The sequence below is a fragment of the Empidonax traillii genome, unplaced genomic scaffold, assembly GCF_003031625.1.
Source record: "Empidonax traillii isolate 1590-97213 ecotype Southwest subspecies unplaced genomic scaffold, ASM303162v1 scaffold5:size3517227, whole genome shotgun sequence".
Lineage (NCBI taxonomy): Eukaryota > Metazoa > Chordata > Aves > Passeriformes > Tyrannidae > Empidonax > Empidonax traillii.
In genome coordinates this window covers 220,417-508,774 of record NW_020955198.1, presented here as the reverse complement: position 1 = coordinate 508,774, position 288,358 = coordinate 220,417, and the positions used below count along the sequence as shown (strand labels likewise).

The following is a 288,358-nucleotide window of genomic DNA, read 5'->3' as shown; positions in this document are numbered from 1 at the left end:
GCTTAAAATTTAAAGTAGTAAATGATACTCTTTTACAGCACTTTAAAAAGGGGTCTCTGACACCTGTACCATGCAATTTTAACAGAAATTGTGCTTCAGTTTAGTTGCTCTACTGGCAGAATTAATATGCTCAATCTCTTCAAAAGCTGTTCCCTGTTGTCACTGTGCCAGTGTGGGATTATTACTCAAATTATGATTGTGGAAGCTGGAAACTCAGATGATATTTTGTACCTCATTACATTTGTTGCCAAAAAATGCTTTAAAGGGTTGGTTTAAAAGAAAATCAGTTTTAATTTGGAAAACATTTTTTAAGAAAACACAAAATAATTCAGAAGGAAGAGCTTCCAATTTTAAATTTAAAAGCTTTTTTACTTTTTTGAGACATACAAAGCAGAACAATTCCCTAAAAGTGCTGGGGAAGAGCCTATAGTTTTGTGTCTCACTTTTTTTGGAGCTAAAATTCATCCAAGTCCAATGGCACTCTCCAAAATGCCCCCACTACCTTATGTTTGATCAGAAAGGGGCAAACTTTCAATATGCACATGAGAGGATGGTTTAAAGAACAAAATTCCAGATTGATCTGAACTTGGAAGCACTTTTAAGATAAAAAGAGCCCGTATGGAAAGTGTGGACTCACTAGGGGCTAAGCTGCTGGCATTTAAAGGTTGTGATTGATTAAGGTATACACTGGAGAGCAGCAGGTGCGGGGAACACACAGTTCAATATGCCATCAGCAAAGGCTTAGAAATTGTGGCTTTCTGAGTGCAGGAGAAGCCAGAGAGAGGAATGGAAAATAAGAAAAATGCCTTTCCAATGGGAGATGAAGGAGGAAACAAACACTGGAACAACACATACTTCTAATACAAATGCTAAAAATCCAATGAATAAGTGGAGGAAAATCAAGTGTCTAGTCTTACATGAAGAGAATGACATGCTACACACATGCAGGAAAAAGCAGAACCAGAATATAAAATATACAGAAAAAGTAAGAGTCACCTCTGGTGCTGATGAGGTAACAAAATTTATTACTGAGATCTTATAATCAAATTAACAAAATAGGAACCCAGCAGGTGACACAGAATGCCAGTGGACTAAAATATCAGCTTTAAGCAATGTCCTGATTCTGCAGACTGCCTGCCTGACGAGGAGACCAGTGAGGGTATGCTGAGAGAGATGAGATGGGCAAAGGGGGTAGGAAATACAATCAACAGTGTACTTCAGGTAACCTGCTATTGTCTGGACACTGCAGCATTTCTGTGCAACACAGACTATGTTAGACTCCATCAATACTGCTTCAGAGAACAGTAGGACAGGGAAGCCACAGAAGAGATGCAGCCCCTTGTTTGGTCCTTATTTATGTGCAAGATATTGACCTACATCTTCAGCTCATGGTTTCTATTCCTGTGTTTACATTCAGAATTCCCACAGGCTTGACAAAGGCCATGCAGTTACAGCAGTTGCACCCAGTTTCAAACAGAACTGAGACAGCAATGAGAAAACTTGTGAAGAGGAAACAAAAAGGAGATGCTAGGAACAGCAAAGTCTTAAAGTTGGAGCTGAACTTCCTGAAGGATGCATAACACAGCATCAGTATATGCCATCTACTAAAGTCTTGAGAACTGACAAAACAAAGTGGGCACCAATAATCTCATCACAGGGTAGATTATTAGAAGTCAAAAGTCTTCTCCAAATGCAAAAACACAGAAAGGATCATAAACCAACATGTTAAAGAAGAACAGAGGTAAAGAACAACAAAAAAGTATGAGCAGCAACTAGTAAAAGGAACCCCAGTTAATGTTAAATCTTTCCTTAGAAGTGTCAAGACTGAGAAGCACACTAGAGTCTAACAGCTCAATGACAATGCAGAGTAAAAAAGAGGAGAGGCCAAAACATTTCCAGGGAAGCTAAATGGTGTATTTGCATGTGTTCACTGGAATAAGCAGGCAATCCCCATACTTGAACCCTTCTTTTTGATACTCAGCAGAAACTTTTCCTCAAAGTATGCTAACTGGGAAAGGCATCCAAGGTAGGCAGAGTAAGAAATCCCCAGGCATCTGAGCTTTCTAAGTGAGTGCTGAGCAATGAGAAAGAGCAGATCTATTAATGGGCCTGCCTTTCTCTTCACACTTTCTATGTGATTGGAGTCTGGAGGGTGGCAGTGTGACACCAATCTCTAAAAAAATTTCCAGGGGGGGAAAGAGGCAATAGTTTTGAACAATAATAAAGGCTGGCAAGCCTAATATCTGTGCCAGGCAAAGCAGGAGAAACTGCAATAAAGGATAGAATTTGTGTGCACCTGGATAAATATGATATATTTGGGTAGTGCCAACGTATCTTCTCTAAATGTAGTATTTACCATCTAGGCCTCTAGACAGGTTTTTGATGAGGTCAGCAAGCACACAGATGAGTGATCTGGCTGACATGGTCCACCATTTATTTTTTAATCTGGATGAAACTCCTACTGGGTGAACAAATCAGCAGGCACTCCTCACAGGAACTTGCTGTTTGGATTTTTCTATTGATTTGAGGGGGCTTTGTTGTATTTGCACTTTACTCATAATTTCTGTGAGTGAGTCTGAAATAGCTTTTGTTATTACCCACAGCTTACATGAACAAGAACTACCTGTCTGTGACTCAACACTCACACAACTTAAGATAAAGTTTGTGGGTGGACAGTGCATATAAATGAGTTTATAGAACTTCTCTCTGTGCTTGACACCACAGATAAATTAGGGAGAGACTATGAGAGTATTGCTATCAGCTTTTCATCACCACACAAGTACTGCTGGTGAGCTAGTTTCAGGTGCTTGACACAGAATACACGAGAAAGAATGTGAAAGATGAAGATAGCACAGAGCAGCACAGATCCCTTATGACTCAGATCTGCAGTGCTCTGCATGCGCACCAACCATTAATAAGCTTCTAGGTGAAATTTCTGAGTAGATTTTAAACTATAAAGGCTTCATGATTTGGTCACTTCAGAGATCACCTCTGTGTGTGACATACTTCTATTGTGGAGATCATTAGTCATGTCCAAGTTGAACCTGTTCCTCCTTTGAAAAACCAAAGACTACTCTCTTTCCCTTGCTGAGGCTCTCAAGGACTAAGCCTGCTCTTTATGGTAGCCTACGGAAGACATATTTAGCAATGCTGCATGAGCATCTCTAGTTATATTTTTAAATGTCAAAAAAAGAGAAGGTAGTAACATTGTAAAACCAGTAAAATACCTAAACAGTACTATTATCACTCTTTGATTTGTATATGTCTTAATTCTCAATATATCTAAATAAATCACAAAATTATTTAAAAAAAATGAACAGAAGGTTGTAGTAGTGAAGTGTGTGTAGAGTTGTAGTTAGCTATCTATTTTATTGATGCTTACTTAAATAGTCCTATTACTTTTAGGTGTGCATCTACATTTATATTTCTTTTTGGAGGCAATAATGTGCCCACAGTATTAAACCATCAATTTTTATATATATTCAATTAAACAGCAGCACTTCATTTTATGAAGTCCATAAGTTTCTTAAGGAATAACCTGAACTGGATCTATCATGGGCAGTATTTAAATGCCCCCACTGGAACCTGTGGACCATAACTGAAGTCCTATCAGCATGCGAAAACTTTGGAAACATTAGAAAACTCTTTATAAATGGTGAACCTGAAAGAAATATTCAGATGCTGTTGAAACGAATAGAAGTAACTAAGTCAAAGAGTCACAGGGTCTGTAGAGATCATTTAGCACACCACACTGACTTGCTTAGAGTCAACTAGAGCAGATTGTCCAGGTCTGATTCATGTTGCATTTTTAATATCACCACAAATGGAGACTTCTCAACCTCTCTGGACAATCTGCTCCAGTGTTAGATGGACACCACAGTTAGAAAAAATCATTTTCTTCTGTTTAAAGAAAAAATTCCTGTAGTGAGGTTTGTGCCTCTTGTTCCTTCCCTGAATGCCACTGAGTAGAGTCCAGTTTCATCTTCTTTACTCTCCCCAACTTTAGATATTTAGATCCACTGATAAGATCTCCCTGAGCCTTCTCTCCTCTAGCTCTCAGCCACTCCTCACATGACAAACGCTCCAGTCCCATAATCATCTTTGTGGCTTTCTGCTGGATTCAGTCCAGTAAAACCATATTTTTCCTGCACTAGGAACTCCATAACTAGATCCAGCACTCCAGATGTGTCTTAATGCTGAGTAGGGGAAAATGATCACCCACCTCAACCTGCTGGCAACACTCCTCCTAGTGCAGTCCAGGGCCGCCTTTGCCACAAGGGCACACTGCTGGCACATGTTCAAGCTGGCGTTCACCAGAGCTCCCAGGACCTTTTCTGTAAAGCTACTTCCCAGCCAGTTGGTCCTCAGCCCCTAGTAATGCGTGAGGGGACATTACTCAACATGTGCAGGATTTGGCATTTCCCTTTGTTAATTTTCATGAGATTTCTCTTGACTGATTTATCCAGCTTGCTAAGATCCTCCTGAATGGCAGCACAACCATCTGGTGTATCAGCCACTCCTCCTAGTCTTCAACTGTCTGCAAACTTGCTGAGGGTGCACTCTCTTCCATTATCCAGGATCATTAATGAGGGTGCTCAACAATATTAGTCCCAGCATTGATTTCAGGAGTACACCATTAGTGACTGGCCTCCAGCTGGGTTTTGTGCCACTGATTATAATCTCTTGAGCCTGGCATTTCAGCCAGTTTTCAATCTACTTCATTATCTACTTGTCTAGTCAGCAGTTGGTTAATAAGGATACAGCCAGTGATGAAAGCCCTGATAAAGTTAAGATAATTAAAATCCTCTGCTCTCTCCCCATCCAAGCTAGTCATTTCATCATAGAAGGCTATCAGACTGGTCAGGCATGATTTTCCTCTTCATATATCCATACTGATGACTCCCAATGATCTTCACATTCTTGATATATTTTGAAATGGTTTCCAGAATGATTTGCTCCAAAACTTTCCTGGGTATCGAGATAATGCTGACTGGCCTGTAGTTGTGGATGCAGCCCACTGGGTCCCATGAACTTTTTTGTGTCCAGCTTGTTTAAATGTTTTGATCTTCTCTACTGAGGCTAAATCTTCATTGCTCCAGATGCTCCCACTGGTCTCCAGGGACCTAGGATTCCTGAAAACAAATCTTACTAGTAAAGACAGATGAAGAAGACATAGAGTACCTCTGACTTTTCCACATCCTGTGTTACCACCACCCTACTCAGCACCAGGCTCACATTTTCTCTAGTCTTCCTTTTCCTGCCAATACACTTGCAGAAGTCTGAATAGTGCAGAGCTATTCATGTCCTCACTTTTCTCTAAATTGTGTCAAAGCACTGTTCCCCTAGGAGAGTTCCCAGACAGAGAAAGAGAAGATGCTGTTGTGCCCTTTTTAACAAATATATGACAGTTTGAACGTTTGCTATGACAGACTCAAATGCAATCCCTTTTTCTATAAGGAATCTGAACCTAAATTGATCCAGATTAATTCAGTAACTACCAGGCTAAAGTGAGTGCTCAGTGTTTCCTTTCAGAGCTGATGCAGTTTATTCAAAGCACTGAAGTATTTATTAGAGCACAAAGTGGAATTCATGGATCTCTCTTCTGTGTCCCCACAAACAAGTACTGCTACTAGTGGAGTACAGTCTCATTCGTACCCTCATGGTGACCTGTTGAACGTTTACTTATTGGTATAAAGTCCGACAGCTAAACTATTTTCCCTTTGCAAATCTACCCCTTGAGCTGACAACTTGAAGTCTTCATGGAGGCAAAGTGCTGAAAGTATATTGATTTTAACTTTAACTCAGGCACAGACATGGAATGCAATTGTGATGCTACCTTAAAAATAGAATGAACCAACCACTAACTTCAGAAGTGAATTCTTACGGCAAGAATAACCATATTTGTTAAACCTAGCATTCATCTTTAACCTTTACTCCCACACACTTTTATAGCCACAAGCCCTGCCAGAGAGGACATGACAGACGAGGCAAATTAGGAACAAGTAAAAGGGAAGCAAAGAGTCTTGACTTTAAAAGCAAAGGCTAGTGGAGGCTTGAAGTCAGCGTATATTTTATTATTCTAATGAAACAAATTTAAACACAAGTACCGGACATAAAAAGAAAGCAAACACTAATAGTGCTAGAGATCACTTTAAACAGGAGTTGCCTTCAATTAGTTTATTTTTATAAACAATACCATGGATTTTGAAAGATTGCTGATGCTATAATACAACACCATAAGAACATTGCAGTGAAAGAAGCATGGGATGGCAATCTCACATTTTTAACCCAACATGTAACTGAAAATAGACTTGGTTTATCCATTTCCTTACTGTGTAATTTCAGCCCTTTCCTGTTACTGCTATTAGCCTGAACTGAGACAAAAAGTTACTTCAAGTTAAGTTGGAAAAAAAACTTTGAAAATTAAATTTTACCAACAATTTTCTGGCAAAACATGTATCTGTCTGGCCTCAGAAGCACACTGGAAACAGTGATGGAATGAGGTACTTCACACTGTTCCTGCAAAGGGGTTTCCCCTTAGTAACAAGGTGGGTTTTTTGCAGCTTGCATGGTACTTGGCAATCATTCTCATAAGAAAACTGCCAAAGAATAAGGTTTTTTCTCTTCATTTTATATGTGGAAAACTCAAAGCAAAAAAACAGGTGAGTTGGCCAAGATGACATAATGATGGTGAAACTGGGAAACAAAGTCTGAACCTCCCCAACTCCCAGAATTGGGCAGATCCTTTTTCCCTGTACCTGCCACCAAACAGCACAGCAGTAAAAGGCACAGCTTTTCCTTTCTCTTAGCCCTCTTTTTCTCTGAAATAGAGAAATAAAGACTGTTCGATTCATGGGCTCAATGACTGACCTCTGATGTCATTTGGCTACTTATTAGTATTGTAACTGCCTAAGCAATGAAATAGCAGCGCATGCCCACACATCCTGAATACTCCACCTATTGGGTTTGTTTGCTTGGTTGGAGGCTTGTTCTTTTCCCCTCACATGAACAGGATGAGAACAATAGGACCCACAAGTGACAGCTGACAGTTCAGTCAAGGTTGGGTCCCCCTTGCATTAATTCTTGTGCAAACATGTGGATTTCCCCTCTAATCTTGAAGTGTGTGGTAATATACTGAGACACATTTGTGGTCACTCTGAGATGCTTGAATTTAATGAGCTTTCTGTCAAAAATACTGTAAGTGTTCACTTTACACAACAGTTGCAATTTAAATTGGTCCTGGGAGGGGCGAGGGATGGTTGCACTGTTCTGGAAATGGCACTTCATAATTACTCCAGTTCCTCATTTGTAACAGCTGTCAGTACACACACCTGAGATACCTCAAAGCAACTAAAGAGAGCTGCAAATAGTCAGAGAATGAAGAAGTTCAGAAGGTACTTTGCTAGCTACCACTCTGCCTCCTGGATAGCACTTCAGCTAGGTATGTAACACCATCTACAGCATTAAAAAGGCAAAAATATGCACAACTCTGATATTAAATTAATTGTCAAGTGATTCAACTTTAAAAAGCTTGTTTAACTATAAGATTTTTCTCTAACAATCTGACACCTAAAATGGCATCACTCTGAACTATGGGACAGAAAACAAAAATCAGTTCAGCATCCCATATGACCTATTTGTTTTAAACAATAATGCATTCTACTACATGTATTCTGGCACTTACTTGTAACAGGCGATGTTTCTGTGCTGCAACCAATGTGTCAAGCAGGAAAACAGCTCCAGTGTTAAGCAAATAGCGAAAGTTGTTCCTAAATTTCTTCTCCCATCTTCAGTTGGGGTTTTTTTGCACCAGAATTTTCCCCTTTATTCTCTTTTTTTCTCTTTCCATTTCATGCTATAATTATGGCCAGTTAGGACTGGCCACTAGTTAATCACTGAATTGCACTGGATTTTGGTGTAGTGCCCATATCTAACTCTTTTCTTTTATTCCTTAAACACCTGAAATCAGTGAAAGAAACCCTGCACATACTATATAGTCATCTTTCTGGCTAGGTTACAGAGGAAGGATTTGAGCATCCAGATAGAGTGAGATGTAAATATGTCACATTAGAGCTTACTGCCTAAAGACTGATTTGTTTGGTTTTCCTTTTTGTATATATTTTGTATTAGGTATATGAGTATTTATCACAGTAGCTTTTGAATAATATTTTGTAAGGCACAGTATGCAGTTCAGTGCTTTTTCCTGCTTAACAGCTTTGAAAATCCCCCTTTTCCTTTATGCAAAGTGGTCAAGAGGCTGACAACAGTCTTCCCCCACCCTCTCTATGATTTATATCATAATAAATGTACAACTCCCCTTCATTCCCTAAAGTAATTCTTTAATGTTATACTTCAACCTCAGGACTGCTAAATCCTACTACAGGGGAAAAAGGAGTCTAAGACTGAATTGCTACCCATCTTGATGAATTCAGTCATATATCACAAACTGTCTCCTCCTTTCCTTCTAAAAATACAAGCCACAGTGTTAAGTATTTCTTTTCCAAAGAGATCTACATTAGGTTTTATATTTTCCCAGAATGATTTGTATGCACGTTTCCAATCCAGTGTCTTCCCTAGAGGGTTAATAATTAGCAAACTGACTTCCCCAGCTGGTTTTGTTCAAAGTGCCGTCATCCTCCTGAATTCAGTCAACATCTATCAGAAACAAAGACGTCAAAGAAAACATATTAGGCTTCAGTATTCTCTTGTGAAATTTTGGCCTCCAGTCAGAAAATTTTGTTATTTTCAGTGTAAGCTTTATTTTTCTTTCCATTACCAGCGGTTAGCATGGATCAAAAGAATGACTGCTTTAAAATGTAATCATAAGAACAAAAAATGCTAGCACCGACATAGCACTGTGCACCTTCAGTTAAGTTCTGCATCTGTTTTGGGCTTCCTTATGTTTGGGAAATGTTCCAATGTGGGCTTTCTAGGGCTTCAGCTTTTTGCAGCATCCCATGAATGTTCCTATGTCTACAGAGGGAGACAGAAAACCTATTAACTGTGTCAGGGCTCTTTTTAAATACCTTTTCCAGAAACACTGAAGAATGTCCATGTCAGAAATAATTTTCTTCATTTTGCTGTTGTTATCCAAATGGATTAAATGCATCAAATTTCATAAAGGAAATTTTTAATGATTTTATGATCCTGGTAGTACTGGGATCAACCATTTCTGCCCTTTCTCATAGCTTATGGCTTTGCTGTGAACATCATGGGCTTTGCAGTCTATCCCACAGCTCTTGAAACTGGATTTGGCCACAGATACACTTCAGCAGATCCACATGGAGCTAGGAGCAGATATTTGTAAGCCTGCCAAAAGCTGCCCTGTCAGTCAGTCATATCTTAGTCCTTTGAACCAGGCAGTTGCTATGCAGGAAGTTGCTGTTTCAACTAACATGTTACACAAGAGGAAGAAAGGGGAGTTTTGGACATTGCTGCCTCCTGCATAGAAGGGAGAACTGCTGCTTCTCCCCACAGGCTGTCCCCACCTGGGGCCCAGCTCCAGGGCTGCTGAGGCAACTGGACCACTCAAAGATGCATCACAGAGATATCTTCAAAGTAAAGATAAGTAAAGATATCACCAGGCATCCCATCACCTGGGTCTGTGACTTCAAGGGGAAAAACAAACAAACAAACAAACAAACCAGAACAAAAAAAAATGAGTAAAAGAAACAAAAGAGAAAAAAAGTTTTGTTTTGGTTTTTTTTGTTTGTTTGTTTTTTTCTTTTGTTTATATCCTCCTATTCTTCATGAAGTGATTCTGGACCTTCACTTCCTTTACCCTGGATGTAGATTTTAGGTACCCAGGGCAGATTGGGTGTGCCTATGTCCCACTGGCTGCTGTAGCAGATTAATTGGATGATTCAGTTTCACTCATTTAGGAACTCTCTATCCAAAGGCAGATCACAAATTTAATTTGAGGTGTTTCCAATATCCCAGTTGCATGGCATTTGTGTCTAGAGATCCTAAATTCTGGTTGCTGAGCACTTGTTTGGGCCAGGAAGCTGGAAGGTAGGTTTGGACTAGAAGGCAGTAGGATGATGCATCACAAACATATTCACACCAATATTTTCAGGTCAAGCTTACTCATCTTTACCCAGGGTGAGCTGAAAGGGCCATACAGCACTGCTGCGAAGAAGCCACGGTGAACTGATTTGTTTCTAAATCACAAGTATCCAATGTAACAGTGCACACTGCCATTGAAAGTGACCCTACCACTTGCATTGGCTGCTTATCCAGCTATCTCCACAGTTATCTATCACATATTTCCTACTGTGGTTCAGTCACTTAATTCTTGTTATAGTCTTCCCAAATAGCAAGGAAAACTGAACCCTGTTATCTTTATATGTTTGCTTTTACCAGTGAACGGCTCTTCCTTTCATCTTTCCTTCCATGAGGGTTTGCTTTGTGCTACATCAGAGCAAGTGGTCAAACAGCCTGTAAGAGCAGCTGAGACTCGCTAACTTCCACGTTACAGTCTTTCAGTTGAGAAAGAATAAAGCAAATTTATATATAAATAGCAATAATTAAAAACTATGTCATCAACCCAGACTAAATTCTGGAAGGTCAGGAGATGATGGATGGTCAAGGACAAGATGAGGAAAGAAGCCCACACTGACTGTCTTCCTTCCATAACTTAACCACACTCGGACACCCTGACACATGGTGCAGGCTCCAGAGGTGCTGTGTGAGTGGGACAAGGCACTCTGGGAGCATCCAGGGATAAAGGCTGCATCAGCTGCCTTCCTGGGTATGATGTGTGGGGAACAGTCACTCTGCTATTTATACTACAAGTATTTCAAAAGGTAAAGGAGCCACTGCTCCTGTAGGTGTTCTATTCATCTGTTCTTTCCAGATGGAAACCCTCCCAGAGCTGTTCTAATACATTTTCATACTTAACTTAATGGTGCCCGATGTCTTCTATAGCCACGATGTATCCCATATGTACAATTCCATCTTCAATATATGCTCTTGAAACAATATTTAAAGTAATTCAATTTGCCTCTCAACATAATTTTCATCCCTAGATGGATGAAAAGGACACTAGAAGGACACAATATACAGCAGCAGAAACATTAGCTTCTTACCTTTTAGAAAAACATCCTTCTGATATTCTTGAATATTAAATACTAGAAAATATAATGCTTAGGTCCTGCAAGCATTTAGGTAGTATCACATTTCAGGTACATAACAGGTAATCCTGCTAGCAACAAGAGAATATATTAAAAGAAACTAGTACAGATGAAGCACAATTAAGGTGTGCTGGGACTACAATAAATGAAACTTCACATGACTTAGAATACTCTTTTACTTTATCTTAAAAGACTGCGCACTCCAGCTTATTGGCAGTGTCCAGTGTTAGGGATTCTGCTTGCATACCTGAAGGAACCTCGAAGCATCAAGCTCTGGGATGATGTCCAAGCCCAGTGTAAGTGAAGCCATGCAGCAAAAGCTGCTGACGAGGTAGAATCTCTCTTCTGTCAGCTCTGTGCTAGTTTGCTTCTGGCTTCCTGATGGGGCTTTCCAGGGGCTTCTCACTTACAATGTACACAAGGCTTATGGCAGGAATAAGTGGTAAAGCAGATTTAATCAGGTTATGGCTGGGATCAAAGGCCTAAGATCATGCTTTAGAACAAATGACCTGAATAAACAGCTTCACAAGAGGACTGTACTTGGCAGGATAATTTTCAGTGTTCACTAAAAAAAAAATTAAAAGAAAAATCATTGAGAATGGTTTTGTACAACATATATGGAAACTTCTAATTTCTGAAGATGAACATTCAGCTACAAAAATCTGAAAAGATGCAGAGATTGTTTTGTTTTCCACTCTTTTCTGAGACACTGACCCAGCTATTGCATTCTACTAGTCTACCCTGTGATGTTGGATGGCCTTCATTACAGGAGAACTGGGAAAGTCTTAGAGAAGCATCAGTGTAAGGAAATAATGTTATAAAAACTAAGACTTTGAAGCAAGGCTTTATTACAAAACTGTTCTCAGTACCCTTTCTCATGGTTAAGTTTCTAAGATCAGAATCCAAATCATGGTCTTCCTGCATAAAGATAATGGATATAGAAAGGGATCAGCTACTCTTATGCTCTGAGTGACTTACAGAATAAATTGGGAGAAGGAGAAAATTAATCTGCTTTCAACAGTGCTGTGGAATGATTACTTATGCAATGGATGTCTAAAATATCTACTAATTTTCATTTCTATGGCTTAATTTTTCACTTCCTATGAAAATAAGTAGATATATGCCTGCACTGACACAGTCAAGAAATAAAATATTAAAATAAATCCATTCACCAGTAAAGAGACATGGCTGGAGCATTTTCAGTGAATTACCTTTCCATCAAAGGCATCAGAACCAAAACATACAACAAAGATATTTATTTAATACTCAGAAACTCAAGTGGATTTTCCCATTACTCACCAAGGAAAAGAAAAACCCACTGACCAAGGTAAGGACTTGGATTATCCCATTCCAAGCACTTCAGTGCATCTTATTAAAGTAGCTGAGAAGGACTTGGAAAGATGTCTTAACGCAGCTTTGTAACTTTGTGGCCATGGCTAAGAACCCACAATGACATTTGCTGTCCTGTGACTTGGGAGTTTTGCTGCTCGTTTAAGTACACTTCTAAAGGATCTGGAGCAAATCGCTGTGATTTTTAATCTCGCACAGCTCATTTTTTCAGCTCTGTGTGTACCACTACCATCTACTGGCCAAACCGAGACTGACTGTGCTTCCAAGCATCAAGATCAACCTTAGTTCATTCCATCTCAGAACGGCATGAACTCCTGTGGATTTGTTCCTGATGGTTACTCACATATCTGCATCAGGGCTGCACCGGATTGTAAGAGATTGGTGCTGGCCTGCAAGGGTTTAGACCCAACATTCCACTGGTTACCAGAGGAAATATTATAATATTATTATAGCTCAATCAGGGGTCTCTCTTTTTTTTTTTTTTTTCAGCTGAGGATTTAGAGTCCAGTTGCTGAATGTGTGCAATTTAGCTTTTAACCAAATAAATGCCCTGGAGGAAGAGTATGCCATGGATTTCATTACTGCGGGTTTATTATTGCGAGAGACCGAGGATGCCTGTGACTACACTGAGGGAGAGGCAACATAATGAAAGAAAAAAAGTAGGGGCTTAAATTAAATGGGAATTTGTGCAGTGGTGCCCTGGGAACCAGAGCTGGTCAAGTCTCACAGAGCATGCAAACCCCTATTTTTAACCCTATGCTCCCTCTGGACTGCACAGCCCAGATTTCAAACAGTCCCAAGGCTCCACTCTTGTCATGATTCAGCTGAGAAAGTGTGTGTGAGTGAAGGCAGTAGAAGAAGGAGAATCCCTGCATAAGGAATGGCAGCACTGCACCCAGGATGACACAGCCAGGAAGGGTTTTGCTGAGAAGTCATGTTGCCCACTTACAACCTTGTGCTACAACCCTTTGCTCTGTGCAGTCATGCTGGATGTCTCCAGCATACATATGTTCCCATTACAGACTCACATCCATCTGGGATGTGACAACTGCACTGCCTCAGAGACATGCTGCAAGGATTGCTAAAGGGACCAGAAGATAGATTTTCTCCTGGAATGGCATTTGCAAAAACAAGCACATGAAGTTTTGACAAACCTCAGTATCTGGCAGAGAGGGCTTTGTCATATATTGACCTGAATATACCTGTCTCTGATGGGGATACCCTTCCATCCCCCAAGCAAACGAGTGATATGAAGAGATTTAACACTTCTCTTTCAGTAAGAAGATTGAAAGAAGTTAGCACAGCAGACAAACCCACAACATTCATTTGCCTATTCAGGCTCTGGGAACCAAGTTCTTGGACACAGGAAGCACTTTGGTGCTATCTGTGGAAGCTACTGTGCTGCAGTCCATGTATCTCCAGCTTGTTTGTGGCAGAAACAAACAGGCTCCTACACAGCACAACCTCCACAATTCAGCAGGAAAACGACTCAGCCCTGATGGCCTCAGCTCCCTACTGCAGGGAACAGGAAGTAGGCTGGGAGAATATCTGTATATCAGTGCCATGATCCCATCCATCATCCTTACTCCTTCTAGCACTTCCTGCACACACATTCTGAGGCATCCAGGGAAACACTGGGACCACCATATGTGTGGAGATCATACACAGTGCCCAAGTCAAAGTCCAGTCACACAGCCAGAAAAGAGGCTGGTCCAAGCTATCCCTCTCCTACCAGGATGACCTAGTGCAAAGCCTGGGCACAGTTGTTGAGACATTAAAGCCTCCCTCTTATTAAAGCTGGGGAAAGATTCAAGAAAAATTACAGCACAGAAAATTATTAATCACGCTTTTATTTTCCAGTTGAAATAATACAGTGAATCTCACTGCCAATGTCATCAAGGTCATCCATAAAAACAACAGTCACCACAGCATATTCTGAGCAGGGACAATACAGACCTTTGATTAAGGAAAACAGTTGAAAGCCATTAGTAACAAAATCCAGAAGGAAGACTAGAAAGCAATCAATGATTATATTCTTGAGTGAATAATACCTGAAATTCTAAAAGTTAAATGATGAAATATTTAAAAACAAATATTTAAGGGTCTGTTCCTTCAAAACCATTTCAAAGTAGGAAGAAAACACTGTTTGAACTCTTTTTCCCTTAATGCAAACTCATCTACATCAGAGCCAATGTTAATCAACAATCACTATTTTGAGGTTAGGGTTATTACATCACTGCCCTTCAAATATATTTAAATGACTAAAGCATACCTCAAGGAAAAATGATCAAATGTCTGTGTCAAGTATTGTGAAAAATACAACTTCATTCACCACATAAAAACCTGACCAGAGTCTGCATAACTATTAACAACATTGTAGCCCAATAAATACATGTCCTCACAGATGACACAGCTTACTCCTGTAAACAAAACTGCCTTGCAAGCCACTCTGTTTTCTGTACTGTAAGAAGGCAGTGAATGTGATGAAGGGGATTTGTTGGTTTCAGTTCCTCCAACTGTAGTTTAAATAGGTGAAATTCTCATAGGGAAAGGAGAGAGGGTCACAAGCTTTTTTTTCCTTTGATGGTAAAGAAGCTATCATAGTTCATACATATAAACAGCAGATTATCTGGCAATTGTACTCAAAAGTTGGAGTCCACAAACTCTAAGAGTGGACTGCAAATAAAAACAATCTCACAGATAAATCTAGAGGTCCAAACAAAAACTTTTAAAATATTACTGAAAACTAATGTATAGGATCAAACCATTAGACAAAATATACACAAAATCTATTTATATTTTATATGATAGAAAAGTCTCAGATTAAGAACTTGTGATAGCTACAACCTTAGAAGTTATCAAAAACAGTAAGTTGAAAATTATATTGGGATCAAACCATCTGCGGCCTCTTTGATCACATTTTTGAATGGTTCTGTAAACCAGCACAGAAACATTCTATGTATTAGATATTTTTTTAGAATAGCCCTATACATAATTATGATATGAACAGGCAATTTTTGTTTCCAGAGCTGGCTATGTGAAATCTAACTAAAAGGCAGTCATACATTCCTGTGCATGTGAACAAATATTGTGTAAAAACACTTTAGTTGGCCCTAGCCGATTGCTTAACTCTGAGGAACATACCTTTATGTTAGGACTCTTGCAAAGTGATGAATGAGTCACCTTAAAACAAACAAACCAAGAAACTGAACAATAAATGCAGCCCTTTGAAGCAGCTTTTAGAGATGACTGAAATTACAGTAAAGCCATTCTGAAGAAGCACATCATTAACCATTTGCTTTTCCACACTGCAATAAAAATAAAATATAAAATCCCTGAAAAACTTCCAGGTGCTTTCAGAGAGGTGGGTAGAGGACTGATTAGGGTGGTGGGAGTCTGAGGGAAAGTAAGCACTTCTGTCCTGGGCTGCTGTGAGATAGCAGAGAGACCAGAGATGGCTCCTTCACAACCATCAGCCTGCAGACCAACCAGTCAGCAAAATTCATCTCCCTTCTTAGCACCTTAGAATGAACACTGAAAGGGAAAATGTCTGCTACATGGGGTTAGAGGACTCTAGCACCCTTTGGGAACAGCACTGTGGCTCGCCCACTTACCGCCCTTAGCTTTTGAGAGCAGGGTCTCAGAAGAGCCTCCATGAATACTGCTTGCAGAAATACTGTCAGTAAAGCCATTTGTTACCAAAACTTCAGCAAGATTTATAACAGGGTTGTTTTGGTTTTTTTTAAACACATATTGACAAAAAATATCTTTCAAGGAGGTTGATAGGGTTCCATGTCTAAAATAATCTGGGTGAGAGATCACATAGCTAAATCTTTAACAGGATGCTGGACACATCTCAGGATGACAAAGCTCGTACACCATTCCATCCCTGGACTACTTTATTTTATAACATGAACTAGGCATCACAGGCCAAACTACCAAAACTCTGGCACTCTCAAGTCAAAAGAGACTTCATCTCCCTGCAAGCTTGCAAATCTACCTGGCAATAATCCAATAATCCACTGTCTGAAACATAACTGTTAATTTTGCAGAAGGGATGGCTCGTTAAAAAAAAAAAAAAAACCACAGGTCTATCTCATCATTCTTGGAATATGTTTCAGAGTTCCCAAATTCAAGGCCAAATTTTAATGCTGCCTCATGAGCAGATTCTGTGATGTACAGAAACAAAACATAAAGGCCCACATGTTCCCAAAGGAAAAAGTTGCATGAAAATTCCCACTGCTCTGGGGCCTCAGACACAACTGCTCCATGTGAGTGGTTGGAGTTTTATGGTGTGTATGTTCAACTCCTGGCTTGTCCCAGAGGAGCAAATTTCTCTGTGTTTCTGCCTTGCATCCTCAACTCATCCTGCCACAAAGCAAAAGCCCTCCAAGAGGAACCCCTACAGCATTCATACCGATGGCCATGACGGTTTCTCAGAATATGGGTACCCTAGGGGACTCCTGAGAATGAGAAAACCACTGTAGGTTGTGAAGTTTCACACAGAAGACAAGACCACTTGCTACTTCTGATCAATTAATTGTTGTCACTTCTGTCAAAATCAGAAATGAGGATGCTTTCTTCCACAGCAGGAACGTCAGCATTGATTTGTGGTAAATAGGCATTTCTGACCCACAGTATGTGGTGGAAAAGTCTGTTATTCTGTTTGTACAGGCACCACAGCAAAAGGGAGATGGCAGCCAGCATCACCAACGTCACAAGAATAGCCATAGCTACAAGCCCACCATATGACGCTGAAAGGGAGGGACAGAAATTGTTATTAGGCAAACATAGCTACAATTATAGATAATTCTCAATATAAACATATAGCTGTTTTATGGAAAATGTATTACTACTTCTTATATGTCAGACATTTTAATTTACAGATTTAACAGTGTAAAATGTTTTCTCCCAAAATATCAGCTCAAAATGTGTATTACTCCTTATTGAAAAAAATTAAGAATATATAGAACTTACCATTTTCAGAGGGTTCTGTTGCATCAATATCTGAAATAAAATCCAGAACAATCACAATATTACCCACAGAGGTAACAAAAGTTATTATGTATACTCACTGTAAAATGGATACTGAGAAGACAACCGATCTAAAACCACACAAGAAAGGGCTGTTCTTTGTTTAATTTGACTCATGTCAGTGTTATTCCAACTGGTCAGGTTAAACATATTCTAACCTGTTATTTAAAATCCCTTTAATTTGGTGGAACATATTAATTGACATTTGTGCATGGATGAGCAGCAATATTTACTCACTTTTTAAAGTGCAAATGCATGAACATAACCTCTGTTGTAGTTAATCTAGCTTTTGGGTCCAGCAGTGATTGGGAGATTTTGTGTGGGCTCTGGAAATTCTTCAGCTCCCTCACAGAACCGTATTCCTACTGACATGGTGTCTGTACAGCTCTCCCAGGCTGTGCCTGCCCACCCAGCGGGGGCTGTGGAGGTCAGCCTGATGCCACAGAAAGTTCGTCGCACTTGGCACTAATGCAGTGGCTGCCCAGGTTCCTCAAAAGGAGGTCATCCTGTCTGGTTGGGTTTTTTTCAGGTTATTTTTTTTCTAATACCAAGGGACAGAATTATTTAAATGAAAACTAACAGCAAGTAAGCGAGCAAGCAACAAGGAACATGTAAAACAGCGGTTAGAAGGACACAACTGCCTTATTTTATGGAAGAACATACCTGCATCCATTTTGCATACAAAACCCTTTTTTTCTCTGCATGGAGATAATTGCCAGACTCCATCTGTGGTCCTCAGGCTGATACAGAAATTCCCTTTGAGATAGTCAAACTCAGGCTCCCTGATACCCCAGTTAGAATAATTTAAAGGAGAACCATCAAACCAGGAGACTGTCTCATCTATGGGCAGAAGTTACAAATCATTACAAAACAGAATATTATTTTGATAAGTATCTGTTTCAGTTGGACTTACCCTCACATTAAAAGATATTGTATTATGGAATGCCAGGATTTTGTCTGTTTGGCCACTATATTACTTTTTTTTCTTGAAGGTTTTAAAAACATCCTATGTAGTTAACAGAGAAGACAGTTTATAGTGCTTCTCTAAGCAGGAAAAAAAAGGCATTCACACTGAGTGTATGCATATTGAGTATTCAGAATACTGGTAACGATTACAGAAAGCTTGACTGATTTTACTACATCATAAACAGGCAACAATCAGTGAACAAAATCTCAAAAGATAAGAGTCTTTTGGAAGATGGCTATGCCAGCATTAACATAAAATAAACAAAAACCAAATCAGAAGCTGTTCTATTCCACTCAAAACTTACTGTCTGTAGCAAGCAGGATGTTCAACCAAACCACTTGCACAGAATAACCAAAACTGTGTAGCTCTTCCAAAATGAAGGCATTTTCATCTTCATCTTGAATGGTTAGAAGATTTGATCCTATAAATCAAACAAAGAATAGATTTTCAAACAATCCATGCCATTAAAATGTAACACTGCATTTCAAAAAGTTAGTATTATGAGCCTTGATGGAAAAGCTTGAAAGGTCTAGCTATACATTGTAAGTTCTTACATTTGTAATTAATATGAAAATGTTCAGACCAATATAAAACTGTTCTTACATGACTTTAAAACAAGTTTGAAGGAAAAAAGTTTCCTTTGATGTGTTATTCAAGAAAGCAATATTTTCACATGGAAAGGAACATTTTTTTGATTTATGTTGACTCCAATTTCATAGTTGGCTTACGAGTGCCACTACTGTTATCTTGTAATACAGAAAACATATGCCACGGTTTAAGTAATTTCAGAAATATGTATAGTTTTAAGATATCACAATGACATTTGGTAGCTACAAAACAATCACCTTGATTTTTGCAGACTTCGTATGCAGTATCAAAACTCATGCCCTGCAGAACTGTGGAAAAGCTGTAGCAACTGCTTTTGAATTTGATCCAGGGTACAGTTTTTCCTGAACATAAGCCTTTATAGGCATTGAGTTTCTTTTCTGTGGTAGAAATAACAGCACAGCTTTATAGGCACAACAAAATACACACTATTATAACATTCCACGCGCTGTTCTGGAGTAATGCTAATAAGCATGTTATTGCATTATTCGTCTGTTTTTCAAAGTGAAAATCTAGTGGTTGCATATATTTGTATTAGAAGAGTACAGCTGGTTTTATTTCTGATCAGAAGCCTTGCTGGATTGCAACAGTGGTATCAGGACAACCTAACTGGTAGGGATGTGCAGAGGCAGTCATGAGTCAGAGCGCTCTGGGCTGCCCAGCACCTCCCAGAGGGCTGGGGATTTCCAAGGACCACAGAGCTTCTCTCCACCAAGCTGCAAAGATAAAGACCACACAGATGAGAGTTTCCCGCCGGTAAGCAGCAGGCAGCCTCCCCAGTGTGCAATATGCTGCAGCAAAGAGTCCCTCTGACTCAAGGCAACTCTGCAAGGTCACTTTGTGATACCAGTGTCACTTTTTGGCAATGCTGGAGATTCAGATAACATTACTTATGGTTTCATATGCCTCTTACTTTTACTACAAAACACATAAACCTTAGGCTATGCATGATTGCACACCTTGACCCTCAAAAAAACCAGTCAGCTTCATTACAAAAATCCATGCTAAACAATAATTTTTGTCTTGAAGGGTTCCAAAACAGCTTTCTACTCAACAAAACCAAAAACTATAAGTTATATAAGTTGCAGGTGAACGCCTGGTGATCAATACCACTGAATAGGAATTATTTGGAGAACTGGATTCTGCCAAAGACCCTGCAGTCCTGGACTAAATGGAGTTCCAGACCTGAATTATGGATTCAACTGAAGCCCAGGTAACTGGCAGAGAATTTTAGGAAAAATAACATATTTTAGGATACAGGAAAATATTCTTATCTTTAAAAAAAAAATTGCAACATCTTTGATGTGCTTATCAGTGAAGATGTGACTAATTTTTCACTTTGCTCTAAATGCTTCCTTTCTCCTATCTCACAGCTAGTTGCAGCAAACTAAATTTATTTCTTTTCAGCTAGATTATAAGCAATCCTCATTTTTCTCAAATAATACAGCGTTCACTGTAAAGACAAAGTGATTTTCCTGTTTCTTTTCTATTATGAAAGTTGTCTTCCCATTCTCCTACAAATCAGATCTGATGGCAATATTTTATGGGGAAAAATGGTTTCACAAATAAGAAATACAAAGAGAAAATACAAAAATATACTTCAGTTTTAAACAGTATTTAACCTTGCTTAACCTCAAACCAATTAATGTCCTTTCATGTAGTTCCACTGTTAGTCACACATTTGCAGCTGCGAAGATTTAATATAAATCTTAACTCTGACTTACTAGGTGGCACATGGCAAACTGCTCCTCCCAGAAGTTGTTCACAATTTGTGCTTTTCCAGTGCCCTGAAGTATCGATGTAAACACAACTGCCAAAGGCCTGGGACTCATCGTCTTCCCAGAAGGTAAACAAAGACCTAGTCCCATCCGACCATTCAAAGTTAAGCCCATTCTGCCAAAACAAATTTCAGGTTATCTTTCTGATATGCTTTAGCACCATACAAGTTAACCTTCTTTTGGTGGCAGATATTACAGAATGTCTTTTAATTTTATAAAGGCTGGGTAGATCCAGAAGAATCTACAAAACGCAGCGCCAACAATCCTCCCAACTCACTTTTGGGAGACTGCAAACTACAACTAATCTGCTGCTTTCAGCAATTAGTTCTTCAGGCCATTGGGCTACTACAAATGAAATAACAAAATTTCACCATTGACAGTACAAGAATTTTTTTTGTGTGTGTTTTTAAAAGTTTTCTATGGCTTTTGTTTTTCAGTAGTCATTGCACCAAACTGGCCCTCATCACACTTATACACCATGTTGCAACAAAAAAATGTTTAGGGCTCAAGCTTTCCAGGGTTTCATTTCCCGATGAAAACTTTCTGTGACTTCTAATGAATGACACAGCTCACTAGCTGTTTCCTGGAAAAACTCCTTTGCAGCATCATGTTCACAGCCAGGTAGTCTACTACGTACATCCGAAGTGAACAGTCCGATCCAGTGGTTGTATCCCAGGCGATTCACCATGACTGTGAGGAATGCTTGGTGATACTGGTCCGTAATGCTGACCAACTCTGCACTGTTTGCCATGCAGGCTGTTAAAGCTGAAGACCATGTAAAATTCCCAGATAATAGTTTATACATTCTGTTTCCATATTCTAAAGTATCTGGCACAGGATACATTTCAGATGCATTGATGACATGTCTGGATGTGTCTGTCATAAGCAAAAAAAAAAATGTATTTATTTTTAAAACAGACAACACTGACATTTAAAAAGATTATGACTACTAGAATAGTATCTGAAATTCCATCACAGTAAAAAACTCATCACAGGAATGAATTAGCTTAATGTATAACAAAAAAAACCCCAACCTGAATGAGGTTAGTTCCACTGACTGCACCTTTGGAGGTAAATAAGAAATCACCTGGGATCTGGGCATATTCCAAATGTCCAGTAGCAGTGGGCTGCAGAGTGCTGTTACCCCAGATACTTTTCATGTAAATTAGATTACTTTTTTTTTGACCTGTTACTATTAATAATTTCCAAGATCAGTTTACAGCATAAAGCCTGGCCTCAAAGATGATTGTACTGGCACTGCCTTTAGGAGAACAAACTTTGGCTCATGGTACGAGTGTGGGCTCATCTTCACTAACCGTGAGCCAATGTAGGGGAGATCACAGTGTGGCATTTAAAGAGAAATCCTCTATGCATGGAGACTTAAATCTCTTTCTGATGATAAACTAACACAGCAATGTCCAAAACAATGAAAGGAAGAAGCAGGCTTTTTAGATTTAAGAAATAAAGAGTCTCCCATGATGAAAAAAAGTAGGAGACAGAGACCATCTCCACCCCAGCCCAGTCTGCAGTGCTGCTGTGCTCGTGCTACAGAAGGCAAATGCCTTTGCTAATGTGTATGAATGCCCCCAGTATACTTTAAATAAGACTACTAAAATAAAGCAACGCTACAGTTTTAATTCTGTTTGTCAGTTTGGATTAATTATTTCTGTTTGTAAAGGTTCTCTGTGATTACAAAATGAAATGGTTGCTTTTCTACAAGGTAGAGTGTTTTTAGACTTGTTTCATTTTATGACTAAGAGAAGAGGAGGAGTGTTAACAAGCACCTTAAAATAGTAAATGAATTTACTACTTGTCATTTACAAATCATGTAAAATTAGAAACTTCTAAGCAAGTAAAAGTTCTGCTTTTGAGCTAACTAAAGCACCCTGTTTTGTTCCAACTTTCAGCGTGTGTCACTGCTTAAAAAAAGGCAGAAAATGCTGTAAATTGCTGACACAACCCTAACTCACGCATCATTAAAGAGATCAAGGCCCAGTTCAGATCCCCTGTTGCTTTATTTCAGTTTAGTCTCCTTCAGAAAATAACTCAGCCAGGGGGAAACAGAATGCAGACAGGATGGCAGAAGCAAAGCACCAGCTCATCTTTCCAGGAATCGACACATTTGTTTGGACACGAGCAAATTTAGCAGTTCACTACTGCCAGCAAGAGGCTGTCTCACTACTCCCTTACTTGCTTCTCTGCTCTTCCTGCTGTGTATTTCTTGGTCTGGTGTTTGCCTGACCTTGCATAAAGCTGACTCAGCCTGGCTCAGCTGACATGACAAGAATTAGGGGAAAATAATAAATAAAAATAAATAATAAAAATAAATAATAATAAAAAATAAATAAAGCAGGCAGAAAAAAGAAAAAAAAAGATAGGAAGGTTTTCGGCTGAATTAGCAAACTGAACTGCCTGATAATTTGGGAGAGTGCAATGGGTGTCCCCCTGGAGAGGCAGGATGGTCCCTTCAAACCCAGCAGCACTCTAATGTGTGTGGGGCAGCCCTGAGCTGCATTTCATCCATGGCCCATAGTCCACTCTTACACGGCCAGCTGGGAAATGCAGGTAGGATCCTGAGCACCCACTGCAGCCCAAATCCCTCCCAGAGCCCTGGCCACCATAAGGCAACTATTCTCCTTCCTGCCTCCTCACACCTTCTCCATCTGTCTGAAGCAGCAGAAAGGGGTTAAAATACAAACATTTGGGACGTAACTGAAACCAACCAGCAGGAAAACACTTTTTTTTTTTCCTACACTATGTACAGAATTACTCCAGCACTCCCTGCAACTGCACTTCAAAATAAATGATGTAAAATACAGTTATGATTTGCTTGAGTCACATGCGAGCGCTGCCCGAAGCTTATATATTTGTTCGATCTACTTCTCAACTGGCCCGCCCTCCCCTCCCATGCAGCAAGTAGGAGTGTTGTCTCTTTAGACCCAGGGAGTAACCAAGAAGTGATACATAAATCTCGCATTGGCCTTTTTAGCCATCAGCCCTCTTGTAGCAAGCGTGGGTAGAGCCCTTCTCAAATCTTCGTTCTGTAAGCCCAGCCATGATGATGATGATGACACATAATATAGAGTTGAGCCACGTAAAACCACGCCAGCAGTAAATGCAGCAGCCAAGGAGGCTCCTCACAGGCTCAGATTACAGAGCCTCCCTTTGCTTCAGGGTTAATAATTTGCTGCTGATCTATTTTGGTAACATGTTCTGGCAGTGTCCTGCTGGCAGAGGTGCAGCAGCCCCTGGGATTGGGCTCCAGAGCTGCACAAGCTGCCCATGGCTCTCAGCCAAGAGGCAGAACTGGAATGTGGCTTGAGGAAACCAAACAACCCGCGTTCCTCGCAGAAGCCTCGTGCTTCTGGCAAGTGAACTTCACGGTACTAGAATTAGAGAAGTGTGAAAAGAGAAGCCAAACTCTATTCAATCAGCCAGTCAGTCCGCATTGTTCAGAAGAATAAGTTTTCTAGAATCTACTCTGATCTAACATTGCAAGTTACAACAGCCCACCCAAAATCATATTTTCATCAAATTAACCTTAGTTTAGCCTTTTGTAATTGTGGTTACTCTGCTGCCATGAGAGAAGATATGAAATTTCATCTCTATTCCTGATTCTAAGGCGCACAACGGAATGCTCAAAGTTACAAAAAACTTGAGAACATTTTTTAGCAATTAGTTTCACATCATAGCTACTGATTTGTTAAACAGTGTAAACCTGGGCTGTCTAAATACCAAATGATCTTTTATGTTCCTGGTTTTAGAAACACCTATAACAAGCTGCTTCTAGATTAAAGTAAAGTAGGAAAAGAGAACAGAAGTAAAGCAAGACAAAAACTTACCCTGAGTCTTTTGGCAGACAAACCCATAATTTTTCTGACAGTTTTCTAAGTACCATTTTCCCGTAAAATAAAAATTAGGGCTATTTGATACCAACGTACACAGTGGAACTTGTTCTTGAATGTTAAAATGCTGTCTCTGCAATGAACATAGAAACTTATATCAATTAAAAAATACACTGTGTAAAAAACCAACATAATTATTACATTAAATTTAGGAGAATAATTATCTGAACATCTCTATTACAAACATTTAGGTAGAACAATGAACAGTCCTATAAATACAGTTTGAAACGCTAAACTCATAATAAAATAACAAGCTTTCAAAATGGACTAACTAAAATGCTAACCCCAATACGGGCTAACATGTTGTAAAACAACATAAGAAAATATGAAATTCGTAATCTTGCTCCTAAACTTTGCTCAGACCAAACATATGATACTAACCATATAGTTTACACTTCTCTGTTTAAACCAACTGCAAGAGAACATGACTAGAGCCACAAATTATGTGAATGTCTGTCTCGACAGTGCCTTTTTTGCTACTTCTAGTTATGGCTGTAAATCTGTGTCTTTAGTTCTTTGAAGCTGCAAAAATTAAGAGAAGCTTAAATTGCTCTAACTACTTCGGCCTTGTCTTATGCAAGTCATGATTTTTAAGCATAAACCAACTTCCCACAGTCATAAACCCCCTGAAAATACTCACATCCACTATTTCAACTGGAGACCAGTTAGAATATATTGTAGGATTTTCATTCACCCATTTGTCATAATCATCACTCTGGAAACCTATCCAAACACTGCTTTTCCATCCATATAGATTCATTGTTATGAACGCTAGAAAATGAAACAGAAATAAAATAAACTGGTAAGCATTTAGGGATAGATGAAGTCTCTTACAACGTACTAAAGCATTGAAAAATTTATTTTCCAATTAATGACATCACATAGTTACTAGAAAATAGGAACATGAGTGGCATTTTAGTATCATTTAACTATAAATTCAGTTAAATTGATTAATTTCAATTGGGTTAGGATCTAGTCCATTAGCTAATAATACTGTCCAATTGAAGAAGCCTGTCTCAGTTTTAGTTGAAAATAAGATTGCTCAACTAAAAATAGACAGTGAGAATCCTCCCACCTTCAAATAAGTGGTTTTACAAATGTATGAAATTCAACCACAGATTTTTATGAATAGGGATTATAAGTATTTCCAAATGTGCTAGCATTTATTTCTCTGACAGTTCCAGCCTTCCTAGTGCTATGCTTATGTGCTATACTATAGATCAGACTGTAAGTACCAGCAAAGGATAAAAATGAGATCTTGCATTCAAAAGGTAGAAATTTTAAATAGCAATTTTTTAAATGAGTATTCAATCTTTTTGTGTATTTCTAATGCATGGTATTAAGCACAAAAGAAATTGCAATTATTCCTTAAAATGTACCAGTCATATATCTCAGGGAATCTTTACATTTTGGGAAACAGAGAAACACTAATTTATTTAAAGTAGTGGAACCATGAGTAAGCTCTGAATGATATTTCCTAAAACTGTATCCAAGATTAAACTTTACAACAGCATCCAAATGAAGATGAAATTTTATTTATTTAACAACATTTGCAGCACTCTACCTTGTTCCAGTTCATTTTCCAAGAACGCAAGTGACCCATCATAGCTACTGCAGAATTCTTGTGCAGAATACCAGTTTCTCAGATGGTCTGGATCCTTCGGAATTTGTATCAGAAAGCACTGTTTCAAAAAACCCAAAACAAATCAAACAAAAAACCTTGGTTTGTTGGTTGTTTTTTTTTTCCCCTCCAGTGATTTATCAATCACTAAGAGTGATCACTAAAACATTTCACATGCAGTTCCTGAATGTTTCTGTCCTGCCATGGACATCTCCAACACGCTCAGTATTAGTTTGCAGCTGCCGTCAGGACTGTGTTCAAATCAGTTGTTTAAAGGTAAATACAGTCTGGGTTAAATTTATCCTTGTAGTCACTGCAGTCAGCACTGGGATAAATCCAGTCACCTCACTGCATTTTGCTATTAAGGAATGTATGCATTTAGGAGAAGCCTGATGAAGTAATTACCTTTTGACCCTCAACAGCAAAAAGACTGGCTTATAATTGTCTTTGAGCTCCATTTGAAACAGCATCTTTCAGAGGAGAGCAGCAATTAGGAATCCATTTAATACATTAAGGGGTTAGAGATGTCTTTTGAAATCATGAAAGATTCTTGGAATTGTCATATGTGGAAATGAGAGCAGGCTTTTTATAGCAAATGGACAAATACATTTGGATAGCTTTTGCATATTGAGTATTTACTCACTGGAACTAAAGTAAAATTTTTGACGCTTTATTAGGACAACTTCTTAAAGTGTGCAAAGCAGCTTTGCAGTAAATCTTTGTGTTACTGTGTCAGTAGTTATAAACCTAATGGTCCTGCTGTCAAAAAGAAAGAAAACTTTCAAATACTGAATAACCCTTAAGAAGTATAATTTCTGTCCCAAACATGGAAAGTATTTTGAACAATCAAAGAGAAAAAAATGTTTTACTTTGAATCCAAAGTGCAACCAGCCTTTGGGACATACTCCTTGTTGTTTCTGGTCTTTTGGAATCACTTTCTCTATTTTTCTTGCAATTTTACGTTTACAAATACAGGGAAGGGAGACAGTACAGTTTTTGTCACCCCAGAGTCCTGTGTAAAAAGGAAAATCATACTTTAATATTGGTTTGAGACTTGGAAAGGATTTTTTTCTTAGCTAGCTTAGATATTGTTAAGAAGATCACTATCCTTTAGTGTTTGAATAAAAGAAGATACTACATCAAATATATTTGGACAACTGCATTACAGTTGATTTGATGGTTCATAGGGCTGATACTTCTATTCCCCGTTTAATTTTATCACGTAAAATCAATTCCTCTACACTGAGTCATAAAACATATGCTTATATCATCATTTATTAAAAAAATTAATCAGGAAAAAAAGAAGTATAAAAATGATGACTTCCAGATAAAATAGCTTGACTTCCTTACATTGAAAATTTTTGGCAAGATCCAGGTAATGACATAAAACACTGACTTGCTTAGGAGGAAAACACACTTCTCAGGACACTCAAAAAATTGTTGGCCAGCTCCCCATCTGCTGGCCAGCTGAGGGGGGAAGGTGGGCGTCTCTTCCTTTTATCTGATACTAACGATAGAAACGGCAAACTCAAGCATTCAAAATACCAAGATTATGTGGGGAGAAAAGTTTTTATATTTTTTCATTTTTGACTTTTTGAGGCTGAGGTCACAGGAGTGCAGCTGGATTAATTTTTTTTCAGCTCTTCTCAGAAATACAAAGCTGGGTATTTTGGCTTTCCATGGAACCCAACATGTTTACTTTACCATATGACTTGCTTATCTTCAGAAAACAGAGACTGTGAGATGACAGAAACCACTGGAACCACCAGCATTATAAATTTTTTTATTACTCTAGTAAAATATAGAGCTATGTGATAATGTAAAGGCTAGCACCCAAAAATCCCTCAGCAGATAGGCTATGGGATCAAAAATAAGCGAGAAACCTGGGAATTTAAAGTTGTGTGCTGATCGAAAACCAGTTTATAGATGTAGGAAAAATGGTTGCTCAGTCCATCTGGCTCATTTGGTTATGTGAAAACTGTCTATGAAGACCAGCGATGCATTAACATTGTTGCTGTACCACATAACAGACTGATTAAAACTAAATTATCAGTATCACTGGAATCTTTGTATTTTGATATTACAGAGTTGTAACTATTAATATACTTTTAAAAACTACAACCTAGTCTCTGAGCATATTAATGATATGTCACTACTCTTTCCCTAATCTCAGAAGCAGTTATGCAAATTATAACCATATAATGGGACTTTAGTATGGCTTGCCTTTCTTGAGAGCAATGAAAAAAAAATATAAACCCTTTGGCCAACAACAGAGTCAAGTCACAATTCCTGCAGCAAAAGAAAATATAAAAGAAACCTGTTTGTGATGAAATGAAGCCACATCTTTTCCCTGGTTTCTGCAGATCTCTTTCTCTACCTTCATTCCAGTTCTGGTATGTTACTGGTGATTCATCTCCCCAGCTGCACAGAAATATTAAGAGTGTAGTTTCACTTTTTCCTATCCTTACCTAAAAATACACCCTCCATTAAAGGGTTCATAAGGAGATAAAAGGGAGGATATGTCCCTTTGCTGACTAAGCATTAAAAACGCAGACAACCACCAGGACCAAGGTTGATCTCTGGCTTGTATCTTTTAAAACCCTGTCAGAAGGAAAGCTGTAACATGGAGATAAATTAAGAACAATAAATTCTAAATGATATTTACATGAGAACTAAAGTTGTCTCAAATATCCCACTCAGACACCAAACTGGCCCATCATACTGAAGGGCATGCCAAGCACAACTCACAGCAGCTGAGGCATATGTGTTCTTACCGAAATTCATCACTGAGGTTTTCTGCATGCAATCCAATCCACCAGTGAACATCACTATTCGATAGCTATAAAAAAAAATGTTTTGTCATATGTTTAGCTGTTGTTGCCCTCTTATCAATGCATTAAAAAACTCCTAAACTCAGATTCTGTACTCAGACAAATAGCATCTCCATTGGATTCCAATGGGAAGAACAGGTGCTAAAACTTGCCCATGTTAGTTCATGTCACTGCAGTAACCTTATTAATGTAAGTAGAACATGATTTAGCTCCCATGTTTTCACAGAATTGCTGACGTATCTTCTGTAGTCTTAGACCAGAATTTGCTTTTCCTAAAATCCTAAACTTAGACAATAGCAAATACTTGCTTTTAGCATGAATATACTGATGGTCTTTAATATTTCCAAAATGCTTTCTATACACCACATGTAAAACACACCTTTCTCTTTACCCCCAGTTACTTTCCCAACTTTGGAATAGGAAGGTGGTTTTTGCTCCTCTTGGGTCTTTTCAGGAAGATTGACCAACCTGCTCATTAGCACAGATGTTCAGCAGATTTGAAATGTTACTGACTTCTTTAGTTAAACAGGGTTTCAGGGAGGGATGCAGGAAATGAAGACAGCAAGAGCATAATTTCTAAAGTCAAATGTCTTAGATTCTATGAGTAACAGGCAGACAGATATTCCAATAGATGCAGCAGAAAATATCCAGTTACTGCCTGAGGTTTTATTTTTTAAAAGGAGTAGTTTTTCTTACCTTCCTTATTGTATTTTGAATAAAGGCTTGTTCAGCAGAAGAATTTATTGTTGCCATTCTACTGTGAAGCCATCCACAGACAAACTTGTAGGTTTCCCAGTCCGCAGGACTGACATGGAAAAGATATTCTGCTCCTTGATAATATGACCATGGCAGTTCTAGAAAATGAGAGTCAGTAGCATGCAGGGTTAAAAACTCGTTTCAAATCTCATCATCTTCTACCCCATAGCCTGCCTTCAGCCACGTGTCAGAGGACAAATATGCCACAATGAACAGCAAAACCACATTTATCATATTAATTTGTGGGGGGGAAAAATGCACTATAATTTTTTTTTTCTAATATTCTATCCCATGAGACTGAAGTAATACTAGAGAGTTGTCCCAATTTAGCAAAAAGGCAGTTTTAAAGTGATGGGGAGGTTATCAAACTCCTGTGCTTATTACTCGCAATATTCCTTAACCTAATCAATGTAGTATCTGATGTTCTAATGTTCCTAAATAATAGTGGCAGATTCTGATCTGTAACAAGAAGTTCCTAAAGAGCTCCTTAATGTAAATTTTCAAATCAGAATATTTTAGTTATTTTACTTTTACCAAAGACTTAAACTGTATTTTCAAGTTATATTGTTTCAAGATGAAAAAAAGAAATTGTTTTCATACCAGCCGTGTACCAAACTGGATTCATTGGTTTAACACCTGCAAAGAAAAAAAAAAAAATCATTAAGAATTTTGCTGTTCTCATGCAGGGACCAAAAAAGTGGTTAAACATGGAATAAAATAATTGCTGCACTTACTAAAAATCATTTTGAGTAATCTTTATGAGTAAGAATGTTGAATAACTACTGCTAACTATCTGCTAATCTTGCTATACATTTTTAAACTAACTGGACACATTAGATCTGTTAACTGGCCAACAAATGCTAATGGAGTAAGCCACATGGCTTTGCTGTGATTTCATGTAGAGGACCACTGAGAACTCCAGAGGTGGCTAAAATGTAGATTTTTAGATTTTTTTTTTCTTGTCCCTCATGAATTGCAAGTAATGGGTATAACAGACAATGTATGTTGAATAACATTTCACCTTTTGGTATTTTGCATATCCATTCACGCTTTTCATTGCAGTGTGCTGGAAAAACCGTTCTGTTTACTTTGAACACACCGCAGTTTCTTGAGTCATCTTCAACATACTTGTCCTCCAAAAATGAAGATACAACCTGAAAACACCACATTCATTCTTTTTCGTTGACAAATCAAGAAGAAGCATTTAAAAATCTCAGCATGGGGAAAAAAGAAGGATTTAGACATCTGCATATGATAAAAACATCATAAGTATCAACTAAAGGAGCATCTAAATTATGGTGGCAAAATACAAAAAATAGGGTCCATACTCATGTTCTGTCCAACTTTTCCATCTTATATCAGACTTCTTCTTCATAAAAATAATTGAATAGCTATGAAACTTAACAATTTTGTGACATGATTAACAGCAATTGCCCACATCTAGCAGTCTTTGCTTTGGTTCAACATATTGCATGATTGCACTTTGCATTCTGAAATTACTGAAGTGACAACAGCAGAACTGATGCTGTTCTTAAAACTGAAATTGGTTTTCAGTCTTAAAAAGTGACCCTTCTTCAGTTGTTTGATGTTTAAATCCCAGGTGCTAACCACTGGTGTATCATGCACCACCATCATCTTCAAGGATGCAAAGTCAAAAGCAGTATTAAAAAAGGAAAGACTTAGCTCTGAATGGAGGCAGGAACCTAACAGTCATGGAACAATCTAAGCATGTAAGCACAGCTCTAAGGCTTTCCAGTGTGTGTTGCATACCTATGTAACTATGTCCATACACACACATGCACACGTGTTCAGTCTGCATATGCCGGGTCCTGGGCCGAACACAGCCCACTTTGCAGGGAAGCACACGTCTGCAAACCTTATAATCCTATCAAGTTCCCCTCACAGTTGCACAGCCCTTTAGCACAAGCTGCTGTTTTAATAGCAGTTTACTATTAATCCTATTGTAACAACTACTTTAAGTGACCATATGGACATGAAAACAAAACAGTTTTCCTGGCCACCGTTTGCTCACAAGGCTTATTTTTGTACATATGCTCAGATACAACTTGAAAGGTTACTGAAATACAGAGTAAACAGATAGTTACAGGTGTTCCATCAGACCACTGCCATGTCCCTCCAGAAAGTGCATTCCTTTTATTAAATCCAATCCAGAACTGTCTTTCTTCTGTTCTATAATGCAAACAAGGAAAATAATATTTCTCATGCACTTTTTCCGTAGCTATTTCAGAAACAATTTTTTTTATAGTACAAACACACATATTAATATCTTCTTGAATTCAATGCATCATTCCCTAATAAATTTCTTAACTTTATAGTATCCTTGAAGTAAACTGGTTTTCCTACTAAAGTGTTAAAGTATATTTTTCAACATGAAAACATTTAAAAAAGGATTAAAATAGTCGAGCCTCCCTTTCAGTGGGGAATGTTAACCCACAAGAATATCACCTTGACAGCAAGAGTTGCTCGACATCCACCACGAAGATCATCTTCGAAAAGAATCATATTACAATGTTGCTAATACAGTTCACCCATTTCGAAGTTAGAGCAGGGACTTCTTCAGACACTAGTAAAGTAGTGTAGTAATCTACATTTGTATTTTAGATTATTTTTGCATATTAGTATGATTAAGATAAATCTTGTGGATGTTAAAAATATATTTACCTATCAAAAATTGTATATAATAAATTGTTTAAAAATGCCTCTTCATAGATATGGCTAAAACTAGCAAGATGTGCTCCAAAATCCTGACATAACGCTTCTGCTTCATCCCATGTTCTTCTCATCAGAACTTTTTCATTGTGAAATATCTGCAATAAAATAGACATTGTCATAAATGTGGTTGATTTGAGAGAACAGTTGTTTCAGAAAGCCAAAAAAATCAAATATGAGTCAAGTTTTTTTCTGAAGTAAAGCTATGGGTATTCCAAGTATAGTTCTGAATCTTAATACTTTCACTCACTTTAAAAAGCAGTGAGGAATAGGTGATTTTTGTATGCTGAATAAAAGAAACAATGCATTTTCAAAAATGTTTCAGGAACAGCTTATCCCTAAGCTGGTGCAGAATCAGAAAAATTCAAAGCAAGTTTGACATGTACCTTGTAGCAGTTGAGCAGATGAGGTTCTGACTCCCATCCAAAATAGCAGGAACTCAAATGTTTTTGAAAAGTAAGTTCAGGTTCTTCATAAGAATTGATTTTTTGCTTGCACAACGACATTGCTTTGAAGTTCTTACAGCTTTTCACTTCCCAATAACCAACAGGATGCTGTCCTCGCATAGCCACGCATCCCCCAGAATGACCTTAACATGGGAATGAATATGTGTTGAGTATCAGAATAAAGCATCCAAATTTTGTGAATTTTTTTTTTGCTGTTTTATTAGCATGAGTTTCTGGGTAAAACCTTGATGAAGTTACGAAAGTTGGAAATTCTTTTGTCAGCAGCCAGTTTATCAGCTCATCTTGGCTGACTTGAGCTCATAAAATGAACCATGACAAAGGGTTCCTCTCACAAAATGCAGGATGAAATGCAATTAAAAACAGAACTTTTGCAAAATGCAGTCAGAAAGCAATAAATGTAAAGAGTCCAAACCCAAGAAGCAATTAGTGAAATGGAGTGTCTTTATTATTATGTCTCTATTCTCAGGTATTACTGAGGTTTACGTTTCAGAGGTTGAACAACTATTTTATTTTTTTTCACTTTTTGTTTTGTTGGAATGCTTTCCTTTGAATTTACTATAATACAAACAAAATCAAACAAGCAAATCAACTATCAACAAACTAAAGGGGAAAAAGAAGAAACATCCATATATAGGCTCTTATTCACAGAAAGGTATCTGTCAATCTCTGACCTCTTTTTTCATATAAATGCAAATTTCAAACTCTGACTGTTACTGAATAAAACTCATAACATCTCTAGGACCTTTTGCAGGGAGTCTCACGAAGCCCTTGAAAAGTCCATAAAGAAATGTATGAAATTTTATTGATGTTTTTTGAAAAATATCATATATACTACAAGTGCACTAAAGTCCATAAAGAAATGCATGAAAAACACCTCACTGGAAAAGAATTTTTCACGGATTAGCTGTCTATACAAGGATGCCCTGGCAGTGGGGAACTTAGGGCACAAGTCTGTAGCACAAACCACAGTTTTTCTCCCTTTTTTTTTTTTTCAGCATTTGAGCACATTTAAGAAACACTAGATCAATATTCCCCTCACCACACCAGCACGTGGGAAGTGTGGCATCCAGCATCCCACCACAACCGGGAGCCCACGATAACAGCACCTGGGTGGACATCTGGGAAGGAAGCTCCAGCTTCTCCACAACTGCCGACTCACCTAACTCAGTCCATGGTAGGAAGTTACGGAGTGGCAGATGCAAGCTTATCTCTCTGCTCTCTTGACCAGGCAGGGAGGAAAGGACTGGGACTCTTCAGTCACTGCTAAGCCACTGCTTTTTTTATCAGCATGTTACTCACGTGGCTGGTACTTGTTCCAGTTTGTGTAGCTCACGGAGCGATTCTTTCTTGCTGTACTTAGCCAAAAGTATTCTCCTGTGTTGTTAAGGTCTTGCAACCCTATCCAAAAATAAGTTCTCTCAGATTTTACCATGCTGTGGATCATGCTGTTGATAAAAGCTTGTTCAAACCTTGATAAAATAATTGAGATAAAGGTTTTTTAGAATACAATAGGGAAATTGGTATTTCAGTGAATAGCTCTCATGAAATTATTTACATTATGTGAGAAGAGAAAAATATGTAAGAGGTACTTAATTTTCCTTATAGAATGCTGTGGGGATCTTCAGGAAAAAATCTGTAGTATAAGTCACAACTTTTGTCTAATTTTTTTCAGCATTTGAGCACATAAAAGAAACACTACATTGAAATCTTGTAAGCTCAGTGCTTGAATTACAAGATATAAAGACAGAACATATTAATGATGCACAAATAAAAATAAGAAACTTCTTGTATGAAGGAGAAAAGTTAGTGAGGTCAGAAAAAGATCTAGAAGAAAGGAAAATCTTCGTACAGAAGTATTCTTTTAGAACCAGAAACACAAATGAGCACTAAAAAGCCAGAAATGAAGGAGCCAAAGCACTAGTTGATCTGACTACAGAAAGAATCACTTTTTCCTTAATTTCCTCACTAAAGTTTTGTGAGAGATATACACCTTTTTGCAAGTAATAAATGTTGCATACAGTAACCCAACTGTCACCTAAACGCAATTAATTCTGATATAACTACTATAGGATTATACAAAAATGCTTAATTTAAGAGTGCATTTAACCAGCTGCCTATGAAAAAACATACAGCAAAATAAGTTTGCAATTTCACGAAGACTTACATGACTTTCTGATTTTACACAATGTGAAAAGAATGGCTAAGTACCATAGGAATGACATTAATGTAAAAAATGGAATGTATCTGCAACACTGAGAGTGACTCAGAACTCATATTTAATTTTCACTTCCTCTGTATGTTCTCTTTTTATATCAGTTTTACTTCCTCTACAACTTGCTATTTAATGAATATTTTAGGATCAATAACTGAAAAGTATTTTCATTTTTCACACCAAAACAACAAACCTCAGCATTAATTAAAAAAAAAACAAACCACAAATCCAAACAAAATCAACCAACCAACGAAACAAAAAAACTCACCAAAACTAAAATAACATATTATTGCTACTCCAACAGTGGAACTGGGAACTAACATAATAATTAGTGATGGCTACACACAGAAGGAAGAAGGAAACTAAAAAAACCATAAAATAAGCATGCTTCCAGTGATGTGCAGCATTCCCTCAGCTCCCTGCAACATTTGGGCCGCCAATGCTCAGTTGCAAGAATTTGTCCCTTGTCCTCCCTGAAAGGATTACTGTGTCACTGCAGCACAGCACTGTACACATTGTGCACAATCCTGAAACCACCTGACGGGACAAATTCCCATTGATGTAAATCCTGATTCAGGTAGCCTGTGTTTTCCTAAAATTTCTGGCTACTAGTCATCTGATTGCTGGTGGTTATAGTACTTTTCCTAGTCTAAAGGGAGCAGATATTTCCTCCTTGTGTTTTAGGGCTTGGGGTTTTTTTTGTTGGTTTTTTTTTCCCCCCTCAAAAAATACACAGTAGCTAAAGTATCTAAGTAATTTATCTATCAGTATTTCAGACTTCAATGGGAATCCAACATAAAGAGTAAATCACAAAGAAAGCAGAGAAAACCCAAGCACCTGGACATCTGCAGAGGAAGAAACTTTTGCTAAAGCTGGAACAGAGGTAAATAGTAACAAAGCATGGGAAAACAGTGACAAATGCTTTCAAACATTTACTCTCTTACCTATTTGCTGAGAACTCATGTAAAATGCATACATAAATAAAAACATTTATAAAACATTGATATGGACGAAACTTTTATATATTTCATTATAAAAATAAGCATATTTTAATTTTTCTGTATAGTTTCTAAGTATAAAGTTTCTTAAAGATGTCACACACCTCTGTAGAAAGCATTTTGTTCAGATTCCTGTATGCTCACTTGTGCACATTGCTGTAAGTGCTTATTAGTCTAACAGTTGCTTTTTACTAAATTAATTATCAATTAAAAAGTAAAGCAAAGCACACCTTTGATTTTAACCAATGTTAGTAATTATGCTCACCTGTCACACAAATATTATTTCATAATGGTAATATCTTTTGCCATGCAACACTTTATTAAGTTAGAATAGCTCTTGTTAGAGGTATCTTCTCACTGTCTAATAGGATTAACTACCTGTTTGTTACTGATACAAGTGCAGATGGGCAGAAATAACCACTGGAAGCATGTTCAAAACTTCGAGGGGTACTGTCGATTTTGTAACAATATCCACCATGTCTTTCCCATCCCTTAAAAGAAATGAACATTATTTTATAGATTATTAATAATTAGATGTTAAAAACTTGATTCCCTTTTGTACTTCCTGTCTGATGATACTGGCATCCCTATAGCTCTTTTCTACTGTGGCTGGATAGCAGTTACCCTCAAGGTCACTGAGAATGTGGATAAATTCAACAAAATTTCAAAGCTTAAATCCTAAAAATAAATTTTATATTAACCATCATCCTACTCTAATAATGCAGAATCAAAATGATACATTTTCATGGTTTATCAGATGAGCCAGAACACTGAGTCAGCGGTAATCCTGCCTCATTTTATCTCATTATTAATCTTTTATTTCTTACTATTTTACATTCCACAGTGTCCAGAAGACATCACTGGGACTGGTGTTAAGCTCTGCTGGTGTGATTTCATGTGGCATACTTGCCTGATTGCATGTTTTAAACAATCCATAGAATTAAGAGATAATACACTATCTCTGTCCAATCCATCTTGAAGCCACAAACAGAGAGGAGAACCAGATAATCTCACTTTTTCTTGAGGAAGGAGCTGCTTGCAGGGAGGTCACAAAACTGCACAAAGGGGAGCAAGGCACAGCACCCCGATGGACACCATCAAACACTGCTTGATGGTGATATTAACAGCAAAGGAAAAAAGAAGGGAAAGGGATAAGCTCTTTTTCTGCTATCCATCCTCAGGCACAATGAAATGCACAAGAAGTTGCTACAGACCTATTCAGGATAACAATAAAACATTATGCACATTCTTCAGCTATCCTGAATCTGGTAAATCTTCAGCTTCTACTTAGAAGTGTGCTTGCTGTTGGGGCAGCTGACAGCTCTGCTGCCTTTCAGTATCACCCTCCTCAGTGCAAAACACACTGCAGTATCATCTTCTGTGGTTCCGCCTGAACGACACAATTGCATTGCTCAGACACTGGCTTTGCAGACAGAAGCAAACAACTGTCTTGGGGCTCTTCTCTGTCTCCGTACCAACGAGATCTGGGATTTCTCATGGGGAAGATGAAGTGCCCAGGGACTCAGATGGCTCTCAGTTGTCCTGCGGGGATACAGCAATGCTGCTCTCACTTTGAAGTGAACTTAAACTCTGGGACTGAGGGCTGGAAGGGGGTTAAGTACTGACTAAAATACCTTCTATGGGGACACAGGAAAGAAACAGAAAATGTCTGGTTTCCTTCAACAGAATTCTTGAGTGATAAATGCTCTGGTTCAAAGGAGACAAGCAATCATCCTAACTTCTCTGAAAAGTTTTATTGCCTTAACAGCAATTGTCATCTTAAAAGTATAATTCCCTCCTGTTACAACAGCCATAAAGGCAAATGCTCAATTTAGTACTGTACTGTTATCTTTTGATACACTAACTGAAGTGTAGGGGACTGGAGAAAGTCACTAGGACAAACACAGTCAGTTCAGTACCCAGAACCTTCCAACTTGATTATCAAGCAGTTGTCAGCTCCACGGCCTGTTTCAAAAGCTAGTTGAAAGAAAGTATTTTGAACAGTTATTTCAGTATTGAGGAAAACTTTCCAGAGAATCTGACCTTGGCATTAAAACATCTATTCTCGGTAACTACCTGCTAACTAGGAAAAAAGAATAGTTGGCCTGCTAAGGGAAGAAAGTGCTTATCACTTCTTTTGTCTTAGGATGAAAAAAGTGTAGGTGGAAAAAAAAGAGCTCAGGTTTCTGGTAACTTTATATGGACATATTGCAAAAACTGCCTCATCAGAACAACAGGAAATGCTAAAGACTCATTCATGTGATGTACAAGTCCTAAAATCAACATGAGATAAAAGCTCAGTAATAACACATAAGACGACAAAGCTTTAGAAAAGCAAACAGCTGTGCCCAAGGCCAAAGCTCCCTGAGAATCTACTAGCAATCCAACATGAATGGCAGTATGAGATGAATGAAGCAAAAGATCAAATGTGAGAAATGCCAATAGACATTCTGTACACTTAAGGTAAGTCAGCAACAGAAGGATGGAAAAAAGGTAAATCTGGATCAAAAAAAGAGCTAGCCTTAGAAAATTAGGCCAAAAGCTAGCAAAACAAATACACTGAATGCTGAAAGTAAGTTGACAAGACAAAATGTCTGAAATCAAATGTAGCTTTGAGTATACTTAATACTGACTTCTCTGATTAACTGAAAATAACTTTTTTCACATTGGAAAGAAAAGGATCTATCAAAGCCAAAAGACCAAGAAGAGGTTTCAGTATATGTTTTTACAGGGTGTGAAACATCAGCAAGCAGAAATTTATGCTGAGTAGGAAATTTGCCAGAGCAGACTGAAATACTTACGACAAGTGACTCATTGTCTTGAGTCTCGAGCCTGTGAGGCAGAGGATTGAGAAGCTGAAGTGCCCTCAAACTGCTGACTACAGCTGGTCAAGGAAATCTTGATGCTCTGCACTATTTTACTGGTCAGGACTGTGAAAAACCTTTCTCACACTCATAGCACACAAAATTCTTGAGTGATGAAATACCTAGGTCCAAACTAAATTAATGCAATTACCCTAAACTTTGGAAATGCAAAGCTGGAACAAAGTAGTAACTTCCATAATGGTATGAGAAAAATGCTGGATCTGACCACTTTATGTCTGGGGAAATACTGTGACTGACTCCAAACAGCTGAGTTTCAACCTTCTTATAATTCAACTGAACTGGTTGTTCTTCATTTCTCAAGAAACATGAACATGAAATTTAAAAAAGGAAGGCAATAGGCTAAATAGTAAATCAAGTCAGAGAAGGGAGATTTTTGACTCTAGAGTATTGAAAAAAATAAAGCCTAAAAATTTGCTCTTCTCACACTGTGAAAAGGAACTGATGACAAACAAAATCATACTTTACACGCTACTTTTTTACTAGCAGAATGCAGAGCTTAAAAGCCTGAAAACCTGATGCAAATGTCCTAGTGATATAGCTGTGCTCCTTCCCATTTTTGTTGGAAAGTAAATGGAAAGCTAATGTACGAGTGGAAGAGTTCACTCTCTGTGTCAATGGAACTGATTGTTTTTCATCCTGACATTCCATTTCAATGTATGAAAACCATGTGTGGGATGAGGCATCATATAACAGTCATTATTTGCACAGATGGTGGACAAAAGGGATTTCACTTTTGATCGAGGAACTTGGGTCACAAACACTGACAACATATCAAGCCATGAAAGACATCTTTTGAAAGCTTGTAATATTACATTAAAAATTAGTTTACATACTTTTAAAGCAAACAATGAGATTTTTTTCCTAGCAAAACATGCACATCTTTAATCTGAAAAACTACAATTATCTACTTACATCTACGTGTACTGTAGCTATATTTACAGGTTTCTCATATAATTCTATTTTTAAAGTATGGTTCTAAAACAACCACAAACTCCCTTACCTCTGGACAACTTGATTCCAGTTCAGGAGAGACATTATCAAATTCCCCTGCTTTTTTGCAAATGTAGAAAGATTTGTCTTCACATTTTTTAATCTTCCAACGTCCCTCCTAAGGGATAAAAAGAAGTACATTCTGTACATATTCATATTCTTATGCATATCTATACACAGATTACACTCTCTCCTCAACTCTTCAGTAAAAAATAAATATTTTTTCTCACTACATATATTTGTCCTTAGACAGATCATTTATTTCCACCAGCACTGTCAGAAGGATTCTCAAATCAATCATACAAATGGGTTTTGTCTTTTTGAATCAGTCTTTGGGATGTAATGCATCTTAATTAACTAACACTATGGCCGTGCCAGAGCACTTACTTTCTTGTTAGTTCTTTGTAAGATTAATCTTTATATTTGAACAGTCCCTACTCAAGATCTTACAAAGTTTGTATCATATAATTTTTGCAGATCTGTACATCTTGGACATGCACCAAAAGTAATGCTTGAAAATTTTTATCTTGAACCTCCTTTTCCTTTGTATTTTACACTTTCATTTGTTTATTTACACTTTGTTACAGTTGTGGAGTTTAGATTCACAAAGTCATGGTTTACTCAGTTTGCTGACAAAGTCCTATTTTCTGCTTCCAACAGAAACCTACTTTTCCAGGTCATTGCAATTGTTCGAGCTTTCCCCTGAGTTAAAGACTGCAACCTGGACACACTACTGTAGAGACAAGATAAACTCTTTTTGATACAGTTTCCACACTTAGAACATACTTTGCAAAAAGGAAAAAAAAAAGATTATGGTGCTACTTATGTAAGTCATGTATTAGTGAATTTAAGTACTGTTAATTGTAAAAGTAAAGTAAGTGCATGACTAAACTACAAAAATATTGACAGTGCCATGAATACTGATAGGACAGGATATATTGTTTTAACGTTACTCCCACTTTTAAAACCCCTGGCTGATTTTGGGTCAGTCTTCCTGCTGTAAACTTCTATAATTTCATGTAGACCTAAACTGCTATGATTTTGAAAGATGCTACATAAAATATATTGATATTGACACCAAGATAATATAGGCACAGCTGACAGTTTTTCAAAACAAGAATTTGAAGCTTCCAAGACCAGAACTGATCATAATAAATTATGATACACGCTACTTGGATTTTAAAATACTTTATCAAAATACCCACTCATATTTGTTCTCTTTCATTTGGCAAGCTTTATGTATGTACCATTTTATATTGAACATAAGCTCAAAATCTATGATTAATTTTCTGTGCACCAGCACTGGAAAATGCATTGGTTTCTAAAGGCTACATTGCATTTATCAAAACATGAATATATTAGGAATCAAAAAACAAAGTCATACTCCAGGTCTTGGTTTAAAAAAGTATGCACAGCAAGAAACAAAATTATTATGAGCTAAAAGAAAAGTGTCTAATTATTTCAAAAAGAAAACTTACAGATCCTTGTGCTGAAACACAGAGTTGTCCTGTTCTTTGAAAGGTGTTAGGTTCTTGGCTGTGCCAATTAGAGAATTTTACTGGGGTGCTATCTGACCACTCAAAAACAACAGGGGTGTTATTACTGTATAATCCAATCCATGTTTCAGTTACATTTTCTGTAAAAGAATAAGTGAGTTCAGATTTTAATGGTGAAGCAATAAAGCCTGTTTTTCCTGTAATATCTACACCACCATTAAAAATTATTCATGGGATTTCCATAGGAATGTCCTTCTTACAGCGAAAAAAAAAGCTGTATAAGCTTTAGGAAACCCTACTGATGAGATTATTTTCTACTGCCCTCAAAAACCAAATTGTTTCAAAAATAGAACAATATACGCGATAATATGCTTTGAAATCCTGAAAAAATACAAATTAGGATCATATGTTCTTTTCTGAAGTGCACGGTGCAGAAAAACTGACACTGAAATGAAATATTTCTTCTTAAAATCTTTCCATGCACACTGAGTTTTACATTTCTCTAAGCGCTTATAGGCTCCAGTGACAGCACATTTACAGCCACAGAGGCTGACAAACATCGGAAAGACAAGGCTTGCGGTTTGATGTAATGTCTTACCTGACCAGTTAATACAAACAGAAAAAGCAGTCAGGCTTTCAGGCCTGTAAGCCCTTCTTCTGAAGACAAGCCTGAAGCAGGCCAGAGAGAGAAGTAGCAGGCTTTGAAGCTGAATATAAGTTAAGAGAGGTTACATCTACCCCTTGCAGCATCTCTGGAAATAACGGTATTTGGTATCTATGGAGGGGTGGAAGATGATGCAATGGTTAATCTCCTAATCTCCACATGTAACTGTGACCAAACTCTGGGAGGCTTAAACTGGCAAAACTGTGCATCTCTGCCAGTACACTGATGTCAGTGGCAAGCAGAAAATATTCACTTTTCTTTGTGGCTGTTATGACAACAAAAGTCTTGGCGTTGATGCATCAAAGGGTTTTTGTTCATTAAGTTCCTTGTATAATTATGCTACCTCTTAGGACAATGGGAACTAGCAGAACTCCTTTGATACACCCTGCTGACATCAAAGGGACTCTGACCTCATACTAGCAGCAGCAACTTTGCAGTGTGGACGAGGCCAGCTTGAAAGCAAAAGATAAGCTGAATTGGTTCTGCTTCTATGCACAATTCTACTATAAGGTTGATCACTGAATATTTTGCAACAGTTTGCAAAGAACCAAGCAAAACTAGGAAGGGACAAAAGATAGCTACGTTTACTGCAGCCCCACTGTGTCTACTTTTTGGATTCATATTTTAAGAATTGTTTCTAAATCAGGTGACTCTATACATTTATAGGACTCCTAGGAGGAGCATGATTGTGTTTTCTTTTTTTGTAAACATCATTTAGGCATGCCATGTGATATAATGCTTAGATGGCTAAAAATGTTAAAGGCCTGCACAAAAGAGCACCACAAAACACCAAGAAACACTGCATGCTTGAACTCCCCAAACTCACCACTTTCAAGCAAGTTAAGTAGCAGCTCTTCATCTGCCATGGAGGATATACTAATGAGCCCACTACTCTCACTTTGGCACGAGAGAGAAGCATCATTCCAGCTCTTCTCCTCTTTATGAAATCTGTAGCAGTTGCGATGGTGTGGGTACCAGCCAGTGGCACAACGAGTGGCATAATACTTCCATGTATCTTTTAAATGAGCATACAAAGTTCACATACATTAGATGGAATTGCCAAGGTTATGTTCATAACACATTCAGAGATTTAATTTTTTTTTAATCTTCAAATGTTGAAAACAGAATTTTCCAAGATGACTTAAGGAGGCCAAAACACATCCTCTATGGAACATCACCTACCAAGCAAACTGAAATTTCTTCCACTTTATTTGATGATTCAACCATGTGGGCTGCTGGACTAGTGCAAACACTAATTCAGTTTAAAACATATTGTATCTCCCTTATTACTTCTGAATATGATTCAGAGTCAGATAAGCTTTGAGCTTATGTCAGCATTTTTCAGATGCATTGCCTACAAAAAGTTTGGGTAAGTCTTTTCTTATTAGCTGAAACAAGTAGCCAAACTTTCTTTTAAGCTGTCAGGAAGAAGTTGAACCCATGTAAGTTTCTCTTATCTAATAAGAGTTTATGTTAGAATAGACTCAATTCTGTGCTTAACTTGCAGACAGAATGGCAGTCTGAGTCATTCTATATACTATATATCCTATACTCACTATATAAACACAAAATATATGTATAATGCTTTTTTGGTATATCAAAAATACAGCACATCATAAAAATAACTGCAAATTTTGAGCTGCATTTATAAAACTTTCTTCACTGTGTGCCCCTGATTAATTCCATCCACAATGAAAACCTATTTTCCAATGCAAAGCCATGGCTCTTACTGTAATATAAAGAGAATGAGCATTCTGATCATGTAATCAATTAAGTGCTATTTATAATAAAATTATTTGTTAGTTTTAAGACTCTCAACATGTTTTCCACAACTGAATATAAACAGAAGAAAGTGTTAATACATAAGTTAAAATTAACTGCATTTAACTTAAACTATCAAACTGACACATTTAGTGCAGGTCAGACTCTGTTCTGCTGACTTTATATTCAGGTGGCTTCACTTGTTCTCCCTGCACACCCACAAATAAGATACAGTAACATTAAGAGACTTACCCAATGTTTCATGCTCTGTCTTATTTAAATATTTTTTGCATACAAAAGGCAATCCAGATTCACATAAATAACTGTGCCAGCCATACTTAGACTTTGGATTGATCACTGCACAATGATTTTCTCTAAAACGGTTATCAGAGATATCTGCAAACACATTTTTGAGAAGCACAAAATTATAAAACATCAGTTCTTACTTGAAAAATGGTGTTGTTGGGTTCTCTGCATCTTATTGAATGAAGGTACAAACATCCCTGCACACCCAAACTTCTAGTAATATTACACCAATACTATGGACAGTCGAACACTGACTGTGAATTATATGTGTGGCAATGCCTCCTTGGCTGCAGCTATCAGATGAGAGGATGAAACAAGCTCTAGTGTCTATGTGATATCTGCTGGTGGACAGACATTAAAATGTAGCAAACCAAGTCACAAAGCTCATGTTAATGTGCCAGTGTTAATTACAGCATGTTAACATAAACAAATTGAAACTCCTTTCCTCCATGAAACCAGCTACATTTTTTAAATATGCAACTGGAATCTTAAAAATACCTTTAAAAGTAAATGACTAAAAAGGTAGACCATTAATGCTGTGAACAGATCTAACCTCAATTATGTTACATCCCTAGAAAGGCTTTCAGTTAATGAATACAAACAAATATTTAAAAAACAACAAAAAAATTAATTCAATTTTCTAATATAGCTATAGGAACAGCAGTGTATGCTGCTATAACATATCCAAGAGGAACATCAAGTACTTGCTCTCCAGTTCACAAACATCAGTGGTGCTCCATCTGACCACTGCCAGCCAGCATCATCATCCAAGCGATTCAAGCCCATCCACAGCATCATGTCTGTGGCGTTTAACTGCCCTGAAAAAGAAAAAATAAACAAAGTATTACTTCATGCTTTCCCCATGTTTTAAAATATCTCCAGACACATCTGCTCTCCTAACTTGTTACTTTGTTAATCAACACAAAGATGAAAAGGAATAAACTCAGAAGTTTGTAATCCTTAGAAGGCCACTCATCTTGCAAACCCTTCCTGCAGAAGTTGTTGCTGACCTTAGAAGTTAAATCTAAAACAAGCAGCTACATAACAGCTAGCCTGTTTCAGCTTTCCATAAACCAAACAACTTTCAGTCCCTTCAACGTCTTGAAGGCATATCAAAAAGCTAATTAAATAATTTTTAAAACTTCCTGTTACCTTATATCCTGTTATTGAAAACCAGTAATAATGGGAAGCAATGGGAAAGAAATCCAAGGCAGCCTTTTGTGTTAGAGCTCTACCACCCATTCCTCAGCTTGATCTTCTCCACATACACTAAAATACCCACAAAAGCCATGCTGTCAGAAGGCACTGCACATTTTTTCTGCGATGCTTGCTCCGTAAATGTTCTTGTCATTCACATTTGGTGAAGTCCAGCTTACAAAGCAAACTTAAGATAAGAAAGGGACACCAGGGTACATTGCAGAGAAGGTAGATACCTGTATAATTCTCCAAATTAAACAAACACACTCCCTAACCACAGCTGCAGAATGAATGGGAGCCTTTGTGGGGAGGGAAAATTAAGAAAATTACACTCCTGTGTAACAGATACCACCACTTCTGCACTTCAGTTTATTATGGTGGGAACTTAGCTTCATCCTTGCTTTTTCAAACAGCTACTGAGGTGTGTTACATGACAAAGCCCCACAGGCAGCAACGGGAGAGACATCACACAGAGTATTAAGCTTTAAAATGTATCCCTTTGCATGGGTAAAGAGCAGACCTAACTACAGGTTTCCTACAAGTTACCCAGAGAAATGCCTACTTACTGCTTAAGTTACTTATGTAGTTCTGCTCTTCGGGGTCGGTGACACTCAGCAGGTCTCCTCCTTGCAGCTGACAGGTGGCCCGTGCCTCATGCCAGCTCAGCACGGACACAAGGTTGAACTGGTAGCAAATGTGAGTGTTGGGGTTCGTCTTCCAAAAACTGTCACAGCCACTGTCTACTCAAAAACAGACTCGTCACCAACACGCCCAAGTCTCCAAACTAATCAGAAACATAACACCTTGAACAATTCAATTAATTAATGACAGCAGTATCCCAATGGAAGCACGATTACAATCACCTTTCCTGTTCCTTTGTTAAAGAACACACGGAAATAGGGCAGTAATGAAATAAAATGTTGCTCCACATTTCATGTGGTTGATAAAATACTCAGGAACTGATCTGCAGCTGGTGGTGATTTTCACAGCTCTCATAAAGCCGAAAGAGTATGTTTTAATTTTTTCCAGATAACCATTTGTTTCTTAAGTTGAATGTTGAAATATTCAAACTATGAACAACTCACCCAACTTGTGGAGCAACAGTCGCTGGATCTCTTGAATCTTGTACTCAAGAGAATAAATTTACTATAATTACAAAGTATAAGCAAGGCTGAAAATACCATCTATTTTAACAGTTGCCCAAAAAAAAAACATTACAAAGACATATTTACAGCTGTTTTTAAGATGCTTAAGAAACATAGCTTGAGCAGGGAAGGCTTTTCCAAACCACTTCTGCTGCTAGAAGATACTATTTTGCTTATTTACACAATAAGCTGGAATATTCACAAAGATTATACATCCAAAATCTATTCAACAGCAAGTATTTTCAAAGCTATTGTTTCTTAGTGTTTTAGGCCCAAGATGAGTCCAAGCAGTGCATAGAAGAAAAGGAATGTGCAAGATGTAATGTTGTCAAAAGCAGAACGTGAATCTGCAAGACAACCCTCACTTTATGTGTTTCAGAAAAGCTGCCTATATATCACTAGGACAGAGTACAGAGATGTTTAGCTGCAGGGTAAGGTCAATGGGCTGCACAGAGTAACATCCTTCTGCTCACTCCCTGTAGTTTTGCTTTTGGGATGAGGACTTGAGTCTCCAAGGGTCAAACATGATAAATCACGATAAAATTTGCTAAAGCCTGCCTTTGTGTTGTTTAAAGAGACACTGCCCTCTAACAGAAGAGAAGTAATCCAAAACCAGAGTGCATCCTAGTATTACTAATAAAGAACAACCTCTTAGGGGGTAGGAGGAGAAAGAAAACAAGCAACATCTTACCAGCATTTGGACAAAACCCCCATTTTTCATCTTGTTCATAGTAAGTTGTTGTGGCACACCAGTCAGATTCCTTTTCATCTCTAGTACACTCATAATACCACTTGTTCTTATATTTAAAGGGAAAAACACATGGGAAACCAAAAGAATTTCCCAGCAAGGTGTATGTTTCTGGAAAAACAAAATGCAGAGATTAAAAGAATGCAGACCACAAAAATTCCTTCATTCCCATATGCATTTACCAGCAATGATAAAAATAAAGTCTCTAAAATTATTTTCTAATTTTAATTTATAATTGATAACACAGCATTCCAAGTGTAAGCAACATAATTTCAATAAAGAGGTTCTGGAAATAACAGTTTATGAAATTTGCCACCATAAGGTACATTCTCGTAAATTACTGCAATGGAAAAAAACCCAAACAAAACAACACAAATCCCAAACTTGATCAATTAACACATAAAGCCTGTGCTTGTGTTTCAGAGATACTACATAAAACAGTAGTTAGCTAAATCAGTCCATGCTCAGATGCAAACTTTACTTATTTATTAGCCTATGACAGACAAGTAATTTAGCATTATTTCCCCTGCTCCTCCCACACTTTATAAAGTGGATTTCTAATGTGTTTTCCATTCTCTTTGTTATTCTATGGGAAAGGAAATTTAAAAGACAAAGGAATACTAAATACGCTTTAAAAAATAAGCTTTTATCCCACAGAGAAAAATAGCATAGCTAAAGAATTGATGTTACATACATCTGTTGTCACAATCAGTGCCTTTCAAAATATTTAAATATTTTCCTCTTGTACTTTGGGGATCAAAATATTGAGAGAATCCAGTGCAACTGAAAGCTGTAAAAGGTTTACCTCAGTGAGTGTCTCCTTAACCTAAGACCTTTTAAAATAGGTCAAAGAACCACAATCACACTTGGAATGAAATTGTTTGTCAAAGATCCCAGGTTGCTAGCTTTAAGATCAAAGTCCTTCAACTGCAAAATCATTACATACTGCCAGGTTCATAGAGGTTTCTAAAGTTAATGGCTGGCTGTGCATATATAAAAGAGCAGTTTACACATTGTAAATCCCCTTTAAAGCCTTCTGATATGAACAGGTGACACAAAGAACAGGTCAAAAAAAGTCAGGATTGCTCCTCTGTCTGCCTGCTACCATGCTGCTAGCTATAGAGCTACAAGGGATTACCTCAGTCCTGGCAAGAAACCAAATTCAATAGCCACGGATTTCTTACCATAGTTATATATATATATTTTTTTTTTTTCTTTGAAGGTAACTATCCTCCCTCTCCTAACCTGGTGGATTAACAGGCTTGCATTTGCATATGCATGAGCTAGGAAGGAAGGGGGAAAATGGAACCTGGAGGTGAAAGAGATTTTGCCATGGAATTAAATACTTTGGTCCTGAAACCTGGCTAGAAGTGCCTGCCAAAGGTCAATCCTCTTCTCACAGATGTGGCAATATTATAGCTACTTCCATCTTGTTATATGTACACAGCAAGTGTTGGGCCTGAAGTACAAATTCCACTAGGTTTGAAAGAAGAGGTTGGATGCTGCAGTGCTTTCCCAGTTATCATAGCTCCCAAAAGTGCTTTGGTGAGAACAGAGGCCAAGCACAGATACACCTACAGAGGAAACCACTGAGACCAGATCTGCAACCCAAACACCCGGTTCAAAAAGGGAGAATTAACAGCTCCAGTCTAAGACACACTGTGCAAACACTAAGTCCTTCCCTCTACAGAAATGCTGAGGAAGGGGTCAAGGTATGGGTTGCTGCTGTTTGTACTCAGTGAGTTTGTCTTAGCCCTTATACCTGGAAAACTGTTCAGGTCTGAAAACTTGGATCTTGAGCTACATTCCTACGCCTTCACTAGCTGTATAGCAGGATTAATCAAAATTATGTGTTTCACAGTTTCGCATGTTCAGAAGCCACGTGCTCAACGTCACAAATATTGGTCCATGCACACTGCAATTACAGACTGATTTTCAGTGATGGGAATTCCAAATCCTTTCTTATCTCTCTTTGGGTTTATCTGATAATGAAAGCTGCAGGACAGGCAACAACAAATCCTGAGTTCCCCTTTTTATTTGATAGAGCATTTGAAATGAGTTTTTCCTGGTTTGCAAGGATACTGGTGGTTTTTGGGGTCCATTTAATGAAAAAAATCAATAGTGTGGTATGCTCACCTCAACCATTGCATAAAAAAAATCACAAACTTTGAGTCTCAAAACACAATAGAGACTGGAAAGGATCATAAGCAACTCAACTCCCTTCAAAAGAACTTCTGAAACTTTTCCTATCTATATTTTGATGACAAAATTTTATTTTTACCTTGAAATGGGTGTTCACAAATGCCTTCATCATAGGACATATACTGTTTCCACTGACAAGTAGATTTTTTTTTGGCCACAATATGTTTGCTGTTTTCAACAGCTAATTTGTACTCTGATACACCAACTAATGCTTTTCCATCACAGTTCCACCATAACGAGTACTGAGTTGAATCACATTCAAGCATACTTAATGGCTGTTCTGGTCTACTGATGTTCAGTCCAAGACAGGTACTTCTCCCTATGTTGAAAAGACGACGATTGGATACCCATTTCCATAACATGTCTTCTGAGGGCTGACTGCAGTCTTCCAGAACAAGGCCAACTGTCTCTGCTTTAATGCACAAGTTGGAATCTTCACTCTGGATAATAAATATCCCTTTATCTGTAGGGGAGAAAAAACCTCAAACTTTCAGACTGTACAATACTGCAATTGAACAAACAGTATCAAAAGACAAATGTTTTAATTGGAGCTATTTAGGAATCAACCTGAAAATACCCATCAAAATAAATGGCACTTCAAAAAACAAGACTACTGGTCTAAATTTATTTCCAGTTGAGTTTTTAACATGTAGAATACTTGCAAGCTCACGAAAATATGTCTAAGCAATATTTCTCATGTTGGATAGCCAAGAAAAAAAAATGAAGTGCCCAAAAACATTAGGCATGTTTAAAGGAAAAAACCCACTGGTCACTGAGAAATACCAGTAATGGAGTAAAGATTTAAATGTTACATGAAGTGCTGTATATTGTAAAATAAGTCCCTGGGGTAGATTGGAGAGTGCAATTAAAATAAAAGCTAAAAAGTGTAAGGTTGACATGACCATATTCTCTACTGTATTCATTCTTCACTCTCTGTGACTATAGAGACAGAAAGAAAATAAGTTGCATTGTAAATAGGATACAGAAAGGGTAATATTTATCTATACCATGAGAATTGGTGGCCAATGGTTAAAGTATGCCTTCCTTATTGGATGCATATTATTCAACTACACAACTACTCTCCACAAGAGCAGATGTTGTGCGGTTAGCCTGATATCCTAGATTTCTTGGAATCATGCAGAAATTCACTGACATCACAAGTATGTAAAAATAGTCAGCTATTTAATGTCTTAGGAGCAAAAGTTTAAGAGCATATAGACTGAAAAAAAATGAGGGCAGCTGAGGAACTGGAAATCAGCAAAATATAAGCCTGATTCACTCTGAAATCCAATGGTAATTAACCTAGGTAGTTCCTCTTACATTATATGCAAGATACTTATTTTATGCCTCAGGAGATTATGCACTGGAAACCTGAGCAGCACTTCTTCCATTTTGCCTGTGAAATTTTACAGTGATAACTTCTGCCATGTGTACTTTCAAACTGCTGTAATTCACAACACTTAACATACTGAAGCACTAAATATAATAATAATAATAATAATAATAATAATAATAATAATAATAATTTTAAAAGTCCTCTCAAATTGATGTAGGCCACAAATAAAGTATGAGATGCAGAGGTCTACCCAGAAGCTGTGTCTGAGTTTAGTACAAACAGCTTAGCTGTAGCCCTAAAACAGGAAGATTTTTCAAGCAGCAGTATCACAGTGCTGCATAACAGACATAAAAGAGATCAGCTCAACAATATAATGTGTACACAACAAGCAGAAGAGAGAGATTATGAAGAGGTTTTCAGTTATAGATTCTGCATAGAACACATCAAGCAGCCAGACTTACAGAGAGGTGGCACTGCAGATTGTATCACTAGTAAAAGGGGCTGTTTACCCTGTGGCTATAGGGATTGGGAGCCTGCGTAGGAGCAGGAGCAAGCCCTTCTGATGGGCAGCAGGTGAGAACCAGCCTAATGTATGTAATTGCATCTCCCAAGCACCTGGCAGTTCTCCTATGTTAAGTCCTTAACCACTGGGGGGAGAGCAAAGTTCCTTTAATCCACTGTATCTCTATAGCTCTCATATGTCTGAGCTCACTGAAAAACCATCAGACACTGTGACAGATACCCAGTTTGGCCCTTTGCTTTTGAGTTTTCTGTGAAGTTTTGTAGTTTGTGCTGGTTTCATCCTTCTTATCCAGCCCAATCTTCCATGGGCAACACATATAGTCTCTATAGAGACAGAAAGGGCTTCTGCCTCTCACGCTATGGTCTGCCTTTCCCACAGCGGTCTTATTTTGGTTGACCAAGAAAATATACTGTTAATAACAAACCGGGATAACTAAAAACTGTGATGTTACCACCACTAAACACTGATCAATGAGGTTAATTCACCATGATACTGTGATTCGCACTTAGATGGACTTCTCCATCAAACTCACAATCTATCTCCACAGCACACAGTAGGTCCCATACAGCACCCTCCTGGGGTGGGGGGAGCAACACCACAACCCAGAGGTGAAGGATTCTCAGCCTTTGAAACCTTTTATCTGAAAGGCTCTTAAAAGTTGCAATGACTGCTGAGAAAAGATAAGGTTCTTGCACAGCCTGCAGAAATAACACAGCTGGATGATCTCTGTGGATAACGTCCTTTTTTTCATTCTGCAGCAATTTATGCCAAGAACAGCCAGCCCATAATTCTTGAGCCACACAGCCCTCTTCCAAATGCAGTTTCCCATTTCCCAATTACAAAATGCAATTGACAAGAGAGCTGTGCTGGCCTGAGGACTACCACGTAGTGATAGAAGTAGCTCATGGCAGAAGTAAGACATGAGAGATGGCAGACTCAGTGACAACTTCACAGGCCCCAGCTCAGCTCTGTCTTCTAGTGGGGCAATGAGACAACTGGAGCAACATCAAGCCTTGGGAATGCCTCCAGGATCCTCTCCTTTCAGCTTCCAAAGCTACACCATCCATTTTACAGCTGCTCACAAAGAAGGGTTTTGTTACAAAGCTCCTGATGTCAGGGAGAATTCTGTGCCCAAAGAGCTGCAGCTGCAAGCCCCAGAAGACCCAAGGAGAAAAGAAGATAGTCTATGCTTCAGAAATTGACAAGGTGGAGGGATGCCTTTGGAAAACAGCTGCTTCTCCTACATCCTGTCCCTCCCCAGAAGGACAAGATGACAAGAAACAGACTTCCAGAAGTGAAGTTTGAAGCTGATGTGCAGCCCCAGATGAAGAACTGATTGCTGACCAGTACCTCCAAGTTCCTGTTTACATGGGTTCAACAGAGCTAATTGGGAATAAACTGCTGCAACAAAACTAAGAGGATAAGATATCTTCATTTCCTTCCTCCTTACCTCCCACTTCCTTCCCCCTCACCCAAAAAAACAGTGAAAATTGCTTATGTGGTAACAGAGAAAGTAACTGGAATTTACTGGGAAGGAGAAAAAAAAAAAAAAACAAACCGATCCATATTTTGTCCGGGTGCAAGGACCGCAACGGGCAGCAGAATAATTAGCAAGGAGGACGCATAGGGCGCGGGGCAGCTCCCCAGGGGCTCAGTGCGCGTCCCCTGCTCTTCGTCCCCCCAGATTCCCTCACCGCTGTGCGGATCGGGCTGACCCCCAGCAGACGCACGTCCTGGAATCCCGCAGCGCCCGGAGCCGCCGGGGCTCTGCAGCGCCCGGGGCGGGAAACCCGCGCTCTTCCCCCGGGCTGCGCAGGGCGGGACGGGGCTGCGGGACGGCGGGGGGTGAAGGGGCCAAGGGCTCCGCCCGGCACGGAGCGCGGCCGCCGCCGCTGCCTCCCGCCCGCCGCGCCGCCCCCCACCCCCGGGCCGACCCCGAGGCGTCACTCACTCCGCAGGGAAGGCACCGCGTCCCGGCCGAGGGCGGCGGTGCCGCGGCCGCCCAGCAGCAGCAGCAGCAGGAGGAGGAGGCAGCAGGCCGGGAGCCGCAGCCACACCACCGGCATCGCCCCGACACCCGCCCGCCGCTCCGCTCCGCTCCAGCGCGGCACCGGACCCGCCGGCCCTGCCCTGGGGAGGGCAGAGCAGCGATCCCACCCCGGCGGCGAAGGAGGGGCGGCCCCCGGGGGCGGCCCGCGGGCCCCCTCCGTGAAGTTGCGGGAGGAGTGCGGAGGGAGGTCGCGGCGGTCGTCCTGGAGCCGCCGTCGAGTTGTCAGGGTCCCCCGTGTCCCCGGGAGGGGGACGGCGCCGGAGACCGCTCGGCCGTGTCGGGAAATGCTGCTCATGCAGCTCGGGCCGTCTGCCCACGTCAGAGCTGTGGGTTCAAGCGGACAAACCGCTCTGTATTAACCTTTTCCATCTGAAAACACTTAACTTTCTCTTCCCTACACTGCGGGTACTTTTATCTTAAAAAGAAGCAGAAAATACATGGAGACACTGGAGGTGGGAGGCCTCTGTCGGCACAGTCCATGTTCCCAGGTTCGCGGCTCTGCCCTTGAGCATCCCCGCTGCCCTAGACTTAAGGGCCATTCGGAGACTTAGGTTTCTAGCGAGTTTAACTTGTGAACTCGAAGTCATTTTACATTTAGGCATGAGGAAAAATATAGCAATTTTCCATTTTGTTAATCTCTGTCTTTAGTGGAATATTTGCAGGAGCTGCCCTCCTTGGGTTGAGTTTCAGTTTTAGGGAAAGCAGAACCTCAGGGTTAAAAATAGAGTAACTTTACTGGAATCAGCAGAAAAGTTCGTTTTTAATCTGCAAAAGCATGTTTCTGCAGTGTTCTTTATGCATAGCAGACGAAAACATCTATAAATATACACATAAATGTACATATTTATATGTACATTCATATACAGTTCAGTGTTGGAGCATAACTGAAGTGACTCTGTTCCACCATGTCCACCTCAATCATGATACCAAGGATGGAAAACAGAAGACTTCGTGCTTGGGGAAATTTCTGATAATTCGGCAGAAGAAGGAATTGAGATGCAAATGAAGCCAAACACTTACAAATAAGCACATAAGTGGAGGAGTTTCTTCCCATTTCACAGATGATAAAAATGTCTGGCAGAGAACAAGCAGTAAGAAATAATGCTGAACAAGCTGATCCAGGAGTGATCTGACTTTGCAAGACAGAGGGGTTGTAACTCTCATGGAACTGTGATGTATCTTTTCTCAGAAAAGTTGCAGCTTTCCAAGATTTTCAGGTTCTGAGGAAGAAGGTTGTTAATGAGCCATTTATGAAAACCTGGCCACTCATAACTCTCTACATCTCTTTAAGAGTGTTTGGCCACTGCTTTGAGTACTGGTCTCCAGAAAAAGGCTCTCTTACTCCAGAACCTGCTGCTGGGTCACACTGAAAAACTGTGCACAGTACATGGTACAACATTTAAAAATATTGGGCCAGTGAGCAGAAATGAGGCTGTCTGGGCTGTGGAAAGGAGCCCCACTTCAGGTGGATTTTTCTGCTGATTTCAGCAAGATGAAAATAAGCACATTCTGATTACAGATTCCTAATAATTAACTTAATAGCAGTATTTTTGTAAATATTTTGCTAAGTGCAAATTATCAACTTACTCATTCTGTGTGGTTTTCCTTGCTTTTTTTTCCCTTTGATATTCAAATCTGTCTCTTTGACTAAACAGTTTTTTGCTGTTCTGAATCTCTTTTCTTCTGGCATAACTGGTAAATTCTTTATAGTGCAGCTGTAGTTATACTTACTGACCTAGCTATTTATAAATAAGCTATACTTACTTAATTACAATAATAATGACTGGCATAGTGGCCTCTAAAATCAACATGGTTGGCAATATTTTCTGAAGTGAACATGATGGCAACTTATATTACCTTGCACATTAAATGGTATAGCTTTCCAATTTTATTTGGTTAGTTGGTTTTTTTTGTTTGTTTGAATCTTTACATATGTTCCTTCAAGGCATTTGCTGTAGTGATTTGGCTCCTTTGTTTTATTTTCTGTCTGGAACCCACTTTTTATAAATATTTTTCTCTTCATTTCTCTGTTGATGATCTGTTCTCTTTCTTTTTGTGTATCCTTTGACCCATATGTATAAATATAAATATATATATACTTGACTGAGTTGACCTACCCTTGCTATTTAGATACTCTAAACAGATGTTCAGTTCCTTCCCCTATCTTTTCTCAGACATTAACTTCAACTTCTGTGTGAGATCCATACAGAGATATGAACCCAGTGAATGTTCGTTACCTGCATCCACAAATAAAAACACTTATCAAATTCACACTAATTCAATTTGCTTACAAACCCATTGCTTTTCCAAGGCACACACAGAGATCCGATGTGTCACAACTCCTCACACAGTAATTTTTGTTCATAATCTGAAGTCTGAGGACAGGACTTTTTTTTTTTCCCAGCCAGAATGGGAATAATAAACCAGAGAATACCTAGGAATAAAATGCAGGACAAAAATTCCTTGCATTAGCAGTGCCCAGCAAGCAACACTGCCATCTTTTCTTGGAGAGACTGTCCTACATACTGTTTGGTTCTGAAAAATGGCTTCTTGAATCAACTCCCAAGTTTACATTCATCTTCCTTTTTACTCTACTTTTTCTATTTTCAGAGACAGAACTACTTTCATTTATCAACTCTGCCAGTCCAGTTACATTTGGTTATAGTCACTACAGGCACTGCTTCCACCTTTTCTACCTCCTCTAACACATCCCAGCCATGAGTAGTGGCACCCTTTTTCCTTTGGCAGTCCTACCTGTGTTTGTTACACCACTCCATTCTCCCATGCTCCCAGGTAATTGCTGTGGCCATCAGGCTCTGCAGTTTCGGTCCTTGTCAGCTCACGTTGGGTAAGGCAGCCTTACAGGACAGTCTGTACTGGCCAGTTTCAGGTTAAGTGAAATCTCTGGTTGTAAACTGCCAGCTTTTGGTAGGAATTTTACTGTTACTATATGTCAAACTGGCTTTTGATTGGCAGTAATATCAAATTCAATAGAAGACAGACTTTCATGTAATTGATGTGGCATTAAGGGAAAAAATCCAATATTGAAATACTTGCAATAAAACAAAACTGGTTAATGGGGCCAGAGTGGCCTCTGGCCCATCCCTGGTAGTTTCTCAAAGCCTACTTTTGCCTTATCCTTTCCCTTTCAGATCCTTGGCTGTGTCATTCCTCTTTTGATGTAGCACAGTTGGGTTTTTTGCCCTTCTTGTTAGCACTGTGAAATCAATAGAAGAAGGAAACCACTTTTGCAAAGATTTGCTACAAAAGAATGGCTACTGTGGTCCCAAGAAAAGCTATTATTATTACACTGTAGACTTGTTTACTAAATAAACCTATGATTCATTGTACTCAATACCAGAAATTACTCATACTGTGATCAAAAAATATTATCCTTTTTAAACAAACCAATAAAGCCATCATATAGTTGTTTAGCAGAAATTTTAGAATAAATATTAATTCCATAAAACTTTCACAACTTTTGTTTCCTATCTTAAATACATCTGAGAGACTGATAATTTTCTCAAAGTTTGTTAATTATATGCAAACAAGTTTGTAGGCAAAACCATTCCTGATTTCTTTGGCCAGATGTGTCCTCCACCCTGTGCTAACCAATTCCTTAAGCACAGACCATCTTTATCAGAACAAAGCTTCATAAATCAGAGTAATAGGGAATATGCAGGTTCCACTTTAAAAAAAGAGAAAAAGTGGAAGTGAACATAGTTTCTGACAATGAAGCATTGAGGAAACTTTTTGTTAGCTCCAGGAAAACTGATGCTTTCAAGAAGCACAAGACCCTCAGTCAGTGTGTTCCCTCCATAGCAGTGTGCCCACGCTGCCCCACCAGCCAGCATTGGTCTCCGGTGGCCACCACCAAAAGATCTCTTGCCAGGTCCCATTGCCTCTCTGTGCATCCTGCTGATTTAATGGTGCCTAAAACAGGAGGGTTAGTGAGCCTGGCTTGGCTTCGGTATAACCTGGAGTGGTCAGAAGTGAAGGTTAGGAAAATTTAAGCTTTGTCATTTACTAAAAGATTACGAACAACTCAGAAAGAACAGACAACCGCCAACAAAGTACTATCAGTCTAGTCGGAAAAAAAAAAAAAAAGCTTGACCAGGTGTAACACCTGGAACAAAGATATATGCTTGCAGAAATTCTAGGGCATAATGTGTACTCACTGCTGATATGATTTCACAGGTTGGAACAGGGTGTGCCTTTGCACCTTGTACACTCCTTCTCACAAGAGCTGATCCTGTTTTCTCAGCCGTGCATACATATTTAGACTCTGAAATCCCACAGGTAATATAAAAAGACTTACTGTGTTCATTAGAGAATATGTACACAGAGAAACCCAAAGCAATTTTACTTTACCTCTTTCCTTTAACCAGTTTCTTCTCAGGTGAAATAATCCTTGCATTAGATACCTTAATTTGTATTCAATAAAAATGCATAGGCATAGTTTTTTTTTGTTATCTTCAATATTTTGCTTTGTAGCAAATCAGATATACAGTCAGCCTCATATTTGAGGATTTAAGAACCATCATTCAAGAAAGTCTGGAAACCAGAGCTCCCATTGGCTTTGCACAGCGATAGAATCTGTCTTCATTACTTATACAGTTATATTTTATATTATATCAGCACACCCACATATGGGTAGGCACCAGTGAACCACTTGTTAAAATTTTTACTCTCTTCTCTGAATTTTATGCTACTAAGACAATGGAAAAAGCAAAAATATTTTTCCTTTGCATTCTTCCATGCCCAAATTGAAAATTCATTAAAAAGTACAAGAAATTAAGTTGGATTGCTAAGACTGAGTGTTTCCGAGTTCCTGCTCATTTCAGGAAGATGGAGAATATCATTTGCTGGTGGATTTTTTCCTGTGAAGAGTTAGACATGTTGGTCAGAACAGCATCATTTTTCTGCAGGGAAATTCTGTTTACTAACATGTTTACTTACCATCAGATGCAAATGTGCAGTCAAAAAACTTAAATGCTCTAATTTTAATAGGGTAGAGGCTGTGACTATGAGTCACCGAAAAGTTCTAACCAATGGAAACAACTTGCCACCAATGCTTTTAAACCAGTTTAGCCTTTAATAGCTGGGAATTTTCCTTTCTTTCTCTATATCAAACTTTTTCATCCTTTATGTCCTTAAAATGACTCAAAATTTAATCTAAATTAATTAAATTAGTGACTGTACAGTAAATCACATAAACCAAATTAAACATGTTCTTACACTCTTGTCCTTACTTTGAAATAAAGATTGACTTGATTAAGACCAGTCCAATTCAAAGTGAACATTTTCTACACACTTTTCATGTGGATTATCCAGCCCATAATAAATTCCTCAATATATTTCCAAATTAATTTCTTGAGTGCCACTAGTGGACAAACCCTTAGGGGCAATCTTTCCGTAAGCTCTTTTGGGAATCTGACAAATTACCCACAGTAAATAATGTGTTCAGGGAGAAGCCTCTCTAATAAAGCTCTCTATCTGCCAGATTCAGAGAGCATCAGAACAGGAATCCAAAACATGTAGTCTATGGGAAGGAGATGCTGAACTGTTCTCTTGCAGCTGCTGTCCCAGACATTTGGCAGCAGTAGCTGCAAGTACTCTAGGATGAATACAAGAAGTACAGACCACTGTTTCTGAAAAAAGCCAAATTCTCTTGACTGTGGTTCATTTGATTTTCACCTTGTGTGCTGGCTTGTGACACAGTACCACAGAGGACTTTCTCTCCCTGCGGATGCTGGTGAAGGAGAGGGAAAGTGTGTCAGAAGTTTTTCTAACAATTCATTGATATTAAGGACTCTTTTTCTAGGACTCTTAGGCTGAACTAGTCTTTTCTGCCTGGATATATTGTCAGGTTTAATTTCTCCATCACCTCCGAGATAATTGGGGATTTTTGTTGTTGCTGGACTTTGTTTGTTTTTCATACTTGGTTTGAGGGGGCTGATTCTTTTTTTTTTTTTAAATCTATCATTTTTCAAATCCACCATAACCTAAAATAGAAGCAATCAAGGGTTTGTTACGTGGTAATTACACTATAATTATAGGTCTGGTTTTTAAGTTGTTGAGAGTTTTGGAGAAAACAAATTTTAACCTCAATTAAGAAGATCAGCAGGGGATACAATTTGCCTTTGAACTGGAGTTATTAAATTTGAAGCCTGATGCTGGTACACAGTTTTCCAAGCACAGGTAACATCTAACTGCTGAACATTAAATAGAAATGTCCTATTTCTTCACACTTAAAACTTCAGTTTTATTTACACTCCTACCTATTCTAAATATGAAAACAGTAATGAAAAAAAAACAAACACCCTGTTGAGGAAATTTACCCTGTGGGAAAAATTAAAAACAAAAAAAAATGTATCATGTCTTGAGAACCTCATCTATCTGAATACAGAAATGTCTTGAAATTGTGTAAATTGTCCAATTTCATTAAAAATAAGTCTAAATTGTAGTGTAAATATTACGAGGAAGGAAGAGGTTGCAATCAAAGGCTTCTCTCTGCTTTTCCATGAAGAATGGTTGAAAAGAGAGACCAACACAGCTTCAAGAAACAAAGTTCTTGTCTACCAAGATCTGTGAAAAGCCAAAGCATTTTTTTTAATCTACACCACCTGTCATTATTGTGGGTTAGTTGCTATCTGTCAGTGTTAGCTGATATGCAGATCAGTAAAAACATAGAGGTTTCTAAGCATGACCCATTCATAAAAACAAACAAACCAAGGAAGTCTTGGGGTAGAATACATTCCAAATTAATTGCCATGAGTACACATTATGCAATTGTATCACTTTTTTTTTCCCAGTTCACTGTGAAATGCAAGAGAACATGATCTTACTGCATGCCTGGAGAATACAACAGACTTTAAATATGGTTCTGTTAAGGATGGAGAGTAATGTTCTCTTCCTCAGAGCAGGAAATCAGCAAACATCAAAATACATGACTTTTCATTAGAGGAAAAAAAGGAATTAAAAGGGATTAAAGAGAAAATATGCACCTTGCTGTGTATTTCCTAAAAGATATTGCTGCTGTTACACTTATGGAATGGATGGATCTTTAGCTTTAGGCAAGTTGTGCAATTTAGGGATCACTATTCAAAACAATCATAGCATGGTTTGGGTTGGAAGGGAACTTAAAGATCATCTAGTTCCAAAGAATGAAAGGCCATATGTCATCAATCAGGATTCTAGAAATAGGTTAACATTCATTCACTAATTCATTTCCTTGAAAAGTAAAAGGATCACAAATGAAGAAAATCCAGACATTAAATTGCTGTCTTAAAAAAGGGAAGAGGAGTTATAAAAAAATGTCTAGGGTATGCCAAAGCATGAAAAATTTGCTAAGATCCATGAAATTATGTGAAAACAATGATAATGACAGATGCCAAAATAGAATATGTAGAATGAACAGTAAAAAAAAATATTAAAAATGCATTCAATATTACAATCTTTATTCAAGGTCAAATATCTCCTGTTTTACACAAACAAGTTGAGACATTTACAGGTTTCTTTCAAATGGATGAAGCTAAAAATTGTCTTTTTTTTTTTTTTTTTTTTTTACTTTTAGACTGTGTGTGGTAATTTTTACGGGACAATAACTCCCTTATGCCCACTGCAAAACAGACTTGAACTTCTACATAAAGACAGATGACACATGGAGAGTATTGCACTTAACATCTCAGCCCTGTATCCCAGACTTACTACTCACTAGTTATATTACAAAACAAAGTTGAATGCAATCTGGACATGTAAAACACTGACCAACACGAAACTTTTATAAATCAAACTAAAGTGATCCATTTAACACACATTATTGAAATTACTATACTACAGGATGTAAAAGATACACAAATACTCTAAAATTGCTAAGGTTTATTCTTTAATTCAGTTTAACTCTTCAGTGAATAGTAGTATTACTATTAAAAAATGTTTTGTCCACTGTCAAGGTCCAGCCTCAGGTCAAAACAGTATTTGTGAAAACAGCAGAAAGACTTTTTCATCCCACTCACCACACACAAACCCACTTATAGTTTAGTGGAGGAAAATAGAATAGAGAGAAAAATATGAACTTTGGTACAAATGCTATAAGAAGAAAGTGATATAGTTAATACAAAAGGATGAACTCCACTCTTCTCTCTAGGATGAATGCCAAGTAAGATCTTGAAAGTTCTTGAAATCTGGGAGTTTAGTTGAAATCTAAATTAATGCTGGTAAAAGGATGGCTCATATGAATAAGTCTAGTTATTTGATATCCCTCAATAACAGAAACCTTCCTCACCAAGCCCTTCTGTTTTCTCTCTTCTCATGAATTTTTAATTATTTGAGTGATTTCCATCCTGACAGTTTGGAAGGTGCACAGAAAATCGGTAGTACAGTTGTCGCAGCAGGGAAATTGCAAATCATACTCCCTGATTTTGTTACATCCTTGATAATTCAGAGAGAGAGGTTTTTAGGAGGAGTAATTGGACTGTAAACATTGTCTACATACCAAATTGGATCTTTGCTGATGACCGGAAGATGCAAGTGATGAGAAGAGAGCAAGAAGCTTTTTGAAACAAAATCTCCTGCAGGAACATGGAATGTAGACCACTAAGCATTTGATATGAAATGCAAACACCACCTTTTTAATGACATTTGAATACTGAGATATGTTGCAATATTGAAATTGGTGACCTACAGAAGAAAGGCTTTCAACCCTAATATTGAGCAGCAGAATCAGCCTTCTCAGAAACAGAACTTAAATAGTATTTAATAAACAGTATAGATTTTTATTACTTAAAAAGTAATAAAAATATTTTCATTTCTTTCAGAGAAAGTTTATAATTTGATGACTTCTGTGTGAGAAACAAAAGAGTAACAGATAACTTACATGGGCTAAATCCAGATTTCCCTAGTCCTTAGGCAATCCTGACCCAAGTGGAATCTGAGCAGATTCAGGGGCCAGTGTTGCATCCCATGAGTTTATCCACGTGCCAGGGAAACGGGATTTGATCCCACATGTAACTTTCACTGACATCCGTGGGAGTCTAGTGGTTGGAAGGGCCACAGATGTAATCCTTTATCTGTGCACAGTTTCCACGATGAGATATGCAGGAATACCAAGGAGTACAGATGTGAATCTGTTCCAGTTTAATGACAGACATAATTTCCATCATACTGCTATAATTTTGTACTTACTACATGAATATTGCATCACCTTCTTTCCAAAGGCATCTGATACTATTTCTCTTTGCACAGAAATATATACTATAAGTTCTAGCCACTAACAGAGAGTATTAATCAGTTTGTTTAAACAAAACAATCTTTGTAAATGAAAACTAATAGTTTCACTGAAACTAGATCCTCATCTGTAGCCACTGACTCCAGCAGGCTTTGGATCAGGCCCTAAAACAGGCATGGGTCAGTCTCACTTCCAGAAACTGGAGATATGGAGACTGAAGTTGCGCAGACTTTGTAAATATTTATTACAAAATGGACATAATTTTTTTTAGATCAAATACATGATTTACTACAGGGAATGTATGAGATTGTTTGTGACTGTGTCAATGTATCTTTGATTTCTAAGTTTTCTAAGTACTTTCATATGTACCTTTTGACCATCTGTTTCAGAGTAGCAAAAAATGCAGCTGAAAAGGCTATTAAAAAGTGAAGTATATTAGTGATATTTTAAAATAGCCCAATGTTGTAATTTTTCTCTGCCAGCATGTTAGCTGCTTTTTGGGGCTTTTTTATCTGGTGCTATGCATGGTAACAGCATTACAACTTAAATATTTATGGCAAGTCATCAGTAACTAGCTAAAACTGAGATGTAAAATTCTTCATTAACATAATGTAAATGAATATGAAGTGAAATCCATAGATCTGTTTGTTGCTTAGTTTGGGGGAATATAACTAAATCAAACCAAAACCAAATAACCCAGCCCAAAAAATGTGATTATTTTATTTCACACATGACTAAACAGTTTGGCTGCTGGGCACTGAATTTTGGATATATCAACAAAAGAGTATTGTCTTTGTGTGTGATACTGAATATTTTGTGTGAATATTTTCTGCATGTCAAGGGCTCCTGAACCAGTTTGTGTGATGGGCCAGCATGTGAGGTTTATTTTGAGTGTCTAAACCATTCTCAGGGTGCAAATTGTGAAATGGAGTTCTGGTAATCCTCTGGTTTAAAAGTGTCTCTACTGGGTCCTCTAATTTACAGATATTTACCTTTTGCTCTGGATCCTCTCTACTAGAATTTAAAGGAAAAAAAAACTCACCAGTCTATGCCTGGAGCAGAAAACAACTGCAGGTGAATAAGGCTTGAGTTAGCTTTCCCTGAGAAAACCCCAGGGACTGGGTCCTTAAAGAACATCAAACAGCAATAAGGACAAGGAAAGAGGAAAACAGGACAAGAAAGAAGAATCAGAGAGGAAATACTTCTGTATAACTTACATATAGAAGACAGACAATAACATTACTTTTTTCTGATGAAAAACTATTCAGTCACACAGGTGGTATGAGGAAGCTCTATCCTCAGTACTTTAAGCTTCCGTCATGAAAAAAAAACTTCTTTAAATTTAAATCAGCCGACCAGATAGACTGATACAAATACATTCCTAAACACAAATATATGGTATGTTTGTATGAACAAAGTAGTGTAAAGCTCATTGTAAATACCTAATTTAACAAATATAGGCTTACATATGATAATTTATAATCCTCAGTATTAATGACAAAATTATTTGTGATGCCATTTTTTTAAGATGGGGGCTTTAATAATAAAGGATTGGATGTTTTTAATATTTCTATCAACCTTTACTTCTAATATAATATCTGTATTTTTCCCAACACAAGATATATTTTCTCCAACAGAATGGTTATACCACTGCAAGGTGCAAACAAATATGACATAATCAGCTGAGAAAAAACACGTGTTTTTGGATTCCCTGCCAGGATAACTAAGTTTGTAGTGTTGAAGGTGCTAGTAGAAATCTGCAGCCATGGCCCCTTTTTGCTTTTCTTGGTTCTTGTAAGTTACATTTTTAAAAGTCGTTGTTGAGCCTCTGTACAGTGGATTTGTTTCCTAAAAAAAAAAAAAAAAAAAAAGAAAAAAGAAAAAAAAAGAACCAAAACAAAAACAGGTGAAATGGGAGTCACACAGTCTTTGTGTACAAGTAATTCTGTACCTTTGGTGATTTTAGAATAGCCTTCAGTTCCTCACTTATATTCCAAGCCACTGAAACCCAGAGTGGCCTATAAGAGGCAACACAAACCAGCCTAGGGTCAGGAACATGCTCTCCTTCACAGCTGCCTCCCAGATTAAAGTAATGCACATTGTCAAACAATACTTTATCAAATGTGTCCAATATAATTTGTGTATCAAACCTGGTGGTTGGATGATTATAAAAGCACAGATTGTGTCTCAGCAGTGAGGTGTTACTTGTCATGGTCCTCTTGCTTGAGCTACATAGGCTATCTGCCCTGTGGTGGGAGAAGGGCAAGTCTCATCTGAGCTTCTAATCCTGGTCTCTCATCAATCACTTCCTATCCCTTCAATTTGTGACAGAAAATTGAAATGCTTCTATCAAGCGTATCCTTCCCTTCCCTCTTACCATATGCAGCTCTCCTGAAGGATCAAGAAAACATTCTCAGGTGGCCTTGCCTGTAAGGATTTTCCCCATGTCAAAAGCTGAAAGGCTGACAGTGCCCATTCTTGGAGAAATGTTGCAATCACAGGACTTTGTAGGAGAATGGAGCGGAATGAACAGCAGCACATTGCCTATCCTCCTGACACCCCCTAGAAATGCTTACTCAACATGCTTGTTTTTCAAAGATCCTCAAAAGTCTTGAAGATTTTGCAAAAGAGCAAAAAAGTCAAGGGCAGAAAGGAAAGAAGGAAAGGGAACATGTGGTGTAAGCTTGCATTAGATTCCTAAAGCTATAGATAAAAGATAAGGCCTGAATTTCTCTGTCCTTTAACCTACATTTTGGACAGCTTCCATTCATGACTCCTCTGTCTGGGTGGGCTCCCATCACAGAGGCCATCACCAACCTCTCTTTCCTAAATGGCTCTGTTTCTGGGCAGAGGGGCACACCTCTGATAATCACATAGGCAGCCAACAACTTTGTTCAAATTAATCAAAGATGGGATAATAATTAAAAGCAACTAATAAAAAAAAAAAGCTATTTACGCATTCTTACATGTGGAAGAAATTAAACCAGGAGATTAAACACTTGATATTTTTATCAATAAAAGAATCACAATTTTACTTTATAGGATTCTAAATGTAGTGAAAACCTACCAGCAAAATCTATCCATTTAAAAGAACAAAACCAAGACATAGAATTTTAAAGGCACTTGTGCATGATGCAACCAAATTAAATACAATAAATTGTATGAAATCAATGACTGTCACGTACCGTTTGCCATTTAACTTTTGATTTTTCTGCTTCAAACTTGGCCACCTCTTTTCGGTCTTGAACTGACACCAGTAATTTCCATATACAAAGTAAAACAATGCCAATGAGAAGGATAGCAAGGGTGACACCCACCATTATCATTGGGATATTTGGAAGTTGTGTGCAATCTGTGGAAAAAAAACAGTTATGACTGTGGATATCCAATCAGTAAATTTTAGGCAATTAAAAAAAGCCAAGAAGTGTTCTGAGCTTCTCATTTGCCATGAGCTGTACACACCTTTTTCTTCAAGTCCATGTTATTTTCCTCCTATTAGCTTGCTAAAGGGTTTGTGAAACCAGATGGAAAATATTGCATTAAAAAGTTAAAAAATTTAATTGCGAACTTGTTCCACTGCGCTTTGACCATGTCAATCAGTCAGCAGCTGCTGGATACAGACACAGATTCTGAAGTCAGAAAATTGATTTCAGATCTGTGCCAATATAATCCTAAAAAACAGGGCTGAGTTGACAAGATTATGAATTTTACAATGTTATGGCTAGAGCTCTAGTCCAATTAACTGATATTCAGCATGTTGCAGAAGAAAAAATTCTAGTCAGATCTGTATCAGGGTGAAGTAACCAATGATATTCATAAAAAAGAGAAAACTACATTACTGTAATGAATACAATTGGTAAAAAAAAACCCTTTAGACTTGTTGAAAGTGTTGGTCTGGGCAACTGGAAGCAATTTTGAATTTCAAATCCTGAATTAATTTTATCCTACAATATTTCAGAGAGTCAAAATTAAAACTGAAGTTTTTGCTTCATCAAAACACAAAGAAGTTTGATTCTTTTAATATTAGAAAGTATTGTTTATAAAAGTAGAACACCACTATTTTTAAAAATTTTCTGCTGAACCATGGTTTAAGGACATAGAAAAATTCATTTCAATCTTATTTGTCTTACATGATTGTATTTCACATTCTGGTTTTGTTTGATGTCATCATTTAACTAATTCTTAGGGGTCTGGTTTGAGCAGTGGGTTGGCATTCTGGCTGCTGGTGCCATATTGACTTCACTGCCACTTACTATTCTGCTCCTGGGCCTTGAAATGTGAACTGAGATAAGATCTCAAGAAATTCTCTAGAAATATGATTTCATTCATGGAAGTGAAGATGGTTACTGTAGCACTGTGGGAGAGCCACTGCACAGCGGTCAGTGCTTAAGGAAATACCTTCCTTAAGATATTTCTTTAAGGTTTGTTTTTTGTTTTTGTTTTTTTTTTTTTTTTCCAAATCTACTTAAAATACATAAGGCATTTAATAAAGAGAAAATCTTACCCTTAAATTCTTGTATCTTAAGGGTGTAGTTTACAAAGAGGTGTGCTTCTTTAATACTAGCTTTGTTAAAACCATCTTTGCTGTACTAGTAACCTATACAAAACCAGACCACTGTTCTCAGGGCAGAAGCTGCTTTTGTTGTGCTCACTTGTTTGCTAAAGAAAGGCTACACAAAGGGTTAATAAAACAAATGCCATTTATGCTAACAGAAGTAAGTTACAAATCTGCATTGCTTTGCCTAAAATGTAACTAACATTTAGTACCAAGAAGTCTTAATTGCCTGGAAGATAAACTATTTGGCTGCGGAAAAGTGGTGTTTGGGTTCTCTCTTGTCCTACCTGATTAGGAGATTTAATAAAAAATCAGTAGTGAAACAGCAGTAAATAAAGAAGTCATGTTAATGAAAGGACATAAAGAGATCTGTTGTATATCTGTTAGTTAGATGGGGGTTGTTCAGTCTGGAAAAGAGCAGGCTTTGGGGAGACCTAAAGAGCACTTTCCACTACCTAAAGGGGCTACAAGACAGCTGGAGGGGGACTTTCTACAAGGGCATGTAGTGACAGGACAAGGGGGATTGGCTTTAAATTGAAAAAGAGTAGATTTAGATTGGATATTAGGAAGAAATTCTTTACTGTGTGGGTGATGAGGCCCTGGCACAGGTTGCTCAGAGAAGTTGTGGACACCTCAGGCCTGGCAGTGTTCAAGGCCAGGTTGGATAGAGCTCTGAGAGTGGTATCTCCCCTTGGGACAGGGGGCTTGGAACTACGTGATCTTTTAGGTCCCTTCCAACCCAAACTGTTCTATGATTCTATGATACTGAATCATTCAACAGAATTACAAATATATTTTAGAGTTTCATTAGGTAAACCCAATCAGATAGTCTTTTGAATATTTGTCCATCTATGAAATATGTATAAATTTCAAAGTGAATTATATTCTTATCATATAATGCAAATGACATTGGTATCATCATCTTAGAATTGCACAATTCTTTAAAAAAATTTACTTATTCTTGCAGCAAGGATTGCTCTGCCCATCTTTCATGAAAGGTCAAGTATTTATTTTACCACTGCATTAAATAAGTGCTTGAGGAGGTGCTCTTTTGGCTGGGCAGAGAAGAGCTACAAACACAAGGAGGTGCTGTGCTGCTTAAAAGAGCTCAGCTTCTAAATTGCTCACCCAGTCTATGGTTTTAAATCAGATTTCACATAGAAAAAGCAATATTCACTGCTTACCTTTCTGTTCTATGCTATGAATGACTGTCCTTCCCAGTTCATCCACAGCCAGTAGAAATGTGGTTATACATTCATTTTCCCCCTGCAAAGAGCAGGAAATGGATTTATCCTCTGAATAATCTGCAGAGGGAAGGAAAAAAGTCATTCATCAGATCAAATTAAATTTAACATTTAATAACTAGGAAGACTACTGGCATCATGTTTGTCATAGCCTCATCTGTGCATGGTAAAGAGTGAGAGATAAAAGCAGTAGTACTCTCAGAATTTCCACTAAATTTAATGGATTTTCTACCAATCCCAATTTTGTTTAGTTTATGATTTTTCACTTATATTTCTGAAGAACTGATCCCGATGTTGTCAATCTGCACTGACCATCCAGTGTATCCTATTAGTGTGCCGTGAATTTCAATGAATTGGAAGTGCCTCCAAGATGCTTAACTGCCATCTGTCTAGGAAATGTAGTAGTCCCAAATTATAGGACAAAGTAAAGAGTAGAACCAAGTATGTTCCTTGGTTTACAGCTACTCCTGCCATCTCTAGATCACGTGTCAGAAGTAGATATACATACATCAAACAGCAATGGATGCTGTTAGAAAGGCTGCCATTCATTTATTCCACAATAGCCCCCTCAAAGGTCAATGTGTGTCCAATACTGTCACAGGAGTAAATAGAGATTAATAACAGAAAACTGCAGTTCTGGGATTTTTTGTAATGTGATTCCAGGGGAAGCAAATAAAGTGACCAGAGATGACAGTCTGCCCTTGTTTATTTGTCTCTCCACTTACTGTTGATCAGCACAAAAGCTTAACCCACTTTTTTCCTTCCAGATATTCCTAACTGGCGAGCTTTTCTGCTGGGAAAAAATCATTAAAAGAGGACAGGGAGACAGCAGGAAGCTGGCTTTGAGGGACAATATAAAGCAAATAAGACAATCAAAAATTGCCATAATTTTGAGTGCAACCATAATAAAATATTTTACAGAGCAAAAATATCTTATAACTGTGTGCAATAAGGGATTATAAAGAAACCTATGGTACATAAAGAAATAAGTTCTGCTCCATTTCTTCTTCATATTGCTTATTATCATAAGGTTTGGTCTTACAGAAAACACCATTAAACACCATAGAAAATATGACAGTATTGACTACCCTAGTCCCTTTCTCTGCTTGTTTTAAAAAGAGAATCACATCTGGTTGGATTTTAATGGAAACATGCTCTTGATTTGCAATACTCTTGTACTTAACCTGTTGCCCGTCCTTGATGGCAGAGCAATGTATTATCTAGCCAGGTGACAGGCAGCCAAGACTTGCTGATTTAACAAGATTTGGTTTTGTTAGAAGGGGCACAAACTGCAGACTGATGGCTCTCATTGCCAGGTCACAGTTCCAGTAACACTGTCACAAGTTGTGCAATATTTGTACTTTCCCAACTCCTTTAAGCAAGCAGATTCAAAAAAATAGTTGTTAGCTATTCTGAAGACAGAGAAAAACTCACAGGCATATTCTAAATATCATCCACAAGGCAGTAACTGCACATGTATTAGATATTTTTAAATAGTAATTTTTAATTTAATGTCATAATATGAAACCAAGGGAAACAGAAGTATGATTATGTGCAATGATGTAGAAATGAAAGCAAAGATGCCTGTTCAAGCTATTCAGAACCCAGCTTACAGTTAATATTTTTGTTTCTCTGATGTTATTTTTAGGATGAAGGATCACTAAGAGAGTATATTGCATATATTATTTGCAGTTCATCAGGACAAAAATTTACCTAGGTAGGTAAATTCCTGTAATTTACATCTGTGTAATTTTCTGCATTCTGCAGTGAATCATCATACTCTTCTCACTTCTGCCTGCAGCCTAATTCTATTAATTTCAATTGTATTTGAAATCACTGGAGTCACACTGGAGGAGGAATTGAGTAACAGTGGCAAGATGGAGACTCAAAGCATGAAAGACTCCTTACAGAAACTAATATAAAAGATTCAACAAAAAAAATTGACTGCAAATTTAAATGTCATTATGCCCTTTCTTGTTTGCCTTTTGCTCAACAAAATGTTTTTTTTGAACAGAGTTCATCTCATTTTGAGTCACAACAGAGCAGCGCTGATATAGGGGTTTATTCAGGTTCCAGTATCCACTTTGCTGCTGCACCTGGAATTTGTGAGGTGTCAGAACTATGGAGGAGGAAAAACTCAGTTTCTCCAAAGAAAGTGTAACTGTCCTTGCTGGGCTTTTGGCAGGAACAGCCTGGTGCCCTGTGGCTGGGGTGGTAGCAGGAACCACCTTTTAGGAATAGTGGTTCCTCCTGAGTAGCGAGGGCTCCTCTTCCACCCATCTGGCAAAGGAAAGATTAGCCTAACTTAAATGTTCAAGTACTAAAAGTGAATGAAAATAAATGTTTGAAAGTGATGCCTTCTGTGAAGATAAGCCCAGTAAATGTGAAGCCATCAGCACCTCCAAAGCTGCTGGGCATCCCATTCCCTGATGGAGCCTTAAGGGGAATGGCTGACCCATTGTGTTGTGGGGAGCAGGAAGAGAAACCCCTGGTAACCTCAGAACTAAAGCAGAGGAGGTGAAAGTCACGACTCAGAGCCTAAAATGGGCGTTCACAGGAAACAGGAAAATGTAAAGCCTACCCTTTTTTCTGCAACATACACATGCAAGAGAGAAATGAAATTTTTTAAGTGCTACTGTTTTATTTAAACTAAAGCTATTGCTTTTTTTTTTCCCCCCAAAAGCCTTGAAGCATTAAAGAAACTGAAACATAAACAAGAAAGAAGTAGACTACCATATGAAGTTGTTCAATCCTCTGTTTTAAATATTATGTGGTGTGCTAGTTATTGCATTTTCAAATTGTTGGGGTTTGTTTTAGTGTTTATTCTATGATTATTTTTTAATTCTTATTTTGAAGGTTATTTTTTTCCTATCAGGACTTCTTAATGAGGCTACCTCCATGCCAAAACAAATCTTTGGAGGTATTACACAAGCTTTTAAGATGAAACACAGTTTGCAACAGCTTCATCTTTTTTTTTTCTTTTTTTTAGAGGTCCAGATGGGAACAGTTATCCAGTCCTCACTACAGTACTTGCTGTAACTGCTGCAAATAAATTTTAAACCTAAAGAAGTAGCTGACAGTCCCAATCAGGGAAGCATAGGACATGAAAAAAGAAATAAGCAGGAATAGGAGATTTTATTGACATGCTCATATAACAGTGACCTCTGTGTTTGTGAACAGAGACATATAAATGGCTGTTTCTGCTCTTGATCAGTATTCATTATATTTGAAAATAGAATGTTTTATATATTCCTAGCTACCAATATCTGCCATCTAACAACAGCAACCTGCAAACCTTACAGAGATACGATAAAAGTGTTTATATGTTTTTTAAGCCCGTAAAGGTATTTTTATATTTATAAACAAATACTGATGTTTACAAAGGCAAAGCATGATAATAATTTTGATAAAAATACAAAATTGGAATTAATTGTCCTTACAAGGGCAATATTTGTGATATTTGAGCTCTGTATTATGGAGTATTGTCATCAAAAACAAAAATGTGTAGCTTTCCTGGAAATATGTACATCAGTGATGACATTTCTGCATGCACAGCTCTGGATAGCCTTCCAACAGCTTTCAGACACAAACCTTAGACATGCAGACAGGATTCTGCATTATCATCCTTATTCTTAAATTTGTCTTATTTAATGCTTATGGTACATATGTGATGTGGATATAATACACCTATGCCCTGCCTCACTTAACAATTGCATATGCCACAGGGTTGGGACTAGAATTGCCATTAGAATAAATACAGACTACCAGTTGAACAGGTAAGCGTCTTCCCCTACAGGAAACTAAAATATGCAGTCTTTCATTTAAAGGTTTCTTACTGTTCTTTTTGATCTTGGTGCTTTTTGGGTTTCTTTTTCTGATATATTATCTCACTTAAGATTAATTACTGTTCCAGAAACTTCTGATGATGGAGGGCAGCTTTGAATTAAAGTGAATAACTGGAAGATGTACTTAGCCTTTTAGAATACGAGAAATGTCTTTGCCACAGGTTAAAGGGCTGTGTCTCGTCACCAGCTGTAATCAAGGGTTTGCCTAAGGACTGGAGTCAGGTTTTATTTGTATGGTAGAAGAAGCCCCATTGGAACTCATGGTACAGGAGTAACTTAAACTCGGGGACTTTCATCAGTCATTGATTTGCAGGGACTGGTATTTATTAAATTCTATACTTTTCTGCATAAAGTTCTTAGAAAATAGGCATGACCCAATATGTTAATTAACCTGGAAGGGTAACATCAGCCCTGTTCTGCATTTCCTACTTGGCTCAGAACTGTAGACAGACAGTAATTGCCTTATGAGCCATAAAATAATTCCACAGCAGAAAAACAAGGCTACTTTCAAATATAAAATTACTGAAAGTGGAACCTACCACTAATCACACACACACACAAGAAAGGAGGACTGAGTATACTAACCCTTTTCGATGCTGACAGTTGCATCAACCAATTTGCATTTTTCACTGCAATCTCCCAGTGACTTGTCATCGGAAGCCAAGTGACATTCCACACAGCTCCTGTGGAAAATAATTCAGCAGCTCATCAATCTCTGCCTGTCACAAAGCAACAAGACAAAAGCCAGTATGTGTGCATCTGCATTTTAAAAGGAAGCTAAATAAAAGGTCTCCTGCTATGGATACAGCAGTTCTCAGGAATATGATAGGTACTGCCACCAAAAAAAATCCCAACAAAACCAAGCAAAAAAACCCCCACCTGAATAAAGGTATTGTGGATAAGCTCTGTCTTGTCCTCTATTCTCTCCCAGTTTATTAGCTACCAGACAGAACCCCAGGCAACATTATTCATGGAGGTCTATCAAAGACATGTGGTTAGTCACACACAATACTCATTTTTAAAAATTTCAAAAATAAATGTCCTGAGCATTAAATACTCTTACACAAAATACCAGGTGAAGAAATTCCTATCAGATGAGCGATATCTGAAATTGACTTCAAAGAGATCAAGTTGGGGCACCTGGTATAAGTCTACCTTTGTTGAAAGTCTGTTGAATAATGTATTAAAACACTTTTCAGGTGTCTCAATAGTTGTCTCTTGAATGTGATTACTTGTGTTAGGAATTACTTAGATCCTAATAATACTAATGAAATTTACTGGAAAATTATTTTTTTATTTAATGGTAGAATGATTGAAATACTATTTTAAAACACAGAGTCTAAACCAATTCCTTTAGAAATCTCTGAAAATCTTCACATAAATTCAATGAGATTTTAATAAATCCAGAGTTTATTAGTGGAAAATAAAACAACAAACAGAATTAATGCATGAAAATTTCTGATGAAAAATGCATTTACTGATTCCTCACAAATAGTTTCAGGGGCTGAGACTCTGAGAAGCCATCTGAAGGACTGAATAAAAGAAGGGAAGGGGAGGGGAGGAGGAAGGGGAAGGGGAAGAGAGGGGAGGAGGAAGGGGAAGGGGAAAGGAAGGAGGAAGGGAAGGGAAGGAGGAAGGGGAAGGGAAGGAGGAAGGGGAAGGGAAGGAGGAAGGGGAAGGGAAACATTGCAGCAAAACATCCCCAAAAAACAGTGGCTGTCTGTTGCATTGAGTTACATATATCCATGGGAATATGCTGAGGGTGCTGAGTTTATCTTCAGGGCATGCAGATGACCTTATCGCTTGCTCTATAGATGGTGAATAGCAGAGAGAGCAGGTAATGGGATAGCCTCTATCTCATGGAGACAAACTCAGTGTTGCTGGTTTTGTCGTATTTGCCATGTTTCTTTTAAAACACACTCTCTTTCTCAGCTGCCTAGCCATTGATCTCCAGCCTCTCTGACCTGGTTTTTCAGCTCCTTGGTTACCCTACCCAGGTATTCCCAATGTTCTCTCTCTCCTGGCTCTTTGTTCCCTGCGTTTCAGCATGGGAGCACACTGAAGTAGAGAGAAAAGACCTAACATTGCATACAATATACATGTTTAAGCAGGATAATGTAATGCCTATCATGTAACTTTATATTTCTTACTCTCTGCCAAATTGGGCAGGGCAAAGCAGCAGCCCTGTCCTTCATGTTTAGAGCAGTTGCATGCAGAAGTGCTCTTTACTTTGAACATACTGAGAAGCTTACTTTTGTGGGTCAAATTTAGCACTAACAGAAACAGATCGATGATTTAATCACATGCCACGGAATAGCTTTTCACTTAGAGACAGTGTAGACTGCAATGACAGGTATGAAAATGCAATGGTGGAGAGCTGGTATGGAAGAGAAATGGGCCTCAACTCTAAATAAGGAGACAGAACATCATCATGAAACAGGCAACTGAAACTGCTCGGCACTCAGAAAGCAAAGCCAGGGTCATTAATAACGTGTTCTGTGAAGCCTGATTCAACTTTTAGCTTAAATTTCTACTGAAGACGGCCCAGTTTGGACTGTAGCCCTGCAAGAGCTCATTTAATACAAGCATGAGCAATGGTGTACTTAGAGTGGTCAGCTTCACAACCCGAGTAGTTTTGGTTGATTTTCATATTATGCACCATAGCATTCACCTCTCATCACAGCAGGAAAGTTACATAAATTTTGTATGCTTAGTGGAGAGAAGACATTTCACCATTTACAATCAATTTATCATCAACTTACACATGACATACAGCTACTCACTGATTCGTCCCCAGACTATTACCTAGTTTATCATACTTGTGCCTTTTTAATTCAGCCAAGCTTAACTGAATTTGGACTATGAATTTGCAGATGTGTAAAGCTTGAGTGGACAACACTACCTTATTCATTCATATGAATGAGAATGGTAATACAAATGCCAACTTTTTTCAGCAAGTTCTCATTTTTGCTGTAGCAGCTATGCTGGGACATTTTTATTCTGTACTATGGATTGAAAGGAGGTTTGTCTGGTTTTATCTGATGTCGTATAAGGTCACCGTTCTGATTAGTTGTACAGCCAGGGACAGCAGTGGAACTGTGAAGTTTTACCTGTGCTGCTTGAAGGTGATTTAATTGTTTTCCATAAAGTCCTTTTGTATTACAGTAGTGCTCAGGAATGGTTGAAATATGAATTATGACTACCCTTCTCAAAGGGCAAAGAAGCTCCTGGGTTCTGGTCTGTAAATACAATTTACAGACACAGCAGTAAACATACTCATGAGGCAGTATAGGAAATAGATACATGGATGATACAAACATCAGAGATGTAAAACCAGCACATTACCATCTGGAACTGCAAGGGTCACCGCAGAGAGGGCATTTTTCACATGTTTGGCCTGAGGCCCCTGGATGGGTGCAAGCACATGTCCCGCAGATGCATTCTCCTCTGCCACTGCACAGTGTTCCATCCTCAGCAATGCAGGCGCTGGCGTCAGTTGTGCAATTACAGTATTCCCCAGTCCATCCGCTGTGGCACTTGCATTCCCCACAGTCACAATCACCATTACCTGGAGAAACATTTATTGTACTTCAGATCAGTCTCTTAATAAGAATCTGAATGATGACCTTTAAAATCATTCTCCTTAATAGAAAATATTTTCCCCTCTCTAACCTTTCTTCCAAACATCTTTCTTTCTCTCCCAGCATTTTCAGTTCTAAGCCAGAGGATCAAATTTTTGTTTAGACTGTCTGCAAGCCAGTGCAGCTCCATTCTCTTTACTAGAGTCCTCCACACAAATCTTGTCTCCCGACAGTGCACAATCTAATAGGTAAATATTTCTGATTTATAATGGTATAGCCCAGGAAAAAACTGTTTTAAGTCTAAAGACCATTCAGAAATATTACACTTTATACAGAATTGGTTGCAACTGAATATATGATGAAAATACAAATTCACAATCTCGCAGATAAGGGTGAGTCAATAAAGCTCTATATGCAGACACTAAAAACAGCCCCAAGGGACCATACCTCCACACTGAAGCCCTCTGTGCCTCCCGCACGAGAAGTTGTCGCACTCGCAGTGAGGCCCGTACACCTTTCCATATGGGGACGGGTGGCACACGCACTGTCCGCAGTAGCAGTCGCCTCTCCCGCTGCAGGAGCTCTGACCAGCTGAGCCCTTGCAGGAACTGGTGCCCAGGGAGCTCTCATCGCACTCGCAGTGCGGCCCCACATACCCCGGGCTGCAGACGCACACCCCGCACTCGAACGATCCTTTCCCTTGGTTGCATTTTGGGCTGTTCATCTCGGCCTTTGCCTGACAGTTACAGCTGCATAGGGGATGTATTTCCATTTCCAGCACGTCACTGAGCCCCACAGGCTTTATCATGAGATGTCTTCTGTTTTTTTCACAAGACGGGAGACTTACAGTCACATTGAAAGAGACCTGGAAGAGAGAATGGGGGCCATTAGGAGCTGGAGCACAGGGAGTTCTGCAGGGCACTCAAGATAGAGCAACAGATACTGCCTGCTTTTTGGTAACTGTCTTGGAGGAAGATTATTTAACCAAATCTCTCTACCTTGGTGTCCTAAATTCCCTGGCTTGCTGTCTTTTGAGAATTTGTTCTTTACTTACTGTGTCTCCCACTTTCACATGAGAGCATTTCTTCTGATGTGGAAAAATGGTCCCATTGTTACAGATGGCCGTGAAGGAGAGACTAAGCCCTTCTGTCTCTCCAAGGATCTCCAACTCCACCTCAGACCTCAGCTCCTTCAAGGAAAAAAAGTGAGATAAATGGAATGATAACACTGCCAAGCTCTGCCAATGTTCTGCATCTGAGTAATGTGGACTGTAACTTATCCCAGTTTACACAGAAGTAAACCTGTGCTTTGCCACTTTGTTGACAGACCTCTCTATTGCAAGAAAAATGGGGAACAAGCAAAACAAAGCAAATGCCAATAGACCTGGCTTTCAGTGGAAAGCAATGGTGGTATCAGTTTAATATCCGCTATCACAGGACTTATTTCCTGCCCTTGCAGGAGAACAAATTCAATGTTTTATTAAATCATCTTTCATGACTCTGCTGACTGATACAGGTTTTCCTTTAGGTCTGATCTTACTGAGGTGAGGATTTGTGTCCCCGATTGCATTGCTAGCTCTGGGCTTTTCCTGATTAGCCAGCCTGTGTCAATATTGTTCCCTCCCTTCCTTTCTTCTCCCGATGGAAATTCCTGCTTCATGAGCTGTATGTGCTATTTCAAGCTGTGTTCAACAACATTCCCATTTCTTAAATCAATTTGTTAAGTCAAACTTTTATTTCGTAATTCACAAACTTTCTTCCTGAACTTGCTCGTAGTAGGGTTTTATATTTTAAGTCTTTAAAATATTTTACAGCAACTTTGCTTACACAACCTTAATCCAAACCCTTTGACAGACCATTGGGAAATTCCCTATGATTTCACTGGCCTGTGGACCCAGTAAATGGAAATTTTTCAAAAGTACTGCTGAGTAAACATCTCACTGACTTGACTTTGTGCTCATGCGAGCCTAATTACTTACAAAATACCCCTGCCCTTCAATCAGAGCATGAGGAGCTTGCTGACCTTACTTCAGTGAGTCATTCTACTAAAGGTATCAGGATGACTCAGTGGAGTAAAGGTCTGGTGGGGTAAATCAAAGTAAAAGTAGAATAGGCAGAAACCTGCATAGACAACAATTCCCTGTGCTTTGTACATGTCCTGGATTCCCCGGAAATTTGTCTTAGGGTTGTAAAACTGTGCCCTGGGCATCAGGTTGGTAATGTTGGTCGGTTTAGATATGTCCAAATTTCCCTTTACATTTTTTTTAGAGATAGGTGCTTAAGTCGCTATTGAAACAACACAGAGGATCATAGATAATAATTTGTTTGCAATAGGTGGTCTCTCATGAAAGGACCAAACATAGTAAACATCTAGATAAAACTGTAAGTGTTGGTATGTGCTAATGTTACAGGAAATATCACCAATAGTCCCTCCTCCACCATCTGCAAAACTACAAGGCTCAAACAAACAAATCTGAATTTTTTGTATCTTTATATCTGTGAGCACTTCTAATGATGTTTTAAATTTACTGAGCTGCCTGACTGTAGTTTGAGGACAGATAGCAGACAGTTTAGTAGTTTAGTGAGCTTCAAGCCATTCACAGAGAAACATTTATGGTTCAAATAATTTTCTGAATGAAAGAACACATGATGCAGTGTTACATACTTGTGCCCTTGTGTTACCTGTCTTTTCTAATATATTATTTCTTTGGTGTCATTTTCTTACAAGTGAAAGGATCAGACACTGGGGAAAAAAAAAACATCAAGCGGAATTATTCTGAAATTTTAAAATCTTGGAATGGCTTCAATCAAACGGCCTGCTATCTGTCACAATTCATTTTAGCCTATAGCTTTGCAATACAAAGTTATGTGGAATTCAATGCTAAACAAAACAGACAGAAATATGCTTACAGAAGAAAATGAATCATACTTGGAAAGAACATGAGAACTCCTTGTAACAAATATTTTGACAGCTCAGACTTTCTTAACTTTCTTACTTCCTCTCTGAAGCTTCTAGATGGCAACACATGGTGAATGGCGTTATCAAACCTTGTGTTTGCACAGCAAGCAAATACTCAAAAACACTTTAAAAGTGTTAAAAGATTTAATCTAAGTCTACCCTGGGGGACAAAGAGTTATTTATTCCTTTTTTGTGAGTAAAGAAACAGAGACACAGGACGTTGAATTACATTGCTGAGAGTATCATGAAAAGTGTCTGACAAAAGTGCCATTAGATCTTCAGGTTTGCATGTGATTTTTAACTGTATGTATACCTTCATTTCCCCATTCACAGTAAAAAACCCAAAATCAGGTATCATCACTTACATCAAATAAGGTGGTTTTTGTGTTTCCTGCTTGGAAGATTTTCAGACTTGAAGCAATAAGATTTTTAATCTTTAAGGTTATGTGTAATGAGATGGACTTAGGGAAATTTTGAGAGTGACATGTTGCTACCTGTACACATTTTACATCTTGAAACGTATGTGGGATTTTAAGAACCTATGTGCTGCCCTGGTGCACTGTCTGGACATGCTGTACCTGGATGACGATACGACGAGTTATGGCCCAAAGGCAGAAGCACCCTTTCTGCCATCACCTCCCTGCTACTCCTAGAGTGGAGCAATCACAGAGCTCAGAGCTCCCTCCAAACCATGTCTACTGGATGGGTGAAAACAGAATCAGCTGAAACAGCTCAGGAGCTGCATCGTGGTCACCACTGACAGCTCTGGGAGCTGGTCATCCCAAAGCACGCAGCAGCGAAAAAGAACTGAGAACAAGATAGAGGGCATAATTTTGTCTTTATATAAGCATCAGTGTGCCCTCTATTGTGTAGTGAAAGCTCTTGTGGTCTCCACACGTCGGAAAGCACTTTATAGAGTCAGGGAGCATAAAGACACTGTAAGATAAAGTCACCAAGGGCATGGAGCAGCCAAGGAGAGATTAAGTCTCTCCTTGGGAGAGACTTAAGGCTGGGATTGTCCAGTTTGAGACTGGACGCTTGAGAAGACTGGACAGTGGGTGGCAGATGCTTTAGTGATAAAATATTATGAAATCATAAAGACAAGGTGAATGCAGAGCTGTTATTCACCAAACTGCAACACCAGAACTAAAGTGGACTCCGTGAAATGGAGTAGGGAGTAGGTTAAGATAGGAATAAGAAAAATGTATCTTGACACAGTGTGACTGAAGCCTTTTGTGCCATAGAAGGCAACAGAAGCTGAAAAATCAGCAGGTTCAAAAATGAGAGTAGGAAAAAAAAAGTCATGGACAATAGGAACATAAGCAGATGTGAAGAGGAATAGGCAAGGATGCAATGTTCCAGTGAAGCACCTTTCTGCACTTCATATTACAGCACCAGCACCTGGGACATTTTTTTGTGTGTTTTTGCATTACTTACTGGACAACAAAATGGTATTTGGGCTGTTAAATGTAGGAACCTCTGCCCATATGTTAGAGTGCCATCTTGGAGAAATCCTGACGGGAACCAGATGTGACTTAACAGCAGGTTGGAATCCATAAGTGAAATCCTGTTGCCACTCAAAGTTCAGCAATGGCTTTCCTCATGTAAAAATTCCCTCACTTGTATTTATTACAATTTGTAAACTCCTGCGACTAGTCCTGTAGCTCTTTCCTTATATAATTTTCCATAGAATGGAGAACCTTCTGGTACTTTGTATTTTATTAAAAAAATCGTATCTCATCAATTGCATTACTTTCATAAGAGTTATAAGAGTCATAAGAATCTGTTTTTTTCCTATGACCAAGTCCAAAATAATTTTGGCATAGTGATGATTATCTCATTCAGGTGATAGAATAAAGAGCAGAAAAAAAAAAGCAAGGAAAGAAGCAGAAGCTATTTGTGAAGAGTTGTTTGTCATTGCAGACAACTGGTAGAGCAGGTTTTTTAAAAAAATGGGCTGAGACAGAAGAGAGAAATCTGTTGTATATCAGCATATATATAAATTAATATATCTGAGTAAAGACCTGTACAGCTGTCTAAGAACATTCCCCTGACAGAAGAGAAACAGGCACCCAGAATGCATTTTACAAACAAAGCTCTGAAGAGCAGTGCTGTGTTTATGTTCCTGACATCGTTACAGTATTTCTTTGTATTACCTAAACAAACCCATTCAGGTCTTGATATTATCTAAACAAATCCATATTGGCTTCTGTGTTCCCCTTTTTAAAAACCTCAGAACAGCCTCACAGGGGCAGCACCAATTTGCTAAAGCAGAGAAGAGCACTGAGCATGGGATAGCGCTTTTTCCCCAGATATTCCCTCAAGGCAATTCTATGTCTGCTCTGGGTAGCTACCAATGGGGAGGGAGTTGAGTGCCTGTCCAGGTGCAGAATTGGGAGACCTGAATATTAAAGAAGGCTTAAAAGTAGGTGTGAAATAAAGGATTATGATGAAGGCAAGACAAATGAGACACTGATTTAAATTCAGCATCCCAGTAGAACCAAGGCATGACAGATGGTTATAGGAATTTTGTTTCTGTGCTCCCTCAATCCTCAGAGTGATCACAACCTTTCCTGTGAAGGTCATCACCTAGCATTAAAAAATTATGTAAGCAGAGCATGAAAAGAATCAAAGACACTTGTTTTTACCAAATTGCAAGGCAATTTTGATCACAGAAACATGAAGGAAAAGACTGCACTATAACCATCTTACCTGATATGCAGCAATGATCAACTGGAGAATATTTCCAGAATCCTTCTGTAGTCGTCCAACGGTAGCTCCAGGAATAAGTTTTGCATAGTTCTGGAAAAAAAAAAATTAATTTAAAGCACAAAAAACCCCTAGGTGTCAAGGAGTTAACATCTAAAAAACCCAAATCAAACCAAAACCCCCAAACCCCAAACCCCTCCACACTACCCCCCACAACAAAACCAAATACATTGAAGCCAGTGATATTTTCAAGGATCCTTGCAGCTCCATTACACATATCCTAATGAAAAAGCCTTATGGAGAAGAGCTAGTTTAACTGAAAATTCATTGGACATGTATTATGAATCACCTCTATAAGTCTGATTCTATAGTATTCTTTGAGCTCTAATTTTTCAAATTTAGAAGGAGGATATATTCTATCAACTGTTTTGTTTTTCTCTAATAAAAATATACAGAAGCAGACTCAACTGCTCAACTGTTGCTGCACAGTTCAAGAGTCTTGGACTCTACACTCAGCAACAACAGTCACTTTGTTTGTCCTTGCACAGGTATCTTAGTTGTCTGTGGCTACAATGGATTTTATGTTAAATTTATATTAATATTGTAGTACCTACTTAGCAATTTATTTTGATGATAAGCTTTCTTTTCATTTTGCATGAAATTGCATTGTGCCAATTTTCTTTTGCATGATATCATATCAATGCTGTTATTCTAAATAAAAAAAAATCCAGAGAACTATTAATAAACATGGATAATTTGATACTCTTATATCCTTCTTATACTTCATATCTCCAAGAGCCCTGTGATTACTTTATATATTATGTGGGGAATGGTTATCATTCATTGGATTTCTAAAGTGCTACTGTTAATCAGTGGGATTAACTACATTTTAAGTTACAGCTGGTGACTTCTCATTCCTGACTCCTCCTGTGATTAGTGCTCTCTCAAGGATTCCTGGAATATTGAAACTGCATTTTGTACACATGGACCTTTTGTGAGAAAAGATGATAAACCTGGAATTTAAAATATAGCCCTCTTTAATCTGTGGTATGCAAAACAAACAGCAGGGATATACTGCTCTGAAGACTTTCTTTGATCTTTCCTCTTTGAAAAAAAATTTTCTGCATGGTGATACCAGGATGACGTTTCACGCCCAGGCTAAGCACGTATCTCATGTCCATTGGTTAAGCCCTACCTTTTAGCAAATATTTCCATTTAACCATGAACAAGGTGAGGCAGGCTGATGCTTTTGGGGTGCTACTATTGTAAAACATCAAAAGGATGTAATGGAATTTACTCTTTTGGCATATATTCATTAAGAGGTGAAGTGCATTTTATAGAGATACTCTAATTTATGTTAAGAAATTTGGACAATTATATATTTGACTCACTGGGGTCGTGTCTAACTTTTAGCTTGGTAAATGAAAGAAGAATTTTCATCATAAATAGAGTGTCATGCTAAAACTATGAAAATAATTTAAAATTCCGTTAAAGTGTGGAGACTAGAGTATTTTTAGTTAAATTTTCAGCAAGGAAATGGAGTCTGAAATTCCAATTTTCAAGCCACATTCTTCTGTGATATAAATAGAAATAATTACTCCAAAAAAAGAGTAATTTCTGTTTTGAAAGAAGTGATCTTTAGTCAGGATTAGAGAGAGAGTCTTTCCCTTATCTAGGTTTGAATAAATTTTTAAAGAATTCTGCTTGAAGACAAATTATATCAACAATAATAGCAACTACTTCATGAAAGCTTAAAGACTGGTGTTTTCTTTTATGCTAAAATAGAATTTGTCAAAATATAATTATTGTTGCAATAATCACAGATGCTTTTTGAGTGAATGGCTTCTATAGGATAAAAACATCCTCTCCTGCTTTGGTAAGACTCATCTGAGACTAATGATGCTAAAAGTTAGACATACGTGAATATATTTTAAAAGATAATTAAAAAAAAATTTCCTTTTAATAAATCATCTCAAATTATCTGGGCTCAGCATAAGGAATTTTCTCTCCTCTCTTGAATTTAATTTTGAGTGGCTGTAAAAATGTTTCCACATGACTGCTTTTTGAGCACAGAAGTTCCTGTGCTTGGGGAGAGCATCAGACCTAAATGATCTCTTGCAGTTGCTGTACAGAGACTGTTGGGATGCGTGGAAAGATCAAAACTAACACCAGATCTGCTACAAGCATATGTATTCTGTGCTTGTGCCACCCATAATAATTGTGTGTTAGATAATTATACACATACATGTAAGTGGGTAAACTGAAAATTCAGTTGAAGAGGATCAACAATATTACATGACTGAATTATTTTGGGCTAAATTGTTGGGGATTATACAGGGCTAGAAATATAAACATATATTTGACAGTCTGAACACTGCACTTAAGACTAATGGAATCTATTTAGAGTATTTAAAGAGGTGCTTTCTAAGTCCTCATTTTAGTGTATGTTTGTCCCTAAGAACTGAATCATAAATAGCAATGGTCAGTGTTGGCATCTGATATAATTAGATGCTGAGTTCAAGTAGATTTGTGATGAGATATTTGGGGAGAGGTTTTCCAACCTCCAAGAATAATTGGAAAGGTTTTCAGAGGGAGGCTGCAGAATCTCTGCTGCTGAAGCTTTTAAAAAGTGAAACACCAAGACAAGCGTGGTTTAATGGTGGTTTATGGTCCTCTGCTACATCTTCCAGGCTACCCGAGCCTTACCACAAGAATAACTCGTCTTGTTCTTTTTACATTCTTAAGTGTGGATACTGGTTATTTACATTTATATTACAAAATTTGCATCACACAGATGAAAACATGGCACTATTGCCCTGTTTGCACATCCTACATACACCCTTGAAAGTATATTTCACTGTGGAAAAACTGCACTGTGACATTTATATTTGATTTTTGTATTTCCTTTGACTGCTTTTCCACATCACCTATAGGACAAAAAGCAGACCATAACGGCTATAGCTATCCAAAGAAGTGAAAGAAAGCAGTACTAAAGATGAAAGCAGCAGATAGAATATATTCACTGGGATCACTCTATACCTTACAAGATAGACGATAGTTGTACTTTCTTTTTTCTGACAAAGAACTTAATGAGAATAAACCATTCCCTCGTTGGGTTAACCAGGACTTGCATTTTTTGTAGCTATAAGCCTTTGTTTAGTGTTACCAGTGAACAAAGGGTGCCCCTCGGTAACTTTGATACTGATATAAGACACAGGGATACTGGTACAGAAACACCCTGATAAGAATGCTGGGTGCCATCTCTGAAGGTGACCACCAGCAATTTCCAAGGCAAAATACAATTTCATCAGTAAAAGAAAAATTTCTTTGGACAGAATAAGTCTCTTTAAATCAAAGAGATATTTACAAACTACTTTCCTAGAACTGCCCTTATTTATGCAGCCCCTATTAAAATCAGGAAAAATATTTCACCTGTCATTGACTGGGTCCCTATTAATAAATTGTTGAGCAATAATAAAATCTAGTAAATGTTTTTTTAATGTAAAAATATTATTTAAACTATGCAAGGACTATAGAATCCCACTGCATTTGTAGATTGACTTCTACTGTTACTGACCTAAATTTTCATGATCCGGCTCAGTATTTAATACAGTCTTTAAACAGGCCAAGCTGTCAGTGCTTCAAGGTGCAGTGTTTTCTCCCTTGTCAAGGCTGTAACCTGAGAATCAGTTTATGAAAGATGTGACTTTTGTCAATTTTGTAAAACAGCTGGAGCATTAGTTTTACTCCAAACAACTCTACCACTGGAATCAGTTGCAGAAGTACTGGGGGAGCCTTCCCTGGGTTACAGAGAGGACAGAAATTGAAAACCATCATACTGGTGAGTGCCTCAAGGATGCATCTGCTCTCTCTTTTCCTCTACACTTTCTTTCCTTTTTTCCATATGGTAATCACACCAGAGGAGCACCTCTCTCCTCATTACTGTACTTTTGTTTTTAATGAGGAATGGTTTGTAAAGGTTTTTCCTTTGGAAAGCCAAGCTTATTGTATCAGCAGGATCACCCTTATTGACTCCCTCTCAACCAACCTGAATAAATTTGGAGGAACAGTTTCTCTCTGCTTGTCCCCTTTCACACAGCAGCAGTATGTGGCCAGGCAGCCAAGTTTAGGCTGCAAAAACCCTTTTTATCCACACTGAACTCATATCTAGAATTTCTTTTAGAATGTGAAAATTTCTTTCCTGGAGCAGGACTGGACAGAAAAAGAAATAAGAATTGCCAATATCCCTCTTATTTTATCTTAGAGGGCTTTGGCTCACATTCACTGTAAGAACAGTGAAGCAGCTGTTGGCAGCTTTGCCTCAGCTCACAGCTGGAACATCCAGTGGGTCAAAAGTAGCACAGGGCTGCAGGAGGGCTTGTAACTGTGGAAACTGAAAACAGATGCCTGCACAGATGACTGATGGAGTTGCAGGTATGAATGATATTTGACTTATTAAAAATATGGTATGGATTTTATGTATCTGTAACCACTGCTCCTCTGCTCTCTCCTCTCTCCTGGCTCCCATTTTCCATGACATGAGACTTTACAGAGTAGGAAATTTACTTCACTGAAGAGGATTCTGCTAGTCCTAATGCCCAAAATTCCTGTAATTGTTTTCCTTCAGTACTCATGAGGACCAATGCATGAGGAAAGAGGACTTTGTCCATCATCATTTTCACTTTTCATCTTGATGCTAGTTTCCTACTACTCCCACTGGAAAGCATCACAGAAATAAAACAAAAATGGAAAAAACCCCAACCAACCAACCAACCAACCAACCAAAACACACAAAAAAACCCAAAACAAAAAACCAAGAAACCAAAAACCAAAAAAACCCAAACAAAGCAAGATCTCAGAGATGAGCATGAAAACAATTGCATGTTTCAGATTGTGTTCTTGTCTTATAAAAGGCTCAGCTGTCCTCTAGCCTCATAAAATACAGAAGACTAATCCCAATGATTACACTGAAGTTTAGCAATGCTTAGTTTGACAATCCTTGACTTAAAAGATTAGTGTGATTCAACTTGAAATCCAATTTAAAAGTTACTTAAGAATGTCAAAATCAATACATGAAGAAGCACTTCTTAAGCAGAAGAGCTTTCCTCCAATCTAGGATTTCCTAGTTATTTTTAATACATAAATATCTTGCAGAATTCAATCCTTAGTACTAGAATTACTGTATCAGCTGTGCAAAAGGGTGAACTTTAAAACAAATACTGGCAAACTGAACATTTTAATTAGCTCACCTCATATGTGTGAACTTGCTCATTCGTTACAGCAAAAATTAATAGAACATTGTTTTGCACAAGTTTGTCAATTAATTGTCCAATTGTGGGATACTCCTGCAAACAAACAGAAGAGAGGCACATCAGTCTGTTTCTCATGTGTTTCTAGTTACTAACTGTCTCTCCTGTGTGAAAGACACGTTCAAGTGATCATAATTAACACTGTTCAAGTGAACATAATTAACACTCTCTGTGTAGTACAAACTATAATTAGGAATATATGTATACAAAATAAAAGATAGTGTATAGAATTTCCTCACATTGTTTTTAAGGAAACCCCTCTAAAAAAAGTATAGAGCCTGCTTCCATACTGGGAGATATGGCTCAGTAGCATCTGTTATCTATATATTTAATCCAAAGAATAACACTGCACCAGAACAACTGGATATTTGTCCTACACCAAACACTATACTATATATATTTGATATTTTTGAACAATGAATCTTAAGCTGGTAAATCATCCCACAGGAAAAGTGTCCTGCAAATCCTTGAACTCCTCCTGAGTTCATACCCTTTTAGGGAACATAATCAAGGAGGAAATAGCAGTCAGTCCAATTCTGTGTGCTTTCCTGGTTAGAAAAAAATCAGATTTGTTATTTCTTTTTTCTTAGTTATAATCTATCCTAATTCCATACAAACACACTTCTCTGTTTACTGAAATATTCACTTATAAATTAAATAGACTACATGAAATATCTGTATTCCACAACTTTTATACATTTCAGTGTTAAAAGTATGTCAATAATTTTTTAGGTTGCTCCTATTAGTCTTTAAATTTCCAGAATGTGAGAGTTGTACAAAATTCAGTTAATTACCAGAACAGTTGACATGGAATATTCATTATTGTCGTCCAAATGACAGTTCCCATCATTAGGAATAACAATCCCTGCCAGTTTACTGTCCATCCCAAAATGGGAATCAGCATCACTCACAAACACCAGCAAATGTAGAGAATCATTCCTCCATCCAATTTTTTCCTGTATTTAAAGCACAACAATTTAGCAGACTGTATTGCATGACAATATAAAAAAGCAGCTAAATATTTGGAGGATGGCACCTCAAAATAAATGAAGAACATGATTTTCAAGGGAGCATCAAAGGCAACATGATGTCTCTTAAGAGACTGTGTTCATTCCATTGCCTTTGGCTAACATTTTGTCTCCCCATCCCTGTGTTTAATAAAACAGGCTGGCCACGTTCATGTCAATCTGCTTACTACTCTTAACATAGTTATGAAAAATATTTAAAGAAAAATTAGACATAATAGTGATACAGTTATTTGGGGTTATTTATCCCTGGCAATTAAAAGGAAACACTAAAATATTGCAGTGTGCATGTTTTTCTTGGTACAGCCAAAACTATTTTAACACAAATTTAATGAGGCTCTTGGATTGCACTAAAAATTCTTAAAAAATAATCTGCCACTTTGAAATACCACCATATAATACTAGAAGTAGTAATACACGGAATAATTAATATTATGCCTAGAAATTTCATTACCTTGCAAACAGCTGCCTGCATAATTGCATCAAATCCTCCTTCTGGAGTGTCTATATTAGCAGAGATACGCTGTACTTTCACAATTTCATTGAATTTTTCAGCATCATTTGTGAGTGGCAAAACATGTTTATATCCAAAGGTGGGTAAGCACTCGTATGGTACACTTCTGCAAGAAAAGTGAGACAGCTTATGGATAATACAGAGTGAAAAATCACTACGATGAACACTTCAGAGGCCTGCCTGGATTAGTTTTTGTTCATGTATCTCTCTTCTGTGCCTAAGAAGATCTAATGAAAAACATACAATAATTAAAGAGCATCCAGTAAATTGGGCAATGGAAAAAGGTCTGCATAAGGGCTGGGAAATGCCTCCTAGAGCAAAGTAATTCAGCCAGTTACCAAAGTGCAGCCCTTGCCATGCACCCTGCTGTGTCTTGATTTCATATTCAGAAGCACATTAGGACCTGTAGTTCCTTAATGACATTCAGAGAGCACCAGCAAGCTGCTGCAGTCCCGCTCCAGATTGCAGAGCACAGCTTCTCTCCCACATAGGTTAGGCAAGGGCTAGGGCAACCTGGGTTAAGGCAGACTGCTAGACCTTAGGGGTGGAAAAACCAGGAAAACAACATTTATGGCTAAATGAAACTGATATTCTGTGTTGGGTTTGAGTTTGAAACTCTTTAGTATGGTGTCATAAAATTCTTATGTATATGTATTTTTTTTCTGGAATACTAAAGAAGAGTACATAACTATTCTGCATATTTGTTTGTTAAGGCATTAAGCACATTTGTAACTAGCAGCAAAAGCTAAAATGCAGAATCACTCCCAGATTCCTCTCTCCAAATAACATCATACTCAACAGAATAATGATCACAGTGTGAATTTAAAGACTCATTTACAGCTGGAAGAGGGCAGAGGTTCCAGTGAAGCTGCTTAATTGAATTTTATCCAAAAGATTAATATTATGACTTAATGTTGTCATGCAAACATCTGCTGGGACTTTCCCTGCCTACCTGCAAGGGTTGTTTATTTCTGCAGCTGTAGTTTTGATAAATGGTGAAACTGGTTTTTCAACAAAAGATCCAAACCCCAGTCTGAAGTTGCTTGTCAGTTTTGACATTTCTTTAGAAAGAGTTGAACCCAGTTCTTTGATTGTATTCAGATCATCATCCATGGAGGCTGAAAGATCCATGAGGTAATAGAGATCAATTGGATAATCTTCAGTCTGACGAACCTTGATCTGTATTGTTTCTTCATGTCCTATAAAGTGGGAGACACATTAGCACTTCTGGGCAGAAGGTATGAACAATGTCAATTTCTTCATAAACTTCTATATGGTGAAAATTATCTGGTATATTAAATAACCAGCAGCATTAACAAAACAACTTTAAAAATTCTCTGTCAAGAAAAATCTCAAATGAGGGTCTGGTAAATTAAAAGCAGTTCTAATGTTTGGGGCTTTTTCTAAACAGTTCTGCAGTAAAGCCATAAGCACAGAATTAAAACTGATTGCTATAATTGGAAAAAATATGAGAACATCTTCAGCAGCATACACCTTTAGAAAACTTAGATGTGAAGCTAATTGAAACTAAAGGTAGAGCTTATGGGTCCTACCTTATACTTTAGAAATTCAAAGAAGGTCAGAGTGTACACATAAGTTTTATTCTCATTCCAGCACTATGATATGACCTAACTGGATGCCTCCTACTCTTCTTTATTTCAGATTTTCTCCAGGAAAAATTCACATCTGAAGGAAAAGTAGGTCTGGTGTGTAACCACAAATGTCACTGGTACCTTGTACATCCTCAAAGCGAGACTGTACGCTGCCTCTGAGATATGCTGTTTGCCAGACCAGCAGGGGAGAGGTGCAGGAGGTGGGCTTGGGAGGAGCCAGAGGGTTTCATTCTATCCCTGCCACCTCTGTGGCAAGAGAAGAGAAGAACTAAAAATACGAATCCTTACTTTTAGCATGTACCTAGCACTTCTGAAAGTATTTTGAACTCAGCCAAACCTAGTTTTCAAGCGATGAGTCAACAGATAACTCTGGACTCAACAAAGGTTTTCATCTTAATTCTGCCAAGATTTTTGTAGACCATTCAACATGAGAAGCTTCAGCATATCACGTTGTTTGAAAAAAATACTCCACATCTATGAACTGTGACTTACCTGGTCGCAGCCTGAGAGTTAATTTTTGAGGAGAAACCTGTGTGACATCAGAATTGTTCTTCTGGGTGGATATAGTTAGGGGCTTGTTTCTGTGAATTTCTACTTCTGAAATGGGAAATTCAATCAAATTCAACTGGCATCCTTTTGACAAAAGATTTTCTGGGGTATCACACCTCCCATGAATTCCAGCTGAGTCTGTGTAATTCTAAGGCAAACAGGAGAAGGAAGGGATGAATTAAATGTTTTTACTGACTAGCACCATCATCTGCCTAATGAAAGGTGAGTCCAGTGCAGACAACAGAAACAAAGGTGCAAGTTAGTGCAGACTAGTGCAGAACTAGATCTAGGTGGCACAGAAACCTAAATTTGCCCTTCATGGATCATGTCACCCAGGTGTATAATTAATGTAACTTACACCAACTTGTTATACTGGGAGAAACTGCCCTATTGTTGGGGAATGGGAATTGTGCCACTCACTGCATTTGGCTTCTCACAGTGCTGGGAATGATAACACAAAGCCCCTCTGAGCCCCTGTTTTTTGTATTACAGAATTATACCACAAATTCATCAGTCTTTCCTAAGCAGTTTTGAACTGCTGTTTGAACCACGTTATTTAATAATGGAAGAGGTCTTGCAGATAATAAACCCCTAGACATTTTGTGACAAATTGATTGTGGGGTACCAAGTGTTCACTGTTTCTTTTTTTAAGTGACCTACTCTTTCTCCACAGCACTCATTTAACATGTTCACTGCAGCAGGTAGTAAGTCCTTGTTCCTCTGCCTGATGCCCAACAAGCACCACAGCCTGCTCCCACCACTTCCAAGCACTAGTGGGGCTCCTGGCATCCCCACAGCCATGTTTTGCCCAGTATCCCACTTGACCTTCTCCCATCCAGAGCAAATCACAAGCCTATTAATACCAGTTGGATATCTTGCAGTTTACTTTTGTTATTCCATTCAAAGCATTAATATGCATTCCTTTCCACAACACTGCTACAGGGTAGATACGAACCCTGAAGTTAATGGTTAGTTTTAAAGAGAGGCTTTTGTGCCTTATTACCATTTCCGAGAGCTATGTCTAGAGTTTAGATCCTCAAAATCAGTCAGCTATCTCCTGAAATGGAAACTGCTCTGGCCTGCAAGACCTTTCTAATCAAAACCTGGGTAATGCCTGGCCAAACCAGCTCTGAAACATTTAATTCCTGGCTGATAGTCATGGGCCCATACCATGGGGCCACTCTTCTCTCCTATGTTTGGGCAAGCAGCCTGGGTTTCAGCCATTAAACCACAAACATTCTTTGAATTCAGTCACTGAAAAAATTTCCGTCCAAAGCAAAACAAATTTATTTAAACCTACTAAAATCAGAACTGTGACCCTTTTTTCTACCAAAACGTCACCCTTCATGCCTGAAAATTGTCAGGGATCTTATATATTTTGGTGGAAGCAATGTTGAGACACCTGCTGGGAACAGTGGTTTATTATTCTTCAGACCGAAACGGATGCCTTTGCTCAGGCAAAACTCTCAACCACTGCTTCTTGAATACAGAGTGCATAAAATGCATGCACCATTATAAACCTTTCACAGGGAGATCCATATCATCTCCCTTAGTTACACAGTTTTTAACTTTTCAAAACGTGTGAAGAGACAGCCTCATATTTCACATACAATTACAAGGTGTGTTTTTATCCTACAGAAAAAAAGATTTATTGGAGGTGCTTGTGTTTGCTCTGATGCTAAAACTCCTATGTCTTTGGCACTCTTAATGTGCTGTTCTCTAGCAAACAAGTGAATGAGCTCATAAGCAAAATAAGAAATCATGTTTACTACTCTGAAGTTTTCAGTAGTTCCGCAGTTTTGTTTTTGTTTGGCTTTACATCAGTTAATTATATTGGGCTCTTTTTTTTTTTTTTTTTCCTGAAAAGGCATGGCAGTAGTCAAAATTATGTGGTCCAATTTCAATAAAATCCTGTTGCAAAAGATATTTCTTAGAACACTTATTTTTTTTAAAAGTGCAGTTTGGCCTTTGTGAGCTATTTCTTAAAGCAGTATGTTAGTCCCATCCTAGGTATCATTTTGGTATACACAAAAGCAATAAGTACTTTTAGCAGCAAAGATGAAAATCAGAAACTACAATGAAAAAGACATATTTTATTTCTCTATTACTTCTGTCAAGTTTTTAATTGTGATAGCTGGCTAAGTTGCTAACATTAATGAACTAAGAGCTAGAATATTTACTGTGAAGTAGGGAGACATTATTTAACTCCATTTACAGGTAAAAGTTTTAGAAGTAGAAATGTGAGGTCACTTGCCCAGGATTACAAAGAAAATATGAAACAGATGTATAGGAAACAAATCCAGATATATTTTTAAAGTCCAATATTTTAGCCAAAACATATCTATATCATACTAATTATAAAACTAACACTGTCATCATACTTAAAATCCACCACAGATTAGTAAATTCTGTGTGCAAATTATACATCTGTAAACTTACACACTGTTTACACCTGCAAACCTTCTGTTTACACTGTCTGGCTTGGCACGTAAGATACAGTCTGGACTCTGACTTCATGTCTGGAGCTTCATCATTGCTGTGGGTGAGTCACCCCTCAGGCTGATGATCTGAGCCCCTCTAATAGCACTTTTATTTCTGCCTTAGATGAGGAAGGTTGATGTTGTTGGTTTTTTTTAAAAAAAAAAGAAACCAAACCAAAACAAAAAAAAAAACCAATCACACCCCAACAATGAATAATAGACCATGAAGGGTACATTCAATTCCACTTCTGATCCCCAGGAAGGCTTCACTAAGTGCTGTATGCATTACGAAAACATAGGCTGACCCAATTAAGTCAATACTTCATCACTCAGAGTGACTACAAAGACTTCAAGTCTTACTTTGAATTTTTTTTTTTTATCACTGTACCTCTTGCAAACACCAAGCGCAGTGTGGTCCGGAAAGCAAACAATCTTCACAAGTCACTGCGCTTTCCTGAGAACAGGTCCCTAAATTTAAATCCAAGAAGATAAAAGGCTATTAATAATATGCTTAATCATTCAATTTATGAAGAAACGAATAATTTAGAAAATGTAGGAGGTGAAAAATGCACATGTTTAGCCATATTTAGGATTACTGATAAAATTCCTTCTTAGTGGTAGTTCTATTGGTAGAAGATTAACTCTCCAATAAAGATTAAAAGCTCAGAATTGCTGGCAATTAACATACTTACTTTTGCATGCTTTATGGGTGGCATTCACTGAAAGCATGCTAACTTGTTTTCTCTAGTGCACCTGACAAAGGGTTACATGTGTTTCTGGTACGGTATAGGTAAGCAATTTCCAACATAACCAGGGATATTAAAAGAACAGATTTATGTTCACTCTATACTCTTAAAATTGCTTCATTCAGCTGGGTTGGTACTTAATATGATTTTTATCCATTGTGCAAATACCAGTGAAACACTCAGTCATATGTATAATATTAAAGTTTCTCAGCAGATCAAACTATGATTAGTATAAACGAAATTGCTCAAATGTCTGTCTCTTTCAAACATGTTGTGCTATGTAATGACCACCAAATCAGAGATGAATTGGCAGTGTAGCCCTAGAACAGTCTGTCAAAAAAAAAAAATCATTAAACAGAAAGGAAGGATTAAATATAGAAGACACAAAGCTATTTCATGTCAACTTCAAGCAAGAAACAATGCAGAAAAGGTTTTGAAATGGATCTCCCTGCCCCTGAGCCTTACCTTGCACATAGTTATTTCTTTGGAGGAATAGGAAACAGAGGCAAAGCAATTCAATCCCCATTCGTTTTCAGTGCTGGCTGCGTGATAAAAAAGTATTAGCTTGTTAATTATCATCTGTGTAAAGGTAGAATGTCGTACAAATTATACATTCCTGGAGGGTATGTTTTCACCTACACCGGATTGCGAGGAAACTTCAACCCCGGCAGGAGGGATCATGAACAAAAGTGAAAACAAGGGCTACCTGGGCAGGTAAAGAGGACAAGCTGTGCATACAGTAACGTGAACATGGTTATCACTTCCTTGTTTTCCTGGACTCCTTATAAGGCATACAGGGAAAATTCATTCAGGTGAAGATTTCTGTCAATCCCAGTCACTCTGGGTCCTAGAGCAACCCGGCCAGGAGACTCTTTGTATGTGTACAGTGAAGCTTAAAAGGCTCCTTCAAAATAACACCTTTAATTGTTCACCGAGGGAGTGCACTGAGGAGATGGATCATTACCATTACCAAGTGAGTGTACCTGGAGAATGTAAAAATTCCATTTTTTCAGATTTCCTGATGTGTAGGGAAACTCATAAAGGCAACTGTGAAAAAACAAACAAACAAAAAGCAAAAACCAAAAAGCAATTACATATTAAAATGGAGGACCTGGCTTCAGTATTTCAAGATACATAGTAATTGATTTTATTAATATTCCAAACTGAAAGGGAAATGCTGCAGTTGTGTATTTTTTTTATATGTAGAAAGAGGAATAATTGCATTCCCAGTTCTGCAGCTGACTTCGAAAAAAAAATCATGTCAAAAAAACTCTGCCTAATAAGTCACTGAATATTCTACAGCACAGATACAACTGCATAACAAGTTATTGCTATCTCCCCTTTCCCCTTCCCAACCTGAAATGAATGCAAAATATGCATTTCTGACCACCTTATTAAAAGGAAATAAAATTTCTTATTTGTATGTTCCATCTCTTCCCATCTTTTCTGCTCTGCTATTGTCTGTTTTGAAAATCATTTGTTCAAGACAAGTCCTGTCTTTTCATATGTGCTTGCAATAGGCTACACAGGGTAGTATGAAATTCTAATTTAGTCACTTGTGTTGCTGGCCTGAAAACATATATCCTTCTTCTCTACAGTCAGACATCCTACCCAAGTTAGCTCACAAGGACTAGGTTGTTCTCATCAAATGAGATCTGGCAGGATTAGACCTCCCTTTTCAGACTGATAGTAGCTGCAGTCTTGGGGCAGGATGTGAAAGTAGGGATGGGTCTCTACTAGTTAAACTCCATATGGCTGAAACACTCCTGGGCATTGAGGCTAACTGGCACAGAAAGTTCGTGCTTGCAAAGTGCCCATTGGGACCATTTTAGCAGCCAAATTGTGCCCAGAAATTGTTTGCAGTGAGTGTTAATTGGAAGAGGTCAAATTCATGCCAGGGAATATTTTAACAGTTTAATAGCATAGACAGTCTCATTCTAGTGCCTGGAAATATTCCCAGGCCCATCCAATTTTACTAGTATTTACACAGTCTATGGGTAGTTTCAATAGCAGCTCAAGCTGGATTACATCAGGACTACCTTTGCTCTGCCCTTGTGTTCCCACCCCTTCGCCGTTACCAGTCAGCGCTCATGTCCGAACAAGCAGTGAGCTGTTTCATACTGATCCAACTCAAATCCAATCACCTACTACGGGGAAGGTGTGGAGCAGTTTTTCATCTGGGTGGGTCCCTTGAACCCTATGACTGTCCAGTCCAGAGTGCAAGGCACAGTCAGTAGGAAATGTGGGATATATGTTAGGCTCAGTTTATCCCAGTTTAGGCTGTTGTGGAACCATATTCTAACAGTTCTATTTACAACAACATTCCTAAGTCTCCTTCAATTGCTCTCTATACCTTGGAGTGTCCTTGTAAGGCACTTGTTCAGCTACAGCATCTTTCCTGTGGCATGAAAAAAGCATTGATTAGATTACGTTCCCTCAGCTTATGAAGACACAACTCTATCAGAACACTGTAACTATATAAAGCCAAAAAGAAGTGGAATCAACTGAAAACGTTTGCTCTTACTAAAAAAAACACATCCTTCTGTAAGTGCCATTTTATTTCCCTGTTTGTAACTGACATCTGTGTTTGTGTCCTTTAATATTGTTGCTGTGTCTACAGCCTTGCAGAGCTCCAAAACCCGGTGCTTTCCCTTTCAATGTAGAAGGTCACCTTGTGGCTCTTACTAGCCCCTGGTAATGTAACACTTCAAAGCATGTGCTCAAAGGACTCAGTGGGAGTCCTTCAGCCACCAAAACGTACCAGCCACCAGCAGTGTCTCAAATTAAGGACCAACCAGCTGAACAGCTGGCAATTAGCAAATGCTTATTCTTAGATTCAAGATATCAGACTTTTAAGTGTAGAGAGAATGAATAATACAGCCTATACAAAACTTACAAATTCTATTTGATATTATCAGTTCCCTATTTGCTTGTGAGGTAATATTTTATAATACATCTTGGCAAGGACAGCATGGCTGGAGGCTAAGTGCCTGCCTCTGAATGGGGTGGCTGCCAAAGACTATCTGAATAAGTCTTTCCCGAATAAAATAGCTAAGTTTCTGCAAATTATTAGGAACAGACCTCCCCAGATTGCCTGGAGAGAGAAGAGAAGAAAAAGAAAGTAGCAGAATTGACAACAACAAAAAAGCACAGGAAAAAGTGATATCTAAAGGTAAGTTGATTAGGAAGTTCCTCTGCTAGATCAGTGTTTTGTTGGCTTTAACTATCTCTAAAAGAGTAGAATTTCAAATGAGAGTAGCCACGCTGATGTGGGAAGGATGGGTAAAATCCTTTGGGATCCTGGCATTGCTTGATTTGACAGCAAGGTTTCCATCCCAAGATTTTTAAGAGAGTCTTGTTTCACTCACCCAAATTAAAGGCATCAATTCAATGAGATAAAACAAAAAGGTAGTTTCTAGTATAGTCATAACACAATTATTATTGTTACCATCAGTCACTACATTTTCATTTTGGAGCAAATTCTGGTTCAGTTAAATCAGGGTTACAGTTTTATAATGCCACATCAGAACAGAAGGTAGGTGTTTATCTTTCAATATGGACAATTCTACACAATGCAAGTCTGTGGCTCTTTAGAAGATAATAAAATCTGTAGGTTAAAATCCTTAGTACATTTTCCCCCATACCTGGCACTTATAATACACAAAGATAGCACAGATCTCTCAGCTTCACATGCAACCCAGCTCTTAACTCCCAATGCTCTTCTCACACACACTATCATCTTTTTCTCAGCCTGGAAAAATATGGAGCTATTTGAAGTCTGAATGTCCCCTGGACTGTGATAATTCTCAGAATATTTACAAAGGTGTGGGGGGGCATCTCCTGCACTTCAGAAAACATTTCTCTCTTCTTATGAGAGGGAGTCTCTCTTCTCTCCACCATATAGAGCCACCATATTCACCTCCTCAACGCATCTCTAAGAGGCAAAGGGCTGTAATTCTTATGTCAGAGGTAGGTTACTTTGTAACTGAAACATCTGGTGACTTTATTCTCTCCCTGGTTGGCTTCCCAATCAAACTGGACTAGAAAGCTCCTGAAAATCTCCTAGTGGGGAATCGAAATAGACTTTAAAGTCAAAATTTTTAACTCAAAAGATAGTAACTGAAAAATATACAAAGGTCTGCAGGTAAAAACACTTTTTTCTTGAAGAAGACATATGTTCCATAGCTGTATAGTCAAGTGCTTCCAGACTCTTGGGGCAGCAGAAATGGAAAGCATTTTCTCTGGAAAGTCTGATCAGAAATACATGCCTCAGCAGCCTGACAGACCCACTTCCAAAGATGTTTCAGAGGATTTCTGTCAGTTAGCTAAGCAACGAAGTTTGAAAAAGTTTCCAAGCTTGAAACTTTGATTCATCTCTAAAGAGCTAAAGGTGATTTGAGTAGCCACATAGTGGCGTGAGAGAGAGAAAACAGGCCAGTCCAGCACAGATAGAAACCACACCCAAGTATTGCAGTGACACCGGAAGGACTGTCCTGTCTCTGACTTTGCTGCAGGACAGGTCTGACAGTGCTTAACAAAGAGCTGGTAAAAACACTTAAAGAGGAAGCAACAATCCCTAACAAACAGTTGTATTTAATGGGGAAATTCACAAGTGATGGTGAATATGACTAATTAGCAATTTTTTTTTCACTTGATACTACCTGCTATCTCTTTCTTTGTTAATCACCATGGTGAGAGACGAGTACTGCTCCAACAGAAAATGGCATCCATCCAAAGAAACCACTGTAAGCATTCAGGTTCTATATAAGCGACATGGAGCCTGTTGTAAGGAAAGGTCTGAAATACAGGGATGGAGCTGCTTCACTCAAGCTCCTGTGTTTTGGGGTGTACAAATATCATAGCCCATTAGGAGCCTAGGACCAAAACCCCCCTGTGTAGGGTGAGCCACAGAGCCCACCGAGACATGGGCAGGTATGTGGAAAGGCAAAGGTCTTCAGGTGCTGTTTTCAAGCACACCTACACACAATGGAGAGCAGATTTGGAAGAAGAGGAGGAGTGTCTGTAGCTCCTTCCAGAGGGTTGCAGAAGACGAAGAGCCACATAGAGGAAAGGAATTTTCCCCTCCAGCTCTGATCAAAGCAGGGCCTTTGGGATTGGTGACTCAGGCTGTGATTCATGCTCTGGTCTCCTCTGGTTTCCGGAGTTGTTGGAGGAGGGCAGAGAGTGAAGTCAACAACCTACCTCTGAACAAACAGAGAAGAAGAGAAGGAAAGAGGAGGAATTGCTCACCAACTGTGCAATGAGCAGCAGGCAAGCAAGTCAGGGTGTTTTCAACTCATGTTTACCTTACCTACAGCTCTGACCTGGCTGGTTCCAGCCAAAGGCATGAGCAAACCTCTGCTCTTGGTTTTCTTGGCATGGGTAAGCACCCTGAAAGATTTGTTTGCTTTTCAGATTTGAATACACTCTCACACCCAAAGCAAAATAATCAAACCTCTGAACTGCAGAAGGGCTCGGTTGGAACTGGTAGGAAAATCACTTGGCATTGGAATAGGACTGCCGACCAGCCTATGACACTCAAATCTTCCCAGGGACGTCCACTTAGAACATCAAATCTGGCCTTGGTTTCTATCTGTGTTTCATGGTTACATGGAACCCCTTATTTTCCCTACTTGATAAAAACCTGGGGCAGAGGCACCGGAGCAAGCACCTCTCCTCTGGCGCAAGGCTGGTGCAAGGCTGAGCATATTTGGGATGGGAAACACGTTGAGTACTGACTGCATAGCTCCTCAGACGCCTGCATGTCAGCTGAAGAACTTTCTGTAACTTACTCTGTTCAGATTAATGCTAAATTCAGACCAGACCTGCTGTCCCCAGCACAGAAGGCCAAAGTGAGTCCTGAGCCAGGTGTGTTGGAGTGGCACGAAGGGAAAGACAGCCCTTTAGCCCAGCCCAGCAGCAACCCGGCCTTGCCTTTGGAAAAGCCTCTCGGGTTACGTAAACACAATGTCTTCAGGCCTGACCTTCTATATGCAAATTCTAAATTATGGAGCTGGGATTAAATAATTTGTAAAATGTGATTCCACTCTGGTTTTACACATAGAAAATAATTTTAAAGCTGACCTTACTGAGACCTATGGAGGTGCTCTACTTTGCTAAAAGGCATGGTTTGAATACAGTTACTCTAGAATAACCAGAACAGATAAGATAAGTGCTTAGCTCAGAACCCAAACAGCTCCTAAAAACTGAGGAAAATGGGTTCAGGTACTGCATGAAAGCATTTCTGAAGGTTCCCAGGAGTCATTCTGGACTCAGCCAGCTTGATTTCCATTTACAGACACCCAGCGTTCAGGCCACTTGTTCCCGATAGACGCTGACGTCTCTTTTTGGGAAAAGAGCAAGATTTAGGGTTTCAGGAGCTTTTGTGCAGAGTGCTGCCATCTTATGGCTACTCTGCTCCGCTGAAGTAGAGAAGTGAGGACTTTCAAACCCACGAGGGAAAAAGGTGTTCAGATACTAACAGCCCTGTTACTGTTTAGCAATATTTTGCCTTGCAACTTATATAAGAACCTTTGGAGGTGTTCACATCTTTTTTAAGCAATTTAGTAATTTATGTTATATTAGAGTTATAATTTTGTTTGCATTTTTTTTCAAATTCCATCTTTTACAGTAAACAGAACATTACTTCTATTGCTCAGTTACATGATTCTGAAATGTCGGAAATTGTTTGCAACATCTTTGTCACTGTAAATTATTACTGTATTTTATAAATTTTGTCTTATTACTTCTGGAAATAGGAAGGAAATTTAAACCAACAGTGTCTGTTCACATGTAAACAGGAACATTGGAAAAAGCAACATTATACATAATGATTAGTGCTTCTACAATTCTTAAAGAACTGGTCAGAACTGTTAGTATTCTATATCTAATGAAACCATGTAAGACTAGGATAATGCAGAGCAGTTTTTCCCTAGCAATGTTTTATAGGAGTTCAAAATGATTAATCATGTAAATACTGGCAATAATATTAGACCCACTGATACATTATGTTTCTTATAAATTTGTGACTGCATTGCTGTGCTTCAGTTGGAACTTAGCACACAGATTTATTGCAATTTTAAAACAATATTTAAAAATATTAAAAATATTTTTAATATCTTTAAAAAATCTTAATATTTTGTAGCATGTCAATATGATACAGGAGGCCATAAAGTCATGCTTTCTGTCTGAACCAACACATTAACAGAAATTTTAAAAAATACTATTGTCACAGTTAGTACAAAGCAGAGGGCATAACACTGCAAAGGATCCCATAGATACTGAAGACATGTCCTTTCATCTTACACAGCTCTGTTAATAAATTTATGAAAATTCATCATAAGGCTACTCAGACTGTTTGACTCTCTGGCAGAGAGGCAAATTGAAAGTGGCTCTACTCACCGTTAAGCAGGAGCTAGGTGAATTCTTATTACCCAATTTGCAAGCAAAATAACTTCCATTTCACTGTGATACCCACACCTACAATAGTCTGTTCCTGTCACTTTTACTAGAAGACTCTTTCAGAGATTTCACTCTTCTCATGACTGGAAACTTCCACAGCTCCGGCCTGGATAGACTATCTTTCAATTTATATCCATTTATTTTAATGACAATATTGTCTGGCAACTTAAATAACTTCTTTCCTTTTCTAGTATTTGCCCTGCCCTTTTTCCCCTCCTCTTGATATATTTATAGATAGCAATTGTATATGCCTCATTCTTTATTTTGTCCAATACTACTTTTCTGCATTTCCTTCAGTGCTCTTTCCTAATTATGGGTGACAGACTGTTTTCGGTACCCCAGAGGAGCTTTGACCAGTGCCTCCTACAATAGTGTCCGTACTTAGGTATTCCTTCTTTGAGTCTCCTCCATCATATTTAAGAAGGATCATTTTTACCTTTCCCATAGCTCCATTCCAGCTCTCTCAGCATCGTTCTATGACTAACCACGACCTTATGGTCTTTCTGTTGTGCAACTGATACAATTTGCAACAGAAATAATTTCTACCTCCATTTGGGTGTCATCCAGCACTTGTACTATTAAATTCTACCCCACATCTCCAGCTCTCTGTTCCCTCACAATTGTATATGGGGGAATAATGGTACAGATATTTTTCTCATCTGACCACTCCACTTGTGTTAACAGTTTGAAGGACTAGATGAAACAGTGACACTTGAAAATCTCTACACAACTTTAAGATAGCCAAATACTGCCCTTTCCAGAGAGATGGTACCATACATACATTCCCCCAGTCCTAATGCACTGTATTAAAGTTATTGCTGATTTTCTCTATTCTATCTTTGCACGCTTATTTATTCTTTCTTGCAAAATGTGTACAAAATTTCCATTTTACTAAGGTTAATTAATGAAGCTGTAGATATGATGTCACTTTTTCCTCTGCCCTTTCTCTCTCCTTTGTTTTGGCAGATCTTTAAAGAAAAACTTGATCCTTTACCTGACATTTAATTTTGCTTCTTTGAGCATTTTAGTATGCACAGCAGACACCATTTCACTGTGGGCACTTTGTATTTAGTTTTCAAGTTTCTACAGATGCTTCCCAACCTGATTCTATTTTACTTCATGATCTGTACAGATCTTTACAGAATTTACTTGGTTTGGGCACTGTCCACGGAGGCTTTGATCTCTACCGCATCCTTGCCATATACCAGACCCCCTTTTATTTGTGTGATGGGAGAAACTCTCAGTCTTTCAAATGTTCTTTACAGATGGCATGTTTGTAAACTTGACAGATTTGACTGCACCCTCTGCTTCTAGGTTACCAAAATATTGTTTTCACTGATGATCTAGTATGGTAGGGATTTCTTCCCCTACCACTTTCACTCTCTTTGCTCACTCCTAATTTTTTTTTTTTTTTTAAGGATTTGTAAGGTGCTAACACCCTTCACTCTCTACTAACAGTGCAAATTACAGATGTTTAAATTATTTTTAAAATAAAATTAATTCTAATAGATTTGGAAACTTCAACCTATTTATATCACTAACTAATTCCTTTAGGTACAATATTTCACAAAGATAAATTTTGAGAAACTAACAGGCCTATTCTTGTTCATTCTTTCACTTATTTTGAGTTTAATCAAGTTGGGATAACTTTAGCTAGGTTATTTTCTACAACCAGCTGCTCTATGTCATCACTACTACCTAACAAAGACCACCTAGAATAGCATCATGGTAGTCCAGTGACTGCTCAGTGATGAAATGTGCCAGCTATTATACCCTGGAATAACTGGCTCTATCGTTATCAGGAACATTTGCTTTATACTCTATTTCTGACGAGTTAAAATCTCCTGCAATGAGGCAATGCTTGGGAGTTTCTCTTCCATGTTTTTCGTAATCTGATTTAGATCTAAGCATAACAGTTCCTTAGTGGTCCTTCAGAATACCTTTAGTTTGACAAATTCCATTCTGCCTATCCTACCTTTCTCTGCCTCTGTAGGTAACTTCACTGCTACTGAGTGATGCCTCCGTACCTCTGGTTTTATTTCTAGTTTTCTTAATAGAACACACATTAGTTTAAGTGCATTTCAGTTATAGATTACCCATCCACCACATTTCACTATTCTTGGAAGATTCGGAGTCATCCTGAATGCTGCAGTTCTAGTCTGTGCGTGTTTGCATGTGATTTTTGTACACAAACACCTCAGGTCCTCTTGTATGACTATGTGCAATTTTTGTAAAATTGTCACATTCCTCTTATACCTGACATCCAGGCCACACAGATCACATTCCCCCTCATGCCACTGCTGATTTTGCCTGTCCATTTCTTTCCTCATTTCTTGCCCATCTTTGCTCCCATTTCTTTCTCTCTCATATATTCACCACTTTCTGCTTTTCAGAACCAGGCGTGGAAGTTACTTACAAGTGTCCCCCAAAGATTCTCTAGTATTTCTTACTTTACAACTCCTTTACTTATTAAACTGATATATTAATATATATGCTGTTATCATCCATTATTTTTAGCATGCTACATGATCTAATCCTATTATAGTATATCGATATAAATTATAACAATCTTGGTTCCAGAAAATTAATACCGTGCTTGCTGCAATTTAGGTCACGTAGTTTGTGTGAAAAATATTCTTTCTTCTCAAAAGTTACATGCCTTACAACACTCCTCATAACACCAGTTCTTAAGACATCTGCTGCTCTTTATTATCTCACATGCTTTAACACACCCTCTTCAGGAATGAAACCCTGAAGTGGGAGCTTTTCCTTCAGGACAAACCTACTCACACAGATTTCCTCTGTTTTTTGTTCTTTCCAGTGCTCCCTCCTTCAGTCTTTTATCCTACAGTGTGATCTGGTACAGTTATATTTCATCCCAGAGATGATTGTATTGCCACTAAAGAGGCACTAAAATGGCTTCTGTCTTATAAACGGGATAAAAAATAAAACTCCATGCACATACTCTGTATACATTTGCCTGGAATACAAACTCATTCTAGCTTAAAACTATGCTCTAAGAGTACATCTGTCATTATATTTATGAGGCAGTTTTAAAATTGCTTCAGTTAAAAGAAGTGTGTTTCTGCATGAAAGAACTAAAGTGAAAACTTTTTAAACTTGAGTAACTATATAAGATGTCTCATCAGTTCTCCTGGAGATATTTTAGTCACTGGGAGTTAATTATTACCTGAATTTACAGGAAAAACCTATTCAAAGCTATTCTACCATATAGTATTGTGTTAGGGAAGAAATGCAGACACTGACTCATAGTTGTCAGTTATTTATTGAGTCAGTTATGGTGTGATTCTTTCCAACATTATTTTCGCTTGTGATTTAGAGTAAGATACTGATCTGGTGGATGAGACTCTTTCAGTTAGAGCAAGACCTTACCCACTCTAATCAGGAGAGACATTTGAGTGTTTAACTACCATAGGGTCACTACAAAATTTTAAAACTGTATGAGAAATGCCCATAAAAGTAAAGAGGTTCATGAGTTAACATAAATTTGAAAGAGGCATCTGAATGCAAAAATTTAACAGGTGAAACAGTGGTGCTATGGTTGCTCCCAGAAACTGTGCCAAGTCATGGATATGGAGATAAGCAAACCTCCATGGCACAGCAGTCACAGAGCTTGGGCTGACACACAGGAGGTGCCTCACTGCGCTTTCTGTAGACACAGTCAAGAGCAAACTTGTTTCTGACTTGGGGATATCAGATGCTTACTACTGCAGACTACATCTTTCTTTCTCTACTAAAAAGCTAAGCAAGTTCCTCTCTGGGTCTGTAGCATGTATGAACTTTCCTGAATGCAGGAAAAACAGAAACTCCTTCTTCTGCCTGTGTCATGTTAACCTGAAGATTAGACAGGATGGGTACATGACCTCCAAGTCAAAAATCATGGTAACCATTTCAGGTAAGATTATCTAATAAATAGTATCAGCAGTGGCCTGGATATGCTAAGAACGTCTTATGGAAAGTACATATTTTTCACGTTCTCATGATGTCAGCATTTTCTGTCTCATTGTGAAAGTTGATCAATATTTATGGTTTTAAACATACAGAGAAGCAAACTAAACCATTGCAGTTATTTATTCAGACTGTGCTGACACACAACTATCCACAATGTCTGCAGTCATATTACCGATAAAATCACTCATTTTTACTAGGTCTCTTTCATCATCAGTTTGCTCATGTGGAGTAATAAAGCCTATTTTTCCTTCATTCTGAACTGATGTTTATGTTCTCATGTTTTACCACCTGATTCATCCTCACCACTTTTATAGGAGTATTTTTCTTTTCTTCCCCTGCTGCTTCAAAAATCCTTTCTTAGGTTTATTTGCTATGCTTGTGGATTGAACAATGACAGTTTGATTTAGCTCATGCTTCTGAACTTACATGTTAATGAATCTTTCAAGACTTGGCCTTTTGCTTACATTCTTCTAAGTTCATAGTCTCCATAGTGTATAGTTTTCTTTACGAACCTGGTACTGTGCTTCTTCTGTTGTTATAGTGACGCTTGAGGAAGATTGTTCCTTGGAAGTAATTGCTCCATGCTTACAACCAGAACCAGTCTAGGTTCGGGGGGCAGACAGAGCATCAGAAGCTCCAATCTGGACAGGCTTCCTGCCTGAAGAAATTCCTGAGTGCAGCTCTTGTGGCAGAAGTCTGACAATTTCTTTTGTTTATAATGTCTATTAATACTCTGAATAATAGCACAGGCATCACAGAGGCCTTGATTCTATTTCACAAGGACAGCAGGTAAATATTGCCAGAAAAATAACAGTCCACTGTCAGGAGCAGGGGATTTCCAAATCTGAGCCTGAAAGCCTAGGTGGAGGACAGCCAAGCACAGGAGATGTGGAAGCCAGGAAAGGGTCAGAGAGGGAGCAAAGCTTGCTGAAGCTGATTTTTAACAACCATTGGAGGTGTTGGCTGTAGCTTTAATATCCACTGCTGTTGGATGAGATTAATTGCTGCTAGAATGGCACTCAAGGAAGCGAGAAGTATCTTCTAGGGATAACAAGGTTCATCATTCCAAGTAGGTTTTCTGCCCTGGGTAGAAATGACAGCATTTGCAGTCCTATCCCTAGACTGTTCTGCTAAGGGAAGAAAAACCAATCTCTCCATGACCCTAATAAGACACCTCAGCAGACACAGCTAGGAGGCTTTATCATATGAGTGCCACTCCTAGGTAGTCTGTCAGAGCCTCATTTCAGGGGCAGCACTAAATGAAACTTCATTTGGACCAGGATCTACCCCTCAGATAACAGGCCGCGGATGGCTGAGGATTGCCTCATCAGGCTTCAGGCTGTCTGGGTGCCAGCAGTGGGAAACAAATCCTAAAGGAGAAACCTATCCCTGGATTTGCAACTCTGTAGTCCAGGAAAAAGATGAGAACTGCTGCCAGAGCAGCACTCCTCCAGCTCTGCTCTACTGAACTTATCCCACCTGCTTCGGGTGCAACTGGAAAAAAGTGCTGAGTAAGTGTACAGGAAAATCTGATGCATTCATTCGTGTTTTCTTTTATATAGGATACCAGAGAGCAAGACAGATCAGAGTTTTGAATGCCATTCAGATGCTGACCAGGGGACAGACATCTGATTTAAGAAGCATATTCCTATCTTCCTAAACTTTCAAAAAGAAATATTGTTAATGACAGGACAGGCATCTTATGCATTTCCACAAGCTCCTTCACTCTTAACTGATAGCTTGAATGTTTAATTAAAGCTTTGACAGAGGAGTAGATCAGCACTACTGTATCATTTTCCCTTCAAGGCATTCTTCAGCAAGCTGATGCAGATTGCCAGGTGGATGAGATATATCAATATTATAAGACACCACATGTCAGGCTGAACACATTGAAGGCTGTGTTAGATTTGAACATAGGTCATGAATCACTCAAACTTATTCAGCCAACCAGAATTAATAAGAAAATTATGAGTAACAAGGGGCTTTTGTTTTGTTTTTATATAAGCAGGAGGATGAGGCATCTGAACAAAGGTTCATATGAGACAACTGTAACTTTGCTCATGTAGGAATGGTTCAGATATTTGAATCACAGAAAAATCTACATTTGCTTTTTGTTGAAGACTACACCCTTGCTTTCTGAGAATTAAAACTTTGACAACTTGATTTGGGCAGAGACTGTTAAGACCATCAAGTCTGGTAAAAAATAATAAGCTGTATATAAACCAAAAGTTTTTAAGAAAGTTTTCCCCTGTATCTCCTGAAGAGAGAACAGGTCATGTTCCAATTGAATGTTACTTTAATTACTTTTTTTCTTTTTCACCATTTATTAACTTTGTTAGCTAAATTTTCTTACAAAGATGTTCATCTGTAAGGTTATTTTAGATTAGATTTCAAACACAAACTCAGTCACTAAAGTGCACTGAATAGTCCTTGACTCTACTGGTACTCATAATGACTCTATGCTCCACACATCGTGATAAGTATTTACATGTTCTTACATACTTTGAACAATATGTCATCATGATTCATCATTCTTTATCTGTCTTTATTTCTGCTGATTTTGCTTCTTTTATAGCTCAGCTCTGCCTAGACCAACACACAACTCCTTCTAAACACAAGCTTAATTGTACCTAGACTTGCAAGCTCAGCTGGGGAAAGAGGTGGTGCTCTCATCAGATTAGCAGTTTGCTTTTCTATTTCAGTAGCATGGAAAAATTTTGGTTTCAGAAAAAAAATAATTTTTCTTTCCCCTCCTATTGTAGAATGTGCATTGATGAAGCATCTGACAATGACATTCACTGCAGACTATTATTAAAAGCTCTTGCTGCAATAAGATTACTCATTCACTTTCTGCACATTTTTGGTAAGCGTGTGGTACATCAGAACCTGTGCCTGTAATTGGGACAGGCACAGAAGCACTCACTGAGCACCACAGCTCTACCAGAAGGAAGAGGACTGCTTTTTGGCATCGGGAATAGCAGTAGCTCAAGAGTGAAAGACCATTGTTCGTAAGTGGCACAGTCACCAGAGACGGTGGCACAGCAAAAGAAGCGCTGAGAGCACTGCAACCAGAGACGCAAGTAACAGGTCTATTCATAGCCCTGCTTTTCCCCAGGGAATGGCGTCTTGCGAGTGACTTCATTAGCTGCTGACAGCAGACAGACTGCGCCGCGCTGGGAGCGAAAGGGAAACACTCATCAGATGGCCCCAGCCACAACTGAGGAAATGCACAGAAGAGATAACTGGCAAGTGTGGTGCTTTCCTTGCTGTTCAGAAGAAGCTAGTCAGATCCCTGAATGCAGTGCTGTATTTCTTTTCTTTTGGCAGGGCTCTCTTCTCGTGTACAGACTCACTCTGCACAAAGGGTGCTGCTGTCGATTCAGTGCACCCTTGGAAACTGCCCAGGCTGTGGGAGATGGGGTCTGAATTCCAGATCAGTTGCTAATTGTAAGGAAAAAACTCAAACATCTTGGCATTTGTTACTTTTAATAGTCAGAAGAAGACACCCACCAAGCTTTGTTACCTGCCATGCAAATCTGCACTGTGCTTAACTTCTCGCACTGTGTGCAGTTGAACTTCCCTCACTGCATGGCCAGCAGGATGTGTGCTCTCTTCGGCGTCTTCAATGTATTTACTCACAGAACAGGGTCACACAGCCCAGATGACCTGTACCCATAAAACCATGTATCCCCACTCTCTTCACAAGATTAAACACATCCCTCCCTACTGAACCAACTTTGAGGGTATTGGTTGTTTGCCTGCCAGTGCCCTCCACACTCAAAAGATCTTACTAACAGCTAAAGAGCTGAAACACAACATTTTCTACACACAAGTACTTTCTATTTTTCTCCAAAAGTTTACAGAAAAACACGTTGCCTTACCTGCTGTTCCCCAGTGCCCTTGTGCATTTTCCGGGTGCAGAGTAGACTTGCCAACCTCACAGCCATCCCTGTGCTGCAGCCCAGCTTTCTGCTGGATCACAGGGAGCTCCTCGTTCTCCGTGTGGCAGCTGCCTTGCTGCTTGCCAGCCCTGAAGCCAAGCCTCCTTTTTAAAAGCACACCACCATCCTCCTTCCAACTTCATTTTCCTCTATGGATTCTTCAGGCTCACCAAGTGTCTGTGTTTCAAACATTAATACTTTGATTACTGGTTTTCTTTAGCAGGCTTTCTACTCTCCAAACCCTATCTCCTATAGAAAGTTTGACAAAAACTGGCCTAAAATGCCTTTAGTCAAAGTCCAGTTCTTCCCAGAGGAAACACTACTAGTCCTTCATAACCAAGCAGGCTATTTATAGGAATGGTGAGAGTACAATGGTGACAGCATGAGGCTGTCCAGACAAGACAGGATGATAGAGACTGTTCATAAAATCAAATCTGGAATTCACGTGTTGTATGTCAATAGCGATTTAAGCAACCACTTTCTTTCCCCGTTCCAGAGGGAAGAAATAAAAGCCCTCTTAGCACAGGGACACACAGGACATTGTCACTGGAACAATAAATCCATTATTTTAAAGAGTAATATGTTGAAGTTTTGTATCTCTTATATCCCCACTCTTTCTGCAGTGCAGTGTTTCTGCCTCTTGTGCACCTGCTTTCACACTTCCCAAAGGAGCTTCTTCCCTGTAAACTGCATTGCAGTTTCATCTTAATAGACATACAACTAGTTTCTTTGATCTGAGCAGCAGAATACAATTAGTTTGGGATAAAGAACAGAGGGATCCCAGACAAGCCTCAGACAAAACCAGAAATGGCAGGGAGGCAGAATTACCTTAGGGAATGCACTAGGAAGCATCAGTGCCAGCTGGGTTGTGAATCAGAGCAGCAAACAGCTGTAACACTTCTAAGGTACTCGATGGGAAGCCAGGCATAAAGAGCAGAAGCATCCCAGTGTACACATAATTTCCCTGTGCAGGAGATGAGGAGCTGGGGAAGCACTGTAAGAAAAGGGAAAAAACATGTTTAAAGCAGACAGAGATGAGACAAGGGTCTAATATAGGATTAGGAATGCACCTAATGAATGTGAAGAGGCAGGAAAACTTGGAGTGGGGCTGGAAGCTGCAGTGCGTGGGACACCCTGCAGTAGCACAGTGGGTTCAGCAGCCCACTGGCCCATTCCCCATGGCCAGGCTGTCCTGAGACAGGGGCAGAGGAGCCCAGTGCAGGCCCCACGGGTTCCATCTGAGGACCCCTTACCACCAGAACTGCCACTTTTCCCTCTACCTACAGTAATAAATAAAGCCACCACCCAACCTCTGCAAGACCCAAGTGGGAAGATAACAAAGAGCTCATATTCCACCCTGCCTCATCACACCTGATGCACATAGGTGGAGAGGTAATGGTACCCTGTGCTGACTCTCCCCGAGTTGAAGGCATGTGGGGTGTGCTGCCAGGGAACAAACACCCTGTACTGTCCTCTCCCCCACCCACCTACAAAGAAATGCAGCCCCTTAGCAAACTTCACCCACCTTGCACTTACAGATGACTCCCACCTGAGAGCTGGTGGCACAGTTCCTGCAGCAGCTGCGGGGTCCCTCAGAGGCTGGGTGATGTGGGGTGCTGCAGTGCACCCCCACCAAGGTCTGCACCACTCGAGCTCTGCTCAGCCTGTCCCTGTCCTGAGCCACTCTCAGATGGGGCCAGTTGAGCTGCAAAGTGGCACTCCATGAGGACCACATTTGGAGAGCAGAGCCCAGGGAGATAAGCTGTGGGGACTGCTGGAGGTTACTTCTTTCACATATGTTCCTGAAAGCTAATTAGAGCCTGAAGTTGTAAACTGGCAGTTGATTAGGAGGCCAGAAGCACCAAAAAACCATGGATCCTGCAAGAAAGCCCACCATGTGCTCCTCCAGCCAGGAGCCGTGTGGGATGGGGAGCACTTTGCCATTTTTGACTGACAGTCAGGTACAGGGAGACATAAATTGCCTTAGCAAATTGTGTCCAGTGCATGGGGTTACTGAGCAGCAATTCCCTGATGGACCGAAAGCCCAAGCTGCTTGTGGCAGCTGAGGAGCACAAGGTAAAGGGGGGCTGAGCTGTCCTGAGAGCAGTAGGTGAGACCCAGCATATCAGCAGCACCAGAGATCTCCCCTGCCTTCTCACAAACCCAGCAGCCCAGCCCCATGTACCAGGTGCTGATATGCATTTATAGGTATTTATATAATACCAATCAGAAAGACTATTTTCCTGAGCTTTTACCATCAATGTGGTACTAGGTCTGTGACACACTAGGGAATTCCATTATGGACCTTCAAAAATGGAATTTAAATGGCTACAGAATGACTTGCTAATAATAACTAGCAATAAAACTTCTCTGCTGAATAAAAATATCACATGAAAAGAGGAAGACCAAGCGCTTCCATATTGTGTTTGCCTACCAAACACCTTCCAATAGACATGACTGGATTTTTGCTTTCATACCTGGAGGAATATATTGCTAACAACTAGAACTGAATTTGTACTTAGATATGTATTCCAGGGAAAAATATTACCCAAGTTGTCAGCAGTAGTAGCACACCATTTTTTTTTTTTTCTTCGTACAGGCACAGAATTAAAACATTAATTTCCTTCTTAAATAAAGATATAAGGCTCGATTCATCTCACATATAATTTTGTAATTTTGATCCTGTTCATTGATTTATTTCTTCAGTAATCTTTAAGGATCAGAGTCACGGAAAATTTGAAGGGAAAGAGGATGTTTGTTAAACGCAACTATACGTGCCTTAATGCATGAACAATAAGTAATTATAACCAGAAATTATTTTTCCTGGAAAAAAATGCAGAGCCCCTTAATACCCAGAAATTCTCTGCTTCTCTTCAGAGCAAATATTTATCGGCAACATACACTTCTCTCAACTAGGTAAAACTCACAGCTGCAAGAACAGTGGTGGTAAACCAGAGGTTTGAACATGCAATGAACAGATTACATGTAGAATTATTTTTGACAGGCTCAGGGAAATCAAATGCTGTTATTGCTTATGACAGTCCATCTCACTGACCATATTGAATTTGCCTAGATACATCCCTGAGAGCAAAAACTGCAGCTGCCTGGCATAAAACCTCTAGATACAGAAGCCAAACAAAATCCTGTGCAAGAACTTTATCAGAGCAGGGAGGATAAACTCCTTTATACCCTTGCTATGCAAAATTAAGTGATAGAAGTACCTGAATATTTTATGGGACAGACTTTTCTGATTTATATTTATTCAAGGTGTACAAAAACCTCATGTCTGTGTTTTTGAAGATATTTACTTGATTTGTGGTTAAATCTTTGGGTCAAATTAGTACTAAGTTAAGTCACACCACTTTACATCATGATGGACAAACATTACCTTTACTTGATTTGCAGATATAAAAGGTGCTGGAGGTAGTGGTGGAGTCAGTTTGTATGTTATTACTTCTATTACACTGCTACCTTAAGCAGAAACAGAACTGTTGTGGTAGAAATTGTACAAATATCATTAGATGCAACTCATACCCAGAAACTCAGTACAGATGAATTAGTTCCACACTAACAGAGGTAAATTTTGCACAGAAGTTGCTAGAAAAGGGGCATGACAACGGGGATGGGCTCAGAGCATGATACAATCTGTTAGCAAACTGCAGCAGAAGACTGTATGGACTGAGGAGGGACTTTGTGATGCTAGAGGAGAAAATGAGCTTTGCTTCTGCTGTCTGGTAAGGGGACTGCTGAGGACCGTGCTGAGGAGAAATCAGGCACCATTCAGGGTCTGCCCCAGACCAAGTAAAGTGTCAGAAATTACTTTTCAGAACAGAATTTAGTAGTAAATATATGAGTTCTATTTTATCACTCATAAGCCTGAGTGGAGTGAAATGTAACATAGGGTTAATAATATCAAAGTATCAATAAAGAAAATTTATGTCAAAATATGATTTCCATAATTAATAAAACAGGTAACTATTATTATACTATGCAATGAATGGTTACATGTGCCATGTGAGACTGAATTCTTAGCAACACCACAGATTGTTTTATTACAACTTTACAATTGCTTTCTTAAAACATTCATAATACAATAAAATATCCGAATAAGCCAGAATGAGTCTTATTTATTTATTACTATTATTTATTACTGCATAAATGGACTCTGACCTTAATATCTTTGATTTTTTAAACCCAAATTAAAGTGATACAGTTACAGCAACCCTAAAAAAATTCTAAACTTCAAACGTATTATTTTTATAGCCAAATCAATTTCTGAAAAACCTTACACAGTAAAGGATATACCACTAAACCTTCCATGTTATTTATACAAATTATAAAAATAAATGAGCATTGACAAATTTATCTGTATTTCAGAATGAATTATGTTCTCTTTTGCAGCCAGCATCATATTTGATCAAGAAACTCGTTGGAATCACAGGGGAAATTTTTTTTATTTCAATTAATCAGCTGAATGTACTTTTTAACATTATTAGCTGCAAATTAGAGTGATAATAGGAACAGAGCTAGAATAGGTACTCTGAAGCCTCTAACCATGCTCTGCACTACTTACCATTCAGGACAGACATTTCAATTCAGAAAGTGCTGAATGAATTACCAGCCCCATTGTCCAGAACCTCTGCTAGACATATCATTTGTCTCTGTTGTGGTAATAAAGAGATTCCTGGCATTCTGGTATTAAGAAACCAGAAATAATATATTAGTTTTACTTTTCCACTGCTACTTAATAATGAATGCATACAATGGAGCATGTAGTTTAGAAGACTATGAAGATAGTATCCTATTGAATGACAGACTGTCTGGTTGATTTACATGAAATACCAAGTGCTTGTATGAGAAAAGGTTAAAATTAGATTGACGAGCAAATGTGCTACCAGACTGCTGGCTGACAAATGGCAAAGTTATGCCAACGTATTACTTATTCTGGAGGCGCCCAAGAAGCAAGCAGGAGGATAGTAATTCATGTGCTAGAATACATTCACATTTAGCATAAACAAAGAGTCCTCAGGGTCTGCAACAGGAACATATTAGCTACATGTAATTTATGCCAACCACTAAGTCAGTGGAACAATTTCATTATTAGATACAGAATTTGAATGACTTGTGATTTCTTAAGTCAAGAGTGGGCTGCTCTACTGTCATTTAAATTATTTCGGAATAATGCCCTGATGAATGACTACATTGTTCTTCCAATAAATTGACTGTTGTGCTACATCTTCCTTCCTGCTCCCAGTCAAACAATTAAAATACAGATTAGTCATGTAGCTTTTCACAGCAGCTCTTAGATTATAGTCTGGTTGCTTCTTGGTCACCATAAAGAGCATTCTAGTTCAGTGGTGGTGACTCCTTTCCCTTTATCCTTTCCTTTCAGGAAGTTTTGCTGAGATCCACACACCCATCTATACTAAAACGTGTTCACCAAAAGGTGTGAAATAAGTAAAAATTTTAACATGAAGGCACTTGAGGTTTTAAAATTCAGCAGTGAAGATGCATCACAAATTGACATTTGTGCTGTGGGTATGAAGTAGGTCTGAAAATAAAGTTTTATAATTCTATGGGTGCAAAAATCAATCCATCAGAGATGCAGGACACCCCCGTAAGCATTAGCTTTAATGATTAGAAGCTGGATAATGATGATAATGAACCAGTCAGATGTAGCTAAATTTTGCCCATGAACTAAAAACAACTGAAAGAGATAAAAACAAGTTAAATTACTGAAACCTGCTACTTTTAAACTCATCCTACAGGGCTTAACTAGTTACACTTTGAAAAGCTGTTCCTTTATGAAGTGGACACCACAAAACTGATCTTTCTCCCCTCATAGCTAATGGCACTTCTGCAGTTTACCCCTGTGGAATTACAGGTTGGCTATAGAGTGAATTTTTCAATGCATGAACATGAATTAAATAGGAATCTACAGAGCAGACAATGTGGGCTTGAACCTGCTCTTCATCAGAACATCTTCTTGATATTTTGATAATATGAAATTTCAGTAACATAAACACTAAAGCTTTAACAGACCCAAACCCCTTTGCCAACGTGTTTCCTTAGGGAAAAGTGTTCTTATTTCCTTTCCAATTGCCATGACAGACAGCAAGTTAGGGGAGGGAGATAACTGTCTCCATTAGTCATCACCTTGTCAGGATGACTGGCAGCCAGTTAAAGCTAGTTAAGATCTTCTTAAGTCTGGACTGGAGAGACACCTCTGGACCTGCTGCCCCTCAGTGACACCTGAAAAGCTGGTCCAATATTTTATGCCAGGTCTTTAGTATGTCTGTTAGTTTCTTCTTCTTCCAAAACTACTGTCAAGTAACAGGGGAGGGGCAAAAAATGGAATTCAAGGCTTGAACCACAGCAGGGTCTCTTTCTAGCCTCCCCCTCCTGCAACATTATTCTTGCAAGTGATTGATGACCAGGTATTGCAGGAACAATTTGTTATTATCTAAAATAATCCACTAGAGTGCAAAATAGCTTCTATAAAAAGAGTAGCCATTTCTAGCAAAATCTCCACTTTAAAGCTATGATATATTGAATGGAGTTTACCACCAGAGCCTTCACAAGTAGCTGTTGGAAGCAGTTATTAAAGTAGGTATTAGGCTAGACTGAGATCTTGTGCAAACAGTTGTAGCTCCCCTGAGTACAATCACACTGACAGGCTGGTTTCAGTCCTTTAGGCAAGAGAGAGGCAAAAAAAGTGAGAGACGCTAGCAGAGCATCTGCTAGTTAGATCAAAAAAAGTCTGTCTTGTTGGCAGAGCTATTGTCCTTTGGTCACACCAATCCTAATTTGAGTCCTGCTTGCAGCAGCATATAAAACCTGTGACAAACATAGTCATGCTGACATTGAGCTGGATGCCAAAAGAAGATAATCACAAGTACTTGAGACTGCAAAGAAAAAAAAAAAACAAAACCAAAAACCCCAACTACACACAGGGGAGGAAAGCTTTCAGGTTTGAAACTGGAAAAAAAAAAATTGTGTATTTTTCTCCCCAACCCTCATTCAACATACAAAGCAATACTCATTAACTGCTAACACATGCCTGGATCAGATGTTTTTCGAGAAATTCAAGTCTGTGTCTGTGCACTGCTTAGCCTAAGGCTAGGGCATGTGGAAAACAGAGAAATACTTTATTTCCAGACTTACAGTATTTTTATTCATGACTGTCTATGAACTCTCCTACTTGTTCTGGTTGCTCTTTGGGTCTTTTATTGTGCCTGATACAGTAATCTGGCCTGGTCCAGAAGTGAATCATCTAATTACTTTGAAGAGTCACAAAATCCCTGTCAGAGATTAACAAATGCTTCTTGTAGTCCACATTTAAGAGCAAGTCTGTGCAGGTCAGAGCCACTGGCCAGGCCTGAGGCATTCGTGATGCAGTCCAACAAGGCTGAGTGTCCAACAGAATAAGAGGTGAACACAACAGTTGGAAATACACTGTCAAGATCATTCTCCTTGGCCAAAACGGATGCTGCAAAAAGTTTCTGCGACTTGAAGCACTAATAACCTCTGTGGGTTATGGTTAATTTATTCATTATATTCAAGCTGTACTACAGACAAGGACAAGCAGCAAAAATAACAATTTCTGTGGGTCCCTCCTCACACCTGTCACATCTGTATTAGGAATCTGGATTGATATACAAGAAGTTGTCTTTAATGATCACTGTAAGGTTTTCTTGAATGAACTTTGCATAAATGAGCTGCCTTTTCTATATTACTCTAAATACTTAGCATAGTTTTGTTTTGTAGTACAGATTTTCCATCTAGCCTTCAAGATACTAATTTATTTTCAGAGATTTATTTATATCCTGAAAAGGTATTTGTTCCTTTTACACTGTGTTTTGAATGAAATTTTCAATTGGCTCTTATGAAGATATAATAATAATAAAAAGGATGCTCCCGAGAGTATATGGAAATAGACAGGCTTGAGTTAATGGCGAAAAGGTTTATAACCTTGGCCTGTGCTGACTGTTTGCAACCTGCTTGACTCTTCCAGAATTCCCTTGCTGCTTGGCTCCTCTTGTGTTCGTCTGTCCCACACAAGCTACTTGTCAATTCTCCCTGACTCTGCCTGGAGCATTCGTGGTTTTGGTGACGTTGTGGTTTTTATTAGATTCTTTTTTTCCCCTTGCCTACTGTGCAGTGAAGGCATCCATACGCATTTCATTAACCAAAAGAAAATTACAGTTTTTATTTTCCTCTGATAAAGACAATCCTATTGTTATTTTACCGATGAGTAAAAACACATTGTGAGAAATGTGAGCACTTGCATCGTATTGTGCAAAGGCAGGATGAGGTTTTGCTTTTAATAACAGGTAACTATAAACGCACCACAATGACATACTATGAATGGGTGTTTACCTTTTCTGATTATTTCGGTTTACACTGAAGATGCCCTCTGGCGGCTGCACCATGAGATGTTATTCAAGCTCTTGGGTAAGGTCAGCAGTGGCTGAGGTGGGGAGTCTGCCCTGTCTGTCCCCACGACAGCACTAGCAGCCAAAGGCAGCAGCAGCAGAGAGAGCCCGAGTCCCAGCCGGCAGAGAGTGCCCCTCTGAGCCCAGGGCTCTGCACCCCTCACTCACCTTGCGAGTCCAATTATAACAGGGCAGGTCCAATCGTTGCGTTTGCTGATGCAGCACAACACCGCTTAGAAAATTAATTGCAGCCTTAGAACAGGGCAGCACTGCACACTGCAGGGCTGATCGATGATCTCCATCTGGAAGAGATGAGCTGTGCATATGCTTACTGTAATACACACAATGGCATGGTTTGTCCTGAATTGTTTTCCCAGAGACGACTGGCTTAGTTTCATCTGCAAAATATTTTTAGGAGAGGAATTCCTGTAACTACTTAATTCATTTTTTTAATAACTGAAATCTCAATTTTCAATACTTCAGTACAAAATTCACCCTAGAAGAGTGGGTAAAGCTTTGCTGTTTCTAGATATACCAGTCAAGACAGAGCTAGACCACTCTCAAAAACAGTTTACCTAGAAACAACTTAAACCCCAAGTGTTTCCACTCTTGTACACAAGCTTACTTCCCTACTGCTGGCTTTGTTCCTTAACTTCTGCAGCTCAGGAGATCAGGGTGCAGTGACTTGCTTGAGTGCATAAGTGACAAAAGGGCTTTTTGCTGTGTGAAGCCCGTGAGTTGCTGATGAGCTGCCTCCTTCCTACTCACATTAGAACCCTCTGGCCACCAGCAGCTGGAACTTGTTGAACTATGGAGAGTGAGCAGGGCAGGGCTGAAGGAGGTCATGAACTTATGGTACACACAGCTGGTAACTTCTGGAGCATTCATTCTGTCTAGCTGCGCTGGTCTTTCTTAAAGTTATTTGAAATTTAGCTTTCATTCTGCGCTGTCAAAGACAGCAACACTTGCAGCTCTTTGAACACTCGCTCCTCCAACTGCACTTGAATGTTTTCTTGACATAAGGAAGATCTGGAGTATGTCACTCCTTGCTGCAGCCCCCTGCTGTGTGCCTCCCTCCCCTCTCCCAGGGCCAGGGTTCCCCGTGCATAAGGACCGAACTCTGATCCAGCCCAGCTGTGTAACCTTGCTCAGAGTGCTGGAAAAATGCTGTGAGAAAGCCTGGGGAAATAGGAAAGGTAAAACAATGGCAGAGGTAGAGCTATTAGGACAGGATTGCCAGTACCTCAAGGGTTAAGGAAGGAAAGCAGCAACATGAAAAGGGTATAAAATCTAAAAGAAGAGCAAGGCTAGTCAGGAAGCATCAGGTAAGTTTGTTGGAACAAGTCATCAGTGTCAGTAGCACTGATGGAGCTTTAGAGGACGGAAATGTGGCAGTGCTGAGAGTCTGCTCCAGGGAGCTGCAAGAACTGAGCCTTCCCCTGCTGCCCGATGTTTGCCTGTCCAGCAAAGTCACTGCTGGTATCTTGCTTGGTGAGCAGACTCGTGCTCAGCCTAATGGCTGGTGAAATCCTTTCTTTGCTGTGAGCTGGTCAATAAATAACTGCTTCATGTGCCTAGTTATGTATATACTGCTTACAGATTATCTTTGAGACTGGCTAAAGATACCAGAACAAATACTTGTAAATACATCTTCATTTCTTTTTATATTCACTGGAAGGCAAAAAAAAAAAAAAATTGGCAGAGTATTTTCTCATTGGTATGTAATAATTTCCCATTGGAGAAAGGTTGAAGCACACAAAGGAAAAGTAATGTTCTATCTGTACTTGCAAAAAACTAAAACTATTTACCAAAACATTGAATTTGCTGGTAAATTTTCTCTCGGCTTACTTTTGAATCATTGTTTTATTCCATTACCTTCGAGTGCTTCACAGATGTTGCTTAAAACCACCAGCCCTGTGTGTGAATTTCAGGTGGTGAAAATACTTACGAAAATTCCAACTGCAGATGACTTCTTTAAATCAGCAGAGTGCACGTGTAGAAACCATTTTCCAAGTACCTTTCCCCTTGGTAACACTTGCATGCTGGGCTCTAAAACAATAATGCTACTTAGAAAGCTGCCTGAGCAGGTTGACCTGAACACCTGTAGTGTTCAGGGTGCCACATACCTTCATTCCTTAAGTTCCCCAAAAATCTCTTTCTATCCCAGTGAAGCTGTCAAAACAGGTCAGTTTATTCAGCTCAAGGGACACCAGTATAACACAGCAGAATTCAGAATACCACTGATGTAAGTATGGAGTGAGGGGAAACTGCTGTAAAAGGCAAGATAAGTTAAACGGTTACCACTTGCCTGTGGAGAATCCAGCATTTCTTCTTGGACATGGAAAAAAACCCCAGTAGTATTTTTCCTCGATATTTCCCCTTTACTAGAGAAATGGGCTGCACGGATTTCTCAGATGGTAGATGTGGTTAGAGTTGTCCTGTAAAGGAAAGACTGACTCACTCCACAAGCAGGCCTTTACACTCTCCCTCTGGTTACTGCCCTGTAAATCTTTGCTGTTCTGACATCAGCTTGGCTTTTCTTAGTTGCTGGAGGAGAAGTTGCCAAATAGAATAGGTTTTGTATATCCTAACCCCTATTCTGGATAGAACTAATGGACCGAGACTGAAAGCCAAGAGCCTCAGATTTGTTTGGGTTAATCAATGCCAGAATTTGTTGGCTGAAGAATGATACAGATGATCTTTCACAGTAGAAAGACTACGTCAGTGTGGCAAGCGTTTTGGAAGGTAACAGCACACATTTCTTAAATGCCACCAAATAACACATTGGCTTTCACAATAAGACACTGCTGGACAGGATAGGATTAAGCATCTTATTCCAATGCATGTGGAAATTTGCAAATAATTTTGGAGTGGTTGATCACAGCAAAAGAAACGAGTGCAGTGAAGTGTGCACAGGAGCAATAAGAGCACAAACCTATACAAATATTCTGGTACATAAAATGCAGTTCTGATACGATGTTTCTGGGCAAATTAAGGTGGCAAAGTTTTAGTAAATCTTTGAGTTTTTCTGGTATGGTGGAGGTACTGTGGCATAAATTAAAGCTAGAAGGAGAGAGCAAAACAGCACTTTCTAATTAAGTTTTTTTCCCCATGAAAAACTAACACAGAGTACCAGGAAAGTCCTTTAGACTACTCTGACTTACTCTACAACTATTCTAGCCCAATGTATGCCAACAGTCATTAGCAGGTCTCAGTTGCTCAACAGTACTTTGTTATAGTACTTGTCTTGCACCTGCCCAGAGTATTTAATTTAGAAAATAAAGAAAAATAAAAGATTATGTTCAGTGCCAAAAGAAAGGCTACTTTCTAATCAGTAACAACCAGCAAACAACAGGGTCGGTGCATGATCTTACATATAGCATTTGTTCTAGTACACAATTACCCTACATGAATACGATGCTTATCTGTATTTGTTAAGAGGTAAAAGAAATTATTAACAGTAGGTTTGTGAGTAGGGTTCAAAATAGGTTGTATGGAAGAGGACGGAGTCAATGTTTGAATGAGCTAGTTGGTAATAAATATGAGTTTTATTATATACAATTAAAGTATATTACATAAAGATACTGCATTACTGCAGATTGCCTGATAGAAATGATACACACAGCCTTATTATATCAGGCAAAAGGTACAAATCTGAAACCACTCATTCTTATCAATTATACTGAGAGAGCTAAATTTATCATAGGGATAATTAGAAAAGCAAACAGAGATCAAAAACTGTTTCCAACCTGCACTGAGTCTATTTTCATACAGCTTTTTTGAGGTAGTATTCATACTTAATTCAAAAAGACTGCTTATTAATCTGAGATTAATTCAGTATGGTGATAAACATGAATAATTAACAAAACCCTCTGAAAGTTTTCTGTATTCATCTTCCTATGCATTCCATTTTAGACAGGCAACATACTGAACCAATATATAAATGACCCCAAAATGGTTAAATGGTATTTTTTTCAGTTACAGGAGTTGAGTGCTTAGTAAGCATAGTGTGATTTTTTTTCTCTCCATTAATGATAAGGGCCATCATTGTTGAGGATGTCTTCATTGCATAAGCTACTGCAAACCAAGTCTCCCAACCTCTAGATGAGTCTCTTTGCTAGCTCCACCGGAAACACATTTATTCTCAGTATCTTGTGCTAGTACTGTGTGACTGAAAGCTTGAGCCGCACGCCACCTGCAACATACCCCCACCTGACATCCCCAGCAGGCTGCCTGCCCCACCACAGGGCTGGTGGAGCCCTTGGGATACCTCAAAGCTGTGTATGCAATGGTCAGGACTGTCTCCCAAGGGGGAGAGGGTTCTCCAGAGCAGCACAGCCTGGGGTGAGCGAGCCTCCCCTTTGCTGCTCCAGCACCTGTAGCAAGGTGCAGGAGCCCACTGGATCACCTGCCACTGCTCTCTGCCACTGGATGCACTCTTGAACACCCAAAGCTAAGTCAGAGCCCCTCTCCTGCCAAACACATCAATACAAAGCCACACCAAGACCATGCAATTGGTAAAGCATTTGGCTGAGGAGACACAGCAGTCTGAGTTTTCCTCTTTTGTTTTCCCAAGCCTTACTTTGGACAGAGCAATCCTCTATTGGATATGTGCCATCAGCAGTAGTGATTTTGCCAAAAAGATAATAAAATCAAAGATTATCTTTAAAGAAATAAAGTGCTTAAAGATTGCAGCTGGAAGATTGGGGATCATTTTGCATTCCAGTGAAGTATCACCTCTGCTCTCCAGAACTCGGTATGCCAGCCAACCCCAGCGCACGTGGGGAAACAAAAGCACTTGTAGGCAGCAGTCTGATACTATGAGCTACCAAAGTGACCCTCCATTTCCACCTTTGCTTTTAGAAAAATGGTTAGCATTCACAACTATAGCACACAAGCCTGGTTACACACAACTCTCCGTGCGGGCTGACACAGAGAACAACAGAATTTTTGCATTCAGAGCAAACATTTCATCATATACTTTTCATATATCTTTTCCTGTTTTGCCTAAAAGAGTGACTTTGTAGTTGATGCGAAAGAGTTAAAATTTGATTTTGATGGACAACAGAGGAGGGAAAAACCTTGACAGTAAAGCACAATGCAACTTCAAAGATTTCAAAATAAATGTGAAGGTTTTACCATAACCTGGTTGGGGGTTTCCCCCAAATAAAGGAAGGACCGAAGGAAAAAGACGATACACTTTTTTTTTTTTTTTTTTTTATATTTTTTATTCAAAAGTTTTCAAAGAAATAAAACAGAAAAAAGCTAACAATCTAATCAAATTTACAGTTCAAAAATGTCTTTTGGCGTTTAACAACAAGTCCTAGGAAACAAAACTACAGAGTTATCTTGAACCGGACAAATAATTTACCACTGGCAAGTTTGTGGCACTAGTAAAACAAAAATAAAAAATTAACTCTCTTGATCATATAGATATCTCTATGAAAATCTTTTTTTTTTTCAATCTGTACAAAAGGTCTTTCTTCATAAATTAATTTTTTATAATTTAATGGCTGTCTACTATGTGATGTTTAAGTAACTGATTATTTCTTTATGTACAGAGGTTAAATTTCCCAAATCTTACCCAGACAATGAGTATGGCACTTAGTTCAGACATTTCTGGCAGCAACTCTTCCCTCCCTCGAACACAGCTATCATACTGCAGTTTTAATTAATGCAAAAATAGCAAGTAGTGAGAGATCCAGGTTTGGAAAGTTACCAAGTACAGGCAAGGTGCTGCAGGAAGTCTGGACTTTTACAAAGCAGTAATATTCCAGGGAGCATAGAACCAATAATACCACAACTTTTTAAAAAAAGAAAAAACAAAAACACATCTCTTATGACTATGCATTTCACTAGAATCTACACTTCTCAGAGCAGCAATTTACTTTTGAAACTATGAAATGTCACCGACATCTATACTCCAATACTCACACAAAATTTAAAAACTAAAAAATACTTGAAAGAAACAACTGCTTAGCCCTAGCTCCTGAGCTAGGATGATTTGGTCTGTGGAAACAGGGAGGGCCAGCAACCTGTCCCAATACAAAAGGAAATAAACTTTGAGGTAGATAACTGATCATATACAGCTGACCAGAGAAGTACACAGTTTTGGAAGACAACTTAATTTATCATTCGATTTAAAACATATGCAATTGTAATAAAGAGCTTTAGTAGCAGTGAATTATTTAATATGTGAAGTACAAATAACTGTGTATTTATGAATCAGGAATTTCATAGTTTCAAAATTGGTTTTCTTTACACTTAACACTTGTAGTGATGATGTAAAGTGTGGCACTGCTTGGATCCAAGTCTTCCTTCATGCTTTTGTGTCCATACATCAATTAAAATTATAAAACCTAAATGCAAATGTACAAAAAAGGCACATTCTCCTAACCGCAAACTGGTCCGGCAAAAATAAAGAGTACAGAAGACGCAATGCTGAGACAAATCAGAATTATTGGTTACTGGCTCTTTGTTCTTTGGTAAAGTTACCTTTTAAAAGTGCCAAGTCTTTTTATTTACCTACTATAGAGAGCTAGTACCCAATCAATTATGCTTCTACTTAGATCTCAGCATATGTTTGAAAAACGAGTCCTTTAGCTTTTGCCATTTTGCTGTAATAGCAACTTTTCTGTTTGCTAAGTCTCAGCACAATCCTCATCCTAAAGCACTATCATTAGTATAAAGGAAGGACAAAAACATTCGGTGATATCTCCACCCCAAAGTCCCTATTCTACCTATGCTAAAACTAGAACATCGAGTTAGTTTCTGAAAAAAGGCAAAAAAAGATTTTACATTGCATCATACAGCAGAGTTCCTAAATCATTCAAACTACCAGAGGGAACTATTGGCATATGGCCTTACAAACAATTTATACTATTAAAATTTCCCCAGTCAGAAAATGTGTTTCACACAAAACATTTTTTCCCCTCTTGCATTTCACTACCTTACATATTATGTGAAAAAATCATTAAAAACACTTACTACACATTAAAAAAGCCAAATTTTCAGCAATTTTTATTGACTACCTTTAAAAGCCCTATGCTGCTGTTTTACAAGGCATAATAGACCAGCTCATTTGGTCAAAGCGTTCTACACCATTAGTTTGGACTACTTACTGAAACAGCTACAGCATTGAAAGATTTAAGGCAAATTGGAATTTATAGAAAAGGATAAGACACTTCACACTACATTAAAAGAAAAACAGAAAGCTAAAAGACCAGACACTATAACTGCAACACGGCACTAAAGCAACACTCACACACTGCAAGCACAGAACATCATCTTAGATGTTTTACTATTTTAAACTTCAGAAAATCCATTTCATACAAAAAAAAAAAAAAAAAGAAGAAAAAAAGAAAAAAGAAACAAACAAAATAAAAATAAACCAAAACACAAATTCTGTCATGCACGTGAATAAGTCTTCGTGGTCATCTGTGCATACCCAGAAATTTGAATATTTTTTTTTTTGCGTCATAACACTTGATAAAAATTTTTTTTTTACTAAAATAAACCTGTTCATGGGAACAGCTACTAGATGAATTTAAGGTTTTTCTTATGCACCTTATAGAACTTATAGCAAAAATAGTTTTAGTTGATTTCATTATAAATAACATTTTCAAGAACCTGTGCAAAACTGTCAATAATTCCTAAAGCACAATTGATCAGTAAAATCCATGATTGTTTCAGCCTTTGCACCCTTCTCCAGGCCAGGTCAACACTGGACATCTGTAACACAGAAAGGTCAGAGCTAGAGCGGAGTTACAATCACACGCCTTTTTTCTAATGTAGCTGTCCACCAAAGTAAATGATTTCCTATTTTAGACAGCCGAGAGAAGATTAAGTGAATCCGAGTATAAACCTGAGAAGTAGCACAGGCGGCACTGCAGGTTCTTGGCCCTTCCCAGGATAAGGCTCTCTGCCAGGACACAGCCTGTACTGTATTTCCCCCTCTTTCTCTAATAACTGCTCAGCATGCAGAGTTCCCACTGGGGAACTGTGAGGCTGCACTCAAAGCTCTTCCCTTCTTTTTTGTTTTGTTATTGTTATTTCCTTTTAATTGACCAGAAGTGGTTGAGCGTGCTACTCCTGTGGCATCTCCAAGGCTTTTGATCTCTGGAAAAGGAACACAACTTCCTTTCAGTGCAGCCTTAGGGAGGCTGTGTACAATAGCTAACACAGAGACAGCTACTGTGCCTCCCCGATAGCAATACTGAACAGCAATTCAGGGCTCATCAAATTTGAAGGCAGACTTCTCAGTGTACGGTATTGGCTTATACTGCCATACGGGTTTAGAAAAAAAAAAATACCCAGCTAATGACAAAAAAGTTTAGACAATTTTTTAATTTCTCAAGGCAAGGCAAAGTGTGGTATTTTAAGGCTTGTACATTATTGGTGCATATACAACAGGGGCGTATTTTCAAGTCCGTTTGACTATATTTCACATAGGAGCAACTTTTTGAAAAGAAGCTGTGAAGTTATTAAATGTAGCTGCCAAAGGAAAGACGCTGTGTATTTTTGATTGACTGCATTCACTTGTGCAAATGTGCTAGTTGTCATTTACCCCTCATTTATGGGAATATGTATATTGACTTTAAATAGGACATTCCCAAAAGTGCTGCATGTGCATTTAGAAAGAAGTTTCAGTTTGACAAGAGTAATAAAACTACAACAATCAAGACACTGCAATGTTCCCTGTATTTAGGGCACAAAATATCAGTCAAATCCCTCCCCTTCACTTGTCTGAAACAAGACAAGTACCAGCATGTTCCAGGGACAGAAATACCAAATGCCATACTCTGAGGCTGAAATCAGCTGAGTAATATTAACCTTCCCCATGTGCCCACTGCTATAGTCACTGCTGTCACAGATTTCACTGGCTCCTGTTGCACATAAATACAGGTAACAGTGCTTCTCTGAAGAATAAGACTTGTGAAGAACTGACTTACAACAAACACACAGAGCTTGGAATTCTACACAGAGTCATTAATACAAAATGTGTCTCAGATAACAACACAACTCATCCTCTCAGGAGACTTAAGGCTGCTCCTCCTGCCTGGTCTCAGTCTATGGGAAAGATACTGACAGGCTGGGAGAGAGAGGCAGGATGGGGATATTACATGCAGGATTACGCTTCGCTGTCCACCACAGATCTCTATTGGTAAGGAGGTTTTACATGCCCAGAGGGAAGACTTAAGGCAAAACAAATAATTCCTTGAAAAGCGGTCAACACCAGGCAACAGCCTTGGCGTGGGAAATGTGCAGGAGTCATGATTTTAACACTAGGAGATGGATAACGAGAAGAGCCTGTGGCTTTGCTTACTGCCTGTCCTGGAAGCAAATCAAGGATGTGGGCTTTCTCTAGATGCCAGCATTTGGCCAGACTACAGGAATAACACAGGTCATATGCTGTGCTACGCAGGCTGTGCCATCTGTTGAATTTGCCAAGTTTCCCCACTGGTTTGTTTCTATCTTTACATATAAGAAGCTGTTATGCCAATTATGGGGATGAGAGCAATGTTGTCAAATAGCACAGCTGACCTGCAGAATCAAAGGTAATGCCAAAATGTGTGTTCTCTTGGATCAATACATTTTAGAGAGAATATCACACAACTGTATTCAGTATTTAACAAACGCCATGAGGGCTGTAGGAAAACCCTTCTAAGACAGCCTCTAGCACATTATTGCAGCTGAATGGAATTTTTCAGTGTGAGGTCTTAGAAAATGTGACGTAAAAAATTATTTATTCAAGTTGTCTAGCTTACAAAGCACTCAAAAAAAAAAAAAAAAAAAAAAAAAAAAAAAAAAAAAAAAAAAAAAAAAAAAAAGAAAAAAAAAAAAAAAAAAAAAAAAAAAAAAAAAAAAAAAAAAAAAAAAAAGAAAAAAAAAAAAAAAAAAAAAAAAAAAAAAGAAAGAATGAATTTCGAAAGAAAAAAATTCCAGAATTTTAAAACATGGATCATGGAAAAGGAAACGATTAGTGCAAGCAACATTTTCAGGACGGAAATCTACAGAAAGAGAAAATTTTGCATGAAAGAAGTGCAGGTAAAGCTAATGACTGGCTAGTAAAAAAGGCCATGCAAGCAAAACCAGAGGAAACCTGGAGGAAGAAAGTAAAACTCTGGAATTAGAGCCAAACAAGGACATGGATTAAAAATTAATTGACAAAATTCTGGACCAAACTGCTTTTTCCTAGAAAAAAGGATGAGCAGAGAAGTCTTCAGGAGAAAAGGTCAACAAGAATTTCTACCAGACCACCTCCCTGCCAGTGGTCTGTAAATCAGTTGCAAAGCTGCTTCTAACCTTATCTGTACCACAGAACTAGAGCATGTCAATACAGTTCCCTTTAGCATTTTGATTCTCATATTTTTCCACTTATTCCTTGTTATTCTGTATACAACATGCTACTAAGATGAACAAATAAAATCCAACATAATCCAGTTATGCTATATAAAAATTATTAAAACAATATTACTCATAATTTATTAACTCATTTCTAGATCCCATGTTTCCTTCCCTGGCTTCTGACTCTGGCTAAGTTCAAACTAATTTCACTTTTTGTCCCCAGATATTATCATCAGGATTATTTATATGACAATAAAAAAAAGATTCAATACAGAGTACTGTAAGTTATGAAACAAAGTATCTTTGAATTCACATCTTTCATGAGACAGGATGAGCCCCTACCTCACAGTTATTTATTTTGCTGATACGTATATGGAGAATGGTCACTGGATGTCTCTACTGTAACCTGTTGTTGACCACTGGCTTCCTGCAAATAAAAAAGAAGACAAGCCATGAGACACAAAATCAGGTATCATTACCAGCAATCGGCAATTGACTTCTGCAATTAACAGTGTTCAGATCTAAAACCTTCCTAACATTTCTCAAGTGAGCTGTTACAAATCTGAGGTGATAACTTTACATTAATTTACATTTCAGCAAACAAGAGAAATAAAATCATCATGCAAACCCTGTATTTCCTCAGCTGCTTTGACGATAAAAAAAAAACCAAACTAAAACTTTTGACATTATAGAAATAAATACAAAGAGAGATTGCAAATAACTGCTTGAAAATTTTCTATCTGCAAATGAAAAAGAACATTCTGCTCCTCTCTTTTTGAGGGGCAGCGAGAAGAACGAGGTCTACTTGCCACATATACAAACACCATCACCATAAGTACTGTGATGTGACTGGCACCAGGCAACACAAAGAATTGTAGATGGGACTTTACACCCAGACCCCCAGAAACTATGAAATAATTCAGCTAAGAGAGCTCTGGCAGCCAGAGCTAATTACTAAAGGTACTTCTCTGATCAATATGGGTAGATCTGATCCACACTGATCCACAACCAAATCTCGGAATTTCTGGACAAATAGGCTTTAAAATTATATGTTTCTTTTTTTAGAGTCTCTGGAAGAGACTATCTAGCACTCATTCTGAATACAAGAGCTGCAGCATATCTTGTCTAGTTCCTGTAGAGGAATACTGACCTATGAGGGTGTGAGTCAAAATAGTAGACAAACTACTGTCTACCTTTTAGTTATGCTCTCCAACTAGACTAATAAACTTCTTCAATGGAGGGATTTATTAGACAAATATGCACAGTACCCTGAGTTGCCAGGGTCAATCAGGATTCTCTGTAAAAAATTACAGTCATGGTCTGTTGGCAGAGAATTTTTCTCACAGGTAAACTAAATGAAAGATCAAAACTACAATACACTCCCTATCTTGTTCCTATTGGAGTTATGTTTCACAAAACACAAACAAGGTTTGCCTGAACTATGCTTGTAGAGTAAGACTGCTCCAAGTACTGCACTGCCATAAATACAGGTCATTCCTTAATATAATATTAGCTATTAGTTTAGAATAATGATATTTTATGGGTTTAATATAAACTGCACTCACAGTACATTCATAGTTACAGTATTTGCCTTTAAGCATTAATTTTCTTAGCCCCCCCCCCCCAAAAAAAAAAAAATCAATCATAATCATATTTCTTTTCTCTGCTCTTTGACAGAATATACTGACCTCAACAGGAACTGCTGCTGTCTGGACATGTGTGTATTGGGGGATGTAGGCTCCTTGCATAGCTGTTGTGGCTGGCATGTACTAGAAAGACAGAGTCCATTATGTTGAGTTAAATCCCAGTGTAAATTTAAGAGTATTCAAAATACCTATCACGATACTGTTTAATAGATATTGATCTTTTCCCTAATGCAACATACATGAGAGAAAGACTTTTGTGTCTGAAATACACAGGCTTTCCAGAAGACTCACGTATCTATTTTGAGAAAATTCAAGTTTAGACTTCAAAGACTATGTAAAGGACTTTTCTTCTTTGTTAATCCCAATCATATTTTCTTTTTTTAATCTGCTCAGAAAAAAAAGGTCTTGCAGTTTAGAAGCTAGCCTGCATCTCTTCTTCTGATGTGCTTTCTGTTCCACACTTTAGAGATCAGAGTTGAGGAAAGGAATACGAAGAGTAAAACCAATTATTTTAATTTTTTCGATGCAACTCTGAAGTTACCTCCCGGTTCCTTTCCCTAGCTTTGATCTATTTTTATTTACTCGTTTCCAATTTCTGATCAGCTAATAGACTCAATAAAAACTGCTAAATGTAATTTTAAAATGGAGACAATTCTTAGTAGTTTATTGTATAAAAGATGGCTTAAAGGATTACATTTTTCTACATGCAAGCTGCACAGGCATATTGTGATCTACATGCAGTATTTTCTACTTGTGTAAGTTTTATTTTGTATGAAAGTGCTACGTACTGTTCCAGTACTGCCTAATGAAAGATGACTCATCTGCTGCGTCAGAGGGCTTATCATTGATGCAGGCTGTAGTGACATGGTGTGGTCCATGGAGGGAGTCAGTACAGCACCCTGGTAAAACACAGATGGAAAGAAATGGTTGCAACACTCAGATTTTAATTTCATTTTTGATTTGACAGTCAAAGTATGGACTGTCCTTCAGAGGGGATATACCACAAGAACTCTCCTTAATCCCAGGCACTGATTCAAAAAAAGCAGATCTGAGGCGTTCTTAATATTCTACTCGAGCATCTGTGTTTTGCAGTTTGACAAGACCTGCACTGCCTTCCCATTGTACATGCAGCTGATGTGCAATACACTTGAGAAACCTGCTGAAAATGCTTTCTAAAATATGAGTTTAACCAGATGCCAACTTGAAAGCAAAAAATCTGCACACGTTACCAGGTACAGTTGCACTTAGCTTAAGCTTTGGAATTTCACACTTTAGGAAGAAACTTCTATCTCATATATAGGAACAAGGGCTTTGGAGGAATATTTGTGCTGGGAGAATTCTACCCATCACACGCGATGTTCACACACAAAACAGCTGCCCTACTTAGTGGCTGGGTTCATTAGCACACAGATTTCAGCAGAGTGAGTTAGCAATGCTGATTCGAAACACTTAGCTGCTGCGATGACATTTCTATCACTTCTGCACTATTTTGTTAGCTTCATAAAAATTATACACTGAATTTTTGAACACTCTAGATTTCTAAATATGGAGGGCACACTTAAAAGGCTTTCACAGTTAACTGAAATGGAGGACTATCAACAAGTTTCATTTTACCAATCATGTTCCACAAAAACACATTTCCAAATACTTTGCCGACTTATGCTTGTAGAAGATGTTGATTAAAATTGATGGAGACTCACAACTAACAGAAATAATTGCAGTGTACTGAAAGCCAATGTTTTGAATTAATAACTAATCCTTAAAATGAAAAAAAAAAAGGAAAATAAAAAGGAGTATAGAATACAGTTGGATAAACAACCATGTGATCAGTGTAGAAGAAATGAGTCACGGGCACATCAAACACTGAAAGAATTTCCTGTCTGAAGACTGCAGGCTTCTCTGAAAAGCAAACGAACAAGACAGCACCCGTCGTTGCACAGGCCAAAACTCAACTTCAGTCAAGAATCTAGATCTTTATTTTCAACTTGAAATCTCATCTTGTGTACTTGTGCAACTAAAACACCTTATAGCATTGTAAGATATCAACTTGTGTCTTTCCCAGTATGATTTGCAAGATGTTTTTTTATGCAAATCTGTGTTGATAGAGAGGGAAGTTAAAACCTGTTGCGTGTGTATTTAACATCAAAAACCACAAATACAACAATTAGATGTGTGAGAGGGTGCTCTGGTTCAACATCACCTTTTCTGCATGCCCAAGAAGAAAATGTTCTACCAAGTAGATTTACATTGTATAATCTGCATGGAGAGGTTAATTAAAGTCAAGACCATGTCCTTTCTATATCTGGAAACAGACGTGTTTGTTAACCATCAGAGTGCATATATTAAACTGCCTGCTATTACTAGTAATGCTCATCTCAAGAAACCTAGTAAGTGTCAGATATAATGGTACTTAACTGGCAAATGACATAGACAAGAAGCAAAATATCATGGGAGAGTATAGATTAGAATGCCTGACAGTCTGGTACAGCCAAAAGTGTAGGAGACTAGCATTACTCATGAGTGGTGAAGCCAGAACAGGCTATGCAGGTTTTCTCAACTGAGTGCCCATAATGTCATTTATATCGCTACATCCATCTGTCTTTCACAAATTATCCAGCCTGAACTATGGTAGACCTATTCTAAAACTCTGGGTCTTCAACTTCAGCTCCTGAAAGATAAACAGTTTGTAAAATGATATTTGTGAAGTGTTTTTAAAGCAAAAATATAGCAAACAAACAAAAACCCAACAAAAATCCTAAACAATCAAAAAACCCACCAAATATTTCTCTTTATGACTTGGTAACTCTAGTGGTCCTCATCAGCTTGATAGTCTGAAGGTACTTTTATATTACCTGATAAAATGAGGCCCCAATTCAGGTTTACTACCTTTATTTCCCCTTTCATTTTGATCCCTGATTTAGTCATGATGTAATTGTCAAATCTGAAAGTAACTGGGCAGGAATAGACCTACTTCCTGGTGTTTAAAGTATACAAAGTATTTATACCATGAGTGACACGACAATGGAAAAGAATAAAAACTTACTGGGTGCTGCATTATATATGGTTGAGGCTGCATCCAAGAAGGACTCTGAACCTAGAACAAAATTGGTATTTTATTTTTCATTTTATTAATTCTTTTCTTGAATATTTCAAGTTACAGTAATAATTTAATAAATCATGTTAGCAAGCCCTCTCCCTTATTTATTAACCTTTTTAATCCAATTAGTCACTGAACAACGTTGATTTCTATAAAAAATGAATTTATTGTTCCTGTAAATCAGAGACAAGATTTGGAGACAATATCACATACACCTTGTAGAACACTATACTTGGTTTTTAGTGCACGTTTCAGAAACTTTATCAAGTACACCGAAAGGGTTCAAATAGATAATTGACAGATTTCTGCTATGTTGAAAAAGAAGGCACCATCTGTCTTTGAAAATCCTTTGTGGAAAATTAATTGGGATCTTAGATGGTATAACATCATTTGCCTTCTAGTGTGATCAGAATAAAATAAATTATTGTATTTTTACAAGTGAAAAAGAAATCAGGAATTTTGCCGCAATCTTATTCCAGGAAAAAAGAGAAGAATTAGGGGAACTGTTCTGTTCCAAGACACTGTGGTATGTTATTACCAAAGCACAGAAAGAAAAGAAGGATCTGATGAGCATTCCTACTCTTGCAACAAGCATTTTCTCTCCAAAATCAGTGATCACCCAGTGGTGATGGTAGCATGCCTAACTTTGCATGGCAAAGTAAATTAAAAAGGTAAACTAATGATTTTAACTGCTATACTAGTTAAAAAGACCTGGTTGCAACAGCTCGTTCAAAAATTGTGCAGCAGGAAATATTAAAAGAAGAAAAATGTTTCTTCCCCACCTACAGTAGGTGCATAGGATAAGGGAGGTGTGTAGGATAAGGCAGGATTCTGACCTGCACTGCACACACAGAGATCTGACTCACCACTGCTGCTGGACACGTAAAGCCCTGTAAACACATCTACCGTTCATTCCCAGAGTCCTGTGAACAGGACAGGCAGACACACAGTTTTGAAAACAATCCAGGTGAGGTATTTTCTGAAAGATGGAAATATTTCTTGCCTTCTTTCGGTATACTGATTTTCAAATCAAAGTAATTTTTTTTTCTTTTTCAATCAGGAAAAGAGCAAACAGGAGTTCAAAAATGGAGTGGAAAAGACTGGAACACTCCCTTTCCTCAGGCAAAATCTTAATGGCAAAAATACTGGTACACCCTGACTAAAGCTTTGGCTAATTTACTCACACTGTGATAGTAACTGGCTCAGTACAGTCATTTGGGTACACGGGAGCAGCTAAAACTTTATTAAACTTGTTTACCTTTAATAAGAATAAATCTAGGAGCAGGTTATACCATGCCTCAAAGAAAAAAATAAATAAATCATGCTTGTGTGATACGACCTGTGGAAGACAGAATGCCACAGGTTTCAGTGAGAGTAATCAGTAATGAAGATGTGACTAATACTCAAATTGTGAAACTCTTCTGGCCAAGAACCTCCTTCCTCCACAGTACAGAATACTTCAATTTAATTTTCAATTCCAATTACTGTGGTACTTCAAACATAATGATATTAATAACTCCATCCACAATAATTTAAGCATGCTATGTATATTGAAATACAGCTAACTACATTTCTGGAAACATAATGGATTGTGGTCTGCCTATCTCAATAAACTCAGAAAACAATACTGTATTCCTAAATAGCATGTTTCCATGCCAACTCACAACTTTTGCTTGGATTCTGAATACTAGAGAGTCTTATATTGATAAATAATTTATATTTTAATAAAGGATAGCAGTTAATTTTACTGGAATTTTTTTCTGGGTAAGAATTTACTGCAGTTTCTGAGATATTGCTGTACCAAGCAGAATGATTCAATATACTGAAAAATACAGTACTAGCACTGTCTGCTGAGAGCAAACATTGTGTTGTATAAGCTACCTCAGAAATAATTATAAAAATAATCCAGCTGCTCTTTGTACTAGAGAACACTTTTAATTCCTACACAACAGTTTGCTCATGCAAGAAGGCATTAGATCTCCAAACTAATATTAGACAATTCTTCCTCATTCTTCTCACCTAAAATGGAAGGCTAATGGAAAACTCTGCAAGAAAAAACTGAGGAAATGGCCCACAGTGCCTCTGTTAGCCTTCTATGTGCCCTTTACATAGCCTTCCATATTTATTCTTACACACAGTAAGTCAGAAAACTCAGCATGACTCTCACTAAAGAGCAAACAGCCTCTTCTCCTTCCTCTGATATAGAGGTAAAAATTTTCTAAATTTATTTAGTTTTGGTCATTTATGACCTGAATCACCAATGTTTACTTCATCTATGTGTAAAGCAGTAGAATGCCAAAATAGCTCATCATTTTGTGTACAGTAGGATAATTGACGTCTCCAGCAGTAATTACAGAGCATACATCTAAGACTGCTATACTAGCTGCATTAAAAGCAAGTTACTTGTATGATGCCTTAAAACTGAGCATTCCTAAGAGATTTATATCAAAGTATTAAAACTGTTCCATATAATTTCCAGCACATTGAATTGTTTATCAATATCCTTTATGGAGACTCAAGATGACACCTATCAAAATGCCTCTTCAGAGAGCTTTGGGCTGAGCTCCAAAAACAAAAAATGTCCATGATTTGTGTTTTAATTTTGTTCAAAATAAAGTAACCTTTGGTTTAGAAACATTGTCCTAGGATATTAAATACTTTACTCCTAATAGAAAACCTCTGAATTTTAATGCTAAAGTAATTATAACTCTGAAACCTTTTTTCAAATTTCCTTCTCTAATGTCAAGCAAGTTTCTGTACCCATCTTAGTACAGCTGTGTAACACATTATTGTCAGGCTTTCTGCGACAAAACAAAGAAAATGTCAAAATGCGTGGAAAAATATCTTTGAAATTTCATTTAATTAAATAAAGAAGGCTTTAAATAAAGAATAATTACTTTAAAGATGTATCGTTGACATTAAAAGAACTTGACTGAGAGAAAATGAAAACTCATACATGAAATGCAGAAGTGGGTACAAATACCTTAGTCATCAGCAGAAGTTAAGAGACTTTGTTTTGCAAGACATTCTGCATCTCATTACAGTGCTGTGCTTCCTGAAACACACACTCTATTGGTTTTAAGGCTGTCACTTTCATGCTGTATAGCATGAAGTGGACACTTCATTAAAAATGAAACATTATTGGAGAATTCATAAAACCAGATGTAACAACTGATAAATCTGTAAACTGATAAGAACACAAGCTCCAATGAACCATTTCACCTAAGTTCTAAATACAAACCTGGTATGTGGAAACCGGAGAAGCGATATATGGCGTAATAGATGTCTGAGTGATCATTCTGTTTGCTGTAATACTGTAGGGTGATGGATAAAATCTAGAAAATGCAGAAATATTTATTAAATGCCAGTTCTCTGCATCTTTCATAATGCAAACATTTTTTTGAATTAGTGGGCCATTATTCAACATACCCGTTTTGTAAAGCAGCTGTGGTTGGATCATATGTGAGTGTCATTCCAGCCTTTAAAAAAAAGTAGAAAAAATAGAGTTGGCAAAATTAATTTTGATCATAATTTATTTATCTTACTCTTTCTTTAGTTGTATTATCTTTAACTGAAAAATTGTACTGAAATAGTTTATTACCATAACTTAGGGAAAAGTTAATTGACAGAAGTAATTATATAGTGAAGAGAATCGGCGATACTGACTGTGAATACAGGTTTTCATGTTCCCATCATGAGGAACAAAATGCAGTCTGGGAAATACCTGGCTAAAAGAACATGTGTACATTTGAGAGTCAGGGCATGCAGATGATTAGGTTAGGGTGTTGCCTACAGTATATAACTATATGAATGGAGAGTGCAGTTTTCCAGAAGGTACATTTGAATTTTTCTGTCTAATACAAATGAGGTGTCTAGGCTTTCTAACCACAGTAAGTCTACGAAACTATTATCTTGGACATTAAAGATAAATATGACTGTTGACTAAAAAAAAAATTAATTCTGCACTGCACTGGTATACTATTTTAATCTTGTGAAAGTGATGTGCATTTGAGTGCTGTATAGATCAAAGGATTATTTACTACATGTAAATAAAGTTATGTTTCTGGTAGTTTTATAGTATGAGAAAGCTGAAGTTTATAATATGACCAACTTGAAGGACATTTTATTATTCACTTTCATGAGGTAGGATTCAGTGTTTTGCATTTTGCTTTTTTCCTCTAAAGAAAGATGTATTTAAGTATTTTTTTATAGAGTTGCAAACTGTCAGGTGAGAGTTGGTTGCATATTGTTAATATGCCAAAGACCCAAGCCAAGAAGTCTCAATGCCTATCATTTTCATAAGTATTCATTATTGCACACCCACACTAAAGCTTGAAGGGAGGACTTACAAGTCTCACCTCGCCTTCTCTGTGCCATGCTCTTCCATTCTGTATATATTTATTTTGATTCTGTCTCTTTTTCTGTCCTCCATCAGCAAACTTGCACAATAAAGGTTCTGCAGGAACTGAGAAGAAAGAAGAAAAATTAGTTGAAGTAATGTATTTACACAAGTGTTCAGCTCTCCAAATGAGGTACGATTTTTAAGTTATATTCCCAATAAAGCAGTTAAATAACACAGACTCATACTACAGCATCAACAACTGTTCTGCAAAACACAAGGACAGCTGCCACACACAAACAGAGCATCTGGAATGCCTTATATCTTTGATTTTAAACTACTGCTCTAAAACCTGTTGGAAAGAAACATGGTCTGTATATGTGTCTGTTGGCTTGGGGATGAACAAGAACTGTCATCTGAATTCTGAGCTTTGCCTCTCTGGAGGTATATCTAAAGAGGGTGGAGAACAAATCTGGCCAAAGGCCTATAATATATTCTCCCCATCCCTTGGAAGTTTCAGTAACATCCCCAAACTTCTGCTCATCCAGAATAGCTGGCACAGTACGTCCACTTACTCCAGACAGCAGGGTGGAGTGGGCACCCTTATCTCTTTCCACCTTACATCAAAAAAATGTCCCAACTGTCCATTCCCATTATATCTCTGCTCTATAAAAAATACACAATGCAACCAGAAATTCTTCAAGATCGTTCTTTTGGGATTTTGCATACTGACATGAAACAGCATTACCATACTTCTTTTTTTTTGTTATTATTATTTTGCCTAATATAATTCCTGACCATTAATTCAATTTTTAATGTCAGAATTAAAACAGTGGAAAGTTTGCATAGTATTCTTTCTTTCCCTGTTACTACCTTCCATGCTTCCAAGTACCTATGGCCGAAGCACAGCTCTGCTACATCGCACCACACCCTCCCTAATCACAGGGTGGAAGCACTGGTATGACTTAGATGTGAGTGCTTCTCTGCCAGTAATTCCTGACACATGAGCTGTCTAAGCTTTACCATGACACTCCTCCAGTCATTCTCTGTTTGGAAACATCTTCATGAGACATGGCTGGACCTGAAAACATACAAGTTTCCAAATGCAGAGTAAACACATGGGGTGGGAAGGCCACCTGCAAAAAAAACAACCCCAAGAAAAATTTTCAACAAAATCTATTACTATAGCCACGGTCAGTGTTGATCTCTCTTCACTCTGTCTGCATTTGCAAAAGATGATTGTTACTGAAAACCTCAGAGACACAGAACCTCACAAAGAGCTTGACTTTTAAAACTCTGACACAAACCAGCGTTAACCAAGTCAAGTCATCCCTGGCTTTGAATGGCATAGCTAAAACACTAGCTCTGGTTATACTTCTACCTTCTCTATAAAAAAGGAATGAGCTGGGAGACAGAACTGGTGTGTGGTTCCCTGTCTTGTCTCCAACACTGATGACACAGGTCAGAGACCTGTACCTTTCCTACCTGTGTGCTCTTATACAGCAGGCAAATCACTTCAACATGAGAGTCAGACTATTATATTAAACATGACAATGGAAATATTTAAAAATGTATTATCCTAAAGAGAATGGTAATTAAAAGTAAATAAAATAAACCAGGAAAAGTTTAGGCTAATGACACTGGAAAAAGTGTTGGAGACATTGTTAGCGGAGTAAATGAACAAGGAAATACAAGAACCCTTAAAGTAGAAGAATATTTTCTTCCAAACCTTGCGTTTTTGAGTGGACTTTTGGCATTCCCAGAACTGAGTTTTGCTTTGGAGTCTTTCATCTTGCAAAGCAACTTCTGTCCCAGCATGTTTGGGGCAAAAAGGTATTATATCCATATGCTGATGGACAATTTGATGTTACTTTATAGAAGTCAATGACCTAATAACTTTGGTCATAGCACAAGACATTTTAATCACATACAGTTCTGTTAAAATAAGAGGAGTTAATCTCAGAATACAGTAGTCAATATGGGTAAAATTCTCAGGTTCTTGTAGGAAACTATTTTAATTGATTTTACATGGTGAGGGAAAAAAATTCATCAGAAACAGAGAGTGGAGATCCAAATACTGAAGCTAACTGCCATAAGTCTTTGACTACTTATACGTTATTTCAAAATCTAGTTTTGTGGAGAGCATATGTGACTTCAAAAATATATACTATAAAATTTTGGATGAAGTCAAAAGAAATTAGCATGAGAACAGCTTAGAAAGACATCAGAAAGTATCTAAATGTTTCTAGCCCTGTGATTCTGTATTGTAGCACTCACAGGTAGTAAATGTTTTATTTAATGCTGCATTATGCTTTCACTAAAAATCTCCATAATCAATTCTAAAATACTTCTCTGAAAGCAGTATTTGTGCTCATATTTCCCATTATTGTCTCAACATAAAGATATTTTTAAAAAAATCAGAATAAACCTGTCCAACTGTTGAATAAAATGTTCATGAAAACCTATTTTAAGAATAAATCTGATTTGTCAGTAGATAACTGAAAAGAGTTAAATTTTAGATCATTAAACATATTTTATGGGGCATTGTAAAAATTCTCCTGACAAATTTAAAGAGGAAGAAAAAATGGAATAAGAATTATCCACATGTATTGGATTTTGCATATGTAATATCCAAAACCTTCAGCAATGAAAAAACTCATTTTTAAAAAGGCATTATTTTGTGATTACCAGAAGTTAGTACTCCATCTTACTGAGCATGGATCTGGTCATTGGAACCCTTGTTTCTCTGATCTTCCACCTTCTCTTGCTCCTCATTACACCCATGAAAGAGGCCAAATGCTGCAAATGTTCCAACTCACATTAAAAAAACCAGCGCAGACCATCTATTTAATACCTTCAGCTGTTGCGAGCAGGCTCTATAGCACTGGCCTTCCCTGATTCTGGTTCAAGATCTGATAGCAGGAACTGCTCCAACTGAAAGCCTAACTGCAGTTTTTGGCTGCTCTTCCGTACATGTGACCCAAATGCTACTGTGTCTGTTCCTTCAACAACACGATGACTGATGATCATCGGATGGAGGGTCATGAGAAGGAGATAAACCTTCATGGGAGCCAAGTATGATCTACCGATCTCCCTCCCACCAAAGAATGAACATAGTCCTTACTCTCTTCAAAATTAAATCTGAAGTTTATTTCTTCAGCTTATGTCATATTTTTCACCAATATGTAACATATTCTCTCTCTTGCACATAAGATGTTTATAACAGATACATATTTGAACAAAGAACTCTTAACTAGCTGTACAGACTAGTCCAGGAAGGAAAGGAGAGTCATTTTTATTGTTTAATTGTTGGAACTATGCAGTCCCAGTGACGAGGTGGATCGTTAATCATTCAGTGACTTATTTGTATGTGCAAGACCAAAAAACAGAGTATAAATATTCAGAGTTGCCTTCGCAGCCGAGAGAGAGCTGATGTAAAAGGTACAACTTACAGTGGACTTAAGCTTTTGCAGCTAAGACACCATGTTTACTTGTCCACTCTTGTGACACCTAATGAAAACCAAGACTCCCACTAATTTATGGATGCCTGCAGCTATAGAGGTGATCTCTAACTGCAACTGTGAGCTTTGCTGTTCTTTAACAGCAGGTCAGGGCCCTAAAATTTGGGTGTGGAAAGGGCTGACCTCCTCCTCCTGCCCTGAATCACCTTCCTCTAGGGCTAAAATTTTTAGAGAAGAGAGATACGAATGCAATATTAGTCCAGAGAGTAAATTCTTCCTTGTTGTACACACTTTATGCGCATCTCTGCGTTAGAGTTCTGTCTTAATTCAGTGTTTACCCAAATACATAGCAGGTGATACTATAAATGCAAGCACAAAACCTATGCTCTTTGTTGGAATTTTTGTTTACACCCTTGACTCTACATGACTAACTTTATCAACTTTTCAATAAACTTTGACTTCAGACATGAAAAAATACAATAAAATAGTTGAAAATGCTGTTCCTTTAGCCAGTTTTCTATTAAACAGCATCTTTTATTGACTTTCATTGCTTATTTTTTAGTGCAGAGCATATGGGACTTAATGAATTCTGACATTAAAACGTCACTTAAATGATAGAGCGAGCCTGTATAGCTAGAAATTTTGCCAAAGGCTGTGTGAATTAAAAAAGAAGTTATACAACCTAAGATCAGGGCAGCTTTATATGTTTATAGAGAAATTAAATATATACCCTTCACTATCCTAGTCTCCACTTAAACACAATGCTTGGGGTTCCATTGCTTTAATAATTTGTCACAGAAGTATATTTCAAGTCAGTTTGAGAAATACTTTTTTTTTTTGATCCCTATATTGCTTCTTAAAACTAAGCAGCAATTGCAAACTATGGAAGTTAGTGCAGCATACGTTTCTAATTCACAGATTTCACAAAATATGGGAAGGGATCCACAAGGATCATCAAATCCTACTCTTAAGTGAATGGCCCATACAGGGATCAAACCCACAACCTTGGTGAGGGTCTTGATCTAATGAACGAAATTTTGGTTCCTCTGCAACAGGAGCCACACCTGCACTGTGAGCTCTTGATACCCTTTAGCAGTGGTTTTCAGGCTGTGGTTCATGGATTATTTCGAAAGAATCTGTGAAAGATAACTAAGAAATGTGAACTTATGGTCAGGTGGTTTAAATTCACTACACAGAGATCTTCAGTGCTGGATATTTTGTAAAGGCAAGCAAACAGAAAACACCCGAAAATGACTGACAGAAGACAGCTACTTCCAGGCTCCAACTGCACTCCTCTCCTGCACTAGAAAAAAGTCCAAGATCAGAATCATTTCAAACAGTAGTGTCTACCATACCTGGTGGACCTCTTCCTAGTCTAGTCAAGAGCACAAGCAGGAACAGGGCTCTCACACTCTCAATTTCCTCCCTAGAATATAATCTGAGTGATCAATACATTTACTGTAAGTGGGAAGAGTCATGGATAACCTATGATTTTTTATGATCATTGCCATAAGCAGCCATTCTTGTAAAGCAAAAATAGTATGGGATGCTCAGCAAAAAAACTCTCTACCCTACAGCCATTAAAGAAAAAAAAAAATCACCCCCATTCTTTTTCAGAAGAAGAAAAAATATTAAAAAATATATTAAATATAAAGAAATAGGTTCCAAAGCCCTTAGAACAGGCATAAAACTTCCGTAACTTTTCAACTCCTATATTTTTAATTTTAAATATGAGAGAAATATGCTCAGACATACATCTTATATAAAGCTGTAAAGCAGCACAACTGCTTTACAGAATCATTTATATAATTATTCTCACGTATCATCACCCAGCTACATGCTACTGTGATAGGGACTTGATGCCTTGCAATCTGATGCCTAGCAGATCATTTCTACAATCATTAGGGATCCAATACAAAAACAAAACCACAGTGAACATTCGTATCATCTTTAGGGAAGGGAGGCTGCTCTGCTCTCACTACACATCTCCTGGTTCCTTATACTAGTCTAGTCTGTTTCCTGCAATTCACATCATGAGGTTTACATTTTACAGGAAAATGGAAAAGCTTGAAATATCACATTATTCACTGAAAGAATAGTTCTTTAAGTTCTTCTTTAAGTTCTTTAATAGCTTCTTTTAAAAAATAGAACTAAAAGCAAAGGTTACTTCAAGGTTACAGAAATCATGTAATAAATGTTCATTTGAGAAGAGAATTGAGTATAAAAATTAAAGTTTTGAGAGAACTAGAGAGGAAGTCATAGTGCATAAAACATATAACTATTACAACAACTTAAATAAAAAAGTACAAACCCCAACAACAGAGTGAAACTAATACATCATTCCTAGGAGCTCTAGGATTATAACAACTTGCAGTGCATTTCAAATTGCTCTCTGAGGTAACACTTCTTGTTCTTTACTGAAAACAAACAAGGACTATATATTTCATTAACCTAAATAAAGCCTGAATAGCCTGTGACACCTGGGTTTAGCTTGCTCAGCATCATCACTTCCTCAACTCTAGAGTCAACACTTTTGTGACCATGCTGTGTTATCCTTGGCCTTCTCAGATTCTTACAGGTTTTTCTGTTCTGTCTTCTCATGCTCCAGAGGAGGTTTCATCTATGCTTCTTATAACCGTTTAACCCATTCTTCCATTCAACCCCAAACTTAGTTAAAATAACAAAGCAGCATTATGAAAGCATGTTTTTGTTGAACAGATGTTCTTCCTCCCACACCTATTTCATTACAGGCCTGTCTCTCCTACCCTCTTCATCCTGATAACAGTGTTTTTAAAGCCAGCTCCCTTTGCTGATTTTAGCTAAGTTTCTAGGACACGATGTTTTAATTCAAACACAGTTCCAGTTCTACAATTTTATTTTGCGTGTCTTTGAACTTGCTCCTCCATAAGCCCAAAAGATGCCAATCTATTTCAAAATCTTTTCCTAACCTTTGTTTGTCCAAGAAGTTTCCCACTACAACCACTTTTCTCAGTGCAGGTAGTCCAAGATCACAGTTGCGCCATGACTCTGCCCTGCTTTTTGGCAGATTGCAGCATATTATTATGCATAAGTTGAATTCTCTAATATCACTGCATTACTGGACATGTGCTTTTTGTGTGGTAAAGAACTCCTGGAAGAATTTGAACTCCATAAAAACCTTTGCAAGGAGCAATGAAACTCCACACAACAACATCAAGGGTCTTTAAAAAACAATGTTCTCATGACTCCATTATGTACTTAATTATTTGTCTCTTTTTCACTATCATGAAGGTAAAGCTCATGCCACTTAACTGACCTACAGACATTTAGAGTTATTTGAGTAATTTGATCTAGACATTCTTTGTAATCACAAGAATTGCTGACAGCAACGATATCACCAGTCTCTGGAGGTGTGTGTTTCTTGTCCTGTTCTAGATAGAAAGCCTAGATAATGACTTTGCCGAGTAAATATTAGAAGTCAAAGTCTGTGAGGTGGATTAAATCTTGAGACCTCTCTTTAGTTTCCACTTTCAGACAATGGACAGTTCTGTGAAAATTTCTTGATGCTAATTATTAACATTTTTCTGGTAAATGTTTCTTCTATACAGCAACAATTGCTCTTACAATTCTGTGCAATGACTTTTTCATTTTTATTTGGTTGAACCCAATCATAAAAGGGTGCAGCTTCAGCAATGACCCACCAGAGACAGAATATGATTAGCAATGACATGCTTGATGGCTCATTCACTGAGAAGAGGAAAATGCAATTGAAAATAAAAACACTAAAAAACACACTAATAGGAGGTTCTGTTACAGTTTTTTACCCTCTTTAATGTCTGTTTCTACAAAGGGGCTGCAACATTTTAACTAAATATAATAAGTTAACAAATGTAACTAAAGTAAAAAATTAAAAAATGTAACAGAGTGCCTAAATTTAACAAAACTTTGTGACAAAGTTTTAACTAAATAATCTCAGCAATTAATCCCAAGGCAAAGGGTCTGCAAAAACCCAGCCAGGGAAGTCGAAGTCCTGCATTAGATTAGTGTTGCTGAAGGGAGTGGTTTCCTGTGCTCCAAAGCACTTTCCATCCTTACTGCACCACAGACTGCCTCAAACTGGTGCAATCTGTCAGGGACGAGGCATGTATGCAGTTTTACTAAGCAAGTTGCATTCTTGTCTGCCTGCTGAGGGCTACCTTCCTCCTCCTTGGTGACAGGGTCTGGCTACAGACAACATTTCAGCAGTGGGATAAAGGCAGCTTCAGCAACCACATCAACAGCGTAATTTGTAAAATTCCCACTTGGAATTCTCATTAAAATGGTTACTGAAAGCTGGCTGGAATGTCAGGCATGTATTCTTTCCTTCTTTCTTGTCCTCTTTACTTTCTATTTTACTCTGCAGCTCTGAATTTCCTTTCCTCATTTTTAGTGTTTATGGAATATGTATTTTGTCTCTTAGAACAGTGCTGACAAAGCAAACTGATGAGGAACTTGATGTGACAACAAAATTGTACTACATAGCCTTCTAGAAATATTGTGCAAGGCAAAATGCAGAGAAGCAGCATTCTATGTTGACCTCCTTCCAGCTTCCTGAAGAACCTCAAAGCCTACACTGACTTGAGATTCGCAGTTCCTCAGTGGATGATAGCGTCAGGCATTGCTGAAGATTCCAATTTTTTTTTAATTAAATACATTTTTGAAAACACTTTGAAAAAGTCATCAACAGATGACAAAAGTAGACCATTTTTTTGCCATTGAAAAAAACCTCTGTTCATGGGCAATCAGTCAGATTCTGTTCTGATACACATATGTTTCCGGACTTTAGCTGGGATTATGTGGGATATAAATTTGTGCATAGCTACCTTAAGGTATCTCAGCTGCTTGTCTCTCTGCTAGGAGAGAACATTACTAGATTCCTAGAAAAGGTTTACAACAGAAAAGTTGTTTACTGTGTTCCAAGCAAGTCAGTATTACAGTCAACCAACAAGACACAGTTTAATTTTAATAAGCCTGCCTCTAAATGAGAAGCCAGATACAACAATCAGTGTAACAGGCTTCCAGCATGTAAGCAATAATCCATTCATACATCTTGTTAGAAATATATGCAACGTACCAGAAACTCCTGCTGGTGTCTTTATGAATTTTCCATTAAAATGAGCAATCACTGCTTCACATTTTTCTGTTGACTCCATCCTAAGAAAATAAAGAATAATTTACATAAATTAAACACTCAACCAGATTCCCATGTATGTGATTTTTCTTAAAGCATATTTCTTGCTTTTTCTCAAAGTATATTTCTTGCTTTTTCTCACTTCACTATTGTGGCTTGCTTTCCCATGTGTGAGCAATAGAGATGTTTTCTAAGAAAAAATAACTTCAGAAAGATAAAACTAAACTCATTAACATTTTAAGCACTCTGAGACCAAAGTCAGTGCCAAACCGAAAACACTATACTCCTATTTACTTAGAAATTAGGCAGCTTGGACAGCTATAGTGTAAAGGACCTTTGTTGTCTTGAAAGAAGCAGAAAGACTGAATCACTGTAACTCATAACTGAATCCTTGGTGTCCATGATGCACACAACAAAGGTTAATGTCACTCTTAATAAAGGATTCTGAAGTGTCTGTGCATTTTAAGAGTAATAAACTCAAATATAAACATGGCTGACTGAATGACCCAAACTGACTTTGCAGCTTTCAGCTTATACACATCATCTCAACTAAATGATGTACCTGACTCCTATTTAATTGTCTCCTAGTTACCTTCAAAACAGGAACCAATTGCAGAATAGCTGTGATAGATACTGAGAATGTATCCAAAATCCTGAACAGGTTTGTGCACTTAGGCTGTTAAATCCAGACTTAATAGACTGTGCAGGCTACTGGTGAGCTACTGCCAGTCTGGGAGTGGTTCCGGAGGTTGCAGCTACGCCCTTGCACTGCAGCGTAGATGTGTCTCTCCTAAATGTCAGCTTGAGCTAAGTTGCAGTGGGTGACTGAGATGTGCAAGTAAAACAAAATTTATTTTAAAAGAAGAATACATTTTGCAGCTGTCTGCAAGATGATATACGGTAATGTCAAACAGATAATTTCTTTTTATTTTTTCATTAAGTTCTATAATTCATATCCACAAATTAGGTAAATGGACTCAGCAGCAAAAAAACAGGACTAAAGTTTACTAAGTCTTGGCATCTTTTTAATTCTGATAGCCTTTCTGCACATGCTGACAATATATATTACAGACAACAAGCAAAATGCCAGACTGAACAAGAAGTTTTCCTCATTATTCCAAAAATACCTTTTAGAGAAATTTTGGAGGTTTTGGATTGTTGGATCAAAGAAATCTAATTTTTTTTTGTCTCACATAAAACAAACAATATAATTTAGTTTTAGACTCAAGTCCAGACTTGATAAAATACATTACTCCTCATTAATCTGATAAAATTCTCCCAAAGGCAAGAAATTAAAATATATATTTAATGTCTACAAGTTTCTTGGACAATTTTAACTTTAGTTAATATTTATCCAAAAATGTTCCAGTAGAAGAAAAATGTTCACCTTGCAAAAGGAAAGAAGTTCTAATTAGATATAACAGCAATAGCTTATTCAATAACTTATGTATACTATGCATATTTATGGTATAAATAAATAGGTATATAAAAATAACTTCACATTTATGCATATATAAAACTTACGCCACATAATGCAGAAACTGTTGAGAAAATAATTGAAAACTAATCTCTTTTAAAGTCTTCAATAGAAGTGAGGTTTCAGACACACTTAAGTCTTTTGGACTTTTGCATGCAATTCTGAAACACATCCAGCTATATTAGAAAAAAAAATATTTTCCTACCATACCACTGATTCAAGAGAGAGTTGGTAAGCAAGTTTAGAGAGAAGAAAGAATACAAAATGCCTACATAATTTTAGCTTGGATGTTGGTGCATTCTACCCTTCATAGTACCAAAAAGTGAAAGCTACATATAAAATACAAGTGTATGAACGAAATAGAAATGTCACTTAATTTTACACCAAAAATATCACAAATGCTTTTTGATTTATTTAAACAGGACAGGAAGAAAATTTGGTAAACTCCAAACACAGATAATGAATATTGTCCTATTCTGTTCCTTTATTATACCTTCTTGAAACTGGACAGCCTGAAAAGTAATTAAAGCAGGGAATTAGGGGGTTGGGAGGGAAGAGATTAAAAAAAAAAAAAAAAGAGAAAAATAAAAATCACAGTGCTGTGAAATACCCACATCCAACTCACAGGAAAACCAACCCTAAAAATTTTGGCTTCATCACAAGACATAATTTGTTCAGTTCTTTTCTGTGCACTAATTTTAGATTCTGCCACTTGTTCAAATACAGAGCTATTGTAATACTGGCTGAACATCTGAATTACTGGAATTTGACTTCACAGAGATTTTATAACATATTTTGAGAACCCAAATTCTTTGCTCAAAGCATGCCCCTATTTTTGATGATAGAAATCTTCAATTTAGAGCCTCTAAATTTTGATTTTTGCACAAGGTTTAAAGCAGGAGTTAGTAATAAACAGAAACAAATATTAGAAAGGCACAGAAAAGGCTTTGATGAAGAGATCCCAGAAAAATTAACTCAACTAACTAGGGAAAAAGTAGACTCACATGGACAGAATATTTGGGAGGTATCTACTAATTTATGGAAAATACTTTCTCTTGTTGATTTGGGTGGGATATTTGACAAATCAGTCAATTATTTTAGGATGAGATTTACTGTAAGTGAATAAAAATATTTTCTTTCCCAGTTGACATCATGTTAATGAGCCTGAAAATTCAAAGGGCTGATGTTCAAAGGGCAAGGATGTGTTCATTTTCTCTAAGGAGCTAATGAAGAAAAAGAAGGAAAATAAAAGGCAGGGGGTGGGGAAGAAGGGGTTCTTCCTTCTGGTCTCCTGTCTCAGATTCAAACTTCAAAAGCCAGAAAAGTCACAGGAGAAGTCTCTGTGAAGCATTGCATAACTCTTGCTCATTGTTTCAGGGATAGAGGAAAAAGGAGAAGTACAGAGAGGGGAAGGAAGTGGTTTAGAGTGAACCTTTATTCTAGATTGTCCAGTAAAAGCAATAGATTCAGATTTAGCCATCTAAGCAAGATGAGACACAGCCATATTTGCTTCACCAAAGGAAGAATTAACAAAACCCTACAGGGTATCTCTGTCTAGATCTCCCTTCTCTTTAAAAACTTTAACGTTTTCAATAATTTCTGCCTTTTCCTCCTATTGCTGCCTTTTCAATTATAAAAAGGAAAAAAGCTGCCAGCATGGCTAACACCACTGACGCACCTCGCAAAGCCAACGCCACGGCTGGTCCCACTCGAGTCCCGCAGTATCCTTGTGGAGATAACCTGCCCAAAAGGTTTCAGCATGTTCTCAAGCTCCTGCTCATCCATTGAAAGCGGCAAATTAGAAATGTATAAGTTTGTTGGGTCTTGCTCTTGTTGCTGAAAGAAAATTAGAAACAATTGTTATCACTGTTATCACTGACATTTTGCATATCAAATAAACCACCAACTACATAAAACTTCTGGTGCAGATTTTTACTTCTCAGGCCCCTTTCTAAAGGCTACTCTTCCCTAGTATCAGTGACCTCCATCTTGTGCCACTGCATGCAGCATTCCTGAGAAAGTTCCCTTCTCCGATTACTGCTGACAATGACATTTTTAAGTGGAGATAAAGGTGAATAATTGACTAGTTTATAGTCCATTTTACCAGTTCATGTTTCAGATTTTTCTGAAAAGAAGGAAAGGAAAAATGAGACAGAGAAAACAAGTTAGGAAAAAAGGAAATGCAAGAGTGGTTGAAAGAGCTAAAAAAGCCAGATGTAAATTAAAGAGAGAAAAGGTTGGAATGAAAATATGAAAATAATGTGAGGAAAAAATGAGAGAGTGCATTTAAGAACATGTACATTCCCAAAATACTACCGTAGTGATACCGAAGTGAGTGGGACACTCCTGTGTTCTCCCACACATGAACTTTTTTGAGTTTTCACCAAACTTTTACACTACGCATTTAGACAATACAAAAGTCTTTCAAAAACTTTCTCTAGAAACAGACAAAATGAGAGAGGAAGGCAGTCAGGAGATGAGCGATTAGGGAGGAGACAAACATGGTCACATCTTTGCCATCTCCCTGACCTTGGGCTACGTACTGTGTGTGATCTATGTATGTACCATCAAATGTCATCGCAAAGAAACATTTTTATTGAAATTTATCATTGAAATTTATTATTTCCAGCATTTGTCTACAGACTTCCCAGTTGCGGTTAGGGAGCATCTCTCTCATACTGGTAATCACTGGCCCTGCCCTGTGCTGAAATATATTCTTAATCTACACAGATTTCTATGACTTGGCCCTTAGAGTTCTGCAAAACCTTGATGTCATCATTGTGGGTCCCTGTATAGATCTAAGTCTTTGCAGGATGTAAACATTCACTTTTCTTTTACGGTCTGAAACAAATACAATTTTTATAGAATCACAGAATAGGTAAGGTTGGAAGGGACCACTTGGGGTCCAACCTCCCCACTCAAGCAGGGTCATCCTAGACCATGTGGCACAGGATTTAGAACCAGATGGTTCTCGGATATGTCCAGTGAGGAAGACCCCACAACCTTGCTGGAAAGTCTGTTCCAGTGCATGGTTACCAGCACAGTAAAGAAGTTCTTCTTGTATACAGATGGAACTTCCTGTGCATAAGTTTCTGCCTCTTGTCCGAACACATTTGTTGGTCCAAATGCATTTGTTGGCACAGTCATCGATATATTTTCATTTTGTACAAGAAGGCCAAGTGACTTACAGGAAAGTTTGAATCACAACAGAAAACAAAAACAGAACCACAATACTTGACTACTGGAATTGAAGCACTTGTTACAGTGATTGTACTGTATGAATGGTGATATCTTCTCATGGAGATTAGGCATCAATTTGTGCTTATGCTGCCCTTACATTAATAATATCTGAGTACCTTTAGTAGCATATTGCATAATTTATTATTTTGCTATCTTGGGTATCACCTCTTAGTTTGGGTTAGTTTTCCATGGGAAAGAAAAAAAGAAAAAAAAAAAACACAAAAACAAAGGCATTGGGGCTGGGGTGGGAGGTCGCACCCTTTAGAGACTGTTCCAAAAACTAATGCTCCTGTTCCAAAAACTAAATGAAAATCAAAAATGGGGAAGCTAATTCTGTGCTCAAAAACCTTCAGGTTTTCATTTTTATCCTAAGCCTCACATTTATTTTGAAAGGGCTAATGTTTTCAAGTTTTCTATAAGGGTTTTTAAAGAAATTTGAGCATCAAAGGGTCCATAAGAAACACATTCTTCCGTTATATCCTCCTGATATGCATGCCCATGCCACTGATATGACTGTAATTCCTAGCCACACCGAAATCCTACATACGAACAAAATGAATTTTTCCAACTCCAAAGTTTTGCCCTCATAAGCCCCTTTACAGCCTATTACAAATGGCATTTCACTACTCTGTATGATTTTCCTTTTGTTATTTAGTGGAAACATCCCCCTCCCAAAATATGTCTATGCAGTGCATATGTCTATGCAGTGCACAGACAAGTTTGGGATTCAAATTATCTTAGGATACCTGATTTCTTTTTCAAATTAGACAAATCAGCAGAGAGAGAAGACAAGAAAATGGATTCACTGAGATGCCAGAGCTGACGTTAATATTAATTGCTGGGTAGTGTTCGACCATGAGGGAAAACCTACATTATAGTAGTTAAATCTTGACATTCAGTCCAAATTTCCTCAGGCAGGAATCTGAGACAAAAAACAGCTTTCACATTTTTAAAACTAGTTAGTTATTTTGTCTGTATTAGGCAATTTTGCTTTGCACTTGAGATATGTAGCTTAGCTTCCTTCTTTAATGAGTTCTATTAGCAAAAGCTTCACATGAGGTTTCAGTCATGAAACATTACAAAATTGCATTTGTAGCTACAGCATGATTTCCTGAAGTTCCAAATAATATTTGAAAGGAAAAATGCTGAAGTTTTTACTATTTCTAAGCTGTAAAATATATTTCATGCAAACATCCTAAAACTTCCCTAAATAACCTAAGACAGTACATAAGCTGGAAAGCCAGACTGTCTGCATATTTTCATCTAATTTGCTAATTTTTTTACTGTACAATAACAGAAAGTATGAATTATATTGTAAAAATGTTCTCATTAGATAGTCTAACCCTTGGAAAGATAAGGCCCCATTTTGTTCACACTAATAAAAATGTAATTTACATGCAAAAAAATAAATGCTTACATTCAGAAACACCCAACAGAGAAAGAAATTCAGTTAAGTGCAGAATGTCAGAGAAGCCTGTTCAGGTGACTGGGTAGAGCACATTCACCTTCTCTCAGGCTCCTATTGCAGCCTAGGGGTTACCAGACTTCCACATTATACTGGCACTGTATGTGAGATGAGAGACCATGAGCTTTCCTCGCCAAAAGGAACACAAGGACCTACTACAACTCACTGTACATGCTGGAACATTAGATTCTTGTACTTATGTGCCTACTAGAGAAAACTTCATGCCATAAAATCACATAACACTGTTGTTAGAGAAGGCAATGCTCCACTTTGAAAGAATACTAGCAACTTCACCACTAACCCACAATGCAAATCCCTTAGGAACAGAGAGAAAAGAGAAGTGCATCTGAGGAAATTGTTCTAAGGAAACCGCTTTCTCTGAACAGAAAGCACTTTGTGATGAAAAATTTTACTTGTGGTCCATGAAACAATCCGCATTTTCCATTATTACCTATTGGGTTTTGATCAAGTACACGCTGAATGGCTGACTGGAAAGGACTTATTCCTGCTTTCCTGAGCCTTTCTCCATGTCAGAGTCTATTACAGCCTGAATGCTCCCAGGGATTCCGTTATTTCTGCTTTTGATCTTTGGACAGAACATGCAGACCACACCGGGACAAAGCAGAGGTTGAAGACACTTCACATATCTATAGCTAGAACTGGTAAAGATGGTAGGCAGGGGAGAGAGGAAAAGCAAAATAGCTGCCAGCAGATGAAGATGTCTCACTGAAATCCTGAAATACAAGTTGGAATTTCTTCCATCTGTATTTCTTCCAGAACAAAATAGTGGAAATGCCAATAAACACATTCCACAGTGCACCGAGGCGGTATCTGCACTGCATGTGCAAACCCATGGCCACCCTGGGGAGCAGTAGCGGTTCAGCTATAAGGACAAATCTTCACTTTGCAGGGAAAGAAAAGAGACTGCCATTCATTCTCAAAAGGGCTCATTTACAATACTCATTTACAAACCCAACTACTGTTGGAAGTTAGATGCAAAGCAAGACTGAACTCTTTCTAGACAGTATTTGGAATTTTTATAAAGTTTGGTAGCATGAAAATTATACCTATTAATGTGCAAGACACCTCCTCTCCTCCTGTGTACAGTTTATTTCACCATGCAGCTTTTGTCATGTCCACAAGACTACTAAACCTTGACACAGCTATCTGGGTAGGTTCTAGATGATTGTAAGCAGCAATTTATTTCCTCCCCCTTAGAACATGCTGGATTTCCAAGCTGACTTTCAAATAGCAACCACAACTAGGACTCCCCATCCATCTTTATGCTATCTTACACAAAAGGCACTGCGCAAACAGATGTTTGCTTTTATACAAGATTTTGGCATGCAAAATGTTTAACAGTTAAAAATTCAGGAAGTTAGGAGAGAGAGAAACTTTTTAACTCATGCCTCTCTGTCTCTGGCAAGCAGGAGTTTAATACATTAAGTTCTGTGACTTCCTTCCATAGTGAAACCTGCCTCACCATAGCTTAGTTCACATGGTTATTACAATTCTGCTTCAGAAGACAAAAATAATTCCTTTGATATCTGAGTTTTTAATTCCTTTTCTGGAATGAAGCAAAAAAAGTGAAACCAGTGAAAATACCTTCCAATGTATCTCAGCCCAAACCTTGCCTATACACTGTAATCATTCTAAATGCTTTAAAGGCAGGTGTTTCTTCCTGTGCTTAAAATCCACGAAATTCTATATGCCTCTTTCACCTTAGAAATCTTAAATCTCTTGAAATTATTTGCATTTTTTTATAGAAATGATCAAAAATATTTACTAGAGTCAGTGGGAAGTCTCCTACTTTGGGCCAGCAAGCCAGCATTAAAATATAAACCACTGACTATATATATATATATATATATATATATGTTATTTCTACACAATTTAGGAACACTGCTTAATTTGAAAGTCTTCCTATCTCACAAAGGGTTGTCCTCAGCTAACAGAACTGTCAGCATGTCCTGATAGACACTGAAATTGCTAAATATTTTCAGATTATGGGCAATATCCAGGAATTTGTGGGCTACTGTAAGTATCTACATTACTGAGGAAACTAGAAAGTCTTGTTTTTAGCAGTGCAAGTCATCAAGTTTCTATCAGTCTTTTTTCAACAAACGCCTTCAAATGTGTGTCCAGAACACAATAACGCAAAGATGCAGAACAATGCTCTTTGCAGAGTACCACACTTCTTTTTCCTAAAGAGCACTTTCAGTACTAACATAATAAGCTGACTGTAAGATACAGCATTTCTTATAAAAGTGATGGGAATGATCAACTGTTAAGATTTATTTCTGTAGAAAGAGGTGATCAGGAGTCCTACATAATGCAAAGTGCTCTACCATCATCTGAAAGAAATTAACAAAAACCTCCCTGTGCGTGTGGAATCGTTCCTAAATTTCAAGCAAGAAACTTGGCAAAACGATAAGACATCTGTTTTCTGTTGCTCTGTGTAAGGTCAGAGCGAACAGATAGCCATTCAGAAACATGTGACTAGGCACTGCTCACAGCATGGAAGATTCTCTGACTGATAGGGAAGGGATTAAATGCTTGTCTGCCTTCTTATAGAAACTACTTTAAAATTTACAATTGGCCAGTGTCTCACTGAAATATGTCTGTTTTAGCCACAGTTTTAATACTGTCTGACCACAGACTATTACCAACACAATTCAAGGGAAAAATCTCTACCCTAACCTCCACTTGTTCTCCAGAATTGCATATGACTAATAAGCTAAACATTTTAATTCACTTTTACAGGCACATCTGTATTAAGAAGAGGAACTTAACTACAATAAGCATTATGATCAAGACTGCAATCAGACTATCACTGCAATAACACATTCCTTTTTTATTCCTCAGCAATCTTGCTTTCCCTTTGCCAGAAGGGCACCCTGAGAGCTCTGAATGAACCCACCAAAGTTCATAACAAGGCACCAGACCCATGTCAGAACAAGCCACAGCAGTACTTAGCTACTAAGATAACACTTTTGTGGGTTGAAGCTGTGTACTCAAGGGAAGGGTTGTCAACTGTCCTATTAATACACATGCAATTACTGAAGTGATAGTCAATCGGCCTCCAGGTAGGTAAAATTCACCTTACCATCAATTTATTTTATAATGACTTGTAAGAACTTTTACAAAAAAAGGGGGAAATTTATTAAAATGCTATTACAGTAGGATTTAATACTATTACCTACAAAAAGTACTATAAACTAGGTAAAAAACCCACTTTTCTTACAAGACAGTTGTTAAAAACTGCTGTAGAAATCTGCTTGAGTTAGCTCCAGTTTGCCTGTCATCTGTTTTTTGGCATTCAGAAGCCCAGATGCAGAATTAAAAAATTGCAAAATGCCTACCTTCTCTAGTTAGAATAAATGCACTGGCTTCCATGGTAACCTAAACTTATTTTCTTACTTTACTCTCTAGGAATGAAAACTGATTTAATTCTCCAGAAGGTTTCACAGTGAAGACAAATACAAAAAAAAAAAATCAGAAAAGTTAGGTGTTTCTCATTTTTGCTAACCCAAACCCACATTCTTTTTCAGCAATATAAAGAAAGACTGTCTTTAATACATTATGCTTAATAGCTGTGGAAAAGCCTTGATTTCTCTTACAGAGATGAGGACAAGCAGCTAAGCAGCTTTTCCCTCACCAGGTTCACACTTTTATATAGTGTGATAGGTCATCTTTTCCAAATATGCTTGGAAAAAATTCACCTAAAGTAAGTTTAAAGTATAAAAACATAGGAAAGACAAAGCTACCAGCACATGGAGAGTACATCACAGTTCTGCCTTTATAACCATCAGTAAAAAATATAAAGATTACAAATTCAGGTCATCTCTGGGTTCTGGAGGATTAACATGAACTCAGACGACGGGCTCATGTTCATCACAAACTAAAACAGAAATTGTATCTTAAGAATGGTGGAACTCAGTGTGTGATGGGACAACATACTTGACATTGTTAGCACAGAAATCCTTCAGACAAAATTTGAATAAGAAAAAATTCTTAAGATGGTCTTAATTTCTTGCACAAGCTTAAAATATCTGAACACATTTAGTGATTTGTAAATGTGAGAGCTAATACAATATAAGGAGGATCACACTTAATTGTCAGCAGAATTGGAGATCTTAAGGAGGAAATTGTAACATTAGGAATATGAAGTCCTAAGCCCTAAAAATGTCTGACTCTGGGGAAATCTCTGAATGGATAAGCAATGAGTCTTCCCCCAGAAATGCATGTTAGTACATGGAACAACATTCCTTGGCACAAATTAACAAGTCTCACTGACCACAGAAATCTTACATGTCCACGGACTACTTTTATGGTTTCTATAAGTAGTATATGGTTACTAAAGGTAAGTGCTTCCATAGTAAAAAGAAAAATCAGGAAAACACAAGCTGGAAAATAATGAATATTAATTGTTAAAGTTATGAATTATATTGACAATCTTATAGCAAAGTTGTACATACAGAAGAAAATCTCATGAGGATAGAGAGAATAGAGGAGACAACAAGAAAAAGTCTCCAGCAACAAAGTCTGGAAGAAAAGGATCACAGAGTCTACAGCAGTTGTGTTGGACTTGGAAAGCTAAATCATCTTAAAGAGAGGACACTATGCTAATTTTAAACATATGGTTGAAATTCAATTGTGAGAATGCTGGTACGTACGTTAATCTTTCTTGTGATGCCTAAAGTACATTGCAAGCTCTTTGCAAAATGTGGTAATTCCATATGTAGAACAGTTTTAGTAGATACAAGTAGATATAGATTTCACTATATTATCTCAGAAATCTGTTAACCTACCATGAGCTGGACAATATGGTTGTAGTTGTACAACTGTCACTGTTACACGAGGAAGGGAGTTTTTTAACACTCAATGAACTCTGAGCTGCCAGAGCCAGATTGCTATTCTGGCTGGCTTGTGCAGCTCTACATTGCTGTCAGTATAACACAGATGTTCTCTTGCTGACTTTATCTGGGGCTGCAAACACAATGATTCTCTTACTGGCTAAAGTTTACTAGATAGAAAGATAAGAACTGTGGGTTTTATTAACCATTCTTATTCAGTAGTTCTTTTTTACCTTTTATATCTACACATCAGTTTACATCCAGAAGAATCAGAAATAAAGTCAGCTTTCAGTTTGAAACATAGTTGCTTCACTTAACTACAGGTAAACTCAGTTAATAACATTTGAAGGGACAGAACTTGGTCTGGGCAGTTATTCAAATGCTTTATGTTAAACTCAAGGTCAGAAGCCTATAAGAATTTAGGTGTCTCATATCTACTTAGTATTTGGATCTCATCATTTCTAAAACATCCTTTACAGATTCTCAGTTTTTTAAATATCTATTCAAAATGCCAGTATACAGTAGATTTTCTCTGTGCATCTATTTTCCTGTACAAAGTCACGTTCTGTCTGCTCTGAACAGTGTAGCAAGCTAGAGTTATCTCACTTTCACCTGTGGGGTGCTGGGAAGAGAATTCTCAGAAAAATCACTGAGAGCAACCATAACTTTTCTAAAAAAAAAATGGTCAGAGCTTTCTAATACTACTATTAATCTTATCTAAGACTGCACAGCTCTGCAAAATCACAGCTTTTGAACTTACTATTACTGGTTTACAATGAAAGTACTCCTCTAGGAGCAAGAACAATAAACTAATAAAAGATATTTCAATAAATTAAAATTAATGAAAATAAAAATTAGACACCACTTACTGACTAGCTTAGAAATAACAGTACTCTTGCAAGACAGGTATCTGCTCTTTCCATACCTTATCTCTTGAGTAAGAGAGAAGCTACTGGTTTTGTACCCTGAAAAAGATGGACTTAACACTAGCAATCCTCAAGTAGAAGAGAGCAGAGGGACAATAGCTTGTTAACCCAATTTTAAATTTCCATCCAAAAGCTACTCCCATCCCCTGGCCACGCAGTATCATCTTATGTAAGCTCTTAGCCACATTTTCTGACCAAAAGGAATTGTAGGAGGCATTTCTGTCTCAGCAGTGACCAGAAGATACTGTTAACAAGCACAAAGCAAAACACATCCCAGGCTGCTTTGTCTTAGTCAAGCATTCCAAATTCAGGTCTCCGAAAGAGCAGAATAGTTAAAGACACAAAGTTTCATAAGTCATGGACTGACACGGGGTTCCATTGCCAACATCATCATTGCTACATTTCCTGAGAGGTGGCCACTTCTCCACCAACAGCAACTCTTGTTGAACATATTTGGCAGGATTTGGCCTCAAGCCATATTTCAGGCTCCAGGCCCTCCTGATCTGCTCAGCAGTAGCAAAATCATATCAGGTAGGATTAGATTTTTCTAATGCCAAATCATCTTGGAAGCAGACTGCCAAGTACAGCATGATCTTACGCCACAGATAGGAAAAGCTCACAAACAGCAATTATAATAGTAACAGTAGTAATTTAATTATTTATTATACTTAAAATAAAAATAATGTAATTACAATTCAAAGTCATCTCTATAAAACAAACAACAAAAATTTTAATACATACAAATCTGAACCACTTCCACCAAACTAGGATTTGTAGATGAACTTCTGACATATAGCTATGGCAGGACACCGTAAAGAAGGTTTTACGGCAGCCAGAGTCACAATGCGGCTTCAGCAACAACATTTTCCTCCCCTGTCAGCTGCTGCGGGTCAGGAACCACCACCATGTCTGGGAGGTGGGTGAGAATACTGAGGAGCTGTGCTGCTGCCTGACACCCTGAGCACAGAGTAATCGCAGCATCAGATAAATCCATGGATTAATCCTGCCAACGGGCATGTATTTCCTCTTTGAAACTGAAGCAGCTGCAGTGGTCACTAAGGACACTGATTGGCTAGACAGCCAAGAAACTGTTCTCTAAATCTTTGTCTGTGACACTCAGGTTTAAGCCCGAGCAGTTTCACTGCAAGACCATCACTTCATGGCACAGGTGGTAACACGCAAAAGGATAAAATACTAAATGCACAAACACAAATTTTTATAGTGTCTTGCATGTGAAGAGTCTGATTTGTTAATCTTGTTAAAACAACTGTGACTGGCCACTCCAAGTTTGGAGCATCTAAGTAGAGATATGATTTTTCAGACAAATGAAGAGCAACTCTGCCCAGGGAAAAAAAAATTTAATTGCTCGAAATGGACAAAATTCAAAGTACCTAAACTCATAGTCCCTAGTGACTGTTTTGTAGTACTCTTCCTTGAGTTGGTCTCTTTAGTAATTCAAATACTCTCCCCGTGTTAAGAAGCAGAACAAATTTCACTGGAATTCAAACTTTATAGTTACAGACTTCCCACAGGTCAGAATGCTTGACACAATGTCAGAAAAGTCAGTCAAAACTGTTGGGTATTTTCATGCACATTTTTTCATTAATGCTAACAGAAAGCAATATTGCAACTGTCAGAGGACTTGAGCCAGAAATATATACCATGAAAAAAAATAAGAAACTATTCATTAGATTACTATAATTAATTACTACAGCTTCTTGATCTACTCAAGAAGACAATTAAATCAGACATCAAAGCTCATTAGGAAAATGAATTTACATGACTTCACATTCTCTTTTTGCCCCTCCTACCTAGATATCATATCCATAAGATGGTAGCCAAAGGCTTTGAAAAATCTGGTATATATTTTAAAGTGATTACCTAAAACCTAAAGATTAATTAAAAGGCCTTTATTAAGTACATAAAACCTTATAAACAGAAAAAAAAAAAAATCAAGTGTTTTCCCGTGAGCATGTATGTTTGTGTCATTGCTGTAATGAAACAGGCATTAAGTATGAAACATATGGTTTCCATTTTGTTACCCTGGAATCCATCCTAAGACATTTATGTTGTTAGCTTAACTGTTCTCTTCAGTTGAGAAGCTGTGGAAAATATCTCATCTGAAAAAAATCTGTACCTAATGGATAACTATAAAAGATTTACTAGATCTGCAGCAGACTACTTTAATAAAAAAGCCTCTGAGATTACTAGTTAATTACTAGATTTTTATTTTTTTTATTTAGAATATAATTTTGAAAATGAAAAAAATTCCTTTAAGAGGTATCAACAGATTATATTGGTAATATTTTCTATAGTTAATAAATTTGTTGAGGTGTTTATGGCACTCTTTTGGAACCAGGCCATAGACCCAACAAGAGTGTATGACGAAATCATTACTAATGTATCATCCTAATTTTATATATTTGGGAAATTTATGACAAAAGAGCACTGCTCTGAAGATCACATAATTCTAATAACCTGGTTCCGAGACAAGGATCATTAAAAATCAGAGGAAAAGAAGATAGATCTCAATTCTTTGTTTTTTAATAATTCTTGGTTTTGCCCTGATGCAGAAATAGATTGTCAAAGAGATGGTTAGGAATTTCAAGACCTCTATCTTGAATGGTCAGATTTAAATTTTACTCACACTAATAGAAAAAAAAATACCAGAAGGTGTGAAACAAAGTCCAAAGGTTAAATTTTGCCATGCTGTGCTTAAAAATTCATCCCCAAACTGCAATGTTGCTAACATCAGTAACAAGCAGGCAATGTATAAAACCTTTCATACCTTTGTGCTGTAAACTAACTCATTAAGCCCGCTGTAGTTGTTACAAGGTATTGCTAAACTTTCATTTGATTAAGCTGATGGAAAATATTATCATGAATAAATCAATAAATGCAACCAGATCAGTTTGGAGAATTTAACATACTATGATTCTTTATTTCATCATTTAATGTGATCTGGGTCATGGCAGTCAAAAGCCTCCATTTTGTTACCTTAATATACCACATGGCTTGAGGACTGTGCTCTCTGTAAAGGGTCTGCAACTTGAAACTCCACATTGCCCATGTTCTGCTAACGTCCATCTTCACAACCCATTGCAGGAATTAGCCAGTTATTTTAACTCACCTTTGCCATCTGTGCCTGAACTCCACTGGCCTTTAGAGCAGAAACTGCCTTCTGAGCAGCTGCTGGGCTGTCAAAGTCAACAAAACCGTAACCTGAAGTAGAAAACATTTAATTAACGAGAGCAACCAGTTTATAATCAAACACTTCATATCAAAGAACCGTGCTACTAGCAGAGTTATTATTTAATGCAATTTTCTTGTTGATCAAGAGGGAAACCAATTTGAACTCTTATGTTCTTCATGTAGTCCAAAATAAAACAAAACAAAACAAAAAAGAACAAGCTTAGCACAGTTCTTGAACCTTGAACTGGTGAGGATCTACTCTAGTGGAACAAATCCATTTCCATGCCCACTTAATTATCAGGATTTTGGCCAAATTGCTAACAAGCAGTATGGTGCTTTGCTTTGTGCTATCTGGTATGTATCTTCTAACAGCAATTTATTTCACAGAAATCACTAAATAAAGCATCATCTGTTAATTTTTCTAAACTAAATTCTTATCCAATTTGAATAAATGATGAATAAGTCATATTTCATTTTCTCAAAACTGGGAGATGAATTTAGTTTAAAAGACACATATCTATCCAATTTTTAGTTAATTAGTTACCTCATTGTATATACAAAAAAAGACAGTTAAATTTAAAAAGTGAGTGAAAACCCAGGTTCAGTAAAAACAAATTACTTTTCCCATTGTTGCTGAAACAAGAATGTGAAAAATTGTCCTGAAAGCATTTTCCATGCCATATAATGCAATCTTTAAATATTAAAATAACCCACAAGTTCATTGTAACAAATTTCAAACAAATTACATCTGCAATAACTTCTTTTCTTATTCTAAACAACAATATATAACTAATGGATTCTAGGATGTCCAAACTGCAATATACCTTGGCCTTAACAGACACTGACCTTACAGGCTGGGATTTTTAAGGTAACCAGAGAATTGGATGCTCAAGCTCACCAAAAGGCCATGAGAGTTCAGAAGCTACTTCCACAAGATGTTATTGCAAACCTGACTGTGCATTTTTCAGTCTCCTTCCTTTCCACCACTGAACTGCCCAAGTATTAATGAAATCCCTTTCCAATGCCCAGGTTAGGTTAAAAGAAAAAAAAAAAAAAGAAAAAAACAACAACAACAACAACAAAACACCTCTAGAGGAGTAGAAAATGGAAATATTTCTTCAAAATATAATACTATTTTGAAGAAATATATTTATACTGAGAAAAGGTTGTGTAACTGAACAAGCTTTAAAGTTCTTAACTTGGGAAAAACAACTCAAGCAGCCTTGTACATCAGTGGAGGTTTACTTATCCTGCCAAGAAGCTGAAGAAAGCAGCATATTGTTTTGTGTAACACGTGGTGTTGTGGATCGTTAAATCCTGACATGAAACAAAGTGAATTAGTTCATATCAAGCCTTGCGCAGCCAAGGCAAGACTAACTTCCCATACCCCAAACTAGCTTTCCATACTCATGGCAGCCTCGGTTATCACTGACACACTGCAGGGTGTAATACAAAGTTACTGACACCAAGCATGCCATCAAAGCTGGCTTTGCCACCTTCTAGATGATACATAAACTCACTTGCTTGTTGTTCCAGTTACTTTAAGTGCCATGGTGTGTTTTTTGGCAAAAGCCAGAGATGCTGTCAATCTTTTGGTTAAATTCCAGTAAGATATCTGCATTCTGCCTACTTATGTTCCTATCACAATTTCAGTGACATGAAGCAAGATTCCCTGGAGTCTTACCTTGCAGTATGGTGTCAAAGCAGGCTGTTAGCTACTGGTTTTCATCAATGACATTTAAATTCTGTATTGGAAAAATCAGCTTAAATCTCTTACACCATTAATGTGAGAATTTCTGTATCACTGACAGGACTTCTGAAGACTCCAGGAACTGACGGAATGGACAGGCTAAATCAATGAAGTGCAATCACAGGCATTAAGTAATTAAAATAATTGAAAAGGGTATCTTGACTTTCCTAGTCACAATGACACCTGCATACAAGCTAGGAAAAATTTCTAGAAATTTCATTTTCTGAAATGTCAGTGCTCCTTTAAGTTCTTAAGATGGGGAGCTGAGGAGATATGCCCTTGCACTGCTTCCAAGTTCTGCACAAAAACTGTGGCTTAATTAATGATGAACTCTCCTCCCTTTGCCTATCAGCTTTATGCTCATTCACAGGCGTTATGCTTATAAACATCACTAAATCAGCTGACTTAATAATTTACTTTGCTTAGAAATTATCCTCTTAATTGTAAAAAAAGGAACTCTGAAATCTGGTATTTCAGTGTCTGCTACCCCTCCTTATCCAACCATGCACCTGCTGGGATATGATCTCGCTGCAAATGCAATGAGCAATGAAATTCAGTGAACTGATGGATCCAGTTTATTTAAAGGAGTTCTAATTTTTTTTCCAGATGCAATTACTTTGGTGAAAACGAACCCTCTCTTTGCTTCCAATACATTCAATAGCATATACAAAACACAATTAGAGTACTGGAACATGTAATTAAGTGCTGCTTTAAGCTGCTCTAATCAATGGAGCTTATTTCCACAACGTATAATTTTTTAGATGCCTAGTATAGTTGAATGGTCTTCTGTAAGCTTCCCTAGTTTCTCCAGGCAAAAGGGGTAAAGCTGCTTTTAACTCCAATTTTGTTTTTAAAATAGAGGCGAACTGCCAGCCAGCACTGTGCATGTCAACTTCACTCCAGTTTGGCTGCACCACTGACACAGGCTGTCTGCCAGCTCCATTGGAGACAAATGGACTGAATACACCAACCATGGGCAGGAATAAGGCTAGTTTAGGAATAAGAACAGAGAGAGGGAAAAAAAAGGTAGCAAGCACTTAAAATACAACATTAATGTATTTTATAGAAGCAGTTACGACTTTCAGATGAATATCAAGGCAAGTGTACATACCTTTGCATTTGTTTGTTGTCTTATCCAAAATAGCCTTCGTGGATACAATTTTCCCATACCTAAAATGTATTACACATACATAAGGAAAATGAGAAAAGAACATCCTATTATAACAGATACACGAATCATCTTATTATATACCCTAGTATCCTTCACTCTATGCAAAACTGAACAATATATAGACTATAGTAATGAAAACTTATGTGTAGATGGAAATGACAAAAAAGATCAACAGTTTCAAGCAAGATCTTTTCTATTCACTTTATGTTCCAAGTGGCACAACAGAATCACAAAGCAGGCCAGAAAAAAAGTGCTTTATAGAAAAGAATACAATGCAGTTAAAATCATGGTACATATAAGATACCACATTTTACACAGAAATTTGGACTCTCTCAGTATATAAACCAATTAAAGCAGACAAGTTGCCTTGTCAGCGCTAGGCTTGCTAGCTAACACTGTACATGAAGGAAAAAAAGGGCAAAAAAACCCCAACAAAACCTCAACTGAGAAACAGAAAAATATTAAATTTAATTTAATATTATTCTGCTTTGGAAAGTGACAAGTGCAACATTTATGAAAGCTGATGAACAAAGTGGCAGAAAATTTTCTGTAAATTTCTGTAAATAGAAACAATTTCAACTGAAACCAAAACATCCCTCAGGAAAGTTTCAGTTTTCTTTTTCTCACTGCCTGTTCCTCAGCTTCTCAATAATTGATGGGCCCAGGTACCAGTCGGCTATGCAGCCCAAAGGTGAGCACACAGAGATCTGAGCAACTAAACTTGCAGATGCAAGCCCAGCTATAGGAACAATTGCTGTTCCTGAAGTACTCTGCAATGTTTAACAGAATGGAGTATTTTGACCATACTTAGAGTAGAATTTGTTGCTGCTGGTAAAAGCTTGCCATTTCCCTTGGAAGACAAATCCCAATTTCAATTTGAAAGCAGGAACTCTGTTGGCCTGCATCAGCAGCGGAATCGGAAATGGATCACAGGTTTCCCAAGCTCCTCACCCACAACCTCCTCTGTTTGCTTGTGAACTACACTTGATACAGTGCTGTGAGCACGCAAGAGAGAAACAATGCAACAGGAGTTTGCTTTCACATGAGAATATAATGTAACTTATTACATTAACAGACATATCTACACACTGTGCACTAAGAGGCTCTTTATCATTGCACAAGAAACCAAAATGAGCTGAAAATTACAAGAAATGTTATCAGTATAAGAAAGGGGAATTTGGAGAAGAATACAGTTCTGCCAGCTTACCTGCTAAATATAATTGCAACAGAGTGAGTATCATTTCTAGAAGACGTTATGTCAGAAGACAACATACTCAGTTTCTGCAGTAGCTCTCTATAAAATTCTTCTATATACACATAAGAAGTCTAATAAATAAAGCTTAGTTCACTAAGAGTACTCAAATAACTGTTCACTTGCAAAGTGATAGTTATTCAAAGACAAAATCTATTTACAGAGTACTTTCCCCCTAAAGAGCATTTAAATACAAGTTTCAGTGTAGTTATCAATCTTTGTGATCAACTTCAATCCACCAGTTTCTGTTTATTCAATGAGCTACTGTATGGCTTCAAATGGTTGTAAGGGAGTAAACCAGGAGCACAAGCCACAAGGTGTTGGCTTTCTTATTTTATCGGAAACTGTGAGCATCTACACTGGTTTAAAATAGAATTATCCATCTATAGCCTAAAAATGTACAAACATCAATGAAAATCAGTACATACCTAAATATACCATTTTAGAAGCTGTAATAAAGCTATAGAAATTGTGCCCAGTAATTGGAACACTTCCTTATTGGTGCCATTTATTTTCCAAATAAGTTATTCCATTTAGAAAGCTTTATAATCCCTAAGTCAAAACTTCTCCAGAATTTTTCTCAGTCCAGAGTAAAAGCACATGCTGTAAATGAGAGAAGCGAACTGTTCAGGTCTCTTGGACCCAGTATGACATTTGACAGCCAGCATTCTTTATATCCTATCAGCTTCCCTAAGCTTCTTAAAGAGAAAAGATACATAACCAAAGGATGATCTTGTCCCTGCTACTGTTTCAGTTCTTAAGAACATAGAAAGTGGTGGTGAAAAACTACAGCCCTGGGTATCTATGTAAGCAGAGTAACTCAGCCAGTTGGGTCAGGGTGTCAGGGCTGGCTGTGGACTGCGCTGGCCCTTCTATGCTGACACACACCAGCCCATAAACAGGTGCCTGTATGTCTGTTCTTTGCAGCAAATTTGTGGACCACCTTCCAATTTGCAAAATGGTTTAGTGATTTATTTCATTGTTCTAGATAGCATGGCTCTTGCAAAGAACCAGCCACCATGGAAGGCTGCCAAGAAACTCCAGCAGTGTGAGTCTAGGAACAAACTGGGAACCAGTATAACAATAGCAGCTATCGCCAGGATTTCTCTTGCAATTTTCCCATGTGCTAGTTTTCCACTCATACCATGAGGCACAGAAATGCAGTTTACCCACCCTGACCCTGGCCAGAGGGATGCATCCCCTCCTTGTTCCCCACGTGCAATCTGATACCAGAGGAAATTACTCCTTGCAGTTCCTCCCAAGTGCTTCCTTCAAACAATGACCATTGCAAAAACTTACTATCTTCTCCCTGAATTCTACAGTCCTAATACTCTGCTTTTAACACAGTCTCCTGTCTTCAATTTGTCAGGTGCCACTGCAATCAAGACCCAGCAGAAATCAATGAGGTATAAAATACATCCAAGTCATGATGTAAACTGATATGCATCACCTGGTTAAAAAAAAAGGATTATAGCAAGCAAGAGAAAATTTATATTGCAAAGATGTGTATGATGTTAGGCCATGCCTGAAGATGGAAATTCCTCTCAAAGCTCCGGTAGATCTAGTTGTGTAAGGCACTCTGCTGGAGGCTTCTCTCCAGCTCCACAGCCCTACTGCATGCTTGGTGAGACTTCCTACCTACAGCAGAGCACTATTCTCATGGCTGGCAGAATCACTTCTACAGTGATTGGCATCGCTTGTTCCCTTGCCCGTGGAGCAATTTTTTTAAATATGCTTTCTTTTAAATTCAGTATCAGTCTTGAGAAATACCTGCTACTCTGGCTAGTGACAAGCAACTAGGTATTTCTTATTAAGTGTGTTATTTATGTCCCAATAATAACAAATTAATGTTCAGCAGCAATAAAGAGTTTCTTCTTTTTTTTTTTTTTTTTNCATCTCTTTTCTATACAGCACTTGGACAAATGTCAACTCACATATTGAGAAAGAGAGGGCTTGGGTAAGAGGCAGGTTAATATTTGCAGGGTGCATTGGGTATGGGTTTAAAAAGGGTATGCCCAGTAACAGCCTGTGAACAGTGTACAAGCTATTATTATAGTACAGAACACCAATACAAACATCTACCTGGATAGGAGATGAAGAAACTTGTTCAAAACCAAGTTAGGAAGAAATGCAGTATTGCTGCTTAAAAGGATAACACCACTGCCCATTACATACTCTTGGTGCAGAAATGAAAGAATAACCCTCATTTGCTCAGCTGCCCCAAAATCTACTGCCAAGCAATGTGAATCTCAAACACAGCACTATAGCTTTGTCTTAAGATACTTTCAAAGTGGAAGACTTGAAGCAAAGCATCACCACATACTTGTTTAAAATCACATTGTTCAGCAACATGGTCAAAACCAGTCCAAACAATCACCCTGACAGATTTATTACAAATAGCTAGAGATACTTCTGACACTTATAACATCTCTGAAGCCTAATTTTGGCAACCTCACCACTGTTTATATTTTTCCCTTTGTACATCTGGTAGTACAATGAACACACTTGCAAATGTGAGGGTGGTAAGATGCCATCATAAGCATGACAAAGAATGGGGAACAAAGTCGTTTGAACTCTCTGCCCCAAGTGCTTTTTTTTGAGTGTTGAAAGAACTTATCTGTGTGTGCATTAGGGGAGGTACAGTAAGAACTGGTAGCGAGATAAGGTTTGTCTGGAATGAATTGTTCAAATCTTTGCCACAACAGCTTAATGTAATATACCTTATGCCACCAAGCTCACAATGCTTTTCTTCGGACTCCTTTCAAACCATCTTCCAGCTTGTGCTGTGAAGAGTTTCTCTGCCATCTAACATTGACTTGGACACAAACATGCCAGAAGGAACTCTGCTACCATGGAAAGCCCTTGCCTTTTATTGCTGATCAGATCCTCCACCCTGAACTGTCCAGAACTTTGTGCTGAAGATGAGCAGTGCTCTTTCTTTGCCTAAGTCCAATCCAGTTATAAAAAGAGCATTCCTAGAGATCCTGGTGTTCCAGTTTGCATTACTGGAGTGCTGTCAGAATTCCTCTGTTATGCAGAAACAATGCTGCATATCTTCTGTGTTTATTCTAGATTAATTTTTACATCTTAGCATCTTATCAATGCCTTCCATGCAATGCTCTCACTTTTAAAAGTCAGAGTCATGTGGTAAAACCAGACATGGATTTCATAACATGTAAGTGGTTCTGAGTACATGAACTCACTTTAAGGTGGAATTATGAAAGAGAATTTGGTTGAACACCAAAATTTCAGTAGGGGGCCAATATTCTCACCAAGTGACTCAAAGACTAGAGAGAGCACAACAAACAGGCAGATCCAGCAAGGAGGGTCATGTGGGAGAGCAGATCAGTTAATCCTAAAATATAATGCAGTTGCTGAGTAGATTCACATCAAAATAAGCCTTACTTTCCACAGGGATAAATAACAAGAACAAAATGCACAAAGCAAATACAATTAAAAACATAGGAATTGCTTTGGAAGTAACACTAAAAAGAACATGCAGGCGAGGCTGCTTAGTCTTTAAATTAGCTTTAAAAATAAAAGAGGTAACAACAAAAAGACAAACAAAACCCCTTTCTTATTCAAGATGGTCTTATTCAGCACACCACATGGTCAATGGGCACCTTGCACATGCTCTAGATGCAGTAAATTCCTGTTTGAAAGGAAATCATGCTATCACTCAGTATGACCCTAAATAAATGCACATAACAAACACTGAGTTCTGCAAATCAGTGATGTGCAACTTTTAAAATAAATCCTCACCTCCTCAAACACAGAGTATTCTATTTTGAACGTTACAACTCAAAACATTTATGTGAAACTGATGGTCTTACTAGCCAAGCCAAGTTATCACCTGGTGCAAAAGGAACAAAGAAAATTCCCTGGAACTGAGGAAAAGAGTCAAGGGAGTTGTGTTACGGCCGTCTCCTGTTCCTCACAGATCTTCCAGTGTTCAGAGCATTTCTAAGCCAACAGCAAAGCCAAGGAAACAATCAGTCCTAGCAATTTTTTCCCCTGCATCCAAAAACCAAGCTCAGAGCAGCACAAAAGGTTTTATCTGGCTCCCATACCTCCCTCTCTCTGTTGCATTTTGGGAAAGTGGTGTACTGAACCTTAAACTCTTGCTCCCTTTTAAGCTTAGACAAACACAGGGAGTTTTTGTTTCTCTATGTATCAAATTTTTGACTTCCCAGTAAGGGGAATTTCAGAAAATAATTGTTAATACAACACTACTAGTCCTTGTGATAGCCTACTCTGATCCTGCTCTTTTGTTATGGGTAAATGTTCTCGTTCAAGAACTGGATAAAGAAATTTATTCAATCCAGCAGAATACAGAATTTGGAGAACAAAATCAAAACATATGGTTTCCATTTTTAAATTCTTCTTCACCACATCTATGCCGTAGTGTAGAAGGAGACACTGCTGAGAACATTTTGTCTGTATTTTGTTTTCTGTTGTTGGAAGACACACTGTTCTTTGAGAAACTCTTCAGAATAACTCAGTTGGTTTATGGCCATCATGGGCCTAAAGGTCTGCTAGTGGAACGTAAGGAGTATCTATCAAGAAAAGCATAATTAAACATTATATAAAAAGTTGAAGTTATACTTTTCATATTTTTATTTTCACAGTTAATGAGTACCCATAGTCTATCTTAGTATAAGTTGTTTTGAAATTGTTATAGATTTGGCTAATTTATGTGGTTCAGTAAAATCTCCTTGACTAGCTTCAGATATTCAAGCACTGGGTTAATCAATGCCACCAGATGTGCCCCGTTTCAGGCATTAGATCATATTTTTCATGATGTGCAAAACAGAACTTCCTCATGAACCTAAATTAAAGAGTTGCTTTGATGACATGCTATTAAATGGTCATATGGTTTTGACATAATGCTAGTTCCCTCCTTTCTTACTAATTGTCCCTTTGACTCTCTCTGGTAATTCAGAGTGAAAGATGATATTTTCAAAATATCCAAGTAATTCTCATTGTCTATTTTTATTATTTTACTTGGGAGATAAATAATACCTCCAAATAAATTAGAATTAATTACTTTAAAAGCCAACTATTGTTTTGTCTTTACAAAACTATGAATTACATTGTGTCTATTAAGGTAAAGACTACTTTTGAGACCCGTGTGCTTAAAAAAACACCAAACAAAAACCCAAACAAAAAAACAAAGCAAAAAAAAAAATCCCCCAAACAAAACCAACCAACCAACCAACAACCAAAAAAATCTCTACAGATCATTGGCTTCACTGACAAACCAACAGTCTTACATGCTGCTGTAAATTCTTCATTAAGGCCAGGAATGCATTCTTCATAAGCACTCTACCTTTAGTTCTTCATTTAAATTTTGTATATTTGTGTTTTCCATAAGAATCAGGGGATAAGAGTGTATGTCATCATCATTACCAATGGCATTATCAACATCAGCCCAGTGCAAACTACTATTACTTTGGTACAAATAATTTTTTATTCAGGCTCAGTAGGTTACAATTCAAAATTTCCCTGAGAAGTTATCAAAAGCAGTAAAACCAGATGCAAACCCAGATGTTCTCTCATCTCTTCCAATTGTCTGCCTTTAAAGGAGCAGAGGCTTTGTAAAACAGACATGCAATTTGGCAAAGTGCGAACAAATGCCTTAGTTTCTCTGACAGTATTAATTTTACCAGATAAAAAGCAGTATTTTATGAATAGGTATTTGATTTGTAGTGTACAAGTTCTACACAAATGTAAATACTCCTTAAAGCTAAAAATAAGCAAGAATTCAAAATCCTGGTGGACAGTCAAGAGACACACAAAATTATTTTGGAAATAATTATTTTTCAGCTACCCAATTTGTTTTTCTCAAGAGCTGTTATTTCCTGGTTCAGACAAAGATGAGTTGTGGGGACAGGAAAAACATGGTTTTAGAATCAGGAAATGTTTGCTTCCTCTTGTTCTTGCTTTGTAGAGATGGGAATAACCTCTATCCATTCCCAGAAGCTGACTGAAATTCAAGGGGAAAGAGTCCTGTTAGTATCCTAAGGCTATAGTTATGACATTTTTGCAAAGGTTTTTCAATTAGTATGCTCCTTTTTGCACAACAAATTGACTATCTTAAAAGCACGACGCACTGTACAACGTCCTTTCATTTAGCACAACCAAGGAAGACTGTGGGTACTAGTGTCTCCAGGCATTTTAAATGTTTCAGACATATTTCAGTTGACACTAAAGCAGCATTCTTAACGTGGCTTTTTAGTGTGTAGTAAATGAACACATTTCCAACAACTGCCTGCAGAGGTGTTCTCTCTGTCAGTCTTAAGTCAACAAAAATGTGAGGGCGTGTTTATTTAGTTTTATTTTATATGGTTAAGAATGTTGCAATATGTGAAAAGGGAATTATTCTTCAGTCCTATGATGACACAATCACGGGGAAAAAAATTTAAAAATAATCCATTAAGACAGGCAAAACACAAAACAAGACACAAAACACCACAAAGAGCTTTTAGAGTTGGAGGAGAAGGCTGTCTTGATGTCCAGTCAGGCGTCAAGAAGAATTCAGCTGATGTTACCTTGAGAAGAAACACAACAGCAGTAGCACCGATCTAAAAAGATCTTAAAAAACTTAAGTATAAAATCTTTACATTAGGGTTTGTTTGGGGGCTTTTTTAAAAAAAAAAAAAAAAAAAAAAAGGCAAATTCTGAAGGGTGAATCTGTAACATCCATTCTAGCCTCCAAAAAGTTTATCAGCATCTGTAGTCTCAGTCGCTCCACCGAGGATGTGAATCCAGATAGTTGGCAGAGCTATAGTTAATAATCACCCTCTCTTCGAGGAGAGTTTTTTGTCAAAGCCCTGAATCTTGGCCTATCCTTGCTCAGCTGCAACACAATCTTTACTGCTAAATGTATGGCATTTAATTGCCTTTTAATCTTTCATAGGCTAGCAAGAAAATAACGCTCAACTTTATGGTAGAGAGGGACCAACACAATAGCTCCAGACACTGTAAAAGGAGAGAGCAATAGCAGCTAAAGTGGCAGAGCTGACATCTTTCCTTGCATAGGAGAACAGCTTTCATATTTCTGACTCCTAAACACTCTCGTCATCCTCATGATTCTTATGAAAGCCAGGGTACTAACATACTGGCCCTAAATTTGTTGATTACATAGCCATTTTAACTGTGAAGACACAAGATGTCACATGCTACAAAGAAAAGCGGAATTTCAAGTAACAAATTGTGAAAAATGATCCTATTCAATGCTTCTTGAAGCCTCTGCCCCTGCAGTAACCCAACCTGACTTCTGACAAGCTGAGGTGATTTAGTATAATCTCTGAACCATCTGCTAGGCTGTCAGTTCAGTAGCCTTCTTACTTTACAGTTTATCGGTTAAGCAGGATAAATAACCTATCAGAAACACAAACAGATTTGCCTCTTTGACACGCTTTGAAATGCAAGTATTGTCTAAGTAACCATAGCTTGCTTACTCCTAAACTAAAGAAAAAGAAAATTAAAATCAAAGTAATGCATTAAACAAAATGTCTGTTTTTTCAGAAGAAGAAATTGTTTATCATAATCTTTAAGTTTATGAAATCTACAGATTAGGAGAGCTAACCCCTTTTTTTTTTCTAATTTTTGCCTACACTTTTAGGAGATTTTTCCCTTTACGTATTTAAAAACACACATGTGAAGTATTTTAAAATGTGTAAACTGTGTAGAGTTGGGTTTTCAGACATCTGTTTGCAGGACAAAAGTGCTGGTTGACATTAAAAGTGCTGTTTCCTGCCAATGGCCTACTGAGTCTGATGAGCAACAAGAGTGAAAGACCACTTTGTGTTTCTCTTATCAATTATATGGTATTGTTCTTTTGAGAAAAATATTTTAAATATGAAGTGATGTGTGCAAATCAGATTGAACAGTATAGAAACTGATTTGCTACTACTCTACTGCTAATATAGTATATTGTAATTTACATTAACTGTTCTTCCACTGAAAGCATTTCAGAAAGTTTTACCATAAGATGTGGAACTGAGGATCATTCATATGAAAATCATTTGTAGTTATTCAGATAGTCACAAACAATAAATCTCAGAATTATCACAAATTATATGAAATCAACTAACATATTAAGATGATCCCCACAAGAAGTTACCAGTAAATGCTGCAACATCCAAAAAATCAAGACGTCTGCCTTTCAACGCCTCCCTCACAAAGTAAGCTGTGCTTCCTAATCTGTACTGTCCAGCATCCTGTTCAGCACAGCAAACTCTGGAAAATCTAGATTTTATTAAAAAAAAAAAATTTCAAAGATATTCAGAATTCTTGGCTTATTCACTCTTTAGTACTACAATAATTCTTACTTAAGAAAACACAGGACAATCTAGATTTTCTGCAGCAATTTGCATGTAAAACTACTGACAAGGTTATTCAGGTATATGGGAGGAGGTTAAAGTTTCCTATTGTTACAAGATGGAAGAACAAAACCATGTTATTTTAAGAAAGCAAATGGTCTCACCCTGTTGTTTTCTTACCATAATGCTACAGAATGGACACAAATTGTACCTAGGTTAAGAACAAAGCACTGAAAAAAATCTGCATTTAACACACAACTGAAAGCAAAACCTCAAACAGTATTATTTGCAAATAAATTATCATAGTTTCTGTGGCTCCCAGAAAGAATATAAAAAATATGAGAGCACAGAGTTTTACATAGCCATGGATGATTTTTAAGTAATAATTCATTTGCAAGCAAAATAAGAAAGCACCAAAAAGGTTAAAATTACAAGTCTGAAGTATTATTTCTAATGTCTAGTGATTTTTTTTTTTTATCCTTTTTTTTCCTACTGAAAAATGATCACTACTGAAGACAATGATTTGGGAAGATGAGAAATTAACCCAGATGAATGCTAATATGTATTTATAAGCCAAGCTCATGGCAGGTCTACAGATGGGCATGTATTGATTTACCACTGCTAGCTGTTTTAATCTTAAAGTAAGGCACTATTTCTACACCCAACCATAAATCTTGGCAAATTTCAGCCTCACGGATTTTGTAGAGCCTACACTAACAGCCTGAAAGAATAAAACTATGAAGACATAACAGAGCAGTCCTTGTTATTCATAGCTCTTTTTTCTCCCCTGTGTTAAACAGTAGAGATCAGCTTGGGAGCATAATTGAGTCTCTCTACCTGAAGTCCTTTTATTTTTCAATTCCTCCTCCTCCATCCAAGGAAGACAAAGTCAGTCCTTGTCAGCGTATGATGGATTGTCTGTTATTTTGTCTGTTCCTGAGCATATTTCTTTTTCTTGTGGAAGGGAATTGAGGAAAAGGCAGAAATGTTATATAAAAAAAAAAATCATTTATCTACGCTTCCCAATACTTTTCCCCTTGTTTTAGTCAGAAATGTATAAATCAAAATGTGTTATTCTGACTACAGTCTTAGCTAGTGTGAGATTACATCCTCTCTGGATAGATAGGCAGACATCTATTAATATTACAAGCCTGTATACTTGCAGAAGGTTACTTTTTAATTAATACTTAAATATTAACTTCACTTCTAGTCAAAGTTGCTAAACAAGTCTTATACCCACAGTTTAAATAGATGACACCCCATGGAATAGGCCACAAAAGTCCTAAAAACCATGACACTGGAGATTGCCATTGTACAAGGTCACTTTCAGCCACATCCTGTTTCCTAAGCCCTGATCCATCTGTCAACTCTGAACTATTAAAAAAAAAACTGTTTCACATATTGTGCAAATTACATATATACACCCAAAAAATCACGTACATTTATATGTACATGCATACATAATGCTTTTTCTTGTGTTGAAGATGTCTGGTTGCTGGAATAACGCCTATAATAGAAAACTTTTTCAAAATACTTCAGCGTATTTTGTATGTTCTCCTTCTGGTCTTGTAATATTAAGACCACTCAAAGCCAACAGGATGACTTCGAGACTTGGCCAGCTACGTTAAAACATCTTATACATAAAGGTACCTGTTCTTACCTCTATCTTGAACTAATTAAACACCCCATCTTGGAAACTGTTGACTGCCTCTCTCCTGTCTGGAAGGCAGAAGAGGGGAAAAAACCCAATACATTTAAATAACTTCCAGTCTTTCCGAACTGCATTTTAACAGTAGTTCTTTTATGAAATACTCATAGTAGCATCCTACTTTCAATAGCTATTTTATACTGGAATTAACAACTCATAATGAAGACTCTGTACAATAAACAGAGTATGATCTCCTTTAATTTCTGGTAACTTAATGTCAATCATTAGAACAGCACTAAATGGAAAAATTACTCAAAACCTCTACTAAACCTTCCAGAGGCCTTGTCCCCCTAATAGCATAGCATGCAGACTTTATCCCTATTTGAATCTGCTTCTGTAGTCTGAAGTCCCAGCTGTGCTGAATAGCAAAGATCTCCATTTCAACAGGGAAAATGGTAGTACTAAAGTAGTTCTCTCCAGGGGTCAATATACTTCAGAAGGCCATTTAAGCGGCTGTATGTTATTGAGCAGAAACATCAGTTCACATATTATTGATTGTAACTGCATGGCTCTGTTGAAAAGATGCCTGCAGTAGTATTAAGTGCTGAGATAGGGACAGAGGAGTGTTATACATTAAAAAAAATACTACCCATCTGTTGCCAAATTTTAGATAGATGAGCAATCATAAGCTGTAACACAAAATCTAAAGTGCAACCTCTGTGGCTGATGTGTCAGGGTCATATTCGGTGACACTTCCTCAGTTTTACACTGCTTAGACGGTCTTTTGAATATTGATTGAACCAAGCAGGAGGCAGAGTTTGATTCCTGCAGTTTTGCAAAGAGTATGTAATAGATACTTACGTGGAAATTTGCTTTTGGTAGCTTAAATATACCATTTTCTTTAAAAACATCATTAACCTGTTCTGATCTCATCACTACAGCAACTAGCCAAGTACAACTGAAGCCTTCTAGAACCACCACACAGTCAGCCCACTCAGCCCTGAACGGCAGACAGTCCTGCAGTCACAGCACACTGCACTCCAGACTGCCGAGGAGAACAGACCAAACTGGCTGAAACCAACGTGATCCCCAGACCCCCATCTCCAGTGACTTTCTGTATAATGATTAGGTCAAACAGCATCATGGAAGGGTAAGTCCAATGTCCCAGACTTCACTTTGGCAGTGTGCCCAAGGAAGCACTTGGATCACTGGGCTTCACAGTGAAGTACACAGACAATGGAGGTTAATCCTGGTCTAGCAGGAAAAACTCAGTGTATAAGCATTTGTGCAAAGGGTTGAGTCAAGACTCAGTCAACTGGGCTCAGTGAAAATTGGGATCCTCCAGTTGGTTGTGTCAACTGCAAGCCTGGATGGAATCTGCATTAAGCAGATTCAAAGTTTCTTAAAATGAGTTGCGGTAGGAGTTCCGTAAACCCAGAGCATCAGTAGATCCTACAGAAGGGACTAGTCAAAAAACACCTTCTTACATAGAGTCAAGAAAAATCAAACACTGCATGACAGCAAAGCTGACAGGCAAGCACAAAATCAGTGAAGTCAGTCCTGTATCACCACCTTTCTCGAACAGATTCAACATATGCCAGCAAAGAAGCTTGTATGACGTGGGCAAAGTGTTTCTGGGTTTTACAGACCTTTTTATTTCAAAGAGCCTGAGATGACTATTTCTTTGCCTAAAAGAGGGCAGTAGAATGAACTTTTCTCTTAGAAGTGATAAAGTACTATATGAAAGAAGACATAACTTCTATTTGAGAATGAATCTCAATGCATACACTTCAGATTTTAGAATAGTTCATTTTCTAATTTTTTTCAGTCAATTTAACTAAACAAGATGCTTAAAACAACTTAGATAGAAATCTTAAAATGCTTTTTATGAAAACCACTCAGAAGCAGGGAAATATAATGGATACAATTATCACATAGAAAAGGCCTAAGAATGCAGTAGCTACACCCAGTGTCAGAAAGCCACCATTAGTAAAGAGTTAAATAGTATCTAGGTCACTCTACTGTCTTTCCTGCACACCCTCAGCTCACTCATATCGGAAATGCTGTGTGGGAAAGCCAGGGAACTAAGCTCACAGACCAAGTATGACTCAGACTGCAGTAATTTAATGATACTTTTATTCTCTTAAATTATCTTTGGGATTAAAAGAATCCACACCCTCAACATGAAATCAAATCACAGTGAAAGGAAGAAACCACAAATTCACAGATCTCTGAGTTCACAAAAGGTATCTAGAAACAAATTATTAATGGTAAGGACCAAACCCTTTCCTACAACATACTATATGATCAGAACAGCAGAAGGTGAAAAATTTGAGCCCCAGTCAGATGTTCTTCTGAAAGCCCTAATGGAGATGATCTCAGTAACAGGAATGTCAGAGAACTGCCTGCCAAAAAAATAAAGGAGAACTGCCACAGCCAATGCTGACCTCTACCACTAGAGGAAAGCAGCTTGAGAGAAACAGCCTCACATTTCCTCCAGCACTGAAGGAACTGAACTCAAGAGTTGTTAAACATCTTCGGTACAAGCATAAGCAGAAGTCAACTTTAGGATCCTGGAGAAAGCAGAACACCAGTGAACAAACACAAATCCAGTTAAATTCCTGAGGAAAAATTAAAATTTCTGCAAATTCTCTTCCACTGAACAATGCAGAAGTTTGTAAAGGACAGTAATGAGCAGATGAAAACACTGGTCTCAAAAATACTCCCTCCTGACTACAATATAAAATTTTTAAAATTTCCTCTTTCCTCTGCACTTCAAGCTGCTTCCCTGTCCCTCACTTAAGGAAAAGACAGAAAAAGGCACAGTAACTACCAGAAAATGAGGAGCAAAGCCAAGATGTCCTAACAGCACTAACATGTCTTTTATCATAGGAACTTGAAAATTTTCATACAAAGAAACAGAAAGTAATTTCCCTAATTTTGTTGAGGTGATATGAATAGCAGTGGAAGCCCTCTCCAGAAGGGCTTTAATAGTATATTATAATAACATTATAAGAAATTAAGTATCTAGCTCAACAGTTACGTATTTAGATGTATTCTGCTCTGTTTCTAATTAAACTTTTTTTTAATCCCACAAAATAAAGAAACTAACAGTATTCCCACATCACTAGGATGCTTGTTCAATAACCAGTTAACTTTGACAGTCAAGTCTTGCTGCTGCTCACCTTTCAGCTACATCCAAAACAGTGAGCCTGTGCTCCTCAGACTACCACCTCAATCTCAGTTCAAATGTTAGTTGAGAAACAATTGATCAGTGACAATCAGGGCTGTGCTCTCTTCCTGAGAGGTCCACACTTTTCAATATATTTAATGACATCTGCGAAAGTGCATAATCCTGAGTGAGTGTCCTAAACTTCAAAGAGAATTAACAAATATTTAACTGAATAAGCAATAAATAAAATGTGTGGAAAAAATCTTCAGAATTCCTCATGGAACAAAGTAATATGCAATTCACTTGGGAAGAACAGAGGACTGGGACAGATTCTGGTGTATTTTTATAATGTCATAGCTCTGAATATCTGGAAGATGTTTAAAAAAACAATTTGATCCTAATTTACATTAAAAAAGTACATTCATGATGAGGCCTTGGTATGATGACGGCCTTTTCAGCAGCAGTCCTGGCTAATGGTCTTTCACTCCTAGTACTGTACCTCTGTTCTGAACTGTGGAAGCCCTGTAAGCCATCACTGACAAAAAGGATCATAGAGCAAGACTTTCCCTCTAGTATTTGAGATCTTCAAAATGTATCACACAGACTTCTGGCAACAAATAAGAAAGCCTTAGCAATAAAACTAAGACAAAGCCCTCTGCACAATAAAAACATGTAGCTTCAAGTATGGGAAATGTAAGGGTTTGAATCCAGGGGTGGAGCAGGGTGGGGGAAGGCAAATGATTTACAAACACTCCTTTCCAGATCACAGTACTACAAACAGCAATGCGGGAAAGCAAATGCACACTGCTACACCAGCTCTGCTGGATACCCCGCCATGCTGATACCCTCAGGCCTTGAAGGGAAAAAAGTCTCTCTTCTCTCTGCCAAATGGCTTCTCCAGAACTCAGCCAAGGCATTCAGACTTAACACAGGGGAGGTTTCTGCCTGGGGTACTGCACAGTTACAGGTTGAAAAGAAGAAGAAAACACAGTGCCAAAAGAAAGAATCAGAGACTGTGGAGTTCATCTGGCAGTGTGCAATTATGTGGTTGAAATTCTCAGCCCTCACTATCAAATAAATCCTAAGTTCACACTATGGAGCAGTAAGTGGTTTTAAATCTCAGCACTGGCAATAGGAGCGGCGGGGTCCCAATATCGCTCTGTGTTTTCCAGGATCTGGCCTTTGTGAGCACACTGCAAACACACAGCTTGAGTCAAGACTGCCATCATCTATGGGGCATGGGTAAGCATTTCTGTTTTTACACCACTGGTGTTTTTGAACATACCAGTTCCTTTGTGCTTTTACATATACACTAAATAAAATTATGTACTGAACTATAAAACGTGCTAGTCTCCAGGCTTTAAAAGTTCTTCAGTTACTCTTTCAACAGAGTCCTTGAAACCAGAAATAAGTAGTTGGCTCTTTTTCAGGTCTTTAGATAATTTTTTTTCTGACATTAAGGGTTTGCAAATAAAAGATTTGAGATTTCTCATGCATTTGTATTACTCTGCATGAAGCTTTTTTTCTCCTGATTTTACATCTTTTATTAACCTAATGCTTATTTCACTATTGCATTCACTCAGACATTAAAGAAATAGTCCTCACTAATGCAAAAGAATAATTGTTGATATTTTGATTGACTTATTAGTGACTACATGTAAACTAAAAAGCAGCATTAGGATTTGAAATATTAATAATGTGTGAGACCTAAGTCCACAATCTTCTCTTATGCAAAGATACTGATCCACACTGCCTTTAAGATAGTATGTAAAATTACACAACTGCACAGAACTCGGAAAACAAACATTTAAAAAGAACACACATTTTGGACTAACATATTTCAGTTAAGATGGCCAAAATGATCAGTTAATTAAATGCTATTATTTGTAACCAAAAGTGAAGTTACACACATCTTGGTGGATAATTTTCCTCTTTTGGGAAAATAAGAGATTAAAGTAAGAGAAAAAATGGAAATGTAAGGGGCAGGATAGGAGTACAAATCAGAGCATATTTCTTCCACTGAAAATGATTCTGTTAACGATTAACTCTACCCTCACAGGTTATTTCAAGTAGAATATTTGAACAAGTAACAGTGTCAAAACAGACCTCAAATCAAAGTCTTTTCTTTTTGAGTTTTTGTTTGTGTTTTTTCGCCCTACATCTATGTATCATGATCAACATTCAAATTTAAATTTTACTTTTTTTTTTTTCACAAGTACCACACATCTGTCTGCAAAGATCAGATGTTTAAATGACGAAATGTTAATTCTGCTCTCAACAACACTTTAGTGATTTAATTTTTTACAGAGTTAGTCTGAGCTTTGAGTAAGGCAGTGCTCAAACTAAACTGAGGCAGTTGAGATTTGTTGAATGCCAAAACTGGGTAAAATTTTAGGAGTTGTGGGAAAACAATTGATGATCAAGACTTAACATTTTGTGGAGTTTTTTAAACACTGGGTTTTTTCTCTCTATTCCCTCATTTACAAGTTTCAATGGAGGTAGCACAGTCTTAATTAACTTGTTCACCTATATTTGCTACTGCTTTCATGCTGCAGGTAAAACATAAATATTTACTATCTGGTTTGCATAGTATTTGGAGGTCTTCCTTGTCAACCCTAAATGTAGTATGGCAATAATGTGGGTTAAAAAAGGCTGAAAGGTTACAAAAAAAAATTACTGGCTTTATAATGTGTCAACATCAGATGGCTCATTTTTTCATTTCAAGGAGCCAACATTACAGAAATCAGAGCAAACAAAGTCAAGATTTCATAAGATTTCTGTGAGTTATGTGAAATCACATGAGATACTGGACATTGGATATAAGAATCTGCTTGCAAATACTGATCCTGCTTTTTATGCTGAATGGTTTTCTGAAGAAAAAGGCAGGTTTAGTGTAAGCATGCTAGGGAAGAAACCAGCTTGGGCTCTAAGCTGAGTCAGTTCTGAGCTGGTTTATGACTGAGGCATCTGCCTAAGCAGTCTGCGACAGAAGGGGCAGTTTTTGGCACTATGGAACCCACTAAAAAGCCTGATTAGTACTTAACATTTTTAGTAGTCCACTGGAATTAAACAATCCTCTTCAAAATGTTCTTGAATTACTGGTTATTCTAATGAATTACTGCTGCTATCACTTCACACCTGCGTCAGGTCCCTGCCATTGGGGAAGCTGGAACTGGGACCCTCATCAAAGGCATTCCAACAGTTGCCACTGGACATTTCTTTCCTGCAGCTCTGTGGCTGCATCTCCATACAACAAATACCTGCAGGCTTGCAAATGCTCACATATTTTGCAGGCTCCATGTTACCAAATCAGCTTTTTGTTTTCCAAAGAGAGATCTTCAATGGTGGTAACTTTTACCAATCTGTTTTCCTAGTGCTTCTTTTACAAGCAGCTGCGGCTGAAACATTCCTTCCACTCTCTTCTCCTCCCTCGCCCCCACTTCCTCAAGGAAATTCCATGGGATCACCATTCCTCTGGCCCCACACTGCAACAGAACTCTCAACTCTCAGGGGAGATGGAGCTTGTGCAATCACTGGATCTCTGCATCTGCGAGCACAGGGCAAACACAGAGTTCCTTCGTGCATCTGCATTTGTATTGCTTGTTTTTTAAACAGTGTACTGAGGGGAACTGCTGATTACTGCTAGGCTAAAGGAAATACTGAGTTTGAAAAACTTCTATCTTTGCTTAATCACAAAATGGAAAGCAAAAAACTAAAACTATTTTTTTCAAATTCAAGGCATCTCAAGAGACTATCTGTGTCCAAAGGATAGGACTCTAGAAGACAACTTTTAACTTTTCTCTCCATTATAATTTCCCCAAAAATACCTATGGGTCCCTAAGAAGGTGTTATTGCAAAAAAAAAAAAAACACTCAGAACTTCTCAGAGAAGATTTCAGTGTGGATTTCATTTGACCATGAATGTAAAGCTGTCTGAATTTTATTTCTGATTAATTAAAGTACCAATACTGAGGGGAAGAGAGAGAGTCTTCCTTTGCATCATGCCAGGCTAGACACTTGACTGCCAAAAGGAGCTGCTAAACAATAAAGGAAATGACGATTTAAACCAAACACCCTGTCTCCAGGCCAATGACAATTCCCATGGCATACCACACAAATGCCTCGCCATTGACAGTGGAAGTCAAACCCTAAAGAAAAGGAGTATTTCAGCCTCCATATCAGGCCTATGTCTCTCCAGTGCATCTGGCAAAAGGAACATACAAAAATGAATAAAATTTCTTTTCAGCTGTAGAATTATCTATTTTTGACAGCAACCTCTTAAAAGATCGTCAGCTAAGACAAAAGCTAGCAGAGCCGGTTTACAAACCACAGTGGCATGTAACCCCTCCTCTGACAGTTTGTCTAGCTGAGAAACTGGGTACATCAGCTGGGCAGAACTAAATTCTGGTCCTGAAGCTCCTGTGGGTGTTTCTCTGCACTGGTGCACTGTGCCCCACTGTATGCCTGCAAAGGCAACACCACTGGCACAATCAGAGAATACATCTGGGGAGCACACCTTCACCATTCTTGGTGGTACGTTTGCTCTCAAAAGCAACACAGAGTGAAAAGTGAAGTTGAGGAAAAACTACTGTGGATAATAAAACCCCCAAACTATGCCACAGCCCTTCAACATGGAATAAAGAAAAATATGATGCTGGTAACATACAGAACTGAACACTACAAATCACATGCTATTCAATTACTAAAGAATCTATCTCCTCCTACAACCAAACAACATTCTGTAAACCTGGTGATATTTATTTAGATGCACACAATACTACTATTTTAAAAAATGCCTACATAACACTCTAAAAGAAGAAATTTGCAGAGGGTTTCTTTCTACTCTGAAAAAGTAAGAATGACTGATAGGTTCTTGCTCCAAAATAATCAGTGTTAACACTGTTCTCAAAGAGAACAGTTTTCGAGACACTGATGCATCACATTTAACTATATGACATGAAATCATATTCCACATAATTATCAATGCAGTATCTCACCGCAGCTGACAAATCATGAAAGAAAAATGCAAGAAAATGGAGAATAAAGGAGAAACAAAAGAAAGCACTTAAAACAAATTGGAAAAGTTAGCTTTGAAACCTTTGATTCAACTTTTCCCTACCCACACCATCTATCTAAAGGGGTTGAATTCATGTACTACAGACAGAACTAAGCAGCACTGCCCTGCCCAGACCAATCTCCCAAAGAGTTAAATGCAAGAGATGGTCAGAGCATTTCCTGAAGTCCAGGCACGCCTTTTCTTCTAATGAGATATGCTGAGTAAAATTAGCAAATTTCTTGCTCTTAAGTGACAGCAGCATTGCCAGCTCCCTGATACAGTAAATGTTTGAGCTCCAGTTCACCACTTTTCAGTCCTGAGTGTGTTTGAAGGAAGTGGGAAATGTGGGGAGAGGTCACAATTACACAGCAAGCAAAGAACATGGAAACATTAATATGCTAATGGACATCACTTGACTTAATGAAAATATGTATTTTAGTAAGAGCAGGGAATTGAAGCAATTTTTAGGTGATCTTGCTTCAAAACGGGGAAACGTTAGAGTATGTAACTTTCAAAAACAAAAGTTCTTCTGCAGTGGAAACAAAGGTGTATAGCACATCTGTCTCAAATTTTTCAAAAAAAACATTAGCCTGGCAGTTGTTTTAGCTATGCCTGTGTTCATGACGCGGAATATTTAGGAAAGAACCCTTAAAATACTCCCTAAACAAGACAAAATTTCAGAATATATATATGCAAAGGCAACCACTGCAGGCTTCTGACCTTCCTGGCACTGAACAGTGGTCTGTCATGGTAATTCTGTATTTTGTTACCTTACAAGCAGCTCCTCTCCTGGTTGTAATCCCATTAAAAATGCACAGTATAACCATACAGTGATAATTTAAGGAGGAAGACCGACAAAGCGAAACTGTGCAGAGCAAAAAGCAATTTCAGAAATATCATATAGATTACAAACAGCTTGATACAAGCAGCACAGTATGAGCAAACAGCCTGGAAGGGAAAATACCAAAGGGTGGGCTTGGCATGATGATTTATACTGAACTGAATAAAGGAGACCTGGGTTAAGCCTCAAAGCTTGAAATCTCACCCTGGGACTGGGGATTGTCAGAAGGATGAAGGGTCTGCTACATCATCCTCATTTAATGATGTAAATGTCACAAAAGGAGGTCTCTGAAGAAATTCAGCGTTACAGAGATGCCATGCTGCAGGCTAGCAAGTAAATCATAAGCAAGACGGTGGAAAGCACAGGGCTTTGGAACCACGTGGCTTCAGCATAAAGGTCATCCTTAGCAAAGCACAGCACTTAGTGAGAGTCTGGAAAACACCTAAAAAACATGTCAAAGCAAGTTACAAACTCCTGACTGAATCTGCTAAGACCCAATCACCTAAGTCCCTAATCAGATAAGTGAATAACTGGAATGGATTTATTCTTGTATCTTCAGATACAAATATTAAATAAGTTAAAAGAAATTACTATCTAAGAATCATCAAATAAGAAAGTACAATTAAAGCCTAAATAATATATTCATAAACCCAATGTAATAGCTGAAGGAAGCATATCAAGTATTGATACTGATATCCCTTCACACCAGGAGAAGGGAGAACAATTAGGCATGGCTGAGACTACCACTGCTTCAACAATCCTGTCAAACCAGCTCTTCATGGCAGAGGTTTGGTCAGTGTAGCAGATCTCACGCAATGGTGCTATACTGTTGTGAAAAGAAACCACACAGCAGTCAGGCAAGCTTCCTACAGGCTTTCCCAAACCACGCTCATTGGCTCCTTTCCTCTGCTCTCGTCCTTCTGTTTAGCTGATCGCTCTTGCCTGGCCTCCCACAGAACAGACACTGTCTGTGGGTCATTGCATCGATTGCTTTGCCTACTCCTACATACCTGATGGAAAGCTCTTATGGCCAGGACTGACTCACCTTGTGTCCCCCCCAACAATCCTCTGCTTCTGGGTTGACTGTTACGACATCCTTACGACAAACATAATACCTACTTTACTATTCCCCACACTTTTGCCTCTGGCACAACTGATATGAAGAAATTTGTTTTCCCAACACATAACTGGAGTAGCAGGATTAGGTTTGAATGAATTGTTCAGAAATATGGCAGCTTTGTTTCCCACACAAAACCCAATAATATTGTCTGAAAAACAGTTATGCTCCCAAGTAAGCCCTCACAACAAAAACATAATCTGCTCTTTTCATCTTGGAAAAGAGGGAAAAAGCTTCAGCTAATAGAAAAACAGAAAGAACCAATCAGATGAAGGTGGAGACATTTGTAGAGACATATACTGGCAAATTGTGCTCTTGCCAGGAAAATACTTTTCCACAAAGATGATGAACATTTGCTGTGTTCATAAATACTGCACAGCTGTGCTAAAACAGGAGAGCAAGCCCAACACTTCCATAACTTAATAAGAGTTTCTCTAGTGATTCACCAAAAATAATTAAACAAAATTAAAACATGGCCAAAATTAGCACCGCTAGCTATCATGAGCAAGAACTAAAGCAAATATTGACTAAAGCAAATAAAAGTCACAGTATAACATGATCTCCCACAAAAGAACTCTATAGATTATTCTACCTTGTATTCTGAGGGATTCTATCAAAAGCACTATTTCTCTACAACAACCATCACTGAAAATAACTTTTTGTATATGATACAAGTCCATAATGATCAGAGGGAAAAATGTCTGCAGATGGGATGTTTCTGGTATTTGCAGTAACAATGATGTTTTTCAATCATCATTTCCTCAACCCACAGGTGTTTCTGTCTTGTCTGACATCAGCCAAAAGATACAAAACAAGCCAGTGGCCTTTTTCTGTACATCCACTGAAAGCTCCTTTTTGCCAGCTAGAAAGATCATTTCTACAACACACAGAGCAGCCTTTCTACTCATTCTTAGCATCAAGCACTCCAGCAGACACCTTCTAAGGACAGCAAGATCCACTCCATATGGGGAAAAGAAGCTAAAATTACTCTGAAGCCTCCCACTAAAATATTTGGCATTTGGAAACAGGTAATGAAAATATTTCAGAGACTTACAGTAATCAGCAGTTTCTTTACTGACTTTAGTGTGCCCAAGATTTTATTCGTCATTTATTTTGTATTGTCTCAGTTTAAACAATGAACATGGTAGGTTCACTTTGAAGAATATCTTGCCCTCTATGTCCTAAAAGTTTAGGCAGATCTGTAGGAAGGGAACAGTTTGCATCTGAAACTTTCCATGATCTATAGAAGTGGATTACTGAGCTTCTGTGAACAGGGTGCTGTCATTTCTATCTTACTGCCACATCAAGTTAGGTGCTAAGGGACTATGCTGGCCAACAGGACATCTCACTCAGTTCCTCATTAGTAATGGAGAATTTTGAGACAGGGTTTCCTTTCCTCTCAAGCGAGATTCTTAGAAGAGAAATATCTCACAGGAATAAATGCCATAACCTTCCACATTACTGTAAGTTCACATCAGAATTAACAGTTTCATGGCTGCAGTTCTTGTCTGTTCTTTATTTATACAATTCACACTGTTACAACTACAATTACATACTAAACAGAAATAACAAAATTAGAATCTTTGGCTATCCAAGAAGAAGAGGACCAGTTACAGCAAAGAATTGAACGTACATTCTTCTAGGCTGTTCATACATTGATGACATCTGAGACTGTGCAAACCAAAATGTCTTCACAAAGATTAAGGAGCTATAGTAACCACTGCACAAATAGTAGTTACTGGGCGGCTCCAATACAAAATAACCTCCCAGCTCTGTCCTAACATAACATGAGTGCACAGGCCAAGGTTACTTCATCAGTTCAAATGACAAAAACGGGAAGGAAAAATCCACTTCTGTAAAATATGCGTTTGCAACTAAAATTCAAGTTCCAAGAGGTCATTGTCACATGGGAAGCTATAAAAACATTTAGTTTATCAGCAAATCTTTTCACAGATTGATAATCTGTTCTCTCCTCTGTAAAACACAAGGATTTAATCTGCTGTTGGAAAAATGAGTAAATAAAACAACTTTTTTTCTTTAAAGACCTGAGAGCAAGTAGCTTTTATTATAATACTAGGAGGACTTATATGTGACTACTGTCCTGAATGTCCAAATTCTTTTTAAAAAATACAATAAGAATTCTTCTCTATAAATTATGTATCAGATTTTTTGCAGTATTAAAAAACAAAGGTACTCCATATAAGCTGGGATCAAAGATTTACTAGGCTTTCCTAGCAATTTTTCTTAGTTGTGTTGTGCTCTTGAGGATGTATACTTGTATGTTGCTTGTTATTTATCTGGTCAATGGAATGTATAATTATTTTAGGAATCTCAGACACTAGCATTATATGCAAATCTTAATTACTGTCCACTCATTCAAGATAGATTTTGATTTTTTCTTACATGTATTATTGAAAACTTAGTGAACTACTTCTGATTTCAAAATAATTCAGAAAGTGCACTATGAATTTCAGAAGTGCTAGAAATTTTAAAAGTTCAGTAAAACATTTAAGAAAGGTAATTTTTAAGTGTATAAACAATGTAACTGCACAGTCTGTTGAGGTATGACCCACATTTAAAAGTAACTAAGAGGCACGTGCTGCTGTAAAAATTAAAAAATAAACCCAGTAACTCACACAAGCAAAAAAAACTCATTTTGTATACCTAGTAAAAGCTTTAAAGGTATGACATTATAATTTACATTTAAACATAGTACTTACGGTTGGCATAATTTTACCAGGTCCTGGTCAGTGGTGTTTGGAGGCAGTGCTCTGATGTAAAGGTTAGTTTTACTTAATTGATCCCATCCTGAGTTGCTGCTGCTACTACTGTTGTTATTACTGCTGGTGGTGCTGGGACTAGGAGGAGCCATTGGGTGGGCTGGTACAATGGACTGCTGCAAAGGAAAAAGCACGTTAGAGTAAACTATAGATAGCAATCACAGCATGCACATCACATCAGCTCAGCCTACAGTAACCTGTTTACCATTTGAAGCAATGTGTTAAATCTGTTTGTAATTACTCACAGATTTTAAATACAACTGCTTTCACACCACATTTGGGACAGGATTCCCAGGCACATTCTAATACACCCAACCACCATTTGATGCATTCTCAATGCATGGTGCAGGGTCAAATTATATATAACCTCCACTGAATATTACTCATAGGATTTTATCACTCTTCACTGTGTCATCTGATGTGAAAATGAAATAGGAGATATTGTTCCTCATGGTTCCAGCAGGTATAAAATTTATATCACTGTGACTGTATCGCATGTCAAATTGTGGCAGACACAATTACCATGCTCTTTCCTTAATCTACCCAAAAATACAAAAATAATTAGAAGCGTCTTTTCTATCTCTTCTGGCTTTTAGTATTTCATGCAATACTGCTATTTTATTTTTTTTTAAGATAGAGTCCTTAGGCACAGATAGCTTAAGGACCAGACTTTTAAGTTAATTGAGTGCCTTGGCAGAACTTTCATACTGCCACCAATTCTCCATATTTGTAGATTACTTCAAGATTGTCAAGAAAAAGATTCATTATAATGGTAAATATTTCAAGTTTCAATATGAGAAAACCACGGAAGTACTTCTACCTAGTCCTCAAGGTATCTAATGCTATTGCTCTTAAAATCAGACCCTAACGGAACATAAAAGCATCCTAGAGAAAAGCTGCAGTAGAGCAATCATTTGCATTAACAACAGTATAGCAATATGCTGTACAGAAAGTACTATGAACAGGTCCGTGGTGTTGTAAGGAAGGAATACTTTAACAAAACACTAGAGAACTACCGCTGCTGGTAAACGTCTTGTGACTACATGGTTTTCACTGCTGAGCTGGTTGCATGTGGCCCCTTTCCTGCAAAAGCCTGAGCTTCCATGGCTCAAGCAGCTCATAGAAAGAACCACTCTGTGAACTGCAGAGGAAAGGCACGGTACGGGGGAAAAATTCAAAGCGTAATATATAGTGAGATGTCAGTGTAGGTTCACTTGTTCCCGCCCTGGTGCCACCCTTTTCTTTGGATTAGTACAAACAGTCATACAGCCTCAGATTGAACCAAAAAATTATGTTCCCTGATCTGGTACACCACATGTCGCTTTGTGCTACGCAAAGGCTTCGGCTATCACAAGGCAGGGAGCAGGAATGTCAAGAGAGAGAGAGAAAGGAAAGCATTAGAGTTCACCTCTGTTTAAAGCACCCATGAAACTAAACTCTTAATACACAAGAGAAGCAAAACTATTTTAGACATAACCTCAGGAAACTGGAATGAAATTGTGAGGGGAAAACAGTACAAAGGCATGCCTTTTATCAGATATTTTATGATAATTTTGTGATTCTTTTTTGTGTTTCCCTAGGAAGGTTTCAAAATCTTCCAATTTGGTATATTACAAAGTTTATTATGCAGCTATAATGGCCTGGAACAGCCAACTGCAAAACTTGCTATAAAATCAACATTAATAAGTAGTAACATTGTTGTTGTCTAATTTAATTGAACTGAAAGTTACCAAAAAGAACTAAATACACTCTGGATCATATAATATTTCAAAACTGAATATCAATATTTCATTGCCATAAGGTTAGAGATTTTTGTGTTTTGTTTGGTTTTAATAAAGATTTTTAGAAACATCAAATCTCTTCCAAAATATTTATATTTGGAATTGAAACACTGATCTAGAATTTCTTCCAGGGGAAAAGATTAAACGCTCTCTTCCAAGATTGCAATGGAAACATTGATGGATTTTAACTATAGCAGCACAAGTTAGACTGTCAGACCACTCTGCTTCCAGTAACGCCAGGCAATTATTTTTAGGGTTACAAGCAATGCAGAATGACAGAGCAACTAGTTTCAAAACATTTTTCACAACAAACAGAACAAACTTAGTCTGGCACGGTATTCTCTTCAAAAGCCTTCGGTGGAGTTCTCAAAATGCCAACAGTGATCAAATGCAAAACTACTCTGTTCACGGTTTTGAAATGCACACTTGCCTCGTGCACACATGTACAGCTGGCAGAAAACTCAACATACATGTACCCATCTTCATCTAAACTCGTAATTACAACTGAAGGCTAAGAGCTTCAGTTGTTAAGTTTTTCAGTAGCTTTGGTTTGGTTTTGCTTTTACTTCTTACAATGTTTTTCTCTTAAAATCTTTGTTTTTCTATGTTATGAAGAACTGGAGTTTTGTAAAATCTTGTTACCAGCTGGGCAAAGGTAGGAGAGGAAAATGTGTGCCTGTGTGTAGAGAGAGCAGGAATCCTAACTCTGTCTGCCTGTAATATATAAACACTATGTTCTGAGAAGTTTAAGCTTTTATTTAAACATGAAGACATTCTAGTGCTAGTGGTCACATCCAAACACGATGAGAATGTAAATGGGACTACAGTTGTCTTCCTAAGTTTACAGACAGAAGGTTTTTCACTGCTTCCACAGACACTCATACCTTTACAAGCCTTAAAGGCTTTACGAAACACAGATGCTGGGCATACTGCAACTCTCACAGCCTGCAACTCAATGACAGACAGACAGCCATTAAAGGGCCAGTGACAGCTTAAAGCCATACAACTTAAACATGTTTTTTACATTAAAACTTAATTTTAAAATCTGAATCATTCTTTCCGCTCTGTTCTTCATCGACGACTACTAGTAAAAACTAAATTATAGAGGTCCCTCTGTTGTTCAAAGGGGTTTATTTTTCCAGTTGCTATTGCTGCAAAGGGCTGGTTGGCAGCGCAGTCACAGCGGAGCCTCCTACGCTGACAGCGCACGCCAAGAGAAGAGTTTTTCTGCTGGTGTAGTTGCACCACCTCTCCAAACAACACCAGCTTAGCTGATAAAAGCTCTCTTCTGCCGGTACAGCTGCATCCACACCTGGGCTTTTGCCAACATATTGATGTCAGTGAGGATGTATGACTTTTTTCCACACCCCTGGCTGATACAGTGCTCGCTGGCAAGATATTCTGCAGTGGAGACCTGGCCAAAGTTTGGGGTTGTTTGTTCAGAAACAGCTTTCACAAACATTAACTGAAAGCTTTGCCTAAAACCTGAAATCAAATTTGAAAAGTTTTGTTTTACAAACTGTAGTCTCTGCTGCAAATCCACATCAAAAGCTGTTCTTAAGTTTTTGTCATATGGACCTCACAACAATTTGCAATATTGTAACATACACAAAAACACATTCATTAATTTTTCTTTTTAATCATTGCATCTTAAATTAAAACACTGAACACAAGGATAGGATAAATAAATCTAAGCAAGAGACCATTATTTCTTGGGACAAAATTTCTGTTCACAAGAAATACTACTGTCACACTGGTTTGCCATTTCCTCCTTCGTTTTCACTCCCAAAAGTAATTAGAGACTCTTCTTTCTACACAGCGGTTTCCTTCCTGTCACCTTCAACAAACATCTAAGCAAAAAAGGCCAGTGACAGAATAATCATCCCATCTGCTCTGTGCTGTATGATCACCCCATCCCATTCTGGACCCAGCTGTGAGGAGCTTCCAACACCCTTGCGTGATCTCTGAGGGACCTTCCCTCCAGCCCTCTCCACAGCGCCCCTGCAGCAGTGGGAAAACCACAGGTACTTGTTAGAAAAACGAAAAGCTCACTGGCTGAACAGTCCCCACAAAGTGTCTTAGAATAATAATTGTCTGTCTGAGTTTTCTTTTCAATATAAAACTCAAATGAGACTAATTGCCAGTACTGAAAAACAACTGGAGAATACACTCATACAAACCATTTTTGTCTTTCTTATAAACCACTCTACGCTTAAGGACTGGAAATGAGTCAGAGCAGAATTTTGTCTGCCTAAGAGGAGAGGAATCTCTTTGCTGTCAACAGGGAAAAAAAGACACCAAACCAAAATGGAATAACCCCAAGAAATTCCTTTAACCTGGGGATTGAGAGTTACTGACTGTTGCTGCCTACAGATCAAAGAAGTGAGGAAATTTCAACAAGCAGAAGATAGCTCGGATAACAACTGTCCCAAAACAGAGCATGATCACTATAGTAGCAATCCATTTAAGTCTCTTTGTGTTAGAGACTGTATATGAAGAGCATGTATATGAAGTTTATACAACATGTTGGCATTTAATTATGAGTTTCTTCACTCAGCTAAAATTCCTGATGAGAAAAGTATCGTGATTTTTGACAACAGAGTTAGTTCTTGCAAATCTACTCTAAATTCAAACCATAAATTGCAGCATACATTAACTATCAGATTTAGCCATCATCTCATAATATTACAATCTTGTCACTAGGGTTTTCCTAGCTTTGTTCAGGTGACTAAGCTACAAGGACCTGCTTACCCTGCCTGGCTTAGCCTAACCTCCCTGATTTCCCTAAGTGGCATTTTGAAACAGAACCTTCAGTAACTGGCAGTGACATAAAAATTATCATATATTTTTTGTGTGTGCAACAGTGACAAAAAGTATGAAATTGCATGAATCTGGATTTTTTAATTAAATTGGTAGTTGTTTGTTTCATTTATTTAATAATTACCTAAAACAGAGCTTTACATGCACAATGAAAGCAAGGGCTAAGGAGAACAGAAGATGCCATACCTCGTGAGCAAGACAAGGACACATTTTGTGCACAGCTCAGGAAACGGAAAATTGTTTGGAATTACATCATTTCCCTAGCAGAAAGAAATGGCTGTTCACTGATGAATACAATTGCTTTATCAGCTTTCTTTAAATAAGGAGACATTAAACCTTGATCACCTAATCTAAGCCAGCAAACCGATGGCTGCGGCAGAGATGCCATTTTGAGTGCCTTGCACTATTCTATTTCATGGTTTTCCTGAAATGTAATGGCAAGCAAAACTGAATTTCTGGAGGCCTCTCCAAGTCCAATTCTCAGAGGACGTGAGTCAACCAGTAGAAACTGAAATAGCTGCTGCTGTTGTATTCACATCTCCTGCCTTAGGGTAGGTTCTCCAACTGTTGTTCTTCAGTCTGTCAGCACTTGTCACACTAAGATTCAGCAAGTCAGATGCTTTCTAAGCATTTTCAGGATGATACCAGTATAAAGAGTATCTCAGGAGGTCCAGACTCCTGTTGAAAATCTCCCCAGGCAGGAAAAACCTTGAGGAGTTTTTGCCCCCTTTTTCTCCTTTAAAATACCAACCTTAAGTTCTTTTTGTATGGGTAAAGAATATGATCTCCCAGTGACACAGTAAGAATCAATAGGTCCAGCAAGGGCTGGTTTACTGCACAAGACTGAAACTATGGATAAAATCTTTTGTGATCATACAGAGCTATTTGCATACCCAGGATCCAACCCTATTCCATCTTCCTTTAGATGGTGATGATGGGTGTTTAGTGCTCCAGCCACAAGGAGTAGAAGCAATTAGGTTCTAGGAAGATTCAGGACCCTGTGGGTGAAGGCTGGCATTGCACAGAGACTTCCTGTCACAAAGTATCACAGACAGTCCAGAAACACCCAGAGATCCAGCCCTGTATTTCTCCCAAAAAAGTTTTCTAAACATTCCATACCTTGGCATGAAAGAACTAGACCCAAAATGCTATAGCTGGAATGACAACAATGATGGACCGCAATAAATAGGTGGAAAATTAAGTACTAAAAAAATAAATCACACTGAATGGGGAAGCCCCCTCACTTTGCATTCTATTCCTTAAAGCATAAGTTTTAAGAGGAACTTTGTGAGATAAAAATAGAGGGTTATGCTCTTTTTCTTGCCTGTATGTTACAGCCAAGTCCAATGAAAACTACTTTTCTAAATACAGTCTTCTCCATACTAAAAGGAAACAAAAGAAAATAAAACCTGTAGGTGGATATCACCATGATTCTATGAAAATAAAATTTAAATAAGTTATTGTCACTCTTTTTTTTTTTAGTTAACATTCTCTTTCTTCACAAACCCATTGTGTTTCAACTAATTTGAACCAACTTGCCATTAAGGATGAGAAATGTTTCTGACAAAATCCAAGAAAGCAGTCAATGCCTTTTCTCTGAGCCATTTAAGAAGCCCTTCCTTGAAATACAGAAATGCACGAATGAGTAGATGCTTCTCTCAGCTTCCTTTTTAAAAGACCTTCAAGAGGAGTGGTTCTATCAGTAATGAAACAAGACAAAGTCTAGCATAAACCCTTAGTCATGGCTCAGATGCTCCCAACAATTTCCCCTCTAGCCTATTCTGACTATAACCCAAGCTCTCTCCCCACTGAGCTATTTTGATTCCTTTCCTCAGATCCTACAGTGAAATAGCAGGACTAAACTGGTTCTCACCAGAAAGCAACAATTGCTAACAACAGAAAGTACAGAAGAAAACCTTTCCAGCTTGCTATAAAATATCACGTTTTCATATTTTAAAGGAAACAGAACCAATGTTATTTAAATTAGACATATTAAAGCTTAATGCAACAGAAATCTTCTTTTAGTAATGAAATGAATCTCAAAATCTATTTTCTTTTTATGAAGCCACTTGAAAAAGTGTGAGCATAATCCTGGCCACATTGAAGTATATGACAAAACCCAAACAAAATCTGAACAGATTTTTTCTCTAAGAATAGGGTGTAGGGTTTTTTTTCATTATTACTACTAAAATAAAAAACCTTTCTAACTTGGAGATGGCAGAAGAGGTGGTAACAGCAGAGCAAGCAACAAACACAAGAAGCTTCTTCTGGTTCAGGTAGCTCTTCTAGAGTCAAAGTTCCCAGGAACTCACCTACTCCCATGTCAGGGATTTTAAAGTGTGCAACTGATTTCCCTAATCCAAAGACAAATAAAAGGTGCTGGATACACAAAACTAGGCACACCACAGCACAAAAGGTATCACAAAGGAGAGCAAGGGGAGTGCTGAACTGGGCTATGTCCTGTTACTTTGCATAAGTTATGAATCCTTTTCCCTTCTAGCTGCTCATCGTGAATCAGAGCATCCCTCTTCCCTCTCAATTTTATACCTGGATTTCCTGGACAATCCCCTGAAACAATACATTGGTCCCATGCCCTAGCCATGACTGAATTATAGACACATCTAAAGCAAAACATTTGAGTTTTAGTTTCTGAAATTTGAACAAGCTTCAGCAATACAACAGCTAGCTCACATTAAAAGAATCTAAAAAGAAAGTAAAGATGCTGAAATACCTGAAGAAAGCCAATATGGTACTAAGATCTACCAGACAGACAAAAAAACCATGTACATGTTTTTGTGGTTAGCCCTTCATGGAGCAATACACACAAATGAATTCACTGCCAACTTCCTTCTTGACTCTAGTAAATACACAGGCCTATTTCCTTCAGTGAAACCAGCCAAGGCTTTTGCTCAGGATCCAGAAAGCAAAGGGTACTGAATATTTAGACTACGTCAAAGTTTTTGTTCCAGCCTGAGGATTCAAATTACAAATAAAACACACCCATTTTTAGAGAGTCTTAACTTGTATACTAATGGTTTATGCCAGCCCCTGAAAGGTAGCAAGTCCAACACATGACACTGAATACAATAATACAACAATAATAATGTGCATTACACATCTGTTGATATATGTTAATAGCAAGGTATAAAATCTTACAAGGTTTTCCACAACAGGAAACATTCACGATATTGATGGTAGGAAAAATGCTTCACCTGAAACAGCAATTAACACAGAAACTCCTGTGTCATGCAATAGTTAAGCCTAGACCACAGATGGTCACATTAGAGCTGGCAAATCACACACAGCTCACAAGCACTTCAATGGCAGCTCAGAAGACAGCACTTACAAAATCTAAGTTAAAAATTATTCCATAAGCTTTTCATGTCCCAGGTTGTGTGATGGGAGATGGGTCACACTGGGTCATACGCTAGCAGGAAGGTCCTACAAAGTGGCATAGACCATATTTCCAACAGACTCCATGAAATGCCAGTGGATGGTTTCTTAGAGTCTTGAAGGTAGCAGGGGAGGAAGTCTTGAGGCTTAAGGGGAAAAGTGGAGAACTGCAGTATTTACATTTCCAGACAGATGACTATTTTAGTGCTCACAGCATTAAGAGGTTCATAGCGGTCCCTTCTCACTGTATACAGGATTCTACTTTAGCATTTATTAAACAGGAAACTCCTACTCACTACCTCTATTTAAAACCTCTGCAGATGTCAGCCCAAAACACATGAAAAATTAAAGATTATTCAGGAAATTATATTACTTCATGGAAGTTGTCAAATTCCCAGTATGTTAAAAAACCGTCCAGTCAAACTGCAGCTGGCACATACAGAATTCCCATAAATAGTTTCTCTTCCCTGTCAGCCATCAAACGTCTTGCACTTTTTAATTTTTTTTTAAAGAGGAAGAGGAAGACTCAGGGAATTTCACAGCAACCAGCCCAACTTCTATACCCGGAAATATTCTGCAGCAAATTATTGAACAGTCATCTTACAAGAATCTAGAAACAGAGAAAAAAATTACCAAAAAAAAGCAGACAGAATAGATCTGTCATAAACAGATCACATAAGAAAGTCTAACTTTTTTTTCCCTGGCAGTGCAACCAGCTTAGTGAATAAGGCAGAAGCAGTAAATATCTAGAGATCTTGACTGAGACTTCTGACATCATCCCACATGATATTTCCATCAGCAAAAAAACGAAATATTCCCAGACCATTTCTAAGGCACTCTGTAGCAGAAGTATGGACTGGAGTGGAGTTCAAGCTAATAAAGTCATTAGCTTCTCAGTGTGCCCTGTCAGGGGAGGGACGGAAGAAGAGCAAAAGGCACACTGAAAGGCATTATCGATCCTGTTGCTTACTCCTCCTCTTCGGTCCTCAAATTCACCGTGCTTCTGAACCTTTGTGTTTTTAACCCCCTCTTAAGAAGTGAAGTTACCCTAAACCAAACTGAAGACCAGAAGGTGCACTAATATCTCAAAGTAAAAGATACTGCTCTGATTAGGATAACAAAGTTCCTACAATTTTTTTCTTTAGAAAATAAAACTAAAAACAATCAGACATCTCCCATAATAAATAAATAAATAAATAAAAAGTAAGGGAAAAATGGCACTTCTTTTTTTTTCTTATTTATGGAACCCAGAAACAAAAGTACTGAGATCTGAAAAAAATAATACTCATTATCCTCTTAATCCATTTATAGGGTAATGGGAAGAAGTGGGACTTAAATGTATGGAAAATGAGAGACATGGCTTTATCCTGCATATTTTTTGGGTCCCTTGTAGGAAAATATGAGACACCAGGTAACCACTTCTCTAAGTAAATCCCACAAGACTAAGTTCTGGCAGCAAGATGTTCCTGCATCACACAAGGCAGTTACTTCTGTTCAGAGGACAGATTTTTAATGAGAAGAATTCTGATCTCCAGATCTACTGCCATTTGTTCAACTTTTTTGTCACTACCTGTTGTGAACCTTTACCTCCGCAATCGGTGCCACAGACAATACTCAATGTGAATGAAAACTGCTGCTTTCAAAAACTTCTATTTGTGATGTTAAAATGCATATTTTTTATGGTTTGTAGGTAGTTACATTTTTAATTTCATAAAGTAGTAAATATGCCATCTCCTAACTATTAAGGATGTCATCCATTACTGTATTTTGGTGGTTAGTCCAGCTAAGTCTCTATGTCTCATAAAGCTGCTGCTGCTGAGTCTAAGTTAAAAACTAGCACAGTACAGATACTAACCTTGGCTTATTCAGAGAAATGCTTGAATATCTGTATTAAAAAGACTGGTAGTACAGAAAAAAAAAAAAAGTATGTTTGCTTAATCTTTAGTTTTTTAAAATAATAGAGAAGGAAATCTTTCCTTTGAAAAGTTAAAAACTCCACACAGAAGTTTCTGAAGTATTATTTACTCTTCTTTCATATTGCACTGGACCTTAGATTTCTGATATACTCTTGCAAGTACTGTCTCTTACTAGAAAGTGTCACAGGCTTCATGATGCACACAGGAGAATTCTGCAGGTTTTTATTTTAGCTTTTTTTTTTTTTTTTTAATTTATTTTTTATTATTTTCCAAACTCTTGGCTTTTTCCCCAAAAACTACAATGTCATCATTCCGCTCATCTGGCTACTCCTATCCACCCTCACTCCATAGACAGCAATTATAGGATAGAAACAGCACCACATTGAAGATGCATGTCAAAAGAAGCATCTGCTTTTCTGGCAAACTCCACACTGTCGGTGGCATTGGAATTATTGCTATACTGTTTGTCGCAGGGTTAGACCACAGATGGCTCTTTTGGCTGACATGGGATCTGCTATGTCATTTTATGTTTATTCAAGTTAAATAAATTGAAGAACTTGTGCCCGACCATGCATGAGGGAGTCAATTCCTATCAAATCCCTTTGTCTATGATTGCTGATTCCTTATGGGCAGCATACTGCACCCAGCATAGCAGCATTGCTACTGTGATTCCCTCTTTCTATTTTAAAGAAGAGAACATACATTCTTTCTGGCAAGGCCGTTTTTCTGTTATGCCAGTTTTAATAGGTAGCCCAGTCTATTTCTGCTTTATTCTTTGACAACACTGATAGAACAGTTCAGGTAGCTGGCTCTGGTCCTTTCTTCTACATTCCTCAATCTCATTCCCTCTCTGACAGACCACACCCTCTTCACCACAGCTGACATCTCCATTTTGAGGAAAGGTGGCATGTCAGAAAAAAAAAAGTGTAAAAAAGCCAGTTTTGTAAGACTTCATCATCAAGACTGAAGCTAGATGACCCCATGAACAGGCTTCTTTGATCTGCACAATTGATAATTCACAGGACAGATCAGTTTAGATATTTTATCCCTCCTACTCAGTTTGCAAATGTTTTACCTTCTTTAAGTGTCTAATTGATTTCTGTGTCTCCAGGCCTAACTAATGTAGAAGTATCAGCAAACAAGAAGACACTGGATATACTGCCCAAGTGCACCACAAAGGTAACTGTAATTCTAATATCAAGAAGGTCCAATTCTGTTGTTCAACAGCTTGTTATGTGCCTATGTCAAGTTGCAGTTGAATCAATTTCAGTGAGCACAGTTCCATCTTACATCACTTTCCATGGGAATGAATGACTCCTCCATGAGCCGAACAACAGAAAAGCATACTCCAAGCACCACTGTCCTTCCTAGTCAATCCACTGTAATTATTTCCATAGTCCTTCATATTATTTGCCATAGAAGTGAGGTCAGCATGGTCTGTGCTGAGCTGAAAATTCCATTCATCTTTTTGCTACTCACTTCAGAAAGTGACCTTGAAAAAGAAGGTTTTAATATTGTGCAATAAATACAACATCATTTCATACCCCACTGCCTTCTACACACTACAGTCACAAAATAGGGAAGCACAAGATACTTTTATGATTATTTTAGCAAAGGTTGAAGTGACTATCAACTAAATTTCAACAAAGAGTTTGTGCTAAATTTGTCATAGTATTTTGACATTTGAGGAATCCACGGTTCAGACAACGTTGCTGCAAATGGTGTGTGTATACATTATATACATACAAACACACACTGTTATATATATATACATATATATACATACACATGTATATGGTCTGACACTGATCTTGTATTTCTCTATGGCAGGGTGACCATACGTCCATAAATGTGATTCTCCTCCATGGCAGAAACACCAAACTGAACAGAAGCAGCTAAGTATTATTAAATTAGCAATACAGCCAGTTTTAGAACAAGAGCAAGATCAGTATAAAGTTTTAAAATCACCAGTCTCCTTATGCACGGAGGTGACAGTTTTCTGCACTTGCAAATATCAGCCTAGTTCCACTCTCCCTAAGTGGTTCTGCATTCATTTACACAAGCTGAAACGTCTGTCCAAAAGTTTTATACATTTCAACATTGCATAGAATTGACAGACCAGGAGACAAAAGTGTATAATGTTGGCAAAACTTTTCAACATTGGGCTTTTCTACAGAGCACCAGGGAGCAAACTCTGCTTGGTTTGCATGCTGCAACATGCATACCAACTTCCTTTGGATTTTAACGAGACTGCGAGTAGCATGTATAAGACTGCAAATGACATTCCAAAAGTCTTCTAAATTACTCTACGTGGCTTCCTAGAATAAAACCTAGAAACTGAAATCTCATTAGAAAATAACTGGAGTTGAACTGCATCGCTTTTAAGATGTTTGCTTCCCGCATCTTTTCCCATTCAGGAGTGGAGTGTAGCAAACCCCACGAGTCAACCTTGGTACTGGTGCCTGGCTACACCACTCGCAGTGAAGGTGTGACACAGCTGTAGGACTTACCAATGATTTTCATTCATTCAACTGCCTCAGTGCAGTTACATGCATTGAGGACAGACATGAAGGTGATGAATACTGCAATGTTTAAAGTTTGCCTTATACCCAGCAAAAGTGATTTAAAGCAAGAGCTGAGAAAAAGCTATGTGAAGGCAGACCTGACACTAGCACTAAGGACAACTGTTTCTAAATGTTTGGGGCCAGTGGGCACCATGCTACTTTTGACATTTTTCACAGATTACTGTACTATCAGACAGCCATACTTAAAGCCCACAATATCCAACAGTTTTGGCCAAATGTTTACTACAGCATACTCAGCATAGCTGACATTAAAGGCCCATCTTCTACAGATGTATGATGTAATATGCAGTCACACACAGGATACCCTATGCTCTTCAGGAAAAAAGGAGTGGTCTGTCGTGCCCAGAACAATTTGCACAACTTTCTCCTAATGTAGCACACAGAGATTTACCCATGCACAGGCACCACAGCACAAATTACAATCAGTTTAGTGTTACAAAAGCAGCTGTGTTTAAGTCCTGGGAAAAAAGGAAACAAGCTCATTCAGCCAATGAATGGTTCAAACAGATATCGAACACCACTTATCCTGTGGCTGCCATCGCTACAGAAAATGCTGCTAAGATGGTACAGACAACTCTAGACACCCCCAATTGATCAGGAAACACTAGCAGCACAGAATGTAGCTTGACAAGCAGCAAGAAATATTCATAGTTTCTCTCATTTGTTATCATCTTGCCCCTTTGCCCTTGAAAGTGTGTTTGTGCAAGTATACACAAATAAAGCAGTTTTATCTACATTATTTTGGATCTGTGTAGCCAATCTATTCAAATCTTGAATTAACCTATAGGCTATTTGAACACTGAGTAATAAGATAGTATCACACGCTTTTTATTTCTTTCTTCTACAAGTCTTTATCCTGAAACCATGTGCTATGACGAGTAGTAGCAAAATGTTGACATTTAGACAATTTTCTCCTGGAAAAGACAAGAAAGTAATAATTTTTTGTCTCTAGATATCTCCAAAATCCTAACCTGCAATTGTAGCTTTGTTTAACTTCCTAGAAGTTAGAGGGAAGCATTTTCCTCCCACGTTTCCCGCCAGTACATCCTTTGCATCTCACCATACAGAGTGATTATGTCCTCCGACACCTTTTTCTCTCTCCAGGTAGACAGTTTTTATGCACAAGAATTAAAAAGGAGCATTACTTTATTTCTTTAAGGAGAGTTTCAGATGTTACACTAATACACCAGTGATTTGTTTCATTACCAGAAGGCTTAATGGAGAGATCATTTTTCCAGCATCATTTCAGGAAACTGGGACTAGGATACTCCAGAACACAGTTCTTAGTGTAGTACAAATACTATTTAATCCCATTCAGTTTGGATTAAACAGGCTTGTTAGCATTTGCTCAACATCAGTCTCAACAGATCCAGGCTATTTCTAGCAAAACCATTCCATTGTTTAATGAAAGCCAGTCTGGGCAGCACATCTACAGCCATGGCTCAGAGAGCTTGACTTTAGTTCTGTTTAAAGCACAGAGTTGCTGAACACCAATTTAAGACAATCTGTGGGTAAACTCTTGAATTTTAAGCCATTACAAATAGGAGTACAATATATTTAAATTCAAAATAGCAGTAGTAAGAGAATCTAACTAATTAGTAAATCTAATTATCTTGATGCAAAGATATTAAAAATGCAAATATTTTCCTAAGAACAAGGGATTAAGGGTGCACAGATGAGGAGCTGTGTCATACATTAAGGCAATTCACTACAATATGGTGAATACAACAAATCTGGGGACTTGATAAAACACAGCAAGGAGTTTGCTAAAATCAGCATAGCGAAATCCAGCACATGAGCCTACTTTTATAAATAGTAGTCTGCTTCTCCTTATAAATAAGGAAACTGGTATTCCTTCAGTAGGATGAAATTCCTGAAGTTACAAAGGTAGGCAAGATTAAAACCAAAGATTCATCCACAAAAATGAGAGCAAGATTTCCAAAGGCAGATAACTTTTGATGGAACTCCCCAGTAGATGTCAAGCTGCACATTTGGAATGATTTGCCTACACTGACCTTTGATGGCCTCAACATAGCATCAGGTCAACTAAGAACAGCACAGAAACCTGAAATCTTTCCAACATTACCGATAGGGTGTTTTTACATGGAGATTCAACTCCTGATAAAAGTTGTGAAGTAGAAACAGCACTTTCTGAGAGATCGAGGATGTACAGATAGTGAAAAGGAAAAGGGTGGTATAAGGAAGTCAAAAAGCTTTAGCACTGGTGGTTAGATTTGCTGGTCTGATAAACTAGCTTTGGTGTAGTACCAAATAAAGAACAAAGATGACTTTGCTGGTCCTGCTGGCAGCTCTGCTTTCAAGCCAACCTCTCCCACAGTTTGGCTGAGAAGAACAAAGTGCGATGGAGGCAACTGTGGACTCACAAACCAAGATGGCAGTTCAAGGAATAACTTAACCAGACACTACTGCCAAAAAGCAGCAGCCTTGACCCCACTGCTGCTCTTTCTCCTTTTTGGTGTCTACCTCTCGTTAATGAAAAGAACAAAGAGAAAAAAAGAAAAAAAAAAGAAAAAGGAAGTTCAGACTGCTTCTTTTACCAATGGTGCTGACTCATGAAAGGTAACAAAATACCATTAGGCTGTCAAACAATCAGGAATTAAACCAACATTGCTTTTTCATACACAAAATAAAGCAACTGTAGCAAGCACACATGGTACCTCTGGTTGTAAATGAGCCTTACAAGTAAGGCAACAAACAGCATGCACAAACCTGTCTCCTATAAGTCAGTAAAATTCTGACATCACATGCAGCAATGCTGCTCTGGCCTTAGGGTCAGATTTTCCTTATAACCTTATCTGAAACAAACCCAAGTCAGTCTTTTCTCATTCTTTAAAGGATGATGTTTTGGTAGATACTTATCACTTATTAAAACCAATATTTTCTGACTGCTGAAAACATCCTATTTTCTCTTTACAAATGATGATCTTGTCCAAAATCCTTGTGCATGCAATTAAAAAAAAACCTCATGTTAAGATTTTTACTTATAATTTCCTGTTCTTTTTGATAGTTGTAATTTATACTTGAATCATGCAAGCAGAAGAGTTGTTTTTACTCAATTCCTTAGCCCTCATCAATTTTCCTCACATATTGCCTTCTAATTTGAAATGTCACTCTTGGTTTGAACCAAGAGATAAACTTTTGTGTGTGTGTGTGAACTGCTGTTTTAACTCATACAGTTACTTTTTAACTCTGACAGATTCTGAATTCTGAGAAGAGTGGTTTTAAGTGGTTAAGAATATCATTCAGATGTCTGAATCTCAATCCATATGACTTATTCTAAAATTAAAATTTTGGAGACTTCAGAGTGCACGATAACGAACGATTCCTTTTACATCGAAAAACTTAGTTCTGAAGTTCAGCTACAAAGATTTAGCAGCTGCATGCTGAGCAAATGCAGGATGCCATTCCTTGATGCATTCAAATAGCTGCTGGGATAAATGTCTGACTCCACAATGAATCACTGTCAATTCTGAAATGAAAAAATACAAGAATTAAGTAACGCCTAGGAAAGCTTCCAGATGTACTGCTAATACAACATTTTAAATATATGAGAAATTAACTGCCAAGAAGAACTGGCCCTGGCAACACAGATAATCGTCCAACTAGGTGTATAAGTGGTTATAGCTAAAATCAGAGGCGACACAAGTAGTGCTTACAGCTACAGTCACCAATGTAATTAGAAGCCCGTGTGGTCAGCAGGCCGTGCATCAGCACAGCTGGCGCAGACAACTGCAGCCCTTGTGTGAGACAGCCTCCACTTCTGGACGGTCAAGGAACATGTCACTTTAACCACGTCTAGTGCTATGTATGGCTAGAGATAACAAACACTGTGTCAAACACCAGTCAGGAATAAACCAGTTCATTTGGGCACAGAGCCCAGCTCATCCACAACTTTATTAGTCATGTTCTTGTTCTTAGTACAAGAATTCAGCAGAGGAATCATACCTCTGAATACATCAGAAAGCGAAAAGCCAGAGTGACTTTTCTAATGACTAAGACAGTATTTAGTCCTTAGTGACTTTCCGAGACCGTGACATCCACACCTGACAGTTCTATGTTTGCTGGCAATCTGACAAAGTCTGGTTCCAAAGTTAACGTGATTTTGTCGCTACAGCAATTAAAATATTGACATAATGCTGAAACAATAAATTCCTTAACCATTTTCATCTTGCATTAGCCTCCAAAGGATTGTAGAATATTGTAACTGGGAATGGAGGCAGCTCTCAGGGCACTTCAAACAACCAAAAAGCCCCTGCATTCTTCTATTGGTGTTGTAGTGTGCCCTAAGTTTAACTAGCACCTTTAACCAACTGAAATCCTACATAGTGAATTGCATCTTGATATTCTTAAACAGTAAAGTTACTGAAGCCTCCAAACGTACTTTATAGCTCCTCAGTACTACAGGATACTTGTGGTTTTCTTATTTCAAAAATTGTCCCTAATTCTGGAATATTTACACATATACATGTGTATTGGAAGCTTTATCATTTATATTTTTGTTTAAGCTAAACACTGCAGAAATACTTTTTCTAAAACCCAGTTTTGATAAGTCTTTCTCACAAGTAGCCTTCAGAGTTATGGAATACTGAATAAAAGCCAAAAACTGTCCCTGTTTCAAAAGTTAGTAGCCTAAGTAGCCTAAGCACAGGTACTATCATAATGAGGATCATGCAAGCCAAATAGATTGGGTGGAATAATATTAAAGCAAAATACCATTTGATTCTGTTGAATATAAGTTTAACCCCAACCCAAGCATACACTTTCATACCCAACTATTCAACTTGGGTTTCTCATTGGGGAAATTCAGAGGTCTTCTGGTTCTCTGTCTCAATAAGCAGTTATTTATGTCAGCAGTCTCACTCCATGCAGTGGCACCACTGGGTATGTAAATATGCACTAGCATAAGCAAGAGTCTTAAAATTCAGATCCATATTTTCAGAACTCTTCTCGAACTCTGAAAAGACAGACCACTAAACACTTCAAAGGATCTTGTCCCGCTGGTGGTTGCTTTCATACCGGACAGAAATCAGTGGATCTGTGTGCCCTGCTCAGCAAAAGCTGAGGTTTATCCAGTGTAGGTGCTGCTTTCCTGGACTGGCAGGAGGCATGTTCCTGGTCATGCCATGTATTCCCAGATGCGTGGCACACCCACTCCGTACCTCTGCTCCCACAGCACAGATGCAGTTAACACAGAGTTGTATTGTATGTTACTTCTACATTACATACTTCAAAGATTTTTATGTTGTAATAGGTTATTTAAAGCCTTAGCTAAATGATTACCTAAGGTAAGCCAAGCCAGAACAACACACACATGTGTGTAGCAATACAAACAGTTCCAAATGGGTCACCATGGCCGTGCTCAAAGGTGGGCACACAGGAGACACACAGCTGCCAGTCACCTGCAGAGGCTGGAGTAACAGAGTCTTACTCCAATCCCATAGTAGCCCACTGAAAAACCTATCGCACCTCTGTTAAAAGCATTATTAGCAAATTATAGGTAGAAAAGAAAGAAAAACACCACAAGACTTGAAGTTCATTTATCATTTCATAGCACGAAATCTCCTTTGCAACACACCAACCATCTCTTCAGTGCTTAGCTGAAGAGAACTCCAAAGCGTGGGCACGCAGCCTTGTACATGGCAATGCCCAACAGACATCACTACTTCCAAAGCAGATAAAAACAACCTATGGTCTGATGAAAGAACAGAGTGAGAAACATCAGCTACTTAAAAAAATAAAACGAAATCTCTGCCCCTTATCTTTGAGTGGGCTAAGTATAAAAGGAAATACAGAGCCTTAAATCAGAGTCTCTTCTCTGAACACAACTCGAGGCAACAGCTTTGGCAATAACCAGAGTCTCCCTGGGAAGACTGGAAGTTATGTACCGCAGGGCTGCATACAAGGTAAAGGACACTTTCAGTTCTTGTACCACTATTTTGTTTGGGTTTTTTCCATTCCTTGGTTTTAAGAATTACATATTTTTGTTTGTGGGTTTGTAAAAAAGGATCTACATTTGATTTTACCCTTGCCTGCCTGGTGTTTTGAGTGATTTCAGACTGTTGCAGTGGCACAACCTGATAAAGTTTCTGTGGGTCAAGTGAATCCTAAACAGGATTGTGAATCACCTCAAAGGAGTCAAACACCTATGAACACTGCTTCAGATTGTCAAAGGTGACTGGATACTCCTCCACTAAGTTGCAGCAGCCTTCCTGGGAGCTGGTAACACCACAGGCTTAAAAAGTGGCCTGAAGTGACTAACGATTCTGAGAAAAACTCCCTGTAGCTCATCCAAACTCACACCTGAATCCTGAGATTTCACTCCTCAAGCACACTAAAAATGGAAGTGCCACACACATACCTTGAATATCCTAAAGGACTGAATTCTAACATTGTTATGCTGTGGTACCCAAATGACAGAATATATGAGCTGTAGTTAACCTAAGCAGTCATGTTTCCATTTTCTTGAAGTGAAGCACCATATGGTAGAGGAGACTCAGATATAAATGAACAGAAAACAATAGACAGTAAGGAAAGAAATAAATCCTCATCTAAGAAGAGAAACAGGAAAAAAAAAAAAAACAAAACAGAATAAGGTGTGAAAGTGCGACTGTCAAAAATCAACAATGAAAAGTTACATACATTTAGCTGCTGTAAAGAAGTATGTAATTTCACAAGCAGTAAGGCCTAAGCTAGACTACGTTTGATGCTTACCTTGCCGTGTTTTTTTTGCCGTGTTTTTTTCAACCACGGAAAACGAAGCCCAAATGAGGCTCCCCAGAGCAAAATTATTTGTTTCCACTGCAACCTCACAAAGTTCTATCAACTAAATAAGTAAATTCTAAACACCTTCTCTCTATTTGACACACCATTTTTCTAGAGTAGACTACTTTAAACAAATAAGACATATACCAGTGATTTCCTAAACAATTATAGGTAAGCAACCAACACAGTTTTTATGAGGACACATGAACAAAAAGGTATTATTATATATTATACTAATATATATTTGTACATATCTGTAATAATCAGCATTTATTTTGCAACCTACCATGAAGCTGATATATCTTTATACTTTATCACAAATTCCAAAAAAGACATTTTTGAAGCATTGCAATTGTATTTCTGTTTTGAAGAGCTTATGAGACTTTAAAATATTTGCTAGGTATTTTTTATGCCAGTGCATTTAAGTGCACAGGTTAGGTCCTCAAATTGATATAAAGTTGTATTGTTAAAAATCATTTTCTACAAACAGTAACAAAAGTTACTACATTTAAACTGCTAGAAATAAGCTAACTCAAAAGACATGAACCCAGTTCATCTTGAATCTGTTTAAAGCAATCCCTCACCAGCATTCAATTACTTCAACTGCAGATTAAAACTACTTTGTGTCAATACACAGCTGCAGCTATGCTGCCTTAACGGCAGTCTCTTGAGGAAAACAGAGCTAAAGCTGTGCTAATCACAGTAACCAGCCCCTATAGCATTTTTTTTGTTGTTGTTGTTGTATGTATGTTTCCAAGTTGCTGGGTTAGGAGGTTTGTGCTTATCTAATCCATAGTTCCCCTCCACATTTCTCCTTTATTTCTAACTCATCCCTTCCCTTTCCTGTTGCATCAGGAAGCTGCAAATACAGTGACTTCTGCAGGGCTGTTACAATTACCACAGTACACTGCAATTCTGAAACATATGCAAAATAACAATTACTTCAACGAGGTTTGAGAACTTTTAAATGTGCTTCTGTTGGCTTTAGAAAATTTCTGACCAACACACTTCATCCAAGATCCAAACAACCTCCATGCACTCTTCATTAGTACTACAGATTTATAAGCCTTCACACTGTCCAGCAAGGAAGATGTTTTTAAAACAGTCGGGTGTTGAAAAGGAGAAAAGCATTCATAAGAAGCTGGAAACAGATCCATGAGGGAAAGCCAGTGAAAAGGGTTCCTATTCTCCACTGACAATATTAGGAGGAATATTCTTCCTATTCTTCTGTTACACACCATCTTGTGCAACAAGCAAAGGTCAATTTTAATCACGAGGGGAAGAAAAAAAAAAAAAGCCTGACCAAAACAGTTATAATGTCAAATGATCATTATTTTTATTTACTTGGTTGCAGTACTGTGCGGATGTTTTAGGAGCCATCTCAAGCCCTCAGGAAAGGATTCCCCCCCCTTCCTTCCTTCCCCTTTCCTCCCTGTCAGCAGTCCTAGTTTAAAGGATCTAACCCTTCAGAAATGTGTTAACTTAAGCAATTTTTTTTAACAGTTGGAAATTTTGGGGGAAAAAAAATGAACCCAAAACAAAACAGCAGATGTCCAAGACACAGACTTTTATCTTCCTTCAATGTGAATTTTAATGGCAAAGACACATACTTTGAACAATAACACTTACAAAGAGATAAAAATATATTCTTCACTCTGTTAGAAATACTAAACAAAATCTTCAAATTGCTAGAGATAAGACAATCATATCACTTTTCATAATCTATAACATCATGCCTGACAAGATAACGTGCTTCCTTTTATTTCTTTCATTCACATTTTGTTATAAGTATAGAAATCCACTGACTGAGGAGTTTTGTTCCCTTGACAATAAAGCAGAATTTCCCAAATAATCTTACAGATGCACTTAAAAAACTAAAACAGATGGTACTTTATACAGGAGTTCAGTCTTATGAAACCCAGGTAGATCCTTTAACATTGTATACAATGTAAAGGGAAATAAAGTCTATCACAGCAAGCCAGTGGTACAAAATTACAATAACTATAGTTCTGAAAGAAAGAAACAAAAAGACGTTAATCCCATTTATTTGTGTAAGCAAAGATACACGTTCAATCTTAGACTCCTCACCTCTCCCTCCTCCCCCCAGCACCATCCATACACACAGGAGGTATCACATCAAATCGCTCTGGGCTGACACTGCTCCACGGAGCTGCATATTTTGAGTTATGACCGTGCCCAGCTCTTGTAAGTTTAACGAGGCTCCTTCTCACACACCCAGACACCACACACAGTGTCAACTGAGAATAAGAATTACAGGTGTAGCTTCTTGATAGGTTAAACCTATAGACAGAGCGAAAGGCTAATCTACATTTCTAACCTGAGTCTGGCAAAAGTTTTCTTCATTTAACCGTCATTAGAAATCACCTTAATCTTCAACTTTTAATAAAACCCAACCTGCGACATGACACTTGATGATAACACAGCTGCATGAAAAGACTGATCAAAACCTTTGTCTGTCTCTCCTTACACAGGCCAAACATCAAATCAGTGTTAAATTCCTCACGTGCAGCTACGCCCAGTTAATCTTCTGGAAAGCAGCAAACTATGTAAATCTCCTTATCCTGGTGAGATAAACATTACAGTCATCAAAATGTAACAAGAACCACTGTTACTGGGCAAAGCTGTTAAAAGGCACAGAGCAACCAGGCTGTGGTGGCAGGACCCCATGCTCGCCTCCATCCCAGGCTTCTAGAGCTGCTTTTGCCTTCCTCTCCGAGAAACCTGAGAGCAGAGAAACCTCCCCGCAGTGAGCGATTTAAAATCCCTAATCAAATAGCTGCAGTAGCTCTGTAGATTCAAGGAGCAGATGGCAGGAGAAAGCCTAATTTTCCATTTATGATAATTTTACAGAATATAGAAATATTTACTCCGGAGGAGCGCCTCCTGATTTACATGAGAATAATAAAAGAGGGAGGAGGGACAGAGAATCATCTTGTTCTCAAAAAACCAAGAGCTAAAAAAGCCTGTATTAAGCAGGATATTGTATGTCATTTTGTTTCCTTCGCATTATGGATGCAGACGTGCATTCTTTGCATAGCTCAAGTAACCTTGTTAGTAAAAATATTACCTTACACCCACCTTTTTCAGACAGGATGTATAGCCATGAGTGTTGTGACAGGTTATTACTGCAGATACTGTGTGGCTTTCATTCTTTAACTAGGCCTGCATCTGCATTTCAAGTCAATTCTCAGATGAGCTGCCACTCATTTAAGCAATGTCTAACTTTTAAGCCTGGTAGGAATATTTTTAACATGCCTGTCGCCCATAACACAGGAAATCCTTCTGAAAACACAACTTCAGAGACCATATTTTAGTACTCTTACGAGTACTCTAAAAGAGGGAAGATGACCAGGCACCGTCCAATCAAATCTGACATGAAATTGAGAATGTTGACTGGCTCCCACATGCCTGAGTTACAACAATGTAGACACAGCAGGTAACAAGAGTAATACTATAAGCACAGATTTGTTTATAAAACAAAACATAGTTATTTGGGAAAACAAAAAGAGTATGGGTAAAGCTCTGGACGTACTGTAGCTATACGGTATTTTGTCAATATTTTAAATTAAAGTAGAAATCCATATTACATTACAGTGCCTTAAAAATAAGATAGTGTCACCTTGCATTTTATCAATTAATCACTCATCTTTTCACCAGAATCTGCTATAGAAGCTTAAAAATTAAACAGAACAGTGCTAAACATGAAGTGCTCTTATATTATTCTGATATCATATAAATATACTACAATAACAAGAGAGACACACAAGCAACTCAAAAGATTTTAAATTCATTTTTAAATTAAAACAGTTTGAGCTTCACATACTACATGATGTTAGCATTGGAAATTCATGCTGACAACTTTTGCTACCCTAACAGAACCTAGTGTCTCAGGCTAAAGCACAACTACAATGCAATTGTCTCAATATGGGTTACACAGAGCACACAGAGACTTAATCTGAACTTTTTTAACTATGAAGAGTTGAAAAATTTGGCTTGCAACACTCTTCAGCACTGTTTGATACCAGCTCACCCCTGCAGGTGAAGTCTGAGTGAAAGGGAGATCAGAAAGCCAATCTTTAAATGACTTTAGTCTACATGAAGGAAGTTAATAGGAGTTTTCCCTGTACTTAGCTGGAGAAAGGCACAGACTCTGGCTCCTTATGTAGGAAGTGTTTGAGCAGAGAATAGCTACATACTAACAAAAGAAACCTTTGGTACCCAGGGTCTTAAGCCCACATAATACCCCTGCATTCATTTCTTTCTCTGCCTATTGGGAAAAAAGGGTCTGTTTGTTTTTCTGATTCAGTCAGCCCTTTTAGCTCTTTGAATCTAAGGAGTGCACTGTGAAAAGAAGAGCATCTTATCAGCCTGCTCCAGACCAGCAGGCAAACTCACATCCGCACACAAAACACAGCCCTGCCAGCACGAGGCCTGGCCCCACTGCCCTCCACTCCTGCCAGTACCCTGCCCGGTGCCCAACACACTGCACAGCCACTTAAGGGGCCGTCATCGATTAATGGTCCTTGAAGGGAGCGCACAAAATACTATCTGATAAATTAGCTTCATTTATAAAGTTTGCAGGAGCACCAGACAAGATCATCAGCATGGGTGTATCCAGGACATTAATTAACAACAAACCAAAACCAGCACACACAATAAGCATGTTTTGTTATGTATGGACTTGAACACTTCGAGAACAAGATACGAAGATAACTCCACCCACTGCTGGGCAGCATCTGCAGAGCACTGCTGAGATAACACACAAGTGATTCTTTTAAAAAAGATATTTCTACAAGATAATAGGGAGGAGAAAGGAAACAATTTTTGTTTAAGTTTCAAGAAAATATGAGAGTCTAACTTTCACTGCCATAGATCGTGTGCCGTCCCAACAACGCACCAAGAATTCAAAATTTCCAAGCCCATTTCCTCATTATTTATATGAAACAGTTCACTGTGCACAGCAGTGATATCCAATTTGCTATTTCTGCCCTTAATGTAACCCAACCCCCCCCCAAAAAAAATTGGGCAAACTTCCCCAGTATTGCTGACTGAATCTGTCAAATTATTTGTTTCAACTACTAAGAGCAGCAGACACAGAAGGATTTTTTCCTCACCTGTAAAGAAGTCTGCCATAGTATTTTTGGCATGCTTTGTTAAGCCGGGAGCTTGTCAGTGACCTATACTCCATTTACCCTCTGGCACACACATACAGCACCGCTTTCCCATTAACTTGAAAAGTAAGATTTCTTTAATTTTTTTTATCAAAGAGTCAATGAAAAAATAACACGCTAAGCAGAAAATAATGTAATAATGTTAATACCAACACTGCGTGCGTGTCTGTGTGTGTCTGTGTAAAAAGCGAAGCCAAAGACAAACGGCCCAGCAAGGTTGTAATCCAACTATTTCAAATATTTTATTTCCAGCGACTAAACAAACAAACAAAGAAATACCTCTTTCAGTACTGCTCCATAGATGCGAATGCTCCGAGCTTTATCAGAGCGATCTCTCTGCCCATAAAATGTCACAGGGTCCCCGGGTGCCCTCCCCAGGGGGAGCAGAGGCGCGCCCGAGGGGCGGTGGCGGTTTTCTGGAGGGTTGTTTGAAAGAAAGAACGCGCCTAGACCCCTTCACTCATTTCACGCCGAGAGAAAAACATCCAGCCCAAAGTTTCGCTGTTGCGACACCGGGTCCTTCCTAACCTGTTGCCGAGCCCAGCGGGGCCGCGGCCGCCCCGCACCGCCCCGCGACGCCCGCTAAGGTGACCCGGCGGCGGCCGCCCGGGCACTCGGCAAGGTCACGGTGCGCCTTGTGAGAGGGGGTGAAAAAAGAAATATTAAAAAAAAAAAAAAAAAAAAAAAAAAAAAAAAAAAAAAAAAAAAAAAAAAAAAAAAAAAAAGGAGAAAAGAGTTTCTTTCTGTAAATCGAGAAGCGAAAAGGCTGCGAGCTGCAACTTACGCCAGTCGCCACCCCTCTCCCCCACTCCTCCCCCAGCACCTCCGGGCTGCGGGGGGAACGCGAAGGTGGGGGAGCTACAAACCCACACACACCCCTCCCTTACCTGCTTCCGATACGGTGTCCGGCCGCCGCCCGCCGCGCTGCTGTTGCTGCTGGGGAAGATCATCGCCCCGCCTGATCCCCCGCTCCCCTTCGGGATGGGGAGCAACTTTGGCGGCCGCCGGGCTGCGGCGCGGCGGGGCTGCAGGGCGCTCTCCGCCTCCGTGCCTTCTCCGCCGGCTGCGGCTCCGCGCTCGGCCCGCGCCCCGCCCGGCCCGGCCCCGCTCCGCACCGACCCTACCCCGCGGCAGCCGCCCCGCCTGCCATCCACGGGCCCCGCTGACCGCCGCCGGCTGCCCCAGCCCAGCCCAGCCCGGCCCGACCCCGCCAGCCCCACCTCCCGACGGCCTCAACCACCGCCCCGAACGCGGGAGGGAGCGCGCGGGCGCAGGCCGGGCCCGCCAGGGGTGCGCGCAGCGGGCGCGGTGCCCGCGCCCCGCCCCGCCCTGCGTGGGGCGGAGGGACGCGGAGCGGGGCGCGGAGCCAGGGAAGGCGCGGAGCGGGGCGGAGGGCGCGTCCCGCTCCCAAACCCCCCCCGTGCCGCGCAATGGTCGCGCCTGAGCAGAGCGCGGGGGGGCGGCGGGCCCGCGTGCCGCGCATTCCGCCGCGGGGCGCGCCCGGCGTGGTCCCGACCCTCGAGGTGCCGCCGGACGCCCTGCAGAGCCCCGGCCGGTGCGGGGAGAGCCGGGTGTTCTGTACCCCCCGAACGGCCGAACGGCGGGGCTGGTGGCTCCGAGGACGATAAATACCGCAGGCTTTAACTCTGAAGTTTTTCTTGACTAGGAATGGGGAGGAGGGAGGAACATCCGGTCATAGCCCTCTCCAGTGCCTCAAAGCAGCGTTTGGGAAGACGGAGGAAATTCTTAAGTTTCTTCTCAAAATTTGGGCCTAGGACACGTTACAGTTCTCAGTCAGCAAGACTGGGACACTCAGAGAGAAGGAGTTTCCAACTTCACTCACTAATGCTCTGCACTGTTTAGAGTACCACATTTACACTGCCTAGCAATGTTGGTGATCTAATTTCTAAGAAAGTCCAGAGCTACAGCTCTGTCAAGCCACTGACTCTCTGATCATTGATTCTCCAGAAGGCCTTCTGTCACAGACATGCATCATCAGGCACCTTTTGGTTTCTCTTCCTCTTTCTGATATTACTGTGTCCCAGATCTCACACATTGCAACATGACCAGGGGAAACAGCTGTGAAAAAAAAACAGAAAATTGCCAGGTACTTCATTACTGAAAGGCTGAATAACATCTGACAACGTTAGTACTTACAAAACCACAGTCTTCAGTTATTCGCTTCCCTAGAAATAATCTCTTAAGTATTTTGGTATCCTAATATATTGCCACCACAAATCAGAGCCCATCTGAGTACAGCTTATGGTAAGAAAGCATCGCCACTTGGCAGAACTACATTCTGCATAACTTTCTTTTTTTTCCCGCTTTCAAGTCCTAAAATGGATCTCATTCAGTTTGGCCTTGATTTGATAATACAGGTTTAAGGGTTGCTAGTATTGAATGAAAAGCGCTGACGGCACATGGGGATCACTGGCACTTCAAAATGTTTGACAGAATAAGTTTGTACCCGCATACTTTATGCCAGATAGGTACCGTTCTGTCTGTACTACCCTAACTTCTTGCTGGGTCATGGAACATTTTTATTCCCACTGCTGGCATAATGCTAGCACAGGGACTTCATGCTAAGATAAATTCATACTCCCTGATCTGGTTAAGGCCTCATGCCTGCTTTACAACAACATCAGTTGGCATCACTACTGAAAAAGCAACAGTTCAGCAACCAATTCTGGGTGAAACCTTTTTTTTTCTTTTCTCTGATCAGGTTAATTTTCTTCCAGATCATTTCCTTTGTCTGGTTCAGCATGTGGCTGTGCTGCTGCTTGTGCCAGTGTAATGGAAGAGGTAGCATGTGAGCAAAAATAGGCAGGGGCGAGAGGATGAACAGGATGGCAGCAATATCAGATTATATTGGCTTAATATCTTCATGTACCTGTAGCTTAATTTGACAGAAATGTAGCTGTATGCTCATGCCTTCTCAAGATGTACCACACACAGTAGGCAATCTGCGCTCTGGTCTTACTTATTACAGCCCCTTGGTCACAGATGTCACAGTCAGACTCGGTGCTGAAGCGCCGTCTTAAAGCAGTACAAACTGTAACGGTGACAGGCTACTTCCCCTGCTAAAATCTCTATTCCAAACGAAAAATAAGAACAATATTATTCTGGGCAGTGTTGTAGTCACCCCAAAGGAGTGACAAAGCTTACATCTGCTCCACCTACGGGAGGGCTTTGTTAGCTGGAGATGCGTACAGTGACCACACCTTCTCCTCGAGGGGAAAAGCTTTTCAAAACCCATCAATCATCCCTTGCTTCCTTCCCTCTCCTCTTCCTGCCCCATCCCCCAGGGAAGAGGCTGGAGGGATGTAAACACTATATACTCGATTGGGCTTTTTCTCAGTCACTATCATGCCAGGGAAGGCTCTCAAGAATATTCCAAAGCAGTATCTGAAATGCTGCTGTCTTGCCCTCTCTGCTGTCACATGTCCCACAGCTTCCCGTGAATTGGTCATGGATTTCCCTCTTTTAGATTCAGTATCTGACACATCTCTCTTGCTTACCAGTACTTCCTTTCCTAACATATTAGGAAAACACACACCAACAAATATAATCATGTAAACATCTACTAGATCATAATCAAATGGTATCTGAATATTTTTTTTGTTATAGAAAGACTAATTACAGAATTTTCTGTGAAGAAAACTTGATGTCCTTTCCTAAGTGCTAATATGGCTATCAACATTTTCTGTTCTTTTTAAAAGGCTTGAGCAATCTGTGTCCATTTTTGTCTCAAACAGGGAAATAGCTGCCTTCCAATAGCTATGATGAAGTTATGAAGAATATAGAGACTCCTTACAGCAGTGTATCTAGAGAGAAGGGCACAGCAGACCTAAACTGAAACAAGAGCATTTCTGACTGGACATCAGGACAGCCAGACATTGCTCTGAGAGGCTGTACACTCTCCATCCTTGAACATTTTCAAGACCAGGCTGCACATAGATAGCCCTAAGCACCCCTACCTGATCTTTTTGCTGATGCTGCTTTGGGATGGAGGTTGGACTAGAGAGTCCCTTCCGATCTGAACCCATGCTCATATGAGAAAGCTGCTTTGTTCTTACTCCAGAATATAGGCAAAACGATTTCTGTGTACAACAACCCTGTATTTGAGATTAAGGTGATAAAGCTCAAGATAATTGCTGGGACTTTTCAGTAATTGTGCAGTGATGTATCAGTTCAAGTACTGATAATAATTCCCCTACATATTTTCTGGGATGCAAGAAGCATGTCTTGTTTGCAAAGAACATTCTCAGTCTTACTCACTTAGCAATCCCAAAATTGAGACACCCAACTGGTAAAATGTATACATACATGATCATTTAAATCAATTTTCAAGGACTTTGTTATTAACTGTGTACAACAGGTGTAAATAGACTTGCACGCAGCCAGGCATCTTACATCTTGCAATTATAAATGAGCAATTCATTTTGATCCTAAGGAAAAAAGGTGACCATGGGGTCTGAGTGCCTCTATAAATCATTCAGAGCTTCTTTAAATTACCCAGAGTTGCTTATTCAGAAAAAAAAGGAAAACTTGTGAGCAGCTCTGTGCATTTTTGAACTACAATGTTGCAATGACATATTCTGTTTAGTTTATTTGTTTGTTTGTGTTAATGTACAGTTCAGAAATTTATATTTGCAGAGAGACTAGGTAAATACAGAAAGAAAGAATTTGTCTGAAAACTTGAAGGCAACTGAAAGTACTCAAGAATCTTTCCAGTAACGTTTATCAATCTTAACAAATAGTAGACTGGCAAAATGAAGCCATTATTTTAAAAACAGTTCTACACATTTAAGCTGCTACTTTACCATTTCTGTTTCTAGATCAAATTCATGGCTTCTCTTATTTGTCTCAAAATTCAAACAAAGTAGCTATTTCCCCTTAAGGCATTCAGTGCCTCTGTAGGACAGATGGTCCCTCAGCGCTGGATCTGCTTTAAAAGGGAAACTTACAGTCTATTGCAAAACCCTGTGAGTCCAGACCGGATCTCCTGAATGTCCTTAGGACTCTGCTCTCCTGTCCCCTTCAGGGCCTTCTGAAGACCCACATGTAGAAAAGTGACTGCAGGCACTCTTTTCCCCACCTTGAGGATACCTAGGAAACCCAGAGGATTCCACCACAGTGCTCACTTCTTGAGCATCCATCCTCTCATCACACCCAGTCATACAGAGAAAGACAGAAACCAGAGTGGGCAGGAAGCTGAGCCATAACTATGCAAAAATACTTTAAATACCCTATGCAAGCCAAAGAAACAGTGTGCAGGGCTGAACTTCGGGAGATACTAAGCATTTCCTGTAGCTAAAAATTTAAAATATTATTGTTTTAAGGTCAGAAAAAGTGACTTTCCCTGACTGGGAATCAAACTCGGGCTGAAGTGTTAACAAAGAAGTATGGAAAGCTGAGCATTGTACAGAAGCAGACTTTTAATTTTAAGCTTAAATTCATTGATTCAGAACTGAAAGCATGAAAAACATTTTTAATAGCCAAAGGAAAAAAGTAAACTTTATTACATGGGAAGCCCCTTCAGAGATAAGTAATCTCATGATTAATTGTTTTTATTATTATTCAAGTATTCCTAGTACACAGGCAATGAAAAAAAAATCTGTATCTTGCTAAGTGAGGATGAGGAGGAAAGGTGGGTAGAAATGGGACATAGTAATGCTGTGAAAAGCCAAACACTTTCCATATAAAATCTTCTGTAAATTTTCTTTTTTATTAGAAAAATAAAAGTATTAAGAAACAATGACTTCTGCAGAAGCATATGATCTGCTAAGAGTGAGGTATTGCATATATAATGAGAAGCTGTTGTTTAAGAATGCAGTCCTCAAAATAATCGCATGAATATATCCAACAATAAGAAATTACTCTCCATGATGATCACAACCAAAAGGGGAAGACAAATAATCTTTTCCAGCTGTACCATTTTAAACACTGGTACTGAAGTACCAAATTACTTATACTCTACATTAGAATATTGAAAAAAAATCAACCAACCAAACAAAAACACCATGTTATCACTCATTATAAAATACCTGTGCACAATCACTGTAACAGATTTTTTTTATTTGAACTCATCAGCTCATTCTCTTTGGGAATCCTCCAACCTGTCTCTGATTTTCCCATCACCTCTGCTGCAGTTTTTTTTCTTTAAATACAACAGCTCTCTTTGAAAAAAAGAGCAACTCTCTGCTCCCTGCAGCACTCACAGAATGCCTCTGCTGTGGCCACTGGGGTTGCGTCTCCGATGACACGCTTTGACTCCTCCTATTCATTTTAGCTTTGCAGTTCATTCCTTCCATGCTTCCTTAAATGTTCTTGGAAAGAAACTTAATATAAATTGCACAATTATAAGTAATTATTGCCATTCCTTCACTGATGACTACTGTTAAGAATATGAATATAGAGAGCAACACAATCTCTTGTTAATGCCATGTCAGCATTTTATGTTATGGAATGCATTATTTATTATTTGAAAGCCACGACAAGGTACTTCCTTATAGAAGCATTTCCACTGTGTAACAAATCCCCTTCCTAAACATACCTTGTATATTCTGGGAAGCACAAGTATGAAATGTAATTACTGTAAAGGATTACTATGTAACAGAAATTTAAGGAGGCTGCTCATAATCAGTAATTAAAACACAGGATAAAATCCAATCCTCATTTGTGGAATGAACTGAAATGACTCCTCAAGATCTCAATTCTGCCATTAGCTTGATAATGTTGCCAGACACTTGTTTGAAACTATAAAGCAGTCAAAGCCTGTAAACAGTTGCCAAACTTATTGTAGAATAAAATAATCAAGTCTGTCCAAAATGACAAAGCATATTGCTTTTTCTGCTTTGTTACTAACTATGTAGGAAGTAGTTCAACACTGTATTAAACCATATTTATTTTTTAAGCGAGACTACGAAGAAGAGCTCACTCTTTTGACATGCTTTCTTGACTGTGTATTTTCACATTTTGTGCACAATAAATTTAGGGAACAATAGAAGAAGAAAGCAAAAATATTTGCAAAGTCAGGAAACAATGCTTCTATGCAGCTATTTGATTTTTTTTATATTTTTACATATTTAAATTTTAATACAAATATTAATAAAAGGTAAAGCAAAGTCTGGAAATACGAAAACATTTTTTCTAAGACTTCAGTTACTGGGTTTCTAAAGTAGGGTTATATCTGCTGATTTTTAAACAGAAAAGAGGTTCTTTATAGCTACAATATTGAAATAAAGAAAAAATGTTCAATTTTGGTGTGCTGGGTTTTTTGGATGAAATTATTCATCATGTGGATCAAGCTTGAATGGTTACTATTTTATAAGAATTTTAGAAATAGGGAAAAAAAGAAATTAAAAGACGCCTACAATTAAAATACGTTTAAAGATTGAGAACAGTTAATGACAATAACAAAATAAATCACTGCACAATAGTTAGAGTGGAAGGTATGACCAAAAATCAGCCAGACATAAATCTTATTCCTTTGTGTGTTGTTTTCTTGTTATCTAAGGCAATGAAAGTTTCAGATTTTTCAGTGCTCTGGTGTTATAGAAAAAAAAAAAACCAACCAGACTCTTACCTGGTCTTTACAGATATAAAAAATTAAACGTATACTTTGAAGCCTCAACTGAAACATGCACTATTTGCATTATAAGCAAATTTTGTACTAATGCCACAAGGAGCAGGCTGGAATCACAACATACACTAAATCAAAAATGTCTCTTTATGGAAAAAGAGGAAGAAGACAGAAAAAGTCACTTATGATATGCTACATCAAAAAAGATGTTGTTGTTGCCACTAGTGCAAAATCAGGCTTGCACACTCAAGCTATGGGCTTGAAGAATACTTGAGAAAAAGCCAGAGCAGGTACTGCTCCGCAAACCTCTGCTGCAGACAGCAGTCACACCATCAGGAGCGACAAGCCAGGACTGGAGATTGTGTAGAGTAGGTGTATACATGTGGGTATCTTGGAACAAATCCACAAAACACCACTCTTTCCAAACAATATTGTTGTCCTAAGATGACTCTTCTTGTTTTGTTTTGTTTTTTTTCCTTTCCCTGGACCGAAGTCTTGTCATGTTTGTTCGGCAAATACTAGTAAAGTGAAGAACTGACAGCTCTACCCACGGACATGCACTGTGCAAATTTTTCCTGTCCACACACACTTCCCTGTCAATTAACCTCATTTCTGACCTCCAAAAGTCTTTACACTGCTCCAACTCCCCTGAGTACATGGACAACACTGTACCAGCTCTCTGGGGTCAATTTACATCATCTTGGTTGGAGTGTGAGAAACTAATTTCCATATATATTTCAAAGGGGCATATATATTTTATCTGTTTCAAAATTACAGCCTTTACCCTCCAAGTTTGTTTTATAATCACATATAAACAGAAAGATGCTTGTTTATAACACACAATCTGATTTTAATGACCTAATTTAGAGTACAAAATGAAGAAACAAGATCGTGTGTCAGAAGTTAAGCAAACATTCAATAATGAGTCTGAATCTTATCTCATTTTCAATATCTTTAAAATAAAAGTATACACATAAACCTTGATAGAATTGTTCCTGAAGTACCTGGTACAGCTTATATCTCTGACAGCCATCATGGATTTCAGTCTGCCAAGGAAGCTGTAAACTGTACTTTTCCTCTAGAAATACAGGCTCTGCCCCTCTGAGTTTTGAAATTGTGTACTTGCAATGTTTGCCACATCTCAACATCAATAAAACACAGAACAAAGTGATCAACAGATATATCTTCAGAATAAGAAAATTCTTGCTCCCACATAAATTCATCACTCACAAAGGTTATCTGTCCCATGGTCATGGTAAAGACCTCCACCAGTAAAGCACTTGGCATCAGCAGAGGAAGGTCATGTCTCAGTAACTTGCAGAGCCCACTCTCTGAGGTGAAAGAAGGGTGGCAGCTCCTGCTGATGCAGCCCTCCCCTGAAGTGCTATAGGATCTTATACCTGAAGGTACAGTATATGGCTGATGCACTACAGACAGGTGAAAAGCAGGAGCTGAACACCAAAGCCATCTTCTGACACACTGTGTATCCATCAGCTGCAAACAGGGCTTTTTTGCCACTTCCACTCTGAGCTCAACTAGCAACCAACTGCATTGCTACCCCAAGTCTGTGTCTTCACTGTCATCATTTCAGTTCCTGCAATTTTAAATTCAGATATGATCTGAATATTTATATTCAGTAATCAGCAAATTAATCAAGATGGCTAGTACAATTTATTTCAGGGAGTAACTCACAGAGTGATTTACTAATGTGCCATACTAAGTGTCATGGGCTGGCAGCAGCACAAATCATGGTGGGAAAATATTTCATTGCATCATAATTAAGTTTTACATTTATTTAAGTAAATAGATTCTTAGAGTTGTTTTCAACACATTCTCTTGAGTTGGATTCAAAGTATCTATCAGATACTGCACAACCAGTTTGTTCACCAGTATCAATGCACATAAATCAAAGATAAAACCTAGAATCAAACCCTGGTCTGATCAATAGGAGCTTTACCAGCAGACCCCAGGTTTCACCCAGAATGAAAGCACTTACACTGTGCTTTTGTGATTACTGAGTTTATTCCTCAAAACATTTAATGCTGAGGGATGCTGAAAAGGAGGAAAGCTTCTGCTCCTTTCCCCCTTCCTGCTCTGAGCTTCATTGTTTCGAACTTACTCCTGTTTCTGTTGCTTGCTGATTCAAATCACTAACCCAGCAGCTTTTCTTTCTGCCACTGTAAGGAGTTCTGCTGGGTCACCAAGGTGTCTAACAAGACCATCACAAGTTAAGTGGCAGGAGCACACAGCTGGGAGAAGGCAAGGTGGGGAAGGTGTGTGTCCACCATGGGAGGAGGCTGGGTGGCTTCTCTCCCTCATGGAATTTTACTCAAAACATTTTCACCGGCAACCAATTTTTTAACAACACATTTCCAGTCATATTCCAGAAAAGTGAGGTTATTGCAAGAGTCAGACCCAAGCCATTTTATGCAGATGCACTGCAACAGAGTTGGGTGAGTGAGTTCAGATAACACAAGAATTAGGCTGAACTTTCGCCCCTTGTTCCAGTGTTCTTTGAAGTTTTTCAGTGCCTTGGCAACTCCTTCCCCTATCTCTCACCATTGCAGCTTCTGTCAGAAGCTCTGCATAGAGAGGATTTTCTCCATTCTGGGATCTTCAAAAAGAATTTTGCACTAAGCTCCCCAGGGACCAGATCCTCACAATGTTTCCGTCCTTGCAAGTACAACTTGCTACACTCATTTCTGAGAAGAGCAAAACTCCCAGCTGTGTTTGCTGAATGAGACAAAAATTATTTCAGCAAATGGCTACAGGAACTTTCTATGAATACTTACTAGGAGGAAACAGATGATCTTCTAGCAGGAAGCAAATTTGGATGATTTTCGCAATAGTATTTTAACATGAATCTATGTGAACATGTGCCCATGCACACACGTCAGGTTTTTGTTACTTATTCGACAAAACTTCCAAGTAAACAACTCTCCACTTCAGGACCTGGACCAGTTGTCCCCTAATGTAATCCAGAAGTACATAATGAAGACAACTTGGTATTTTCATATTTTGACCCTAAGACACAATATACCCTTCATTATTTGAAAGATCATGGAAAAGTTTTCATGTGAATATTTGTTTGCATAATTATAGATACAGCTTTGTTGTATTTTTCAAAATTATCTCTCAGATACAGTATTTAACCAAATTAACTGAACTTCAGTCTAAAATACCATCCAGCTATATTTGGTGAAGTACACAAAATTGTGTTTGGACAAACAGAATGCTTTTGGACACCTATGGATACCATTGCTGCAGAACACAGCTACTCCAGAAGCAAGGAAAGGGTAATGGCTTGGAAAGACAAACATGCTTACTTCTTATACCATCATTGTAATCAGTTACTTTACAGCAGACAGTCTCATTACTATAAATTGCAACTAGAGGCACTTTTGCCTTGCAAAGGAATTCATAAAAACGTGTCAGATCATGTCAGCTGAGATGTTATATAAATCACATTCTGCACTAAGTGAAAAAATACATTTTGCATCCAAGAAATTTCAGATCGTTTTCTGAGTAGGGCCCACTGTTTCACAACTCAAGAAGAATTTTTATCAGAATTACAGACATCATTTCAAAGACATGAAAAGAAATGTGAAAATCTAAACATGCCTAAATGCTTCCATTTTAATCCCCTCATTCATTATATTTCCACTATAGTTGCTACTTCAATCCACAGAGGGGTTTTTCCCAACAGTGCCTCAGACTATGTAAGCATATCATTAACTTTTGCACTTGCATGTATGCAGTCAAGTGACATTACCCAGAGAAAAAGGAGTGTTCTTAAGTCAACTAGAAGTGTACTGACAAGAGATATGAGTAAATAAAAATCTTTATGTTTTAATACTAATTTTAACAGTTCCTGACACCAGTAAGTAAACTGTTCACTTTTTTTGACACTACTAGGTCTTTGGCTTTCTTAAAACTAATTCAGTATTCAGTAACTTGAGAAAGAATAAACTTCCTTTTCCTAGTGACAACATATAATATGATGGTTCATGGGAGTAAATCATGTAGGCACATGATTTTGCAGGAACTAGCTCAGAGTCAAAAAAAAGACAGAGAGCTGCATTAATCCCTTGATGACTATATTCAGTGGGCTATACATTGGCTTCACTGGCAGATTTCACTGAATTGTTCTTTCTTCATTCTCACAGAAGGGAAGAGAAAAATAGGAGAAGTAAAGTCTTTGAGATATAAACTACTTAAACTGCAAAATAAAGTCCAACTTGCATCCCCATTAAAAAAAATAAACAATAAAATACGTATTTTGTATCAAAATATGTAATATCTGGTCACAAGTCAACTTAAGCAGAATCATACAAAACAAGTAACTTGTGTTGAGCTTTCTTGCTGTAGTTTTTACTAATGCCATTTAGAATACAGAAAAAATCTGTTTATTTCCCCTAAAAAAATCAGGTTAAGTCTTTGAAATGTCACCAATGTAGACAACCTTTAATTTTTTAATAAAACAAAAGGCATTTTAAAATTAACTAAAAATTTGATTCTAGAATGTGTTATCATAGCACTTCCATTTCAAATAGTACATTCTCTTGTATTATATATTTTAGATTCCTCAGCTACAGTTGGTTTAAATGCTTAAAATTGTCTAATTACTGATTTTCTGTTATGTTTGCCTGATAAAATTTAAGAGTTGAATCAAAACTGTGCTAGAACCCATTTGTTAAAATGCTAAAACAGCCAAGAAATGTGCCTCTTGTTAGCCACCAGCTAGTTCTTGACTGACAGTGTCAATTGCCTGCAGGCAGCTCACTCTACAATGGAAATTATTTTATGATACCTACCTACAGATCTTAGTTTGTGCTGTACTACTAGACTGCTCCTTGTTCCTTTCATGAACTGTAAACTAGAAAGTAAAAATTCTGGGAGGGGTGGGGGGAAGCCCTGCCTTTTCAGGCTGAGAAACTTCAGGCTTCAGAGGACAGATAGTACTTAATGCTATTTACTGTATCACTGTAATTATTTGGTAGCTGATCAAACTAATAAACACACCATTTGGCAGAGTGAGGACTCGGGACTACTTGAGTAGATGTGAGCTCCTTTTCTGTGCTGAGACTTTGCTACTTTTTTTGTATCAGATCTGATTTAAAAGATGTCTCTCCATGCCATAGCATTCCCTCTCTACATTCATGCCAGACACTTATTCCACCCTTCAAAGCAGACATTATCACACTCCTTAGCTGGTCTAAATAAACTGTTTATGCAGGTATGCTACGAAGTGGAAAAGAAAACTGAAACAATTTAAATCTATAGATATACATATCTTTTTTTTTCCTACTGTTCTGATGTAGAGAGCAGCTGTAACACATAACAGGCTTGGCTAGACCTGGGAATGGAGGCAGAACTTCTACATCCCACCCAACTGCTGAGGGAACAGCAATATCAAGATGCAGTCTGACTGCAGAGCCCTGACCAGCCTCAAAACTGAAAGCAAGCAGCTACTCAGGGTTTTACGTAGCAGCACATAAAATGTTTTAATTTCAAGAGACATTTGCAAACACAGACTGTCCTTAATTTTGTCTTCAGATTTCAATTACACTTGCAAAAGAAATAATCTCTGTTTGAAACCACAATTTAGGGAAAGACACTGCAATATACTATGTGCTTGGAAACAAACTTACACAGTTCCACAAAGAGATGGAAAATGATATGATTTATTCATCTGGATATCAGTGGTTTAAAAAACAAAGTGGAGATGTTGCACGTTTAACAAAAACCTTAGGTTCACAAATTTCCTCACGTGTAGGGCAAATCTTTCTTCAATAGCTGAAATCATGGTTACAGTAACTTCCTATTCAGTCATTTCCTTAATTAAACCATTGAACTTTAATGTGAAATGCAGCCATTACAAAACCAGAAAGGAATCTGAACAATAACAATCCAGTCAAATGGGCAGTGCAATAAGAACACTGGCTGACACTTTTTACTTGGAATCAATGATGCTGTGATTCCCTGAGATACTAAATCAAGTTCAAGGAAACTCCATGCTTAATCAAAGCTGCACCATGCGATGCAGTGAAAACTTGGCACTAATGGACTCTCCTTGGTAAAAGTTGTTTACAAACAAAACTGTATGTCATCATTTTTCCAAATTTTTCAAAGTGACAATTTTAGTCCCGCAACAGGTATGCCTCATCATAGGCATCTCAAACATCTGTACTGCTCTGAACCTGAAGACTACCCAGATGGAGGCATTTTTTAGTCCCTTTTCAACTACTTTCTCTTCCAACCTCACAGTCCCTAGTGGTGCTCTAAAGGTCGGCGCTCGCATTTTAAGCAGGTTCTTGCTTTGGACAGTCACTGCATTCACTCCTACCTTTGCCTCCCAAAAATGGTCCAAACACTCAAAAAGCCAACACCTGGGAGGATGCTGGTCTGCCACAGCTCTACCCAGGGCAGTGTTGCATCAGCGACAGTAAGTCTGTTCCTTTAGTAGTGCCAGAAATCCCACCCAGTTCCAGAGCTGTGATGCACTGCCTGCGTTTAGCAATGAAAAGGGCACTGGCACAGGAAGCTGCAAGGAGTTCCAGGTGGGCTCCAGGTACTGCTCTGCTTCTACAGTCATAAGCCCTGCACTGTGTACTCTGACTCAGCAGCAGCAATGCAGCTCCTGTGTGCTCGTACCTGACCCCTGGACCACATATGTGAAGCCAAACAATCCCACAGGGCACAGATCTGGCCACAGTATTAGGTTTTCATAGTATTGGATACTATTAGCTCTCTTCTCTTGCTCAGACAGTAGTAACTTTGTGGGTCTCTAGTTACAGAGACAGTTCACACTCTGGGTAAGTGTGAAGGGTCACAGAGTCACTGCAGGGAAGGACATAATCTGTTTTCCAGGACAGTTCAGTGTGATGGGGCATAGTGCCTTCCTGAAAATGCAAGGCCACTAGCCAGTCTAAACAGACAGCACCTTAGTTTTGAGGGATCAGAAGGTCATTAAAAAATAAGAATGAAAAAAAAAAAAACAAACAGAACAAATGCTATCAATTCTAAATGTTTATCCTAGCTAATTTTATTCTTAACTGCTAAAAAAAAAATCCATAAAGATAAAAATCAAAAAATCCCTAATTATGTATTTTAAAGTGCATGTTGACTGCAGTCTGATCCAGCTCCCAGACAGTGGGATTTTTTCCCCCCCTGTATTCAACAGGAATGACAGGTATCATGTTGCTTAGCTTCAACGCTGCAATCTGATTTACACAGGCCAGCCCAAGTGGAGAGCTACTGAAATCGGCTGGATTCTTCTATGGTACAAGATAAAACTGTATAGATAACGCTGAAGATTGAGTGCTAGGGCTAGAGCCTGCTGATTTATCTAATTGGCTGCACTAACATACCAACAGAGTCTCCCTGGCTTTGCCAGTGGAATGCTGCACGGGAGCAGGACCCAGCCTTCACCTTATGCTGGAAATGCCCTGCAGTGGAGAGTTCTGGACAAACAGAAATGTTATTTTCACAGGTGTAAACCCAAAGTGACTTTTTAGTCCAGTTTACAAAATCCAGTTTGGAATGGATCCTGGATTTCCCTGTTGCTAGGTGCTTGTAAAGCACCACAAGTCTCAATGAGCTAGTAATTAAGTAATAATAGCTATCATAAAATTTCAAAATTCCTATATACTAGATAAGACCATAATCCTGCTGGATGATATAATGATAACCAAGTACTTTTTCCTTGAAATTAGAGATAAATGTGATAATGCTTGCTAACATGCTATTATGAATATTGCTTTTACTTTACAAACTGTTAAGAGAAATACTTTTCAGTAAACATTTAAGAAAACCCAGTACTTGTATAATAACCCTGTTAAACAGACTGACACACAGAGATGTGGAGGCTTTGTTTGTGACGAAGATACTTTATTAAAGGGAAAATGAATCTGCTTCTGGGCTGGATCTCCAAACTGAAAGGGTTTTTCAGGTGATGGAAGTAAGTATTGTGCTGGGTCTCCAGCCTGATTACTTCCTGCAGGGATGGTTTTGTCATTGTGCCACCACCACTCCCCTGTGACTTCTAAACAACCCAGGGTCACTGTGTCCTCTCTTTAATTAGTATCTCACTGCTGGAGGGAGGGGAGAATGTCAAGGAAAAAAAGAATGAGAAGACACTGTAAACAAAGGTCCTCAGGGGATCTTAACAATTTAGACTAGGAATGGAAAAAATGCTCAGTTCTTTTGTTGGTGGCAAAACGAAAAAAAACCAACTGGTCGGGGAGGTCTGAATTTTAATTTTAGTTATACGAATTTGGATAAAACAAAGAGGAATCATGCTAAGAAAAAAAAGAATTTTGTTCCCAAGAGGGCTCTATCATCGAGCAGATGAGCATGAGAGCTACATTTTATAAGTAAGCCAACACAAATACGGTGTTCCAACCATACAGCAGCCAAAGCCCTAAGATATACTCTGCTTCCCTAATTGCCATAACCAAGCTCAGTTGGGGTGAAAGCAATTATTTTTAATTGCATTAAAAGAAAAATTTCAATGGGTATTTTTTTGTACAAAAATGCTTGTACTGCAATTCACATCTATATTATTCACAGAAAAAAATCAGATAATCCAACTATAGAGAAAAAAACATATAAAGCACTAAGGGAACCCCACCACTTCACACTAGATAATTAACTTGCTATGAAAGTTCTCTAGACTGATGAATCATAAAATTAGCAAATATTACTAAAAACTGGATTTAACATCAGGGAAATGTTGTGCATATGAGCACTTCGGTTAAGAGTTAAAACATTTACCTTTTTTACTTTCCAGAATCAACAATAAGACACATAGGAGAAATTTTGCATGTTCTGTTGGCTAAATAGAGTAAAAAGGTCAGAGCTCACAAAAAATTTTATTTTTCTTAGAATTTTGAGTATTCTACAATATTTCAGATTATGTTTTTTCCTGTTGTCTCCTGGTAAATCAGGAAAGGAAATTTGATTTTAAAGCAAAACTCTGCTGAAAGGAGGGTTTCTCTTTAAAGCTGACAGCATGAGAAGTTAAATGGCAGCTTGTCAGTCACTTGGCTATTGTAGCACATAGTAGGTGGCCTTCCCCCTTCTGGAATTTCCTGCTCCAAGGTAGGCCCTTGGGTTACTCATGCCATGAGTAAAGGGAAAGAGAAGAGAAACCACATATGCTTCAGAAGAAAGCCATACATGCGAGGAGCTGCAAAAGAAACACACATTTGGAACATCTCGGTGGAAAAACAGGAACCCCAAATTCAACTTGGAGCCAGCACTTGCACACCACCCTAGTGCCTGTTGCTTAGAGCATTCAGGCATGGATGCGTCTCAATTCCTGTTATCAACATGCTCATAGTTTTATGTAAAATAATGAAATGCTAATAAGGAAGAAGACTCTAACCTGTGCTATGGCACTCATCCCAAATATAAGAAAACCACATTTGAATCTTTACCCTTAAATTCTGCTTCCAAGCTACTGAATGCAGAAATACACGCAGAGTATATTTAGACCCTTAGGTACCCACAGAACTAGGTACCAGCTAAGGCAGGGCTTTATTGGAGTGCCCCAATGACTGACTCAGCTGCTCAGCCTCTATAAGGATTCAAACATTCTGTTTCTCTAATTAAAATTAAATACAACTGAGAATGTTGGGTTTAGTGTCTTGTTCTCTTGGGTCTTGTCTTAAGGCCTTGGATCACGAAGTCAGATGAGCAATAGACTTACATCAACAATTCTAACATGCCAGTTCAGTTCATGGATGCTTTTGGTTCTGTTTTGCCTTTTGAAGCTCCTGAACCCTGGTCAGTGTAGTCTCCACAAGGTGGGCTTCAGTTTCAATGGCATAAGTCTGGCTGTGAGCTGAGCATTATTCCATGGTTTCAGTCTATAACTGCAGGAGTGACACTTACCAGTATGCAAATAAGCTCAGATTCTCCCATCCCTTCTGTGTAACACTGTGGTGTTAAACTGAAGAACAGTCTGATTTTCTAATCAATTTTTCTTTTTACAAAATCAAATGTAGCTTTAAAATACTTGTCTTTTTTTAATCAGTCCCATGGTTTTCGTGACCTAACTTATGATGCCAAACATTTGGGGCAGGTAAGAGTGCCATTCTATGTGCTTTAACTCCTCTCCTCTCCTGCCCCACAAAACCATGCAGAAAATTTAAAAAACAAAACACCCAAACAAACAAACCCCCCTCCGCCCCTCAAAAACAACACCAAACTCTCTGTGTGAGGGGAAATAAAAAGCACATTTGAATCATATGAATTCTAGCTTTAAAAACATTGACATTGATTAAAGATTTCCATAGTGTACAATTTACAAGAAATTACCTCAGCAGGGTGAATGGATTCGGTTTCATAATCACAAAGTTCCCTAACTCCATGGTATTATATTCCAAGCAAGCTTGTATATTAAGTTTAATTTCACTTTTTTTCAGGAAGTGATTTTACTCAAGATTGAATACAGCTGTTAGCAGAGCTCACTGTTCCAAAAATGCTTCTATGCAAACTGAAAAAAAAGTGATGTTTCTGTAGGTGACGATTCACAGTCAAGCTCCATTTCCAGAAAATGTTACTAAAGAAATACAGTCTTCAAATATTTAAATATTAAAGAATGGAGAGAAGTCTGTTTAACACATTTGATGACTTAAACAAATTGCTCAATCTTCTTTGACAACACAAAGCTAACAGACTCATTGCTTTTACAAAAGGAAATACAGTGGTAGATATACCTCTTCTTATTTTGTGCCAAGCATTACTATCAAAAACTCACTTTTTTTTTTTTGGGGGGGGGGAGGAGGGGGAAAGGAATGCAGTTTCATTTACTATTTCATCTTGATTCTGTTCTTTGAATATACACAGAAATGTATGCTGGCATACAGAACAGGGCCTCTGCAAAGGAAACGCTGCCAGCTAAAAACACAGGATGTAATCGAGACCACAAGAGACACATAGTTATAAATGTAACTATGCTGGAGGTATGGGAAAGAAAAAAAAACCCTCTTATTTTTCACTGCCATTTTTAATTATTTCAGTGATATTTTCCCACTCTTATTTTGTGCCTGTATAATGAGAAGAAAAATAATCAAATTTAATTACTTTTGCAGCTAAGATAACTGCAGGATTCAGCATTCAGCAGCTCAGACGTCCATTTCTCCTTGCAGGAACTCCCCGGGTGTTTTATACACATGTCAGATGACAAGCATACCCTCTCCGTGCAATGCGAGCTTTAGCAGGGCACTGTCTGGTCAAATAAGCCCCAAACGCATAATTAAAAACAGTACTAAAGCAGCCTCAAAAAAAAAAAAAAAAAATATCGAACCTTAAAAAAATATTACGAAGGAAACAAAAATTGAAGACTAGTACGGATACCCGGTAACAATCCACTTTTATTCCTGACTCTCCTGCTTTGAGACAAGAGAACCAGGAAGTAAAAAAGACTAAAAAACGGGGGGGCGGGGGGGGGGGGCGGAAAGTGAAACCAATTACTGTCTTTTCTACAACAAAACGTACTCTCTGAAGCAATCAAGAGTAAGCGAGGTCCCTAAAACGCTCCCCATTTTAATAACAAATGGCTTTCATCATCGTACGACTTAAGACTTTTACAATATGTCGCTAATAGGCGGCCTTAGCCGCCCTCCGCGGGCGGCTGATCGCGGGGCGCGGCACCCCCGACTGGGGCGGGCTCGGCCTCGGGCCCGGGCCGCCTCCTTATCGTCCGTGTGCGGCGCTTCCGACCGCCTCGGGAGAACACCCCTGGGTTCCACGGGCCCGGGGCGTGAGGGAGTCGGGAGTGGAAAGCGGGAAGTGGGGCGGCCGCTCCGCCCGCGGGACGCGGCGGCAAACCCGCCCGGCGGGGGCGCGGGGGCAGCCCGGCAGTGCCCTCGCAAGTACTGGCTGAAGCAAAGGCAGCTCCTAAGGAGCGAGCCCTGCCGAAGCCTCGGCCTTCGGGCAGAGCGGTTGTTAACTTTCCCCTTAACTTTCCCCTTGACTTCATCGCAGCCACCCGGCGCCAAAAGCGGGAGGAGTTTTAACTCTGGAGCCTCTTGCAGCCATCTTGTTTCTCAGCTGTGAAACTCCCCGCGCACAAGCCCGTGAGAGAAGCTCCTCACGCTAAAATTACCCGCTAGAGGGAGCCCGAAACTCCCCGCGATAGGAAGAATAAAAGTATATTCAATTAGGGAAATTGCATTTTTACTTATTCGGAAAGTTTGTATGTGATGTATTTAGAACACTCCACCGCCCGCCCACAGCCACCAGTGCTGCAGGGCGGCTGCTCCGTTGCCAACAGCGTCACTGACTCATCGCAGTATATAAAGCAACCTTGAAGTTTTGAGGCTATCACTGTTACACAGTATTTATATAAACTCACCGGTTCATAATGCAATAAAAATTAGCGTGGAAGTCAAAACTCCCCCTAAAATGTTTTCTATATTCATACGCTCAGTCTGAAACGAAGATCCACGTGCACGCATGCATGCGGAATGCAGATCACAAACCCTACCCTAGAGAGGCTTCCCTGGCAGATGCACTGGAATAGAGACTAAATTCTGGTTTTGCCTATGAATCGAGTGGGGGCAAAGTTAGCTCTAGATGCACCAAACTAGAGGAGTCTCTCCATGCTTCTCCACATTACAGCTCCAGGGTTCCACCCAATTTGCAGGAATGAGGCAGCTGTTGGGCCAGGACATCAGCTAAAAAAAGCTAGAGAACTGGGTACAGTCCTGGGATGTATTTGTCAGTTTATTTCCATCCCTCCAAAATGTTCTACAGCCCCTTCACAAAACCGAGTTTGTGCAGAAGAGATGTGTTTTGCCTTTATCAAATGAACTAACAGCATAACTAGAGGTTTCTGCTTTGCCCATTCAACATTTCTCCTTAGGAAATACAGCTGCTACAGGAAAGGAAAGGAGGAGAAAACCACTTTGCACAAAAGCTTGAGACATAGATTTGAGCAGTAAAAGGCCCTATTTGTGGCAACAGACTGAAGTCTATTCATATCGAGTTTGACAATACACGCTTTTATTGTAGCATTCACTGAAATCCATATTATTACCAATTTGCTTAAAACTTCAGTAACAGAATGCTAATTTTGGAATACCTTTTATCATTTAATTGTGTATCAGTTACCCCATGATCACATCTTACTACTCCTCAGATTCTAAACTGTACACTAATTTTGAAATTATTTTCTCTCAACAAAAGGACTACTGTACAAATATCCAGGTTTCCAAAGACAATTTAAAAGGGACATGAAAACAGAAATAGTTTAAAGTTTGTGCTTTTGAGCCCCCTAGGTAAAGGGGTCTAGTGTTTAACATACCATAATAGGATGCAAGAGAGCTATATAGGTTCTGTTCTGCTTCTGCCCCTGCATGATTCCTCCACTGTGAATTCATTCCTCTCTGCAGCAAAATACACTGATAATCCTGGGATCATACTTTAAAGCTATTTTGATCCTATCAATGAAAAAGGAGGCATTAATACTATGATGTTAGAGCTACAGTTGCTCTTTATCTACTGTTAGTTTTCCATTCATATTAGAACATTTATAAAAAAACTGTTATTGCATACACTTCTAGCAACATTTTTTTTACCCTTGGAATTTAAATAAGATTTGCTATACTTTGACCTTTTATTTGATCCAATATTGGTTATTAATATTGACTTTAAAGCAGTGCTGCTTCTACACTTGTAGCATGACCCAAATAGTATACTATCTGATAGTTTTATCTGTGTTTCATGTTACCTGCTTGGAATGTTGATGTTTGTGCCAATCTTTTTTAACGTAGTTGACTCATACAGTATTTGAGAGATCCAATTCAGTCTTCTTCTCAACCTAGTACTTCTTTTGATCTCCTCATAACATAGAAGAGAGAGTAGAATATTTACAGTACTTCAGAAGAACACTTACTATGAAGAAATAACATCTAAATAAAATATTACTGAAACACGCAATCAATAGTTGTTTGACAAGCACTGGTTTATGCAGGGGCAAAAAAGACACTAGGTGGAATAATGTTTCAATTATTTTTTTGACCTCAGGTCTGAATATCAGTATCATTGCAGAACATCAAAACAGTGGATAAAACAGGTATAAACACTATAAAGCAGGTCAATACTATTCTTCTGGTGATTATGGCAGAATGCACAGCACCCCAACTCATTACTGTAGTGTCTTAAAACCTTTGTAGTCAACATGGGAGACAAATGATATATTCAAGTGGGACAGTGAAAAATTCCTTGCACTGCAGTGCTGAGTTGAGAACTGGAGCCAGTACTGTTCCCTTCATACTGATTACTGTTCTACTTTGATATGCTGATAAATTTGGATAATTAAATACAACTTAAGAGTAAACAGAAGAATCTAAAAAAATATAGAGCTAATACACAAGCAAATATAAATACTAGTAATCTCTTATCTTATTTGTGTTTAACTGCTGCTGGTTTTAACTGGGAAAAATAACAAGAGAGAACAGAAACTGTGAGGGGCGCATAGGGGAAAGTGACATTTTTCCATCTACTTTGCTGAAGTGATCTGGCAGGCTACTGCAAATATTATGAAATAGATAATGGCTAAATATTATGAAATAGATAATGGCTATATGAAAAATGGAAACATGGAGGCAGTTGCCAGACAGAAAGCTCTGCATTTCTAGCCTAAAAAAAATCATAATGGCGACTAGATTTGATCTAAGCATCTGATTGACAAAAAAAAATATATATACTGCTGGACCAATCCGGATTTTTAGTTTAGATAAGAGAACCAGACATTGTGTTGACAGGCCAATCTTGCAAAAGGAAAGCAAATTAGAACTTTCTTTGCCTGTAATAGGGAATTACACAGTTGCAGTATCATTCTTTAGATGCAGAGTCAGGATTTATTTCTTTGAAGGTACGAAAATGTTTTAACTAAAGCAACAACTTAGGAATTGCAGTGTTCTAGACTGCTGCTAGACTTCATAATGTCTTCGTTATTATTGGAACAACCTTTTGTCCTGATTATTTTCAGACTACCCAAGCTATCCATTACTAGAAAGAAGATGTCAAGCAGGTACTCTGGGATGGGGGAGATGTGGGACCTGACTCATGAATTCGCCATGATCTTGGAAGTCATTTAGTCTAGAGTTAGAAGACTACTGAAGATTTGATTTAGATTTATTTGAAGGTTCTGGATAACAGACACATTATGCCCACTTTGTTTTGCTATAAAGACTTTCTTGAGGGCAAGGCAATGAAGAGTCACAATCCCTGGGTCTCCTGATTAGGAATACACAGAAAAATCACAATCATCAGCAAGCAATAATAAGGGCATTCTTTTTTTTCTTGTATACTTGGTTCAGCCCTCACAAGGAGAGGGAAAAGGTCCACCAAAACAAATCATTGGGGTTTCTTTAACATATGTTTATATATTATTTTCTTTTTTTCTTTCAGAGGTATATCAATAGATATAACCAATCCTAGAGATAAAACAAACAACCCCACAGTATCTTCTGAATTCACAGATAAGTTCACAACATAAAATAATGCTGACTCTCTAAGTATAGATTCCTTGCTCAGTCATAAAGCGCAGAACTCAGGTCAGAGGTGAGGAGAATTATGGAAATAATGCATAATACTGATTTGAAAATAGTGGGTGAACAGCAGAGACAGATTGGATTTAAAATGTTATCCTGTCATGGCTGCTATCCTAGGTAGCTTTAGGATGTATTTGGCTGTTCTTTGAAAAGAAAATGGTGCCTTCAGTTGCAGAATGTAGAGCTTTCCTGAGAGAAGTAAAGAACTTTGCCTCGTGTAAGCAAAAATGGTCATATGGATCCATACAAAAAGGAGACATTCACATTAGCTATAGATTCTTTTTCCATGCCCCCCCTGCCCTAGACTAAGTGTTTGCCATTACTGTGGAGCACAGAGCACAGATCACTCTTAGGGAGGAAGAGATTGTTGCTGGGGTCAGGCACAAGGTATTTCCTGAATTCATTATTTTCAAGTACAAAGTTCTGCAAGCCTGTTGTCTGCTCTGTCAGATAGCACTTTGTTTTCTAAGTATTTGAAATGTCAGATCTCACCATGCAACTAAAAGTTGTGCTTTACAGAAGTTGTGCTTGAATGCAGCATTCAAGTATATAAGTACATGAATGTTTTAAAAAATTAAAATATATTACAGTCAAATGTAGGAATATCATAGTTCCATTAACTACATGCTAACGAACATGACGTGTTGTCATTGCATTATAAAATACTCATTAATTCTTACTCAGTTTTCACAGTGTACAAAATAACAATCTTTCCACAAAAGATGGACTAAAGAGGCAAGTTTTGGATAATTGTTTTCCAGACTAAGTTGTTTGGCATATTTTTTTATTACATGCACGAACTTTTATTGATAATTAGATTTATTTAACATTTTTCATTCTTGAAGAACTCCACAAATAATGAATCTTCTCAACACTATCATTACTATTCATATATATTATTATTGTTTACTAGTATTACTAAATTCTTCATATACAGATGGTGGAACATCTGTAACCATTTTAGGGAGCTATCCTCATGAGTGAACAGAAGACAGCAAGCTTTAAAGACTTTTCCCCATTTGTGGATTGGTTTTTAAAAGCCTGTTTACTAACACAGCATCAAGTTGTGTAGTCCGTGTCTTAATACCTTAACAATAAAATCTTTTGCTCATCTATGCCATGTTTGACCTCACTGACAAGGGCCAGAAGATAAATGTAATTTAGTCTTAAACTTCCTTGACTAAATAGGGAATAAATAACAGCTCCCAAGTTAGCTGTAGTGAATCGTTCTAGGGCACAAGTAGTATTGAAGAAGTCTGCTACTGTTATTTCCAACCTCTTTGTGACCTTAGAACCTGCCTGATGACACAATTTTAATTTTTTTTTTTTCCATTGAATGCGATCTGATTTATTGCCTTTGAAATCTTAGGCACTGGTGGCAAGACAATTACAGAAAACATGTTCTGCATCTGGCCTGGGCCCTCAGTTATTGTGCCACAGCACTGCATGATTTTCACATTAAATCTCAAAAGATTTAATCCAAATTTAAGCAAGTCCTTAACTGCTAAAAAACAAAGTTAAAACTTAAGTTCATCTTGAAGTTAAATTTCAAATCCCTTCCTTCTCTACCTCAAAGCTGGTTGTCATTACCTCTGGAAATGACAAGACTGCAATTTCCACAAAAGGAGGTACAATGTGGGCAGTGGGAAAGGAAGCTTCCCCATCTTCCCTGTGGATTTACTTCAAACCTGCTTTTGGAGGTTTGGCTTCAAAGAGTATGCAGTTCTTTTTTTTAACTCTCTGCTGAGTGTTAAAGGAAGGGTGACAAGTGAGACAGTGGCCTCTGTAAGTACAACAAACACAGGCTGAGACCAGCATCTCATTTCACATCACCAACAAACAGCCATTGAACACTGACAACTTTGTTGCCTTCCTACTAGCTCTTATGACTTTAGACAATAACATCAGCTTGGAAATTAGGTATGTTTGGGAGAAATAAGTAATTTTCAAATCAATTGGAATAAAGTCTTGTCAACATCATTCATGCCTTTATAAATTAACTACATTCTAAAATCTTGAACAATATAAATGACAATTTGCCAGATGTAAAATAAGTGAAAACTGAACTCTCAGAAACCATATCACTTTTGCTGAAGTTACTTGAAAATCTATGAAAAGCAAGAGTAACGAGAGCAGGCCGCAGAGGCAGCACTTCATTAAGAATTATTTGTCTTACAGTGATGTAGTTCAATCAACCCTTTTATTAGCCAGGAAGATAAAAGCTATACCCCTATCTTCCCTAAATCAAGGCATGCAAATAAGGACAGAGTTTTGAATATACAAGAAGGTGTTTGATCTGGAACATGGATACACAAGGAGTGTCCAGAGACAAAACACAACAAATCTGAACTAATCTCTCCATCGGTATCAGGGATAAGCACCATGCAGCAACAAAAACAAACCTCACAACAGTTACTGACAATATGCCAGTACGCCCCTTTATTTCATTCTGACCTTTTTCTTATTAAATTTTTAAATATAACATTTCAAAATATCTTTACTTCCTTTTAAGTGAGCTTCAAAAATCTTGAAAATTAACTGGGGCAAAGAAACACTTAACTCAGGCTGAAGCAGAATGCTCTCAAATTGTTGTTTCACTGAAGTCTAAAAATTATCCATTTCAGGTGGATTAAAAATTTTCCATTGCAGGTGGACTGCAAAATGCATTGCTTTCCACTCCCAGTTTTCAAATGTAATGAACTCAAAAAATAATTTCTTTAGATAGTTCTTGTCTTACCAGATAAATGATAGTCCTCCAAACTTTATAAAGCATAAACCCCAGACAGATAAGATATGTCTCTGTTTGAACTAATTAACTGATCCAAGCTTTAAGGCAAAATAGGTTTCTTCAAGGTTTTGGGATGTTAGAAGAGGTTGGCAAAGGTCTTTGGGTGTGAAAAGACCTCTGCCTGTGGCACCCTGATTCACTGTGTACCTGAGGAATGCTGGTATCTCAGCATCTGTACACCTGGTCATTCGCTGCTGTGCTTTTCTTGTTTGTTTTTAACTAACTGCAGATATGAACTACCATGTTCCATGCCCTATTTACATGAATCAAAAGACCCATTTACAAATACATCAGATAGACTGTCTTAGCCTTGGCAAATCTGATTTCTTCCCAAATATAAGATGCTTTTCTCATTCCATTTTTACTTTATTAACTTATTTCATGTCCTGTGGTATGATGATTTCACCAGTAAGGACAGACTGACTGGATTATTTTCTTATGGTGTACACAACACTGGTCATTAATGTTTACTCAGAAAAGGTAGCTCATTGCCCTCCTATTTCCATACTTTAACATTAATTTCCTCATTCAATTTGTAATTATTAAAATAAATATCCATTTTTTATACATTTCATTATTTTATACTGAAGACTACAAATTCTACTATTGTATGCTATAGCATAGGATTTTCTCCGAAACTCTCTAATTTTAGTTTGAGTCTCACAATTGCTTTTTCCTCTACTGTAGCACAAAAGTAATTTTTAACTTCTGAAACCCATTTTTTACTTATAGATTACAGAAGGGCCTGACTAGGCCATGTTCTACATGGCAATAACATTTGTGTAATAAATTAATAGTAGCTCACATTAATATAATCCCTTTCATAAGATATAAAGGTAAATAATAATTGTGATTGCTTTTCTCAGACTGCCAGGACATAGATCTCATGTTTTACTTTGCACATCATTGGTTGTTTTCTCCCAGCAGTGAATGAGAATTCAGTAGTGCAAAAGTTCTTACATTTCTTTCAGTAACAGTGCTAGCATAAACATTTCCCCCCTTATCCTGCTTTCCTGGTGTTCATTTTTGCTGTTTATTTTTAACCTGGACCCATTCCCAGATCTATTTCATTGTATGGCCCTACTAACAGCTATGCTGGCATTGTTGATGGGGTAATATGGGGAGAAAGAATGGCTGGAGACAAAGAGGGATGCTTAAAGTTGGTACTGCTACAAAAGAATACATCTGAAAACACAGCTTTACTTTTACAATGCATCTTCTGTATTATAGGATACTGATCTGGACTGAGCTGCAGACCTTGGAGCACAAATTACAAGTACTTAATGTTTGTCTCCCCGTTCATCTCCTTTAGACCCACTACTTGCACCAGCTGCTTCTATTGATACCATACAGCAACGACTTTGTTTGTTGACTACTGGAGAGCAGTGAATGTTCTTACTACAAGTTAGGCTTTGGCAGATGAACATTTGCAAGCCTGCCTCTAGTAATTTGAGGTATTGCTGCCTCCAGGTGTCCTTTTTGCTCTTCTGCCAAAAATGGCAGAGTGAGCAGAAGGGAATGCTTGGGCCTCAGCTGCTCCAAGTACTGCGTGTAGTATCTCAGCTCAGCAACCCTTTTCCCCCACATCTCCCCACACTCCTGCACCACTACATTTACTTTCGAGGCACTCCACCTCGTTACTATGAGAAGAATTTTATTCCTGCAGGATAGACTGAGGAGGAGGCTGGAAGATGAGCTTTCATGTGCTTGCAAAGTACTCTTTCTGTAGCTGCTCTTCTGCATTTCCTTGGCTGCCGTGTCCTCATCCCCTTTCCCAACTAGGTTCTCTTCAATGAAGCTCCATGTCTGTCCCAGATATATATCCTTTCTCACCTAGTGCCTAGAGCAAACTTTCTTCACTACTCCCAGGTAGTGTCCTGTAGTTACCAAGGTGGGACACCATCCTCCAAGAAGCAGTGCTGCTGCTGATGTATGATCAAGCAAAGCAAACTTGAGTGGTAGTGCAAACTCTGCAAAAGAACAGCAGAGGCATGGGCAGGTGTCCCCTTGCTGCCTTTGCTGAGAAGGTGTATGAGTACAGAGAGGCTAGGCAAGGAGGGAGTGTGGTTAGCTGGGGAAAGTAATGTTTGACATTTGTGCAAGATTCATCAGAGGTAACTTCTAAACCCTCTAAAATTATTGCTTGCATAGGAAAAGTTTAAGAATGCATTTTTCTCATGTTTCTACATTCTGTTACTGATCCACAGTCAAGAGGTTTGTGGTCAGGATTACAAATACAGAGGCTCAGCCCATGTCTGTTTCTACGTTAATGGCATTCGTGACACATCCCGAGTTATGACTCTCACAGAAGAAAATGTCTTATGACCAGAGTTACTTTGGTGGAGCCTTTAGCTAAGCTAAAGCTGAAAAACAGCCCATCAGTGCTTTCTCTTGATGCTTTGAAACTGTAATCTTATTATGAAAATTAACGTTAGGAAGGCAACAAGGAGTTTCCAGATGAGGACTGTTGCTAGGGACTTACATGGCTTGGCAGTAAAATGCTGCTGTTTGTAATAAGCCAATTGCTACTGTTGATTTAATCATATTTAAGAGACGGTACTCTCTGAACTTCTATGTTATTCGTAATAAGGTTGCCACCTCTCAGCTTTACTTCATACTGTCACTCTGTATACCTTTAGACAACATAGGGTGTATCTACAGATAGGGTATATCTTCTTTCTGTAGACCTGGAATTACACAGCCTATGCCCTTGGACCAGCAGTTACCTCGCTGACACCTCAGCAGAATTTGCCCGAGAATGATATCCCTTTGGGCTGAGACAAAGTGATATCAGCATGATAAAAAATCATCTGAAAATGCATGCAGCTATCCCTTAGGGGGATTCTCAGCAGCTGCTCTGCTAATCGAGGAACACTGAGGACACGAGGAAATTCTAACTGCCTACCCAGAAAAAGAGTTGCATCACATCTCCCACTGACTCCCCCTCTTCCCTTTGCCATGCCAGGTAGGTGTCAATCCCTGCCTCTGGTGCTTTTACCATGAAACTAAATGTGTTGGCTAAGCTGTGGGAGAACACCCCCCTAATTTAGAGGGTTGTTATAGAAGGATGAATTGTATTTTCTCTAAGAGGACCATACTGCAAGGATATAAGAGAGAAAAATATGAGAACCCTTTTTCTTTGTGGCATTAACTTTTCTGGACAAACTTCTCACTGATTGGGCTACCATAACATTTAGTTCATAGTAAGAAAGTTTAAGCCCTCACTGCCTTGCTTTATTTGCCATTAACACTCCCCTAAAAGTCGACAAGCATTTAATTTTCTTCTCGATCCATTTGTGACTTGCATCAGCGCCATGCTGAGGGCAGCAGGAGCTGAGGGTGCTGGGAACACTCCGCAATACCCAGGACCTGGAGCTTGTGTTTAAGCCACAGCTCCCTGCCAGCTGGAGACACATTTAACATTCCCTGCATGACTTCAGCAGTTCAGCCGCTTTCCCACATTCCACAGCTGGCCTCCCACCACCACTCAGCCTGCAAGCACACAGCACACTGGGGTCATATTCTTGCCATCAATTCTCAAGTACAACTTGCTTGTGAAAGCATTGGAGAGTTCTGCTTAAAATGTGATGACACCATAAGGCCTGAGTGTCCTGGTGTCTCCGAAGGGGTAATGCTACATATAAAGAAGTACTTTCCTTTTACTCTTCGGCTCCTCTGTGTTTTATAAAAGGTCTGCATATCTTGGGAGTCACAAAATGGTTGGGTGGCAACCCTGTAAAAGTCCCAGAACAAATCCTTACTACTATGAGTAATCTCAGTGCTTTACAACAAGACACATTTGGAAAGAAAGTCCTTCAGGACTGCAACCATGGAGGTTTATTGTTAATATTTCTTTTTTCTGACTACAAATTCATGTCGCTTCACATGCACGCCACAATCATTTTTGTCCTTGTGCAGAAGTTAAAAACAGAAGCATGGAGTCTGCAGATGTCAATTTTTAATACCAAAACAAGCTTAATGGGTTAATGGTGGATTGTTGGGTTTTTTATGTCTACAAGTTGAACTGGCTCATGACTTTCTTGTCATGCTTTTTTGTGCCATGAAAAAATAAACAACAACAACTTTCTGAAAGAATTGTAAATTCAGTAAATTTCAGTAAGACTTTATGACATTCTGGCAATTTGTACTTAATATTTATCTGAAAAGAAAACCCAAAACTATTCAAACAATTTATAGGTTCAGCATCAAGATTTTATGAGGATGACTAGAAGGGAAGCCTATTGTATGATTTGTATCTGGATTCCTCATTTATCTAATACCAATCACATCAGTGGTTAGGGACTATGCAAATAAAGAATACTTGCACAAAATTAAACCTGCATGTCTGGGTGCGTTGGACAGAAAGTTCTACAAATGCATTTCAGTTTTCCCTGGAAACAGTGAGTAAGACTGAGTGAACATATGTAATTGAATTTCTGGGGTACAACACAGGACTATTAATTCCACTGAAACAATGATTTGCATAGCTGAAATGAGCTTGAAGTGAGCTTGATGTGATTGTATAGCAATTGGATGTTTCGGGTCTACTAAGATAATCACAACAGTTGGGAAACTGGTTCATGGATCTGGGCAGAAAACTAATGCAATGTTTGGGTATTTCTCATGTATCATTTTAGGCCTACTTTGGTACATAAATAGGACCTCGTAATTCTGTTGCACCTTAAAACAACATGAGTTAGATCCACATATATATCAGAAAATATCTACCAGAAGATGTATTTTATTTATATTTTATCTTTTGATTTCAGCACTTACTTCACTAATGTTTGAGTGAATGCCTTAGAAATTTAATCCAGCCATATTATCATTATAGCATAAAGACATTTGGTCCACATTTTGAAATATCAGGTAACATCCTCTCATTTACTTTAAAAAGCTAGTTTAAGTCACTGTTGAAAGACAAGTAACACTCAAATAAGCTGGTAGCTTCTTTCACAATTAAAAAAAAAAAAAAAAACAGAGAAACATATTTTGTACAAATTATTTTCTATAAACTCACTTTGAGCAAAGTCCCAGTTTATGAGTTAACATAACAAATGAAATATGCTCTAGCTCTAACCCTAGTTAATACAAGTTTATCACAGAAGCAGTGACAAGCCTTTATCTGCACCAGGATGGCTGGCACCAGTACACAGAGGGAGTAGCTACAAATGCAGGTCATTATGTATTATTAGAAGAAAACTGTACTGCCAGTGAGGAGGTAGATTTATATTAGCAAACATCAAAATTTTATTAAGAGAGAATTCTTTACAGCCACAGGACATTCAGGGTAGCACAGTATTCTTAGTCTTAAAGAAAACGTGGCAGTTGCAATTGAAAGTGAACTAAATGTAATGGCTTTCAGAGTTTCTCTCTCCTTCTCTGGGCATAAGCCCATTCAAATTAGTGGAAATATGGGTGAAGTTACCCAGAGATAGCAACAAAGTAATTTTCCCACTGAAGCTAACAGGGGAAACTCTCCAGTCCAGAATGAACACAGATTTGACTTTACTGATGTGCAGCAGCCATGTGCCCTTAGGTTTAGCGTTTCCTTTTACTCTGCTCAGACTACAGCTCTTGCACACCTAAATACCAGTTGCCATCTAAACCCAGGGTGTCCCCACAGGGTGCTTGTTTCCAGCCTACAGGCACAAAGCTGTGTACCAGGTGCATTTAGCAAATGGTGAATTCTTCTCTTGGTCTACCCAGTGGCTATTCATCCCACAACACCAAAATATTCATTGGACTTTACAAGCCAGGACCTTTCTTTGGATTCCCAGGATATACAAACCCCATCTAATTTAAAAAGCAAGATCTCATTAGATATTGAAAGAATTTTCTTGTATTAAAAATATGAGGGAAATGCTGGCAATATAATATAAATTGGCAGCAGTTGGCAATATAATATCAATTGCATCTGGCAGAAAGGCCTAATTCAAAGGACAGTATTTTGAGAAAATATATTTCAAAGGTAATAAATTTCACGTACATTCACAAACAAAAAAACCTTCTTGATGGGGCTCCTTCGAGAAGCACTTTCTAATGCTGTTAGCAAACATGCCACAAGATTGCTAATGAAATTGTTTATCTACTACTCACACAAGAGTCCATGCACTATTCCCAAATTCTGAAATTTTAAAGCAAAAATACTGGCGTGTCACTGATCTCCAGCTGAGTATCTGTCCAAACAAATGAGATGCTTTCTTTTTAAACTGAAAAAATTATTCAACACTGAGGGATTGAGAGTCTTGACAACATAAAATGATTATTTTTTTTCTCTTATTATCAGCTCTAGTATAGAGTAGAATATAATTATTCTATCATAACTGTAATAAACTGTAATTCCAGACAATAGTGTGAATAATTTTTGGTCTATATGCAATAAAAATGGCTCAGTGAAAGTGAAAAGACTGTATAGGTAAACATTTTAATTTCAAGTCTACAAATACTACAAAAATCTGTTTTCACGTCTGATGAGTGAGTGTTGTGATTATCTGAATTGCACAGGACTAGTACTATTCCTACAAAAAGCAAAGGTCAAGAGGTCCTGATTAAGAAAAAGAACATTTGAAAGAAAACATTGTCTATTTGAAGCAAATGCAGGCTCCTTCACCTGGGGAGGAATAACTCCATGCGCAGGCTGGGGGCTGACCTGCTGGAAAGCAGTTGTGTGGAGAAGGACCTGGGGTTCTGGTGGACAACAATCTCTCTATGGGCCAGCAGTGTTTCCTTGTGGCCAAGAAGGCCAATGGTATCCCAGGGTGCATTAGGAAAAGCATTGCCAGCAGGTCAAGGGAGGCGATTCTGTCCTTTTATTCAGACCTGGTAAGGCCTCAGTTGGAAGGTCTGTCCAGTTCTGGGCTCCTCAGTGCCAGAGAGATGTGGAGCTCCTGGAGCAGGTCCACTAGGGAGCTATAAAGATTATTAAAAGATTAGAGCATCTCTCTTACGAGGAAAGGCTGAGAGAGCTGGGCCTGTTGAACCTCCAGCAGAGACAACTAAGAGGTGACCTCGCCAATGTGTATAAGTATCTGAAAGGAGGGTGTCAAGAGGATGGAGCCAGGCTCTAATGGGTGGAGCCAAGCAATACGACAGGAAGCAATGGGCAGGAACTGATGCAAAGGAAGTTCCACCTGAATATGACAAAGAACTTCTTTACTTACTTTAAACAAGTCATATACTACACATTTAAATTCATATCCTACACTAACTTCCATCTTTACAAACAGCCATTAATATTAACAGCTTTTCATTAAAATGTTCATTCAGATATAGTCTCTACATAAATATTAAATAAATATTAACAGCTTAATAGGAACTGAGGGTGGCCAGTTAGTGAACATGAGTTACAAACACTACAAGAACTATGATGATGTATACCCATACAAAAGTGGCATCCAATATAATTTCTTTTAAAATAAAACTAAAAATAACTAGAAAAAATATAAAATCATATTGGTGATTCTGGAAACTCCTAGTGTTATAATGGGAAACACAAGTATTTCTGGGACTAAGGACATGCCAAACTGCAGTTACAATTCAGGTTATCCTCTTACAAAGTCTATCAACTGGCTTATTGCTTTAATTTTCCTTTATTCCTTCAGTAATTTGTGTTTGCCTTTTGTGGGCTACTATACCAAAGCAAGGATGAGTATATAGATGCTGATTAGTCACAGAAATAAGGCTGCACAAAACTAATCAAAATTAATTTTGCAATATGTTAAATAACTATTAGTCCTTACTTGCAATTCCCAAATTCAGGTACACATTCACATGTCAGAACTGAGTTCAGGTTTTGCTATGCCCTTACCATTATTTTGTATATCTAATTTACTTCTCAAGCTGTACAGGTGAAAATGCAGTCATGCCCCTTGATGCACTCAGCTACCATGGGATAGAATTACAAGTCAATGTTCTCTCCTCCTGTTTACGTTGTAAGTTCCAAGAATGATTATCATATGAGTACAATGAAGGTCTTTTTAGCAGTATGCTGACATGAAAGAAAAGTTCAGCTATGTTGTTTAATTGTGTATACTCCAGTGCTAGGCAACTCTCCAAACCTTACAGTAAACATTGTTTAAGGTTCATCCAGATCACCACGATAATGAAGCTTGTGCTTTTTACGCTTAGCTTTAAATGACAATTGCTTTTCTTTATAGTTTTATATTTACCTGTTCTGAAGTACATCAGAGACCTTTTTCTTTTGCAGACTGATGGTTGTCCCCTAAAGCCCTTGTCTAATATTCTGTTTACATCGTGTTGTTTTCCTGGATGGAGAACTGATCTATTGTCTTTTGTTAGTTTGTCTGGAGAACATATTCATCACAGCCTAACAAATGGCAATACTAGATTAGTAAGAAAAAAAGTGCATATGCAACAAATATGTTGTTGAATATTTTAATGGAGCCAAAACCATTTAAAAGTTCTACAAAATGTATGGTTACTCTGAAAATATTATTCATGTTCTAACAAGTATGTATGCACATAATAATATGAAACTGGCACCACTAACTCTAATGTATAATCGTTATGAAGTTATTTTTGTTAATGTAAAGACATCTTCCACTACAAAAATACACATCTGAGAACAAAAATATAGGACATGTGTGCTTCTTCAGTGGTGAGTTGTTTTAAGAAGTGCAGACTGGGTGTGTGTAGGCAGACAATTATGAGACAAAGAACACTGCATTCCTAAACTTTAGTTCAGTTTAGGAAGAAAGTTCATTTATTGCTCAAAGGACATAATTTACAGTGTTCCAGGTTTCTATTATATAAGTGCTGCTGTATTTTATTTTCAGCTGGACAGTGAGACTTCACTGAAGAAATGGCCATTAGATTTCATACAAATGCATGGTCTTCATGTGAAATCCCTTTTTGGGGATGAGTACTGCAAGATGTGCTTTTTTGTAAATGGCTTCTAGTTTGCAACATAATGCAAATCACAGTATAGTATTTCTCCAACCCCCCACTATATATGTCTAAAAATTTATGTGAAGTAAAGCACATCTTAATTTTTATTGATGTGCTTGTCAGAATCTAGACAATTCAGAGCTATGTAAAGACGGAAAACTTCAGACTTGATCTGCAGAGGTCAGATAGAACTTCAAATTTTTAATCATGTGAATACTCTCAACTACATTAATAGGTCCAAATGATATTTCCATGATTAAGCATTTTAAGAATTGTGACGTAGAGCTGAAGATTGTTAAAACTGACAGAAATAAAGTATTGGTAAAAAATAACATCTCTGTTGCAGCTGAGGTGTATATATAGGTCTTTCAACATTGAGATTAATGTGTTGCTTTGTTCTTTATCAGGTGTCCAATGAGCTTGACATTATCTCCCTAACATTTGAGATTTCCCTAATAGTACCCATTAGTCACAGGATATCGAACGCACAGAATGCAACAAAATTTTAAAAAAAGTAGTAACGTATCTTAAACCCAAGGATTATCTCAACGGATGCCTGATCTGTGTGGAGGACATCGAGAGTGCTTCAAGGATATAAAGAGTAATAACAAATAAACTGTATCAATTGACAAGTACCTTCCAGTCTGCCGCAAACCCATCTTCCAGAGACAATCCTCCTGACCACCAGGGCTCATATGAACAGAACATCAAGTAAAAGAACAAATATAAGAAAATCTGCTTTTTCTTTACTCTTTATTTGATTTCAAATAAATATCTTTTTCTGTTTCCCACAAGAATTTGCTCTCTGCAGGTTTACCGGGATCCTTAAGTAATTCCTTACAACAGTCAATGTCAAGAGAGAAGGGTCTCCCCAAATATGACAGCTGTTTAGCTGAAATCATGATCATCACCTTCCCTGGCACAACAGTGTTCTAGGTAGGCAGTAGTATCACAGGAAGAAAACAAGACAGATGGAGTCCAATACCCCTCACTAAACCTGACCAGTATGGAGCTTTGGCTTGCACTGGGAATGGATTCAGAAAAAGGGAGTGGAGTTGATACTACAGAAGGTATGTCCACTTGAGGACAAAACAGCTCGTTTGCACCTGCAAGGGTCTGGGCCACTGTGAGGATGAATAGTCAGGAAATTATTGTCAGATGCACCACCAACAAAGATCACCAATTTAGTTTTTGTTCACTGTAGCTTTTTTTTAATAAAAGACCACTGAGAGCGTCTGTGCAGATGCCACTATTAGTGATATTTGCTCCTTTCCTTGCTGAATCAAGTCTGTATATTTGGAAATTATTGCTTAAAATCAGAAGTTTCAAACTTGATTGGAGTGAAAAAAAGAATAATGTAAAAAGAAATTAATAATAGATACAAACATAAAACACTAATAAATGAAGTCAAGAAAAAAAAAAAAAAAACTTTTTTCCCCGAAGAAATTTTACTAAAACCCAATAAAGACCAGGAAATACAAACACAGATATTTAAATGCTTCATATATTTATGCTCCAATGCACCTCTTGAGAAAGAAAACATATATTGCTTATCCAGCATAGTGCTCTCTTTAACTAGAAAAATATTTAATTTCAAGTATTTCTAAAGTGTAATTTGATCCTCATTCTTAGCTACATATCAGTCCTGGGATACATTCCATAGTTATGAAGTATTACCTTGAGAGATTTCATGCTTCCAAGCACATGGCAAATTTCTGCCCTAGGATGCAAATGCACAATTCTCTTTGAAGTCTGTAAGAGTCACAAAAGTAGAACATGCTGCACACTACAGCTGAGTTTTTTCTGTATTTAGCGTCAAGTTCTACTCGGCGTTACTTATTTAATTCTATTCCCTTCCAATTTTAATTGGAGGGCTACAACTGAGCTGAATTGGTCTCTCATGCCAACACTTAAAGTAATTAAATTAAATATAAGTCTATGCATACATCATTGTAAACGTGGTTTTTATAAAGCTAAGCAACCTCATTCTTCCGTGTAACAAAACTTTTTACTTATAATACTCCTACTATTTAATTAAATATGTTAATATAATTATGATACATTTATGTGCTTGTGTTTTGCATTACTTCACATTCTAGAAACCTTTCAATTTAAAATTAAATCCAAGATATCAGTGTAATTTCCATACTTATAATTCTCAAGAAAGGAGACTTTGCAAAAAGTATGCAGAGAAGTCTCATCTGTGTTTTACCAAGTGCTCTGCAGCCCAGTTCTGCATACTGCAGGCAGGCAAAATGCTCACTTTGTGAAGTGAATAAATATTCATTGTGCATTTATTTACTTCTGCTATTACTGGATTTAGTAATATAATTAAAACTATTAAAATTATTAATTAGAGGACAATACAGTTAAAAGAGTTTTAGATTACATGAGTTTAGCACATTGAGTCAGCTTAATTAAGTCTTGTCTATGTTTGGAAAATTACCGGAACCACTATGAAATAACCCCAGACAAGGATATGTAGATATGTGAACATCTATATGGGAATTTATTATGCTCAGTAATTCCAGAAAAGTATTTCCTTATAAATTCCATTATATTTTTAAGTGCGGACAAGTTCTAAATCTTGTTAGCATCAATATTGTGCACCGTTGACAGCTTTTACTCTGTAACACTCCAATGTGTTTACTTCAGTATCATCAAACCTTTAAAGCTTCACCCTGGAAAGAAGCAGGAACAGAAGCCTCCTGCATCCATTGACAGATTTAAATGTAACAACATCTACAAGTAACGCCATGACAAGGCAATCACCTTGCAGAATAAGAATGCCTTTTCTTGCTTAGCTGGCTTTGAAAGTGCATTAAGCTGTTTTGGACAAGGGTACTCTTTTTCAAGAAGAAAGCTCTGCTCGCTTGAAACTATTTGGGGATAATTGTTCCAGAATACCTAATAAATCCTTATACCTGGCCTTCCACCAATGCTTGCTGTGCTAGTATTGTGCCCAGTGCTTGCACTGCAGTTACCTCTCAAGGATCCCTGCTGTCAGAATAAAGGAATTAGATGCCAACACCATTCTCAAGAGGATCACTGCACACAAGAGAAATGCAGGATGAAGCTATATGCGCAAAACTCTGGGATTATGTAATTTTTGAGAACTAACATCACCAATATAGCCCATGATTTAAAAAGCCCCACCAACAACAAAAAGAAATAAAACCAAAAGCTACAAAACTGAGATATTAACATGAACAAAATATAAAGGATCTTCTCTTATTTGGATGTAGTTATGGCTTCAGGACAACATAAGCGCAAAATGACTGTGACTTATTTGTGACTCCTTCTCCATAAAACTGAAGCCCTTTCTTGGGCTGTGTTGCTCCACAGAGGTAGACTGTGATGAAAAAAAATACAAACTCTGTGCTACTCCTTTGGAATATCATGATCTCCACCATCTCCAAAGGCCATAGCACAGCTGAGAATGATTCTGGCCATTTCACAAACAATATGAATTAAAACACACAGATCATCCTATCTCAGTTATAGAACTGCAAACACTATTCTGTGGTGATGACTTGAGCACTTCTAACCTGCTCTTGGTCCTGCTTTTCCCTAAAAATGATCTTGAAGCTCACTTCTCTGCTCAACAAATTAGTCTGGAATCTTATTTCTAGTCCTAACACAGAATCCACTCAAGGCTGGTAGGATGGACCTTAGCCTCTGAGCTGATATATGACCAGAAACATAAGGATTCTGGCATAGTACAAACAGCACAAATGAACAATGAAAACTGTAATGTAAGAAAGCATGGGTTTCTATGTGTGAAGTTTAAAGACATGAAAATACGTCACTATAAATTCTAAGTTTCATTCTAGCTGACATACTGTATAATTTCAACTGAGCTCTATTTCCCAAGCATACTCTTCCGATTTTTCATATCGAGATGGGTGCCTTCCGGGTTTCTTTTCTGTTTAGCCACTTTTGCTAGGAGCAGTGCGTGACACAGCATAGTGATATTCTGACTCCTAAGTGGATACTAACTCCATTTAGTCTTTGTTATATTGTATATTTTCTTCGATTCAGACTCATGCCACTCCTATCAGGATAAGAGAATTCTTTAACATACAAAATACCAAAAAGAATTGCAACATCACCACATCACTTGAGAGTCTGTTCAGGAAGTTCTTGCATTTACTCCAGTATCAGTGTAATAAGAAAACATATGTATAATCTAAAAGAAGTAAAAATAAATGGCAAACTTTTCAGTTCTGAGGAGTTTACCTCTGTAACTTTATCTACATTATCATAGCAGGGCTGCAGTAGCTAAGAGGCAGAGATGACTGCCACAATTGCCCCACGAGCATCTTTTCTCCTCTCACAATCTGTATAAAACAAGGCCTTTCCCAGAGGTCCCGTCTGTTCCCCGAAATTGTCCATTGTTTTTGTAAAAATAACCTTTCATTCTTGCTGAACTTTAGCAGTCACCAAACTGCGTTCTTGCAGAATACTGCCTTCAATCTCCTTTTGTTGGAGATGCAACTCCCTATGGATGGCTTGGCAGATGGAGGTGTCCTCTTTTGCCATGTTCTGGCACACATGCCACAGCCTCTCCACTGAATTGGGCTTTTGCTCTTCTCTGCTCTTTTCACTTATTCTTTTTCCTTATCTGTTCTCTACAGCAATTTGCCTCTTTCAAAATTAGTTTTCCCTCCATCTGGCTTTGTACTTTTCAGTTACGTTTTCCTCTTTTCCTATCTCAAATGACAACAGAAGGCTCAAGAGACAGGTCTATAGCCAGCTTTTAAGAGCCTATTTAACCTACTTTCAGAGATACGTTCAATGCCTGCGGGCAGAGAAAGCAAACTGGATCAGCCCCATGGAACCATTTCCATTCTGTTCAAACCCACCCCTCTCAAGACCAGGTGCTCTGGGTCTCAGTGTGGGAGTAAGGACTAACAGCAGGTAGTTCTTCTAAAGGTGCCTGTTGCTTCAGTGAAGCCAATATTATATAAAATTACAGAACCCAGACTACTTCTCTGTTGTTATCTCAATGGCATCCGGACACGACTTTCCTCTTTTCCAGGTGCTTCTCCTATAAGTATCAATTATCAAAAGATTCTCACTGGAACTGTGAAATGTTTTTTCACTTCCAGACATGGCTCTCAGCTTCCTACTCCCAGAAATCCCAGCTCAATCTCCTGACATCCTCCAGTAATTAGGCAAGCCAGAGTTGCTCTGACTCGCATACAACCCTGGATACCAGCAAAGCTTCTTTCCACTGTCTCCAAGGCATCTAAAGGCTCCAGAATTCTGCTTTAAAGCTGTATGCTGTCTGGTATGGTCTGGAGATTTTGCAGATCATTTAAACTGAAAAATGGGAGGCTGTAATGAAACAAATAGTAAACACTATAATGTTTATTAGTGCTTGACATAAAAGATTCTGGTGTATGATTTTTCTGCAAAGACTAGATTCTGTGGACATGTAAATTAGAGAACACATGGAGCTCAGTAACAGTGTCAAGAGAAGGACTAAGGTCTTAATTTATTAAAAAATCACAACTAGGGCCCATTTTACACATGAATGCCTTCATTATATAGACAGCAAGCCAGAATATTTTATAAATAATACACACACATCCATATTTCATTAGATTGCCCAATATCCAAATTACTTGAAGCACAGGCTGTCTTGCAGAGTAGGCAACACACTTTCAAAGACCAAAGAATAACACTAACTACTCAGTCAAGAAAATTGAATCAACTGTGGATATTTTCTTACAACTGGTGGGTAAATCTAAACTAGACTATATACCCAACACTTTTTAAAAGTATGTGTATACAATCACCCCCAGTGTACTGGGATGTGCAGCATCCTCCCTTGGATGACAAAACCAGCACGATTTCCATTTGTGAGAAAGATGGAATACATTTTGGAAGACAACACTCAGATAAATTCCTACTCTGAAAAAGGTGTGTCATGGAAATGCCAGGAGTTCTGTTGTTCAGCATATAAATGATTCTAAATTTCATATAAATATCAGTAAAGAGGACTCATTTATACTAACCTTGACAGAGCTGAATAGAGTGTAAGTAAGCATGGAAAACGACCCACTATATTTCATGTGAGTAAAAAAAGGTATCTATAACTTATTTGTTCATTATTCAGTTGTTCATCTGACAAAGAATTACACTTTCAATTTTAAAAGAAGGAAATGGGTAACAAATATAAAATATGCATAGTTGCTTTTCTGTCTCTTTTGGGGGCAACATGGCAAAGTAAACTTCTGTTATTCTCCTTTCATTTTTACCATGATATTTTGCTACTTCTCCCAGAAAGTAGCATGGCTACTTAGCATGTAAGTGTTAGAAGCTTGGTAACACTCCCCCCTACTCCCAGGCTCTCAACTAAACAAAACTTCAAGAATAGCATTTAAAATCCCTAAGAGCAAAAACATCCCCAGTGCACAAATGTATCTGCACTTTTTTTTAATGTTCAGATAGCCCAGTCATCATCAAGGAAAACACTCCAGGATAAAGGAGAAAATAAAGACATATTCAGCTGGGTAATTTCTTTTCTGTGAAAATAACTTGGAGTGACAACACTGCTGTCTCTGCAACTCTCTGGCCACGAAAGTCATCTTAAGGCCAGCTTAATCCAGTGCTGTGTCCCTAAATATATATCTTGGCATCTAACAAGAAACGTGATTTTCAGAATTAATGGACAACCATGATCAGATTATTTAGTTAGCAGCGTAAAAATGAACAGACATTTGGTGGGTTTTACATGTTTTTCTCATCTGGCTGACAACCATAGCTGTGATTTTATTTTTTTTTAAGATCTAGTAGAAGCAGCATCTTTAAGATTAACTTCGGGATTTGGGAACATGTGAGTTCCTATTATTATACGTGCCATTGAAAATCCTTAGAAAATCTGGGGGAGTAAGTATAAAAAAGACACTGGAAAGAAGTGCTAATAAAAGCAGAGCGGGCTAAAGAAGCTGGGTGGGTGGGTTTGGAAGCCTTTCATGTATCCATAGCTTCTGCAGTTGATGAACTTACTGTAATTTGGAAGAAAAGTCATGTGAGATATAGCAAAACTGTCGGTGAAAAGCAAGAGGAACATGCTAATTCTTCCCATTTTTTCTCCTAGAAAGTCAGAACACTGCCTTCCTCAATACTCTGCTGTTCCTCCAAATAATGTCTGCTTAGAAAGAAAGATTAATTTTGGGGTTAATTATTGTTTTATTTAATTTTTAATCCACGTTCAAGACAAAAACTTATCAACACATTCAGATTTGATGCAGGAACAAGAAATGTCAGGCTAAAGAGGTGGTTTGGTATGAGAACGTATACAAGTCTGTTACAATTTACAGCCTAATTTTGTAGCGCTATAATGTTCTGCCGGGAGAAAAACAAACAAATAAGACAAACCTAAAATCTTAAATTTTAAGCAGCTTAAACAAGATATTTGCTAAAATGGGATAAGGGAATTTGCATATATAACATGCATTATACAATAATGTTCTGTTAAACAGAAAAAGGGATTTCCTTCTATACCTTTCCTTTCCAAATTCCATAGCATAGCGTACAATGATGGAACATGGAAGGAACAGTCACAGTTTCTTCAGAGCCTCTTATGCTGATGGACAGATACTAGGCCCTAACTTACAGAATTAGACACTAGTTTGGAAAGAATTACTGGAGGTCATCCAGTCCAGCTCCCCTCCAAGAGCAGGTTCAAATAGAGCAAGTTGATTGGGACCTTGTCCAGTTGAGTTTTTTTTACTCTCTCCAAGAGATTCCAGAACATCTCTCAGCACCTATTCAGGTTCTTGGCCACTCTTATGGTGAAAAAAATATGTCTTCATTTCTAATTACAAATTTCTCATGTCACAACTTGCGTCCATTGTGTTGCATCCTATTGCCTATTCCCTTCTATAATAAAACAACAAGACAAGAAGAGAGAAGTGGATGCTGCACTTATGAAGGAGGAGTCCCTTGATATGATATCAGCTGAGAACTCACTGGCTGAGGAGCAGCTCTGCTGGAACAGACCTGGGGGCTGTGGCAGACAGCAAGCCAAGCATAAGCACTCTCTGGCAGTAAAGTGTTCCTCCTGGGCTGCATTCAGGTGAGGGAAGTGATTTTCCCACTATTTGAAGGGCTCCATCTAGAATACCACATGCAGCTTTGGGCCCCCAGTAAATGACACTGATAAGCCAGAGTGAGTTCAGTGGAGGGTGGGGCTGGGGGCTGGATCACATGCTCTCTGAAAAGCTGGGTTTGTTCAGGCTGGAGAAGAGAAGGCTTTGGTGGGAGTTAATAGCAGCTTTCCATTTATAGAATGGAAAATTCTGAGGAGGTTATCAAGGAGAAGGGGCCAGGTTCTTACAGTGGTGCATGGCATGATGCTACGTCAATGAGCCTAAGTCAAAACAAGAGAGGTTAAGACTGGACATAAGGGGAAAAAAGAAAATCACTATTAGAAATAGCTAGTATTGGAACAGTGCAGAGAGGCTGTGCATCTCCATCCTTGGAGAGTTTCAAGACCAGACTGAATAATGGCCTAAGCAACCTGGTCAGATCTTCTAGATGACCCCGATTTGAGCAGAAAACTGAATTAGAGAGCTCCTGACAATCCTCCCAACCTGAGTTATCCTGTGATCCTATCCCTGTGCATCTTCAGTAAGTGTCTGGCTCCACCTTGTCTATACACTCTCATTTGATACATTTAGAGAGCAATTAGATCTCCCCTTAGGCTTCCTTTCTTAAAGCTGAATAAAGCTGTTTGCAGGTCCTGGGCATAAAACAGGAAATATACATATTTCTCAGAAAAGGAAAAAAACTCACTGAAATACAGATGTGGAAAGAGTAGAGTACAACCTAAACATGAGTATACAATGCAGTAAAAGGCCTGAGCAGTGAGAATAGTAAATTGGGGAAAGGAATTTGGGACTGAGAACAAAGAAACTGCTTCTATGATTGAGGATCCCTGTTCAGGATCCCTGTTCAGAGAAACTGGAATTTGACTACTCTTTGTCAATAATTGAGATGCACCAAAGAAACTACAAAGTATAACCCTTTTTTCTACCTACCTGAAACAATAAGAATCTGAATTTTTGGCTAACTGACTGGGTCAAAAGAAGAAGGAGGCATTCTGAAGTCTTTGACCCTGTTAAGAGAGATGTTTCTCCCTCCAAAATGTGCCTGTTTATTCTCCTCGCTTTAATGTGCCATTGTCAAATGGAAATGGTCACTAACCAGGAAAGCTACCCAGGGGAAACCAGAGGGTCACTGACACTATTCAGGAAATTCAAAGTTTGTATCATAAACCCTTCTTTAATGTTTTTTCTAGGAGACAGAATGTTTTAGCTAGTACTTTTCCAAATGAGTGAGTCACTAACACCCTTAATTCTGCAACTGCTGCTAATTTGAAGTGCCAGCCTTCTCCCCTCTTTCCCCAGAATGAAATAAAATACCGATGTTGCACTGTGTTGAAAATGGAAAGTTAGATGTAACACTATGCTACAAGGCCTCTGGAAGTTCCATTTACTTTTTATTATTTCTCTCCTCCCAGGCCTATGCCTAACTTAAGCCCTCTCAGCAAATTACTTCACACTTACTTCCACATCATTGGTCCTAAGAATGAAAGACAGACTCAAAAGGGTCTGCCCCTTAGCACACACTTAGCGAACCAACATCTAACACACATTAAAACAACAAAAGATAAAGTCATAGAAAACTTATGTTAACAGTTATCAGCATATATGTGAAATCAACAGATTTTGGTAACCTAAGAGGTCAGTGGGCCAAGGCCCCAGAAAACCTTTTATTTAGAAAAGCTACACAACACCACTTTGTTGGACAAAAGTGAGGCCTCTGAAGATGTTCTTTTCTCAGAGACAACTTCAGCCATAGCAATGCAAATCTCCAACTCCTTAAGTATCACATTAGTTGCTCTACTGTAAAAATGTATCACAGGTGGGGGTTTTGGGGTTAGTTTTCAGCCAGACTGGTTTCTTGATTCAGCTCACTGACTGATCATACGAATGCTTGTGCCAGCACAGGGGAAGGGAGAGGAATAGTTTGCTGGGAGCAATGGGGGAAGACAAGATTGTCCTTTTTGGCTGCTGTGCATAGTTATGTAAAATTAAAGTGATTATGTAGCTATGGCCTGAGGGATAGAAGAGGTCACAGATACTACCACGGCCTATAAACTGCTGTAGAAATTGTGTCAGTGTGTGTTGCCAAGAGACAAGCAAGGGAATTCAGTTCTTAACCTGTTGGAAAATCCACAAAGTGAAGCCCATTCACTCTATCTCCCTACAAAAGATCAATACTTCCCTCTCCACGCACAAGAGTCATACCAAACATTTTGATTTCCATTTTGTACCAGTAAGCTCTGCTTATCTACCTGGAATGATTCTGAAGTACTTTTCATAGGCCTTACGTGCATACTGAGATTTCAGAAACTTAGCTTAAATGTATTTTGAAATGTTTTCATCAAGTCAGAGCAATTGAGACTAAATGTGCTCTTATGACCTCAGACCATGAACAAGAGCACAGTGCTTAAAAGCCACCATGAAACAAGTGAGTCATGGTACCTGGTTATACTCAGGTCCAAGCTCTTTTTCTTCCTCAATTTTGTGATAACATAATTCAGTTTAGAACTTACTGAAATTACATTTAAATGCAGATCTCAGTATTTTCAGCTGAGGAAGACTAAGAAGATGCATGAAGTCAGATAATAATTATCACCTATTAGCCACAGTAAATATGACCTTAATCTGTTGAGTGTCTGTTTTGATTGAAATGAATTAAACTCAAGAGAGATTTTGTCAGCATGCTTTCCCAATACTTTTCACTATTTTAGAAAGCAGGTGTTTTTCCAGTAGAAATAGTTGTGATCACTACTTCGCACAGGCCACAAAAGGCCTACACAATACAATGAAAAGAAGTATATAATTTTAGCTAAATCTAAGCATATAACCATTAATATGCTTACATTTATATAACCTTAGATTTAGATAATATGCTTAGATAACCGTAACAATAACCATTGGTATTCACTCTTGATTATGGAAGACTGAAATTGAAATATGTATCTGTACCAAGCTATAATTTCCTACTTATTACTACACCTTTGTTCCAACTTCTTTACTACTACCACAATCAAGTGTCCTTCATTAGGATTACCAGCATCAATTACCTTTCTGAGTAAGAGTGATGCATCTACTATCAACATTCATAGCTCATACTGTTGCTAGGACTTCACAGCAACTGAAAAATCAAGTCCAAGTTGTTTTTTTTTGATGCATATCCTGAATAGATATGTTTCTTAAAGATATTGTTTTATAGAATAATAGATACGGAAAACAATGCTTTACTACACTGTATTATTCTTCATTGACAAATGTCAATAATTTTGCCGACCTTTTCTTTGTTCCTTCCACACTAGGTGGAAGCTTAGAGATTTGCTCTCATGAAATTTCATCCTTGAGATCTAAAGATTTATATTCTAATTAGAAGCCAAGTATTTTGAAGTACAGGGTTCTCTTTACAAATAAGTTTATGAATCTAAACAGCATGCTCAACTGTGGTTTAAAAAGAATAAGAAAAAACTACAGTCATTATAAAGAGTTTCACCTGAGTTTTGAAAAAAAACAAACATACTTTAAAGAACTATTTTATTCAAAGAAAATTAACTTCTCCCTCTACAAACATTGCACACCTTTCATGAGTGCCTTGGGACTGTGTGTTGAAGGTAAAGCTAGAAAATACACTAGTACAAATCAGACAGATTGTGTAATTCTGGTCTCTTACAGCTGTTGTCTACCTATTGGATATAAATTTCACAGACATGCTTTTGGAATAAACCCGGTGCCTGAGGGGGGGTGGGTGTTAACAATCAAACACAAAAGAAAAAAGCACTGAATAAATGTTCTATTTCAAGTTGTATACTGGTGTATCTCTTTTTTGTAAAAGTCAGTCCCTTAAGACCACCACACTCAGGACTTGCTCATACGTCTGCAGTAAAGTTACTAAAGAATCAAGGAGAGAGACCAAGATTTTGCTGACATTTCTAAAATGACGCCAATCACACAGTATCAAATTAAGTGTCAAGCACAGTGAACTCTAGGGATGAGTTTAGTTTTAAACTTCTAAAAATTACAAAGTTAGTAAGAACCTGTAATTTTTACCATTAATTCAGTGGAGGAAATATTTTTTACTCTGTCATTTGCAAAATCAGTCTCTAGTGCATGTATATTTATACCATTCCTCTCTCAACAGAGGTTGCATTAAGGGAGGAAAATTGAGGCATTTTTATAACTCTTTTTAAAAGATTACCTAGGAAAAAAATACAAAATAAGCACATCAGGGATGCCATTGCTACTTCTCCTTGATTTAAGCCCTGATCACACAATCTATTAGCACTCCCTAACTTTTGCTCCTCTAAATTGAAGATTACGACCATCATGTCATTTCAGATCACCCCCAAATTAGGCATGGTCAGCAAAACCCAAGCATAAATCAACATTATGGGAAATGTTGCTCATCTGAAAACAAAGGCAAAACTCATGTTGACTTCAGTGAAGCCAGTCTTCAAGATGATGATGCTGTGAAGTGTCTAAATTTCATGTTTCTTTATCAGAGTTATTTAAATAGTTACAATGATGCACATTAAAGTACATGATACATTAAAACACATCCTTCTTGACACCACCAAACAGCACAGTTCTCCCAGCATGGAATATCTCGGTTTAAGCCTTCCTGAAGTCACTGCCATTAACAATACATCTGGTTACATCCTGCTTCTAGCGCATATTTGCCCAGGTGGCTAATCTGACGCTAATTATTATGAAGGCTCTGAAACAGAACAGTTCAAAACTGGAGTAATTCCACACAAGGAGGACAGACATTTGCAGAGCTTTGCATGAACTTTGCTCAACCCATTTCCAGAAAGGCTTTTGCATATTTAAGAATTATTCTAGTAAGAGTTTCTAGAAATACTTTCTGAAGGGCATATTTCTAGTTCATAGCAAGCCACCTGAACCAAACTTTAAAAGCAGCTATAACTGGGACAAGGATAGAGATACCCCTCACAAAACAAGCCAGCTGGAACAACTACATAGAACAATCATTGTGACCAGTGGTCTTTCCGATGGATGGATGTAAACAGACACTCCCAGTTTTGGACTGGGATGTTGGAAGAAGAGAAAATGCTCTTTCTAGGTAATATTATTCATATCTCCCTATTTTATATCCCCTCGGTTGTACATTTTGTAGAGCTGGAGGAATTACTTTACCACCAGGCCTCTCAAGTTTTTCTTAAAATGGATAAATTTTACAATTCTTTTCTTTCCACAATATAGTATATTTTTTGGAAAGAATTTTTCAGGTAGTTGCACAATAAAATCCCAGCCTGGCTGAAATGGGAGAGAACACATTGAAGAGGTTGAGGAGGTTTACAGGATCAAGTAACTGTGTGGAGACAAAAAGTTTGCTTGCAGCTAATCTGTGCTTTTTTTTTTTTTTTTTTTTTGCCTTTTTTTTCAAATGGATTTCTAACTCCAGTCAAGAACCAGAGAGATCACAATTATGGGCAATTAATAGAAATTCCAAGAATACAGAGTGTGCAAATTATTTCTATCCAACCTTATAAATATGCACTGTTTTACTGTAAACTTGTCTTCTACTATGTACAGATTTTGCAGTCATAGTGCATACAGAACAAATCTAACTAAACTGATTAGTAATCATTTATGCTGATTAAAATCAGCCCATAAGATAGTAAAACTTTTTAAAGGGTGACAGACTTGTGCTTGGTACAGAATGCAGTGCCAAGGTATACATTAGCAGCAAACAATTAGCAGGTCCAACCTCCTTTGCTTTAGAAGCATCTAAAGCAGAAGGTTCTATATCAGTCTATTAACTTCATACATTGACACAACTACAGATTATCCGGTGTCTCCTAATAATAAAATTTCGTATCTGTTTTGTTCTTACTCTACCATCAACAAGTTTGGATAAAAATTAAGTGTTCCCATTTTAAAGTTTGCTCTCAACAGCCTGAAAAACAGTTTTTGACATGGTAGAATCTGCCTGCTCACTACAGTTTATATCAATCTACAGTCTTGCCTGCAAACCTACACAAACTTCTAGAAATATTAGCTCTTCTCAGAGCTGCCAGGGCACCAGTTTTGTAGCTACTAAATTATAAAGCTCAAAGCCCACTCTAAGGTAATTTAGCAAGATTCCAGGATTTCATTTCTTCTGTGTTGCTGCTACCTAATACCATAGAAAATAAATACAATTCAGGTATCATATAAGTATTATCTATGACTATTAAAAGCTTGCATATAAGATAAACCATGCTATCTATAGGAAGCGTTGCCATCTTCTACTAACTCTCTTTTATACAAAGAACTTTTCTTTATGATACAGAAGCCTGTTAGTGAAATTAGTCATATTGTCACATTATTCTCCAAGGGAAAAAAACAGTAAAATGGCCAGTTATCACCATTTATTTGTAAACTGTTGTGTGCATCGTGACCCTGAATTCCATTTGATATTTTGGTAAAGGGAAACAAAGCATGGAGTCACTCTTATTTCTTATTTGACCAAAGCAAACAAATTGTGGCCTAGAGATGTCTATATACATTTGTATTTGTTTATGCATACTTTGTCTTGTTAAACTTTAAAATACTCTGCCTGGCACAGTCAGGGTTTACTCCTGGGCAGACAGGCCTTTAAGCATTAGTAAAACACATACAGTCTTAATGAACATCATTTTCCAAAATGTTGAAATATAGAATCTCTCAAATACAAGTAAAACATTAAGTACAGAAATGAAATACAACTAAGTTGAAATTCGAAAAGCAAATGTTACAGAAACATTATTTAAAAAGTACCTAAAGCATTAGAATCATCCATTGAAATTGGAAAATATTTTTGGTGCTCTCTGACAAGCCATAAAATGCTACAATATAGGAACTGTAATAAAACATACATTCATTAGAGGACACACAAAAATTTTACAGATATGTCAAACATATAATTTGCCAGAATAAAAATTGTGGCAGTACCAAAAATAAAGTCCCAAAAATAAAGGTTTTACAAGCTTCAACTTAAAGCCATTTCAAACTATTTTTATTTTCAGAATGATTTTCGTATTAAAAGCCTTCTTCCAGTGGTAATTTTGTTCATTTAATTTAAGTCCATGGTTTCACTAATCCCTTTTGATGCTGAGCATCTTAAGACTAGGGGGAGGGAGGTGCTGAATCACAGCAAATGTTTATATTTCCTCCCAGAATATATCACTGAACCAGCTTGAATACTTCATGAATATGACTGTAAAGATCATAACAGTCAAACACAAAATCTGTTTTTATAATCTATAACATATTTGTAGCAATTAAAATAGCTGACCACATTAACATTTTAACCTAAAGATCCATTAGGAATGTATGCAATTTCTAATGAGTATTTTTGAGCTCTCCACAGAAAAAACTCCATCTTCAAGCAATTCCTGTCACCTCCTAATTACTGATTTGCAGTTTATTAGTCAGCAGATTTTCCATAGTTTTTTAAATAAGAAGCAAAACTTCTAGTTTCAGAACCTCCTACCTCCCCCACGGTAATCATGTAACATTACCTATCATTCATTAGGTAAAGGCTATTCAATTCTATTATCATTCATCTTTAATAAAAAACAAAGATTTCTCCAGAATTACTGAAACAGTTCATGTAGTGAACAAGAGGCTGTTTTAGGGCCCAAAGAATGGAATACCTGAAAACTATGAATTATATTAATATTTCTACATGTTCAGAGAGGATCCAAAGTGAGAAGAATCCTTGTATTACTGGATTCTGCATACTTGAATATCAAAACTTACAGGTCCTTTTATCTACACCAAGAAGACACCTTTCTTCGTTTATTTCTTTTATAAAATCAAGATCTATGAAAACAGGAAACTTTCACTGGATCCCACATATTTCATTTCATGTGTGTACATCAAATGGCTGTGTGTTCTCTCTGCTGAAACAGAGCAATGTAATTTCAGGCTTTATCATTTTATAGCAAAGACTACAAGAGGCTTTGAAGATATCATTGACTGTATTACAAATCAATATTAAATTATCTGTACAGGAAACATTTTCAAAAGATGGTCCACCATGCTTTCTCACAGGATCATGGATTTCTAGGATCATTCTCTACTAACTACTGTAAGCTACTACAGTTTAACTCGCTCTTCAATTATTTATGGGTCACAACAGCCAAACAACATTGTTTTGTATATATTCCACGTTAGGTACTTGGTTTGTAACTTACTATTGCCACACAAAACCGTGAAGGTAAAAGTCGCTGAATAAAAACATTTGTTTCATTTGAGAATATTTATGTAGTCATACAGCCAAGTGATGCAAAAGGCTGTCCTTTAGGCATTCTACCTTTCTTCAAAATAATGCATTCAAGATATATGTAAACAGTACTGAAGTGATTACTCTGTAGCACAATCTTTAAATGGCTATAGTCTGTTCTATTTAGCTTGATGTTGATTAGACATTTAAGAGATTAGTAATTTCAAATCACCTAAAGACCTTCATTACATTTCTATCAATTTCTGTGTATGTGAAAGCACATTTCAAAGCCTCCTCACTGCTGCCTTCTAAAACGTCTCATGACTGTCAAACTGAATTTATTTTTCAGACAAGCAGTATAAAATACATTTCACAATACAGTAACACAAACACAATAAAAAGAAGAGCCTATCAAGTGTGCAGATAAAGGGAAGGGAATTCTTGTCCTGTCATTGCCAAAAAGGCAAGACGCTTCAATAGGAAAAAAAAAAATCACAACCAAACCCCACACCACGGTTATAACCTCTAAAAAAAGTTCACACATTGAAGCCTCATATGGGTCTGTTTTGATTTGTGAGGAGTGACACTGGTGGTTGGAAAGGCTTATGCTAAATGTTCCAGACAGCTGATGCAACCACCTCTGCATCTGCCAGTTTGCAGCATGATGCTTCTAGAGCAGTGGGGCTGGCTGCCCTTACGGACTTGAAGGAGAAAGGGAAAAAAAGGTGGAGATCCACCACCACAAGAACTGCTAACATCAATATTCCTGCAAACAGCAACTACCCGTGTACAACATTAACCATCAGGAGCTGGACTCTTAATGCGTTTTTTAATCCAGTTTGAAAACTGCGAGGTGGCAGCTTACAAAGGTCCAACTCCACAGACAATGAGTATCCACCCGAGTTCAGCAGCTTCCCCAGTGCCCGTATTTATCTGGAATTACAGCCATCCCCATCTCAGCAGCAAGCACGCCCTGCCACCCCTGGGGATGTCACGGCACCCCCGCCGCAGGGTGGCTGAAGGACGGCCATGGCAGCCCCAGCCGGGCCCTGCCGCCTGAACTTCGGGTCCTCTCCCTGCGTTCCAGGGGCTGCACTGGGCGAAGGCAGCGGGAGCGGGGCCCGCAGCGCTCCGCTCTGTGCCGAGGTGGCCAAGGACGTGGTTGGGAAGGAGGAGACACGCCGAGAGCCCCGGGGAAGAGGAGGGACTGCCGGCTGGAGGGGGAAGGCGAGAGGGAAGGAGTCAGGTCGGAGACGGCACGGTCGGGAGCAAGGGGAAGGGGTGGGAGCCCGGCGGGGGCTCCCGGAGGCTCTCCCGGGGCCGCGGCGGGCGGCAGGAAGGGGCTGCCGGCTCTTTCCTGTCTCCATCCCCCTGGTGCAACCTGACCGCTTCCCCCGGGCCGTGCCCCAGCCGCGGAGCCCCCGCCCGGGCTCGGCCCTGGCCGGCCGCCCGGAGGGGGGCCAGCCCCAGACCCGCCGCGCCGCCCGGCGTGCCGGACCCTACCTTCGCCTGCAGATACTGGGGGTAGTAGTAGGTGGTGTACTGGGGGTACATCTGCTGTTTCCACACTTTGCCCATGAAGCTGGAAATGTAGCCTGCAGTGCAGGGATGGGGGGGTACTTTGGGGGGCTCCAGCCGCCTCTCCGTCTCTCTCCCTCACTCCTGCTTCTTCCTCTCCGGCGGCGGCGGCGGCGGCTCCTGCTCCTCGGCCGAGCCCAGACCTTCCTCCTCCTCCACCCAAAAGCCACAGCGGAGCGGTGGCGGGGGCAGGCACTCTCGCTCTCTCCCCGGGAGTTCCTGCCAAGTCCCCGCCCGGCCGGGCCGAGCAGGAGCAGCAGCGGCAGCGGCGCGGGGAGCGCTCGGGGCCGGCGCGGCGGCGGTGGCGGTGCCAGGCGGCGGGGCAGGGCTGGCGGAGGGGCGGGGGGAGAGGGGCCGAGGGGAGGCGCTTAGCCCCTCTAGGAGCCCGGGGCGAGCCCCAGCCCCGATCCGGCAGCGGGTCAGGTACCCAGGGTGCCGGTTGCTGCTTGGCTCAAGGGCCGCTCCAGCAGCGGCGAGAGCTGCGGTGCCCGGCAGGAGCGAAGCGGGGGCTTTCCACGGTCTGGAGAAGGAGGAGGAGGAGGGTTGCAGTGGCCGCATCGCGCCCGGCTCAGCTCTGACCTAATTAGCCCGGTTGTGCTTTGTTATCGCCCTCGCTCTTTGTGCATCTCGCTGCCGAGCAGTGGTGCAGGACGCAATCTGGAAGGGAGTACGATTTTGGGAAACCAAATTTGGCTTCAGTTCTGCCTGGCGGTACAGGGTCCATTTATCTGCCGGGAGCAAAAGGGACTGCAGTGCTAAAATCAGTTTACAGAGCAGCAACCACAAAACCAGACCAAATTCTCTGTTTGGCCCACTGCACATTCCTAAATTTGTACTTTAGCCAGCGGTGCTGAGTACTCTTCATTCTGACACGGGAAACATCCCTGTTCTAGTCAATAATAGTTATATTTTTTCACTTGAATATTTTTCTGTCTGAAAGCTAATTTCCAAACAGAAGTAGGGACTGGCAGCACACTATAGTCCACTGTTGTTTGTAAAAACCCCACTTAGTCCAGTGGTTTACTTCTAACAAATCCATCTCTTTTCAACCAATGATAAACTGATCCTCAGAGCATTAGGCAGATGCCGTTTCTTTGTCACACTAATCACCATCATTTTTGTCTTGCAGCATTGTTTGATTAATAAAACATGTATGTAAGGTCCACAAAAACTCCCGAGTCTATTAGCATCAGCCAAACTAAATGTGGTAATAGTGAAAAAAAAAAAAAAGGTTAAAAACCTCAAGGATGTACAGGCATGCCAGAGCGATAGCAAAGGCAGCTTTTGTGCAGCCATGAATCCCTAGTGCAGACTGAGCAATGAGAGGTAACTGTAGATATTCTTCCAAATTCCACCTGAGCAGAGGACAATTATGCAAAAGACATCGCAGCTCTCCTGGCCAGCCATTAAGACCGCTTTAAAAGTTTTTTCCATGGAAGGAAGTCGTAAGCACTTTATGATCCACACAGATTAAGAAACTAGTTGCATTTTTAGGAAAAGGCTTTTTCTTTAGGAAATACATGGGAGCTTTTGGATTTTGGTTAGGTTTGGCCAGTTTGGTTTGGTTCTTTGCTTTGTTATGGTTTTTGATAACTTTGAATTACTTTGAAAAGAAGTTTTATGATAATAAGTTTTTTAAAATAAGTGTTTTGGGGTTTTTTGAAAACTTTGAATGACTTTGAAAAGAAGGATGAACACAGAAAGCATGCAGATTGGTAACATTTTTGTGCCCACAATGGTAATTTTCTGTGGGAGGGACAAAGATTAAACTTAGAGAAAAGTTGTGCAGAACAGAAATACCAGGTATTTGAGGGGGTTAAGAATGTGTATCTGGAGAAGCTGAAATGGCCTTGGTCAAAGTCAGCTGTCCTCTGTTTACTGGCATTTATGCAGTGAAAAAAGCATACAGGCTGCAATTATCTCTGAAGCATGCAAGGTAATATGGTGATATGGCTCCAAGGTAGTGTATGGTCAGAGGATAGCAGAAATGAAGTTTCAGAGCTTCATGGGGAAATGTGTTGCTACAGCCCAGATACGTGAGGATACTGTTATAGACTGCTTTGAGAACTGCCAAATTGTGGTCTGAAGTTCTTGGTTGAACTACAAAGAATGTGGTGCTGGCCTCTCATAAACTGACAGGTTTTGGGTGCCAGTACACTTAGTTTTCTTCTGAGAAAAACAGAATAAGCAAGAAGAAGAAATAAAGACGGGTAAATGATGAATGCGTTTTCTGGGGATTTTCCTGAGGAGAAGGAAAGAATGAGATCTGGAAGAAAACATATTATACTGAAGCCATCTGGAAATAGAAGAGTGTTTTTCTAGAATCCGTCTTCATGTAAACAGCAACTGTGGTTGTCACAAGTATGTTGTGCAATCCTGAATGAGGAGAGAAGCATCCAGAAGAAAAAAAAAATCTTTAGGAAATGAGGAAAAATGCAGCCTATGTCGTTCCAGCCTTTACAACTGCAACAGTCTCCAGCTTAGTTGTGTCAAGTTACTGAGAATGGCTGATGGCTGCCAGCAAGAGGAGCAGCAATATACTCTGCCACAACGGCTCCTGAAAGTGATGAAAGAAGAAATCTGGCTAAGAGAGTATTTGATTTCAACTGCAACAGCTAAAGCTGATCTCCAAGTTCCTTCCCAATCTCTCCTTGAGGAGACTTAGAACTTTCTCAAACGCGGTCTTTTGCTCTTAAGCTTAATCTCATCACCAAACCTGTTTCACTGTTAACATAATGATGACACCAATTTGGTTCCATTTTCAAACAGAATATTTTCTAATTAAAGATCTATTTCCATTGGAATATCTGCAAAGCTGATGTCACAGAAGTTCAAAATGTATATTTATCATATATATCAATATTGATATATATCAATATTTATCATTGAATTTAAAATTAAGCCTGCAATTTAATGCTGAAAACTTTTACAGTGTAGTGATCCCACTGATGATTAATGAGAATTTGCAAATAATACTCAGTTTTTATTAAAATGAGGTTAGAAAATGTAATTATTTTATTGGAATCATTTTCATGACCCTTGGTTACGGTATTTTTCATTTTTTAAAATTATATTTAAGGTGTTTACTGTATTAAGAAGGAATCAGTGAGGAATTCTTGGGCCAAAAAAATCAAATTTAGCATCACTCAAGGCAATCTCTGCTTCTGTCTTTTTAATATGTTGATTATTCAGCCAACTTAGTAATATGAATGCAAGTTGTGCAATACAGACAGGATGGCATTGCAGAAGAAACTTTAAACCAAATTAATTTCTTAACATTTCACACTAATGAAAATGTTGGCTTTTAATTGCTTTTTCTATGTTCATTGCAAGGGCAAATAAACACTTATAAACTGAAACTATTTGTGCCATCTGGTGGTACTAACTCTTGCCTTCATAAGTAGATACAAAGTTAAAAATGCTTCCCGCATTTATGCAGCACACAAAGTATAGGATTAAGAAGGAAGGTATACACTGAACTGTGTCCTGAAAGCGTGTAGATACTAAACAGAGTAAAAAGCTGACTTCCTACAAACTGCACCAGGACAAATGTGGATACTGTGGCTTTGTGAATGTTAGGGAAACCAGAAATCCACAATTTTGCCCATGGCCAGAGTTCACTGACTATTGATGGAACAATATTAAATTCTACATTTTTTTTTACATTACTTCTTCATCATAAATATTCTCTAATTGGTCAGGAGTGATTAAAATATGATGAAAATGCAGTTGGGTTGTTGCTGCAAAAGCCTGAGAAACACTTTATGTGCTGCCATGTCAGAGAAATTTTAGGGCAACTCAGTTGAGCCCAATCAGTAGTTATGCACTGACTCTAAGAGTGTTGGAAGAGAAAGCTCATTTATGCTTTACAGATTAACTTAGACTTTAGGAGTTCTACCCTAAGGCAGAAAAAGTCAAATGCAATGCAGAGTAGGAGGGAAATCTATTTAAACTATCTCACTTCAGGAACCTAGTGGACTGCTGTACTCTGCAGCATCTGGGGTCTTTGCACTGGGTAAGCTGAAAGAGACAGACATGTTCATGCTGAAATCGTTATTATTTTGACACAGTCAGGAATATTTATTTGAACAAGTTTGGTGGTGTGGTGTTTTGTTTGTTTGTTTGTTTTTTTTTGTTTGCTTTGTTTTGTTTTTTGTTTTTTGTTTTTTTTTTCCCTGGTTAAGATACTGACTGAGTCTTGGGATATCTTCAAAACCAGATGTACCACAGCATATGGGTGAGAGGGTGAGCAAGTCGCTGAACTACCCTGTGCCTTACTTCCCATTAGCAAACTGTGTCAAACACTCACTCCGGTTTTTGCCTGCCTTGTGCGTTTGATCTGTAGGCAGCACAGGGCACCACAATCACTTGCTAGGAATCTGTCTAGTGCAATTCACGTAAGAGGACTAAAACAAACAGAAGCAGCGGCAATGCAGCACTTGTGGATGCGGAGAAACCAGGTACTTTGTCCTAATCCACATACAAATGCTAACAAGCCAAGGATCTATTTTACATCCTCAAACTGCATATTAGACCTACAGAAATGCAGCTAGGTTTAAGTGCTCCACCAGTAACTTCTTTGCTCTTCCCCACGCCCCTAACACACATTGTTCCAATTACTTGCAAAACCTCCTTGTTGTAATGCCACCCTTAGCCCCATCATACGGCCTTGACTGCTTTGCAACACAAATGAAAGACTCTTCAATTCAGGTCGCACTAGGCCACACTCAAGCACAAAGGCTAAATAAACGGCCATTGTTAATGGGCCACCAAGATGAAAAGCACTTGATTGTTGTCATCAGTTAAATCAACTCTCTGCCTTTAGTGGCTATTAACTCTTTCAGCAAATTCTTAAATATTTATTTCAACAGAGCGACTATAATTCTGTATTTTTACAGTGGCTTTCCTGGTGTAGCAACAGTTCCCTGGAACATTGCTGAATGTAGTGTGCCCTTGTTTATCCTTACAGCTGAGCCAGGCACTGCACCAGCTCAGCTGCTCCTGACAGCTGCAGTCCCTGTAGTTCACTTTTGTAAAATCTACAGGGCTATAAACTATTCTAAGATTGTCCAACTGAAGTATTTAACTGGCACTAACATACAGGCATTTAACATGCTTCTGCATTTGGGCTTCCCCTTTCATGGTTTCACGTGCACCAGGCAATGCTCTCACTATTGGCAATGGACATTCACAAAAGATGTCACTGGATTGCTCATGAAGAGTTTGTGTTTGCAGCTACACACATCACCATGAATTTGGGTACACTGATTGACAGCAATAACCTTTGCCTTGTGTTTAGATAGGTCTGGGAGAATTTTTTTCTCACATAAGCACTCTATTTTCTATGTTTTCTATATTTTGGCTTACTCTACCTTAGGATGCCCAGCTGATAGAGATGTTTGCATACTGAAAGCTATTGGGTTTTTTCCAGCCTTCACTGTGAAACCTGTGAGGCACCTCTTGTTGGTCCAGCTCTACAGATCTATTTAGTATATGTACATTTTATGTAAATAGTCTTCTCACTGATGGCAAAAATTAGGTGTTTTATAGGAGTGTGTTCACTCTAGAGTGGAGGTAGTTAAGAATCCCACCTCTTTTCATACATTATTTATCAGAAACTTCCATCCCATGCAGTTTCTAACTACCCTGGAGTGCCTCTAGTAATACAGTCTTGGAAGGAGCAGAATAATTGTACCTCTATGAAATATTGATCAGCAACAATTCTTTCATTAGGACATTCCTTTTCATTTTCTCATCTCCGTTTCAGGGCAGTATTTGTCATTCCTTCCTTTCTTCCCAAACACCAAGCCCAGCCTCCTTTGGCTGCAGCATAATAAGAACAATTTTGGGTGTCTTTTTGCCATCTTGACCAACCAGCCGCAGTTGGTCCTGATAGAACTCAAACCATTGGTTTTAAATATTTGTAGATAATTTGAAACAAACTCTTTTTTTTTCCTGCCATGCCAACAAAAATAAAAAATTTAATAAACTTAGAGAACAGACATCTTATTTCTACAGACTTTAGGCACATCTTATTTCTACTGTCTTTAGGCACATCTTAGACAAGTGAAGGATACATCCCTCAGGTTTCTATTCTAAAATACCATTTTAGATTTTTTGAATAAAATTATTCCAAATCATGAAATGTTTACCTTCCAATACAAACACGGTTTTATTTTAGACAAGTTCTGCAGCTTATATAGTGTCTAACAAGTCTTTCCAATGTTTCAAACTCCTCCTACTCTTTCCATCACCCACAGCAACACCTTCAGCTGCCTCACACCCTTGTGCAGTCCCAGGTACAAGGTAGCTGATATAATTCCTGTGCTGGCTGGCCAGATGGCCATGCTGAACACCACCTGCGGGGCTCTCAAGCAGGACACCAGCTTTCTCACCTTTTTCGAGCTACTGATTTTCATGCAGCATTCAGGGCCATCCTATCTGTGACATCTCTGCTCCACCATCACCTTTCACTGAAAGTGCCTGAAGGCTTCAACAATCACGAGGGTGAAGGTGTAAGGGAAGCTTAAGGAGGAGATGAGTAGGCAAAACAATTACATGAGCCTAATTTCCTTAAGAAAGCACATGACTAAGTCCAAGAGCATAGGCAATTTACCTTTAATGAAATATACAATATTAGATTCTACATTTTTGATGTACTAAGTTTGTAATTTAGTGGAACTAGAGAATAGGGCACTTTCATAAACTTTAAAAAATCCTTTGCCATGTGAGCCAAACACTTAAAGTATGTATCTCAACACATTTCTTTCAGTGGTCTTTTCATTTGATTTTCTGTACACAGAAAAAACATTTTGGTCACAAAAGGACCAAAACACATTGCCATTTTGAATTAGTTCATGTGTTTGAGCTTCACTCACTATTTATCATGTTTATCACAAACTATTTGTAAAAGCTGGACGCTCAGCCTCCGGTGCATGCAAATTGACCCTTACAGTGCAATACATCATCAGAGCTAATAGATGACTGTTTCTACTGCATAATTCAAAAAACCATTAAAGTGTCATCACCCTTGATCTACTGTAAAAATGGAAGCTTTCTCCTTGGCTTTGAATCCATCTCTTTGGTCTAGATGAAATGTCAACTCCTCAGTTCAGCTGGGGTGATTCATATTAGCTGATGACCCTGCTGTGGAAGCCCTGCTGAAATAGTCCTCAAGTCATGCAACACTGACAAAGCAAAGTTAAGCAACTTCATTTATTTTTCTCTTTTTGGCAGAGACAGTAATGGTAATGCTGATGGGAATTTGTGAAACTAAGAGCACGGCCCATCTAGATGTCCCAGTTATGGTGTATTTCTTAGATGATTAAAAAGTTTTTTCTTATTTCTGAGAATCAATAGAGGAAAAGTGTCAATCTGATAAACTGAGATTCTTCTTGGTCCATTTTGTGCTGTTTCAAGACATACCAGTTTACATGTTAATGTGACAGAGAAGACAACCCCTTTTTCATTTAATTATAAACATTTAGGATGTTTATATCCCATCCTTCTACTGTACTGTGATGTCACAACACTTTTCTGAACCCAATTTTTTTAGTGTGTTCACAAACATGAAACTGAGATGTGGAGGGTCTATGTGACTGTTACAAGATTATAAAGGACTTAAATTCTGTTGCAAATAATAGAAATAAAATATCAATATATATTAGAAAATAAAACATAAATAATTTTGGATTTTGTGTTTCCAAGGCTAGTTCTTCAGGTTAGGACCAGCTTGATGATTTTGTTGTTCCTTAGATTAATAAGAGATTACACCAATAAAAGCTTTGAATTCTCACATGTAGATTTAAATGTTTTGTATCTTTCTTGTTCAAAACTATCAGAGTCTCATTTTAATATAACTCCTCCCTTTCTTAGGATTTCATGCCTGTTAGAAACATTGTTGTATCAGAAAAGCCTTTCAGACAGACAGCAAAATGTGCTTAGCATTTAAAATCCTTTCCAGATCTTGTGTTTCACAACAACTCTTTATAAACCAATCTGTATTTATTTTGGTGGAATGTTATCCAAATAAAAATATTGCATTTGCAGTTCTGGTCTCTGGGGCTTTAATTCACCAAGAAACTTAAGGAAGTACTCACTGATTGTGGGATAATATTTCTGTCAGATGCTAGCAGTATTTATTGCATTATTTTATGAATTTTGACTCTTTTTTTTGTATAATTTGATGTTTATAAAGCACTTCTGTTTCCGTTTTCACTAGGGGAGACTCAAAGATATCAAACCTCCAAACATGTATTCCTAGGGGACCTAAAAACTGTAAATAAATAAGCCAAAGTCTGAGCTGTAATCAACACATCTCTAGCAAAGAAGACTGTTAATCATTTTTTCTCAGAGGACTTAGAGACTAGCAAGTGTTTGCTAAACCTTGCCATCACCTTTAGGATTTATAGTTTTGTATTTTCATGCTTTAGTACTGGCTGATCATATATGGTAGGAATTCTCAAAGGTTTTATAGTTTTAGTTTATTATGATTTCTACATTATTTACAACCTTGGACTGCCTACATAACCCAAGGAGCACCAATACGTGTCACAGCAGTCGTAGTGCAGAATTTTCGGAAAGTCGCACACGGTTCTGCGCGAGTGTTCCCGACGCCTCAAGAAGAGCCTCCCTCAGGCGCTGCCTCTGGCCGGGTGGGACAGTGGGGACCAACCCCTGACGGGGGGGTCGCAGCGCCAGCGACACCCCCGGCTCCCCGTACATGCGGGTGCGCTGGGGAAAAGCACTGAGGGAGCTGCAAGGCTGCTCCTCAGGGGTGGCGCCGGGGGTGCTCCCGGCCCTGCCACAGCGCCGGGCCCGCAGCACACGGGCCCGCCATGGCCGCCGCCGCCGCCGCGGGGGCGCCCCCTGCCGCTCGGCCGCGGGACGCGATCCCGGGCCGAAGGGTCCGCCCGTTCCATGCGGGGAACACAGGAACGTGTTAGCGGCAAAAGCCCTCTCCCAGGTGGTGCCGTCACCGAAGTACTCGGAGAAACACCATTTCAACCGTTTTTTATTCCAATTCTGGTGTCTGAAACTTTCGGTGCAGCCAAATGCCAGGTGCTCCTCGCTCCCGAGGTGTCCCGAGGTGTCATGCTCCGTCTCCCACTGGAGGTACGGAGCATTCAGTAGATCTCACGGCACTGCACACTGCCTGCCTTTTTATCAGCTCCATTAGTTACTGTTTTCTATAAACCTTCCAGATTTTGGCCTTCCAGACTTTGGTCTTTCCACATACCACCATGATGACAGAATCACAGAATGGTTCAGGCTGGAAGGGACCTTAAACCTCTTCCAGTTTCAACGCCCCTGTCACGGGCAGGGATATCATCTCTGCCTTCTAAATAAAGTTTGTTCCTTATTTCTTGTTCGTATTTAAAGAGGCAGCAGACCATGTTGAAAAGCAACTGACACATTTGATTCCTATTCATACCTTCTACCTTTTCATATTTTTCTTTCATATTATTTGTTTTAATCACTGGTGCTGCATATCATACATTTTAGAATTTTCTTTAACTATCAACTGTGTGTTTTCTGACCAGCTCTGAATATACTCTCTATCTCAGAATTCAATTAAGTATTCAAAATACCCACAAAGGAAAAAAAATTAATCTGAGAGAACTGAAAAAATGAATTAAAATAACTGAAATTAGTAATTGTTAATAATATATTTACATAAGTATTTAACAGAACTAAGAAAACTCATCATATATCTTTTCATATATTTATACAAGGTTTTAACCAGGGCTCTAAGTTTTTAGTACAATGCACAGATTCTTGTTACCAGTCAAAAATTCAAACAAAAAATTTAAAAATTAGGGAAAAATTTTTAATTAAAATACAGGTTCTAAATTCAGTGGATAGGTTGCTTTGTTCTTTTGACTTCTTCTTTTTTATTTCTAAACACCATTTTTTCTTTCTTTCCAGTTTTACTAAATTCTTAGCAAGACATAGTAAGACAGAGATTTAAACCAGTTTCTCAGTAGGATACTAGAGGAGAAGATATTCCTAAAAAAGCAGAGTCCTTTTGCAAAATATATCTATGAACCAACTCAACTGAGAGCATGTTAGCAGATTTGCATAAGTATGTAGACATTCTATTTGGCATAAATGAACATGGACATCTTCAAGTGAAAGGAGGAGTCTGGCTGAAGACCGTGAATTCAAAAGGCCTCCAAACAGGGAGGAGACTTCTTTCAAAACAGGGAAGATAAAATTACAAGGAATTACATGTTTACATGAAGAAAGCTGATATTTGACTTCACGTTTGAAGCTTAGCCTCTTCAGTTTATCAAAGGACAAGATAAGACATGGCTTCATTCACAGTTGCTCATAAAGCTGCTCAGAGACAAGACCTTCATAATGACCTTTCTTCAGTCTGCCATTTGATCATGGCATGGTTCAAATCCAGAAGTCAATTTTTATGTCTCAGTTTTTCCTTCCCCTTTTACATTCAGGAAGCTGAGAATATGGCTTAGGATCATATCTTCTCATGAGCAACATTTATTTTATTGTTAAAATGTAAGCATTACGCATCTTTTGACATTAGTCATTTACCTTGTGCCTGATGATCCAATTCTTATGAACAGTCCTTTTCATGGGTGTGATAGTTGCCCAGTTACTTTTACTTCCACAGCTATGTCCGTGCTGCTGTCCCTGCCTCTGTTTATCTCCCCATCTCAGATCCTTTGCTTTGACTCCATTCCTATTAGGTTAGTTTAAATGGCTGCAGGATCAGAGATATCTGTGGGACCACCTATGCTAAGGTTCTTTAGGTTTTAAAAACGTAGATGCTTGCAATATATAAAAAAAGTGAGGGAAAAAGGTACCACTTTCATAAAGAAAATCTGCTTGAGCAGACAACTTACAAGGAGCTTACTCAAAAAGAGGAAGCTGATGTAATAGACTTTGGACTTCATCCCTCTGGGAATATATTGACTACCATGAAGATGGAGCACAGGATCCCAGAAAGCTTTTGCTTTATGCACCTAAGCTCAAACAGGATGGAAAAAACTATTTTCTTTCCTCTGTGTCAGTCACTTTGATGTTATAGTCTCATGTGTTGCTGTAATGACTCCCTCCTCCAGGAGAATATCATCAGGCTCTTTTGCTCTTGGATCTGGAGTTTGGTTTCTGATAGTTATAGATGAAAAAGGTGGGGATGGGGGCAGAGCTTATCAAGAAAGAACTATTTTCCCTTGCAAGTTTGTCACCTAAGAATGTTCTCTTTCCCTTTTCACTTAAACATGCTCACAAACACACAGACACTTCAATTGGACCTTATTCTCTCTCAAGTGGAGAGACAAAACACTAATTTGTTGGTTTAAAAAAAGAGGCTGCAACATGTACTCTCAGATAGATGGTATAATGATCTCACTATCAAGTCTTGTCTTACATGCAAAGGTAAAAATCAGTGCTCTAAAATACTGGGTTGTCCTGCATTTTGCATAGCCTATAACTCCATCAAACCTCTTTCAGAATAAGAGTACTGTAAGTCTTATTGATAAACATTTATAATCAGCACTAGTGTTCAAAGTAATAATTTGCTATGGACTTCTGAATTCTCACAACCCATTTCTTCCGTAATAAACGTTCCTTGGGCTGTCTGCCCTTTCTCAGTAGCTGTGCACTCAGAGGGAAAAGAGAGCTGCACAGAGATATTTTCCTTTCCAAACCATCATGTTTGACAGTTCTGTTTTACACTTATGGAAGATTTTAAACAGTGCCTCATCCTAACTGTCTTGCCATGACCTACCTTGGTCACAGCATAAAGAGTTAGCAAGCTCAGCCTAAACTAAGTGTGACTTCCTGAGATGCTTATTTTATGGTTTACCATGAAATGGATTGGGATACACTGAATAAGAAGTGCAAGGAAGCTGATGAGCTGTAGTTGTGCTACTGAAAGAATAAAATAAGAGTTTTAGTCTTCAAGGGCAGCCAACAGTTCAAGAGCACAAACTGGCATCATTTTAGGCACAGTGCTAATGGTAGGCAAATATAAAAAACCCACCATGTCAGTTAGCATTTAGCATCCAGAAATCTCGTGGCTTTGTTAAACAGCTTTGGACCATGAAGCTTGTGAAATTTCTACAGGGGTGTTAACACTTCCTGACTTTGGCAAGGCAGGAAGTACTGCACAAACGCCCTTATCAGGGTATTTTGGTGCTGCCAGTTCCAGTGCCAGCAAAATCCAAGAATTCTCAGGCAATTATACACGCAAACAGAAGGAAAAAAAAAGAAAAAAAAAGTGGAAGACTGAATATAAAGAAAGCATAAACTTACAATGATTTTTAACAATTTAAACAAACACAAATCTATCCTGAATTAGTAGTTTCTCCTTAATTTCAATAGTGTCATGCATTAAACTGTTAAACAGAAGAGAAATACTTGCCTTGTAAATATTTTAGCAGAAAACTTGCTTAAATAAATGAACATAGTGGAAAAACCCCCCAAATTATGTACATTACAAGGCAAACATCAATAGAAACACATAGGGAATGATAACAGTAAGGAAGATCTCCCCAGCTACGTCATCATTATTATTGACTACATATTGATGACACTTTTTATAAGAGGCTTTATTTCTGCCTTCAGAAGGATTACAATCTAACACAGACACAGAACAGATGGGATAAGCAGGGAAGGTAAAAGTAGAGAACAATAGACAAACCCAAATCTACATATATTACATCTGATATCTATTTAAAATTAATGCTTTCATCACATCTTGTTAGAGACAAAAATTAAATCTCCACCTGATCATGAGAGAAGGAGAAATGGAAGGGAGAAATGCTGACTCTGTGGTCTGCTTTCTTTCAACAAAAAAATGTTCCCTTGCATCCTCCTAGGAGCAGAAACAGGTGAAGAGGGAATAGGATGAAATGTCAGTCATTATCCATAGCATTATCCTGACCAGCCCACTAGAAATTTTGAGCATAATTCAATGATAAAGTATAGGAATTAAGTATAGTGATTCATCCACCACAATGAGAATCTTTCTGAACAGGCATCTACGCTCTCAAGGATAAAGAGAACTTTCTGCGAAAACCTGAGGTACTTTACTTACTTTTTATCTTGCAAAAGCTCTTCAGGGATGAAAAACCTTATAGTTATGTGGTGTGGACCTCTTTTCAGAGCTGTAGAGGGCTCTTTCAAGAGCATGTGAGCATTCAGGGCTGCAAAGTACTTGACTTCACTTTGATTGAAGGCAAAATCCAGAATAACTCAAAGCTACTGTGTCCACATCAGAACATGTGAGATAAATGAGAATGAGTGACACAGAAGGTGTAAATCTATTACAGCTCCTCTATCTCTTCATTCAAGCTGAAAAAGACATGTCTTACTAACAGCTTACAGCACTCAGAAACTATGCAGTGATAGTTTCCTTTGTAAAGTACTTCCCAAAGGCCCTGGAGCAGATTAAGCTATGCACCACACTATGAAAGTAGGTACACATGCTTTCATATATGGGAGAGATCCAAATGTAAATCCATTAATGTAGGAAGAATTGAAGCCATGAAGTCCGGATCAATTTCAACACAGAGATCTCTACATAGATAGACTAGAATAGAAAACCAACGGAATTTATGTCTTTCTGCGAAGTGGAAGAATTTGAGAATGATGAGGTAGGAAGAAAGAGGACAAACCAGAAATTTTTCAAAGCAATTTATTATTGCATATGTTTGAACAAAATCCTAATAAAATTCAAAGTATTCCATCAAAAGCACACCTACCAGTGCTTGATTACCTGTGTGTTTGAGCACTGGAAATACCTCATCACCAGCTACCCAGCTCCATGTTCCTTATGGGACACAAGTTCTGTGATAAAGCCAGTTCCTACTGTGTTCCCAGCCACTCATTCCCAGAGAGTATCTCCAGAGCACTCCTCTGCCTCCATCTGCTGCTTTGGCCAGAGGCAGCATATCCAGCCACTGGTTTCGAGTCAAGAAAGTGCTTACTGGCCAGGCAGCATTGGCGTGCTGACTGACTAGTGACAGGCTAAACAGGACTGATCACTGCTGAGCTCATCATGCAGCCTCTCCCTGCCTGGGGGCACTTCTTACTGTCTCTTTCCTTCTCCTCTTTCTACTAATTTGATTTTCATAAAACCTCTTGGAATTTGACGGGTGAGATTTCTGCCTTTCTGCTTAATTTCAAGTAATCTTCCACAATTTCAGCCCCAGCACCAAGAATTACTAGGGGATGCACATGTGGTACAACTTCAGAACTTTGTTTCCTGATGACACCCAAGGCATGCAGGGGCTCTTCAGAGAAAATGTTGCTCATCAGCTTTGGTACCAAACACCAAGAATGATGAGATCAGTGCTGATCCTCTCAATTGTCCTTTGAATTTGTGATAGGTCTATGATAAATCAGGTATATTATAAAACAATAGCAGTGTAATTGTACTGAACCTACCTAAGATATAGACCATGATAAATTCTCATACATGAATAGTGATACTATGAATTATTTTTATATATTCAAAGACAGCTCTTCCACAGAGCAATCTTACACCAATGAACCTCTGTTGCTAGTTACCACACTCAATTTTACTTCAGTGGAATAGCTCAGCTTCAGCATGGTCCAGCAATAAACTCAGTTGATGAAGTCAAACTGAAAAAATTTGCACTTACTGAGCCAGTTAGTTCTAGCATCTCTCTGCATAGGATTTAGATCAGTGAAACTTTGCTAAATCTGCTATTTGGTCTTCTGTTTTCTGTGGGTTCAGCAAGCATTTGTGACTCCTGAGGAAAATCTTTCATATCTCTGTTGGTTGCTCTGCAGTAACTCTGATAGAGCAAACTGATGAACCCCAAATTAGAAAAAGATCTATTTTCAAAAAAAATCCAGATCTATCTTTCTGTCCATTCACTCCTCAACTCTTTGCTAAGATTCCTGGCTTAGTATAAACATCATAACTAAGTATCTTAGTTATGGTGTTTATAAAGAACAAGTGAGCTCTTAGAATCTTAATGAGATGTGCAGTGTCCGAAGAAGAATAAACGATAATCAAAGGCAGGGTGGAGTTATGATTATTTTCTAACACTAGCGTTTCTTCAAGTGACAGGTCATTCTAACTTACATTTCTGATGGATTTTTTTTTTTTGAAGAGCTGAAAAAAATAGATAACAAGATGAGAGTAATTAAGCAGTTCTTAAGAAATCTTTTGAGATAATGAGTAGGATACTAGTCTACAAATTCTGTGAGCTTGGTAAAGGTAGAAGAGCAAGTACTGCAGCTTTTCAGAGGATATACATGAAGAGCCTGTGGGATGTCAGTTTGTAGAGAAAGATGGTAGTAAGCAACTTTTTATAGCAAGAACAGAGATGTTGATGAACAAAAAATGTTCCCACACATCTTCACTTGCAATAAGCTTTTGAGTGTTGAAGAATAGTGGGTAGGATTTTATTCCAAGGGAAATTTGAGAATTTTTCCATTTTCTTCAGGGAATCAGACTGAAAAAGAGAACCTGGCAAAAGTTTTACATTCATTTCTCAGCAAAAATTGCGATTTGTTTTGAATGTTTTTTATACCATTTCTGATGTATATCAGGAAATGATTAATTTTTTTTTTTGTCTCTAAGTAACAATTCACAAAAAACCAGTTTTCTTCTAAAACATACTGTATCAGAAATATCAGTGTAAGCAGAGCAGATTCACTGAATCCTGTTTAATTTTGGGAAATTTTGCTTAAGCTACTAAAGATGGAGACAGCATCAATAGCCTGATAAACCAGAGAAACAATCCAGTAAGATAACACAAGTAGAACAAATATTGCATAGAAAACAATAAAAATCAGTGCATTTCTGGTGTTTAACTTCCATGCTCAGAGAATTCTCTAAAGAAAATAGTGGCTATTCAAATTCTGTAGGGAGAAAGAAAACAGATTCATTACTGAAAACAATTTGTGACCAACTTAGGTTGAGGTGGGTGCATACTTATTTTCTGTTCTTTGTTTCCCTCTTTCATCATATATCAACTTGTGTCAATCACCATTCTCTGCTAAAAGCAAGTTACTACATTTGAAGGGAAATTTTAACCTGTGAACTTTTTGTCTTGGCCACTTATTTTCTTATTCATATGGAGCAACTTCACCTAATTTCATTTGTTTCTTCTCTCTGTTGGTTCACTGACACTGTCAAAATCTTAGAATTTAAAAAATGGCTAAATAAAAGCAGGAAGAAGAAAAGACAAAAAGCGAACAAACACATGAGAAGCTTTCTTTCTTCCTATCAAAGGTAACCCAGATGAATAATAGCCATAAGCAATGACTAAGTCACATCACAAAAAAATGAGAGTTGACTGATACTCATAAACATTTGAAAAAAACCTTTACTAAATTATCTCTTTCTTCTTCAGTTGCTTTCTGGCTTTTCTAATTTATCAGAATTTCTATTTATGTACAAATATTTATGCATTCTTCTGCGCAACACATTAGGCATGGAGACCCCTCCAAACTTGTCTGTAAACATAATGAATTTACCTTTTCCAGTATCCTCTTGATTTGATGTGAAAATCAACTGGATTTTCAGAAGTGACAGATTTTGCCTAATGTCTGGGAACCCCGACATTTAGAAACCTAAGTGCTTGAATATATAAAACATATATATATGAAGTTGAACAAAACATAAACCATGAAAAATTAAAAGAGTTCTGAACAAATATTTACTGGGTCATACCAAAATAGAAGGAACTGAAGCTTATACTGGTCTATCAAACTTATCTCCAAGTATAATGAATAAGATAATCTTAACAAATTAAATATAGCCATTAAGTTAATTAGAAAAGGTATAGAAAGCAAAGCTGAAGGTATTATCCAAACACTGTAGAAGACTTGTGCAGATAGAAGTCTGAGAATTCTTGTAAATTTTATGTCACAGAAATAGACAAGACAGAGAACAGCAATCATAAAAATTCAAAAAAGTTGCACTCTAGGAATCTATTAGGGCATCAATTTTTAGACACTGCCATAAATTTGGAGTTTTGTTAGAAACTGGGTAGTAACATATGATCTCTAAATATTTATGAGAACGCATTAGTATTCAGAAGGGATTAACTGATTTCCTGCTGAAGGCATCAGAAATTTTTGGTGGTCAGACTTTTAAAAATCATGGTGTTTATTTTGATTTTAAGGACTAGGAACTCAAGAGCTTGCTCAGAGTTTAATCAGATACATAAATTGATGATGGAATTGTAATGAAATTTCAGAGCATATCCCTTACACCTGATTATGCCATAGGAAATAAATCACTAAATGCAATATCCTTTTTTTTTTTTTTGACTCAATGTTAGATAGTAATTTGAAAATCCAGATAGAAATGAAGAATCTTTTTCTTGGTGCCTGCTCTTGCTCACTTTTTAGCAAAAATATGATTAAGTATTTACAGTGTTGGTATTAAGATTATGAAATAACTGTAAAATCTATTTACTACATAATTTATTTTACTTGGTGCTGACAGCTGCTTTGTTTTATCTGTGATGAAATCACATATTATAGAGAAGGAGAGGCCTATTAGATCATCTTATGTGTTAGCTTCCCTCCTCCAAAGCCAAATAGCTCCTCCCTGCTTGGAATTTTCCAAACAGCCCTTATGTTTATGTTTATCAAACTGAATTCCCCGTTTTGCAAGACTGTCATTAAAATTTTCTGTAGCTTTTGATAACAAAAGCTTCCATAAGAAAAGCAACAGAGTTTCTGCCTTGCAAATCCATTAGCAAATATCATCACTAAAACTTTTTTCCCCCATTTTCAGTGTTTTCCCAATGGTTATAATCGGCAGCAGCATAAAGAGATAATTGCTGAGTGACAATGGAATAAATTCAACTTAAACTGCAGTATGCTAATGTTATGCAATATTACATAGTAACATGCATTTATTAGTATGGGAGACCTTTCCTTATTTACCTCAGGCCACTTTCATCATTTTCTTGATGGATGCTGTCATTTCTGTAAGGAATTGTCTACAGAGATATTACATGACTCTATGTGCCTCTAAACACTGATTTTTTCCCCCTCTTTACCTATTACGCTTGTCACAGGAGTCTCTAGTCTGAAATCAGCATAAATGAGTGTGGCTGGCACTGTGTACATGCACAGTCACACAGCCTCATCTGTGAATCTGCAGCAATTAATTATATTTATAGTGAAATATCTGCAGAACATTTGCATGTATGAATTATGTATTGGGCAAAAAGCAGTACACTATGGTTTATGCATTTTTGTTCTCATGAGAGTCTCTTTGTATCTGTAATATATGCTATGAAGTAAACCAGATTTTTATTAATTTGTCTATCATCTTAATGATAAAATATAATTTTAAGTAAAGACATTATTTTTAGAAGTGTTTTTCAAATAGCTATTTATCTTGGGTTTATTTTCAAATAAATTGTTCATTACTGTTTAATGTATTTTTTCTTTAACATTAAATTTTTCTAGTAAACACCAAGAAAAAAACCCCAACAAATCATCAGTGAGTATGGACCAGAGTTTAAGGCAATGAAGTGTGCATGAAATATAAGCGTGATATGATTATCTCTCTTATTATGGTTATTACAATACATAATGAGCAGTGTCAGTCTGTTATCTTATCATTTTATTATTTTGTGGATTCACCCAAGAGTAAAATGTAAATGTAGTAGCTGAGAAGCAATGAGTCAATGGGCTGGGAAGCACGATAAAGAAATAATAAGAAGGTAGTATGCTGCAAAGACTATTCTTAGCTAGACTAATTGTATGCTCTGAAATTAATTATCTGCTAAAAATATGACAGGTGGCTAAGTTAGCTGTGAAAGAAAACAGAACAGAATATTCAGAAAACCTTTTTTCTTTGCAAAACAACTTTTGGTGACAATATTGAATTAAAGTTTCATACACAAAAAACAACTGTGTTGGGGCTCCTGTTCAGAACTTATTCTTATTTTTTACATATTGTCCTAAATAGGAATGCTCCCAAATACAGCTTTAAAATTTTCATGACTTAGTGCCTGCATATGGAATGGCTAACATGCAGTTTCAGTGTACATCTATATTTTTCAAAAAAGCAACAAAAAATACCTAAGAAATAACAGGAAATCAGATAATTTTTTTTAAAATGGTAAAATAGACAGTAGCTTCACCAAAATACATTAATAAAATGTATTAAACCACCAATTTCTTTAATGATTGAGCCAGAATTTATTGCGACTCTTGGTGAGTAATATTACATATCCCCTATGTACTTGTTTATTTAGGTAGAGCTTTTCATCCTGGAGGAAGATTCCAAACATTAAAACTGAAATTATTTAAATTAAATCTTCTGTGAATATTGCTCCCTAATTATTCGAGTTGTTTACACTTATCACAGAATTTTCACAGATTAATACAAACCATTAAAAACTAATAATTATTATAATAGTTGATGGGAATTCTGAGATTTTCATAGCATAACCACACACTCCAGTATTCCTTAATTTATTTTGCTGCAGGACAGTACTCAGCCTGGAATTATCTTAGTTAGAGAGGAGGAGGGGATTATATTATTTTTCAAGGTTCTGTTGAAGGAAACATATAACATTCATTGACCTTGCAGTAGTAATTTGTACTGATGAGCATCATTATATGACTGGTGTATTAAAGCAGCTTATTAGAGATAGGAAGCATCCTATGCTATTCAGAGACATTATTACCATTTGAGATGTGGCTGTCATGGAGTCTTTACATATAGGAGATATTTGGAACAGTGGAAAACTACTAGAATAGCCTGGCTAAGCCATCAGGTTATTGTAGCTCACAGCTCAACCTTTAAAAATCAAATCATATGAAAAATTCACATGGATACCTTTCTGTTAAAGAAAAAAAAAATCACATATTTGCAGTTTTAACCACAGAACCACCTTCTATTAATGGAGGAGTAAAAATTAAAGAGTATAGTGAATGAGAAATACACGTCTGGGAGTACAGAGTCACTCTTCGTTCTGACCATAGAGATGCCGGCCGAAAATAGAACTGTGATTGCAGTATTCTAAATAGAGAGTCACCCTGCAAGCTCTTCTTAGGAGGTGCAACACATCTCATTACCACATTTTGGAAGAAATATGTTCTTAACAGAGGATTTTCTTCTTGTATTGAGGCCATGAATATAATTATCACTTGATAATTTACAGCGTGCCAACTGTTTTACTGCATCTAGTAAGCAATAAAGCACTAAAAGGAACATGAAGTTTGTGGCACCTGCAACTCATTAAAAGGGCACTATCAGAAACAAAATGTTTAGTTATCATGTAGTGCTTGGCTACACATGAACAGCGTTTAGGATTAATCTAGGGATGCTTGCATAAAAGTCTTATGGCAACTTAGGATATTCAGGGAATATATGTTCAGAATACAGAATACAGGAAGCCTTAGTAGACTAAGGGAAATTAATTTTCTTCAGAAGTAGAGCATAGGTTCTCTGGCATGTTGTAGGATGTTATTTTTTTCCTAATGGTCTGCTCTATGTTCTCTCTCGCTTCTCATGTTCTATACACACTTCTACTAATAAAAGTGTTTACTATGTAACCACAGATGAGGGTATTTAAAATGAATCATTTCACTAATTAAATAAACAGGTACATAAGAGGAAACTTCAATTTATATTTCTTAACATAATTAAAGTTTCCCTAAGATAAAGTAGTCATTAGCTAAAATAATATAGAGTATTTCAGAAGTGCTATGGCAACCTTTCTGTGGGTACTGGGGACCTGTGCTGAGCAGCCACTACCACACAAGCCATCAAGCATTGCTGACACTCTTACTGTGTGCCCTATGTTCAGAGTACAAATACCAGATTTGTTGCATGTGCATTGCAAACTCTTCCACCAAAGTTTAATCCCATGTGCTGCAGGGTTGTCTGAGAAAAGGTCACCAAAGAAATTCACAGAGCCAACTCCTGGTTGTCCTCTTCATTTAAGGTAACTCACGTGCACTCAGGGGATGGGCTGAGAATTGTATGAATTGAGCTGCATGTACAGCAGGAGAGGGATCCTTGGGGAATGGCGTCTTTGTAAGGTGAGCTACCTTCTCTGAGACTGTCCTGTTGGCATTCACAATGTGCACAAGAAGTTGCAGGATCCAAGTGCAGACAGAATATCAAGCAGCGTATGGAGGTAAAGAGGGAAGAAAATCTGTAGGAAGGAGTCTGGTGATACCAAGACTGAGTGAGTAAATGGAAGTAGGAATTCATGCGTAGGAAGACTGGTTGAGCCAGAGACAAAAAGTTGTTAAGAAGAACAGAGAAAACCTGGCAATCAGTTGACTGGGGGAGAATGACCTCAAGGTAGAACCAACCAAAATAGGATTGCTTCAGTAGGTAAAATGACGAAAGAAAGATAAGAGAAAAGCAATAGAACAGCTCAGGCGTATTTGGCGACAGCACAGATTACAGGCCACTCAGCCTGTGTATACAGTCAGAATATTGAGATAAGAGTGACTGGACAAGTAGACTGAGATCATTAGTGAACTAGGCTGAATGTCAGGTGAAGGCTGAAAAAGAGACCTGAAGGCAGGAGATGGTGAGCCAGAACAAGTAAAAATGTGAAGGAAGAGGCAGAAGAAACCAGAATAAAATTATGAATGAAGAAATTGAAAAGAGGGGGAGAGGTGAGGCAAAAAAGCCTGGAGTACCAGAAGGGCTAGGAAACTATGGGATTAGTGCCAGAAAGTAACATCAGGAAAAACAAGACTGTCTAAAGGAAAAGGTGAAGCCTAGGATAAGAAATTAGGTAGATTGCTCGGATGTCAAAGTACACCAAAGAGATTGGAATACCAATAGAAATCAAGCATATGTGTGCTCTGTTCTGACTGTTATGCATTACTGGATGCTCTGTGCTGAAGTCAGTATGAACCTGAAGATTTTAAAATCTCACCGTTCCTCGCTTATTAGCAACATCCATAAATCCTGTTGAGCTACTCTCCTACTCTGCCGCTGTCCCTTTGCCATCTGGTGGATCACCCTGCTACCACCTATGCCAGGTGAAGTAGCTCGGTGATGCATTGTAAGTTGCAATCTTGTAATGACCTATCTGCACAAGGAATAACAGTATGTTGCCCAGGGCTCTTTTTAATATTAAAAACTTTGAAAGTTACATTCACAAAAATCTCAAAAGATTGGCTAAAGCCCATGAAATGGTAACTGGTAGAGAATTAGTGTCATAAATATTTCTGTGCGATTTTTAAACTTGCAATCTTTCAATGCAGTATTGTGAGCATTTGGGCTTTTAAGAAGAAAGCAACACTAATGCAAAACATTAGAAACATCTAGTAACATGGAAGATATTAAGTCCTTTGGGTACTGCCTGTAGATGGTTTGTTCATGATTCATAGTTGCTCATATTGAATGAGTCATCCGAAAGTAGATAATCAGCAATCTTCCAGCCATTTCCCCTTCCCACCACCAAGGACTATGTAGGCTTGAATTAACAAGAGGTTTTAAAAAGTAGCTGAGAGAAGAGAATTCTGTTTTTATAGAGGTCAATGTAAGTAGAAACTAATCTTTTTATGGGCTAAGTAACTCACTGTTGAATGCTTTTCTATGCTTTCTACTGAAAAACCAGTTAGACTTCCCTTTTCGGAATGAGGTGCTCAGTTTACAGCAACAGCTTTGTTTTTCAGCATTCAAGTTGATGCAGGCATGTTTTATATGGCAAATAGCAATTAGAGTTAAGTGAAAAAAGAAGAGACCCATATTTGCTACTCATGGTTGAAAACTGATCCAATTAAAGTCTATTAAATTGACCCATTTTACACTACGTTAACCATGAGTAGGGCTCTGGATAGAATTTTTGGGTATGTGCCAGAGGGAGGGACCACTGAATACACACTTTTGACATATGAAGTGGCAAATATCCTATGATGAGATAGAATGATATTATGAGCAGTTTTCCAAGAAAGCGTTTGAAATTAACTTTATAGTAGTCAGAGAACACAGTTTTGTCCTCCTTGCACATTCACCGCACA

At 38.2% G+C, this 288,358-nt stretch overlaps 3 protein-coding genes across 7 annotated transcripts; all 3 read right to left on the bottom strand.

Annotated features, from left to right (window-relative positions):
• Positions 1 to 15,512: 15,512 nt before the first annotated feature.
• PLA2R1 (phospholipase A2 receptor 1) lies at positions 15,513 to 53,646 on the bottom strand. The gene is made up of 30 exons (XM_027878493.1): positions 53,592 to 53,646; positions 49,861 to 50,244; positions 47,523 to 47,690; positions 46,253 to 46,426; positions 45,194 to 45,307; positions 44,436 to 44,579; positions 43,249 to 43,437; positions 41,741 to 41,898; positions 40,273 to 40,380; positions 36,766 to 36,878; positions 34,477 to 34,646; positions 33,097 to 33,299; positions 32,663 to 32,808; positions 32,086 to 32,170; positions 31,002 to 31,134; positions 30,581 to 30,616; positions 29,921 to 30,078; positions 29,168 to 29,232; positions 28,711 to 28,814; positions 27,263 to 27,405; positions 26,337 to 26,454; positions 25,413 to 25,543; positions 24,710 to 24,845; positions 21,505 to 21,743; positions 20,814 to 20,982; positions 19,329 to 19,469; positions 18,788 to 18,904; positions 18,180 to 18,356; positions 17,460 to 17,489; positions 15,513 to 17,236 (listed from the first exon to the last, which is right to left on the bottom strand). The coding sequence occupies exons 2-30, from the start codon at positions 50,141 to 50,143 to the stop codon at positions 17,019 to 17,021; spliced, it is 4,170 nt and encodes a 1,389-aa protein (XP_027734294.1). The 5' UTR covers positions 50,144 to 50,244; positions 53,592 to 53,646; the 3' UTR covers positions 15,513 to 17,018.
• Positions 53,647 to 62,885: 9,239 nt separating this feature from the next.
• On the bottom strand, positions 62,886 to 109,616 carry ITGB6 (integrin subunit beta 6). 2 transcript variants are annotated; one of them, XM_027878505.1, is made up of 17 exons: positions 109,362 to 109,616; positions 95,031 to 95,094; positions 94,513 to 94,589; positions 93,690 to 93,769; positions 90,765 to 90,969; positions 89,612 to 89,858; positions 88,600 to 88,765; positions 87,915 to 88,076; positions 87,061 to 87,156; positions 81,815 to 81,904; positions 77,199 to 77,333; positions 76,592 to 77,009; positions 75,909 to 76,131; positions 73,149 to 73,246; positions 68,659 to 68,778; positions 66,105 to 66,271; positions 62,886 to 64,767 (listed from the first exon to the last, which is right to left on the bottom strand). In XM_027878505.1, exons 3-17 carry the CDS (start codon positions 94,571 to 94,573, stop codon positions 64,666 to 64,668), a joined length of 2,370 nt encoding a protein of 789 aa, XP_027734306.1. In that variant the 5' UTR covers positions 94,574 to 94,589; positions 95,031 to 95,094; positions 109,362 to 109,616; the 3' UTR covers positions 62,886 to 64,665. The 2 variants fall into 2 exon arrangements, with proteins under 2 accessions (XP_027734306.1, XP_027734313.1); XM_027878512.1 differs by lacking the exon at positions 95,031 to 95,094.
• A 13,460-nt stretch (positions 109,617 to 123,076) lies between these two features.
• RBMS1 (RNA binding motif single stranded interacting protein 1) lies at positions 123,077 to 265,593 on the bottom strand. 4 transcript variants are annotated; one of them, XM_027878457.1, is made up of 14 exons: positions 265,310 to 265,593; positions 188,105 to 188,280; positions 163,913 to 163,971; positions 160,990 to 161,081; positions 149,051 to 149,208; positions 145,839 to 145,918; positions 137,296 to 137,411; positions 136,376 to 136,425; positions 136,188 to 136,281; positions 132,893 to 132,943; positions 130,638 to 130,748; positions 129,892 to 129,972; positions 128,546 to 128,630; positions 123,077 to 125,587 (listed from the first exon to the last, which is right to left on the bottom strand). In XM_027878457.1, the coding sequence occupies exons 1-13, from the start codon at positions 265,382 to 265,384 to the stop codon at positions 128,553 to 128,555; spliced, it is 1,221 nt and encodes a 406-aa protein (XP_027734258.1). In that variant the 5' UTR covers positions 265,385 to 265,593; the 3' UTR covers positions 123,077 to 125,587; positions 128,546 to 128,552. The 4 variants fall into 4 exon arrangements, with proteins under 4 accessions (XP_027734258.1, XP_027734266.1, XP_027734275.1 ...); XM_027878465.1 differs by having other exon boundaries at positions 137,305 to 137,411; positions 265,310 to 265,592; XM_027878474.1 differs by lacking the exon at positions 265,310 to 265,593 and adding an exon at positions 213,522 to 213,657.
• Positions 265,594 to 288,358: the final 22,765 nt, after the last annotated feature.

Excerpts from the sequence above, each read along its gene's own strand:
- PLA2R1 (XM_027878493.1), bottom strand. The coding sequence starts at position 50,143 with ATGTTATGGAAATGGGTATCCAATCGTCGTCTTTTCAACATAGGGAGA. Across the intron at positions 30,617-31,001 it reads GATATGCAAAATACCAAAAG|GTGTTAAACCAATGAATCCA; the intron begins GTGAAATGTTAT and ends TTTTCTTTGCAG. Across the intron at positions 20,983-21,504 it reads TCGGACTGTTCACTTCGGAT|AATGGGCTTAACTTTGAATG; the intron begins GTACGTAGTAGA and ends TTGTTTTGGCAG.
- ITGB6 (XM_027878505.1), bottom strand. The coding sequence starts at position 94,573 with ATGGGGATTGAATTGCTTTGCCTCTGTTTCCTATTCCTCCAAAGAAAT. Across the intron at positions 81,905-87,060 it reads AGCAAGTTCACACATATGAG|AACTATGCAAAACTTATTCC; the intron begins GTGAGCTAATTA and ends TTTTTTTTCCAG. Across the intron at positions 66,272-68,658 it reads TCATAGCATAGAACAGAAAG|ATTGCACACAACTTCCAAAT; the intron begins GTAAGCAGTGAA and ends TTTTTTCCACAG.
- RBMS1 (XM_027878457.1), bottom strand. The coding sequence starts at position 265,384 with ATGGGCAAAGTGTGGAAACAGCAGATGTACCCCCAGTACACCACCTAC. Across the intron at positions 149,209-160,989 it reads TTCAGGCACAGATGGCAAAG|CAACAAGAGCAAGACCCAAC; the intron begins GTGAGTTAAAAT and ends ATTTTCTTTCAG. Across the intron at positions 136,282-136,375 it reads ACAGCTGCTTTACAAAACGG|ATTTTATCCATCACCCTACA; the intron begins GTATGTTGAATA and ends TGCATTTTCTAG.